Genomic DNA, 254,125 nt, shown 5'->3' on the forward strand with positions numbered 1-254,125 from the left:
CTGAGCCCACGATGCTAACAATGTCAGGTCTCACAGTTCAGTTTCTTCTATTGTCACGTGTACCGATGAAGGGTGAAAAGCTTTTGTTGCGTGCTAACCAGTCAGCGGAAAGACAACACATGATTACAATCAAGCCATTTACAGTGTACAGATACATGATAAGGGAATAATGTTTAGTGCAAGGTGAAGTCCAGTAAAGTCTGATCAAAGATAGTCTGAGAGTCATCAATGAGGTAGATAGTAGTTCAGCACTGCTCTCTGGTGTGGTAGGATGATTCAGTTGCCTGATAACAGCTGGGAAGAAACTGCCCCTGAATCTGGAGGTGTGCGTTTTCACACTTCTGCACCTTTTGCCCGACGGGAGAGGGGAGAAGAGGTCTTATGAAGGGGTCATATGTTGAAAGACTGGAGCGACTAGGCTTGTATACACTGGAATTTAGAAGGATGAGAGGAGATCTTATCAAAACGTATAAGATTATTAAGGGGTTGGACACGTTAGAGGCAGGAAACATGTTCCCAATGTTGGGGGAGTCCAGAACAAGGAGCCACAGTTTAAGAATAAGGGGTAGGCCATTTAGAACTGAGATGAGGAAAAACATTTTCAGTCAGAGAGCTGTGAATCTGTGGAATTCTCTGCCTCAGAAGGCAGTGGAGGCAAATTATCTGAATGCATTCAAGAGAGAGCTGGATAGAGCTCTTAAGGATAGCGGAGTCAGGGGGTATGGGGAGAAGGCAGGAACGGGGTACTGATTGAGAATGATCAGCCATGATCACATTGAATGGCGGTGCTGACTCGAAGGGCCGAATGGCCTCCTCCTGCACCTATTGTCTATTGAGAGGCCGGGGTGTGACTCGTCCTTAATTATGCTGCTGGCCTTGCCGAGGCAGCGTGAGGTATAAATGTAGTCAATGGAAGGGAGATAAACACGAAAAGCTGGAGTAACTCAACAGGTCTGACAGCCTCTCTGGAGAAATGGAATAGGTGACATTTCATGTCGAGACCCTTCTTCAGACTGAGAGCCAGGGGAAAAGGAAAACGAGAGATATAGATGGTGATGCAGAGAGATATTGAACAAAAGAATGAAATATATGTAACAAGGTAACGATGACAAAGGAGATGGGCCATTGTTAGCTGTGGCTTAGGTGAGAATGAGTTACAGACAAAGAGGCTTTCTTCCTTCCTACACATTTCGTCTGATTCAATGGAAGGGAGGTTGGTTTGTGTGATAGAGTCGTGCAGTCATGCAAAACATCTTAGAAAAGGTAATTTTATAACAAAGAACGTTCTGTAACGGGCAAGGGGAGGAGAATGACCCCGATCCTAACTTGGCAAACTCCAGTTAACAAAATGACCCCGGTCCTAACTTGGCAAACTCCAGTTAACAAAATGAGTTGGTTCCCCATGGATCAAGACTACCGTGTTTACAGACCTGTTATGCAGCTGCAAGTTTACGACGGCACGGTGGTGCAGCGGTAGAGTTGCTGCCTTACAGTGAATGCAGCGCCGGAGACCCGGGTTCCATCCCGACTACGGGTGCTCTACTGTACGGAGTTTGTACGTACTCCCCGTGACCTGCGTGGGTTTTCTCCGAGATCATCGGTTTCCTCCCACACTCCAAAGACGTGCAGGTTTGTACATTAATTGCTTGGTAAATATAAGAATTGTCCCTAGTGTGTGTAGGATAGTGTTAATGTGCGGGGATCGCTGGGCGGCGCGGACCCGGTGGGCCGGAGCCTGTTTCCGCGCTGTATCTCTAAAATAAAATAAACTAAAGTAAGAATTTTATTGTTCTCTTTGGCACATATAATAATAATAATAATAATACATTTTATTTATATAGAGCTTTTCATATACTCAAAGACGCTTTACAGAGATTTTGAGAACATAGGGAAATTAATAAATAGATAAATAAGTAAATAAATAAATGAACAGAGAAAGGAGACAGTAGGTGAGGTGACCTTCAGTGGTTGAAGGCAGTACTGAACAATTAAGTCAATGTGAAGAGGTGTCGTGACCCAGAACGTCACCCATTCCTTCTCTCCAGAGATGCTGCCTGACCCGCTGAGTTACTCCAGCATTTTGTGTCTACCTTTGATTTAAATCAGCATCTGCAATTTTTTTCCTACTTAGTTTATTGTCCCGTGTACTGAGGCACAGTGAAAAGCTTTTGTTACGTGCTATCCAGTCAGCGGAAAGACAATACATGATTACTATCGAGCCATTGACAGTATACAGATACATGATAGTCAAGTCAAGTCAATTTTATTTGTATAGCACAGTTAAAAACAACCCACGTTGACCAAAGTGCTGTACATCAGTTTAGCTACTAAGAAACGAACATACAATGGCACACAAACATAACAGCACATACATAAACAGTTCACAGCGCCCCCTCAGAGGGCCTCAAACGCTAGGGAGTAGAAATAGGTTTTGAGCCTGGACTTAAAGGAGTCGATGGAGGGGGCAGTTCTGATGGGGAGAGGGATGCTGTTCCACAGTCTAGGAGCTGCAACCGCAAAAGCGCGGTTTATGATAAGGGAATAACGTTTAGTGATCATGGTTAAAGTAAGAAATGTTACTGGAGCACTAGAGATTTAAGAGTGTAGAGCGGTTGTAATATGTGATGGTAGATCTGCTTCTGTGGCTAGCATGCAAATAGTCGTCTGGGTTGGGCGCCATCTTGGAAGCAGGTTAATTGGATTCTGGAAAAAATTGTAAATTGTCCCTAGTGTGTGTAGGGTAGTGCTAGTGTGCGGGGATCGCTGGTCGGCGCGGACTCGGCGGGCTGAAGGGCTCGTTTCCACGCTGTATCTGTAAAGTAAAGTAAAGACCACAGGGAGCTTGGCATCTGTGTAAATACTGCAGTTGGACATCTCCTTTCTTGAAGATGAGCAGAATTGCAGCACCTCTGTCACCTACGTCTGGGCAGTCCTCTTGTCAGGTGAAGGAGATGAAGCAATGTAGTCACGTTAGAGGCCGTTCACTGCTGTGCCAAAAGGATTTCATCATCTCTAAGTCTTTGACGTTTTTCATCTGCCAGAGGTGTTTTCAACCACTTGCCAGTTTGGAGAATCGTTGATATTGAAATGGAGAGTGCACTTTGAAGTTGGATGAAGGACGCTCAGATGGTTCAGTTCAATGGTTCAATGGTGCTCATTATACAATACAATACAATACAATACAATACAATACAACATATCTTTATCGCTATTGTACAGGGGTACAACGAGATTGGGAATGCGCCTCCCATACGATGCAATAAATTAATTAGCTAGTCAGTATTAATTTAAACAACCCAATGAAACAAATTGTAACAGTTTAAAAACAGAATAAAGTGCAAGTAGGTCTGTGCTGGATCACTGTGCGATGTGACCATCCGGCTCAGCAGCTATGGCCCTGGGGATGAAGCTGTTCCTGAGTCTGGAGGTGCGGGCGTAGAAGGCCTTGTAGCGTCTGCCCGATGGAAGGAGTTCGAACAGACTGTTGCAGGGGTGTGAAGAGTCTTTGTGGATGCTGGTGGCTTTTCTGAGGCATCGTGTGTTGTAGATGCCCTCCAAGGCTGGTAGCTGTGTTCCGATGGCCCTCTGAGCTCTATGGACTACCCGCTGAAGAGCTCTCCTCTCTGCCTCCGTGCAGCTGAGGTACCACACAGGGATGCCATGCGTTAGGATGCTCTCTATGGTGCAGCGGTAGAAGGTCGTCAGCAGCTGTTGGAGTAGACCAGACTTCTTCAGTGTTCTCAGGTAGAACAGTCGTTGCTGTGCCTTTTTGACCAGCGCAGCAGTGTTAGTGGACCATGTTAGGTCCTCCGAAATGTGAGTGCCCAGAAACTTGAGGCTGGACACTCTCTCCACACTGTCCCATTGTCACATGTGCGCAGTGAAATTATTTTCTTACAAATAGTCTAGTAGATTATTGCCGTGTCTAAGCACATCCCCGATTAGCAAGTGTACAGGATTAGTCCACTGATCCCGCCTGCAAGAGGTGCCATGTTTTGGTGCCGTTTTCAGTCCCGTCCGTGCTCTAGGGGTTATGAGCAGTGCCCGATCCAGGCGAGCCCCAGGCTGCTGCAGGGCCTTCAGCCGTCTCCTTCCCTTGGACGTGCGTGGATCGTCCAGTGAACCCACGTCCCTCTCCTCTCCTTTTTATTTAGAGATACAGCGTGGAAACAGGCCCTTCGGCCCACCGGGTCCGCGCCGACCAGCGATCCCCGCACACTAACACTATCCTACACCCATTAGGGACAATTTTTACATTTGCCCAGCCAATTAACCTACATACCTGCACGTCTTTGGAGTGTGGGAGAAAACCAAAGATCCCGGAGAAAACCCACGCAGGTCACGGGGAGAATGTACAAACTCCTACAGACGGCGCCCGTAGTCAAGATCGAACCCGAGTCTCCGGCGCAGCATTCGCTGTAAGGCAGCAACTCTACCGCTGCGCCACCGTGCCGCCCTTTGTTCCCCAGGGGATGTGAGCCTCGGGGCAGCTGACCTCTGGGACGCGGTGGGCCAGATCCCAGTCCCCTCTCCTCTCCTCTCCTCCGGCCTAGCCCCTCACCTGTCACGTCCCTTGTCGCCACGGCTCCATCCTCCCGCTCCCTGGTCTTCAGGAATGAACACAGGCCACCTCGATGGTCCATTGTTGGCTGTGGGACAAGGTGATAACCAGTCGATACAAACTGTGAAATTACGCAGGATGACAGCGGAACATGTTGGACTACAAACAGTGAAACTAAGCAGGGCAACACATAAGTGAATTGAACAGGGGGTGACACTGAGATGCCAAAACAGCTGATTCTTGACGCACAGCCTAACTGTATTTGCAATGCTAGTTGTGAAATTGAATAATCCTCAGTTTGACTCAGTTTGGCCTCCACTACCTTCTGTGGCAGAGGACTCCACAGGTGTTAGATAGAGCTCTAGGGGCTAGAGGAATCAAGGGATATGGGGAGAAGGCAGGCACGGGTTACTGATTGTGGATGATCAGCCATGATCATAATGAATGGCGGTGCTGGCTCGAAGGGCCGAATGGCCTCCTCCTGCACCTATGTTCGATGTTTCTATGTTCCTATGACCCATCCTGGGGCTAAGCCGAGCTTTCTTACTGGGCTCAAATTTAGGTGAAGAAATGAACAGCATCAGAATATTCAGTGCAATTATTAGCGTGACACGGTGGTGCAGCGGGTAGAGCTGCTGCCTCACAGCGCCAGAGATCCAGATTCGATCCCGACCTCGGTTCTGTCTGTGTGGTGTTTGCATGTTCTCCCTGTGACTGCGTGGGTTTCCTCTGGGTGCCCGGATTTCCTCCCACATCCCAAAGGCGTGCGGGTTTGTAGGTTAATTGGCCCTCTGTAAATTGCTACTAGTGTGTAGGGAGTGGATGAGAAAGTGGGATAACCCATAGAAACCTAGACAATAGGTGCAGGAGTAGGCCATTCAGCCCTTCGAGCCAGCACCACCATTCAATGTGATCAGGGCTGTTCATCCAAAATCCGTACCCCGTTCCTGCTTTTTCCCCATATCCCTTGATTCCTTTAGCCCTGAGAGCTAAATCTAACTCTCTCTTGAAAACCTCCAGTGAATTGGCCTCCACTGCCTTCTGTGGCAGAGAATTCCACAGATTGACAACTCTCTGGGTGAAACACAGAACTAGTGTGAACGAGTGATTAATGGTCAGTGTGGTCTCAGTGGGCAGAAGGGCCTGTTTCTATGCTGTATCTTTCAATGAATCAATTATTAATGCAAAGATGAATGAGCAACATATGGCAAACAAATTATATCCTGTACATTGCAAAAGTTGCAGACCAAAATCCACAGGTTTACCTTTAGTTTTGTAAAGACTTTTTGAATTTAACTACCCTGTGAGTTTCACAGTTGTTGCAATTCCAAGTTGATTGCCAATTAAACTCAGAGTGGGAATGTGTTCAAATTAGAAGTTGTTTCTTTGCTCCAGAAAAATCTAGCCTATTATTTATTTGAGCTTTAGGAAATGTTAATCAAGGAAACTAGTTAAAATCTTGGTTAAGTTTGAATTAATGGCAGCTCAAATGGCTGCTGTAAAAACGAAATAGTTTGCATAACTCGACACAAAGGCAATAGAAGGGGTTGGATTTGAAAGAGGTTGTACAATTCAGGAGGTTCCCACTTTTATTCCGCAATCGAAGGCTGATCGGTAAAATTGAACCTCATGCAATAAAAAGAGGTTGGACACAAAGTGCTGGAGTTACTCAGCGTGTCAGGCAGCATCTCTGGCGACAAAGGAAGGGTGACATTTCAGGTCGGAACCCTTCTTCAGACTGAAAGTACAGGGGAGGGAACTGGAGGTGGGAAAGGGCCAGAACATTCATTTGTGGAATTCTCTGCCACAGAGGGCAGTGGAGGCCAATTCACTGGATGAATTTAAAAGAGAGTTAGATAGAGCTCTCGGGGCTAGCAGAATCAAGGGATATGGGGAGAAGGCAAGCACGGGTTACTGATTGTGGATGATCAGCCATTGTTGTACTTCGTGGTCAGTACCTGTTGTACCTTTAGTGACTGGAAGGACCACAAGTACACTTGTGTAAAAGGTTACATTGCTGGAGCTCAACCCCAGGCTGTTTATTCCGTGGCTACCTGCATCCAGAGTGACCGCCTAATCACACCAATCACTTATATACACAGCCATACAAAGTAGTCCTTGGATACACAAAGTAGTCCCAGCAATATCACAACATCCCCCTTGTCTTATATATTACAACATCCCCCTTGTCTTATATAAAATTGTTTTCTTTACCATTCGAGGGCTAAAATATATTTAACAAACAAAAACAAAACACCATTGCTTTTTGCAAACAAAACCAATAACACAACTAAACACAATTAAACACAATTGCTTTTTTTCGCCATCATGGTGGTCACTCCTCTGCGGAATTTCACTCATCGCCGGGTGGTCACTCATCTCCGGGTGGTCACTCACTCCGTGTGGTCACTCACTCCGGGTGGTCACTCCACAGATATATACATTTATACAAAAGCATCAAATATAATACATTAAGCTTTCAGTACACAGGTCATTAAACACAAAAATATTCATTTTGTTCCATATCTTCCCCTCAAGAAGACGTGCTGTGTAGATCAAACATAGTGTAGGCTCTAGATGCTCCACCACCATGATTTGCCTGCCACTGCTGGCCTCCCACTGCTGGGCTGGCACTGCTGGGCTCCCACTGCTGGGCTGGCACTGCTGGGCTCCCACTGCTGGGCTGGCACTGCTGGCCTCCCACTGCTGGGCTGGCACTGCTGGCCTCCCACTGCTGGGCTGGCACTGCTGGGCTCCCACTGCTGGGCTGGCACTGCTGGGCTCCCACTGCTGGGCTGGCACTGCTGGGCTCCCACTGCTGGGTTGGCATTGCTGGGCTCCCACTGCTGGGCTCCCACTGCTGGGCTGGCACTGCTGGGCTCCCACTGCAGGGTTGGCACATGTTTAAGATGTTATCATGGTGCAGCTTGTACTCCAGGCTGTTTATCCCAAGGCCGCCTGGATCCAGAGTGACCGCCTAATCACACCAATCACTTATATACACAGGCATACAAAGTAGTCCTTGGATACACAAAGTAGTCCCAGCAATATCACAACAGCCATGATCACAATGAATGGAGATGCTGGTTTGAAGGGCCAAATGGCCTCCTCCTGCACCTATTTTCTAACAAATCAGAGCCAGCAGGAGATGAGAAAGGTCCATTGGTGGCATCATAAGCAGGTCCTACATTGTGCTAGGACAACATATTTTATACCCTTGCATCCAGAAACTGCTCCATAAAAAGGTCCCTTCTTTGAAAGAGATTCTCTGAAAGAATGGGTCGACTGGGCTTGTAGTCACTGGAATTTTAGAAGGATGAGAGGAGATCTTATAGAAACATGTGAAATTCTTAAGGAATTGGACAGGCTAGATGCAGGAAAAATGTTACCGATGTTGGGGGACCACAGGTCATTGTTTAAGAATAAGGTGGTCGGTCATTTAGGACTGAGATGAGGAAAAGGTTTTTCACCCAGAGTTGTGAATCTGTGGAATTCTCTGCCACAGGAGGCAGTGGAGGCCGATTCACTGGATGTTTTCAAGAGAGAGTTAGATATAGCTCTTAGGGCAAACGGAATCAAGGGGTATGGGGAGAAAGCAGGAACGGGGTACTGATTTTGGATGATCAGCCATGATCATATTGAATGGTGGTGCTGGCCTGAAGGCCTGGAAGGTGTTTGCAATCTGCACTGCACTGTTGATGGAAACAGTCGCTAAGTGTTTGCTTGGTCTTGCTGATGTACAGGAGCCCACAGGGGGAACAGCGGTTACTGTAAGTGGGGTTAGAGGAGGTGCCCGTGAACCTCTGTCTCACCTGGAAGGACGGTCGGGGTCCCTGGATGGAGTCAAGGAAGGAGATATGGGGACAGGTGTTGCATCTCCTGCAGTTCCAGAGGAAAGTAGCTGGGTAGCAGAAGGGGAGGTGTGGGTGGGAAGGGATGAGCCAACCAGGGAGTTGTGGAGGGAGCGGTCTCTGCGGAAAGCGGAAAGTGGTGGAGATGGGAATGTGTGATTAGCGGTGGGATCGCATTGGAGATGACTGAAACTGCAGAGGATGATGTGGAGGCTGGTGGGGTGAAAGGTGAGGGTCAGGGGGAGTCTGGCCTTGGTGTGCCTGCTCTCTGTGCAACCCCGACTATCAGTGTGTGGTGCAGATGCTTTAAAATAATGTGCAGTTGCTGGTTACAATCTCCACTGCCCAGCTGTCAACATGCAACACAGAGTAAATATCAGTACACACACTCATGCACACATACACGGCATTGTGCGGCACGGTGGCGCAGCGGTAGAGTTGCTGCCTTACAGCAAATGCAGCGCCGGAGATTCAGGTTCGATCCTGACTAAGGGCGCTGTCTGTACGGAGTTTGTAAGTTCTCCCCGTGACCTGCGTGGGTTTTCTCCGAGATCTTCGGTTTCCTCCCACACTCCAAAGACGGACAGGTTTGTAGGTTAATTGGCTGGGTAAATGTAAAAATTGTCCCTGTAGGATGTGTTAATGTGCGGGGATCGCTGGGCGGTGCAGACCCGGTGGGCCGAAGGGCCTGTTTCTGCGCTGTATCTCTAAAAATCTAAAAATCATACATGCACATGCATACAGTCACACACACACATGCATACAGTCACGCCCACACATATATGCACATGCATACAGTCACACACATACATGCACAATTATACAGGCACACACAGATACACACAGTTCTCGCACACACAGTCTCAAACACACAATCGCACACACCCAGTCACAGTGTCACACAAACACTGACACACGCACACAGTCACACACACACAGTCTCACTCACTCACACACTCACACAATCTCACACACACAATCTTACACTCACTCACTCACACTCACACACACTCTCTCACACTCACTCACACTCACTCACACATACACACTCACACACACTCTCTCACACTCACTCACACTCACTCACACATACACACACTCACACACACTCACACACACTATCACACTCACACTCTCTCACACTCACACACAATCTCACACTCACACACACTCTCTCACACTCACACACACACTCACACATACACACACTCACACACACTCACACACACATACACACTCACACACACTCTCTCACACTCACACACACACTCTCACACTCACACACACACTCACACACAATCTCACACTCACACACAATCTCACACTCACACACAATCTCACACTCACACACAATCACACACACTCTCACACAATCTCACTTACTCTCACACACTCACTCACTCACACACCATCACACACATTGCCACGCTGCAGGTGTGCGCATGCGTGGGGCCGGGCGGCAGCGTCCTGTCACCATGGCGACGGGAAAGTATCGCCGCGTCTCCGGGCGCCGCCATTGGAGGAGCGGCCGCTACATCTGCTACATCTGCTACACCTGCTACACCCGCTACACCGGCCCGGGCACGGTCACTGTCACTGTTACTGGCCCAGCTCAGGCCGGGGACAGACCCAGGACAGGACAGGACAGGACAGGCCGGGCAGTGTCAGTGTCAGTGTCAGTGTCAGTGAGCGACAGACACACACAGCCGCCCCCGGCACCATGTTCAAGGGCGAGTACCAGGTAATGAATGCCCCCACGCTGCATCTCCGGGCAATGCCTGACACAACAACACACCACAACAACAGTAACACACCTCTCTGTAGGAAGCAGCTGCGCCGCCCTGTCCATGTCCTCCACAGATCCCCAGTTACTCCAGCACTCTGTGTAACCCAGCACCTGCTGTTTGCTCCTTGTGTGGGAAGGAACTGCAGATGCTGGTTTACACTGAAGAAAGACACAACGTGCTGGAGTAACTGAGCGGGACAGGCAGCATCTCTGGAGAGAAGGAATGAATAGCTGACGTTCCGGGTGGAGACCCTTCTTCAGACTGAGAGTCAGGGGAGAGGGAGACAGAGATATGGATAACCGTTCTACATTTGTATTAGTAACTGCCTTTGATCTGTCGTTTTCACACCTTACCCTGCCTTATCTCTGTGTCTTCCTCTCCCCTGACCCTCAGTCTGAAAAAGGGTCTCCACATGAAATATCACCCATCCCTTCTCTTCAGAGATGCTGCCTGACCCGCTGAGTTACTCCAGCACTTTGTCTCTGTTGTGAGGCAAATGAAAATTCCAATTTACTTAAACTTTATTTAAGCTAATGCATTGATAATATCTTCTATACGAGGTAATGGATTTGCAATAACACCTCTGGCATGTCGGACCAGTGGATTTTGTTGGGAAATTATTTTACCTGTCCACTTAATCTGATAAACTACTTTAACTTTATTTAGTAAAACAATTGGTTTCTATTTAGTAAAACAATTTTATCATTTTAATGTAATAATCCCATTTTACCTTTCACCTTAATTAAACAATGTTACCTTTCTATTTAATATAATAAACCACATTTTACCTTTCCACTTCATGTAATAAAACAATTTTGCATTTCTATTTCAAAACTAATTTTCCTTTCTACTCGTATAATAAACCATTTTTACCTGACTATTTAATAAACCAATTTTCCATTTCTACGCGAAACTATTTTTTGCCTTTCTTCTTAACATGATACAAAGGTTATACTCTTTGAAGCACAACATTTTGTGTTTTCTCTTGCAGTTATGGTTTGATCCATTAATGAAACGTTATTTGCTGATTAGTCTCTGCGAGCTCGTGTATCTGAATGGCTGATTTAGGAGAAAATGCTTTAATAAGTTGGAAAACTTTCTTTTAAATAAAGGGAGGAGCCTTTGTGGAAATCTTCAGCTCACAAGGCAAAGATCCAGTTGCAAAATGGAAGCTTTGTGGAAACCCAGCAGTTCAGAAAGTAAGTTATTGGCAAGTGAGGTACATTTGGAGTGATATTTTTTGTTGTGAAATGGCTTCCAACACTATATTTTAAAATCTTGTGATTACTGCATCTGTTTGGCATACATTTGTTTATAATATTTCATAAGACCAGTGCTTTATTTAAATTGTAATATAAACAGTTGGTGGCACAAGACTTGTCTACCTAGATATTATTTCAAAATATCCCTCAGTATATGTCACCCGATGAAGTATATTTAAAATGTGCTACTGTTGAACGATGGGAAATGGACCTGTGCTAATTTGACCACAACACATCACGACAGATCAGATTAAGAAAATAGGAAAGTAATAAAACTTTTGGACATTTATTTCACAAAATGCTGGAGTATCTCAGCAGGTCAGGCAGCATCTGGCCATTTAGAACGGAGATGAGGAAGAACTTTTTCAGTCAGAGAGTGGTGAAGGTGTGGAATTCTCTGCCTCAGAAGGCAGTGGAGGCCAGTTCGTTGGATGCTTTCAAGAGAGAGCTGGATAGAGCTCTTAAGGATAGCGGAGTGAGGGGGTATGGGGAGAAGGCAGGAACGGGGTACTGATTGAGAGTGATCAGCCATGATCGCATTGAATGGCGGTGCTGGCTCGAAGGGCTGAATGGCCTACTCCTGCACCTATTGTCTATTGTCTATTGAGAGAAGGAATGGGTGACGTTTTGGGTCTCGACCCGAATCGTCACCCATTCCTTCTCTCCTCAGATGCTGCCTGACCTGCTGAGATACTCCAGCATTTTGTGAAATAAATACCTTCGATTTGTACCAGTATCTGCAGTTATTTTCTTACAAAACCTTTGGACAGGTACATGGATAGGACCGGTTCGGAGGGATATGGGCACAACACAGGCGGATGGAACGAGTATAGATGGAGCATGTTGGTTGGCGTGGGCAAGTTGGGCTGAAGGGCCTGTTTCCACGCCCTATGACACCATGAATATGGAGATACAAGAAACTACTGATGCTGGAACCTTGTGCAAATACAACAAAAGACTGGAGGAAGTCAGTGGATCAGGCAGCATCTTTGGATAGCAAAACATAACGATAAACAGCAAGGGGTACAGGGGAGGGGGGTGGGAGTGGATAATTGGAACAAACAATTGAGTTTAGTTTGAGTTTAGAAACACAGCATGGAAACAGGCCCTTAGGCCCACTGAGTCCATGCCGACTATCGATCGCTCTTTCACAATAATTCTGTGTTATCCCACTTTCACATCTACTCCCTGCCCACTAGCACTAGCAGCCGATTGACCTGGAAACTTGCTCGTCTTTGGGATGTGGGAGGAAAACTGAGCACTTTTATCGACATATCGCTGAGGTCCAGAGTACAAGCTCCATGTGTCTGAAGACCACTGGTAATGCAGGCTCTCGGGTGCCTGCTAGATACCAAATAATGGCCTGTCAGAATGTAACTGTAGTCTGTGATCCAGTGATCACCTGAACTGCATAGTGGGAAAAATGTCACAGTGTATATGTGTAGGAAAGAACAGTAAGATGCTGGTTTAAAAAAAAAAAAAATTCTATTCTGTTTTGTAGTTTAGCACAATCCGCAGGCGTGGCCACTTTCATTTCACTGCACATCTTGTATATGTGTGTGACAAATAAACTTGACCTGACTTGACTTTGACTTGAAGATAGACACAAAATGCTGGAGTAACTCAGCGGGTCAGACAGCATTTCTGGGAGAGAAGGAATGGGTGACGTTTTGGGTCAAGACCCTTCTTCAGACTGATGTCAGGGGAGTGGGCGGTAAATAGATAAGTAAATGTGTAGATAAGGAAGTGCGAGGTGTGAAAACAGGACCAAGGGAATGAAGGTCAAGGAAAATGTGGAATAGATCATGTGTAAGAAAATTAACTGCAGATGCTTGTACAAATCGAAGGTATTTATTCACAAATTGCTGGAGTAACTCAGCAGGTCAGGCAGCATCTCAGGAAAGAAGGAATGGGTGACGTTTCGGGTCGAGACCCTTCTTCGGACTGATGTCAGGGGGGGCGGGACAAAGGAAGGATATAGGTGGAGACAGGAAGATAGAGGGAGAACTGGGAAGGGGGATCGGGAAGAGGGACAGAGGAACTATCTAAAGTTGGAGAAGTCAATGTTCATACCGCCGGGCTGCAAGCTGCCCAAGCGAAATATGAGATGCTGCCTGACCTGCTGAGTTATTCCAGCATTTTGTGAATAAATACCTTGGAATAGATCATTGTCAGCTGGGAGAAGGTAACAACAAAGCAAACAGAGATAAAATGTAGTCGGAGACAGTCAGACTGGTTGGGGAACTGGGAAGGAGGATGGATGGAGAGAGAGGGAAAACAAGGGCTGCTTGAAATGATACAGTGATTGTATAGAGTGTGTATACAGGTGCTCCTCAACTTATGATGGGGTTACAATAGACAATAGGTGCAGGAGGAGGCCATTCGGCCCTTCGAGCCTGTACGCACCACCATTCAATGTGATCATGGCTGATCATTCTCAATCAGTACCCCGTTCCTGCCTTCTCCCCATACCCCCTGACTCCGCTATCCTGAACAGCTCTATCTAGCTCTCTCTTGAATGCATTCAGAGAATTGGCCTCCACTGCCTTCTGAGGCAGAGAATTCCACAGATACGTTCAGATAAACCCATCGTAAATCGAAAATATCGTAAGTCGAAAATGCATATCACTAGCTCGGGGAAAGATCAAAATTCAAAATTTGAAGTGCGGTTTCTACTGAATGTGTATTACTTTTGCCCCATCGTAAAGTCGGAATATCGTAAGTCCAAACATCGTACGTCTAGGGGCATCTGTATGTGTATTTGATTGGGACGGGGGGGTGGTGTCGTGGTACGGGGAAAATAAAGTACGGTTCTTTGCGTTGTCATTTCATTAACGATGAAGTGTGTAGACCAGAGAAACTTTCCTCATTACCCCTTGGTGTCACATAAAATAGATTTTCTGATCATTTCCATTTCTTCAGATTTCCTTTTGATTTTCCGTGTAAAGTGTCCATTGATGTCGTTTGATGTCGGCTCTTGTTCTGACCCAAGCTCTATTTTTTTTGAATATACGAAAGCCGATTCTCTTTAATGTCTAACATCAAGCCCTTGGAAGTTATTTTATCTGGGGTTTTTTCCTTTCACTTTCATTTCTGATTTTCCTTTTTTTTTGGCTTCCAATCACGACAGGAATGAAAGCAGGATAAGACACTCGAGCGGATTTTCGAGGCAGCCATTGTAACAAAACCAACATAAATAACCTTCCCCTTCCCATCTCTTCTTTAATCTACGCCGGATTGGTACTTTCACCGCCATCAACTTCAAATTATTTTTGCCAACCTGATTTATATTGTTGTCAGCACACTAAGATTTACCCATGGCTGCCTGCATAACTTTACTTCATAACACCATGAATAAATCGGCTACATAAAACTGACAGAACATCAAAGATGAAATCTCGCAGATAAATTGTGTCAGATAACTCTACCTTTATGCATGTAATCAATGGAAGTGGCACCAGTTTGTGACCCTTGTTGTCAAACCATGGTTTGAATTCATGTTTAATGAAGTCTTCAGATCTTGTGCAGGCACGGGGTCTTCTCTTCTGCTAGTGGAGTTGGTTGTATTTGTGTGTTTATATAAATGAAATTTTGTAAATGGCTAGGGTCAATAAGTTTTGGATATTTGCCATCTCCTCTCTACAATTCATTGCGTGGAGCATGAATTAATATTGCGCCACATTGTGCTGCCTTGTGTTACAAGGCTAAGATCAAAATTCAGCACCCTGTATCTTCCCCCTTGGCACTATCTATTGTACGTGAGTTTGAACTGTTTGTATCTATTTATGGTCGAGGGGATCTTATAGAGACATATAAAATTTATGAAAGGACTGGACAAGCTAGATGCAGGAAAAATGTTCCCAGTGTTGGGGGAGTCCAGAACCAGGGGCCACACAGTCTAAGAAAAAAGGGGAGGCCATTTTAAAACTGAGGTGAGAAAAAAAAAATTCACCCAGAGAGTTGTGAATTGTGGAATTCTCTGCCACAGAGGGCAGCGGAGGCCAATTCACTGGATGAATTTAAAAGAGAGTTAGATAGAGCTCTAGGGACTAGTGGAATCAAGGGATATGGGGAGAAGGCAGGCACGGGTTAGACAATAGACAATAGGTGCAGGAGTAGGCCATTCGGCCCTTCGAACCAGCACCACCACTCAATGTGATCATGGCTGATCATTCTCAATCAGTACCCCGTTCCTGCCTTCTCCCCATACCCCTCTGACTCCGCATCCTTAAGAGCTCTATCTAGCTCTCTCTTGAATGCATTCAGAGAACTGGCCTCCACTGCTTTCTGAGGCAGAGAATTCCACAGATTTACAACTCTCTGACTGAAAATGTTTTTCCTCATCTCCGTTCTAAACGGCCTACCCCTTATTCTTACTGATTGTGGATTATCAGCCATGATCACAATGAATGGTGGTGCTGGCTCGAAGGGCCAAATAGCCTCCTCCTCCAGCTATTTTCTATGTTTCTACGTTTCTACCTGGTCTGTTTGGATGGCATGCAAAACCGGTGTGCTTCTGTACATGTGGCAATAATAAATCTAAACCTAATGAAGCACTGAATAATGTGTAGGAAGAACCTGCAGGTGCTGGCTTACGCCGACGATGGGCACAAAACGCTGGAGTAACTCAGCGGGTCAGGCAGCATCTGTGGAGAACATGGATAGGTGACGTTTCACAGAGTGCTGGAGTAACTCAGCGGGTCTGGCAGCATCTCTGGAGAACATGGATAGGTGACGTTTCACAGAGTGCTGGAGTAACTCAGCGGGTCAGGCAGCATCTCTGGAGAAAGGGAGTAGATGAAGTTTTGGGTCGCCACCCTTCTTCAGACTGCCCAGCATCTCTGGAGAAAATGAATCCCAGGAATGAGTGGGTTAACATATGATGAGCGTTTGACGTCATGGGGCCTGTACTCGCTGGACTTTAGAAGGATGTTGGGGGATCTCATTGAAACTTACCCAATAGTGAAAAGCCTGGATAGAGTGGATGCGGAGAGGATGTTTCCACTAGTCTGAGAGTCTAGGACCAGAGGCCACAGCTCAGAACTAACGGAAGCCCCTTTAGGAAGATGAGGAGGAAATTTCTTTAAACAAAGGGTGGTGAATCTGTGGAATTCTTTGCCACAGATGGCTGTGGACGCCAAGTCAATGAATATTTTTAGGGCAGAGATAGATAGATTCTTGATCAGTACGGGTGTCAGGGGTTATGGGGAGAAGGCACGAGAATGCTGTTAGCAGGGAGGGATAGGTCAGCCATGATTGAATAGTAGAATAGACTTCATGGGCCGAATGGCCTAATTCTACTATCAATTATGAACTTATGAATAGGTGACGTTTCGGGTCGAGACCTTTCTTCAGCACTGAATAATGTTCGGTGTAAACTTTCTCATAAGATTTATTATTGTCATGTGACCCGAGACACAGTGAAAAGCTTTATTTTGCTTGTTGTCCAGTCAGATCAGATTACACCACACACAAATACAATCAATAGACAATAGGTGCAGGAGGAGGCCATTCGGCCCTTCGAGACAGCACCGCCATTCAATGTGATCATGGCTGATCATTCTCAATCAGTACCCCGTTCCTGCCTTCTCCCCATACCCCCTGACTCCGCTATCCTGAACAGCTCTATCTAGATCTCTCTTGAATGCATTCAGAGAATTGGCCTCCACTGCCTTCTGAGGCAGAGAATTCCACAGATTCACAACTCTCTGACTGAAAAAGTTTTTCCTCATCTCAGTTCTAAATGGCCTACCCCTTATTCTTAAACTGTGGCCCCTGGTTCTGGACTCCCCGTCAAGCCAAACTCAAGGTCAGTTGGTGCAGGAAAGGAAAGATAGATTGCAGAATATAGTTCTCAGTATTTTGTGGCACATTGCTGAGAACGATGAATATCATTGACTCATGGAATGATACTCTCCTTTTGTTAAATGTGCTTCTCATTGAACAGAGTGTGCCCAGATTCCAGAAATTACATCGACAGTATCGAATTGGAGCAATATTGGTGCTTGAATAACATTGCAGCCACGTGTCTATGTTCACAGCAGCATTGCATGTAATAATAATAAAGTTTAGTTTCGCTTATTCTCACTCACAACCCTCTGGGTAAAAACAAACTTGCCCCTCACATCTACATACCTGAACTACAGCCAATATTGTACACGATAGCGCGACAATTTTAGGCCCACCTTACTCACCGTCCCTTCGGTGCTAATGGAAGAAGTTTCATTGAAATCGGTGTTATATTTTTAAAGTTATTCACATTTTAAAGTTTAAATCTATCTCTGAGGGAGGGGGAGGAGGAAGGATAAAGTGGGTTGAGGGGGATGGAGTGGGGGGAGGGGAAGGGGAGTAGGGGGAGGGGGAGGAGAGGAGAGGGGGATAGGAGAGGGTGCTGCACCAATGCAGGAGAGGTTTGGGCCCAACGGGTCCACTTGGTCTAGTCTCCTCTCAACTTTGCTTCTCTTACCTTAAAGCTCTGCTCTCTCCTCTGTGACATTTACAACCTGGGGAAAAAGGTTCTGACTGTCTACCCGATCTCTTTCTATAGAACATTTAGCAAAGAGAAGTGATAGAGGAGATAGGGGGGAGAAAACATAAACCGTTTCAGTTTCAGTTGAGTTTATTGTCACGTGTACTGAGTAGGTGTACGTGTGCTTGGGCAGCTTGCAGCCCAGCGGTATGAACATTGACTTCTCCAACTTTAGATAGTTCCTCTGTCCCTCTCTTCCCCTCCCCCTTCCCAGGAAGAGGAGGAAAGATTCTAAGGGGAGTAAGAGGCACCCGTGGCTGACAAGGGAAGTCAAGGACACCATAAAAATAAAAGGGAAGAAGTATAGCATAGCAAAGAAGAGCGGGATGCCAGAGGATTGGGACTCTTTTAAAGAGCAACAGAAGATAATTAAAAAGGCAATACGGGGAGAAAAGATGAGGTACGAGGGTAAACTAGCCAATAATATAAAGGAGGATAGTAAAAGCTTTTTTAGGTATGTGAAGAGGAAAAAAATAGTCAAGGTAAATGTGGGTCCCTTGAAGACAGAAGCAGGGGAATTTATTATGGGGAACAAGGAAATGGCAGAAGAGTTGAACCGGTACTTTGGATCTGTCTTCACTGAGGAAGATACACACAATCTCCCAGATGTTCTAGTGGCCAGAGATCCTAGGGTGACGGAGGAACTGGAGGAAATCCACATTAGGCAGGTTTGGGTAGACTAATGGGACTCAAGGCTGATAAATCCCCAGGGCCTGATGGTCTGCATCCCAGGGTGCTTAAGGAGGTGGCTCTAGAAATTGTGGACGCATTAGTGATTATTTTCCAATGTTCTATAGATTCCGGGTCAGTTCCTGTGGATTGGAGGGTAGCTAATGTTATCCCACTTTTCAAGAAAGGAGGGAGAGAGAAAACGAGAAATTATAGACCAGTTAGTCTGACATCAGTGGTGGGGAAGATGCTGGAGTCAATTATAAAAGACGAAATTGCTGAGCATTTGGATCGCAGTAACAGGATCGTTCCGAGTCAGCATGGATTTACGAAGGGGAAATCGTGCTTGACTAATCTACTGGAATTTTTTTAGGATGTGACTAGGAAAATTGACAGGGGAGAGCCGGTGGATGTGGTGTACCTCGACTTTCAGAAAGCCTTCGACAAGGTCCCACATAGGAGATTGGTGGGCAAAATTAGAGCACATGGTATTGGAGGTAGGGTACTGACATGGATAGAAAGTTGGTTGACAGACAGAAAGCAAAGAGTGGGGATAAATGGGTCCCTTTCAGAATGGCAGGCAGTGACCAGTGGGGTACCTCAAGGCTCGGTGCTGGGACCGCAGCTATTTACAATATACATCAATGACTTGGATGAAGGGATTAAAAGTACCATTAGCAAATTTGCCGATGATACAAAGCTAGGTGGCAGTGTTAACTGTGAGGAAGATGCTATGAGGTTGCAGGGTGACTTGGACAAGTCAAGTCAAGTCAAGTCAATTTATTTGGTCAACCGACGTTGACCAAAGTGCTGCACATCTGACTAGGAAAAAAAAGAAACATACAGTGGCAGGCAGCCAAACACAACGGCGCGGTTGTGTGAGTGGGCGGATGCATGGCAGATGCAGTTTAATGTGGATAAGTGTGAGGTTATCCACTTTGGTGGTAAGAATAGGAAGGCAGATTATTATTTGAATGGTGTCAAGTTAGGAAAAGGGGACTTACAACGGGATCTGGGTGTCTTAGTGCATCAGTCACTGAAAGGAAGCATGCAGGTACAGCAGGCAGTGAAGAAAGCCAATGGAATGTTGGCATTCATAACAAGAGGAGTTGAGTATAGGAGCAAAGAGGTCCTTCTGCAGTTGTACAGGGCCCTAGTGAGACCGCACCTGGAGTAATGTGTGCAGTTTTGGTCTCCAAATTTGAGGAAGGATATTCTTGCTATTGAGGGCGTGCAGCGTAGGTTTACTAGGTTAATTCCCGGAATGGCGGGACTGTCATATGTTGAAAGACTAGAGCGACTAGGTTTGTATACACTGGAATTTAGAAGGATGAGAGGGGATCTTATCGAAACGTATAAGATTATTATGGGGTTGGACATGTTAGAGGCAGGAAACATGTTCCCAATGTTGGGGGAGTCCAGAACCAGGGGCCACAGTTTAAGAATAAGGGGTAGGCCATTTAGAACTGAGATGAGGAAAAACTTTTTTAGTCAGAGAGTTGTGAATCTGTGGAATTCTCTGCCTCAGAGGGTAGTGGAGGCCAATTCTCTGAATTCATTCAAGAGAGAGCTGGATAGAGCTCTTAAGGATAGCGGAGTCAGGGGGTATGGGGAGAAGGCAGGAACGGGGTACTGATTGAGAATGATCAGCCATGATCACATTGTATGGCGGTGCTGGCTCGAAGGGCCGAATGGCCTACTCCTGCACCTATTGTCTATTGTCTATTGTCTATCTTCCTGCCTCCACCTATATCCTTCCTTTGTCCCGCCCCCCTGACATCAGTCTGAATAAGGGTCTCGACCCGAAACGTCACCCATTCCTTCTCTCCAGAGATGCTGCCTGACCCGCTGAGTTACTCCAGCATTTTGTGAATAAATACCTTCAATTTGTTCCAGCATCTGCAGTTATTTTCTTATACTACAGTGGAAAGCATTTTGTTGCGTGCTAACCAATCAGCGGAAAGACAATACGCCATTACAATCGAGCCATTTACATTGTATAGATACATGACAAGGGAATAACATCTAGACCAAGGTAAAGCCAGCAAAGTCCGATCAAGGATAGTCCGAGGGTCACCAATGAGGTAGATAGTAGTTCAGCACTGCTCTCTGGTTGTGGTAGGATGGTTCAGTTGCCTGATAACAGCTGGGAAGAAGTGTGTAGGAAGGAACTGCAGATACTGGTTTAAACTGAAGATGCATGTAGACACAAAAAACTGGAGTAACTCAGCGGGTCAGACAGCATCTCGGGAGAGAAGGAATGGGTGACGTTTCGGGTCGAGACCCTTCTTCAGTTAGTCTGAAGAAGTGTCTGACTCTATAAGAAAATAACTGCAGATGCTGGTACAAATCGATTTATTCACAAAATGCTGGAGTAACTCAGCAGGTCAGGCAGCATCTCTGGAGAAAAGGAATAGGTGACGTTTCGGGTCGAGCACCTTCTTCAGTTAGTCTGAAGAAGTGTTTGACTCTTCTGAGATATTGTCTGACCCGCTGAGTTACTCCAGCTTTTCTGTGTCCATCATCAGCTGGAAAGAAACTGCCCCTGAATCTGGAGGTGTGCGTTTTCACACTCCTGTACCACTTGCCCGATGGGAGAGGGGAGAAGAGGGAGTGACCGGGGTGAGACTGGTCCGTGATTATGTTGCTGGCCTTGCCGAGGCAGCGTGAGGTGTAGATGGGGTCAGTGGAAGGGAGGTTGGTTTGTGTGATGGTCTGGGCTGCTGGCCTTGCCGAGGCAGCGTGAGGTGTAGATGGGGTCAATGGAAGGGAGGTTGGTTTGTGTGATGGTCTGGGCTGCTGGCCTTGCCGAGGCAGCGTGAGGTGTAGATGGGGTCAGTGGAAGGGAGGTTGGTTTGTGTGATGGTCTGGGCTACTGGCCTTGCCGAGGCAGCGTGAGGTGTAGATGGGGTCAATGGAAGGGAGGTTGGTTTGTGTGATGGTCTGGGCTGCTGGCCTTGCCGAGGCAGCGTGAGGTGTAGATGGGGTCAGTGGAAGGGAGGTTGGTTTGTGTGATGGTCTGGGCTGCTGGCCTTGCCGAGGCAGCGTGAGGTGTAGATGGGGTCAATGGAAGGGAGGTTGGATTGTGTGATGGTCTGGGTTGCTGGCCTTGCCGAGGCAGCGTGAGGTGTAGATGGGGTCAATGGAAGGGAGGTTGGTTTGTGTGATGGTCTGGGCTGCTGGCCTTGCCGAGGCAGCTTGAGGTGTAGATGGGGTCAATGGAAGGGAGGTTGGTTTGTGTGATGGTCTGGGCTGCTGGCCTTGCCGAGGCAGCGTGAGGTGTAGATGGGGTCAATGGAAGGGAGGTTGGTTTGTGTGATGGTCTGGGCTGCTGGCCTTGCCGAGGCAGCGTGAGGTGTAGATGGGGTCAATGGAAGGGAGGTTGGTTTGTGTGATGGTCTGGGCTGCTGGCCTTGCCGAGGCAGCGTGAGGTGTAGATGGGGTCAATGGAAGGGAGGTTGGATTGTGTGATGGTCTGGGCTGCTGGCCTTGCCGAGGCAGCGTGAGGTGTAGATGGGGTCAATGGAAGGGAGGTTGGATTGTGTGATGGTCTGGGTTGCTGGCCTTGCCGAGGCAGCGTGAGGTGTAGATGGGGTCAATGGAAGGGAGGTTGGTTTGTGTGATGGTCTGGGCTGCTGGCCTTGCCGAGGCAGCGTGAGGTGTAGATGGAGTCAATGGAAGGGAGGTCGGATTGTTTGATGTCCGTGGATGCATTTAAAATGTCTTAGTACACTAGTGCTGGTGTTAAAGTTAGTGTACGATAATGTTAACCATTTCATTGTTGTGAGAAGCAAATGTTTGCAAGTTTATCTTCTGCTTTGATTATAGTCGCAGTTAAATGGGCTGCTAATTTGCAAAGGTGATCTGAGCACAGTCTGAAGAAGGGTCTCGACCTGAAACGTCACCCATTCCTTCTCTCCAGAGATGCTGCCTGACCTGCTGAGTTACTCCAGCATTTTGTGTCTACCTTCGATTTGTACCAGCATCTGCAGTTATTTTCCTACACATATTAAATTAAGGGATGTGTCTGATCTATCCAACATCTAATCTTAGTGTAGCCTGGAGGTATAAAATTCACACCACATTGTGATCTAAGCTAAATACCAAGACTTTCATATGTTCCTCAAGGATGTTTCCTTGTCTTCCTGAAGTCAGAAATATCAGATCAAATGAGGCAAGTGGCGGGGATGAGCAGAGACTGGATACCTGGCAGAATAACAGAATATTTTGTATCTGGAGGAACAGGGGAAACGTGCTGACATATTTTTGCTTACACTCAGAACTGCAGATACTGTTTTTCTGAGCAAAACACAAAGTTCTGGACTAACTCAGCAGGTCAGGCAGCATCTGTGGGGGGAATGCACAGGGGACATAGAAACGTAGAAAATAGGTGCAGTATGAGGCCATTCGGCCCTTCGAGCCAGCACCGCCATTCATTGGGATCATAGCTGCTCGTCCCCAATCAGTAACCCGTGCCTGCCTTCTCCCCTTATCCCTCGATTCCACTAGCCCCTAGGTTGGGATCTTTCTTCAGACTGATGTGTGTGGGGGGGGGGGGGGGGGGGGGGGGGGGGGGGGGAGAAAGCTATGAAAGAGAGATGTGGGCAGGACAAAGATGGTCTGAAGAAGGGTCTCGACCCAAAAAGTCACCCATTCCTTCTCTCCAGTCATGCAGCCTGTCCCGCTGAGTGACTCCAGCTTTTTGTGTCTATCCTGGTAAGTGATAGGTGGATACAGGCGAAGGGGGTGGGGGATGGTTTGATTGGCAGATGGGTGGAGTAAGTGACAAAGGCTAGAGATATAAAAGAGATAAAAGAGTGTCAGAGGGAGAGAAGAAGTCAGAGGGAGGGATAAATGTGGAAGGGGGGCAAAACGGAGGGATGAAAGGAAATGAGGACCCGGATTAAACTATAGAGGCGCAGCTCGGAAACGGGCCCTTCAATCCACACCGGCCAACGCTATCCTGCGCACTAGGGACAATTTACAATTATACCAAGCCAATTCACCTACAAAACTGTTCAATTCAGTTCAGTTTATTGTCACGTGTACCGAGGTACAGTAAATGCTTTTTGTTGCGTGCTAAACAGTCAGTGGAATGACTGTACATGATTACAATCGAGCCATTTGTAGGCCTGTAGGTCTTTGGAGTGCAAGAGGAAACCGGAGCTCCCAGAAAAAAAAACCCAGGCCGGTCGCAGGGAGAATGTGCAAACTCCCTACAGACAGCACCCATAGTCAGGATCGAACCCGGGACTCTGGCGGTGTGGGGTGGCAACTCGACCGTTGTGCCACCGTGCCGCTCTACAGGATGGGAGATGTGTGTAGGAAGGGGCAAAAAGATTGTCAGATGTGCAGCTCTTATATTTCTTCAAGGGCCGCATCTAATGCGTAAGGCAGTTTCCCAGGCGTTGTATGTTTCACGACTGCCGCTGTAAACAAACTGATTAATGTACTTGTTTGCCACGCTCCTCAAACAGTTTTTATTGGGTGGTGTTAATTTTGTACTTTTCATTTAATCTCCATCTTACTGTCTGAGCTAAAAGTGCCCAATCCTAAACAGCACTATTTACATTGTCAGTGGGGAGCTCAGCTCCATCCTACTTCAGTGACAGTTTGAGACCAAATCAATATAGTAAATTAATTGGATTAAATAAGAGAAGACAGACAAACAGCTCATTAATCAGTTGTTCTAAGCTCCCACAGGCTTGGGCAGCCTACGAGGCAGAGTGATAAACTGCTAAATGGAACCAAAGGAAAAGTCTCACCCAAGTCTTAAATCAGCTTTGGATAAATAAGTGTATTTATCATCTGTTCGCAGTCAATGGTGGATAATCTAGCTTGAGAGCTTCCATTCACTGTGGAAAGTAAAGCCCGCATCTTTGCCTAAAGGTTTAGAAGTTTACCGTTGTGGATTTTGCAGAGTAGTTTCAATTTGTTTTGAATTGCACACTCAGATTCAGATTATTTTATTGCCACATCCACCAGGGGTACAATGGGATTCCTATTTCATACGAAGCTCAGAGTAAATTAAAGTACTGTACATCAATGATAAGTACCATAACAATTGGTGTAGGAAGAAACTGCAGATGCTGGTTTAAACCAAAGATAGACACAAAAAGACGGAGTAACTCAGCGGGACAGGCAGCATCTCTGGAGAGAAGGAATGGGTGACGTTTCGGGTCTCGACACAAAACGTCACCCAATTCCTTCTCTCCAGAGATGCTGCCTGTTCCGCTGAGTTACTCCAGCGTTTTGTGTCTATAACAATTGGTGAGGCTGCATTGAAAGTATGGTGTAGAAACAAAGAACTACAGATGCTAGTTTATACCAAAGATAGACACTAAGGGCTGGGGTAACTCAGCGAGTTCAGGCAGCATCTCTGGAGAAAAAGGATGGGTGTCGTTTCGGGTCGGGACCCTTCTTTAGTCTGAGGTATCGGGAGCACTGTGTTCAGTTTTGGTCAGCCTGCTTTAGGAAGGATGTTGATCAGATGGAAAGAGCGCAGAGAAGATTTACCAGGACTTGATGGCCTTAGCTATAGGGAGAGGCTGGCCAGGCTAGGACTACATTCTTTGAAGCACAGGAGGATGAGGGGTGATCTTATAGAGGTGTACAAGATCTTGAGGGGAATAGGTAGGATAGATGCACAGTCTTTTACCCAGAGTGAGTAAATCAAGAGGACACAGGTTTTAGGAGAGAGGAGAAAGATTTAATGGGCAACGTTTTCACTTAGAGAGTGGTGGAATCTGGAATACCAACAATGCACACCGTCAGAAAAACGCATTTGAAGTCTGCAAGAATCCTCTGGGACTTGCCAAACGCCTAAGGAAGTAAACAAGCTGATACACTGTGTGTCAGAAAGAACTGCGGATGCTAGTTTAAATCAAAAGTAGACAAAAAATGCTGGAGTAACTCAGCGGGACAGGCAGCATCTCTGGAGAGAAGGAATGGGCGACGTTTCTTCAGTCTGAAGAAGGGCCTCGACCCGAAATGTCACACATTCCTTCTCTCCCGAGATGCTGCCTGGCCCGCTGAGTTACTCCAGCATTCTGTGTCTATGCATGACACACTTGCAGCTACTGGAGTTTGATGGAGAATTAAAGTGGCAAGCAACAGGAAACACATTCCACTCTAGTGGACAATAGACAATAGACAATAGGTGCAGGAGGAGGCCATTCGGCCCTTCGAGCCAGCACCGCCATTCAATGTGATCATGGCTGATCATTCTCAATCAGTACCCCGTTCCTGCTTTCTCCCCATAACCCCCTGACTCCGCTATCCTTAAGAGCTCTATCTAGCTCTCTCTTGAATGTATTCAGAGAATTGGCCTCCACTGCCTTCTGAGGCAGAGAATTCCACAGATTCACAACTCTCTGACAAAAAAAGTTCTTCCTCATCTCTGTTCTAAACGGCCTACCCCTTATTCTTAAACTGTGGCCCCTGGTTCTGGACTCCCCCAACATTGGGAACATGTTTCCTGCCTCTAACATGTCCAACCCCTTAATAATCTTATATGTTTCGATAAGATCCCCTCTCATCCTTCTAAATTCCAGTGTACTCCAGCCTAGTCGCTCCAGTCTCGATGGATACACTCTGCAGTTATCACACTTTTGTGTTTCCTCTCCCCAACATCAAGGGGCAACGTTGAGATTTCTGTGCAGTGTTTCAGTTGCTGCCCACATCTCTCTTCAACACAATCGGTTAAAATGTATAAAGTGAAGCATTTTTGAACTGGCTTCACCCTGAAATATCTGAGATTTATCGTATGATATTCTCGTTATATATTAAGCCATAGTTACTGTTTCATAGTTCTATCTAATCCCAGAGAAGTATTTAAAAACAATTATTGAGTTTGGATAGGTGACGTTTTGGGTCGGAATCCTTCTTCAGACCGATTACAGGCGTAGGGGGGAAACAAAGGGAAGGGTCCCGACCCGAAACGTCACCTGTCCATGTTCTCCACGGATGCTGCCTGACCCGCTGAGTTACTCCAGCACTCTGTGAAACGTCACCTGTCCATGTTCTCCACGGATGCTGCCTGACCCGCTGAGTTACTCCAGCACTCTGTGAAACGTCACCTGTCCATGTTCTCCACGGATGCTGCCTGACCCGCTGAGTTACTCCAGCACTCTGTGAAACGTCACCTGTCCATGTTCTCCACGGATGCTGCCTGACCCGCTGAGTTGCCTGAGCTGTTCTCAGGTAACTGAACCATCCTATCACCAACTAGAAAACGGTCCTGACATATCATCGACCTTATTGGAGACCCTCGGACTATCTTTCATTAGACTTTACTGGATGTTATCTTGCACTAGGTGTTATTCCCTTTATCCTGTATCTGTACACGGTGGACGGCCTGATTAGTTTATTGTTTAGTTTAGAGGCACTGCACGGAAACAGGCCCTTCGGCCCACCGGGTCCGTGCCGACCAGCGATCCCCGCACATTAACACTACCATACACACTAGGGCCAATTTACATTCATACCAAGCCAATTAGCCTACGAGCCTGCACGTCTTTGGAGTGTGGGAGGAAACCAAAGATCTCGAAGAAAACCCACACTGGTCACGGGGAGAACGTACAAACTCCCATACAGGCAAGCACGTGTAGTCAGGATCAAACCCGGGTCTCTGGCGCTGTAAGGCAGTAGCTCTACCGCTACGCCCACATGTAATCATGTATAGTCTTTCCGCTGACAGGATAGCACGCAACAAAAAAAGCTTTTCACTGTACCCGGTACACATGACAATGATAAACGAAACTAAATGGAGGCCATTTGAAACCGAGGTGAGAAGAAACGTTTTCACCCAGAGAGTTGTGAATTTGTGGAATTCTCTGCCACAGAGGGCAGTGGAGGCCGATTCACTAGATGAATTTAAAAGAGAGTTAGATGGAGCTTTAGGGGCTAGCGGAATCAAGGGATACGGGGAGAAGTTACAGGCACGGGTTACTGATTGTGGATGATCAGCCATGATCACAATGAATGCTCCCAGTGGCCGAGCACTTCAACTCCCCCTCCCATTCCCAGTCTGACCTTTCTGTCATGGGCCTCCTCCAGTGCCATAGTGAGGCCCACCGGAAATTGGGCCTGGGCAGCTTGTAGCCCAGCGGTATGAACATCGGCTTCTCCAACTTTAGATAGTCCCTCTGTCCCTCTCTTCCCCTCCCCCTTCCCAGAGCTCCCACTGTCTTCCTGTCTCCACCTATATCCTTCCTTTGTCCCACTCCCCTGACATCAGTCTGAAGAAGGGTCTTGACCCGAAACGTCGCCCATTCCTTCTCTCCTGAGATGCTGCCTGACCTGCTGAGTTACTCCAGCATTTTGTGAATAAATACCTTCGATTTGTACCACCATCTGCAGTTATTTTCTTACACAATGAATGGTGGTGCTGGCTCAAAGGGCCAAATGGCCTCCTCCTGCACCTATTTTCTATGTTTCTATGTTTAAACCAAACTTCAGCACTTTGGTGTCTTTCCTTAGTAAACCAGCATCCACATTTCCTTAGTACTAACTTTGTGGTTTGGCATTTCAGTTTGCACTTTAATTATATAAGCTACAACACTTGAAATTCTTTCATTAATTAGTGATTATCCGTGTCAGCCCAGTTTGTTGAATGCGATGATCTTTTCATGTAATTGGACTCTCTGTGGGCTCAGTAAACATTACAGCTGACGCACGCACGAAAGCAATTGACCATAAAATCCAGGACATAAGGTTTAACCTTACGGTGGGGGATAAGGCATAAAAACATTAGTACATTTAACTTTCCCTTTGTAACTTCCTATGTAAACATTCTAACAGGTATGTAAATCTGTATTGGAGGAAAGGGCGGCACGGTGGCGCAGCGGTAGAGTTGCCGCCTTACAGCGAATGCAGCGCCGGAGACACGGGTTCCATCCTGACTACGGGCGCCGTCTGTACAGAGTTTGTACCTTCTCCCCGTGACCTGCGTGGGCTTTCTCCGAGATCTTCGGTTTCCTCCCACACTCCAAAGACGTACAGGTTTGCAGGTTAATCGGCTTGGCAAATGTAAAAATTGTCCCTAGTGGGTGTAGGATAGTGTTAGTGTGCGGGGATCGCTGGGCGGCGCGTGTTTGTGAGTGTGTTCATTGAGAGGCACTCAGGTATATATATAAGTCCTTTATTAGCAGGGCCTTACAGTACAGATGCTGGCTTCCATTACCTCCAGTCTCCCGCCTGATTCCAGTGTAACCCAGTACAAAACCCGGCCTGGATTATGGACCGGGTGCACAACAGTAAAACCAGACATGGATCTACATCCCCCTTCTTAAGCATAAGCCCCCCCAAACTAGATAACAATATGAAACAACTACAACTTACAACTTACCCCCATCCTAATACAAGGGATGAAAAGACAACCACGGCAACGCTAAACAGAGGAGGATACAACTCGAGTAAGATAAACAAAAGGGGAACGGTAACGACCGTAATTAACCAGAGTCCATAGCAAGTGTCTAGCCACAGTCTTGGTACTTGGGATTGGGCTTACAGACCCGTCCTGCACGAGTACAATACCAGCCCTCCGCCGTACCCATTGTAGGTGTCAGCACCATGGGTGGTGGTTCAAACGGCACTGGTCTCGCAACGGCCTTCTGCACAGGAGACTGCACCAGTGAAGTCATGGGTGATTCCATCACCGGCTCCTTTGTTGGTGTTAAGACCAGCTTGTGGTCTGCCGACGCCTGGCCTCCATTGGTCTGTAACCTGCCATCTGCGACCTCCGTGTAGCCATGTGAACGCGGATGAGATGGCACCGGCTCATTCACCGGTAGAAGGTGTTTTCTGTTCCGCCGGTAGGTTCCTCCTTCCGATTGGACAAGATAGGACCGCGGCTCCTGGCAGGTCCCACTAACTACACCCAGACGATCATGACCCTTCTGGGTCTGCAGACGGACCGTCTGACCCCCCAACAGAGGCTGGAGAGGATGGCTAGACCTGTCGTAATACGCCTTCTGGATCTGCCGTTTATGTTGCAGCTGAGCCTGAACAACTTGGGGCTCGTGAACATGGGGCTGCAGCAGGTGTCTTGCAACAGGAAGGGTGGTACGAGTTTGTCTGGACATCAATCGTTGGGCCGGCGAACCCAATACCGGGTCACGTGAAACGTTACGGAGATTGAGGAGATCCAGGAATACATCAGACCCGGCTCTTCTGGATCTCTCCATGACCTGTTTGGCACTACGGACAGCCCTCTCGGCTAGCCCGTTTGACTGTGGATACTCCGGGCTGCTGGTGATGTGTTTAAAATCCCAGCGCATGGCAAAGTCCTTGAAACACTGACTGGTAAATTGACCGGCATTATCCGACATGAGGGTGTGAGGAGACCCATGGACCGAGAAATGTCTCGCCAGTTTTTGAATTATCGCCGCTGAGGAAACTGTGCGGAGCAAATCGACCTCGAACCATCCGGAATAGGAATCCACCAGAACCAGATATTGATTGCCACGCCACTCACAAATGTCAGTGGCCACAGAGGACCAGGGTAAATCAGGAACCGGGTGCAGCAAAAGTGGTTCCCTTTGCTGATGTGGGGCCAAACTGTTACACACCGCACATGATTGCACCCTCTGGTGCACGTAGTCAGACAAAGCAGGCCAGAAAAACATACTTTTGGCTCGCTGAACCGTTGCCTCAGCGCCAGGGTGGCCCCTATGTATTGCGTCAAAATACTGCTGCCGTAGTGAGGCAGGGATCACCGCCTTGTGGCCTTTCATAATGACCCCGTTCTCGATAACCAGCTCATCTCTAACGGGGAAGTACGGTTGTACAGAGAATGGTACCATATGCGATTTGCTCGGCCAACCGTGTCGAATGACGGACGCAAGCGACTGCAACGTGTCGTCCTCTGCCGTGTGTGCCACCAACAATTCCAAACAAGACGAGGGGAGATGATCGACCATCATGACATCAAAACAATCCTTCTCGGCAGCATGCTCGTTAGAGGTCTTCCTAGGCGCACGGGACAGGGTGTCAGCTAGGTGCATGTCCTTGCCGGGTTTGTAGGTTAGTGTAATGTCGTACTTTTGGAGACGCAGCAGCATATGCTGCAGTCTCGCCGGGGCAGCATGGAGTGGTTTGTTCAGTATGGAAATCAGTGGTTGGTGATCGGTCTCCACAATGGCAGCCTTGCCGAAAATGTAATCGTTGAACTTTTCACATGCAAAGACAACCGCCAACAGTTCTTTCTCGATTTGTGCGTAGCGTGTCTCCGCGTCTGTCATGGTCCTTGAGGCATAAGCAATGGGCTGGCCATCCTGCAGGCACGCAGCACCGAGTCCATACTGGGATGCGTCGCAGGTCAGAGTAACTGGTCGATTGACGTCGAAATATGCCAGGGTGGGAGGACACGACATCAGGTGTCTGAGAGCGTCAAAAGCCCGCTGTTGTTGCTCTTGCCACGTCCATGCAATGTCTTTGTGAGATAACTGTCGCAGTGGAGCGGAGAGTTCACTAAAGTGAGGAATAAACTTGCCAAGATAGTTCACCATGCCCAGGAACCTCTGTAGGCTGGTGACGTCAGTCGGAACTGCCATCTCACTGATGGCTGCTGTCTTCTCAGGATCAGCCTTGAGGCCCTCATTGGTGAAAACATGTCCTACATATTTTACCTTGTTGACACGGAACCTGCACTTGTTGGGGTTGAGTTTTAAGTGTATCTCCCTGGCACGATTGAGTACCTTCGTTAAGTTAACATCATGCTCCTGTACGTCCTTACCCGCCACGATAATGTCATCGACAACAATCGCACATGGGCATCTGTCGAAGAGCTGCTCCATAGAGCGTTGAAACACTTCACTGGCCGCGTTAATCCCGAACGGCATCCGCAGGAATCTGTAGCGTCCGAAGGATGTGCTGAAAGTGGTGAGCAGAGATGATTTGTGGTCCAGGGGAATTTGCCAGAACGAGGTCTTGGCATCGAGAACGGAGAACACTGTGGCCTTGCCCATGTGTGCGGCCACAGTGCGCATCGGGTGATGAGGTCGCTTGAGTGCAGTGTTTAAATCCTGCGGGTTGATGCATATACGTATCTCCCGCTTGTCCTTCTTGGTCGCGGCCACCATCGAGGACACCCAGTCAGTGGGCTCCGTAACAGGATTAATAACTCCTATAGCTTCCATCCTGTCAAGCTCTGCCTTGACCCGGTCTCGCATGGCAACTGGGACGCGATGAGCAGGGCGGACCACGGGTCTCACATCCCGGTCAATAGTCATTGAGTAAGTGATAGGCAGCTTGCCCAGTTCATCGCTGAAAAGATCCTTATAGTTCGCGAGGATCTGTTGTGTGGAGTCTGGGACTGGCGTAAGCTGATGCACGGCCTTGCCGAATGAAATCAGTCCCATGTTGATACATGCTTCAACGCCAAGGAGAGGCACCACTGTGCCATCAACAACGTAAAATGGTACATTGTACGATTGTGCTGCGAGGTGGCACCGTAGCTCCACCACTCCAAGAGGAAGCACTTCGTTCCCCCCGTATGCCTGGAGGGTTGTGTCACATGTTTTTAATTCCTCAGCTCTACGAAGCCTTGAAAACTCGGCAAGAGATATGACGTTGCACGCCGCACCTGTGTCTACTTTCACAACAACAGGCACATTGTTTATCTTTAATGTGACCATGGGATCTTTGTGCTTAATTAACTGGCCCCGGACAGAGTGTGCATTGAGGCGAATTCCATCCACTGAAGGTGTATTGAAGTTTACAATATCACAATCTGATAAGTCATGTGACGGCTCTGGGTGTATCAAATGTACAGCTTGTGTTGTCCCAATCGTCTTGGAACTTCTGCAGCACTTCAAGAAATGATTTCTCCGTTTGCAGCCATGACAAATCTGTCCAAAAGCCGGGCAGTTCTCCCGTTTGGCTATATGAGAGTAACCACAATTAGTGCAATCACTAACGAGGCTGATGCCAGCCCTGCCAGGTTGGGCTTGTGTCACTTTGAACGGTCGACGTTCCTTTCTGATAAATGGTCCCGTCGAGTCAACGCGGAAAACAGGCTGAGGCACGGCACTCAAAGTCCTTGTGTCGACATCCGTCAATTCATAAATCCGACAGGTGCTAATCGCTTTAGCGAGGGTAAGATCGCAATCACGCAGAAGGCTCCTTCTCAATTTGTCGTTGGTGATACCACACACCAGCCTGTCTCTCGTGAGTTCATCACAGAGGTTACCAAATCTGCAACTTGACGCGGCGTATTTCAAAGAGTTGATATAGGCTTCAACCGGCTCACCCGGTTTCTGGGAACGTGTAAAGAATTTGTGCCGTTCCATGATAAGGTTAGTCTGCGGAGCACACAGCTGCCGAAATTTATTCTTAAGGCACACAGGGTCGTGAATCGTCTCGGCAGGTGTGATAACTGCATCAGCCGCATCCAGCACAGCCTCAGCATAAACAAAGAGTTTCGCCCGACGGATTGCTTCCAAACCTGCAAGATTGAGGAGAATGGATGCTTGTACGTGGGGATTCTTGTCGTGGTGTGCAGCAGCAATGAATACATCGTAATCTTCCTCGAAGGTGCGCCAACGTTCACCGATGTTGCCGTCGAAGACAAGTGGATCAGGCTTCCGAAAAGAATCAGCCATGGCTAGAGACGTCAAAAGTCTTGAGGAAACAAATTGTGGTGACCCAAAAGCTAAATAACGGCCACCTCTGACACCATGTTTGTGAGTGTGTTCATTGAGAGGCACTCAGGTATATATATAAGTCCTTTATTAGCAGGGCCTTACAGTACAGATGCTGGCTTCCATTACCTCCAGTCTCCCGCCTGATTCCAGTGTAACCCAATACAAAACCACGGCCTGGATTATGGACCGGGTTCACAACAGTAAAACCAGACATGGATCTACAGCGCGGACCCGGTGGGCCGAAAGGGCCTGTTTCCGCGCTGTATCTCTAAACTAAAACTCACCAAGTTGTATAAAAACCTCCTTTATCCCAAATTTAAATTGGAGAAAAGCCATAATCCATTTTCCTGTGGAGACCATATGTGTCTGAGAAGCTGAGTTATATCTTGGTTATAATGTTATAGGTTTTTACAGATGCTAATCCATTAACTCTGTGGTATTTCCCTTTCTTATTGTGCTCCAGGCTTTTATTATTTTGTAGTAGATGAGCATAGTCAGAATGTTTTTGATTCTGTTTGGTTTTTGTTTCTGGCGGAAAACAACGGAATCAATGGATATGGGGAGAAAGCAGGAACGTGGTACTGATTTTGGATGATCAGCCGTGATCATATTGAATGGCGGTGCTGGCTTGAAGGGCCGAATGGCCTACTCCTGCACCTATTTTCTATGTTTCTAGGTGTAGGAAAGAACTGCAGATGCCGGTTTAAATCGAAAGTAGACACAAAATGCCGGAGTAACTCAGTGGGACAAGCAGCATCTCTGGAGAAAAGGAATAGGTGACGTTTCTGGTCGAGACATCAGACATCCCTTCTCTCCAGAGATGCTGCCTGTCCCGCTGAGTTACTCCAGCATCTTGTGTCTACCATCTATGTTTTTTATGTTTTTAGATTTTTTTAGATTTAGAGATACAGCGCGGAAACAGGCCCTTCGGCCCACCAAGTCCGCGCCGCCCAGCGATCCCCGCACATTAACACTATCCTACACACACTAGGGACAATTTTAACATTTTACCCAGTCAATTAACCTACAAACCTGTACGTCTTTGGAGTGTGGGAGGAAACCGAAGATCTTGGAGAAAACCCACGCAGGTCACGGGGAGAACGTACAAACTCCGTACAGACAGCGCCCGTGGTCAGGATGGAACCTGAGTCTCTGGCGTTGCATTCGCTGTAAGGCAGCAACTCTACCGCTGCACCACCGTGCCGGAGTTGCACCTGCGTTGTCTTTCCGCTGGCTGGTCAGCGCACAACAAAAGCTTTTCACTGTACCTCGGTACAGGTGACAATGGACTCAACTAAACTGAAGTCAAATGTCCCTTTTTGTTTCAGGTTTTTGATAAAGAGGTGAAGAGCTATGTTTATATACTGGAAGGCAGCTGTCAACGAAACAAGATGCAGTTACCCAAAAACAGCAAGCACTCGCGTAAGTAATGGAAGATTTATTTAAAGCGGCACGGTGGCGCAGTGGCAGAGTTGCTGCCTTACAGCGAATGCAGCGCCGGAGACCCAGGTTCCATCCCGACTACGGGCGCCGTCTGTACGGAGTTTGTACGTTCGCCCCGTGACCTGCGTGGGTTTTCTCCGAGATCTTCGGTTTCCTCCCACACTCCAAAGACGTACAGGTATGTAGGTTAATTGACTGGGTAAATGTAAAAATTGTCCCTAGTGTGTGTAGGATAGTGTTGATGTGCGGGGATCGCTGGGCGGCGCGGACTCGGTGGGCTGAAGGGCCTGTTTCCTCGCTGTATCTCTAAATCTAAAGTGACCTATTTGTTGTGGTTGCACATCCTATTTGTAGTATAACAATCAATGCACAAGTTCCGAAATGATGGATGAAGCCCAAGGCTTTATCTAACCATCTATTTAATGTTTAATACTGCAAGATATTTCTGTACATTGGGAATTAACTCTCAGCGCAGGCAGGAAAAATCTTTGTTTGGCTGAAAGCCAGGCTCGTAGACCAGTGAACAAGGCAGAACTCGAGTTTGGGTTGGAAGAACTTTGTACTGATTGATTGAAACGTACAGCATGGAAACAGGGCCTTCGGCCCACCGAGTCCACGCCAACCATTGAGCACCCGTTCACACTAGTTCTACGCCACCCAACTTTCACAGCCACTCCTTACAAACTGGGGGGCACGTTACAGGGGCCGATTAACCGACATACCCACATGTCTTTGGGATGTGGGATGTAACTGGAACACCCTGAGAAAGCCCACATAGTCACAGGGAGAGTGTGCAAACTCAACACGTCCAATCTACAGGGAAATTAAAAGTATTTTACCAGCGTGAGCAGGATAGATGTGGGAGAGTAAGGAAGGGAAGGGAACGTGGCCTGTAGATCCGTGAGGAATGCCGATGGCTCCTGGTGTCAGCGCCTTCACTCTGGCTTGCATTTCCTCAATCAGTGTTTAGTTCAGAGTTCCAACATGGAAACAGGTCCTTAGGTGCAACGAGTCCACGCCGACCATCAATCACCCATTCACTAGCTCTGTGTTATAAGAAAATAACTGCAGATGCTGGTACAAATCGATTTATTCACAAAATGCTGGAGTAACTCAGCAGGTCAGGCAGCATCTCGGGAAAGAAGGAATGGGTGACTTTTCGGGTTCCCTCCCCTCCCGAGATGCTGCCTGACCTGCTGAGTTACTCCAGCATTTTGTGCATAAATCCACTAGCTCTGTGTTATCCCATTTCTGCATCCTATACACTAGGGGCGATTTACCGAAGCCAATTAACATACAAACCTGCACGTCTGTGGGATGTGGAAGGAATCCGGAGCACCCGGAGGAAAGAGCTCTAGGGGCTAGTGGAAGAGTTAGATAGAGCTCTAGGGGCTAGTGGAATAGTTAGAGCTCTAGGGGCTAGTGGAACAGTTAAATAGAGCTCTAGGGCCTAGTGGAAGAGTTAGATAGAGCTCTAGGGGCTAGTGGAACAGTTAGATAGAGCTCTCGGGGCTGGTGGAACAGTTAGATAGAGCTCTAGGGGCTAGTGGAAGAGTTAGATAGAGCTCTAGGGGCTGGTGGAAAGGTTAGATAGAGCTCTAGGGGCTAGTGGAACAGTTAGATAGAGCTCTAGGGGCTAGTGGAAGAGTTAGATAGATCTCGGAGAAAACCCACGCCGGTCACGGGGAGAACGTGCAAACTCCGCACAGGCAGCACCCGTGGTCGGGATGGAACCCGTGCCTCTGGCGCTGTGAGGCAGTAGTCCCACCGCTGTGCCATCGTGCCGTCTAAAGGTGACTGCAAATAATCTTGACGCAGAGAATTGCAAACGTTGTTTTGTAAAAGAAAAAGAGACACAAACTGCTGGAGTAACTGTGCGGGTCAGGCAGCAAACAGTTGTGAAATGCTTCACACTGACATCTGTCAGTGGAGTGCTGTTGGCATCTATTACATTGTAAGACCACTTTTTCCCTCTGAACTCAGAATAATTCTTGTGTTTTCCAGTAATATATGTTTCCAAGAAACCAATGGCTTTTAATGGTGGCCGTAAAGATTTATCACCAGCTCAGGCTTGTTGCCAGTTTTTAAAAAACATTTTGATCATTTCTTCCATGCATTCAATTGTTTATTGCAATAGTGTCTTTAAATTTTTTTTTTTTAATTTATGAACTTACTTGTATTTTGATGAGTGATCTTTGTATGCAGTAACTGGAAGAATATGGCTGAGAGACACTGTGCAAAGGAGGTTTGCGTGTGTGTTGAGCAAAAGGCAATGTGCTGGAGTAACGTAGTGGGTCAGGCCGCATCTGTGCTATGTGTAGGAAGGAACTGCAGATGCTGGTTTAAACCGAAGATAGATAGACACAAAATGCTGGAGTAACTCAGCGGGACAGGCAGCATCTCAGGAGAGAAGGAATGGGTGACGTTTCGGGTCGAGACCCTTCTTCAGACTCTTCTCAGTCTGAAAAAGGATCTCGACCCGAAACGTCACCCATTCCTTCTCTCCTGCGATGCTGCCTGACCTGCTGAGTTACTCCAGCATTTTGTAAATAAATACCTCCTCTAGCAGCTCGTTTCATGTTTCCTCAGGCCAAAAAATAAGGTTTTGATATAATTAATAGGAGGATTAAAGGGAAATTGAGGGGTTTATTTTGCGCAAAGACTAGTGGACATCTGGAACTCGCTGTCATCATATGTTTCAAAAAACACTTGGATGGAGTCATACAGCATGGAAACAGGCCCTTCGGCCCAACTTGCCCACACCAACCAATGTTCCCTATCTGCACTAGTCCCATCTGCTCGCGTTTGGCCCATATCCCTCTAAACCCGTCCTATCCATGTGCCTATCTAAAGGTTGCGATAGTACCAGCCTCAACTACCTCCTCCGGCAGCTCGTTCCATACACCCACCACCCTTTGCATGAAAAAGTTACCTCTCATGTTCCTATTAAATCTTTTCCCCCTCATTTTAAACCTGTGAAATGCGTACTTGAAGGGCTGTAACCTATAAGGCAATAAGGCCTAAAGCAAAAACATGGACTGAGCTCTTTTTTGGCAGGTGCAGAGAAGCATTATGTGCTGAAAATGCCTTTGATTCCAATTGTACTAAAACTTTAAACCTTGTGAAAGTATTAAGGTTTCCAATTATCCACGACTCTCAATCTGCCTTTGTTCTCTGAGATGCTTCTTTCCAAATCTTCCCTTCAAGAATTATGTGAGCTATTTATGGCCAGCTTTATCTTGGGTATGTATCCATCAGAGTCCCTGTGCTTTCACTGGCTGGCCAGCTCTTAAAGGATCAACACATAATGGCAATATTCTATCAATTCATAGCTTTCAAATAACACCTTGGGCTGAACAGATTCTTCAAATGACCAACGTTCAAATGATTTTATCTTTGCGTTATTTCACAAAATGCTGGAGTAACTCAGCAGGTCAGGCAGCATCTCAGGAGAGAAGGAATGGGTGACGTTTCGGGTCGAGATCCTTCTTCAGACTGCGTTACATATCTTAATGATTTTAATGGAATATTTGTTCGCATGTGTTGCCTGCTAAAACATAGAGCAGTATAGCACAAGAACAGGCCCTTCAGCCCACACTGGCTGTGCTAAAAATGATGCCATCTTTTATCTACCTGCACACATTCCATGTCCCTCCATTCCCTGCATATCCATATGCCTGTCCAAAAGTCTCTTAGATGCCATGATTGTAGCTGCCTCCAACCCCAGCAGTTCCAGGCTCTCACTGTGTAACTTGCCTCACTTATTCCCATCCAATGTTCTCCCTGTTTAAGCTATGCCCTCTAGCATTTGATGTTTCCATCCTGGGCAAAAAGGTTCTGCCTGCCTATGATTGTTCCATCCTGGGAGAAACAGTTTCCGACTGTCTACCTGTCTGGAAACGAAAATGAATAAAATCATGTGTCGGAAGGAACTGCAGATGCTGGTTTAAATCGAAGATAGACACAAACTGCTGGAGTAACTCAGCGGGACAGGCAGCATCTCCGGAGAGAAGGAATGGGTGACGTTTCGGGTCGAGACCCTTCTTTGGACAGATCATTAATAATGCGGGCGGCACGGTGACGCAGCGGTAGAGTTGCTGCCTTACAGCGAATGCAGCGCCAGAGACTCAGGTTCGGTCCTGACTACGGGCGCCGTCTGTACGGAGTTTATACGTTCTCCCCGTGACCTGCGTGGGTTTTCTCCGAGTTCTTCGGTTTTCTCCCACACTTCAAAGACGTGCAGGTATGTAGGTTAATTGACTGGGTAAATGTAAAAAAAAATTAAAAAAATTGTCCCTAGTGGGTGTAGGATAGTGTTAATGTGCGGGGATCGCTGGGCGGCGCGGACCCGGTGGGCCGAAGGGCCTGTTTCCGCGCTGTATCTCTAAATCTAAAAATCTAAAATCACTTTGGCCCAAATTAAGGGGGAACTAAAATTCTTGCAAGCAATATTGAGGGAAAGCATTTTGCGAAAAAGTGTCTGGAGATGTTCCCATATTTTATATATCTATGTCAGGGATTGATCATTGAATAAAATCGGCTTCAAACAAACAGGACGATGTGTGTTCTCTGTGATAATAAGCGCCTCCTGCTCTTGACCTTTGCCGACCATAAGGGGCCATTCCTGACATCGCTAGGATGCGACGTTCAAAGCTAGTTTAATTTGGGGCTCTGAGATGAGCTTTGGACCACAGATCGTTGCCATCTCCTCGGCCCACCCTGTTTCCAGGCTCCACATATGGTCTGGACCCACCTCTCTATCCACCCATCATAGAAAATATGTTTCCCTTCGAGCCTGCACCGCCATTCAATATGATCATGGCTGATCATCCAACTCAGTATCCCGTACCTGCCTTCTCTCCATACCCCCTGATCCCTTTAGCCACAAGGGCCACATCTAACTCCCTCTTAGATATAGCCAATGAACTGGCCTCAACTACCTTCTGTGGCAGAGAATTCCACAGATTCACCACTCTCTGTGTGAAAAAAAACTTTCTCATCTCGGTCCTAAAAGACTTCCCCCTTATCCTTAAACTGTGTGACCCCTTGTTCTGGACTTCCCCAACATCGGGAACAATCTTCCCGCATCTAGCCTGTCCAACCCCTTAAGAATTTTGTAAGTTTCTATAAGATCCCCCCTCAATCTTCTAAATTCCAGCGAGTACAAGCCGAGTCTATCCAGTGGCTGTGGGAAATGTTTAATGGCGGTGAATATTTTAGACTGGACTGTTCCAACGCCACACGATGAGGCATTCTCATTCAATCCCTCCTAAACTTGAAGGCGTGGACATTTCTGATGCCACCACCCCTGGCAGCTTGTTCTAGGCACTCAGCACTCTCTGCGTTAAAATAAAACTTGCCCCACACATCTCCTTTAAACTTTACCCCTCTCACTATATAACTATGCCCCTGCTATTTGATTTTTCCATCTTGGGTAAAAGTTCTGACTGACTACCCTACCTGTGTCTTTTCTAAACCTCTATCAGGTCTCTCCTTAGCCTACAGCATTCCAGAGGAAACAATCTAACTTTGCCCGACCTCTCCTGACAGTCTTCCCTTCCATATTACGACTTCCTCTTCTTCTTCTTAAGCCCTTGGCTCCTCTAGGGAGCGTAGGCCATTGACAAATGTCCTCCACCTCACTCGGTTGTTGGCGGTTCTTATGAGATCTCCCCAGTGGAGTCAACTCCCAGACATTTCTGCCTGGACCCCTCTTCTCCAGCTGTTCCTGGGACAACCTCTTTTGCTTTTTGCTCGGGGGATCCATCTCAGGGCTTGCCGGGTGATGTTTGTGGCAGGTTTTCTGAGGGTGTGTCCAATCCAACTCCATTTTCTCCTTCGAATTTGTAAGTCAATGGGATCCTGGCTTGTTCTTTTCCACAGGTCCAGATGTTTAGTATTCTCCTGACAATAGACAATAGGTGCAGGAGGAGGCCATTCGGCTCTTCGAGCCAGCACCGCCATTCAATGTGATCATGACTGATCATTCTCAATCAGCCTTCTCCCCATACCAGGTGATAATAAATGTTTGCAGCCTACACCTTACCCTTCCATATCTCTGTGTCTCCCTCTCCACTGACTCTCAGTCTGAACAAGGGTCTCCACCCGTATTGTCACCCATTCCCTCGCTCCAGAGATGCTGCCTGTCCAGCTGAGTTACTTCAGCATTTTAGATTTTTTAGATTTAGATTAAGAGATACAGCGCGGAAACAGGCCCTTCGGCCCACCGAGTCCGTGCCGCCCAGTGATCCCCGCACATTAACACTATCCTACACACACTAGGGACAATTTTTACATTTGCCCAGCCAATTAACCTACATACCTGTACGTCTTTGGAGTGTGGGAGGAAACCGAAGATCTCGGAGAAAACCCACGCAGGCCACGGGGAGAACGTATAAACTCCGTACAGACGGCGCCCGTAGTCAGGATCGAACCTGAGTCTCCGGCGCTGCATTCGCTGTAAGGCAGCAACTCTACCGCTGCCCCACCGTGCCGCAATGGTGTCTCCCTCTCCCCTGACTCTCAGTCTGAACAAGGGTCTCGGCCCGAAACGTCACCCATTCCTTCTCTCCAGAGATGCTGCCTGTCACGTTGAGTTACTCCAGCATTTTGTGTCTATCTCTCCTTTCAGTTAATACCCCAGGGTCCAGGCAGCATTTCCTCGCCTTCTCCAAAGCCTCCACATCCTTCCTGCAAGAATTGCAAGCAATATTGAGGGAAATCATTTTGCAAAAACGTGTCTGGAGATGTTCCCATATTTTTTATATCTATGCAGGCAGGAGCAAAGTCATTTGTATTCATTTCCGTTTCCAGGCAGGTAGACAGTTAGAACCCTTCCCCCCCAGGATGGAACAATCATTCCAGCCCGAAGGAGGGTCTCGACCCGAAACGTCACCCATTCCTCCTCTCCAGAGATGTGACCTGTCCCGCTGAGTTACTCCAGCTTCTTGTGTCTATCATGGAATAATCATAGACAGGCAGAACGTTTTGCCCGGGATGGAAACATCAAATGCCAGAGGGCACAGCTGAAACAGGGATAGCATTTAATGGAAATAAGCGGGACAGGTTTCATTTTACATTAACAGAGGGTGGTGAGTGCCTGGGACTGCTGGGGGTGGTGGTGGAGGCTCCAGTGGTGGTGGTGGAGGCTCCAGTGGTGGTGGTGGAGGCTCCAGTGGTGGTGGTGGAGGCTCCAGTGGTGGTGGTGGAGGCTCCAGTGGTGGTGGTGGGGGCTCCAGTGGTGGTGGTGGAGGCTCCAGTGGTGGTGGTGGAGGCTCCAGTGGTGGTGGTGGAGGCTCCAGTGGTGGTGGTGGAGGCTGCAGTGGTGGTGGTGGAGGCTCCAGTGGTGGTTGTGGAGGCTCCAGTGGTCAAGTCAAGTCAAGTCAAGTCAAGTCAATTTATTTGTATAGCACATTTAAAAACAACCCACGTTGACCAAAGTGCTGTACATCTGACTAGGAAAAAAAAGAAACATACAGTGGCAGGCAGCCAAACACAACGGCGCGGCCATCTTGAACAAAATGTTAATTCAATCACCCACAGTCCAACAACAAAAGCATTAAATAAGCATCAAAATTACACCCCCAAAAACCCCCCAAAAACACAGTCCAACAATAAAAGCATTAAATAGGCATTCAAATCACACAACCCCCAAAAAACCCCCAAAACACAGTCCAACAATAAAAGCATCAAACAGGCACTCAAACCACCCAACCCCAAAAACACACAAAAAAAGAAACATCCATCAAAGAAACATCCATCACAGTGAGTCTCCTCCAGTCCTCTCCTCACTGTGATGGAAGGCCACAATGTCTTTCCCTTCTCCTGCTGTCCTCTCCCGCGGTCAGGTTGTTGTGGTTGCAGGCCGTGCCGGACGGTCCGCAGCGGGCCGAGCCTAAGGCGCGTCGCGTCGCAGCCGCTCCCGCAGCCTCCGAAGACGGCTGGCTCCGCCGATGATAAGTCCGATCCGGGGCGGGCGAACACGCTGCTGCTGCCGCTGTTGCTGCACGTCGGGGCGGTCGTGGCTCCCGACATTGAAGCCCCCGCCCAGTGGTGATGGTGGAGGCTCCAGTGGTGGTGGTGGAGGCTCCAGTGGTGGTGGTGGAGGCTCCAGTGGTGGTGGTGGAGGCTCCAGTGGTGGTGGTGGAGGCTCCAGTGGTGGTGGTGGAGGCTCCAGTGGTGGTGGTGGAGGTTCCAGTGGTGGTGGTGGAGGCTCCAGTGGTGGTGGTGGAGGCTCCAGTGGTAGTGGTGGAGGCTCCAGTGGTGGTGGTGGAGGCTCCAGTGGTGGTGATGGAGGCTCCAGTGGTGGTGGTGGAGGTCACAGTTTAAGGATAGGGGGGAAGTCTTTTAGGACCGAGATGAGAACGTTTTTTTTCACACAGAGAGTGGTGAATCTGTGGAATTCTCTGCCACAGAGGGTAGTTGAGGCCAGTTCATTGGCTATATTTAAGAGGGAGTTAGATGTGGCCCTTGTGGCTAAAGGGATCAGGGGGTATGGAGAGAAGGCAGGTACGGGATACTGAGTTGGATGATCAACCATGATCATATACAATACAATACAATACAATACAATATATCTTTATTGTCATTGTACCCAGGGGTACAACGAGATTGGGAATGCGCCTCCCATACGATGCACTAATTTAGGTAATTTAGACAGCAGCAACCCAACGAAACGAACAGTTGTAACAGTTTTGGACAGGGTAAAGTGCAAGTTGATCTATGCGTTGTGGCCATCCGGCTCAGCAGGACCGGTTCATAGCAGCTATGGCCCTGGGGATGAAGCTGTTCCTGAGTCTGGAGGTGCGGGCGTAGAAGGCCTTGTATCGTCTGCCCGATGGAAGGAGTTCGAACAGACTGTTGCAGGGGTGTGAAGAGTCTTTGTGGATGCTGGTGGCTTTTCTGAGGCATCGTGTGTTGTAGATGCCCTCCAAGTCTGGTAGCTGTGTTCCGATGGCCCTCTGAGCTCTATGGACTACCCGCTGTAGAGCTTTCCTTTCTGCCTCCGTGCAGCTGAGGTACCACACAGGGATGCCATGCGTTAGGATGCTCTCTATGGTGCAGCGGTAGAAGGTCTTCAGCAGCTGTTGGGGTAGACCAGACTTTTTCAGTGTTCTTAAGTAGAACAGTCTTTGTTGTGCCTTCTTGACCAGCGCAGCAGTGTTATTGGACCATGTTAGGTCCTCCGAAATGTGAGTGCCCAGAAACTTGAAGCTGGACACTCTCTCCACACTGACCCCATTGATAGAGATCGGGGCATATTCCCCGTTATGTGACCTACGGAAGTTGATGATCAGCTCCTTGGTCTTGGTGGTATTTAGGGACAGGTTGTTATCCGAGCACCAGTCCGCCAGGTTCTGCACCTCCGCTCTATAGTTTGTTTCATCCCCGTTGGTGATCAGCCCGATCACCGTTGTGTCATCTGCAAACTTGACAATGGTGTTGGTGTCGAATGCAGGAACACAGTCGTGTGTGAAGAGGGAGTAGAGCATGGGGCTCAGAACACAGCCCTGTGGTGTGCCGGTACTCAGGGTGATAGTGGAGGACAGGTGCGGGCCCATTCTCACTGCCTGCGGTCGTTCCAGCAGGAAGTCCAGGATCCAGTCACATAATGACGAGCTAAGGCCTAGCTGGTGGAGTTTGGTGATGAGCTTGGTGGGGATGACCGTGTTGAAGGCGGAGCTATAGTCTATGAATAGCATCCTCACGTACGTGCCCTGTCTCTCTAGGTGAGTCAGGACAGTGTGAAGAGCCAGAGAGATGGCGTCCTCTGTAGATCTATTTGCCCTGTATGCAAATTGATGTGGGTCCAGTGAGTCAGGGATGCTGGATTTGATGTGTGAGAGGACTAGCCTCTCAAAGCACTTCATGACAATCGGCGTTAGGGCAACCGGGCGGTAGTCGTTCAGGTTGGAGATCTTTGCTTTTTTCGGCACCGGAACTATGATAGCCGACTTCAGGCACTTGGGGACCGTAGCCAGAGATAATGACAGGTTAAAGATCTTGGTGAATACCTCAGCCAGCTGTTCAGCACAGTCCTTCAGTACCCTTCCTTGAACACCATCCGGTCCTGCAGCCTTGCGTGGGTTGACCCTTTGCAGAGCGCGTTGTACCTCCTGTGTGCTCAGTTGCAAGACCTGTCCCCCCGCCTCGGCTGGGGTTCTTTCACTCAAGGTGGTTTTGCCAGTTTCAAAGCGGGCAAAGAAGGTGTTAAGCTCGTTGGTCAATGCCATATCGCTGTGGGGGCAGGCAGGGCTGCTCTTGTAGCCAGTGATGTCCCTGACACCCTGCCACATGCTTCTGGTGTCCGTGGTGTTGAAGTATTGAATGGCGGTGCAGGCTCGAAGGGCCGAATGGCCTACTCCTGCACCTATTTTCTATGTTTCTATGTCTATGTTTCATGGGCAGCCTTCCAGTATCAATTTCACTGCAAATGACATCCATTGTTATAGTTTTCTTTCTTCTGACCCAACAGCAGTTGTAATCCCCGTAAGTAGATGTCCGTTTGGTCACTTCCCAATTTGCGTGCACGACCTTTTACATTGTGGTTTCAGAATTCATTTGTCTCGCCCGCCATGTTTGACATGTTCTTTTATTGTTCGGTGTATGTCATCCATCAGAATTTGGTAAATGGACTTTTTTTGAAATGGTTACTGCAAATTCTGCCGGAGGCCTTTAAGTGTAATTAAGAAAGTTAGATCCAAGCTATTACCCATTAGCCTTTTGATATATGATTTTGAAAAACATCGTGGACTGCCCTCAGGAATCTTGCTACGTTTTACAGAGACCCCTTTGGGAATTTCAGGCCCACGGTAAGCTGGTATCTTTACACACACACCGCAGAGAATAAAGAGAAATGTCCCGCAAATCCCTTCTCATTTGCCTCAATTCCATAAGGGCTTACGTACAAACTACATGTCCTACCTGGTGCATCAATCCAGCATAAAACTGTCACAGAGTTATACCCACTATATGTTTCTCTTGACTGGTCATGTCTTGGTCCAACTAAAAAGATCTTTAAAGCTTAGGCCAATATATGTACAAACCTTTCTGATATTTCTACATCCTCCAAGTACAAACAAATATCTCTTAAAAAAGACCGCAACGTAGATTCCAAACTCACCAGTTTTATTTTTGCATGAAGTAAAAATACTCCAGTGGATAAGCAATTGGAATATTTACATGATAAATTGCTGAGCTTTAGCGGTAGTCATAGAGTATAAACCCTTATTAATGCGATTACATGTTTGAGAAGACCACCGCCGCTTGAAGTCTTTGAATCTCGTTGAATTGGCATTGAATTGGCATTCCCAATCTCATTGTACCCCTGTACAATGACAATAAAGATATACTGTATTGTATTGTATTGTACTGTATTATATTGTATTGTATTGAATAGCTTTTAAGGGGTGGCACAGTGGCATTGCTGATAGAGCTGCTGTCTCACAGCGCCAGAGACCAGGGTTCGATCCTGCTGTATGTGTGGACTTTGCAAGTTTTCCCTGTGGACCACGTGGGCTTTCTCCAGGTGCACTGTATCCTCCTGCATTCCAAAGACATAGGGGTTTGCAGATTGATTGGCCCTGTGTAAATTGTGCCTGGTCTGTCGGGAGTGGATGAGAAAGTGGGATAACGTAGAACTAGTGTGAACGGTGTGCGTAATGTCCGCTGTTAGACCCTGTTGTGGCTAGCACCAGGAAACTTCTAGAAGGTCACCTGACCTCAGTCACGAGGCACAAGCCCATTGGCCAGCTTCTGCTCTTGGCCTCAAGGGGGCACTGGCATTGATATTACATTACATCACATCGTGGACTCGAAGGGTGGAAGGGCCTGTTTCCATGCTATATCTTTCAATCAATAAATGCACTCCAGCTATTCGCACTGATGTAGTCTAATCCCTTCACCCTATTTGCCGTACGAAGTATCCTTTCAGCCTTCTTTTCCCTAAATTTTAAGAACACAACTCTCTTAATCCAAAAAGCTGCAAATGCTGGAAATGTAATTTAATGTTTATTTAATTTTTTTTTAAAATTTAATTAATTACAGTGCATATAACAACAAGGAAATGTAATTTAAAAACTGAAGATTATGTAGTACATTGACAAAAAGAGCACAGAAACGACTGGGTAATATAGCCAATAGGTCAGGCTGGCTTGTCTTCCACTGCCACATGGGGAAAAAAAGAGGGGGAAATGGAACTAACAAGCTGGTCAAGTCAAGAGCGTTTTATTGTCAAAAGTCCTGAAACGGAACAATGAAATTCTTACTTGCAACAGCACAACAGATATGTAAACATCAGACACAAAAAGCTGGAGTAACTCAGCGGGTCTGGCAGCATCTCTGGAGAAAAGGAATAGGTGACGTTTTGGGTCGAGGCCTTATCTCCAGCTGAGTTACTCCAGCTTTTAGTTTCTATCTTTGGTTTAAACCAGCATCTGCAGTTCCTTCCGACACAGATATTGTAAACATAGTATGTCACAAACACTATCGTGAACCACAAAGAGAGGTGCAGGCAACAAGAAGTTCAAGGTTTGTCCCTGCCAAAGTGAACGCCGATGCTTTGCACTCCCATTCCCTTCACTCCCATTCCCTTCACTCCCATTCTACAACCCAGCAATTTGTGTTTTTATTTTAGATTTTGCTGGCGTCTGTGCTTTTATTTTTTGGTTTTCCGATGAGAATGAGCGTGCAGATCTTGGATTTTTACCGTTGAGTGATTACTGAGAATGGCACTTGCTCGCCCGGAAGAACGAAAAGGTGGCACGGTGTCACAGCGGTAGAGTCGCGGCCTCACAGTGCCAGAGACCCGGGTTCGATCCTGGCTACGGGTGCTGTCTGTACGGAGTTTGTACGTTCTCCCCGTGATCACGTGGGTTTTCTCCGGGATCCCAGGTTTCCCCCACACTCCAAAGACGTACAGGTTTGTAGATTAATTTTTTAGATTTAGAATTAGAGATACAGCGCAGAAACAGGCCCTTCGGCCCACCGGGTCCGCGCCGCCCAGCGATCCCCGCACACTAACACTATCCTACACACACTAGGGACATTTGTTTACAATTACCAAGCCAATTAACCTACAAACCTGTACGTCTTTGGAGTGCAGGAGGGAACCGAAGATCTCGGAGAAAACCCACGCAGGTCACGGGGAGAACGTACAAACTCCGTACAGACGGCGCCCGTAGTCAGGATCGAACCTGAGTCTCCCGCGCTGCATTCACTGTAAGGCAGCAACTCTACCGCTGCGCCACCGTGCCGCCCTACATTGACAAGCCCTAATTGGCTTGGTATAATTGTAAATTTTCCCCAGTGTGTGTGTGTGTGTGGGATAGTGTTAGTGTGCAGGGATCGCTGGGCAGGGTGGACTCGGTGGGCCGAAGGGCCTGTTTCCACGTTGTATCTCAAAACTAAAAGTAAATTGAAAGATTTCCAACGTTTCCTTTGTGTTAGTAACTTGTGAACAATAAGGCTTCTCCAATCTATTTAAAATTCACCCTTGGCAGCATTGAAGTCTGAAAGAAAAGCACAGCCTTGAATTGAACAATTAGATTAAATCTAAATATATTATAGGCTGCTGCAGATGTTCCATTGAAATCAGTGGAACTGAGTAGCAGAACCAGAGATTACTACCAGATATTGTCATGTGGAGCATTCAGCATGAGGAACTGATGACGCATTTCTACCCATTTAAATCTTCTATCAATGTCATTTATTTCACAAAATGGTGGAGTAACTCAGCAGGTCAGGCAGCATCTCAGGAGAGAAGGAATGGGTGACGTTTCGGGTCGAGACCCTTCTTCTTCTGAAGAAAGGTCACGACCCGAAACGTCACCCATTCCTTCTCTCCTGAGATGCTTCCTGACCTACTGAGTTACTCCAGCATTTTGTGAATAAATACCTTCCATTTGTACCAGCATCTGCAGTTATTTTCTTATTCTATCAACGTCACATTGAACCAAACAAATTAGAACCGATACACGAATCCAAAGCAATGGTGGCGCAGTGGTAGAGTGTTGCCTTACAGCACTAGAGACCCGGGTTCGATCCCGACTACGGGCGCTGTCTGTGTGGAGTTTGTACGTTCTCCCCGTGACCTGCGTGGGTTTTATCTGGTCTCCTCCCACACACCAAAGACATACAGGTTTGTAGATTTTTAAAAAAATTGTAAATTGCACCTAGTGTGGGATAGTGTTAATGTGCGGAGATCGCTGGTCGGCACGGTCTCGGTGGGCTGAAGGGCCTGTTTCCGCGCTGTGTCTCTAAACTAAACTACAACTCCTGCAATGTTGCAGAACAAGGACTGAAAGTTCTTTAAGTTAAGAGGTTTCCTGAGCATTTCTATCAGTTTGAAAAGGCATAACATTTATCTGATATTTAATATCAAAACTGCATTCCATTTGTTTAATGCATACATTTGAGTGCTACCTGGCACAGCGGTAGAGCTGCTGCCTTACAGCGCCAGAGACCCAGATTTGATCCTGACTACAGGTGCTTGCTTGCCTGTGCGGAGTTTGTACGTTCTCCCCGTGACCTGCGTGGGTTTTCTCCGAGATCTTCAGTTTCCTCCCACACTCCAAAGACGTACAGGTTTGTAGGTTAATCGGCTCGGTATTAAAAAGTGTAAAATTGTCCCTAGTGTGTGTAGGATTGTGTTAGTGTGCGGTGATCGCTGGCACTGTGGACTCGGTGGGCCAAAGGGCACATTACTCTTCCTCCTCTTATGAAAAGAAGAATTACAAATTTGTAAACTTAATAACTGCACGGCTGATGCAGATCAAGGATGAAAGACAGTCAGAACTAAAAGTTTTAAATTTTCGAATGAGCAAGTTGTTTTTACATAAATTAAATGGTATTTATTCACAAAATTGCTGGAGTAACTCAGCAGGTCAGGCAGCATCTCAGGAGAGAAGGAATGGGCGACGTTTCGGGTCTGAAGAAGGGTCTCGACCCGAAACGTCACCCATTCCTTCTCTCCTGAGATGCTGCCTGACCTGCTGAGTTGCTCCAGCATTTTGTGAATAAATACCTTCGATTTGTACCAGCTTCTGCAGTTATTTTTTTACACAGATGGTGGTGGGGGCCTGGAACACACTGCCAGGGGTGGTGGCAGATATGATAGTGGCGTTTAAGAGGCTTTTGGTCAGGCAGCATCTCTGGAGAAAAGGAATAGGTGATGTTTCGGGTCGAGACCTCCAGAATGCCACACCTGCCAGACCTCGCCATTGAGCCTAAGCTCAGTCCCCTTGTTGTCTGACCTCACTGCCAATCCATCTTCAACTTGGCTGTCCCATGGACCTTTCCTCTATGTTCTGTCAACATCTCAGTCTCCAGGAAAATGGTGCTTGGTGGTGGCTTCTGACTTCCGTTGGGAGAGTGGAAATCTCAGCAAATTACATAGAAACAGAAAATAGATGCAGGAGTAGGCCATTTGGCCCTTCGAGCCATTCAATATGATCATTGCTGATCACCCAAAATCAGTACCCCCTTCCTGCCTTTTCCCCATATCCCTTAATCCCTTAGCCCTAAGAGCTAAATCTAACTCTCTCTTGAAAACATCCAGAGAATTCCACAGATTCACAACTCTCTGGGTGAAAGAGCTTTTCCTCATCTCAGTCCTAAATGACCTACCCCTTATTCTTAAACTGTGACCCCTGGTTCTGGACTGCCCCAACATCGGGAACATTTTTCCTGCATCTAGCCTGTCCAATCCCATAAGACTTTTATATGTTTCTATAAGTAGTGTTTACCCACCTATGGGGATAGGGCCAGTGTATGCCTGGAACAGGGATTGTTCAACCTACCCAACAGAGGGGCAGGCATTGCTGGGGCCCATGCAGGTGCCCATAGCTACGCCTTGGACTTGGAGTAAATTGGAGGAGTCAACGGAGAAGTCTGAAGAAGGGTCTCAACCCGAAACGTCACCCATTCAATAGACAATAGACAATAGGTGCAGGAGGAGGCCATTCGGCCCTTTGAGCCAGCACCGCCATTCAATGTAATCATGGCTGATCATTCTCAATCAGTACCCTGTTCCTGCCTTCTCCCCATACCCCCTGACTCCATTATCCTTAAGAGCTCTATCTAGCTCTCTCTTGAATGCATTCAGAGAATTGGCCCCCACTGCCTTCTGAGGCAGAGAATTCCACAGATTCACAACTCTGACTGAAAAAGCTTTTCCTCATCTCCATTCTAAATGGCCTACCCCTTATTCTTAAACTGTGGCCCCTTGTTCTGGACTCCCCCAACACTGGGAACATGTTTCCTGCCTCTAACGTGTCCAACCCCTTAATAACCTTATACGTTTCGATAAGATCCCCTCTCATCCTTCTAAATTCCAGTGTATACAAGCCTATTCGCTCCAGTCTTTCAACATATGACAGTCCCGCCATTCCAGGAATTAACCTAGTAAACCTACGCTGCATGCCCTCAATAGTAAGAATATCCTTCCTCAAATTTGGAGACCAAAACTGCACACAGTACTCCAGGTGCGGTCTCACTAGGGCCCTGTACAACTGCAGAAGGACCTCTTTGCTCCTATACTCAACTCATCTTGTTATGAAGGCCAACATTCCATTGGCTTTCTTCACTCGACTTTCTGTCTCGACCCGAAACGTCACCTATTCCTTTTAGTTTTGTTTATTTTAGAGATACAGCGTGGAAACGGGCCCTTCGGCCCACCAGGTCCGTGCCGACCAGCGATCCCCGCACATTAGCACTATCCCGCACACACTAGGGACAATTTTTATATTTACCTGTGCCAATTAACCTACACACCTCTTTGGAGTGTGGGAAGAAACCGAAGATCTCGGAGAAAACCCACGCAGGTCACGGGGAGAACGTACAAACTCCGTACAGACAGCGCCCGTAGTCAGGATCGAACCCGGGTCTCCGGCGCTGCATTCGCTGTAAGGCAGCAACTCTACCGCTGCGCCACCGTGACTGCCCAGCGATGCTGCCTGACCGTTAAGTTGCTCCAGCATTTTGTCTATCTTCAGTGTAAACTGCATCTGCATTTCCTTCCAAATTTTAGATTTTTTTTAGATTTAGATATACAGCGCGGAAACAGGCCCTTCGGCCCACCGAGTCCGCGCCGACCAGCGATCCCCGCACATTAACACTATTCTACACCCACTAGGGACAATTTTTACATTTACTCAGTCAATTAACCTACAAACCTGCACGTCTTTGGAGTGTGGGGGGAAACCGAAGATCTCGGAGAAATCCCACGCAGGTCACGGGGAGAACGTACAGACTCTGTACAGACGGCGCCCGTAGTCAGGATGGAACCCGGGTCTCCGGCGCTGCATTCGCTGTAAGGCAGCAACTCTACCGCTGCGCCACCGTGCCGCACGAATTACTAGTGTAATTGCACTTGGATTGTATTCGTTTGAGCAGTTGTACTTCGTTGACAATTACGCATGGTAAAAATAAGTAATTTCTGTTTGCCTTCCATTTTAGTTGGTCTTATCCAACGCTTCCTTGTGCTGCAGATCTGGTTCCCGGTGGGACAAGACTTCTCGACAGAATTGCAGTAAGGATGAACCTTGCTCAATGTTTTATGTGTTAAGACAGTTAATACATTTCACCGCAAATAGTATTCATTAATTGTAAAGTGGTATCTCCTGTAATAATGACTTGGGCTGGCTTCAAGTAATTAAACTAATTTAATTCTTGGTTTCAACAACTGGTAGATTGTGGGCCGTCTTGGGAATTTAAAGCACAAAACATCTGTTATTGCAGTTACTTTCTTAATTACAATAGTTTGGAGTGTTTATGTGAATAAAGAACTGTCATCTCTGTGTGTGTTCTTGGTAAGCCGCGCAAAAAGTTAAAGTCTGTCCTCAATGCAGAAAAGCCGATAGAATAAATTGTGAAACATGTTTATATTCGGAAAATAGATGAGAAGAATATTATGGGGAAAATGAGGGGTGACTTTTTCACACAAAAGGTGTTGGGTGCATGGAGTGAGCTGCATACACATCCAGAGGAGGTAGTCGAGGCTGGGACCATCCCAACGTTTAAGAAACAGTTAGACAAGTGGCCTAATTCTACTCCTAGAACTTGTGAACTTGTGAACTGTTTTGTTGCTTCACCATCCCTGGGATGAAGGGGATGGTGAAGATGGTGAAACCATAACTTACTGAGATGGGAAGGAACTTTTTTCACCCAGAGAGTTGTGAACTTGTGGAATTCTCTGCCACAGAGGGCAGTGGAGGCCGATTCGCTGGATGAATTTAAAAGAGAGTTAGATAGAGCTCTAGGGGCTAGCGGAATCAAGGGATATGGGGAGAAGGCAGGCACGGGTTACTGATTGTGGATGATCAGCCATGATCACAATGAATGGCGGTGCTGGCTCGAAGGGCCAAATGGCCTCCTGCACCTATTTTCTATGCGTCTATGACAGTGTGACAATGCCTGGGTGAGGACCCCATTACATAGCTAAGTCTCTGCAACAAGCAGCCAATCTGTTGCGATGGCACTAATTTTACTGCATAATAAACCGGCAGATTAATCAGTAGCGTTGACCACATGTGGATTTCTTGTTGTGCCTGGAAGACACATTAAACCCAATCAATTAGATTCATTAAGAATCTTTAGACACAAGGCAGATTATTAAAATAGAATTCCCTTAGTGTTGATCACCGGAGACTAAATAAGTGATTATTTAAATGCAGTCCCAACAGACTTGGGAGTACTGAGGGCAAGGCGATGTGGTTGGTGGTGATGACAAAAGAATGCATCAAGAACCCTGCCTGTTCCACTGAAACGTCAGAGGCACAAGGAACTGTAGATGCTGGAATCGTGAGCAAAGCACAAAGTACTGGAGGAACTCAGTGGGTCAGGCAGCATCTACGGAGGGAGCGGACAGGCGACGTTTTGAGTCGGGACCCTATTCCAGTCTATTCCAGAAAGACGTTCTTGCCTTAGAGGGAGTACAGAGAAGGTTCACCAGATTGATCCCTGGGATGGCGGGACTTACATATGAGGAAAGACTGGATAGACTGGGCTTGTACTCGTTGGAATTTAGAAGACTGAGGGGGGATCTTATAGAAACATATAAAATTCTTAAGGGGTTGGACAGGCTAGATGCGGGAAGATTGTTCCCGATGTTGGGGGAGTCCAGAACCAGGGGTCACAGCTTAAGGATAAGGGGGAAGTCTTTTGGGACCGAGATGAGAAAACATTTCTTCACACAGAGAGTGGTGAATCTGTGGAATTCTCTGCCACAGAAGGTAGTTGAGGCCAGTTCATTGGCTATATTTAAGAGGGAGTTAGATGTGGCCCTTGTGGCTAAAGGGATCAGGGGGTATGGAGAGAAGGCAGGTACAGGCTACTGAGCTGAATGATCAGCCATGATCATATTGAATGGCGGTGCAGGCTCGAAGGGCCGAATGGCCTACTCCTGCACCTATTTTCTATGTTTCTATGTAAGAAAGGTCCTGTCCCGACCTGTTGCTTATTCATTCCCTCCTCAGATGTTCTCAGCATCTCTGGAGAGTGAAGAAGGGTCCCAACCCGAAACGTCACCTATCCATGTCCTCCAGAGATGCTGCCTGACCCGCTGAGTTACTCCAGCACTCTGTGAAACGTCACCTATCCATGTTCTCCAGAGATGCTGCCTGACCCGCTGAGTTACTCCAGCACTCTGTGAAACGTCACCTATCCATGTTCTCCAGAGATGCTGCCTGACCCACTGAGTTACTCCAGCACTTTGTATCTGTTTTTGTAAACCAGCACCTGCTGTTCCTAGTGCCAGCATCTCTAGAGTGCACATGGATAGTCAACGTTTTGCGGTGGGACATAGCAGAAGTTCATAAGTTCCAGGAGAAGAATAAGGCCATTCGGCCCATCAAGTCTACTCCACCATTCAAGCATGGCTGATCTATCTTTCCCTCTCAACCCGATTCTCCCGCCTTCACCCCATAACCCCTGAAACCTGTACTAATCAAGGGTCTGTCAGTCTCCACCGTAAAAATATCAATTGACTTGGCCTCCACAGCCAAATGTGGCAATGAATTTCACAGATTCACCATCCTCTGACTCAAGAAATTCCTCCTCATCTCCTTTCTCAATACACTTCTGAGGCTATGGCCTCTGATCCTAGACTCTCCCGCGAATGAATGACTTTATTGTTGAACCATTGAAGGATGACTTGCCCTCAGCTGTACAATTATATGTCGAATACTAAAGCAGGAATTGATCGTAACCAATTCATGATTGAGCCTGTGACCATGACAGGTTGTTCTTGCACGAGTGGGTAATTTCTGACGTTCATTTGTTTCATGAAGCCACTCTGGAAAATCCATTTGTTATGCAGACACCATGGTCTTTAGACTTTAGAGATACACTGTGGAAACAGGCCCTTCAGCCCACCGGCTCTGTGCTGGGAGGGAATGCCGGGGCTACCTGAAGTTAGAGAAATCAATATGCACACCACTGGGCTGTAAGCTGCCCAAGCGAAATATAAGATGCTGTTCATTCAATTTACATCTGACAATGGAGGAGACCTAGGACATAAAAGTCAGTGTGGGAATGGGAAGGAGAATTAAAGTGTTTAGCAACCGGTAGATCAGGTAGGTTCAGGTGGACTGAGCGAAGTCCAGTCTATGTTTGGTCTCGCCGATGTACAAGACCAAATGCATTATTGGATCTGAGGCAAAGATGTGGTGAGACCCATTGCACACCGCCTCACCGACTGGACTCATCTTCTCCAGCCCAATTAGAAAAGCCTTCAGCTGCCGTATCTTCAGTCTGTCTCACTGAAACGATGAGGAGGAGTCAGGATCTGACAGACCAGTCTGTTCTCCTGCCTTCTGCCATGCGCTAAGTGCAATTACTTTCTTGGAGTTACCAGGAGTTCAGCAGTTAAGCGCCGCAACAGAAGCCTGACAAGATTTATAGCTGTCTCAACACAGTGGAGACTGCACTGACAAGATCGATTGTGAATGCCTGTAAGTGGATGCTTTATCCAGAGATTTTCAGTGCAAAGTTACTTATTTGTTCCTGGCTTGGATGTGTGCGTTGGGTGCTTTGGCAACCCAAATGGGCACAATGAAAAACATTTGCTTTTTTTAATGATCATTTGATGACTGTCTGTGATGGTCTGGAGCTTGCCAGTTCTACATTGAGGCACGAAGGTAGACACAAAAGGGTGGAGTAACTCAGCGGGACAGGCAGCATCTCTGGACAGGAGGGATGGGTGACGTTTTGGATCGAGACCCTTCTTCAGACTGGTCCACATTGAGGCACGGCTGGTGGAGCCGCTGCCTCACAAGGCCGGAGTCTCTGGTTCAGTTCTGACCTTGGGTGCTGTCTATGTGGAGTGTGCATGCTCTCCCAATAACACGGTGCTCCGGTTTCCTCCCACATCCCAAAGATGTGCGTGTCTATAGGTTAATTAGCCTCGGTAAACTGTCCCTGGTGTGTAGGGAGTGGACAAGAAAGTGGGATGACACAGAGCTAGTGTGAACGGGTGATCGACGGGCAGCATGGACTTGGTGGGCCGAAGGGCCTGTTTCCATGCTGCATCTTTCAATCTATCACTCATTTAGATTGGGTCATGGGATTAGTGAACTGAGATGAGGAAAAACTTTTTCAGTCAGAGAGTTGTGAATCTGGAATTCTCTGCCTCAGAAGGCAGTGGAGGCCAATTCTCTGAATGCATTCAAGAGAGAGCTAGATAGAGCCCTTAAGGATAGCGGAGTCAGGGGGTATGGGGAGAAGGCAGGAACGGGGTACTGATTGAGAATGATCAGCCATGATCACATTGAATGGCGGTGCTGGCTCGAAGGGCCGAATGGCCTCCTCCTGCACCTATTGTCTATTGTCTATTGTCTATTGTCTAAACCAGCATCTGCAGTTCCTTCCGACATATGGACTTAGATCTTGTTTGATCAGAGGATTTGATGAACGCACTCAGTGTCAAATCAACGAGAGAAAAAAAGTAAGTGGGGCCGTGAGTTGCATTCATACGCAATTCATACGCAACGATTATTTGATTGGTCGTGCGGGACGATCCTGCATCAGACTGCGCTCCCAGGGTTTTCCACATCGCAAAGTGATGGTTGCTGTTGGGATAAATTATTCATAAGTGATTTTGAAACTCAGCATGTTTGAAGTCTGCATCATCAAAATTATCCAGTGTGCATCCAGCTATCACTCAGGTGAATTAAATTGACCACTAACACGTTCTCATTCCGACGGTTGCGTTACAAGTCCTAAACACCCTGTGGATTAAGGTCTGTAATAAAAAGCATTAGCTTTCAAAGCTGTGAACTTGTAGCGATGACCCACTGAGCAAGGGCCTCTTTAATGCCATAATAGTTTAGGTACGGTATTTAATTGCAAGTAGGGATTTTTTTTCGAAGGGACATTGCCACAGTGCTCTAATAGTTGATACGATAATCAGAAAACCATGATCCATCCTTCGTATATTTTCCACTATTTTAACCCAAATGGACTATATAAGTATTTTAGACTCGAGATTACAGTAGAGCATTGAATGATAATCAACGTTTGAATAATTTTTATGAGACCATATGATAAAAGCCAATAAAAAGTAATTGAGTGCCTCTAATTGGTCTTTTACAAGTTCTGAATTCTTGATCCAACAAATTAAGTAGTTGTTATTACCAGTACCTGGTGGAATTTATCGTGCGTGCAATAGTTACATTCAACTTCAAGCAAGAAGATCACTTCATTTCTTGGCCAGCAAAGCAATAAAGTTGAAAAGGGACAGCATTTTTCCTCTCGTCGTTCTTGATTCCAGTGGGGGAAACTGGGCTCAACTCTTGCAAAGGAATCTCCCTGATTTCACATCCACTTCGTAAGCTGCCAGCCTGTTGACTTTAGAACTGAGATGAGGAAAAACTTTTTCAGTCAGAGAGTTATAATAATAATAATAATAATAATAATAATAATAATATTCATTTATTGTCATTGCAACGAGTACAACGAAATTAAAAAAATAGCCAATCCTGACGGTGCGTACAAACATATATGCAATAAATGCAAAAACAAATAAATACATAAATACAATTAAATACAATTATATTAAGTACAAGATTTTTTAACGGTGTTGCCTAGTGCAAAGGTAGTGTTCAGTTCTCGTATGGCCCTGGGGTAAAAACTGTTCTTAAGTCTGTTTGTTCGGGATTTGATCGACCTGAAACGTCGACCAGAGGGCAGATGAACAAACAGACGGTGGCCGGGGTGGGATGGATCTTTTATTATTTTGCCTGCTCAACTGAGGCAGCGTAGGCTGAACAGGTGCTCCAGGGAGGGCAGTGAGCAGCCGATGATCTTCTGGGCCGTCGTGATGACCCTCTGAAGGGCCTTCCTGTCCTTTTCTGAGCAGCTGGCATACCATGTGGTTATACAGTATGCCAGCACACTCTCGATGGAGCAGCGATAGAAGGACAACATGAGCTTCTCCTGCAGGTTGGTTTTCCTGAGGATCCTCAGGAAGTGGAGTCTCTGCTGTGCCTTCTTTACTGTGGTGATGGTGTTGGTAGACCAGGTAAGATCCTCTGCGATGTGCGTACCCAGGAACCTGAAAGCTGGTGAATCTGTGGAATTCTCTGCCTCAGAAGGCAGTGTATGCCAATTCTCTGAATGCATTCAAGAGAGAGCTAGATAGAGCTCTTAAGGATAGCGGAGCCAGGGGGTATGGGGAGAAGGCAGGAACGGGGTACTGATTGAGAATGATCAGCCATGATCACATTGAATGGCGGTGCTGGCTCGAAGGGCCGAATCGCCTCCTCCTGCACCTATTGTCTATTGTCTATTGTCTTGACTAATCACACTTTTCTGAGAAAAGGATGGCATTTCATTTCGAGGACACAAAATGCTGGAGTAACTCAGCGGGTCAGGCAGCATCTCTGGAGAGAAGGAACGGGTGACGTTTCGGGTCGAGACGCTTCTTCAGAAGGGTCCTTTTGTGGTGAGCCGGTGAAGAATGAGGAATTCCCCAAGTACCTCGGAGTCACCTTGGACTGCACCCTCACCTATCGTGAACACCTGGAGAGTGTGGCTGATAAACTGAAAGCAAGGGTCAACTTCATCAGGAAACTTGCAGGCAACAGCTGGGGATCCAATTCACACACCCTCCATATCGCAAGCTTAGCCCTAGTCTACTCAACAGCCGAGTTTTGCTCAACAGCTTGGGCTAATAGCTGCCACACCGAACGAGTTGACACCATCCTTAACTCTGCAATGCGGCTCATCACAGGGACACTTAAGTCAGCACCTTTGCAGTGGCTCCCTGTCCTCTCTCACATCGCCCCTCTCGGCATATGCAGAAGAGAGAGGATGTTGAAAGATTGGTGCACCATCGAGACCAACCCTGACCTTCCCATCCACGCCGACTTGAACAATCTGCCCAACATGCGCCTGAAGTCCTGCAAACCCTTCTGGTCTTCAGCCAAATCCCTGGAAGACTTTGACCCCAAGACTGAGCCTGGAGAGATGCCAACACCAACAACGGAGAGGTGATCACAGACCGCACAGTGAGACTACCGGGATCTAACCTCCATCGCAAGCAATGGCTAACCCTGAACAGGATCCGCACCCTCCATGCAAGAACAGCCCATCACCTGCACAAGTGGGGGATGACAGACAGACAGACAGCCCTGCGTTGCCACTGCGAGTATCCAGACCAGACCATCCCACACATGGTGAATGTCTGCTCACTGAGGCTTGTCCCTGGTGGCATCAAGACCATGCACCCAACAACTGCTGCTGCCCTGACCTGGATGTCCACCCTTGGCCTACAACTTTAGGCTGTGCACGCCATACGCAAGAAGAAGTATACCTTTTGCCCGGTGGGAGGATAGAGTGGCCAGGGTGCGACTTATCCTTGGTGCATTTGTGTTCTCCAGAGATGATGCCTGACCTGCTTAGTTACTCCAGCACTCTTTGTCTTTTTTTCTAAATCAACATCTGCAGATCCTTGTTTCTACATTCATGAATTAAAATGAGCTTGTAAACAATAGACAATAGACAATAGGTGCAGGAGGAGGCCATTCGGCCCTTCGAGCCAGCACCACCATTCAATGTGATCATGGCTGATCATTCTCAATCAGTACCCCGTTCCTGCCTTCTCCCCATACCCCCTGACTCCGCTATCCTTAAGAGCTCTATCTAGCTCTCTCTTGAATGCATTCAGAGAATTGGCCTCCACTGCCTTCTGAGGCAGTAAATTCCACAGATTCACAACTCTCTAACTGAAAAAGTTTTTCCTCATCTCTGTTCTAAATGGCCTACCCCTTATTCTTAATCTGTGGGCCCTTGTTCTGGACTCCCCCAACATTGGGAACATGTTTCCTGCCTCTAACGTGTCCAACCCCTTAATAATCTTATACGTTTGTATCAATTATATAGGACAATAACTGCAGATGCTGGTACAAATCGAAGGTATCACAAAATGCTGGAGTAACTCAGCGGGTCAGGCAGCATCTCAGGAGAGAAGGAATGGGGCCATCCCCATTCCTTCTCTCCAGAGATGCTGCCTGACCCGCTGAGTTACTCCAGCATTTTGTATCAATTAATAGAACAGTTCGCATTTACAGAATGACATTAAGTGGGGCAGTGCAGTGGCAGCGTTGCTGTCTCACAGCGCCAGAGTCCCGGGTTTGATCCTGACTACCATTGCTGTCTGTACGGAGTTTGCACAGAGTTTGTACGGAGTTCCCCCCGTGACCTGCGTGGGTTTTCCATTTTCCGGGTGCTCCATTTTCCTCCCACACTTTTAAGATCTTCAGGTTTGAAGATTAATTGGCTTCGGTAAAATTGTAAATTGGCCTTAGCGTGTAGGATAGTGCTAGTGTTGGTCGGCACAGACTTGGTGTGCTGAAGTGCCTGTTTCCACGCTGTATCTCAAGTCTAAAGTAAAGTATTCGACTTCTCCAACTTTCGATAGTTCCTCTGTCCCTCTCTTCCCCTCCTCCTTCCCAGATCTCCCTCTATCTTCCTGCCTCCACCTATATCCTTCCTTTGTCCCGCCCCCCTGTCATCTGTCTGAAGAAGGGTCTCGACCCGAAACGTCACCCGTTCCTTCTCTCCAGAGATGCTGCCTGACCTGCTGAGTTACTCCAGCATTTTGTGAATAAATACCTTCGATTTGTACCAGCATCTGCAGTTATTTTCTTATACAAAGTATTAAATACTTTGGTAGACACAAAATGCTGGATTAACTCAGCGGGTCAGGCAGCATCTCTGGAGAGAAGGAACGGGTCGAGACCCTTCTTCAGTCTGATGCTGAAAAATAGAGAAAAATGCTTTGTTCGTATTTGGAAATCAGGACCAAGTCCCGGACTGCTTTTCTAGGGTAGCGTAAACCTATTTTGGGCTTTCTGATGTTTGCAATACCTTGTCGTTATACCAGAAGTAATATATGCGTCTCGTTATTAATGAAGAGAGCAAACGATTGTTCAGCTCTTCCTAATGCACTGACGTTTCCAGCTGTTTATTGATGATATGTTGCGAGAGCATAGAGTAGAAACTTTGCAGCGATCATTCACAGAGACGTCGTGGCAGTGTGAGGAGCTGGCATCAACAGAAGATGATGGAGGTGGAGATGATGCGGCAGTGGGGCAGAGTGTGTTCACCAACTTGGAGGGCGACTGTGTCAGAAGGAACTGCAGACGCTGGTTTACACTGAAGGGAGACGCACTGGAGTAGCTCGGCGGGTCAGGCAGCATCTCTGGAGAGAAGGAATGGGTGACGTTTAGGGTCGAGGCCCTTCTTCAGACTGATTTAGCTTCTGCAAGTTGTGTAGGTTCAAGTGTATTGTTGTCGCATGTACTGTGCAGTGCAAAACTTTGTTCTGCATGCTACCCGAAAATATAAGATAAAAGTTTATATACTGTAGATACAATCAGTTCAAACTCAAGTACACAAAATGTGCCACCCCTTCCCCCTCGCCCCTCCCCCATGCCTAGGGTTAAACATAGAAACATAGAAACATAAGTGCAGGAGGAGGCCATTCGGCCCTTCGAGCCAGCACCGCCATTCATTGTGATCACGGCTGATCATTCATAATCAATAACCCATATCCCTGCCTTCTCCCCATATCCCTTGATTCCACTAGCCCCTAGAGTTCTATCTATCTAAGGGTTGCCAACTGTCCTGTATTAGCCGGGACTTCCCATATTTTGGGCTAAATTGGTTTGTCCCGTATGGGAACTAAATTAGTTTGTCCCGGACACTGTAGGCCCGGGGGCCGCTGTAGGCCCGGACACTGTAGGCTAACGGAGTGTGTTCGTGGAGCGGGGCCGAGTGTGTTCGCCTAACGGAGGTTGCCTAGCAACTCGCCTCCCGGCCCGGGCGGCCACCATTGGTGGAGCGGGAGCACGTGGCCGCTGGCTGGGTGAGGTCACGTGGGGCGCGGGGCGGTGACGTCACCTTGTTCTGTATTTGGGAGTGAGATAGTTGGCAACCCTAGATCATGAGGGCGTCATGATCTAGGCCATCAGATCATGAGGGCGTGCAGCGTAGGTTTACTAGGTTAATTCCCGGAATGGCAGGACTATCGTATGTTGAAAGACCGGAGCGACTAGGCTTGTATACACTGGAATTTAGAAGGATGAGAGGGGATCTAATCGAAACGTATAAGATTATTAAGGGGTTGGACACGTTAGAGGCAGGAAACATGTTCCCAATGTTGGGGGAGTCCAGAACAAGGGGCCACAGTTTAAGAATAAGGGGTAGGCCATTTAGAACTGAGATGAGGAAAAGCTTTTTCAGTCAGAGAGTTGTAAATCTGTGGAATTCTCTGCCTCAGAAGGCAGTGGAGGCCAATTCTCTGAAGGCATTCAAGAGAGAGCTAGTTAGAGCTCTTAAGGATCGCGGAGTCAGGAGGTATGGGGAGAAGGTAGGAACGGGGTATTGATTGAGAATGATCAGCCATGATCGCATGGAATGTCGGTGCTGGCTCAAAGGGCCGAATGGCCTCCTCCTGCACCTATTGTCTATTGTCTATTGTCTATTTGATACACATGATTAACCTTATTCTCGGCCTGTAGTTCAGTGGGAGACACCTCAAGATCCCTTCAGGCGCTGTAAGAGAGATCTCTAGGAGTGTGGCCCCCCAACTGCCCTGACATGGCAGAGCTAGTTGTCAGGCGAAGTTCAGTGAATTAATTGGTAGCTTTCTTGGTTGTGGCTGCCTGTTCTCCACTGTGAGTTATACTTTCATAATCTGCCCCGCCCCGTGGCATCAGTTCCAAAGTTTATTAAAAGACACACAGGCTACAATTAACAGCAAATTACTGAATCTTTTAACAGTTGCACCTTGCGTGTGTTCTTTATTACAGTTCGTGTTATCAATGCACCATATGAGCTTTAAATGTTAGCAGCCAGAAGGTGTGAATCTCATCAGAAAGCTTAATGAAGGTGTGAACAGATGGCTCTCCACACAAAGAGTGGGTGGCAAATTCAGTGCACGAATGAAAGGTCGACAATGATATCAACACTTCAAATGTATTTCTTAAAATTAAGTGTCTTTTTATACACCCATTACTTCACAAGTCAAGCAGAAACAATTCCCATATGAAGACGCATATTTGGGAGGTGCCACGTGATTTTGCTGTATTTTAGTTGACGCACAGTGCAGGTTCTAGTTACGTAGACACACTGATTGTGGATAAGAAAATAACTAGATGCTGGTACAAATCGAAGGTATTTATTCACAAAATGCTGGAGTAACTCAGCAGGTCAGGCAGCATCTCAGGAGAGAAGGAATGGGTGACGTTTCGTCAGTCCTCAGTCTGAGGAAGGGTCTCGACCCGAAACGTCACCCATTCCTTCTCTCCTGAGATGCTGCCCGACCTGCTGAGTGACTCCAGCTTTTTGTGAATAAATACCACTGATTGTGCATGATCAGCCATGATCATATTGAATGGCGGTGCTGGCTTGAAGGGCCGTATGGCCTACTCCTGCACCTATTTTCTATGTTTCCAATGTTTCTACGGAGCAGGGTGACTAAAACTGGCATAAAGTGCCATTTAAATGTGTTGAGTTTAGTTTGAATTTTAGATGAGTTTATTATATGTGATTACAATCAAGCCATCCACTGTGAGCAGATACAGGACACAGGGTATAATGTTTAGTGCAAGGTAAAGTCCAATTAAAGATAGTCTGAGGCTCTCCGATGAGATAAATAGTTGCTCAGGGCTGCTCTCTAGTTGGTGGTAGGATGGTTCAATTGCCTGATAACAGCTGGGAAGAAACTGCCCCTGAATCTGGAGGTGTGCGTTTTCACACTTCTGTACCTTTTGCCCGATGGGAGAGGGAAGAAGAGGGAGTGGCCAGGGTGAGATTGGTCCTTGATTATGCTGCTGGCCTTGCCGAGGCAGCGTGAGGTGTAGATGGAGTCAGTGGAAGGGAGGTTGGTTTGTGCGATGGTCTGGGCTGCTTCCAATTTCAAAATTTATTGTGGACCTTAGCTAAGTTGTTGAGAGCAAGAAAATTGTAATTCTCATACTTGTCCCAAATTGTTAAACCTTGAATTCAAACACAAACAAAGCGAGTTGTTTGAATTCTGCAGTTTTTTAAATTCTTTGTGGGATGAGGGAACCACTAGCAAGCCCAGTCTTCAGATGGAGAAAGCTATGAACTGCTGCAGTCCATATTTAGTTTAGTTTAGTTTAGAGATACAGCGCGGAAACAGGCCCTTCGGCCCAACAAGTCCGCGCCGACTAACGATCCCCGCACATTTACACTATCCTACACACACTAAGGACAATTTCTGCCTCAGAAGGCAGTGGATTTCTGCCTCAGAAGGCAGTAGATAGAGCTCTTAAGGATAGCGGAGTCAGGGGTTATGGGGAGAAGGCAGGAACGGGGTATTGATTGAGAATGATCAGCCATGATCACATTGAATGGCGGTGCTGGCTCGAAGGGCCGAATGGCCTCCTTCTGCACCTATTTTCTATTGTCTATTTGTTTTTACGTTTAACGCCAGGCCAATTAACCTACAAACATGTATGTCTTTGGAGTGTGGGAGGAAACCGAAGATCTCGGAGAAAACCCACGCAGGTCACGGGGAGAACGTACAAACTCCAGACGGCAGCCACAGTCTGGATCGAACCGGGGTCTCTAGCGCTGCAAGGCAGCAACTCTACCGCTGCGCCACCGTACTGCTGCGCGTTTACAGACTTCTGTACCCTTTGCCTGACGGGAGAGGGGAGAAGAGGGGGTGAGACCGGTCCTTGATTAGGCTGCTGGCCATGCCGAGGCAGCGTAGAAGTGTGCCAACTTTCTCCATGTCATTGCAATGTTACGCTGCACTGAAAAAAAAACAAACGAGTTGGTTATATTTCATACCACATCTTTGTGCGATTAAAATGAATGGCGATTGCAAATTTGCTATATTTAAATCCCGTTCCTGCCACACAGAGTGAGAAATGATAAGACTGAAGATTTGGAAGTGTCATGATTCACGTTATGATTCATGTGCTTATTCAAAGTGGTTGCAGTGGGTGTCCTGTTCCCATTCTCCCGTCTCATTATCCACACAGCGCGTGTGAGAGCCATCTGAAGACTCTCTGCAAATCCATTATCAGGGACGGATTTGCGGATATCATTTCTGTCTTCAAGAGCACAGAAACCAACAGAGCGTTTGATAAGATATCAATCAAATCACTCTAATTGAGATACATCACTTGTATCATTATCATTCCTGTTACACTACTGCCATTGTATCCAACATTTAAGTATTGGCATTACAAAGAAATCGCACCAGTAAATTATCTTGTACCAATGTGTTAAATACTAATTATTCCCGTTTTGATGTCCCAGAGTTGATTCATCGAAAGCACGATTTCAAATTGCACTATTGAGTATAATTATATTCCTGACCTCTGCACCGGCATTGTGGAGAATCACATGCAGTTCCTCTTTTAGATTTCTTGTGACCAGAGCGAAATACAATAATTGTAGATGGCCAAATAGTTGTGGATTACATCACTATCTCTCTCTGAGGCTGTGTAGTCTGTCTGCAATGCCCGCATGCTTCATAACGAGATGCATGCATCAATGGATTAAACTCTAAAGAGATACTACAGCAATGTTACTTTCAGAACAACCTTATTTTGCGAATAATGTTTTCCCAGAAACGGCGTCGGTTGCAGGACCGACACAAACCTTTCGGTGCGGGGAGAAAAGCGCCAGAGGATGCGGAGGGGTGGGTGGGAAGAATGGGCGGCCCACTGGTGCAACTGGCAGAGCTGCTGCCTCGCAGCGCCAGAGACCCGGGTTGGATCCTGATTTGCATAGGCACATGGATATGCAGGGAACAGAGGTGTGTGGATTATGTGTAGGGAGATAGGGTTTGGTGTTGGAGTCATGTCCTGCCTGGGCCAAAGGGCCTGTTCCAGGGCTGGACTCTTCTATGCTCCGACTGTATAGTTATATTTCAGTGGGGTGAACATTTATTTCACTAAGGCAACTGGGCAGACCTGAAGACATCTGTGCCCAAGAGTGTCAAAGGTTACGGGAAGAAGGCAGAAAGATGGAGTTGACAAGGAAAATAGATCACCCATGATCGAATGGCGGAGCCGGCTCGATGGGCCGAATGGCCTAATTCTGCTCCCAGAATTAGGCCATTCGGCCCATCGAGCCGGCTCCGCCATTATGACCTAATGATCTGGGCCAAAAACTCGCCAATGTAACTTTGGTGTGAACCTGGCACTCTAAATTGCAGATATTTTTTGCAATTTACAGTGATAAATCTACAGTGATAAATAAAATAAATTTGAATTTTTTCTTTCAAAATCTGTAAGTCAATTCCTTTTGAAGCTTAAATTTGTGCTGGATTTTGTTCTGCTTGGGACCAGTTATTATTGCAGGGTAGCTTTGACGTACGGTGATAGTTGCCTTTGGATGCTGCTTTTCTGAACATCAGTGACTACTTTAACTCCGTTCATCTCAAAGAATTGAGTTACAAATCTGTTGCGTTTTGTCTCCGTGAATGTCCTGGATGGGACTTCTACCTTTGTCCTCCGTCCGTTAGTTTAATACTACTGTTGAACGTGCATGATGAATTACTCTCTGTACAGTTGTTGCAAATAGAAAGTTATTGATTTCCGGGACATTTGCAGCATCTTCGGTACCAAGGCTAACCAGGCAGTTCTATTGCCATTTAAAGTCAAGATGATGAACAATTGGAAACGCTCTGACGTATATAATACCCATAACTTCCACTATTATGGAGTTCAATGTTGATTGTTCAATTTCTGTTCTGGTATCATTTACTAAAGTCTAACGTGATTTAAATTGTGTCGGACTAGAATCCTATTATCTTGGATTGAGTGAAACCTATCATGAAAATGGCATGTATTGTAAGCTATACTAAACAAAGAAAGTTCTTCTCTTCCACTTGTTTTCAGTCTATGCTTAAAAATTTGTACTTAAGTAACACAGTCAACTTTCAAGATGAACGCAACAATTAATTCAAATTTTACTCATGTGGTTTGTAGAATGAAGCCTCGGGCAGTGAAGTTTCATCAAAGTGTAGAAACAAGGAACTACAGATGCTGATTTATACCACAGATAGACACAAAGTGCTGGAGCAACTCAGTGGGTCAGGCAGCATCTCTGGAGAGAAAGGATGGCTGACGTTTTGGGTTGGGACAGATAGACTTAAGACACAGACTTAATCTGCATTGTTGCAAAATGCTGGAGTAACTCAGTCCGAGGAAGGGTCCCGACCCGAAACGTCACCTATTCCTTTTATCCAGAGATGCTGCCTGACCTGCTGAATTACCCCAGCATTTTGTGTAGGAAAATTCAGTCCGAGGAAGGGTCTCGACCCGAAACGTCACCCATTCTTTCTCTCCTGAGATGCTGCCTGACCCGCTGCGTTACTCCAGCATTTTGTGATACCAGCATTGGGGAACTGTGGAACTGGTGAAACGAGTAGGATGAGTGAGGTTTCGAGGTCGGGACCCTTCTTCAGGTGCGCCTGAAGATTCACGTTTGACACCGAGATCACACGTGAAAAAGCCGCTGGCCTCTTTTGCTGTTACATGCAGCTTATTGCAACTTGCCTCGGGTAAAATCTTCTGCTTGGAGCTCTGCTCCAGGTCCTTAAACGTGGTTGAATCCCACAGAGATAGACACAAAATGCTGGAGTAACTCAGCGGGACAGGCAGCATCCCTGGAAAAGAAGGAATGGGTGGTGTTTCGGATCGAGACCCTTCTTCAGACTGAAGATCGTCACCCATTCCTTCTCTCCGGAGATGCTGCCTGTCCCGCTGAGTTACTCCAGCATTTTATGTCTATCTTCAGTTTAAACTAGCGTCTGCTGTTCCTTCCCACACATGAATCCAACAGAGCTGCTGGCTCAGAGACCTCCATCTGGATTCTCAGAACCTCTTTGGTAGCTGGAGCTCTTTGATCAGGGCTACTGATCAGGGTAATATTTCAAATGGCTTTGATGTTCACACGCGGACAGTAACATTTGGAACATTAATTAAAAATGTTATTAAACATGACGTCGTTTTAACAATAAGGGGGGGTGGTTGGATCAGCGCAGCTGGTAAAGCTGCTGCCTCACAGCGCCAGGGACCCGGGTTCCATCCCGACCTCGGGGCGCCGTCTGTCTGTGTGGAGTTTGCACGTTCTCCCTGTGACCGCTTGGGTTTCCTCCCACGTCCCAAAGACAATAGACAATAGACAATAGGTGCAGGAGGAGGCCATTCGGCCCTTCAAGCCAGCACCGCCATTCAATGTGATCATGGCTGATCATTCTCATTCAGTACCCCGTTCCTGCCTTCTCCCCATACCCCCTGACTCCGCTATCCTTAAGAGCTCTATCTAGCTCTCTCTTGAATGCATTCAGAGAATTGGCCTCCACTGCCTTCTGAGGCAGAGAATTCCACAGATTCACAACTCTCTGACTGAAAAAGTTTTTCCTCATCTCAGTTCTAAATGGCCTACCCCTTATTCGTAAACTGTGGCCCCTGGTTCTGGACTCCCCCAACATTGGGAACATGTTTCCTGCCTCTAACGTGTCCAACCCCTTAATAATCTTATACGTTTCGATAAGATCTCCTCTCATCCTTCTAAATTCCAATGTATACAAGCCGTGCGGGTTTGTAGGTTGATTGGCCTCTAGATTCAAAGACTGTGTCACGGAAAACCTCCAGCACGCAGGCCCAGCCCCAAGAGAACTGGAAGCCCGTGCCCGCGACAGGACTGGCTGGTGTACAAGCAGTAGGAAGGCGGTCAGCAGTTTCAAAGGTGATGGCCGAGGCCGACTTGTTAGTGCCAGAGGCAGGAGGAAGGCTGCAGCCGTAACCCCCCCCCCACAGCGGCCTTCATGTAGCCCCACTGCTCCACATAAGACGCACGGGCCACACATGATCCCACCAGACACCAGACTGCACAACCATGGGCCAACACCAGATTGCTCCTAGTGTGTCCATGCCCCGTGGTGGGGCTCATGGTCGGTCTCGAGCAAGGCCGCCAGCTCCGCCATGTTAGGCCGCAGAGCGACCGGAGATACGATCCGGAAAACAATCACATCTCCGGCAAGGTAGGAGATTGAATAAAAGTTTCCCCCAATCCCCTACCCCCACCCCCCACATAAAACAAACCAGAAAACATTAACGCAAACTTTTAAAACACATTAAACATAACAAAAAACACAAAAAAGCAGACTGTCGGTGAGGCTGCCATCGCTGACGGCGCCACCCGGTGGCAGGGAGTGGATGAGAAATGGGAATAACACAGAACTAGTGCGAACGGGTGGCCGATGGCCGGCATGGACTGGGTGGGCCGAAGGGCCTGTTCCCATGCCGTATCTTGTACCTAATTCTCCAATGATGCTCGGAGGCAGGTTGATATAAAAGTTTGGTCTGGCCACATTTGTGTGCAGTTCTGTTTGCCCCAGGGCTGCAGAGGGAGGTTTACCAGAATGTTGTCTCGAATAGAGGGTGTTAGCTGTAAGGACAAAGTTGGATTGTTTTCTCCCTGGAACGTGAATGATTGATTCTGATAGAAGTATATAAAATTTTGAGAGGCATAGATAGTCTCCTATTCTGAGGAAAGACATTGTTGCCATAGAGGGAGTACAGAGAAGGTTCACCAGATTGATTCCTGGGATGGCAGGACTTTCATATGAAGAAAGACTGGATAGACTCGGTTTGTACTCGCTGGAATTTAGAAGATTGAGGGGGGATCTTATAGAAACTTACAAAATTCTTAAGGGGTTGGACAGACTAGATGCAGGAAGATTGTTCCCGATGTTGGGGAAGTCCAGAACAAGGGGTCACAGTTTAAGGATAAGGGGGAAGTCTTTTAGGACCGAGATGAGAACGTTTTTTTTCACACAGAGAGTGGTGAATCTGTGGAATTCTCTGGCATGGAAGGTAGTTGAGGCCAGTTCATTGGCTATATTTAAGAGGGAGTTAGATGTGGCCCTTGTGGCTAAAGGGATCAGAGGGTATCGAGAGAAGGCAGATACGGGATACTGAGTTGGATGATCAGCCATGATCATATTGAATGGCGGTGCAGGCTCGAAGGGCCGAATGGCCTACTCCTGCACCTATTTTCTATGTTTCTATGTTTCTATAGGGTAGACAGTCAGAATCTTTTCCCCAGGGTGGAAATGTCAAAGACTAGAGGGCATAGTTTTCAGGTGAGAGAGGGGCAATGTTTAAAGAAAATGTGTGGGTAAGTTTTTTTTTTACACAGAGGACCGTGGGTGCCTGAACACTCTGCCAGGGTGTGGTGAATGCAGCAGGTACAGTACTGGTGTTTAAGAAGCTTTTAGATAGGCACACGGAGGAAACCCATGCAGTCACGGGGAAAAAGTGCAGACTCCACACAGCCTTCACCCGAGGTCAGGATCGAACCCAGGGCTCTGGTGCTGTGAGGCAGCAGCTCGACCATCTGCGCCACCGTATCGCCTTTTTTTCTGAAATTAATTGAAAATTGAACAGTTTTCTAAAAGAAATGGAAAGACAGCAAAAAAAATATGCATCTTAAAACCCCCCCCTTGTTTGTTAAAGTTAATTATATTGTTCTGAAAATGCTTGAAAAGTTCCATCAACTTTTGATAATAATAATAATAATAATAATATTCATTTATTGTCATTGCAACGAGTACAACGAAATTAAAAAATAGCCAATCCTGACGGTGCGTACAAACATATATGCAATAAATGCAAAAACAAATAAATACATAAATACAATTAAATACAATTATATTAAGTACAAGATTTTTTAACGGTGTTGCCTAGTGCAAAGGTAGTGTTCAGTTCTCGTATGGCCCTGGGGTAAAAACTGTTCTTAAGTCTGTTTGTTCGGGATTTGATCGACCTGAAACGTCGACCAGAGGGCAGATGAACAAACAGACGGTGGCCGGGGTGGGATGGATCTTTTATTATTTTGCCTGCTCTACTGAGGCAGCGTAGTCTGAACAGGTGCTCCAGGGAGGGCAGTGAGCAGCCGATGATCGAAGCAGCTTAAATATCAGCTGGGAAGACAGAAGAACCAATGTCAGAGTGCTGAATGAAGCAGAAGCATCAAGCATCGAAGCCTTCGTCATCAAGAACCAACTAAGATGGAGCGGTCATGTTGTTTGGATGGAAAACGAGCGTCTACCAAAGCTAGCCTGCTACTCCAAGTCAAGTGAAGTTTATTTGTCACACATCCACGATGTGCAGTGAAATGAAAGTGGCAATGCCTGCGGATTGTGCAAAAAAAGAATTACAGTTACAGCATATAAATTAAAGTTAATACAGAGAAGACAAAATTTAGTCCCTCGAGTTATAAAAGTTAACAGTCCTGATGGCCTGTGGGAAGAAACTCCGTCTCATCCTCTCCGTTTTCACAGCGTGACAGCGGAGGCGTTTGCCTGACCGTAGCAGCTGGAACAGTCCGTTGCTGGGGTGGTAGGGGTCCCCCATAATCTTGCTTGCTCTCGATCTACACCTCCTGATGTTTAGGTCCTGCAGGGGGGCGAGTGTAGTTCCCATGGTGCATTGTGCCGCACGCACTACTCTCTGCAGGGCCATCCTGTCCTGGGCAGAGCTGTTCCCAAACCAGACTGTGATGTTGCCAGACAGGATGCTCTCTACAGCCCCAGAGTAGAAGCATTGAAGGATCGTCAGAGACACTCTGAATTTCCTCAGCTGTCTGAGGTGGTAAAGGCGCTGCTTTGCCTTACCCACCAGTGCGGCAATGTGCCCAGCTTAAAGAAGGCAAACGTAAAAGAGGCGGGCAAAAGAAGAGATTCAAGACGCCTTAAAAGCCAGCGTGAAGAAATGTGAAATGGTCATCGACAACTGGGATCCCAATGCCAAGGACAGGAATCGCTGGCCAACCATCATCCAAAAGGAACAGCGACCTTCGAAGCCAACTGACGCGCAGAATTAGAAGCAAACGGAAAGAGAGGCAGCAACAAGCAAAGCCCGATCTGACATCTGGAATTACCTGCCCTGAATGCCAAAGAGCTTTCAAAAGCCATCTGAGAGTCCATAAACACAATGGAATGTAGACCATCATCCGCGACCTCGAGGGATCGCCACCATGACCGATTGTTCCACCAAGCTACAGGGCAGGACACCACAGGAGAACCTTCTTCCCCGTGGCTATCAAACTGTACAGCTCCTCCCCCTTCTGACGTGGGGTAGACTGAGACTGACTCCTCCCCCCCTGCCCCCCACATCCTCAATCTTTGCACGTCCCCCAAATCTTTCCACTCGTCACTATAATTTCATGCTTCATGTATTTTTTCTGTGTTTTTTATGACTGTTGGCAGATCAATTTCCCTCCTGGGATAAATAAAGTTCTATCGTATCGTATTGTATATAAATGTCGCAAAGTACAAACTAACCTTGTGGGTGCAGTGAAAAGCATAATGCCATCAATCCCAGGTCCGATTTTGTGGGACCTGCGTTTTATTTACTGGCAAACCAATGTAGCTCGCTGTGTAAGTGTCCTCAACAAATCCCACTTGTGTTCAGGTGTAAAATATAGTTTGTAACTCAAGCAGACAAGGTCAACACAATGTGATGAATGGGAGGCGGGGAAATAAACTTTAATTGGAATTTCTAACCAGCAGCACTGCGCGGAATTAAGCGCTTGGTATCGTCAAATGCTCATTATATCGTGGGAAATGGATTGGGTGTATGAGAAGACAAACTGTACAGATGAGATATTTTATCGTCCAACTAAATCGGAAATCCACTGAAGATGTCAACTGCAGACTTTTGAGGCGAAGATGATGAGCAGCTTGAAGCTTGTTATTTACCATAGGTTGCAGTTTGATGTCTATCAGATGCTTTCAACGACCGTGTGTCCACTGAACGTCAACTGGAAACCAAAATGCCATTCCAAAAGTATAAATTCCCAAAAGATATCTGAGGATCATTTTAAAATAAATGCAGCAATCCTTTAATTTTATGTTATAAGATACAAAATATGATTTGAAAGTTATAATTTTATAAACTGGTCCAAATGTGTACTAACCAGGGGGCGGCACGGTGGCGCAGCGGTAGAGTTGCTGCCTTGCAGCGCCGGAGACCCGGGTTCCATCCCGACTACGGGTGCTGTCTGTACGGAGTTTGTACGTTCTCCCCGTGACCGCGTGGGTTTTCTCCGAGATCTTTGGTTTTCTCCCACACTCCAAAGACGCACAGGTTTGTAGGTTAATTGGCTTTGTGTGTGTGTAAATTGTCCCTAGCGTGTGTAGGATAGTGTTAATGTGCGGGGATCGCTGGTCGGTGTGGACTCGGTGGGCCGAAAGGCCTGTATCCACGCTGTATCTCTAAACTAAACTAAACTAAATATGTCAAGTCAATTTTATTTGTATGCTGGTATACAAAAGAAAACACACAAAGTGCTGGAGTAATTCAGCGGGTCAGGCAGCATCTTTGAAGGACATGGATAGGTGATCTATCGGGTCGGGACCTTCTTCAGACATGATCCAATCCATGTTCTCCAGAGATGCTGCCTGACCCGCTGAGTTACTCCAGCACTCTGTGAAACGTCACCTATCCATGTTCTCCAAAGATGCTGCCTGACCCGCTGAGTTACTCCAGTTTATTGTGGCCATTTTGGCAATACTTCAAAAGCAGTTTAACCATAGTCCTGTAAAACTACATCGTGATTTCCTGCAGGGTATTTTCAAAATACTAACTCATTCCAGAACACCATTTTTATTTAGCTTTACAGGGTCTCTTACTCCAGCCAATGTGACATTAGATATTCAGATCAACTGAATAGGGAATCATCCACTTGAGATTTGTGGATGATCTTCTTTGATGATAGTGAAAATATAGACATTATATACTGCAAACATTCAAGGGGTTAAGCCAAATTATAGGAAAAATTAGAAAAATATTTTAAATATTGCACAGACAATTTTTTAGGCCATTGGTATTCTTTAGAGCTATTTTCGGGCGTGGAAACACTGAGCGATCACGATACCAGCACTATACCACACAAACTAAGGACAATTCACATTTTTTCACTGAAGTCAATTAACCGATAAACCCGAAGATAGACACAAAATCCTGGAGTAACTCAGCGGGTCAGGCAGCATCTCAGGAGAGAAGAAATGGGTGGATGACGTTTCTTCAGACCGAAGAAGGGTCTCGACCCGAAACGTCACCCATTCCTTCTCTCCCGCTGAGTTACTCCAGCATTTTGTGTCTACCTTCGATTTTAACTAGCATCTGCAGATTTTGTTTCCTAAACCTATAAACCCGTACGTTTCTGGAGCGTGGGAGGAATCCGGAGCACTTGGTTTAGAATTCCTGTTATAATTCTTTTCCCTAACTGACTGGTTCACTTACAGTGTCAGTTCATGGTAGACATGGTACCTGCCCGTTTCACAGCTGATTAGACCAGCTGGAACCTATTCCAAGAAATTGCTGTCATTTGACTCCTAATTAAGGATTCCAGTGTTATAAATATGTGCAAGATTCTCCTAATCCACAGTGTTGCGGCTTTTCACAAGTATAAATTTTGTAACCAAGCATTAAGAACCGGACTTTGAGCTTGGCTAGGAAGGCAGGGAGCTCGCTTGGCATTTACCGGGTACAAATTAACGTCAATATCATCGCCAATGTAAACTTTAACTGAAACTTAAGGTAGCAAGTTCTTCAGTCATGAGTAACAAAATAATGAGGTTATCTGCAAAGGTAATAGGGCAGATGTACAAAGTTTTCTTAGATCGCAGTTTACAGAATGGTCGCTGTGTCCTGTTGCCTGGAATTGCTAAGTCACAGAGTGATACAGTATGGAAACAGGCCCTTCAGCCCAACCTGTCAACAATGTCCCAGTTCATTAGTCCTACTTTGCCCTACTGCACTTTGTCCATATTCCTCCAAACCTGTCCTATCCATGTACCTGTTTCTTAAACGATGGGATAGTCCCAGCCTCAGCTGCCTCCTCTGGCAGCTTGTTCCACACACCCACCACCCTCTGTGTGAAAATGTCGCCCCTCGGATTCCTATTAAATCCTTTCCCCTTCACCTTGAACCCATGTCCCCTGGTCCTTGATTCCCCTACTCTGGGCAAGAGACTTTAGTTTAGTTTAGCGATACAGATCACCCATTCACAGTAGTTCCATGTTATCTCATTTCCTCATCCACTCCCTACGCATGAGGGACTATTTACAGGGGGGGCAATTAACCTACAAACCTGCAACTTATTTGGATGTGGGAGAAAACTGGAGCGCTGGGAAGAAACACAGGGAGTCAATAGTCAATAGTCGTTTATTTGTCACATACACATAAATGTGCAGTGAAATGAAACATTACCCGCAGTTCAACAATAAGACCAATAAGAATAATCAATAAAAATGCAATAACCCATACAATCATAAACTAACACCAAACAAAAGAAACATCCATCACAGTGAGTCTCCTCCAGTCACCTCCTCTGTGATGGAAGGCCAGAATGTATTTTCCCTTCCCCTGCCGTCTTCTCCAGCGGTCAGGCTGTTGGAGTTGCCACGTCGGGGCGGTCGTGGCTCCCGACATTGAAGCCCCCGCCGGGCGGAGAAAGTGCAAACTCCACACAGACAGCAGCCGAGGGTCAGGATCGAACTTGGGTCTCTGGTGCTGTGAGGCAGTGGCGCTACCAGCTGCACCACTGTGCCACCCCACCCCACCAAACTCTTTTGAAGGTGTGTGTGCTGGCATGCATAATTTCAGAGATTATGGACCATTCCTGCTGAGCAGTCCTGTACTACCATCTACCTCTTTAAGGGAGGCCCTCAGACTATCTCTGATCGTACTTTACTGGATACATCTTGCACTAAATATTATTCCCTTATCATGTACACTGTGGATGGAACGATTGTAATCATGCATCGTCTTTCCGCTGACTGCTTAGCACAAAAGCTTTTCACTGTACCTCTCGGTACACGTGACAATAAGCTAAACTGAGCATTGTGAAGCAGATTTGGAACTGTGTCTCCAAGAACTAAAACTGACAAATTGTTTTCTGCCAAACTTTGATCCTAAATAAAACGTCAGGTATGTTTATGAGAATGAAACTACACAACATTTTTGTAAAATTTGGTGACATTTTGGTCTGTTTTGAAATTGAACTGCAAGAACAAGCAGGTTTATCAAAGCTTTGTTCATTCTGTGTACAAATTGAATTTCTCCCTAAGTTGTGGCCCTGTAAAATTCTGTATCGAGCACAGATATAAATTAGCATGTAAAGTGGTTCCATTATACAGAGGCCTATGGCCACCAAGTTGTGAATGGGGGGAATGAAAACTCATTATTTATCTTGTAAAAAGGGGTTATTTTTAAATTCCATTTTTTCATCTCAATTCTGTATGACCGGAATATAAGTGACGGAAATGCACGCAGTTCTCTTCAGAAGAAATTCGTAGGATTGACAATGTTTTTTTCTGATTTCATTCTTTTTTAGGATTACTGATTTGGGAAATATCAAGAGGCGGCTGTACTTATCTACCATCCACAAGGAATTTTCCACAACTCCACTCCACGCAAAAATACCGCTCGGTATCATCAGACGTAAAATTGTAAGTTATTGTTCAAAACAATGATTGCTGCAAAATTGTACTGGTTGTGCAGGAGCTTTATCTCTTAATGGTTGCAAGTAATTCAAGGATAGCATTGAGGGCCACAGTCTCCATACCTTTTTGGAAAAGCTTTCTCTCTGATGAATGTTTTTGAATTGCATGCTCTGTTCAAAAAGGAGTCCGGCTTGACGATTTACACTTAACCATCGAAAGTTGGGGTATTTAGTTACAATTTCCTGCAGATTGCCAACCTTGAATCCAATGTGAGGTTATCCACTTTGGTGGAAAGAACAGGAAGGCAGATTATTATCTGAATGGTGTCAAGTTAGGAATGGGGGGACGTACAACGAGATCTGGTTGTCCTTGTTCATCAGGCACTTAAAGTTAGCATGCAGGTACAGCGGGCAGTGAAGAAAGCAAATGGCATGTTGGCCTTTATGACAAGAGGAGTTGAGTATAGGAGCAAAGAGGTCCTTCTGCAGTTGTACAGGGCCCTAGTGAGACCGCACCTGGAGTACTGTGTGCAGTTTTGGTCTCCAAATTTGAGGAAGGATATTCTTGCTAATGAGGGAGTGCAGCATAGGTTCACTAGGTTAATTCCCGGAATGGCGGGACTGTCGTATGTATACACTGGAATTTAGAAGGATGAGAGGGGATCTTATTGAAACGTATAAGATTATTAAGGGATTGGACACGTTAGAGGCAGGAAACAAGTTCCCAATGTTGGGGAGTCCAGAAGCAGGGGCCACAGTTTATGAATAAGGGGTAGGCCATTTAGAACGGAGATGAGGAAAAACTTTTTCAGTCAGAGAGCTGTAAATCTGAGGAATTCTCTGCCTCAGAAGGCAGTGGAGGCCAATTCTCTGGATGCTTTCAAGAGAGAGCTAGATAGAGCTCTTAAAGATAGCGGAGTCAGAGGGTATGGGGAGAAGGCAGGAACGGGGTACTGATTGTGAATGATCAGCCATGATCACATTGAATGGCGGTGCTGGCTCGAAGGGCCGAATGGCCTACTCCTGCACCTATTGTCTATTGAATCCTGATATACTCCCAATTTTGGAGCTGGATCTAGCTCTATCTAGCTCTCTCTTGAATACATTCAGAGAATTGGCTTCCACTGCCTTCTGAGGCAGAGAATTCCACAGATTCACAACTCTCTGACTGAAAAAGTTTTTCCTCATCTCCGTTCTAAATGGCCGACCCCTTATTCTTAAACTGTGGCCCCTTGTCGATTAACCTACACACACGCACGTCTTTGGGATGTGTGAGGAAACCGGAGAAAACCCATGCGGTGGCAGGGAGACACGTGCAAACTCAGCACAGGCAGCGCCCATAGTCGTTATCAAACCTGGGTCTCTGGTGCGGTGAGGCAGTGGCTCTAACCGCTGCGACGCCCCTCATTGCCGTTCAATTTCTCGGAGTTGTACCACGTAGGCTGCGGTGGGAGAGGCGCTGAGGGATGGGTTACGCGACAGGGCAATTCCAGTTACAATTGCTCCGCAACTTACGATGGGGGTCACGTTCCGATAAATCCATCGTGAACCGAAAATATCGTAAGTGGAAATCGCATTTAAGCATGCCTGATCACGTGGCCGGAAGCGCGCTGCGGCTCGCCACCGTTGCCCAGCGTTTACACCATTGTAAAGTCCAAATAGTGTAAGTGGAAGCCTCTGTAAACCAAAGTGTCTTCTCCTTGCAGTGGAGCAACATTTGCATTGATATGGTCTCGTTCGCCAACGCTGCTTTCAAAGGACCAGGCTTCCAGTTCCTGGACAGGATTGTTGTCTCAGCTAATTGCAAACTGAGGAAGATATTCACAATGAAGTTCCAGCCACAGGATACGACTACCTTTGAGGATGGTAAGTATTTGGGGAAAAAAAATCGACCTGCGTAATGCTAATTAAGGATGACCTACACCCATCAGCCAAAACATTATGACCACTGACGGGCGAAGTGAATAACATTGATTATTTCGAGATTCAGTGCGGAAACAGGCCCTTCGGCCCACCGAGTCCGCGACGCCCAGCGATCCCCGCACATTAACACTATCCTACACCCACTAGGGACAATTTTTACATTAACCCAGTCAATTAACCTACATACCTGTACGTCTTTGGAGTGTGGGAGGAAACCGAAGATCTCAGAGAAAACCCACGCAGGTCACGGGGAGAACGTACAAACTCCGTACAGACGGCGCCCGTAGTCAGGATCGAACCTGAGTCTCCGGCGCTGCATTCGCTGTAAGGCAGCAATTCTACCGCTGCGCCACCGTGCCGTCTCTTGTTACAATGGCACCTGTCAAGGGGTGGGATATATTAGGCAGCAAGTGAACAGTCAGTACTTCAAGTTGATGTGTTTGATGCAGGAGAAATGGGCAGGAGTAAAGACCTGAGCGACTTTGACAAGGGCCAAATTGTTATGGCCAGACGACTGGGTCAGAGCATCTCTGAAACGGCAAGGCTTGTGGGGTGCTCCCGGTCAGCAGTGGTGAGTACCGACCGACAGTGGTCCGAGGAGGGACAAACCACAAACCGGCGACAGACAGGGTGTTGGGCGCCCAAGGCTCATCGATGCGCGAGGGCAACGAAGGCTATCCCGTCTGGTCCGAACCGACAGAAGGTCGACTGTGGTACAAGTCACAGAAAATGTTAATGGTGGTCACGGGAGGAATGTGTCACAATACACAGTGCATCGCACCCTGCTGCGTATGGGGCTGCACACGGAGGACCAGGTGGTCATAATGTTTTGGCTGGTCGGTGTATACAGAGTCACCCAAGATGGCGCCCGGACCCTGGCTGCTCTCTGTGTGCGAGCCACAGAGTTGGATCTGCAATCACACGTTGCAATCGCTCCAGTCGTTTAAATCTCTATTCCCTTCGCCATGTATCTGTGCACTGTGAGTGCCCCGAGTGTAATCATGTACCGTCTGTCTGCCGACTGGACAGCACGCAGGACGGTGGCGCAGCGGTAGAGTTGCTGCCTTACAGCGAATGCAGCGCCGGAGACTCAGGTTCGATCCTGACTACGGGTGCTGTCTGTACGGAGTTTGTACGTTCTCCCCGTGGCCTGCGTGGGTTTTCTCCGAGATCTTCGGTTTCCTCCCACACTCCAAAGACGTACAGGTATGTAGGTTAATTGACTGGGTAAATGTAAAAATTGTCCCTAGTGTGTGTAGGATAGTATTAAAGTGCGGGGATCACTGGGCGGTGCGGACTCGATGGGCCGAAGGGCCTGTTTTCGCGCTGTATCTCTAAATCTAAAAAAAAAAGCTTGGCACTTTGCTTCGGTACCCGTAACAATAAACTAAACTCCACCCAACTGGACATTAGGACATAGAAAATAGACCAGTAAAGCGCACGAACAGGCCCACTATGTTTGTGCCGAGCATGATGCGAAGACCATCTCTTACCTACCTGCACATAATCATAAGATCATAAGTGATAGGAGTAGAATTAGGCCACTCGGCCCTTCAAAGTCTACACCGCCATTCAATCATGGCTGATCTGTCTCTCCCCTCCAAACCCCATTCTCCTGCCTTCTCCCCATAACCGCTGATGCCCGTACCAATCAAGAATCTCTCTATCTCTGCCTTAAATATGCACTCGTCTGGTGTATAGTTTTGAATGACAATAAAGTTATATTCACTCATTCATTCATTCAATATATCCACTGACTTGGCCTCCACAACCATTTGTGGCAAATAATTCCACAGATTCACCACCCTCTGACTAATCCATATCAGTCCAATCCCTGCATATCCATACACTTCTCCAAAAGTCTCATAAGTTCCAAGTTTTTCTCCTATGTCATATGGTCTTTAATGCCAGTATATTACCTGCTTCAACCACCAGCCCTGGCAGCCCATTCTAGGCACTCACCAACTCTGTAACAAAATATTGCCCCACACATCTCCTTTAAACGTTGCCTCTCTCACCTGAAACCTATACCCTCGGGTATTTGGAAGGGGGACACAAAAAGCTGGAGTAACTCAGCGGGTCAGGCAGCATCTCGGGAGAGAGGGAATGGGTGACGTTTCGGGTCGAGACCCTTCAGACTGATGTGAGGGGAGGGGGCGGTCCGGTGAAGTTGCGTGAAGCTGGCTACAAGTTGATACGCTGCTGGGGGTATTATTGCAACCTGGCCCTGTGTGTTAAGGACATCTTTCCCTTCCCCAGGTTTGTACTCCCTGCAGTGTTTCTCCGATGGACCCACGGACATGATCCCCAGATGCTGTCAGCTGGCCATTGACATCGATCAGGTTACGCAGCTTCTGAACATGGTGAAACTCAAACAAGGAGAACTACGCATTGGGAGCCAGCAGCTGGCTTCAGCGGACATGGGTATGGTTGCAGAATTCAGTTCAAACCTTTTGCTATCACTTGTTATCTTAAGTCAATTTGAATTGATAGAATTTGGTTTGTGCCAATTATATTTTGTATAGTTTTCGATCCATTCATTATTTGTGGTAGATTGTCTGAATCAATCTGAGCAACACGATTGTTCCAAGATTATTCATTACTGCAGATCCAGAGGGGGGGGGCAGAGTGGCGCAGCGGGTAGTGCTGCTGCCTCGAGACAGCGCCAGAGACCCGGGTTCCATCCTGTCCTCGGGTGCTGTCTATTTGGAGTTTGCATGTTCTCCTGAAACGCTACCTGTCCAGTTTCTCCAGAGAAGGCAGCACTGTGGCGCAGCGGTAGAGTCGATGCCTCACCACGCCAGAGACCCGGGTTCCATCCTGGCTATGGGTGCTGGCTGTATGGAGTTTGCATGTTCTCCCTGTTCTCCCGAAACGCTACCTGTCCAGTTTCTCCAGAGAAGGCAGCACTGTGGCGCAGCGGTAGAGTCGATGCCTCACCACACCAGAGACCCGGGTTCCATCCTGGCTATGGGTGCTGGCTGTATGGAGTTTGCATGTTCTCCCTGTTCTCCTGCATAGGGTTTCCTCCGGGTGCTCCGGTTTCCTCCCGCATCCCAAAGACGTGCGGGTTTGTAGGTAAATTGGTTTCTGTAAATTGCCCCCCTAGGGAATGGATGAGAAAGTGGGATAATGTAGAATTTGTGCAAACGGGTAAATCGATGGTCGGTGCGGTGAATGGCCTGTTTCTATGCTGTATCTTGCTGGGCTGTGGAATTCTCTGCCTCAGAAGGCAGTGGAGGCCAGTTCTCTGAATGCATTCAAGAGAGAGCTAGATAGAGCTCTTAAGGATAGCGGAGTCAGGGGGTATGGGGAGAAGGCAGGAACGGGGTACTGATTGAGAATGATCAGCCATGATCATATTGAATGGTGGTGCTGGCTCGAAGGGCCGAATGGCCTACTCCTGCACCTATTGTCTATTGTCTATCTTTCAAAAAATTAATCAATCTCTGAGAGATTAAAACTGATTAGTTGGTGTTGTTATACTTAGTCGTATAGGTGGTCATCACTTCACAAAACACGTAAAATTCAGGAAACCTCACTTGTTTAAATTTGAGGCGATCGCTTGATATTATATCCTGTACAACCTCCATTTAAATTTCACAACACGTGTGTTAGAAATAACCTTAGCTCTTAGATCTTAATCTGCTAGTCGGTATTTCAGGCATGCTTGAAATTCAATGATGCAGGATTTAATTGGCAAGAGGTTTGGTTTTAATTTGTCAATCATTATATTCTTCTCGTTGTCTGACACTGTGGAAACAGTGACAGCTCAGCAAAAAAACACATTGATTTCCCCACGTTAGTGAGAAATATTTACTCATTGGCAGAAGAGAGCGTTGTATTTGGGATACCTGAAGTTTAGTTTAGTTTGAAGATGGACACAAAATGCTGGAGTAACTCAGCGGGTCAGGCAGCCTCTCGGGGAGAGAAGGAATGGGTGACGTTTCGGGTCGAGACCCTTCTTCGGACTGATGTCAGGGGAGGGGGTGGTACAGAGATAAAATGTAGTCGGAGACAGTAAGATTGGACGGAGAACTGGGAATGGGGAGTGGATGGAGAGAGAGGGAATGCAAGGGCTACTTGAAGTTAGAGAAGTCAATGTTCATACCACTGGGGTGTAAGCTCCCCGAGTGAAATATGAGCTGTTCCTCCAATTTGCGTCGGGCCTCACTCTGTAGTTTAGTTTTACCCAAGATGTTTGCAGTGGTACAACAGAATCAGAAATTGTCCAGACCTGTATCAGAAGTGACTTCTCCACAGTGCCCTCGTACTCCTGAATAGTAATATATTTCCCAGAACACTGAACACTTGGTATCAAAACGGAGTTTGTATGTTCTCCCTGTGACAGCGTGGGTTTCCTCCGGGTGCTCCGGTTTCCTCCCACATCCCAAAGACGTGAGGGTCTGTAGGTTAATTGGCCCTCTGTAAATTGCCCCCCGGGAGGTTGTGGGTATAAAATACTCCCAACATACTCCTTTCACTTTATGAGAGAGAGGGATAACATAGAACTAGTGCAAACAGGTGATCGATGATCGACCTGGACTCGGTGGGCCAAAGGCCCTGGCTTTGTGCTGTAAACTGTAAAGTGTTACCAAATAGGCATTCCTAACTCATTTATTTATCTTTTATGTAACTGGTGAGTTTGTTGTTAAAATCATAACTTTCTTTTTCTGGACGTACAAAGAAGCAATGCCTAATATTTTGGACTCCGACGTATTGCAGGTTTCATGTCTAGTCTCTTCTCTAAGCAGCAATGTATCATTCTCCAATAGCAACACTATCTTCTATCCTTCCCACTCACTGATCTACTGAGGATCAGTAGAAAGTTGTCATCATTAGATGTGGGGAAACAAACTGCAGATGCTGGTTAAAATCGAAGGTAGACACAAAATGCTGGAGTAATTCCGGAATGGCGGGACTTTCATATGTTGAAAGACTGGAGCGACTAGGCTTGTATACACTGGAATTTAGAAGGATGAGAGGAGATCTTATCGAAACGTATAAGGCAGGAAACGGGGTACACATGTTAGAGGCAGGAAACATGTTCCCAATGTTGGGGGAGTCCAGAACCAGGGGCCACAGTTTAAGAATAAGGGGTAGGCCATTTAGAACTGAGATGAGGAAAAACTTTTTCAGTCAGAGAGTTGTGAATCTGTGGAATTCTCTGCCTCAGAAGGCAGTGGAGGCTAATTCTCTGAATGCATTCAAGAGAGAGCTAGATAGAGCTCTTAAGGATAGCGGAGTCAGGGGGTATGGGGAGAAGGCAGGAACGGGGTACTGATTGAGAATGATCAGCCATGATCACATTGAATGGTGGTGCTGGCTCAAAGGGCCGAATGGCCTCCTCCTGCACCTATTGTCTATTGTCTATTGTAACTCAGCAAGTCAGGCGGTATCTCGGGAGAGAAGGAATGGGTGACGTTTCGAGTCGAGACCCTTCTTCAGTCTGAAGAAGAGTCTCGACCCGAAACTTCACCCATTCCTTCTCTCCCGAGATACTGCCTGACTCGCTGAGTTACTCCAGCATTTTGTGTCTACCTGTCACCGTTAGATGGCCCCTTTCTTCATTTGCATTTTAAATGTTAAGGTTTGGCTGGAATGAATCTTTTCAGCTGCAGATCTCTTTTTTACAGTACATGTTTGTCAGAGTCCTGTTGCAAGTGCTGTCTTGAACTTTTCCAGTCATTCAACGCAGGGGCTTTTCCTCAGTTAAAACCCACTTATGGTCCTTGGCTGTAAGGCACAGCTTCATTTTCTGGATGAAAATGACATTAGTATATCTGCAACAAACATATTTTGATGTTTCCTCCAATTTCCTCACAGTAAGGGCGGCACGATGGCGCAGCGGTAGAGTTGCTGCCTCACAGCGCCAGAGACCCGGGTTCCATCCTTACTACAAGTGCTTGTCTGTACGAAGTTTGTACGTTCTCCCCGTGACCTGTGTGGTTTTCTCTGAGATCTCCGGTTTCCTCCCACACTCCAAAGGCGTGCAGGTTGGTAGGTTAATTGGCTTGGTATAATTGTAAATTGGTCCCTCTGTGTGTAGGGTAGTGTTAGTGCATGGGGGGATCGCTGGTCGGTGGGGTCTCGGTGGGCCCAAGGACCTGTTTCCGCACTGTATCTCTAAACTAAACTAAACTACCTCAAAGAAGGCAAATGCTTTCTGGTGCAGACGTCTATGGGAACTCATGGCTGCTGGGGAATGGGCAGAGCAGCCATTGCACTGAACAATGCAAACTTCTCGCATCACCTCCGAGGGTGGGACGGCAACTAACTCCAAGATGGCGCCCAACCCAGGCGACTATTTGCGTGCTAGTCACACATGCAGATCTACAAACTCATAGTACAATCGCTGCACACTCTTAAATCTCTACTCCCACAGCAACATTTCTTACTTTAACTACGATCTTCTTAAGCTTCTCTTAGATCGGTCCTTACTTTGAACTACTGTCTACCTCTTTGATGATGCTCAGACTATCCTTGATGGGACTTTGCTGGCTTTACCTTGCACTGATCGTTATTCCCTTATCATGTATCAACACACTGTAAATGGCTCGATTGTAATGGTGTGTTGTCTTTCCGCTGACTGGATAAAGCACACAACATAAAGCTTTTCACTGTACCTCGGTACACGTGACAATAGAATAACCTGAACTGGGCTGTTGTAGGAGGAGCCTAAGGAGGAGAGAACAATCCTCGGATGGGAATCAACTTCAGAGCGGAGCTCATATTTAATCATTGCCTGAACAACATGGCAACTCTGTCACGAGTCAAATTAATTTGCAGTCGTGTGTGCTGCTGCAGTCAGGCAATTATTTAAAAACGGAAAACCATCCCTCATTGTCTGGCAACGATCGCAGTCTGTTTCTGAGCACGTTGAAAGGAAACGCATGGCACAACCGTCTTTCAATAGACAATAGACAATAGGTGCAGGAGGAGGCCATTCGGCCCTTCGAGCCAGCACCGCCATTCAATGTGATCATGGCTGATCATTCTCAATCAGTACCCCGTTCCTGCCTTCTCCCCATACCCCCTGACTCCGCTATCCTTAAGAGCTCTATCTAGCTCTCTTGAATGCATTCAGAGAATTGGCCTCCACTGCCTTCTGAGGCAGAGAATTCCACAGATTCACAACTCTGACTGAAAAAGTTTTTCCTCATCTCAGTTCTAAATGGCCCACCCCTTATTCTTAAACTGTGGCCCCTTGTTCTGGACTCCCCCAACATTGGGAACATGTTTCCTGCCTCTAACGTGTCCAACCCCTTAATAATCTTATACGTTTCGATAAGATCTCCTCTCATCCTTTCCTAAGCAATGCGGAGAGGGGGCCTGCTGTTCATTTATTATCAAAAATAAAGTTTCATTCATCAGAGGGTGGTGAATCTGGGATTCTTTGCCACAGACGGCTGGGGAGGCCAAGTCAATGGATATTTTTAAGGCAGAGATGGATAGATTCTTGATTAGTGCTGGTGCCAGGGGTTATGGGGTGAAGGCAGGAGAATGGGGTTAGGAGGGAGAGATAGATCGGCCATGATTGGATGGCGGAGTAGACTCGATGGGCCGAATGGCCTAATTCTGCTTCTATCGCTTAAGACCTTATGAAAGGCACACAGCCCAGAGATTCAACGGAGTGAACGAGAAAACCTGTAGTTTGAGCATTGGTAAAGACTTCATTGTCGACCCCTCTCTGTGGCTGAAGTTGGTTTGGTATTATTGCCACATGTGTCGAGGTACAGTGAATAGCTTTGCATGCTATCCAAACAGATCAGATATACCATACATAGATATAATCAGTTCAAACTCAAGTACAATAGGTGGAGCAAAGGGGAAGATACAGAGTGCAGGATATAGTTCTCAGCATCAGTTCCACAGACAAAGTCCAATGTCCGCAATGGGGTAGAGGTGAATCGGACAGTGCCCTAGCTTATGGAAGGACCCTTCAGAAGCCGGATAACAGAGGGGAAGAAACTGTCCCTGAGTCTGGTGGTGCGCGCTTTCAAGCTTCTGTACCTTCTGCCGGATGGGAGCGGGGAGAAGAAGGAATGGCCCGGGGTGGGACAGGGACAAGTCTCTGATTATGTTGGCTGCTGTTCTGAAGCAGCGTGAAGTGTAGATGGAGTCAATGGTGGGAAGTCTGGATTGTGCGATTGGGATTGTGGCTCATGTGTTTATGGGCTTGAAGTTGTCTGTGTCTCTTTGTACAGAAAAACAAACTGCAGATGCTGGTTTGAATCGAAGGTGGACACAAAATGCTGGAGTAACTCAGCGGGTCAGGCAGCATCCCTGGAGGAAAAGGATAGGTGACGTCAAAGATCGAGACTTCTTCAGACTGACGTTCATCTGAAGAAGGGTCCTGATCTGAAATGTCACCTATCCTTTTCCTCCAGAGATACTGCCTGACCCGCTGAATTACTCCAGCACTCTGTGTCCATCTTTTCTGTATTGCTTGTACCCGAAGGGCCTGTTTCTTTGAGGCACCTGTACTCCTGAAATATTTCCCATGTCTTAATTTCAAACTATATTGCCAGTTCATTGGCTATATTTAAGAGGGAGTTAGATGTGGCCCTTGTGGCTAAAGGGATCAGGGGGTATGGAGAGAAGGCAGGTACGGGATACTGAGTTGGATGATCAGCCATGATCATATTGAATGGCGGTGCAGGCTCGAAGGGCCGAATGGCCTACTCCTGCACCTATTTTCTATGTTTCTATGTTTCTATCATTCAAAGACTGACTCTCAATACCTCTGTACAAGCTCTGACTTTTAGTTATTAGTTTAGTTTAGAGATACAGCATGGAAGCAGGCCCTTCGGCCCACCGAGTCTGCACCGACCAGCGATCCCCGCACATTAACACTATCCTACACACATTAGGGACAATTTTTCACTTGTACCAAGTCAATTTACCTACATACCTGTACGTCTTTGGAGTGTGGGAGGAAACCAAAGATCTCGGAGAAAACCCACGCAGGTCACGGGGAGAACGTACAAACTCCGTACAGACGGCACCCGTAGTCGGGATGGAACCCGGGTCTCTGGCGCTGCAAGCACTGTAAGGCAGCAACTCTACCGCTGCGCCACCGTGCCGCGCCTGACTGCTCATGTTAAACCTCAGGTATCTGTGGGATTTATTTGTTTTGAGCATTATTAGTTTGCTTAATGTTTCTACTTCAATTAGATCAAAACAATTAATTCTAGTTCAGCTACGTCTGTCCCAGGTGGGTATATCGCTCATGTCTATCCTTATGTTTATTTGACAGGGGTAATTTTTCAGACATTGCCTTTGCCCAGTCTTTGATTTCATCTGCTATTCTTCCTCGTTTTGGACATCTGTTTATATTTGGTTCTGTCATTTATAACAATGGCATAAATTGAATTAAAATTGGCTTGTTGATTTAGTCGTCCGCTTTTAATTAACTTGCAGAAGAGTTGAACGATTAAGTTTATAGGCTGCAGGAGGCCGCAGAATTATCTTGAGCTCAGTGGGGCATGCTTCTGTTTTACTGCAGACCAGCCTCCCGGCCGTGGTGTAGCCAGTGCGCGTAGTGCCAGGAACCAAGATATTTCACACATCGCGTTTGGATCAAAGGTATCTGGACCACCGCCAGCCATCAGCAAAAAGGTTGGGACCACAGCACCTAAAGATGTAAGTAACCGGACACGCCTAACAATTCAACTAGCAGAGTGATACAGTGCAGAAACAGGCCCATCGGCCCAACTTGCCCACGCCGACCAACACGTTCCATCTACATTAGTCCCATCTGCCTGCGTTTCGCTCATCTATGTACTGAAACTCTGTTTGTTTGTTTGTTCCTGAACTACAGCCAAAACGGTACACGATAGCGCGACAATTTTAGGCCCACCTTACTCACCGTCGTCCCTTTGGTGCGAATGGAAGAAGTTTCATTGAAATCGGTGTTATATTTTTTAAGTTACTCACATTTTAAAGTTTAAATCTATCTCCTAGGGAGGGAGGGAGGGGGGGGAGGGACGGGGGGAGGAAAGGGGATAGGAGGGAGGATAAGGGGGATGGAGAGGGGGGAGGGAGGTGGAGGGAGGTGGGATGGGGAGGAGGGAGGGGGGGAGGGAGAGAGAGGGGGGAGGGGGAGGGAGAACATGCTGTACTAATGCAGGAGAAGTTTGTGCCCAACGGGTCCACTCGGTCTAGTGTCCCTTAAAAACCTATCCCATCCGTGTACCTGTCTAAATGTTTCTTCACCGTTGCAATAGTACCTGTCTCCATTACCTCCTCCAGCAGCTCGTTCCATGTACCCATCACCACCCTTTGTGCAAAAATGGTTACCCCCTCAGGTTCCTATTAAATCTTTCCCCCCTCACCTTGAACCTATGTGCTCTGGTTCTCCATTCCCCTACTCTGGGCAAGAGACTCTGTGCATCTACCCAATCTATTCCTCTGACGATTTTGTATGTTTCTACAAGATCACCCCTCATCTTCCTGCGCTCCAACGAATAGAACAACAGGCCTGCATGGCCAAGATAAGACTCTAACATTTTTAACAACTCTGAACTTGAAGGGGACAAGCTAGTCCTTGAAGCATGGCGACTTAGAAACATAGAAAATACGTGAAGGAGGAGGCCATTTGGCCCTTCGAGCCAGCACCGCCATTCATTGTGATCATGGCTGATCATTCTCAATCAGTACCCCGTTCCTGCCTTCTCCCCATATCCCTTGATTCCACTAGCCCCTAGAGCTCTATCTAACTCTCTTTTAAATTCATCCAGTGATCTTGTGTGCTGCCTCAGTGTAATCTACCATCTTACACTCTTGTTCTTTAGCATGATTGTGCCTATGTATAGCAAGATCTTTACTGAACTGAATGCAGACAAAATAATTTCACTGTTTCGGAGGTATATGCGGGAATAAATTACCATTGAACCACTTGTTCTGATAAAGAACTATACAAAGAAATAAAAGCAGCGTGTGTTTAGTTTTGTGTTACATTGCGGAAACAGGCCCCTTGGACCACTGATTCCGCGCTGACCAACGGTCACCCGTACACGAGACAACAAGCTTTCCCTCAATGCCAGCACGAGGAAGGAATATAGTGACCGCCTTCAGCGAGTGACGTTTCAGCCAGGCAAACATTGATGGCCCCAAAGTAGAGATGGTTGAAAACTTTTAAGTTCCTAGAAATAAATATCGCCAGCAACTTAATAGACAATAGACAATAGGTGCAGGAGGAGGCCATTCGGCCCTTCGAGCCAGCACCGCCATTCAATGTGATCATGGCTGATCATTCTCAATCAGTACCCCGTTCCTGCCTTCTCCCCATACCCCCTGACTCCGCTATCATTAAGAGCTCTATCTAGCTCTCTCTTGAATGCATTCAGAGAATTGGCCTCCACTGCCTTCTGAAGCAGAGAATTCCACAGATTCACAACTCTCTGACTGAAAAAGTTTTTCCTCATCTCAGTTCTAAATGGCCTACCTACCCCTTATTCTTAAACTGTGGCCCCTGGTTCTGGACTCCCCCAACATTGGGAACATGTTTCCTGCCTCTAACTTGTCCTGGACTAGTGAAATCAAAGCGATGATCAAGAAAGCACACCAATGCCTCTACTTCCTTCCTCAGGAGGCTGAGGAGGTTTGGCATGTCCCCAGCAACTCTCAACAACTTCCACAGATGCACCGCGGAGAGCATTTTATCGGGATACACCACGCACGGCCTGGTCAAGGAACAGTTCCATCCAAGACCGCTAGAAATTGCAGACCTCCCTTCCACTGACTCCATCTACACCTCACGCTGCCTCGGCAACACCACCAGCATGACCGAAGACCTGGTGGTCTTGCCGAGGCAGCGTGAAGCCACCCCGGTCGGTCACTCCTTCTTCTCCCCACTCCCCATCAGGCAAGATGTACACAAGTGTAAAAACCCACACCTCCAGATTGAGGGACAGTTTCTTCCCAGCTGTCATTAAGCAATTGAACCATTCTATCACCAACTAGAGAGCGGTCCTCAGCGGCCATCTACCTCACTGGAGACCCTCAGACTATCTTTAATCAGACTTTACTGGACTTAAAGTTTAAAGTTGCGCTTAAAGTTGCTGCTCTAGATGTCAACTTATTTACATCGGCGAAACCAAGCGCAGGCTCGGCGATCGCTTCGCTCAACACCTGCGCTCGGTCCGCATTAACCAAACTGATCTCCCGGTGGCTGAGCACTTCAACTCCCCCTCCCATTCCCAGTCTGACCTTTCTGTCATGGGCCTCCTCCAGTGCCATAGTGAGGCCCACCGGAAATTGGAGGAACAGCACCTCATATTTCGCCTGGGCAGCTTGCAGCCCGGTGGTATGAACATTGACTTCTCCAACTTTAGATAGTTCCTCTGTCCCTCTCTTCCCCTCCCCCTTCCCAGATCTCCCTCTATCGTCCTGTCTCCACCCATATCCTTCCTCTGTCCCGCCCCCCTGACATCAGTCTGAAGAAGGGTCTCGACCCGAAACGTCACCCATTCCTTCTCTCCTGAGATGCTGCCTGACCTGCTGAGTTACTCCAGCATTTTGTGAATAAATACCTTCGTATTGCGCTTAAAGTTAGTCCCTTCCCTTTATCCTGAATCTATACACTGTGGATAGCTCGGCTGTAATCATGTATAGTCTTTCCGCCGACTGGATAGCGCACAACAAAACAGCTTCTCTCTGTACCTCGGTGCACGTGACAATAAACTGAACTATGCCATCACAATTTCGCATCCTGCACACTAGGGGCAATTTATGGAAACCAATTAAAACTACACACCTGCGCATCTTTGGGATGTGGGCGGGAGCCCAGGCAGTCACCAGGATAACGTGCAAACTCCACACAGACACCACCCGTAGTCAGGATCAAACCCAGGTCTCTGGGACTACCATTGCAGCTTGCATTGTGAACGCCAGGAATATCTCCACATTAAACATGTCGATGTTATTAAAGACCTTATTTTGTGTGAAGTAATATGTTTGATGCAGTGACTAAAGTGCCCTCATCTGAGACTGAAGGTTGTGAATTGAAACAGTGCTCCATGGATTTCAAAGCACAATCTGTGCCATTAAATCAGTGTTGTGCTGAGAAATGCTGCTCGTTCTAATACGCTAGCTTTCACGCGAGATGCTAAACTGCTTGTTGCCTTGCTGAGTGTAAGCAATCTCCGGACACCATTCGGGAAAGAGATGGATTGTTCTTCCAGTGTGCTTGGCATTTTATTCTGTCACCCAACATGACAAAAACAAATTGTCTGGTAATTTATCTAATCTCTGTTTGTGATTCAATGCTGTGCTGTGCAAGCATCTCCGGTCATGCTTTGCCAGATGCATACTTCAAAAATACTTCATAATCTTGGGAGATCTCCGAAGAAATAATCTCCGAAGGACATTCTTGCTATTGGATAGCTCGGCTGCCCAGCGTAGGTTCACCGGGTTAATTCCCGGGATGGCGGGACTGACGTATGATGAAAGAATAGGTCGACTGGGCTTGTATTCGCTGGAATTTAGGATAGACAATAGACACTAGGTGCAGGAGGAGGCCCTTCGGCCCTTCGAGCCAGCACCGCCATTCAATAGACAATAGACAATAGACAATAGGTGCAGGAGGAGGCCATTCAGCCCTTCGAGCCAGCACCGCCATTCAATGCGATCATGGCTGATCACTCTCAATCAGTACCCCGTTCCTGCCTTCTCCCCATACCCCCTCACTCCGCTATCCTTAAGAGCTCTATCCAGCTCTCTCTTGAAAGCATCCAACGAACTGGCCTCCACTGCCTTCTGAGGCAGAGAATTCCACACCTTCACCACTCTCTGACTGAAAAAGTTCTTCCTCATCTCCGTTCTAAATGGCCTATCCCTTATTCTTAAACTGTGGCCCCTTGTTCTGGACTCCCCCAACATTGGGAACATGTTTCCTGCCTCTAATGTGTCCAATCCCCTAATTATCTTATATGTTTCAATAAGATCCCCCCTCATCCTTCTATATTCCAGTGTATACAAGCCTAATTGCTCCAGCCTTTCAACATACGACAGTCCCGCCATTCCGGGAATTAACCTAGTGAACCTACGCTGCACGCCCTCAATAGCAAGAATATCCTTCCTCAAATTTGGAGACCAAAACTGCACACAGTACTCCAGGTGCGGTCTCACCAGTGCCCGGTACAACTGTAGAAGGACCTCTTTGCTCCTATACTCAACTCCTCTTGTTATGAAGGCCAACATTCCATTGGCTTTCTTCACTGCCTGCTGTATCTGCATGCTTCCTTTCAGTGACTGATGCACTAGGACACCCAGATCTCGTTGAACATCCCCTCTTCCTAATTTGACACCATTCAGATAATAATTTGCCTTTCTATTCTTACTTCCAAAGTGAATAACCTCACACTTATCTACATTAAACTGCATCTGCCATGTATCCGCCCACTCACACAACCTGTCCAAGTCACCCTGCAGCCTTATTGCATCTTCCTCACAATTCACACTACCCCCCAGCTTAGTATCATCTGCAAATTTGCTAATGGTACTTTTAATCCCTTCATCTGTCATTTATGTATATCGTAAATAGCTGGGGTCCCAGCACCGAACCTTGCGGTACCCCACTGGTCACTGCCTGCCATTCCAAAAGGGACCCATTTATCCCCACTCTTTGCTTTCTGTCTGTCAACCAATTTTCTATCCATGACAGTACCCTACCCCCAATACCATGTGCTCTAATTTTGCCCACTAATCTCCTATGTGGGACCTTGTCGAAGGCTTTCTGAAAGTCGAGGTACACCACATCAACTGACTCTCGCCTGTCAATTTTCCTAGTTACATCCTCAAAAAATTCCAGTAGATTTGTCAAGCATGATTTCCCCTTCGTAAATCCATGCTGACTCGGAATGATCCTGTTACTGCTATCCAAATGCTCAGCAATTTCGTCTTTTACAATTGACTCCAGCATCTTCCCCACCACTGATGTCAGACTAACTGGTCTATAATTACCCATTTTCTCTCTCCCTCCTTTCTTAAAAAGTGGGATAACATTTGCTATCCTCCAATCCACAGGAACTGATCCTGAATCTATAGAACTTTGAAAAATGATCTCCAATGCTTCCACTATTTCTAGAGCCACCTCCTTAAGTATTCTGGGATGCAGACGATCAGGCCCTGGGGATTTATCAGCCTTCAGTCCCATCAGTCTACCCAAAACCATTTCCTGCCTAATGTGGATTTCCTTCAGTTCCTCCATCACCCTAGGTTCTCCGGCCCCTAGAACATTTGGGAGATTGTGTGTATCTTCCTCAGTAATCAATGTGATCATGGCTGATCATTCTCAATCAGTACCCTGTTCCTGCCTTCTCCCCATACCCCCTGACTCCGCTATACTTAAGAGCTCTATCTAGCTCTCTCTTGAATGCAGGGGGTGAGAGGGGATCTTATAGAAACACATAAAATTCTTAGAGGATTGGACAGGGTAGATGCAGGAATATTGTTCCCGATGTTGGCGTAGTCCAGAACCAGGGGTCACACAGTCTAAGAATAAGGGGTAGGCCATTTAGGACTGAGATGAGGAAAAACATTTTCACCCAGAGAGTTGTGAGTCTGTGGAATTCTCTGCCACAGAAGGCAGTGGAGGCCAATTCACTGGCTGTTTTCAGGAGAGAGTTAGATTTAGTTCTTCGGGCTAACGGGATATGGGGAGAAAGCAGGAATGGGGTACTGATTTTGGATGATCAGCCATGATCATATTGAATGGCGGTGCTGGCTCGAAGGGCCGAATGGCCTACTCCTGCACCTATTTTCTACGTTTCTATGTTTCTAAAAAGCAGGTTAATGCAGATTTTTTCTTTATTTGGATTTAACAGTTTTATGACAAAAAAATGCTTTATTTCAAGAGAGATACACAAAGCTGGAGTAACTCAGCGGGACAGACAGCATCTCTGGAGAGAAGGAATGGGTGACGTTTCGGGTCGAGACCCTTCATCGGACGGGTTTCATTTATTTCAAGAGTCCTTATTTCAAGAGTCAGGAGTGTTTCATTTTCGTATGTACCGAAAACATAAAGAATTTTTACTTGCAGCAGCATAACAGCTGTGTAATTATTCGTCAATACATAATAAACTAAAAATAATTCAGGAAATTGGAACCCAGCTATTAGTGGGTAAAGTGCAACCAAGACTGCTCGTAGTTCCTCATTAAGTTGATGTGTGCAGTGTTCAAGAGCCTGATGGTTGTTGGGAAGAAGCTTAGTTTAGTTTAGTTTAGAGATACAGCGCGGAAACTGGCCCTTCGGCCCACCGGGTCCGCGCCGACCAGCGATCCCCGCACACTAACACTATCCTACACCCACTAGGGACAATCTTTACATTTACCCAGTCAGTTAACCTACAAACCTGCACGTTTTTGGAGTGTGGGAGGAAACCGAAGATCTCGGAGAAAACCCACGCAGGTCACGGGGAGAACGTACAAACTCCGTACAAACGGCACCCGTTGTCGGGATCGAACCTGGGTCTCTGGCGCTGCAAGCGCTGTAAGGCAGCAACTCTACCGCTGCGCCACCATGACCGCCCAGGCTGTTCTTGAACCTGGTGGCCATGGGCTTTCAGGCTCCTGTACCTCCTTCCCGCTGGGCGGAGTGAGCTGAGAATGGGACACGTGTGGTGTGGGTTCTTGATGGTACTCGCTGCCATTTTGAGGCAGTGCCTCCTACAGGTCCCTGGCTTCGATGGTGGGGAGGTCAGTGCCCAGGCAGTGCCCACCGCTCTTTACTTCATTCCTGGCTGGCTGGAATGTTGTTGTGGTCAGCCTAGCCAGGTTGTCGATGCTGTCGATGTCCACCGCCACCACTGCCGCGGGCCACGTCAGAACCGTTCCCTCATCCCCGGCCTCTGTGGGGACCTCCAGTGGTGCCCGATCCGCACGATCCTCCTACAGGCAGATGCAGGGCCTCCCAGCAGCCCACTCCACTCCGCCCCCCCCACACCTCGACCCATGGACACGCCCTCACCTCCCCTCCTCTCCCCTCTTCTCCCCTCCCGCCTCGCCTCGCCTCGCCTCGCCGCCCCTCCCCTCCCCTCGCCTCCCACAATGCAGATGTTGGAATCTTGAGCCAAATGACCAAAGTGCTGGAGGAACTCGTCGGATCAGGCAGCATCTGTGGAGGGAATGGACAGGCAACGTTTCACGTTGAGACCCTTCTTCAGACTGTTTACAGTCGGGGGGCAGGGGGGGGAGAGAGATCTGGAAAATTAAAGCTTTGCCCATTTTTGTGTAACTCAAGGAACCATCACCACAGGAGAGAATGTTTGCTCTGTGTTTCAGAAAGGTTGCAATGAAAAGCTGAAGATGAAAAATGCATTTTTTGACTGTGCAACTCTATAGAAAACAGGTGCAGGAGTAGACCATTCGGCCCTTCGAGCCAGCACCGCCATTCAATATGATCATGGCTGATCATCTAAGATCAGTTCCCTGCTTTCTCCCCATTTCCCTTGATTCCGTTAGCCCTGAGCTAAATCTAACTCTCTCTTGAAAACTCTATCTTTCGTGAGCGAGTAGACTTCCCCTAGGTATTATTGTAAGGTCACATTTTAATGCGAACACACACCACTTTTAACATTTCAAGGAACAACAACTCTAGCTGCAATGTTTCATATCATTATAATCCATCTTTGAACACTGGCTTCTGAGCCAGATCCAAATTTAACTCAGTTCACTGGACATTCTCTTTAAATTTACTTATGAATAATGAATACCCTTGAAAGCTTTAGTTCTCCAGTTTCGTGGCATTTCTCGTACCATTTACCTTATCATGAGCAGTTCGGCAAGGCTGCGTTTAATCAGGTCTCGTTAGACGTTTTCCTGACTTTGTCAAAACTTGGGCACGCAATTTCAGTCTTTGCTATTTTATTGTGGAATATTTCTCTTTAGTGTTTGGTTTCTCAGGCTCTGCATTGAGGCATGGTGGCACCATCTACAGCAACAGGCGTGTGTGCAAGTCCACACTTGCAAGGCCAGTGTTGCGTGCAAGTCCACACTTTGCATTCCACATGTGTAAGAAGGATCTGCAGATGCTGGTTTAAACCGAAGACAGACATAAAACGCTGGAGTAACTGAGCGGGTCAGACAGCATCTCTGGAGAGAAGGGATAGGTGACGTTTCGGGGCGGAGACTGAAGAAGTCTGAAGTTCAGTCTGAAGAAGGGTCTCGACCCGACCCGAAACGTCACCTATTCCTTTTCTCCAGAGATGCTGCCTGTCCCGCTGAGTTACTTCTGCGTTTTGTGTCTATCCTTGTATTCCACACACAGAATCCCAGACACAGCAACTCATTCTATGGTGAGGGACACAGGACTTAGACCTCAACCTTCGTAGCTTTTCACTTAGAGTTATAACGTTATACAGTTCAATCCCATTCATCCATGCCGACCAACATGCACCAACTCGGCAAGTCAAATTGGCCCAAATGTAGCTTGCATTCCTCGAAACCTTTCCTATCCCTGCACTTGTCCAAGTGTCTTTTAAATTTTGATTAGTAAGGGTGTTAGGTTTATGGGGAGAAGGCTGGACAATGAGGTTAGGAGGGAAAGATCAGCCACTATTGAATGGCAGAGTCGACTTGATGGGCCGAATGGCCTAATTCTGCTCCAAGAACTTCTGAAAAATTGTCATTGAATCCCCCTCAACTACTTCCCACTGAAGCTCGTTCCATATAGCCACCACCTTTAGTATGAAAAAGTTGCCCTTAGCTTCCCTGTTAAATCTTCCCCCTCTAGTTGTAAAGACAAGTCCACAAACAAACACAAGTTGTTTCTGCGATCTAAGCTCACATCAGTACACGACAAAGTGAAAGTTCCACCACTGGAAATGGCACCTCTTGATTATTCTGCACAGCCCACCACAAATAAAAGAACGCGCTAAGCATTTGACAAATCCGAAAAATACCTTACATTCATGGAAGGTGCGTCCTCTAAGGTTTCATTGATGAGCCGAATATTGAGCCCCTGAAATCCACACGGTCCTTTATACCTACCTGATCTCCCGGTTGCTAGACACTTTAACTCCCACTCCCACACTGACCTTTCTGACCTGGGCCTCCTCCACTGTCAGAGTGAGGCCCAGCGCAAATTGGAGGAACAGCACCTCATATTTCGCTCGGGTAGTTTACACCCCAGCGGTATCAACATTGACCTCTAACTTCAAGTAGCCCTTGCTTTCCCTCTCCCTCCATCCCCTCCTCCTCCTTCCCAGTTCTACGACCAGTCTGACTGTCCTAGTATTACATTCCATCTCTGTTTGCTTTGTTGTCACCTTCTCCCAGCTAGCAATGATTGATCCTACATTTTCCTTGATCTCCATCCCCTTTGTCTCGTTTTCACACCCAACACGACACAATTCCTGATCTCTGTGTCCCCCTCTCTCCTGACGTATGTCTGAAAAAGGATCTTGACCCGAAGCGTCACCCGTTACCGGGTGTGTAGTGTTGCAGGCCCTTCGGCCCACCGAGTCCGCGCCGCCCAGCGATCCCCGCACACTAACACTATCCTACACACACTAGGGACAATTTTTACATTTACCCAGTCAATTAACCTACAAACCTGCACGTCTTTGGAGTGTGGGAGGAAACCGAAGATCTCGGAGAAAACCCACGCAGGTCACGGGGAGAACGTACAAACTCCGTACAGACGACGCCCGTAGTCAGGATCGAACCTGAGTCTCCGGTGCTGCATTCGCTGTAAGGCAGCAACTCTACCGCTGCGCCACCGTGCCGGCACCTCAAACATTAGCACTGCAACACTGCCCATGCCTTCTCTCCAGAGATGCTGCCTGTCCTGCTGAGAAACTCCAGCATTTTGTGTCTATCTTCGGTCGTTTATACAGCTGGTTTTAGATTCTGTGCTATCGATAGATTCATTCCAGACTCACGTGCCCGTAACTCACACACCACTGCCTCGGGCCCAGCTTCCAGGCACCCATCACCCTCTGGGTAAAACAAGAGGGAGTACAGAGAAGGTTCACCAGATTGATCCCTGGGATGGCAGGACTTTCATATGAAGAAAGACTGGATAGACTCGGCTTGTACTCGCTGGAATTTAGACGATTGAGGGGGGATCTTATAGAAACTTACAAAATTCTTAAGGGGTTGGACAGGCTAGATGCAGGAAGATTGTTCCCGATGTTGGGGAAGTCCAGAACAAGGGGTCACAGTTTAAGGATAAGGGGGAAGTCTTTTAGGACCGAGATGAGAACGTTTCTTTTCACACAGAGAGTGGTGAATCTGTGGAATTCTCTGCCACAGAAGGTAGTTGAGGCCAGTTAATTGGCTATATTTAAGAGGGAGATAGATGTGGCCCTTTTTAGCATTGTAGAACATTTAGCAAAGAGAAGTGATAGGGTCACATGTACCGAGGTACAGTGAAAAGCTTTTGTTGCGTGCTGACCAGTCAGCGGTAAGACAATACATGATTACAATCAATCCATTTACAATGTATAGATACATGATAAGGGAATCACGTTTCGTGCAAGGTAAAGCCAGCAAAGTCCGGTCATGGACAGTCAAAGAGGTAGATACTAGTTCAGCACTGCTCTCTGGTTGTGGTAGGATGGTTCTGTTGCCTAATAACAGCTGGGAAGAAACTGTCCCTGATTCTGGAGGTGTGTGTTTTCACACTTCTGTACCTTTTGAGACGGGAGAAGAGGGAGTGGCCGGGGTGAGATTGGTCCTTGATTATGTTGCCTTGCCGAGGCAGCACGAGGTGTAGATGGAGTCAATGGAAGGAAGGTAGACACAAAATACTGGAGTAACTCAGCGGGTCAGGCAGCATCTCGGGAGAGAAGGAATGGGTGACGTTTCTTCAGTCTGACGAAGGGTCTCGACTTGCAACGTCACCCATTCCTTCCCTCCAGAGATGCTGCCTGACCCGCTGAGTTACTCCAGCATTTTGTGTCTACCTTCGATTTAGACCAGCATCTGCAGTTTTTTCCCTACACATCAGTAGAAGGGAGGTTATTTTGTGTGATGGTCAGGACATTGTGGGCCGAAGGGCCTGTTCCTGTGCTGCACCGTTCTATTTAAGTATCTCAGACTACATTTCAGAGAAATCCCCACCAACGGTTCCGTTTTTCGAGTGCGGGAGAGAAATCTCTCGGTCACGAGTCCTAATGAATAGCTGGATGGTTTTCACTTTGGACTGGCTTTGTACCCCGCGGCTGATTACAGTATCACATCTCTCCTTGTTTTTTGTTTTGTGACACTATTTATTTTCATCTATGACCGTTGGTCGGCACGGACTCGGTGGGCCGAAGGTCTTGTTTCTGCGCTGTATCTCAACTAAACGAATTACACAACATTCAGAAATCTTAATTGCAATTTGCTGGGTTTATATGTTTTAACATCGATAACTGATGCAACTTGGAATGTATGAAGATGCCTTTAATTTTTCAGTTATCGATCGTGTTGGACAGTAAAGCGACCAAGTCTCCCTACCAGCCTTGCTGTGGTAAAGAAGAACTCTCGGACAAACTGACCCAAAGGTCAGAAAGGCAAGTTTCAAGTCAACCAGAACCAACTAAACAAATAAGGCAGGAGAATATTTGCTTTACAAAGCAAACAACAGAGGCTATAACTTCAGGTAAGAAGCAAAGATAAACTCATTGAACCTAACTCGAAGCAAGTAGGTTCTTGTTGCCGAGCTATTTTTTAATTAATAATAATATATCACCTACCTTTGGATTCCTTCCTCCATTGCCATCATTACTACCGTGAATGTTTCTGCTTACAATACCTACTTCTTCCGTAACCGAATTAAATTGAAAATTAATTTAGACCGAAGAATTATTGTTCATTTTCAGGATGTATTTTTTTCGCATTGATTCCGTTAGTTCGTCTTTATTTAGTTTGGAGATCCAGCCTGGAATTAGCCCCCTGGGCTTGCCTTGTCCACACTGGCCAGCTCTTAGCAAATTTGCAGATGATACAAAGCTGGGTGGTAGCGTGAACTGTGAGGAAGATGCTATGAGGTTGCAGGGTGACTTGGACAGGTTGTGTGAGTGGGCGGATGCATGGCAGATGCAGTTTAATGTGGATAAGTGTGAGGTTATCCACTTTGGTGGTAAGAATAGGACGGCAGAGTATTATCTGAATGGTGTCAAGTTAGGAAAAGGGGACGTACAACGAGATCTGGGTGTCCTAGTGCATCAGTCACTGAAAGGAAGCATGCAGGTACAGCAGGCAGTGAAGAAAGCCAATGGAATGTTGGCCTTCATAACGAGGAGTTGAGTATAGGAGCAAAGAGGTCCTTCTGCGGTTGTACAGGGCCCTAGTGAGACCGCACCTGGAGCACTGTGTGCAGTTTTGGTCTCCAAATTTGAGGAAGGATATTCTTGCTATTGAGGGCGTGAAGCGTAGGTTTACTAGGTTAATTCCCGGAATGGCGGGACTGTCATATGTTGAAAGACTGGAGCGACTAGGCTTGTAGACACTGGAATTTAGAAGGATGAGAGGAGATCTTATCGAAACGTATATGATTATTAAGGGGTTGGACACGTTAGAGGCAGGAAACATATTCCCAATGTTTGGGGAGTCCAGAACCAGGGGCCACAGTTTAAGAATAAGGGGTAGGCCATTTAGAACGGAGATGAGGAAAAACTTTTTCAGTCAGAGAGTTGTGAATCTGTGGAATTCTCTGCCTCAGAAGGCAGTGGAGGCCAACGGTAGCACGGTAGCGCAGCGGTAGAGTTGCTGCTTTACAGCGAATGCAGCGCCGGAGACTCAGGTTCGATCCTGACTACGGGTGCTGCACTGTAAGGAGTTTGTACGTTCTCCCCGTGACCTGCGTGGGTTTTCTCCGAGATCTTCGGTTTCCTCCCACATTCCAAAGACGTACAGGTATGTAGGTTAATTGGCAGGGTAAATGTAAAAATTGTCCCTAGTGGGTGTAGGATAGTGTTAATGTGCGGGGATCACTGGGCGGCACGGACTTGGAGGGCCGAAAAGGCCTGTTTCCGGCTGTATATATATATGATATGATATGATAATTCTCTGAATGCATTCAAGAGAGAGCTAGATAGAGCTCTTAAGGATAGCGGAGTCAGGGGGTATGGGGAGAAGGCAGGAATGGGGTACAGATTGAGAATGATCAGCCATGATCACATTGAATGGCGGTGCTGGCTCGTAGGGCCGAATGGCCTCCTCCTGCACCTATTGTCTATTGTCTATTCACACTAGTCCTATGTTATCCCACTTTCACATCCACTCCCTACACAATTGAAGGCAATTTTGCAGAGAATAATGAACCAACAATTCCAGCACGTCTTTGGGATTTGGGAGGAAACCGGACCCCCGGAGGAAGCCCACGCGGTCACAGAGAACTTGCAAACTCCACACAGACTCAGCGCCTGAGGTCAGCTTCGAACCGTAGTCCCTGTGAGGCTGTGAGGCTGCACAACTGTGCCGCCCCTTCTTGCCATTCTGTTTTTGAAGGCTACAGTGCCTTTTCCGTAATGTTGACCTGTACTGAGCACTTGCTGAGAATAGTCTTGACACATGGTACCCAATTCATCAAATCCTGCATCACTGATTATAAAGCTTCCAGCTCTGGTGGTCAGATCTCTATCTGCTCCAGCTCATAAGGCTTGGAGTTCCCTCCCTAAATGCCTCTGCCTATCTACCTACACCTCCTCTAAGATAACCAACTTTGTGTAGGAAGGAACTGCTGATGCTGGTTTAAACCGAAGATAGATACAAAGTCCTGGAGTAACACAGCGGGAGGGGCAGCATCTGTGGAGAGAAGGAATGGGTGACGTTTCTGGTCAAATACTTTGAGTAATCTCTAACCTATTGCTATTGAGGGCGTGCAGCGTAGGTTTCCTCGGTTAATTCCCAGAATGGCGGGACTGTCATATGTTGAAAGACTGGAGCGACTAGGCTTGTATACACTGGAATTTAGAAGGATGAGAGGAGATCTTATCGAAACGTATAAGATTATTAAGGGGTTGGACACGTTAGAGGCAGGAAACATGTTCCCAATGTTGGGGGAGTCCAGAACCAGGGGCCACAGTTTAAGAATAAGGGGTAGGCCATTTAGAACGGAGATGAGGAAAAACTTTTTCAGTCAGAGAGTTGTGAATCTGTGGAATTCAGAAGGCAGTGGAGGCCAATTCTCTGAATGCATTCAAGAGAGAGCTAGATAGAGCTCTTAAGGATAGCGGAGTCAGGGGGTATGGGGAGAAGGCAGGAACGGGGTACTGATTGAGAATGATCAGCCATGATCAAATTGAATGGCGGTGCTGGCTCGAAGGGCCGAATGGCCTCCTCCTGTACCTATTGTCTATCTTGAAATGGCTCAAATGTGTTTGAAAACAGTCTTGTGAAGCCTGTTGGAATATTTTTTCTGCATTAATGGTCACGTTAATAATGTAGGTTGTTTTTTGTCCTGTTTTACTACTTAGTGGCTCCAGGCCAATGCATTTAAAAAAATATTGTCCATGTTTTCAAATCCCCCTCTCTATTGAGCTTAAAATATTTCATTGAAATTCTCCAGTCATTTACCGTCCAAAACAGTAAGACAGTCGTGGATGTAAACAAAATGGTGACCAACATTGAGATTTTTTCATGATACAAGGGGGCGCAGCGGTAGAGTTGCTGCCTTCCAGCGAATGCAGCGCCGGAGACCCGGGTTTGGTCCCGACTACGGGTGCCGTCTGTACGGAGTTTGTACGTTCTCCCCGTGACCTGCGTGAGTTTTCTCCGAGATCTCCGGTTTCCTCCCACACTCCAAAGACGTACAGGCTCGTAGGTTAATTGGCTTGGCAAATGTAAAAATTGTCCCTAGTGTGGGTGCAGGATGGTGTTAATGTGTGGGGATCGCTGGGCGGCGCGGACACGGTGGGCCGAAAGGGCCTGTTTCCATGCTGTATCTCTAAACAAGGTCATGTTTAATGAAGATTCAATGTTGTTATACCAAATGTGCAGAAGAGACAGATTTACTCCACACTGCCTGCAATTGAGCTGAGAACCACATGCTTAGGATACTTTTGGCCTGAAATACATAAATATCTTTATGAACAAGTGGTCAAGTGGACTTACGCCAACAAAACGCTGCTGGCCTCGGCAAGGCAGTGAGCAGCTTGGCACGGTGAGAACGTCTGAGTGCAGGCACCCAGAGAGTTGTGAATCTGCGGAATTCTCCGCCACAGAAATGTGGCAGTGGAGGCCGATTCACTGTGACTGGATGAATTTAAACGAGAGTTAGATAGAGCTCTAGGGGCTAGCGGAATCAAGGGGTATGGGGAGAAGGCAGGCACGGGTTACTGATTGTGGATGATCAGCCATGATCACGATGAATGGCGGTGCTGGCTCGAAGGGTCAAATGGCCTCCTCCTGCACCTATTTTCTATGTTTCTATGCACTGTGGGAAGAAAACTTTGGCCCAGTAAGACAGCCAGAGATGACTTTCTGCACAGACCCCAGCGTTGAAAAGACCAAGCTCCTGTAAAAAAGAGAGAGAGAGAGAGAGAGAGAGAGAGAGAGAGAGAGAGAGAGACAGAGACAGAGAGAGAGAGACAGAGAGAGAGACAGAGAGAGAGACAGAGAGAGAGACAGAGAGAGAGAGACAGAGAGAGAGAGACAGAGAGAGAGAGACAGAGAGAGACAGAGAGAGAGAGAGAGAGAGAGAGAGACAGAGGGAGAGAGAGACAGAGAGGGAGAGACAGAGAGAGAGACACAGAGAGAGAGACACAGAGAGAGAGACAGAGAGAGAGACAGTGAGAGAGACAGAGAGAGAGACAGAGAGAGAGACAGAGAGAGAGAGGCTTTGATGAACCAATCTGGAGAGAAGCCACCTTCAGTGTCCATATTTCCTTGATAAAATTGATCCAGCAATCCTTTGGTTAATGTTTGGACAAGAAATGATTCTCTATTATTGCGGGTCACAGTGGACTATTTCTGTAGACTTTGCTAATCGGGCATTGTGCTTGGGTATGGCAATACTTTATTGGACTGTACGCAAGAAACGAATTTCACTCTGCGTCTGCATATCCATATACTAAAACTCTCGTTTGTTTGTTTGTTTGTGAACTACAGCCAAAACGATACATGATAGCGCGACAATTGTAGGCCCACCTTCCTCACCGACGCCCCTTTGGTGCTAATGGAAGAGGTTTCATTGAAATCGGTGTTATATTTTTAAAGTTATTCACGTTTTTAAGTTTAAATCTATCTCCTAGGGGGGGAGGGGGTGGAGGGAGGGGAGAGGGAGGGAGGATAAGGGAGGTTGAGGGGGATGGAGTGGGGGGTGGAGGGAGGGAGAGGGGGGGAGGAGGGAGAGAGAGGGGGAGGGGGTAGGGGAGTGGGGGAAAAGGGGGGTGAGGGAGAGGGGTGGGCGAGCAGAGGGTGCTGCACCAATGTAGGAGGGGTTTGGGCCCAACAGGTCCACTTGGTCCAGTGTGACAATAAAGCAACATTGACCATTGCCGACTCAAGTCAATGATAACATCAAAATCACACATCAAATGGCCAACAGGACTTTTCAATGAGTGGCCAGTGATCATCGTAGGAGAGGAATTGATAGCTACTTAGTGATAATACTGAACAGGGTCTGTAGAAGAAGGGTCCTGACCCGAATCATCACCTGTCCATGTTCTGGGATGCTGCCTGACCCCGCTGAGTTACTCCAGCACTTTGTGTATTCTTTGGTAAGCCAGCATCTGCAGTTCCTTGCTTCTGGTAATCACACTTATTGAGAAAGCGGAAATCAATGTTCTCTTGTCACGGCTAATCAGAGGAAACTAGTCCTAGGCAATGGTCCTCATCTTCTATGTGAATGCTTTAAGAAACATCATTATCTCGAACACACGCTCCGTGTGAAATGGTGCCTCGGGTAGATCAGTGAGAATTGTCCAAGAAGCTCTGAAGGGGCAGGGCGTCAGAAGGATGCTGCAGTCTCACAATAAGCATTGATTAGGAAACGTCTTACTCAACCACTGAACAATGCAGCAATTCACAACTGATTATGTGCCCGTTTAGTTACTGGTGTGCAGAAGGCTCGATTGAGCTCCGTTCAGTCAATTCTTGAGAGGTATAATGACGGTCACCTGCTGAAACCCCTGCATGGAGGAATAAGTCCGGCAGCAAACACAATAAGTTTCCATGCAACTTCACCTTGATTCTCAGTTGCAATCAGACAAAGTCCGTACAAAACCTCACCATTTGTTTAATTTAGTTTAGTTTGGAGACACAGCGCGGAAACAGGCCCTTCAGCCCACCGGGTCCGCGCCGACCAGCGATCCCCGCGCACTAACACCATCCTACACACACTAGGGACAATTTTACATTTCTACCAAGCCAATTAACCTACAAACATGTACGTCTTTGGAATGTGGGAGGAAACTGAAGATCTTGGAGAAAACCCACGCAGGTCACGGGGAGAACGTACAAACTCCATACAGACAGCACCCGTAGTCGGGATCGAACCCGGGTCTCTGGCGCTGCAAGGCAGCAACTCTACCGCTGTGCCACCCAGTAGATTGTTCTCATCTGTATTTACTGTAAAGGGGTTTTGCACAATTTCACTTCATTTATTTTGTTGCGATTCACTGCACATTATTTTTGAGGGTGAGATATATGAATCATAGATGATTTGAACATGAATTCATAAACTATAACCTTCTGTGGTTTTGTTAGCCAAGAGCCACTGAACTCCAACGACACATTGAACAAACTGAGTCTGAAGAAGGGTCCCGACCCAGAACGTCACCCATCCATGTTCTCCACAGATGCTGTCTGACCCACTGAGTTACTCCAGCACTTTGTGCCTCATCTCCTTTGAAACATTGTCCCTCTCACAATGCTGCGCCCTCTAAATGTATCATGTCACCTTAATGCTGTGCCCTCTCAGTGTATCATGTCACCTTGACAAGATACCCTGTAATACTGGAATTTTAAGCATTGTATAGACTTGCCAGCGAATAAGGATAGTCTGAGAAATGGGTAAAAAATTACCAATAACCGAATCATTTTACTCTCAACAATTGGTTCTCTGCTGTGTTATTTTCTCAACAAGTTTGTTTGTTTGTTTATATTTTATTTCGAACATGTAAATCAAAAATCAGTCAATGAAAGTAAGCACCCAGGTACAGCAGGCAGTGAATGGCATGTTGACCTTCGTAATGAGAGGATTTGAGTATAGGAGCAAGGTGTCCTACTGCAGTTGTACAGGGCCCTGGTGAGACCGCACCTGGAGTACTGTGTGCAGTTTTGGTCTCCTAATTTGAGGAAGGACATTCTTGCTGTTGAGGGCGTGCAACGTAGGTTCACAAGGTCAATTCCCGGGATGGCGGGACTGACAAATGATGAAAGAATGGGTCGACTGGACTTATATTCACTGGACTTTAGAAGGATGAGAGGGGATCTTATAGAAACATATAACATTCTTAAGGGAATGCAGGAAAAATGTTACCAATGTTGGGGGAATCCAGAACAAGGGGGTCACAGTTTAAGAATAATGGTCGGCCATTTAGAACTGAGATGAGGAAAACCTTTTCACCCAGAGAGTTGTGAATCTGTGGAATTCTCTGCCACAGAAGGCAGTGGAGGCAAATTCACTGGATGTTTTCAAGAGAGAGTTTTAACTCTTAGGGCTAACAGAATCAAGGGACATGGGGGAAAAGCAGGAACGGGATACTGATTGTGCATGATCAGCCATGATCATATTGAATGGCGGTGCTGGCTCGAAGGGCCGAATTGCCTACTCCCGTGCCTATTTTCAATGTTTCCGTATGTTTCAATGAGGTCCCCCCCCCCTCATTCTTCTAAACTCCAGCGAGTACAGGCCCAATGCTGACAAACACTCATCGTGGGTTAACCCACTCATTCCTGGGATTGTTCTTGTAAACCTCCTCTGGACCCTCTCCAGAGCCAGCACATCCTTCCTCAGATATGGTGCCAAGACATTGTGGGCCAATGGGCGTGTTCCTGTGCTGTTCTACGTGCTATTTTGTAGATCTTTATCTGTCAGCACCTTTCAAAATTGCATTATTTAGCGCACCAATGTAATAATAATAATAATAATATTCATTTATTGTCATTGCAACGAGTACAACGAAATTAAAAAATAGCCAATCCTGACGGTGCGTACAAACATATATGCAATAAATGCAAAAACAAATAAATACATAAATACAATTAAATACAATTATATTAAGTACAAGATTTTTTAACGGTGTTGCCTAGTGCAAAGGTAGTGTTCAGTTCTCGTATGGCCCTGGGGTAAAAACTGTTCTTAAGTCTGTTTGTTCGGGATTTGATCGACCTGAAACGTCGACCAGAGGGCAGATGAACAAACAGGCGGTGGCCGGGGTGGGATGGATCTTTTATTATTTTGCCTGCTCTACTGAGGCAGCGTAGGCTGAACAGGTGCTCCAGGGAGGGCTGACTTCTCAAAGAATACTTGCAGATTAATTGTGTTGGTGTTTTGATTCTGAGTGGGGAAGAATCCTGCACTTTCTGAGATTATGTTCTTTGGAGTGCAGTTCTTTAATAACATTCAAATCACGAGCCGGTTTTATTCAAGGTCAGGGAAATATGATGGAAAGCAGTTTCATGGTTTAAGCTACAAGAAATTAATCAATCTTCATTCTATGTTCCCCGTGAATGTGGGTGAAATAAGTTTGTGATGGGAATGAGTGCAGCAGACATTCATCGCTGAAGAAGTTTCCTCTTGCATCTCGCCATGGCATTTGGCTACCATTTGACCGGTGACGTTGTGTTAGCCCCTAAATTCTGTTCGGGGAGGCACAGTGGAGCAGCGGTAGAGTTGCTGCCTTCCAGAGCTCTCAGCGCCTGAGACCCGGGTTCGATCCCGACTACGGGTGCAGTCTGCACGGAGTTTGTGCGTTCTCCCCGTGACCACGTGGGTTTTCTCCAGGATCTTCGGTTTCCCCTCCCACACTACAAAGACGCACAGGATTTTGTAGGCTAATTGGCTTGATGTCAATGTAAATTGCCCCTAGTGTGTGTAGGACAGTGATAATGAGTTAGATGTGGCCCTTGTGGCTAAAGGGATCAGGGGGTATGGAGAGAAGGCAGGTACGGGTTACTGAGCTGGATGATCAGCCATGATCATATTGAATGGTGGTGCAGGCTCGAAGGGCCGAACGACCTACTCCTGCACCTATTTTCTATGTTTCTATGTGCAGGGATTGCTGATCGGTGTGAATTTGGTGGGCCGAAGGGCCTGTTTCTGCGCTGTACCTAAACACAACTAAACTAAATATTTGAAATTAAAGGTTAGATTCAACACTGAAAGAAGGAAAGTGTCTATATAAAATCTGTATCGACTGAGAGACAGTCTGGCATAGTTGGTTAAATATATGTCCTTTACCTTACACATTTCATTTGCTGGAGGTGTTCTTTTGAGTGATATGGAACATAGAACAGCACGGCATAGGAACAAGCCCTTCGGTCCACAGTACCCATGCTAGATATGATGCTAAGTTAAACTAATCTCTGCCTGCACATTGTCCATATCCCTCCATTCCCTGCATATCATGTGCTTATTTAAAAGCCTCTTGAACGCCACTATCACATCTGCCCTCCACCACCACCCCCTGGCAACGCGTTCCACACACCCACCACCCTCTGTGTAAAGATAGACACAAACAGCTGGAATAACTCAGCAGGTCAGACAACTTCTCTGGAGAAAACAAATAAATGACGGTCCAGGTCAAGACCCTTCTTCAGGTCTCGACCCAAAATGTCACCTGCAGCCTGCAGAAGGGTCTTGACCTGAAACGTTACCTAGTCCTTTCCTCTGGAGATGCTGCCTGACCAATTGAGTTACTCCAGCATTTTGTGTCCATCTTTGGTGTAAACCAGCATCAGCAGTTCCTTCCGACAAAACCTCTGTGTAAAAATAGTCCTGCCCCACACATCTCCTTTAAACTTTGCCCCTCTCACCTTCAAGCTGGGCCCTCTAGTCTTGGACAGTTCCACCCTGGAATTTCAGTGCATTTACTTGATAATATAATCATTGATTAAATTATACTTGCAAACATTAAAGGGCCTGTCCCACTTAGGCGATATTTTTAGGCGACTGCCGGCGACTGTCAAAGTAGTAGCAGATCGCCAAAATGTTCTTTTACCCTACGACAGTGACCACGACAACGCCCCTGGCTAAGAGACTACACCATCTTCGGAAACATCGCGAAATTCCCACGCTTATCAATGCTTCTCCTGCGTCCTAATTTTCGCTGAAATCACTGACAAGTCTGTAATTACTTGAGAGTTTTGAAATATAACATCTTGCCCGGGTTACTTGAAAACCAAGCTTCACGGTAACAAGGCATAAACTGGATTGACTTCCAGTTTACTAATAGCAGTATTAAGAAATTTAATTTTAAACGTGGTTAAATGGGTTTTTGTGCGGAGTGTGGGCATTCTTTGAAAATGTACGGGAGATGCATATCTGGTTTCTGGGTTGCATATCTGGGTTGGGAGCCTACTTTAAAAGTAATCGCTGATGGCCATAAACATCGCAAAATTCCCACGCTTACCTGACCGTCAAACTGTCACCTCCAATCTACCTGTCAAATGTCCCGACGGTAAATAAATTGGTTAAACACAAGTATTTTATGGTATCTTCAAATGACTGTACTTATTTTAATATTACGTGCTTCCAAATGCATCTGCGACAACCTAGCAAACCTGGGGACAGCATGCGACAGACAGCGCCCGCAATAAGCTACAATACCTGGCGACAAGCCAGCTGTCGGCGAGAAATTTCAATCCGGTTCATCTCTCAGCGACGCGCCGAGATCCACTACGAATCTTTGAAGACCCCTCACGATCATGCCCGCCCGCGACACCCCGGAGAACTGTCGGCGACAGCCTAGTCACCGGCAGTCACCTTGAAATTGCCTAAAGTGGGACAGGCCCTTAAGAAAGATGCTTTTCTAAGATTTATATTGCTGACATGATACTGCTGTGTCGAATAAACTACATTTTGCATGCCATCTGTACCTTGATTGCTCTGGGAGTACTAGATTCATCACACAGAAAGTAAAATATAGTTAACTATTTAACTGCTCAGCATGAATTTATTTAATGAACGTCACAGTAGCACGTTTGCATCCTCTTGTTCCTTTAATTGTAACAGCAGAGCAATGATCCTTCCAGCAACCCCAGACCCAATTAACACCTTGAGCAGATAAATACCAAGATACCGAGGTCACAGGGCCAACATCCGTGAACGCCCACACTTGGGTGTAGAGGTGGCGGTAGAGTTGCTGCCTCACAGTGAATGCAACGCCAGAGACCCGGGTTCCATCGTAACTACGGGCGCCGTCTGTACGGAGTTTGCACGTTCTCCCCGTGACCTGTGGGTTTTCTCCGAGATCTTCGGTTTCCTCCCACACTCCAAAGACGTGCAGGTTTGTAGGTTAATTGACTGGGTAAAATGTAAAAATTGTCCCTAGTGTGTGTAGGATAGTGTTAATGTGCGGGGATCGATGGTCAGCGCGGACCCGGTGGGCCGAAGGGCCTGTTTCCACGCTGTATCTCTAAACTAAACTACACTAAACTAAACTCCACACAGGCAGCACCCGAGGTCAGGATTGAACCAGCACTTTCTGCATGTTTCTCTTTCCTGTTTTTGAATCTAGCAAAGCACTTTCTTAGCGATAAGGAACTGCAGGTGCTGAAATCCTGAGCAAAACACAAAGTGCTGGAGTAACTCAGCGGGTCAGGCAGCATCTGCACACAGGGCGCCCAAGGTCAGGATCGAACATAGGTCCCTGGTGCTTAACATCTATGTTTCAAATGTTCAAAACTGTTCAAAATGTACACCAGTTCTATGTTCTCTCAGTTTTGCATCCTACCACGGTCCAAAGACGTACAGATTGGTTGGTTAATTAGCTTCTGTAAGTTTCTGTAAGCTCTAGGGAAAACTTACAGAAGCAAATTAACCAACCAATCTGTACGTCTTTGGAGCGTGGTTGGATGTGGCACCCAGAGGAAACCCACGCAGGGGAGAACGTGCAAACTCCGTACAGACAGCACCCGTAGTCAGGATCGAACCCGGGTCTCTGGCGCTGTGCGGCAGCAACTCTACCGCTGCGCCACCGTGCCGCCCGCGTGAGATTCCTGTCAGTTTCTGTTCCACTCTGGTGCTGAACGTCGTGCTTTATCTTTCAAATGCAGATCCCTTGCCACGAGATCGTCTCGGCAGTCGGGCGATGCGCGGCCTGACGCCCGATGTCCCACCACATCATCAGATGAAGGGTGAACGTGAGCTCAACAGGAGCCCCACGCCCCTTCAGAGTAGGACGAACGCCGGGCTTCAAGCTGGAGGTAATGCAGCATGTCAAGCAGCACTTCTGGAGAACATGGACAGGCAATATTTTGGGTCGGGACTCTTCTTCAGACGGTGAAGGATCAAATGTGATCTATGAAGAAGGGTACTGATCCAAATCGTCGTCTCTCCATGTTCTCCAGAGTTATAGACAATAATAGACAATAGGTGCAGGAGGAGGCCATTCGGCCCTTCGAGCCAGCACCGCCATTCAATGTGATCATGGCTGATCATTCTCAATCAGTACCCCGTTCCTGCCTTCTCCCCATACCCCTGACTCCGCTATCCTTAAGAGCTCTATCTAGCTCTCTCTTGAATGCATTCAGAGAATTGGTCTCCACTGCCTTCTGAGGCAGAGAATTCCACAGATTCACAACTCTCTGACTGAAAATGTTTTTCCTCATCTCTGTTCTAAGTGGCCGACCCCTTATTCTTAGAATTGCTGCCTGATCCAAAGAGTAAAAACGGGGCAAGAGTGGACGTTGGGCCCCCGGAGAATGATGGAGGGGAAATGATGTCGGGAAATCAAGAAATGGCAGAGGAATTCAATAACTTTTTTGCATTAGTCTTCACGGTGGAAGACAGCAGCAGTGTGCCTGCAAGCCTAGAGCGTCGAGAGGTGGAAGTTAGTGGAGTGCCGATTACTAAGGAGAAGGTGGATGAGTCACCTGGATCCGATGGACTGTACCCCAAGGTTGGGAAGGAAGTGGCCTCAGAGATTGTGGAGGCATTAGTTGTGTTATTTCAAGAATCACTAGTTAGAATTGGTTCCTGAAGATTGGAAAATTGCAAATATCACCCCGCTGTACAAGATGGGAGGAAAGCAGAAGAGCGGAAACTATAGGCTGGTTTGCCCAACTTCGGTGGCTGGTAAGATTTTAGAGTCAATTATAAAGGATGAGGTTACGCAGTACTTAGAAGTTCACGGTAAAATAGGCCAAAATCAGCATGGTTTTGTGAGTTCTTTGAGGAAGTTACTAGCAGGGCAGACAGAGAGGAGGCAGTAGATGTTGTTTACGTAGATTTTCAGGCCTTTGATCGGGTGATGCACATAGACAATAGACAATAGACAATAGACAAAAGACAATAGACAATAGATGCAGGAGTAGGCCATTCAGCCCTTCGAGCCAGCACCGCCATTCAATGTGATCATGGCTGATCATTCTCAATCAGTACCCCGTTCCTGCCTTCTCCCCATACCCCCTGACTCCGCTATCCTTAAGAGCTCTATCTAGCTCTTTCTTGAATGCATTTAGAGAATTGGCCTCCACTGCCTTCTGAGGCAGAGAATTCCACAGATTCATAACTCTCTGACTGAAAAAGTTTTTCCTCATCTCTGTTCTAAATGGCCTACCCCTTATTCTTAAACTGTAGCCCCTTGTTCTGGACTCCCCCAACATTGGGAACATGTTTCCTGCCTCTAACGTGTCCAACCCCTTAATAACCTTATACGTTTCAATAAGATCCCCTCTCATCCTTCTAAATTCCAGTGTATACAAGGCTAGTCGCTCCAGTCTTTCAACATATGACAGTCCCGCCATTCTGGGAATTAACCTAGTAAACCTACGCTGCACGCCCTCAATAGCAAGAATATCCTTCCTCAAATTTGGAGACCAAAACTGCACACAGTACTCCAGGTGCGGTCTCACTAGGGCCCTGTACAACTGCAGAAGGACCTCTTTGTTCCTATACTCAACTGCTCTTGTTATGAAGGCCAACATTCCATTGGCTTTCTTCACTGCCTGCTGTACCTGCATGCTTCCTTTCAGTGACTGATGCACTAGGACACCCAGATCTCGTTGTATGTCCCCTTTTCCTAACTTGACACCATTCAGGTAATACTCTGCCTTCCTATTCTTACCACCAAAGCCTTTGATAGGGTGCTACACATCAGGCTGCTAGGGAAGATGAGAGCCCATGGTATTGTATATTAATGATTTGGATAAGGGGATTGAAGGCTTTGTGGCCAAGTTTGCAGATGATGCTAAGATAGATGGAGGGGCAGGCAGGGTAGAGGAAGCAGGGACTCTGCAGAAGGGCTTGGACAGTTTAGGAGAGAGGGTTAATTCTACTAGAACTTGTGAACAAAAACAAAAAAGACGCAATGTGCTGGAGTAACTCAGCGGGTCAGGCAGCATCTGTGGAGAACATGGATAGGTGACGTTTCACAGAGTGCTGGAGTAACTCAGCGGGTCAGGCAGCATCTGTGGAGAACATGGATAGGTGACGTTTTGGTTCAGGACCCTTCAGATTGATTATAGGGTGGGTGGGAATGAATGGTGGGGGGAGAAAGCTGGAAGAGAGGGGGGGCAGGACAAAGCTAGGCAAGTTACATTTCTGACTTTTACCTAATAATCTGCTTATCAAAATCCCCCTTCATCTGTATCCACCTATCACTCGACAGGCTTTGTCCTGCCCCTCCTCTCTTCCAACTTTCAACCCTCTCCCCCCCCCCCCCCCCCCCCCGCCCCACCAAATGAGTCAGAACAAGGTTTCTGACCCAAACTGACTTGAATAATAAGTCTTATGTAATCACAAGGAACTGCAGATGCTGGAATCATGCATAGAACACAAAGTGCTGGAGTAACTCAGCAGGTCAGGCAGCATCTGTGGAGAACATGGATAGGTGACGTTTCACAGAGTGCTGGAGTAACTCAGCAGGTCAGGCAGCATCTGTGGAGAACATGGATAGGTGACGTTTCACAGAGTGCTGGAGTAACTCAGCGGGTCAGGCAGCATCTCTGGAGAACACGGTTGTGTAGCATTTCAGGTCGAGACCCTTCTTCAGACCTTTGTGTCTATCTTTGGTACAAACCAGCATCTACAGTTTCTTGTTTCTTCCTTTCTTCAGACAACTGGAGATGGCCAGTTCATGTACTGGAGTGAATTGTGTAATGAACCAAATTTCTCAAAATGTGCCTCTTTCCTGGAATACCCAAGTTGCTTTGCGATTTACTCTCCAAAAAAATATTGATTTTCCAGAAATAGTTCTGGAAAAAAAGTCAGACTGACAAAATTCAGACTGTACAGCAGATTTAGCTCCGTTAACAGAGGTTAAACTTCAAAACAATATAGTGTCTTGAAGGGTCTCAGCCCGAAACGTCACCCATTCCTTTTCTCCAGAGATGCTGCCTGTCCTGCTGAGTTACTGCAGCTTTTTGTGGCTATCTATAGTATCTTTTCCACAGGAGATCCCTTTTAGAAACATAGAAACATAGAAAATAGGGGCAGGAGGAGGCCATTTGGCCCTTCGAACCAGCACCGCCATTTATTGTGATCATAGCTGATCATTCACAATCAGTAACCTGTACCTGCCTTCTCCCCATATCCCCTGATTCCACTAGCCCCTAGAGCTCTATCTCACTTAGAGTTATTTAAAGTTATTTCAAGAATCACTAGTTAGAATTGGTGCACTTCACTTGAGTGCACTTCACTTGATCAGCCAAACAACGAGTGAAATGAAATATCACGAACAATTGATGTTTAGTTTAGTTTAGAGATACAGCGCGGAAAGACACCCTTCGGGCCCACCGGGTCCACGCTGACCAGCGATCCCCACACATTAACACTATCCTACACACATTAGGGACAATAGGTGCAGGAGGAGGCCATTCGGCCCTTCGAGCCAGCACCGCCATTCAATGTGATCATGGCTGATCATTCTCAATCAGTACCCCGTTCCTGCCTTCTCCCCATACCCCCTGACTCCGCTATCCTTAAGAGCTCTATCTAGCTCTCTCTTGAATGCATTCAGAGAATTGGCCTCCACTGCCTTCTGAGGCAGAGAATTCCACAGATTCACAACTCTCTGACTGAAAAAGTTTTTCCTCATCTCAGTTCTAAATGGCCATTTTTACATTTTTTACAGACAATTTTTACATTTTAGCAAGTCAATTTCCTCTACATACCAGTATGTCTTTGGAGTACCCTCATTAGTAATTCAGGACTGTGCCACAGGAGGTGTAATGGTAGACTTCTAACACAACTCGATTACATTTTTCAGACAAATGGCACTTTTCTGACCTCTCAGCAGAAGGTTTCCGGTCCCATTCCTCTCATCACTCCACACCCAAGTCAAGGCACTCCAGAAGCAATGCGCGCTCACACGAAGAAGGCAGCATCGCGGAAAATGGAAGCGTCTCAGCATGTTTAAGCGAAGATGATGAGAAGGAGGGTGAACTAAAACCGAAGGACGTGTACACATATTCATCACAGCCGAGGTCAGCTCCTCACTGCAGGTTGCACAACGTTTCATCACAAGGCATCATGTGGACGGTGGAAATGAAGGGTGATGGAGAACAGGACATCTCAGATGATAGAGAAGCCCAAATGGAGGATGATTTCCACCGACATTATAGCAGTGAGGAGGTACGTTCTATTTGGATCTTGCTCCCGTTTATTTCGAGAGGGCTTGAATACCAAAACAGGGATGGAACGCAGAGATAGACACAAAATGCCGGAGCAACTCAGCGGGACAGGCAGCATCTCTGGATAGAAGTATGAACATTGACTTCGCTAAGTTAAAGTTACCCTTGCTTTCCCACTCTCTCCATCCACCCCCCCTTCCCAGTTCTCCAACCAGTCTGACTGTCTCCGACTACATTTTATCGCTTGTTTGCATTGTTGTTACCTTCTCCCAACTAACAATGATCTATTCTACATGATCTCCATCACCTTTGTCCCATTTATACACCTTACACTTCATTATCTATGTATCTCTCTCTCCCCTGAAGAAGGATCTCAACCCAAAATGTCACCCATTCCTTCTATCCAGAGATGCTGTCTGTCCCGCTGAGTTACTCCAACGTTTTGTGACTATCTCCAGTTTAAATTAGCATCTGCAGTTCCTTCCTACACATGTAACGCTGAGTGAGGCTCCACAAGGCGCTGGTCAGGCCGCACTTGGAATATTGTGAGCAATTTTGGGCCCCATATCTGAGGAAGGATGTGCTGGCACTGGAGAGGGTCCTGAGGAGGTTTACGAGAACGATCCCAGGAATGAGTGGGTTAACTTCGGTACCGAACGACAAATAAATCTCTGTTATACCTGTTATATATGATGAGCGTTTGTCGGCACTGGGCCTGTACTCGCTGGAGTTTAGAAGGATGAGGGGGGACTTCAGTGAAACTTACTGAATAGTGAGCGGCCTGGATAGAGTGGATGTGGAGAGGATGTTTCCACTAGTGGGAGAGTCTAGGACCAGTGGTCACAGCCTCAGAATTAAAGGACATTCCTTTAGGAAGGAGAGGAGGAGGAATTTCTTTAGTCAGAGGGTGGTGAATCTGTGGAATTCTTTGCCACGGAAGGCTGTGGAGGCCAAGTCAATGGATATTTTTAAGGCAGAGATAGATAGATTCTCGATTAGTGCGGGTGTTAGGGGTTATGGGGAGAAGGCAGGAGAATGGGGTGAAGAGGGATAGATAGATTAGCTACGATTAAATGGCAGAGTAGACTTGATGGGCCGAATGGCCTAATTCTGCTCCTATCACTTATGAATTAAGCCCAGCTGAACACTTCCAATAGACATCAGAATGTGTTGGGAAACATCATCCTTCAGAAAGTGAAGTGATTTGCATTGACAAACCTTAAACAATGTTTCCATGTCATCTGAACAACATGCTCTCCTTAAATATGATCCTGAAGATATCCTTAGTTATCATAATTATTGTAAAGAGTGAGAGAAATTCAAAGCAGCAGAAGTCATTTGTCATGTTGCAATTTATTTAAACCAAGAGCAATTGAAACTAGATTGGAAAAAAGTTCAATATCTTATTTAATTTTGAAAGGAATTACTTTGGTGAACCGCTTGCATTGTGCGGTGTAGTAATTGCATTTAATATGCCATGGTGATGGTTGTGGATAAAATGATTTTTAGTTGTATCAAAAGATTGTTATTTTTTCTGCCATTCATTTCATCACAAAGATTATTTTTGCTTCCACGAATTAGCAGCATTCGCTGAATAACAAGTGAACGTAGCTTCAAAGATTAAATGTAATAACAATGAACTGCAGCTGCTGGTTTATGCAGAGATAGGCACAAAGTGCTGGAGTAACTCGGCGGATCAGGCAGCATCCTTGGAGAACTTGGATATCCATTGACTTGGCTTCCACAGCCGTCTGTGACACACGTAGATGGGGAAAGAAAGAAAATAATTAAAATAACTGTGTAACAAATAGAAAATAGAGGGATGAATTAGCTAAAGTAGATTTAGACGCAAACATAGCTTGTTCGTAGATGGACGTCAACAAAGCCAGTAATGAAAAGTGAAAAGAATAAAAATGAGGGAATTAGACCAGAATATCAGCATAAAGAATAATACGAATGGAATAAGCAGTGGATTTATGGGCGTTTGCCTGAGTAATGAGGTTGTAATTTAATCTTGAGGTGGGCATTCATTCTCATGGTTTTTGCATTCCAACTGAATCTTGAAATTAAATTGCAGTATTTTATTCAGGATTTATCATCTGCTATTTTTGTAACACGTCCTGTGGTGCCAATAGAGTGGAAATGGTATTTAATGAAGGTTAAAAGTAGCGCAGAAATGCCATTGATAGAGGAGAGGGCCGGACTATTGTGACGTTACTTTCAAATAATATTGCCATGTGTTTCCCGGGGATCTTTAGCAAGGTTTCTTTTTATGATTGTGACCACATTAGTTGTCGTGTTTTGTTCGACAGATGAAATTAAGCCAATGATTTTTGATGATATTTTAAGTTCTGAAAGGCATATGAACAGGTGTTTGAATATGGACCAAATTACAACTGTTCTAAAAACACCTTCACCGATGCATAACTGTTTCTGAAATTTTTCATAATACTCATAAACTGGATTAATATGAAGGCTATTTAATTCGGAGCCTAAATTGCATTGAGTAAAAATTCTATTCCCCTTTCTGATTAAAGCTGACATTTAATTCAAAGGCAAGTATGCAAGGCGGGTTATTTCCCAGTCAAGCAAGCTGTTGGGAAGATGAAAGGAAAATAGTCTGAAGTATCAAACATTTTTTTTTGTCATTTGTTTGGCCCTTTCAGCAGTATTCAGAAGCAAGAGTAATTAGCATTATTTCCTAAGGTGACAGGTTCGTTAGATGTTCTTTCAAAAATGTTTGGGTAAATAGACAATAGACAATAAGTGCAGGAGTGGGCCATTCGGCCCTTCGAGCCAGCACCGCCATTCAACGTGATCATGGCTGATCATCCACAATCAGTACCCCGTTCCTGCCTTCTCCCCATATCCCTTGACTCCGCTATCATTCAGAGCTCTATCTAACTCGTACGGTCTAACTTGTGGGTTCTAAAATGGTACCATGGCTCCTTGGATGAGCAGATGGTTTTTGATGAGCAGGAAAGGATTATGTCCATGCAGCTCCATTAATTATAGAGTCATAACAGCATGGACCACAGGCCCTTCGGCCCAACTTGCCCGCACCGACCAACATGTGTAGGAAGGAACTGCAGATGCTGGTTTAAACTGAAGATAGACACAAAATGCTGGAGTAACTCAGCAGGACAGACAGCATCTCTGGAGAAAGGGAATTGGTGACATTTCTGGTCAAGACCCTTCTTCAGACCAATATGTCCCAGCTACACTAGTCCCACCTGCCTGCGTTTGGCCCATATCCCTCCAAACCTGTCCTATCCATCTGATTGTTTCTTAAGTGTTACAGTCGTCTCTGCCTCGACTACCTCCTCCAGCGGTTCATTCCATATAGCCACCCAACCTTTGTGTGAAAAGGTTACCCTTCAGATTCCTATAAAACCTTTACCCCTTCATCTTCAGCCGATGTCCACTGGTTCTCGATTCGTTCTCGATTAATTATTTTAACCTTATTCGGTAAAACCACAATTATATCTGGATTCTGTCTCTAGGAAATGCAACAGCAACATTTAAGAGGCATGGGATGGATGGATGGTTGGATGTGGGCAACATGCCGACAGTTTCAGTCAGCATCACGGTTTGCACAGAGTGTGGGCCCAAGGGCCGGCTCCAATGCTCTACTCTTGTATCTCCTTAGACAGGGAGAAACAATCTCCTTGGCAAAAGGGCAGATAACCAATTGTCATCAATGTAAAGGAATGGCAAAAATTACGATAAGGCACATGGATAGGACAGGTTTGGAGGGATATGGACCAAGCGCAGGCAGGTGGGACTAGGGTAGCTGGGACATTGTTGGCCGGTGTGGGCGAGTTGGGCCGAAGGGCCTGTTTCCACACTGTATCAATCTATGACTCTATGACTTGAAGGGATTTTGGATATGATCCCTAACCTCTGCAGTAGCTTTTTCAGATCCAGTTTCAGATTTCCAACATGTGCGGAATTATGCTTCTGATGAATTCTTTTTTTTTTGTTGCAATAGTTTCTGCAAGGGCCTGTTTCTGCGCTGTATCTCCAAACTAAACAAAACTAATAGAATATAACCCGACTTCATACCACCTATTCGCCTGGACTTGGAGGAATGTGCAGTCAGAATAATTCGATAGACCTCGTTATACCATGAGATCCAGATCCTAGTTATCAATGAGATCAAGCCCAAAGCTCGAAATTAGAAAGTCCTACCAATATTCCTACTTGCAACCTCACAAGGCCTTCCAAATTCAATAACTCACTGCCTTTGAATAATAGTTCAGGGAGTGCAATCACTTTTCAAGTTATGCTCCAAGAATTTATTTGCATCATCTGTTGTAAAGTTTTCTTCAGTCTTAGCACTCTAAGCTCCAGAGGGAAATCATTCTCATTGTCAGAATAAGTACATGACAGAGCAATTATTCTTACAAAATTGATCAATATTCTTGGCAGGAATCAGCATCTTAATTTATCCAAGGTTGATATAGATTCTTTTTCATGCATGCAGTAGTACATGTATTTGTTCGACACAGAATGCTAGAGTAACTCAGGCAGCATCTCTGGAGACAAGGAATAGCTGACGTTTCACAGAGTGCTGGAGTAACTCAGCAGGTCAGGCAGCATCTGTGGAGAACATGGATAGGTGATGTTTCACAGAGTGCTGGAGTAACACAGCGGGTCAGGCAGCAGTTGAGGCCAATTCATTGGCTATATTTAAGAGGGAGTTAGATGTGGCCCTTGTGGCTAAAGGGATCAGCGGGTATGGAGAGAAGGCAGGTACGGGATACTGAGTTGGATGATCAGCCATGATCATATTGAATGGCGGTGCAGGCTCGAAGGGCCGAATGGCCTACTCCTGCACCTATTTTCTATGTTTCTATGTTTCATCTCTGGAGAACATGGATAGGTGACGTTTCACAGAGTGCTGGAGTAACTCAGCGGGTCAGGCAGCATCTGTGGAGAACATGGATAGGTGACGTTTCACAGAGTGCTGGAGTAACTCAGCGGGTCAGGCAGCATCTGTGGAGAACATGGATAGGTGACGTTTCACAGAGTGCTGGAGTAACTCAGCGGGTCAGGCAGCATCTGTGGAGAACATGGATAGGTGACGTTTCACAGAGTGCTGGAGTAACTCAGCGGGTCAGGCAGCATCTCGGGAGAGAAGGAAGAGGTGACGTTTCGGGTCGGCTCCCTTTTCCTGACCCCTGACATAAACCAGCATCCGCACTTCCTTATGACACTATATCCATCTGTTGTTGCCGGCCCAAAGTCTGTTTAAAACACTGAATTTTAAGTCAAAGAATGTGCATAAAAATGTAAGATAAAACCTATGAATCTGGACAGCAGGGTTAATCAACATTTAATATAAAACACATTTAAATAGTTTTGTTTATTATCTTCACATGCACCGATATACAGTGAAAAGCCTTTGTTTGTATCCTATCCAGTCAAACTAAAAACTATCAAATGGTGAAATGATCCCCTTGAACTTCGTCCCCTTTGATCTCTCGTTTTCACACCTTACCCTTCCACATCTCTGTGCCTCCCTCTCCCCTGACATCAGTCTGAAAGATGGTCTCGACCCTAAACGTCACCCATTCCTTCTCTCCAGAGATGCTGCCTGTCCCGCTGAGTTACGCCAGCGTTTTGTGTCTATCATTTCACCAAAATTTCCTAAGTCTCTAGAAATAACAATCTACCTTTTCCTTCGGATTGATAAAGGGACTGTTCAAATAGAAATGTGTATTGCATTTGACCCTAATTGATTACTTCATTCACTCTTCCAATTTATAAAGGAAAAAGCGGGTAGCTTGTTGAAATTGGTTGATGACAAATTTGTAATCAGGCTTAGAACCTGGAAGTAGACAATAGACAATAGACAATAGGAGTAGGCCATTCGGCCCTTCGAGCCAGCACCGCCATTCAATGTGATCATGGCTGATCAATCTCAATCAGTACCCCGTTCCTGCCTTCTCCCCCTGACTCCGCTATCCTTAAGAGCTCTCTCGAGCTCTCTCTTGAATGTATTCAGAGAATTGGTCTCCACTGCCTTCTGAGGCAGTGAATTCCACAGATTCACAACTCTCTGACTGAAAAAGTTTTTCCTCATCTCCGTTCTAAATGGCCTACCCCTTATTCTTAAACTGTGGCCCCTGGTTCTGGACTCCCCCAACATTGGGAACATGTTTCCTGCCTCCAACGTGTCCAACCCCTTAATAATAATATATCGATAAGATCCCCTCTCATCCTTCTAAATTCCAGTGTATACAAGCCTAGTCGCTCCAGTCTTTCAACATATGACAGTCCCGCCATTCCGGGAATTAACCTAGTAAACCTACGCTGCACGCCCTCAATAGCAAGGACAGCACAGGAACAAGCCCTTCGACCCACGAGGTTGCTGTTGAACAAGTTGCTGCATTAAACTAATCCCTTCTGCCTGTACATAATCCATTTCCTTCCATTGCAGGCATATCCTAGTAAACACCACTGTTGTGTCTGCCTTCACCACCACCCCTGGCAGCATGTTCCAGGCACCCACCACTCTCTGTAAAAAAGCACACCTCTCTGAAACTTTCCCCCTCTCACCTTAAAGATACGACTTCTAGTATTTGGCATTTTCACCCCGGAGAAAAAGGTTCTGACTGCATACCTTCTCTACGCCTCTCATCTATATATTAAAACTCTCGTTTGTTATCTTGTTTGTGACTGAACTTCAGCCAAAACGGTACACGATAGCGCGACAATTTTAGGCCCGCCTTACTCACCATCGTCACTTTAGTGATAATGCAAGTAGTTTTATTGAAATCGGTGTTATATTTTTTAAGTTATTCACATTTTTAAGTTTAAAAGGAGGGGAGGGGGAGGGGAGGAGGGAGGGGGAAGGGGGGAGTGGGGGAGAAGGGAGGGGGGGGGGGTTGAGGAGAGAGGGGAGTGGGGGAGGACAGGGTGGTGCACCAATGCAGGAGAGGTTTGGGCCCAACAGGTCCACTTGGTCTAGTGATTTTATAAATTTCTATCGAGTCTCCCCCTCAGCCGACCCTCCGGAGAAAACAATTCATGTTTGTCCATCCTCTCCAAACAACTGCTACCCTCTAATCCAGGCAGTGCCCTGGTAAACCTCTACTACACCCTCTCCAAAGCCTCTACATCCTACCCTCTCTGTGATAGACTGGCACACCATTGGCATAGCAAATACCACATGTATTGGAACTGTCGCAGAAAATGACATGGGTGGAAACGCTAATAACGGTGGCGCAGCGATAGAGTTGCTGCCTTACAGCGTTTGCAGCACCAGAGACCCAGGTTCCATCCTGACTACGGGTGTTGTCTGTACGGAGTTTGTACGTTGTATCCATGACCTGCGTGGGATTTCTGCGAGATCGTCGGTTTCCTCCCTCACTCCAAAGACGTACAGGTAAATTGGCTAGGTAAATGTAAAAATTGTCCCTAGTGTGTGTAGGATAATCGCTGGTGGACGCGGACCCAGTGGGCCGAAGGGCCTGTTAATCGCTGGTGGGCGCGGACCCAGTGGGCCGAAGGGCCTGTTTCTGTGCTGTGTCTCTAAACTAAACTAAACTAAAATTCAGAGTGAAAAGTGAACATGAATGATCAAGATATTCCAGGGTTTTGGAGTTAAATGGTAAGTCGAAATGGAGCAACGGTTTGCTATATTAAAGAGTAGCTGAAATGCTGGAGTAACTCAGCGGGTCAGGCAGCATCTGTGGAGAACATGAATAGGTGACGTTTCACATAGTGCTGGAGTAACTCAGCGGGTCAGGCAGCATCTCTGGAGAACATGGATAGGTGATGTTTCACAGAGTGCTGGAGTAACTTAGCGGGTCAGGCAGCATCTCTGGAGAACATGGATAGGTGATGTTTCACAGAGTGCTGGAGTAACTCAGCGGGTCAGGCAGCATCTCTGGAGAGAAGGAATGGGTGACATTTCGGGTCAAGACCCTTCATCAGACTAATTTGCGATATTAATTGTTGTCTACATTTTATATGAGAAAGGGGTTGACTAGTCAGGGAGGAGAGGGAAGATTGATAAAATTGACTTGAATGGAGAGGCAAGAAATAGATGTTACTAGTTATTATATTCATTACACATCCATGTCATAAGTAATTCATTATGCCTCAAATTGATTTTCAATTTTAATCAAAATTTGCAATAACCAATTACATTTTATTAAAAAAATAAAGGAGGATTCACTGAACGGAATGACCAAACTACCTTTGGAAACCATGACGAGTGCAGAAGTCTCGGCGGTCAATCAGCCGTTGGGAGTTTTGGAAGCAAGAACAGGATCTGCTTCAGTGGAACGACCCTTGAGGGGAACTCCTGCTCTGGCCAAAATGGACTCGCACAAGTTTCCGAGCAGTCTCACTCCAGTCCAAAGCAAATCTCCCACCATGTTAGATGTTCCAGACACTGAAACCAACTTGAAAAAGGTGAAAGATGCCCAATCTAGGACCATGGTCAAAACATCGCTGAAAGAAATTCCAAAGGAAGACTCAAGACTAACTACAGAGACATTTGTAAGTTTTTATTTCCGATTTCATTAGAATACGTGCATTGATATAACGTTTGGCTCCATTAATAACTTTTTATTAATAAGTATTCTTGTATGTCTTTTTTTTTAACAATGCATTAGCTTAGGAAGTTGAAATGTGTAGTAAGGAACTGCAGATGCTGGTTTACACCAAAGATAGACATAAAATGCTGGAGTAACTCAGCGGGACAGGCAGCATCTCTGGAGAGAAGGAATGGGTGACGTTTCGGGTCGAGTCTGAAGAAGGGTCTTGACCCGAAACGTCACCCATTCCTTCTCTCCAGAAATGGTGCCTGTCCCGCTGAGTTACTCCAACTTTTTGTGTCTAGCTTAGCAAGTGGTAATTAAATATATACATATTTTATATCAGCAGCAAACAGACAAGATATTTTCTACGATTATCTGCAGGAATAAAAGCTCTGTTCCCATTTGTTCCCATCTCTTTTGTTTTCTTCGTTAAAAAGATAAATTTAAATTCAGAAAGAATAATAGCAAGCTCCAATACGACAGAAATATTTTAATGATCAATTTAGTTAGATAATTTGTTAGCAATTTTGCATTCAGAATATCTTTCTAGACCAATTTGGGTCTTTTATTGCTCCAATTAATTGCACATTGCTGCATCACTAACCTTCTGATGTACATCATTTTCAATCGTGCACAGTTTATCAGCCCCAGATCTCCTGTAAACTAATACTACTTGTAATCAAAATTAGTGAAACTATGATTTTATTTACTTTCTTATGCAAAGTAATCGTAAAAATAAAATGTGACTCAACTGAAGCAGCGGGAAAATAGGAGTAATAACAACCGAGGGGAAACATCTGAATTACACCGATCAGCCAAAACATTATGACCACTGACAGGTGAAGTGAACAACATTGATTATCTTGTTACAATGGCACCTGTCAAGGGGTGGGATATATTAGGCAGCAAGTGAACAGTCAGTTCTTCAAGTTGATGTGTTGGATGCAGGAGAAATGGGCAGGAGTAAAGACCTGAGCAACTTTGACAAGGGCCAAATAATTATGGTCAGACGACTGGGTCAGAGCATCTGTGAAACGGCAAGGCTTGTGGGGTGCTCCCGGTCAGCAGTGGTGAGTACCGACCGACAGTGGTCCGAGGAGGGACAAACCACAAACCGGCGACAGACAGGGTGTTGGGCGCCCAAGGCTCATCGATGCGCGAGGGCAACGAAGGCTATCCCGTCTGGTCCGAACCGACAGAAGGTCGACTGTGGCACAAGTCACAGAAAATGTTAATGGTGGTCACGGGAGGAATGTGTCACAATACACAGTGCATCGCACCCTGCTGCGTATGGGGCTGCACACGGAGGACCAACAGCATATTAGGCAGGTGGTCATAATGTTTTGGCTCATCAGGTCATAATGTTTTGACTGGTCGGTGTATATGTGGACACACGGATGTAGATGTTTAATTTAGAGAAACAGGCCCTTCGGCCCACCAAATCCACGCTCACCAGCGATCCCCGCACACTAGCACTATCCTACATTCAAGGGACAATTTACAGATCTTTACTGAAGCTAATTAACCTACATACCTGTTTGTCTTTGGAGTGTGGGAGGAAACCAGAGCATCTGGGGAAAACCCACGCAGGTCACGGGGAGAACGTACAAACTCCGTGCAGACAGCAACCCTAGTCAGGATTGAACCTGGGTCTCTGGCACTGTAAGGCAACAACTCTACCGCTGAACCATTGCACCAGCCCTTGACACGATGCTGGACACAGAGTGCTGGAGTAACTCAGCGGGTCAGGCAGCATCTCTGGAGAACGTGGACAGGTGACGTTTCACAGAGTGCTGGAGTAACTCAGCGGGTCAGGCAGCATCTCTGGAGAACATGGATAGGTGACATTTCACAGAGTGGTGGAGGAACTCAGGGGGTCAGGCAGCACCTCTGGAGAACATGGATAGGTGATGTTTCACAGAGTGCTGGAGTAACTCAGCGGGTCAGGCAGCATCTCTGGAGAGAAGGAATGGGTGACATTTCGGGTCAAGACCCTTCATCAGACTAATTTGCGATATTAATTGTTATCTACATTTCATATGAGAAAGGGGTTGACTAGTCAGGGAGGAGAGGGAAGATTGATAAAATTGACTTGAATGGAGAGGCAAGAAATAGATGTTACTAGTTATTATATTCATTACACATCCATGTCATAAGTAATTCATTATGCCTCAAATTGATTTTCAATTTTAATCAAAATTTGCAATAACCAATTACATTTTATAAAAAAAAATAAAGGAGGATTCACTGAACGGAATGACCAAACTACCTTTGGAAACCATGACGAATGCAGAAGTCTCGGCGGTCAATCAGACGTTGGGAGCTTTGGAAGCAAGAACAGGATCTGCTTCAGTGGAACGACCCTTGAGGGGAACTCCTGCTCTGGCCAAAATGGACTCGCACAAGTTTCCGAGCAGTCTCACTCCAGTCCAAAGCAAATCTCCCACCATGTTAGATGTTCCAGACACTGAAACCAACTTGAAAAAGGTGAAAGATGCCCAATCTAGGACCATGGTCAAAACATCGCTGAAAGAAATTCCAAAGGAAGACCCAAGACTAACTACAGAGACATTTGTAAGTTTATCAGCCCCAGATCTCCTGTAAACTAATACTACTTGTAATCAAAATTAGTGAAACTATGATTTTATTTACTTTCTTATGCAAAGTTATCGTAAAAATAAAATGTGACTCAACTGAGGCAGCGGGAAAATAGGAGTAATAACAACCGAGGGGAAACATTTGAATTATACCGATCAGCCAAAACATTATGACCACTGACAGGTGAAGTGAACAACATTGATTATCTTGTTACAATGACACCTGTCAAGGGGTGGGATATATTAGGCAGCAAGTGAACAGTCAGTTCTTCAAGTTGATGTGTTGGGATGCAGGAGAAATGGGCAGGAGTAAAGACCTGAGCGACTTTGACAAGGGCCAAATTGTTATGGTCAGACGACTGGGTCAGAGCATCTCTGAAACGGCAAGGCTTGTGGGGTGCTCCCGGTCAGCAGTGGTGAGTACCGACCGACAGTGGTCCGAGGAGGGACAAACCACAAACCGGCGACAGACAGGGTGTTGGGCGCCCAAGGCTCATTGATGCGCGAGGGCAACGAAGGCTATCCCATCTGGTTCGAACCGACAGAAGGTCGACTGTGGCACAAGTCACAGAAAATGTTAATGGTGGTCACGGGAGGAATGTGTCACAATACACAGTGCATCGCACCCTGCTGCGTATGGGGCTGCACACGGAGGACCAACAGCATATTAGGCAGGTGGTCATAATGTTTTGGCTCATCAGGTCATAATGTTTTGGCTGATCGGTGTATATGTGGACCCACAATGTAGATGTTTAGTTTAGAGAAACAGGCCCTTCGGCCCACCAAATCCATGCTGACCAGCGATCCCCGCACACGAGCACTATCCTACATTCAAGGGACAATTTACAGATCTTTACTGAAGCTAATTAACCTACAAATCTGTACGTCTTTGGAGTGTGGGAGGAAACCAGAGCATCCGGGGAGAACACACGCAGGTCACGGGGAGAACGTACAAACTCCGTACAGACAGCACCCGTAGTCAGGATTGAACCTGGGTCTCTGGCACTGTAAGGCAGCAACTCTACCGCTGAACCATTGCACCAGCCCTTGACACGATGCTGGACACAGAGTGCTGGAGTAACTCAGCGGGTCAGGCAGCATCTGTGGAGAACATGGATACTGACCTCGGGTGCTGTCTGTGTGGAGTTTGTTCGTTCAGGGTTTCCTCCGGGTACTCCGTTTCCCTCCCACAGCTTAGACCTGCAGGTTTGTAGGTTAACGATACACTACGATACAATAGAACTTTATTTATCCCAGGAGGGAAATTGGTCTGCCAACAATCATAAAACACAAGATACATGAAACATGGAATTAAAGTGACAAGTAGAAAGTCCAGGATTGGGGGGGGGTCAGTCTCAGTCTCAGTCTCAGTCTCAGTCTCAGTCTCAGTCTCAGTCTCAGTCTCAGTCTCAGTCTCAGTCTCAGTCTCAGTCTCAGTCTCAGTCTCAGTCTACCCCACGACAGAAGGGGGCGGAGTTGTACAGTTTGATAGCCACAGGGAAGAAGGATCTCCTGTGGCGTTCTGTGCTGCATCTTGGTGGGACCAGTCTGTTGCTGAAGGTGCTCCTCAGGTTGACCAGTGTGTCATGGAGGGGGTGGGCTGTATTGTCCCAGGATGCTCTGCAGTTTGAGGAGCATCCTCCCCTCCAAGACCCACCTCCCATGAACCCAACTCCAACTCCACCCCCAGGACGGAGCCGGCCATCCTGATGAGTTTGTTGATCCTGTTGGTGTCCGCGACCTTCGCCCTGCTGCCCCGGCACACGGCAGTGATGAAGATGGCACCGGCCACCACCGACTGGTAGAACATCTGCAGCATCTCACTGCAGACGTGGAAGGAGTGGAGCCTCCTCTGAAAGTACAGCCGGCTCTGTCCCTTCTTGTACAGCGCCTCAGCGGTCCAGGACCAGTCCCGTTTACTGTCCAGGTACACTCCAAGGCACTTGTACTCCTTAGTAAACTGCACATCCACCAATGATGGAGACAGGGGTGCTCCTCTTCTCCTAAAGTCCACCACCAACTCCTTGGTCTTGTTGGTGTTGAGCTGCTGGTGATTCAGCCCACACCACTCAACAATGTTGTTGACCCCACCTCTGTATTCAGTTTCCCTCCCCCTCACCGATGCAGCCCACAATTGCAGAGTCGTGCAGAGTTACTGTAACTTGCCCTTGGGCGTGTGGTGAGTGGGTGAGAGAGTGGGATAACATGGGGAGCAGTGTGAGCGGGCGGTCCTGACGTTTTGTTTCATTGGCTGTGTTAGGAACATGACTGGCTGAAATACCAGCCCAAGGACATGAGCGAATCTGATGAGGCGAGGATGCTGGCCAGCCTACGGAGGCAGCAGCTGGAGGAAATGGAGGACGACGGCAAGACGACCCACCTGAACGCGGTCCAGCTCGGGGACTGTGCGTACGGCGACGACAGCCTCAGCACGAGCAGTGACGACACCAGCATCTGGGGCACCCAGCACCCTGGACCGGTGAGACCCACGGGCCCAGCCAGAACCGGTTCCAGCGTACACCCACGGTCACTGTGTGCAGCCGTGCGCACATGTGTCGGCACAGAGCAGGAAAATGGCAGGGAAGGCAGGCATTGTGGAGAATCAAAATTGGGACGGCGCGGTGGCGCAGCGGTAAAGTTGCTGCCTCGCAGCGCCCGTGACCCGGGTTCGATCCGGACCACAGGTGCCGTCTGTGCGGAGTTTGTACGTTCTCCCCGTGACCTGCGTGGGTTTTCTCCGGGCGCTCCGGTTTCCTCCCACGCTCCAAAGACGTGCAGGTTTGTAGGTTAATTGGCTGGGCAAATGTAAAAATTGTCCCTAGTGTGTGTAGGATAGTGTTAATGTGCGGGGATCGCTGGTCGGCACGGACCCGGTGGGCCGAAGGGCCTGTTTCCGCGCCGTATCTCTACACTAAACTGAACTAAACATCTGTGGGTGCAATGATATGATTTTGCTTTGTTCATAATTCCAACAATAGTTTAATCCATTTAAAATAAATAGATGGGCACATCAATAAAAATAGCGCAAGGAATGTTAAGTGACAACAACAAAAATGCTGGAAATACACAGGTCAGGCAGAATCTGTGGAAAGAAAAACAGCTAAAATTTCGGACATCAAATGTTGGAGTAACTCAGCGGGTCAGGCAGCATCTCTGGAGAACATGGATAGGTGACGTTTCACAGAGTGCTGGAGTAACTCAGCGGGTCAGGCAGCATCTGTGGAGAACATGGATAGGCGATGTTTCACAGAGTGCTGGAGTAACTCAGCGGGTCAGGCAACATCTGTGGAGAACATGGATAGGCGATGTTTCACAGAGTGCTGGAGTAACTCAGCGGGTCGGGCAGCATCTCTGGAGAACATGGATAGGTGACGTTTCACAGTGCTGGAGTAACTCAGCGGGTCAGGCAGCATCTCTGGAGGACGTGGATAGGTGACGTTTCACAGAGTGCTGGAGTAACTCAGCGGGTCAGGCAGCATCTCTGGAGGACATGGATAGGCGATGTTTCGGGTCAGAGTAAAGAAGGGTCCCAACCCAAAACATCACCTATCCATGTTCTCCATAGATGCTGCCTGACCCGCGGAGTTACTATGGTTGATCTAATATGGTTGATCTACAATTCCTAATTGTCATTTTTAAGGAGGATCTTGCATTTTTGCTTAACATTGTGATTTAATTCACCCAGAGAGTTGTGAATTTGTGGAATTCTCTGCCACAGAGGGCAGTGGAGGGCAATTCACTGGATGAATTTAAAAGAGAGTTAGATAGAGCTCTTGGGGCTAGTGGAATCAAGGGATAAGGGGAGAAGGCAGGCACGGGTTACTGATCGGGGATGATCAGCCATGATCACAATGAATGGCGGTGCTGGCTGGAAGGTGCCGAATGGCCTCCCCTGCACCTATTTGCTATGTTTGGGATCCTTTATCATTTTCAGATATTTAATCACATTATTCATAGATGCTGATTGAGGCACTCTAATTAAAAGTATATTTTTCCTGATCAGCAGATTCTCACCCATATTTATAAAATCTTCCAAGTTAAACGTGTCACAGGATATGGTTTAGTGCGAGTGAGAGCATATCAATTACATTTTAAACTGCCCACTTGCTGGTTTATGGGAGACTTTAAGACTAATTGTCGTAATGAGCTGAGTAACAAGTTGAACAAGTGCTCCACTTCATAAAAACGGTACAGTTTTCACCTGGAGCATGTCATGTACTCAATGTCAAAACTCTACCGCCAAAAGGATGATTAAACTACTTACAATTTAAAAATCCATAGAAAGATATTTTTGATTTTTCCTATTGAACTGCAGATGCTGGTTACTGTGCAACTGGACACAAAAAACTAGAGTAACTCAACGGGTTAGGCAGGTGCTGCCTGACCAGCCAGCTGTGTTTTTCCGACACTCTGTGTCCTTTGTATCCTTTCAAAATAAGTACGTTTGTGAGTGAAACTTGTGTTATATTCTTATCAAAACGTATAAGATTATTAAGGGGTTGGACACGTTAGAGGCAGGAAACATGTTCCCAATGTTGGGGGAGTCCAGAACCTGGGGCCACAGTTTAAGAATAAGGGGTAGGCCATTTAGAACGGAGATGAGGAAAAACTTTTTCAGTCAGAGAGTTGTGAATCTGTGGAATTCTCTGCCTCAGAAGGCAATGGAGGCCAATTCTCTGAATGCATTCAAGAGAGAGCTGGATTGGGCTCTTAAGGATAGCGGAGTCAGGGGGTATGGGGAGAAGGCAGGAACGGGGTACTGATTGAGAATGATCAGCCATGATCACATTGAATGGCGGTGCTGGCTCGAAGGGTCGAATGGCCTCCTCCTGTACCTATTGTCTATTGTCTATTGTCTATAATCTATGTAAAAGTGGGTGTATTTTCATAGGATTGCTTTAGGATTGGAGGAACTCAGCGTGTCAGGCAGCATCTGTGGAGGGAATAGTTCAGGTCGGGACCCTTCCTCAGCCTGGACATTCAGATAATTTTGGATTCTTTATCATTTTCAGATATTTAATATTTTAAAATACTTCAGATACTTTTAATTAGAGTGTCTCAATCAGCAAAAGCAATCCATCCTGGATCATAAAATATAATAATGGGAGATCCTTTGTTGGGTACATTCCAGGTGAGATCCCTTTATAGATTCTTGGAGACACCCTGCCGCCCATATGTTACTTTAAACCACTCTGATATCCCAGCACTCCAGATACCTGATTGACCCTAGTTGACCTGTTGCCTGCCCTCTTTACCAGAGCATGGCTCCAAGTTTAAACACCTGTTGGGGAATGAACTCCTAGCTCATTGGCAGGGCATAGAACGGTGTCGGATCCTTCCAGCCAAGAAGGATGCAAGATGCAGACAAAAGGAACTGCAGATGCTGGTTTACAAGAAAAAAGACACCAAGTGCTGGATATATATATAAGAAAATAACTGCAGATGCTGGTACAAATCGATTTATTCACAAAATGTTGGAGTAACTCAGCAGGTCAGGCAGCATCTCGGGAGAGAAGGAATGGGTGACGTTTCGGGTCGAGACCCTTCTCATATCTGTTGTCACCCTCTTGTCTCCTTTACATCTCTAGTCTTTATCCACCCATCAGCTAATGTAACTCGCCTTCACCTGTATTCACCAACCACTTGCCAGGCCACCACCTGCCACCACCTCTGTTTTCCACCTTTCTCCCTCCGTGGAGGAGGAAGGGACAAAGGTGCAACACAACAGACAGATCGTCAGCACTCCAGAATAACTAGTGGCGCCACAGTGGCTCGGCTAGTATTGCTGCTGCCTCACAGCACCAGAGTCCCGGTCCAATCCTGACCTCGGGTGCTGTCTGTGAAGAGTTTGTACGTTCTCCCTGTGACCGGGATGGATGGGTTTCCTCCAGGTGCCCCGGTTTCCTCCCACATTCGAAAGACGTGCGGGTTTGCAGGTTAATTGGCCTCTGTAAATTGCTCCCAATGTACAGGGAAAAGTGAAATAACATAGAACTGGGGTGAACGGGTGCCAGAGGTGATAGGGGAGAAGGCAGGAGAATGGGGTTAGGAGGGAGAGATAGATTATCTGCAATTGGATGGCAAGTAGACTTGATGGGCCGAATGGCCTGATTCTGCTCCTATCACTTATGATCTTACGAACCGGCGATCGATGGTTGGTGTAGACGCTGTGGGCCGAAGGGCCTGTTTCCATGCTGTCTCTCTAAAACTGAAAGTGAAAGTAGGTCGATGTCATCTTCCGTGAGCAACAGGTTGGTGAGGACTTGCGTGTGTAAGGTCGGCGAGCTGACTAAGGCCTCCGGCCATGGTTACGTGCAAGCTCAGCCCCGTCAGTCATGGTTAACATCACCTCGCTCCTGAGCTCCTCCACCTGAAGCACATTTTCCACACCACCACCACCGCTTGGTGCAGCCCACTGTCACTGGCCCGGTAAGCAGGTTGACAGACAGGTTGACAGCTGACAACGGCATGGATACTGCCCCGGGTTTTATACAACATTGAGGACATTCCTACTGTTGTTATTATGTTGAATATTGTGGTTACAGGCCCGTTAATCTGCTGCAAGTATAGATTTCATAGTTCCATTTCGGCACACAGGACAATTAAAAACATCTCGACTCTTGGGAACATAGAGCAGTACAGCACGCGAGCAGGCCCTTCGGCCCACAATGCCTGTGCCAACCACGATGCCAAGATAAACTGATCTCCTGTGACCACAACTCATCCATATCCCCCTCCGTTCCCTGAAAGCCTCTCAACGCCACTATCGTATCTGCCTCCACCCCCACCCCAGGCAGCACGTTCCAGGCCCCCACCACCCTCTGTGTCAAAGAAACTTACCCCACACATCTCCTTTAAACTTTGCCCCTTCTTACCTCAAAGCTACGCCCTATAGTTTTAGTTTTTTAGTTTAGAGATACAGCGCGGAAACAGGCCCTTCGGCCCACCGGGTCCGCGCCGACCAGCGATCCCCGCACACTAACACTATCCTACACCCACTAGGGACAATTTTAAAAAAAACATTTACCAAGCCAATTAACCTACAAACCTATACACATCGTTGGAGTGTGGGAGGAAACTGAAGATCTCGGAGAAAACCCACGCAGGTCACGGGGAGAACGTACAAACTCCATACAGACAGCACCTGCAGTCTGGATCGAACCCGGGTCTCCGGCGCTGCATTCGCTGTAAGGCAGCAACTCTACCGCTGCGCCACCGTGACCGCCCTAAAACCCGTAGTCTTTTACATTTCCACCCTGGGGGGGGGGGAAAGTTTCTGGCTGTCTATCCTATCTATGCCTCCCATCATATTATGCACTAGCATCAAGTCTCCTCTCAACCTCTAATCCAGGCAGCATCCTGGTAAAATGTAATGTTGTAAAGTTGCTGTCTGGGCCATTTTACCTATTGCCATTGAGTCAGAGGGTGGTGAATCTGTGGAACTCATTGCCACAGAGGGCTGTGGAGGCCAAGTCAGTGGATATTTTTAAGGCAGAGACAGACAAATTCTTGATTAGAACGGGTGTCAAGGGTTATGGGGAGAAGGCTGTTGAAAGACTGGAGCGACTAGGTTTGTATTCACTGGAATTTAGAAGGATGAGAGGGGATCTTATCGAAACGTATAAGATTTTATTTAGGGGTTGGACACGTTAGAGGCAGGAAACATGTTCCCAATGTTGGGGGAGTCCAGAACCAGGGACCACAGTTTAAGAATAAGGGGTAGGCCATTTAGAACAGAGATGAGGAAAAACCTTTTTAGTCAGAGAGTTGTGAATCTGTGGAATTCTCTGCCTCAGAGGGCAGTGGAGGCCAATTCTCTGAATACATTCAAGAGAGAGCTAGATAGAGCTCTTAAGGATAGCGGAGTCAGGGGGTATGGGGAGAAAGCAGGAACGGGGTACTGATTGAGAATGATCAGCCATGATCACATTGAATGGCGGTGCTGGCTCGAAGGGCCGAATGGCCTACTCCTGCACCTATTGTCTATTGTCTAAGGCAGGAAAGTGGGATTAGGAAGCAGGAATCAGCAGTGGTGGAGTAGACTCGATGGGCCGAATAGCCTAATTCTACCCCTATATCTTGTGAACTTGTGAAATGATTGAAATAATTTCCATCTCTCGTAATGTAAGAAAATAACTGCAGATGCTGGTACAAATCGAAGGTATTTATTCGCAAAATGCTGGAGTAACTCAGCAGGTCACGCAGCATCTGAGGAGAGATTCCTTCTCACCATTCCTTCTCTCCATCTCTCGTAAGATAAGCACAATTTATTCAGTGGTTTATTTGAACGTATAAATATTTGCAGTATAAAGTAAACACCATTGAGAAAACTCTGGGAGAATTGCAGAAAGTTACATTCTGAAGTGTAGGTGACATCAATCACACATCCATTATCCGAGCGTTGAGTCAATTTATACTCTCTGAAGTATTCTGCCTGGTCAACAGAAGTTTTATCTGTGCAAAGCTATTGAAAGTTCACTCTGTCTTGCATTTGTTACCTTTTCTGTTTTGTTAATAATAGATGACAGAATTGAAAATATAGTGCCAACCAAAAGCTGTTTGCTCTGGAGGAACTCTTTATTTTTAATAACTTGGTCATTGCCAATGATATAGGAGATGACAAAAACTGGAGCTTATTTTTTAAAAATCAAATAAAAGGTTTATCTTAAGGGAAATCAATTTTGCATGTCTAGAGAAAGCACGATCACAAAGTAAATTGTAATTTCAGTAATGAATGCACAAGACCCGGAGAGAGGAGCTGATGAATCTGGAGATACTCCTTATGTGGTATCATCTGCCTGACTTCGCTTGCATTTTTATATTTGCAGAATATAATGACAATTATCAATAATCACTAAGATACTTTTTTTAATATTATGGATGGCACAGTGGCACAGCAGTAGAGCTACTGGCCTCACAGCGCCCGAGACCCGTGTGCGATCCTGACTACGGGTGCTGTCTGCGTGGAGTTTGTACCTTCTCCCCGTGACCTGCGTGGGTTTTCTCCGGGTGCTCCGGTTTCCTCCCACACTCCAAAGACGAAGAAAGTTTGTAGTGAAGAAAGCCAATGGAATGTTGGCCTTCATAACAAGGGGAGTTGAGTATAGGAGCAAAGAGGTCCTTCTGCAGTTGTACAGGGCCCTAGTGAGACCGCACCTGGAGTACTGGGTGCAGTTTTGGTCTCCAAATTTGAGGAAGGATATTCTTGCTATTGAGGGCGTGCAGCGTAGGTTTACTAGGTTAATTCCCGGAATGGCGGGACTGTAATATGTTGAAAGACCGGAGCGACTAGGCTTGTATACACTGGAATTTAGAAGGATGAGAGGGGATCTTATCGAAACGTATAAGATTATTAAGGGGTTGGACACGTTAGAGGCAGGAAACATGTTCCCAATGTTGGGGGAGTCCAGAACCAGGGGCCACAGTTTAAGAATAAGGGGTAGGCCATTGAGATGAGGAAAAACTTTTTTAGTCAGAGAGTTGTGAATCTGTGGAATTCTGTGCCTCAGAAGGCAGTGGAGGCCAATTCTCTGAATGCATTCAAGAGAGAGCTAGATAGAGCTCTTAAGGATAGCGGAGTCAGGGGGTATGGGGAGAAGGCAGGAACGGGGTACTGATTGAGAATGATCAACCATGATCACATTGAATGGCGGTGCTGGCTCGAAGGGCCGAATAGCCTCCTCCTGCACCTATTGTCTATTGTAAGTTAATTGGCTTCGGTAAAATTGTAAGATTGACCTCAGTGTGTAGGATAGTGTTAGTGTACAAGGATCGCTGGTCGGCGCGGACTCGGTGGGTCGAAGGGCCTGTTTTCGCATTGTCTCTCTAAGCTCCAAATGTTACTCTAAACTCTAAACTACTATCTACCTCATTGGTGACTCTCGGACTATCTTTGATCGGACTTTACTGGCTTTGCCTTGCACTAAACGTTATTCCCTTATCATCTATCTATACGCTGTAAATGGCTCGATGGTGATTATGTATTGTCTTTCTGCCGACTGGATAGCACGCAGCAAAAGCTTTTCACTGTACCTCGGTACTCGTGACAATAAACTAAACTGAAAATGTTATGAGCAAGGCAAAATAAACACATAATGAGACCACAGCTAGAGCATTTCATACAGTTTTGGCCTCCTTGACTGCTTTGCAATAAGAGCAGCCAAGGTTCATCACATTGGTACCTGGGAAGGCAGGTCTGGAAGACAAGGTGACCTTGTGCTTTTGCCCGGCACTGGGCAAAGTGGCAACGTTTCTGTCTCTGAACTCTAGCGGAAAACAGCAAAATGGCAAGCATTCTTGAACAGAAAAGAAAAATCTACCTGAGAGAAGTGCCAGGAAAAAACCTGGCAGATAACACAGGCATAAACCAGAATCTGCAGTCCTTGGATAGTTACAAAATGCTGGAGTAACTCAGCATCTCTGGGGAGAAGGAATGGGTGACGTTTTGGGTTGAGACCCTTCTTCAGACTGGGATGTCTTGATCTGAAATGTCTCCAGAGATGCTGCCTGTCCCGTTGAGCTACTCCAGCCTTTTAACATATAACAACTACAGCATGGAAACAGGCCTGTCCGGCCCTACCAGTCCACGCCGACCACTCTCCCTGACCTAGTCTCATCTACCTGCACTCAGACCATAACCCTCCAATCCCCTCCTATCCATATACCTATCCAATTTACTCTTAAATAATAAAATCGAGCCAGCCTCCACCACTTCCACCGGAAGCCCATTCCATACAGCCACAACCCTCTGAGTAAAGAAGTTCCCCCTCATGTTACCCCTAAACCTTTGTCCCTCAATTCTGAAGCTATGTCCCCTTGTTGGAATCTTCCCCACTCTCAAAGGGAAAAGCCTACCCACGTCAACTCTGTCCGTCCCTCTCAAAATTTTAAAAACCTCTATCAAGTCCCCCCTCAACCTTCTACGCTCCAAAGAATAAAGACCCAACCTGTTCAACCTCTCTCTGTAGCCTAAGTGCTGAAACCCAGGCAACATTCTAGTAAATCTCCTCTGTACCCTCTCCATTTTGTCGACATCCTTCCTATAATTTGGCGACCAGAACTGCACACCATACTCCAGATTTGGCCTCACCAATGCCCTGTACAATTTCAACATTACATCCCAACTTCTATACTCGATGCTCTGATTTATAAAGGCAAGCATACCAAACGCCTTCTTCACCACCCTATCCACATGAGATTCCACCTTCAGGGAACAATGCACAGTTATTCCCAGATCCCTCTGTTCCACTGCATTCCTCAATTCCCTACCATTTACCCTGTACGTCCTATTTTGATTTGTCCTACCAAAATGCAGCACCTCACACTTATCAGCATTAAACTCCATCTGCCATCTTTCAGCCCACCCTTCCAAAAGGCCCAAGTCTCTCTGTAGACTTTGAAAATCTACCTCACTATCAACTACTCCACCTATCTTAGTATCATCTGCATATTTACTAATCCAATTTGCCACACCATCATCCAGATCATTAATGTAAATGACAAACAACAGTGGACCCAACACAGATCCTTGGGGCACTCCACTAGACACTGGCCTCCAACCTGACATACAATTGTCAACCGTTACCCTCTGGTATCTCCCATTCAGCCATTGTTGAATCCATCTTGCAACCTCACTATTAATACCCAACGATTTAACCTTCTTAATCAACCTTCCATGTGGAACCTTGTCAAATGCCTTACTGAAGTCCATATAGACAACATCCACAGCCTTGCCCTTATCAATTTCCCTGGTAACCTCTTCAAAAAATTCAAGAAGATTAGTCAAACATGACCTTCCAGGCACAAATCCATGTTGACTGTTTCTAATCAGGCCTTGATTATCCAAATAATTATATATATTGTCCCTAAGTATCTTTTCCATTAATTTTCCCACCACAGACGTCAAACTAATAGGTCTATAATTGCTAGGTTTACTTTTAGAACCTTTTTTAAACAAAGGCACAACATGCGCAATGCGCCAATCTTCCGGCACCATCCCTGTTTCTAATGACGTTTGAAATATTTCCGTCATAGCCCCTGCTATTTCTGCACTAACTTCCCTCAATGTCCTAGGGAATATCCTATCAGGACCTGGAGACTTATCCACTTTTATATTCTTCAAAAGTGTCCGTACCTCCTCTTCTTTAATCCTCCTAATTTCCATCACTACTCTACTTGTTTCGCTTACCTCACATAATTCAATATCCTTCTCCTCGGTAAATACCGAAGAAAAGAAATTGTTTAATATCTCCCCCATTTCTTCCGGCTCAGCACATAGCTGTCCACTCTGACTCTCTAATGGACCAATTTTATCCCTCACTATCCTTTTGCTATTGACATATCTGTAGACCCCCTTGGGGTTTACTTTTACATTACTTGCCAAAGCAGCCTCATATCTTTTTTTCGCTTTTCTAATTTCCTTTTTAAGATTCCTTTTACATTCTTTATATTCCTCAAGAACCTCATTTACTCCCTGCCGCTTATATTTATTGTATATCTCCCTCTTTTTCCGAACCAAGTGTCCAATTTCCCTGGAAAACCATGGCTCTTTCAAATTATTATTCTTTCCTTTCCACCGAACAGGGACATAAAGACTCTGTACTCTCAAAATTTCACCTTTAAATATCCTCCATTTCTCTATTATATCCTTTTCATAAAACAACAATTTCCATTTCACTCCTTTTAAATCCTTTCTCATCTCCTCAAAATTAGCCTTTCTCCAATCCAAAATCTCAACCCTTGGTCCAGATTTGACCTTCTCCATAATGATATTGAAACTAATGGCATTATGATCACTAGACCCAAAGTGCTCCTCAACACATACCTCCGTCTATCTTCAGTGTTGCAGTTCCTTCCTACACATTTCGTCTGCAGTCCCTCATTTCCACAGCCTAGTATGTGATGTTATTTCCCAAAGAAATGAACAAATTAGACGGACTCATCTTTGAATGACAACTATTCACAAAATGCTGGAGTAACTCAGCAGGTCAGGCAGCATCTCAGAAGAGAAGGAATGGGTGACGTTTCGGGTTGAGACCCTTCTTCAGACTGATGGGTCTTCAGATCTTCAATAGACAATAGACAATAGGTGCAGGAGGAGGCCATTCGGCCCTTCGAGCCAGCACCACCATTCAATGTGATCATGGCTGATCATTCTCAATCAATACCCCGTTCCTGCCTTCTCCCCATACCCCCTGACTCCGCTATCCTTAAGAGCTCTATCTAGCTCTCTCTTGAATGCATTCAGAGAATTGGCCTCCACTGCCTTCTGAGGCAGAGAATTCCACAGATTCACAACTCTCTGACTGAAAAAGTTTTTCCTCATCTCAGTTCTAAATGGCCTACCCCTTATTCTTAAACTGTGGCCCCTTGTTCTGGACTCCCCCAACATTGGGAACTTGTTTCCTGCCTCTAACGTGTCCAACCCCTTAATAATCTTATACGTTTTGATAAGATCTCCTCTCATCCTTCTAAATTCCAGTGTATACAAGCCTAGTCGCTCCGGTCTTTCAACATATGACAGTCCCGCCATTCCGGGAATTAACCTAGTAAACCTACGCTGCACGCCCTCAAAAGCAAGAATATCCTTCCTCAAATTTGGAGACCAAAACTGCACACAGTACTCCAGGTGCGGTCTCACTAGGGCCCTGTACGACTTCAGATTTGAATGAGAACTATATCAGTATTTCTGGAGATATCCTGAGGCTGAAAAACCTCCTGTGGAGAAGAGGAAGGCAGGCTAACCTGAAACGAAAAGACGATGTTAAAGCTTGTCGGGACCGGCTAGTAATATTTGCCACACTTTCCCTTCTTGACACCTGGTCAACCTGCTGTAACCGCTGAAGGCTTTTTATTTTATTTCCCCGTTTTGTGCTGGCCTTGAGCTCGGATGAAAGATCGGTTTACTTTGTGAAAATGAAATAATCTTGGGAGGTATTTGGAAAGTTGGTGCCCATTGTCACGGTTGTGATGTGGCAGCTGGGTTGTTCCTGGGACATCTCCCCTCGAAGCTTGTGTTCCCCACACTGCAGGTCTCGGACTTGTGAAGTGGTAACTCAGGAAGTGTGGCTTGGTTAGAGCGCCATCATCCAAAACAGGGTGGCACAGTGTGTCTACCTGATCTATTCCTCTCAAAAGGGCTGGACAAGCTCGATGCAGGAAAAATGGGCCCAATGTTGGGGGAGTCCAGAACCAGGGGCCACAGTCTCAGGGGCCATAGAAGGAACTTTTTCACCCAGAGTTGTGAATTTGTGGAATTCTCTGCCACAGGGGGCAGTGGAGGCCAATTCGCTGGATAAATTTAAAAGAGAGGTAGATAGAGCTTTTAAGGATAGCGGAGTCAGGGGGTATGGGGAGAAGGCAGGAATGGGTTACTGATTGTGGATGATCAGCCATGATCACAATGAATGGCAGTGCTGGCTCAAAGGGCCAAATGGCCTCTTCCTGCACCTATTTTCTATGATTTTATACACCTTTATAAGATCATCCCTCATTCTCCTGTGCTCCAAGGAATAGAGTCCTAGTCTACCCACCCTCTCCCTATAGCGAAGATAGACACAAAATGCTGGAGTAACTCAGTGGGACAGGCGGCATCTCTGGAGAGAAGGAATGGGTGATGTTTTGGGTCGAGACCCTCTCTCCGATGCGAGTTCAGCTCTTCGCTCTCCCTGTAGCTCCTGGCAACACCCTCATAAATCCTTTCTGCACCCTTTGCAGCTTGATTTGATTTCAGAGACACAGCTTGGAAGGAGCTCGGCCCAGGGAGTCCACGCCGACCATCAATCTCCCATTCACTAGTTCTACATTATCCCACTTTTACGCCCACTCCCTGCACACTGGAGGGCAATTTACAGAGATCCAGTTAACCTACAAACCCACACGTCTTTGAGACGTGAGAGGAAACCGGAGCACCCGGAGGAAACCCACGCGGTTACCGGGAGAAGGTGCAAACTCCACACAGACAGCACCTGAGGTCAGGAAATAACCCGGGCCTCTAACGTTGTGAGGCAGCAGCTCTACCTGCTGCATGCACCACTGTGCCGCAGGTATGATTGAAACGAAGGTTTAGTTTAGTTTCATTTAGAGGTACAGCGCGGAAACAGGCCCTGCGGCCCAGCGAGCCTGCACCGACCAGCGATCCCCGCACACTAACACAAGCCTACACACACTAGGGACAATTCATACTTATACCAAGTATACTAACCCAAGCCAATTAACCTACAAACCTGCACGTCTTTGGAGGGCGGGAGGAAATCGAAGATCTCGGAGAAAACCCACGCAGGTCACGGGGAGAACGTACAAACTCCGTACAGACGGCGCCCGTAGTCGGGATGGAACCCGGGTCTCCGGCGCTGCATTCGCTGTAAGGCAGCAACTCTACCGCCGCGCCACCGTGCCGCTCCGAGTTCTGTTTTCTCCATCATAATGGCATTACCTGGCATAGGGGAACAAAGCAACAATAATTAGTTTAAATGCAGGCATTTGATTCTATTTTGAAATACCCGGCTGTTAATGACAAAGCAAATATTTTAAAATTATTCAGCAAGGTGACTTTGTGTACTGTTCTTTGAGCTATTTGTGTAACGGTGAATTACAGAATAAATGTCACTCACTGGGACTTGTAAAGCACAACAGGGCTTTAGTAATGGCCACTCATGTAATTTGTGGTATATCTGACCACAGTCATTTCATGCATGATCAGAAATGTAAGATTTCAGACTGTAACCACAAACGGAGCAAGGTCTAAAAAATGAGCTTGCAGCTCCACCTAGAGGTGCCAGATGTTTAGTGTAGAGATACAGCGCGGAAACAGGCCCTTCGGCCCACCGGGTCCGCGCCGCCCAACGATCCCCGCACATTAACTCTACCCTACACCCACTAGGGACAATTATACATTTGCCAAGATAATTAACCTACAAACCTGCACGTTATTGGAGCGTGGGAGGAAACCAAAGATCTCGGAGAAAAACCCACGCAGGTCACGGGGAGAACGTACAAACTCCGTACAGACAGCGCCCGTAGTCGGGGTGGAACCCGGGCCTCCGGCGCTGCATTCGCTGTAAGGCAGCAACTCTACCGATGCGCCACCGTGCCATCCGTGCAAGTGAACCACATTGGTTTGACACAAAAAAGCTGGAGTAACTCAGCGGGTCAGGCAGCAATCTCTGGAGTAAAGGAATAGGTGACATTTCGGGTCGAGACCCTTCTTCAGACTGAGAGTCGGGGGAAAGGGAGACGAGAGGTATAGAAGGTAAATAGAACAAATGAATGAAAGATATGGAAAAGAGCAAAGATGATCAAGGATGGGCAGAGCCCACAATGGTCCATTGTTGGCTGTCGGGTAGGTGAAAATGAGTTCTACCGAGGAGAGTCTAAGACCGGAGGGTGCAGCCTCAGAATAAAAGGACGGACCTTTAGAATGGAGATGAGGAGGAATTTCTTCAGGCAGAGGGAGGTGAATCTGTGGAATTCATTGCCATGGACGGCAGTGAAAGCCAAGTCATTGGGTATTTTTAAAGTAGAGATTATCAATCTTGATTAGCAGACTCGATGGGCCGAATGACCTCTTTCTGGTTCTAGGTAGTCACAAAATGCTGGAGTAACTCAGCGGGTAAGGCAGCATCTCAGGCGAGAAGGAATGGGTGACGTTTCGGGTGACGTTTCCGACTCCATCCTATCCCCCCCCGGTCAAATCCCTCCCCACCTACGTCCAAGACACCTCACATGCTCTCCGTCTCCTGAATAACTTCTGGTTTCCAGGCCCCCACTCCCTCATCTTTACCATGGATGTCCAGTCACTCTACACTTCCATCCCCCTCAAGGATGGTCTTGAAGCCCTCCGTTTCTTCCTCGACCGCAGAACCAGCCAATCCCCATCTAACAATACTCTCCTCCGCCTAGCAGAGCTGGTTCTTACCCTCAACAACTTCTCCTTTAACTCCTCCAAACTCCTGAGATGCTGCTTGACCCGCTGAGTTACTCCAGCATTTTGCGTCTACCTTTAATTTAAACCAGCATCTGCAGTTATTTTCCTACTCATTCTGCTCCTGCTTCTTGTGGTCTTTTTTTTACAATACAATACAATACAATATATCATTATTGTCATTGTACAGGGGAATGCGCCTCCGATACGATGCAATAAATTAATTAACTAGTCAGTATTAATTTATACAACCCAATGAAACAAATTAGAACAGTTTTAAACGGTATAAAGTGCAAGTAGATCTGTGCTGGTTCACTGTGCGATGTGACCATCCGGCTCAGCAGGACCGGTTCATAGCAGCTATGGCCCTGGGGATGAAGCTGTTCCTGAGTCTGGAGGTGCGGGCGTAGAAGGCCTTGTATCGTCTGCCCGATGGTAGAAGTTCGAACAGACTGTTGCAGGGGTGTGAAGAGTCTTTGTGGATGCTGGTGGCTTTTCTGAGGCATCGTGTGTTGTAGATGCCCTCCAAGGCTTATTTATCTGAATGTGTACTGGGATACGGTGAAAAACTTGTTTTGCATGCTATCTGTGTAAATCATTACCACAGTTAAGTACATCAAAAGCCAAAAGGCTTAGTTACTGCCTTACAGCGCTTGCAGCGCCAGAGACCCGGGTTCCATCCCGACTACGGGTGCTGTCTGTACGGAGTTTGTATGTTCTCCCCTGGGGGTTTTCTCCAAGATCTCTGGTTTCCTCCCACACTCCAAAGATGTGCAGGTTTGTAGGTTAATTGGCTTGGTGTAAGTGTAAATTGTCCCTAGTGCGTTAGTGTGCAGGGATCGCTGGTCGGCGCGGACTGTTTCCACGCTGTATCTCTAAACTAATCTAAGCTAAACTAAAATATATATACATAGTGGAGAACATAGTGCTACAACTCTAGAGAAACTGCAGATGGAATATAATTCTGACAGTGGGTAGGTGATGTTTTGGCTTGGGATCCAGCCGGAAACATCACCTATCCATGTTCTCCACAGATGCTGCCTGACCCGCTGAGTTACTCCAGCACTCTGTGAAACGTCACCTATCCATGTTCTCCACAGATGCTGCCTGACCCGCTGAGTTACTCCAGCACTCTGTGAAACGTCACCTATCCATGTTCTCCACAGATGCTGCCTGACCCGCTGAGTTGCTCCAGCACTCTGTGAAACGTCACCTATCCATGTTCTCCACAGATGCTGCCTGACCCGCTGAGTTACTCCAGCACTCTGTGAAACGTCACCTATCCATGTTCTCCACAGATGCTGCCTGACCCGCTGAGTTACTCCAGCACTCTGTGAAACGTCACCTATCCATGTTCTCCACAGATGCTGCCTGACCCGCTGAGTTACTCCAGCACTTTGTGTCCTTTTTTAAACCTGCTTATACAGGTCCTTGTTTCGACTGCTATAATTCTGACAGAATTAGAATTGAGATTTAAAAGAGTAGAATAATTATAAAGAGTAGAAACAACTATTAGAAACTGCAGCATTTCTTAATGAAATATTAATTTAACCATGCAATAATGAACTGCCCATAAAAATACTATTGTAATAAATCGTAGTGATGAATTAAACATTTCTGGCTGTCACCCAAAAATAATTAATTAAAAATATGTATTAAAGCAATAATTGGCTTGAAATATTAAACATTAATACTGATTAGATCAAGGATATAATGGAACAACTAACAATGTTATATTATGTTTCATGTAACATAGTTATTGAAGGGTTTAGGAAGGAACTGCAGATGCTGGCTTACACAAAGATAGACACAACATGCTGGAGTAACGCAGCGGGACAGGCAGCATCTCTGGAGAGAAGGAATGGGTGACGTTTCGGGTCGAGACCCTTCTCAGTCTTCAGACTAAACATTGAAGCTTTTAGAAAACGATCTTCCTGAATTCCTCCATTTGTATGAAGAAATGGTCACGTCCGCCTTGTGCTTGTTAAATACAATTGAGTTTAGTCAATTGTCACGTGTACCGAGGTACAGTGAAAAGCTTTTGTTGCGTGCTCTCCAGTCAGCAGAAAGACTATATACGTGATTACAGTCGAGGCGACCACAGTGTACAGATACAGGATGAAGAACAGTCAGGGCGGCACGGTGGCGCAGCGGTAGAGTTGCTGCCTTACAGCGCTTGCAGCGCCAGAGACCCGGGTTCCATCCCGACTACGGGTGCCGTCTGTACGGAGTTTGTACGTTCTCCCCATGACCCGCATGGGTTTTCCCTGAGATCTTCAGTTTCCTCCCACACTGCAAAGACGTACAGGTATGTAGGTTAATTGGCTTGGTGTATATGTAAAATTGTCCCTAGTGTGCGTAGGGTAGTGTTAACGTGCGGGGATCGCTAGTCGGTGTGGACCCGGTGGGCCGAAGGGCCTGTTTCCGTGCTGTATCTCGGAACTAAACTAAACTAAAGTAAGAAAGAATTTAATTGTTCAGTTTCGGGACTTTTGACAATAAAACACTCTTGACTTGACTCTTGATCGAAGCTGGCGTATTCAGAGAGTGCAGCAACTTACAGACGAGCTTTCTTTAATTCTCTTTTGCACAGTGGGTTTCATTGGCACTGCAATAATTTACCTTGCACTCACATTTACTTTCTTGCTACATCACCACTGTCCGTGTGAAGAAGACTCTCTCACCATTGTCTCGGCCAGGTAATTCCAGTATCCTCACCCATTCACTTTGAGGACACGGTGGAGGAATGTTTAGTTTAGTTTTAGAGATACAGTGCAGAAACAGTGCCTAACAGCACTTGCAGCGCCAGAGACCCGGGTTCCATCCTGACTACGGGCGCTGTCTGTACGGAGTTTGTACGTTCTCCCCGAGACCTGCGTGGGTTTTCTCCGAGATCTTCCGTTTTCTCCCACACTCCAAGGACGTGCAGGTTTGTAGGTTAATTGGCTTGGTTAAAGTGTAAAACTGTCCCTGGTGTGTGTGGGATAGTGTTAATGTGCGGCGATCGCTGGCTGGTGCGGACTCGGTGGGCCGAAGGGCCTGTTTCCGCGCTGTATCTCTAAACTAAACAGAGGGGAAGAAGTTGTTCCTGAGTCTGGTAATGTGCCCTCTTACCCGACGGAAGCAGGGATGGTGGCACCAGGCTTTAATTGTGTTGGCTGTTTACCAAGGCAGCGTGAAGTGTAGATGCAGTCGGTGGTGAAGGAGCCCAATCATCTGGCTTGTATGATCGTATTTGTTTAAACTGCAGCAAATTGAGCTTTGAGCCGGGTCATTGTGATAGGGTTGCACCTTCCTATTTGCTTATTTTTCTATTCTAATTGCTAAATGTGCTTTTCCTCCCCTTTTTAACAACCTAGGATGTAGTTGATCAAAATACTTTTGAAGTTACTCCCAGTAACTAATTCCATTTGAAAGATAATGAGTTTCCCACTTCCAGTCACCAGAGAGACTGTGCAATTAGAAATTAAATTCTCATCTCGCCATAACTCAGCCCAGGACAAAGGCTAGAATTTTATATTCATCTTTTTACATTTCTTCATAAGTCCTGTAGGAAGACCGGTCTCCAGACTTAACTTGCTTGATTAAAATACAGTATCAATTTATAAGGAGCTGGACCAAGTGGACCCGTTGGGCCCAAACCTCTCCTGCACTGGTACAGCAACATCTTACCCACCCTCCCCCCTCCCTCCCTCCCCACCCCCCCCTCCCCCAACTCCCCCTCCCCCAACTCCCCCTCCCCCTCTCCCCACCCCCCTCTCCCCCTCTCTCCATCCCCATCTCCCCCTCCCCCCACTTCATCCTCCTCAACCCCCCTTATCCTCCTCCCTCCCTCTCCCTTCCCCTCCCCCCTTCCCCTCCCCACCACTCCATCCTCCTCAACCCCCCTTATACCCCCCCCTCCCTCCACCCCCCTCCCTCCCTCCCTAGTAGATAGATTAAAACGTGAATAACTTTAAAAATCTAACAGCGATTTCAATGAAACTTCATTAGCACCAAAGGGACGACGTTGAGACAGGTGGGCCTATAATTATCGCGCTATCGTGTCCCGTTTTGGCTGTGGTTCAGGAACAAACAAACAAACAAACTATAGTTTCAGTATATAGATGTCATTACCTTACAAATGTCCCTGTCTCCCACAGCCCGCCAATCAAGGCCATCACTACCAGAATGAGATGCTTTTGACCCTGTCTCAGAAGAAAATGAACCCGCTCTTTCTTTCAAACCCACGGTAAGACCAGATGTCACCATCTGTTTCAGCTTTTCAATCGTATGATCAAAGCTTCATCTTTAATGTGTTGCTATGTTCTTGCTGACGTGACAATTGTCCCTGCATTACCACCGAAATGCACAGCTGCGTTCTTCTATTGGTTTTCCCCATGCACAGGAGCAGCGCATGCACAGTGGCGCAGCGGGTAGAGCCACTGCCTCACGGCGCCAGAGACCCGGGTTCGATCCTGACCTCGCTCGGCTGCTGGTCCGTGTGGAGTTTGCCCCGTTCTCCCCGTGACCGCGTGGGTTTCCCCCGGGCGCTCCGGTTTCCTCCCACGTCTCAAAGACGCGCGGGTTTGCAGGTTAATCGGCCCCTCTGTAAATTGTCCCCTAGTGCGCAGGGAGCGGATGGGAAAGTGGGATAACGTGGAGCTAGTGTGAACGGGTGACAGACGGTCGGCGTGGACTCGGTGGGCCGCAGGGCCTGTTTCCCTGCTGCAGTAATGCTAAAACTAGAACACGACACTATCGGGCAGTTTGTCCCTGAGAAAACTCCAAACATCAGGTTTGTTACAGAACAAGCATCAGCAGGTGATTGGTTGGTGGTCAGTGGGGAATTTTAGATGGATGAGAGGGGATCTTATCGAAACGTATAAGATTATTAAGGGGTTGGACACGTTAGAGGCAGGAAACATGTTCCCAATGTTGGGGGAGTCCAGAACAAGGGGCCACAGTTTAAGAATAAGGGGTAGGCCATTTAGAACTGAGATGAGGAAAAACATTTTCAGTCAGAGAGTTGTGAATCTGTGGAATTCTCTGCCTCAGAAGGCAGTGGTGGCCAATTCTCTGAATGCATTCAAGGGAGAGCTAGATAGAGCTCTTAAGGATAGCGGAGTCAGGGGGTATGGGGAGAAGGCAGGAACTGGGTACTGATTGAGAATGATCAGCCATGATCACATTGAATGGCGGTGCTGGCTCGAAGGGCCGAATGGCCTCCTGCAACTATTGTTTATTGTCTATAATTGGGGGTGGGCCGAAGGGCCTGTTTCCATATCTGTATCATTTCAATTCAAATCAATGTCTTGATGTTGCAATTTCAACTTATTTCTATTTCAGCTTTGCTCCCATGAAATTCCTCATCCCTTCTCAACGTACTACGGAGGAATGCAGAATGTTTAAATACTTGGCATGCGTTGAAGAGTTGGTCTTTATTAGGGTTGCCAACTTCCTCACTCCCAAATACAGGACAAAGGGTGACGTCACCGCCCCGCGCCCCACGTGACCTCACCCAGCCAGCAGCCACGTGCTCCCGCTCCACCAATGGCGGCCAATTGGTGGAGCGGGAGCACGTGGCCGCTGGCTGGGTGAGTGAGGTCACGTGGGGCGGTGACATCACCCTTTGTCCTGTATTTGGGAGTGAGGAAGTTGGCAACCCTACTGACACGGGACAAAGGCGGTCCCGTACGGGACAAACCAATCTAGCCCAAAATACGGGATGTCCCGGCTAATACGGGACAGTTGGCAACCCTAGTCTTCATAGACCATGGTGGTTGGCGATCATAATATTGGTATGCCTGGGGAAAACAGAGCTTTCTCTCTGCAAATGTTTGTTTAATATTTAATACGACATTTTCTTCCCTGCATTACTGTGAGAAATCTCTGTAACAGTAAAAACGGCACATTCAGCGCACATTATAGAAAGCGTTCAGTGCAGAATATAGTTGGCAAGGTATAATGTGCCTGGAACTCTGATCCCTGTTGCTGGAGTAGCCCTCGTTCACTAACCTCATTACATGCTTGCAGTGATGCTTATGTAAAGTTTATGGTAATTACTGCAGGTCCAAGGTTTCCAGCTGCTTTTAGATGCAGTTGCAGTGAATTAGCCACTCTGGCTAAAACATCAGCTAAGCTCAATATTACAGCCGACTCCGATAGAAAATAACTGCAGGTTTCGGATTTTGGGGTTATCTAATAAGCATAACATCAAACAGGAAGTGTACTACCTTTAAGCTCATACCATGGATTATATAATTGCATTTATTTATTTATATATATATATATATATATGTGTGTGTGTGTGTGTGTATATATATATATATATATATATAAGAAAATAACTGCAGATGCTGGTACAAATCGATTTATTCACAAAATGCTGGAGTAACTCAGCAGGTCAGGCAGCATCTCGGGAGAGAAGGAATGGGTGACGTTTCGGGTCGAGACCCTTCTTCAGACTGATGTCGGGGGTGGGACAAAGGAAGGATATAGGTGGAGACAGGAAGATAGAGGGAGATCTGGGAAGGAGGAGGGGAAGGGAGGGACAGAGGAGCTATCTGAAGTTGGAGATATATATATATATGTGTGTGTGTGTGTGTGTGTATGTATATATACACTTGGTCTAATATATATATATATATATATATATATATATATTAGACCAAGTGGACCTCTAGTTGGGCCCAAACCTCTCCTGCATTGGAGCACCCTCCCTTTCCCCCTCCCCCTCCCTCTCCCTCCTCCCCTCCCCCTTCCTCCCCTCCCTCCTCCTCCCCTCCCCCCTCCTCCCCCTCCCCTCCCCCTCTCCCCCCCACTCCCTCCCCTCTTCCCCCTTCTCCCCCACTCCATCCCCCTCAACCTCCCTTATCCTCCCTCCACCCCCTTCCCTCCCACCCCCCTCCCTCCCTCCCTTGGAGATAGGTTTACACTTTAAAATGTGAATAACTTAAAAAATATAACACCGATTTCAATTAAACTTCTTCCATTAGCACCAAAGGGACGACGGTGAGTAAGTTGGGCCTAAATTTGTCGCGCTATCGTGTACCGTTTTGGCTGTAGTACAGGAACAAATAAACGAACAAGTTTCAGTATATAGATATATATATATATATATATGGGTGTGTAAATACATATGTGTGTGTGCGCATTTACATGTGTATTTATATATATTGCGTGTGTGTGTACTGATATTTACATGTATGAGTATACGTACATGTTTATGTATTTTTATAAAATACTACACGGGCGTGGACCCATTGGGCCCAAACCCATCCTGCGGGCCCGGCAACCTTCCCCCAACTGACAACGCTCACCCACTCCATCCTCCCTCATTGGCCACCACTGCCTTCACTCGGGCAGGTCCCGCCCGCCTCGGAATGGCAACCCTCCCCCTACTGCGCACGCGCAGATCCGGTGGCCATCTTGCGTAAGTATTAGATCAACGGGCCCCAACTGCGCATGCACGGACACGTTAGGTTCCCATTGTGACGTCGTACCTGGAGGTATTACTGCTCAGGTGCGGCTGACGGGCAGGGAAAGTGGGAAAGGGATTTAGTAGAGTTTAAAAAGTGATTTTTAAAGTTTAAAAAGTGAATAACTTTTAAATTATAACAACCATTTGAACCGGTTGCCATTGGTGAGTAACTTGGGCCTAAAATTGTTGCGTTATAGTGTACCGTTTTGGCTGTATTTTGGGAACAAATCTATCCACCAACCCACAAATATACAAGATGAGAGTTTTGGTAATATAAGAAAATAACTGCAGATGCTGGTACAAATCGAAGGTATTTATTCACAGAGTGCTGGAGTAACTCAGCAGGTCAGGCAGCATCTCGGGAGAGAAGGAATGGGTGACGTTTCGGGTCGAGACCCTTAGAGGGGTCCAAGGGTCTAAAGAAGGGAATTTTGTGAATAAATACCTTCGTTTTGGTAATATATATAGATATGTGTGTATATTTTTATGTATGTAGTTATATATTTATATATATAGATATAACTACATATTTACATAAAAATACTCTCACACACACAGACGGACACACACACACACACACACACACACACACACACACACACGCAATACAATATATCTTTATTGTCATTGTACAGGGGTATAACGAGATTGGGAATGCGCCTCCCATATGATGCAATAAATTAATTAGCTAGTCAGTATAAATTTAGACAACCCAGTAAAACCAAATTAGAAACAGTTTTAAAACAGAATAAAGTGCAAGTAGGTCTGTGCCGGTTCACTGTGCGATGTGACCATCCGGCTCAGCAGGACCGGTTCATAGCAGCTATGGCCCTGGGGATGAAGCTGTTCCTGAGTCTGGAGGTGCGGGCGTAGAAGTCCTTGTATCGTCTGGCCGATGGTAGAAGTCCGAACAGACTGTTGCAGGGGTGTTAACGTCTTTGTGGATGCTGGTGGACACACACACACACACACACACACACACACACACACACACACACACACACACACACACACACACACACACACACACACACACACACACACACACACACACACACACACACACACACACACACACACACACACACACACTTTAAGAGGCTTTCAGGTAGACGCATGGATATGCAGGGAATGGAGGGATATGGATCACATGGAGGCACATGAGATGAATTTCACTTGGCATTATGTTCGGCACAGACATTGTAGGGCCGAAGGGCCCGTTCCTGTGCTGTGCTATTCTGTGTTCCATGCAAGCAACTTTCATGCATTAAGCCACACGGTGAATCAACAATGTTATATCATGTATAGCAAATTTTTATAAAATGCCAAGAATTCCAGGCTGAAGTGACAACATTTCTCTGCAGGGGAGAAGGCAGGAGAATGGGGTTAAGAGGGAGAGATAGATCAGCCATGATCGAATGGCGGAGTAGACTTGACGGGCCGAATGGCCTAATTCTGCTCCTATCACTTCTGATCTAATGCATAAGTGGCACCGATTTCAGAAGCTGGCTGTAGTTGCTTCTGTTGCAAGAACAGTAAGAGCATTCAATTCACTGGAGGTTAATTTGCAATTATTTAAATTAATTAATGAGGTGAGAGGAAATTATCATGAAATGAAACAATTACAGGGGGAAACTATAGCATCTGAAAGTGGATAAATCGCTGGGGTCTGGCGAGCATGTCCCCTTCCATTCAGAGAGGTTTAAAAGAAAACATCTCCATTTGAGAATCCTCTGTGAATAAAACATATTTTTTAAAGAAAAGCTTAACACGACTAGGGTGGTGCAGTGGTAGACTTTAGTTTAGTTTAGAGATACGTGGGTTTTCTCCGAGATCTTCGGTTTCCTCCCACACTCCAAAGACGTACAGGTTTGTAGGTTAATTGGCTTGGTGTATGTGTAAATTGGCCCTAGTGTGTGTAGGATAGTGTTAACATGCGGGGATCGCTGGTCGGCGCGGACTCGGTGGGCCGAATGGGTCTGTTTCCGCGCTGTATCTCGAAACTAAACTAAACTGAACTAAATCTTCAGCCACACATACTAACTTTTATCTAATGCTTTCGTTCAGACCATTTAGTTTGTCCAACTTGGTTTGGCTTCCGTTCACCCAGCGACACTTTCTAAGTCGCCATGTATTAGTGTATGATTTACCCGCATGTAGCACCACTGTGCAGCAAGTCACACTCATTAACAACGATCGAGTGAGGCTTTTCAAGTTGTCGAGCTGTTTCATTAAGAAGATTTGATTGAATTTTGGCTGGAGGGATTTATCTACCGATGCTTTGAGATCATGCCAGCATAACTTGTATTTTACAGCAGTGCGCAGCGCCACAGAATGCTGTCTCCATAAGACTCGGGCTTTGATGAACAAAGGACTCTAATGGGTCAAGGGCCACACTGCGGCTGGCTTAGTTTAGTTTCGTTTATTGTCACGTGTGCCGAGCTACAGTGAAAAGCTTTCTTGTTGCGGCCTATCCAGTCAGCGGAAACATGATTGCAATCAAGCCGTCCACAGTATCCAGATACAGGATAAAGGGTTTAATACTTAAATTCCAGGAAAGTCCGATTAAAGATAGTCTCCAATGAGGTAGATGGTTTGGCAGGACTCCTCTCTAGGTTAATTCCCGGAATGGAGGGACTGTCATATGTTGAAAGACTGGAGCGACTAGGCTTGTATACACTGGAATTTAGAAGGATGAGAGGAGATCTTATCGAAACGAATAAGATTATTAAGGGGTTGGGCACGTTAGAGGCAGGAAACATGTTCCCAATGTTTGGGGAGTCCAGAACAGGGGGGCACAGTTTAAGAATAAGGGGTAGGCCATTTAGAACTGAGATGAGGAAAAACCTTTTCAGTCAGAGAGTTGTGAATCTGTGGAATTCTCTGCCTCAGAAGGCAGTGGAGGCCAATTCTCTGAATGCATTCAAGAGAGAACTAGATAAAGCTCTTAAGGATAGCGGAGTCAGGGGGTATGGGGAGAAGGCTGGAACGGGGTACTGATTGAGAATGATCAGCCATGATCACATTGAATGGCTGGCTCGAAGGGCCGAATAGCCTCCTCGTGCACCTATTGTCTATTGTTGGTAGGATGGTTCAGTTTCCTGATAACAGCTGAGGTGAAACTGTCCCTGAATCTGGAGGCAGTGTTTTCAAACTTCTGTACCTTTTGCCAGAAGGGAGAGGGGAGGAGAGGGAGTGGCCGGAGTGAGACCGGTCCTTGATGATGCTGCTGGCCTTGCCGAGGCAGCGTGAGGTGTAGATGGAGTCGTTGGAAGGGAGGTTGGTTTGTGTGACGGTCTGGGTTGCTGGCCTTGCCGAGGCAGCGCGAGGTGTAGATGGAGTCGGTGGAAGGGAGGTTGGTTTGTGTGACGGTCTGGGTTGCTGGCCTTGCCGAGGCAGCGCGAGGTGTAGATGGAGTCGGTGGAAGGGAGGTTGGTTTGTGTGACGGTCTCGGCTGCGTCCACAACTCTCTGCAGTTTCATGCAGAATTCTCTGCAATTTCATGCGGCATAAACTCATAGAGTTATGCATCACATCAACCGCAACTCAGGTTCATGATTACTGAGGGGCAATAGACTCTGTTTCAGTTCCAGTTTAGTTTATTGTCATGTGTACCGAGGTACAGTGAAAAGCTTTTGTTGCGTGCTAACCGGTCAGTGGTAAGACAATGCATTATTACAATCGAGCCATTCACAGTATGTAGATGGATACATGATAAGGGAATAACATTTATTAAAAGCTAAAGCCAGCAAAGTCCAATCAAGTGTTGGAAAAAAATACTAGATGCTGGTTTAAATCGAAGGTGGACACAAAATGCTGGAGTAACTCAGCGGGTCAGGCAGCATCTCGGGAGAGAAGGAATGGGTGACGTTTTGGGTCGAGACCCATCTTCAGACTGATGTCAGGGGAGGGAGCGGGACCCCTCCCCCCCCCCCAACCCACCCTGGTGTGGCTGCAGAGAGTGGAAACCAGTTTTACATATACACCGATCAGCCAAAACATTATGACCTGATGAGCCAAAACATTGTGACCACCTGCCTAATATGCTGTTGGTCCTCCGTGTGCAGCCCCATACGCAGCAGGGTGCGATGCACTGTGTATTGTGACACATTCCTCCCGTGACCACCATTAACATTTTCTGTAACTTGTGCCACAGTCGACCTTGTGTCGGTTCGGACCAGACGGGATAGCCTTCGTTGCCCTCGCGCATCGATGAGCCTTGGGCGCCCAACACCCTGTCTGTTGCCGGTTTGTGGTTTGTCCCTCCTCGGACCACTGTCGGTAGCTACTCACCACTGCTGACCGGGAGCACCCCACAAGCCTTGCCGTTTCACAGATGCTCTGACCCAGTCGTCTGGCCATAACAATTTGGCCCTTGTCAAAGTCGCTGAGGTCTTTACTCCTGCCCATTTCTCCTGCATCCAACACATCAACTTCAAGAACTGACTGTTCACTTGCTGCCTAATATATCCCACCCCTTGGCAGGTGCCATTGTAACAAGATAATCAATGTTGTTCACTTCGCCTGTCAGTGGTCATAATGTTTTGGCTCATCGGTGTAGGTTTATTACTCGGATTCATTGCGCTGGATAGATTCTCGCACTCTTAATTTCTCTCGTCCCTTCGCATAAACAATTGTCTTTCGTTTCACGCGAAGGTTATTTTAGTTGGAGACCTTTTTAATTATATCAAGTCTTGATTTAACAGCTGCTAAAGATGGAAATCACTGCATTGCTTTGATAGTGCCAGAATATTCAAAGCGAAAGTGTGTCCTGTGGTTTCTACATCAAAATATTAATGCTGCAGACGAAAAATAAAATTAATGAAATGCATTACTTGACACTAAAAAGCCTTTGAGGAATACAGCAACTCCACATTAAAAAAAATGACTTTCAAATAATGTTTTATAAGAAATAGGGAGAGAAAATTGTCACTTACCATATCAGCTATGAAATATGTGAAGTCATGCACGCCCCTCAAGTGTTTAGACTTCATCTTATCCACATTAAAGAATTTAATCTACGATTGAAAGAGGTGAAATTGCGGGAGGCCAGCATGTTTATGGATAATTTTCTGGATTATACTGCATTTAAAAGCAAATATCTCCACTTGAGAATCTTCTGTGAGTTAAACATATATTTTTTAATGAAAAGCTGTTTATTCACAAAATGCTGGAGAAACTCAGCAGGTCAGGCAGCATCTCAGGAGAGAAGGAATGGGTGACGTTTTGGTTCGAGACCCTTCTTCAGACTGATGTCAGGGGGGCGGGACAAAGGAAGGATATAGGTGGAGACAGGAAGATAGAGGGAGAACTGGGAAGGGGGAGGGGAAGAGAGGGACAGAGGAACTATCTAAAGTTGGAGAAGTCTATGTTCATACCACTGGGCTGCAAGCTGCCCAGGCGAAATATGAGGTGCTGTTCCCCCAATTTCCGGTGGGCCTCGCTATGGCACTGGAGGAGGCCCATGACAGAAAGGTCAGACTGGGAATGGGAGGGGGAGTTGAAGTGCTCGGCCACCGGGAGATCAGTTTGGTTAATGCGGACCGAGCGCAGGTGTTGAGCGAAGCGATCGCCGAGCCTGCGTTTGGTTTCGCCGATGTAAATAAGTCGACATCTGGAGCAGCGGATGCAATAGATGAGGTTGGAGGAGGTGCAGGTGAACCTCTGTCTCATCTGGAAAGACTTTGGGTCCTTGAATGGAGTTGAGGGGGGAGGTAACACACAAATATAAGGTGGTTGGAGTCGTTGCTCCAGAGACCCGAGTTCCATCCTGACCTCAGGAGCTGTCCGTGCAGAGTTGGCACGTTCTCCCTGTGACTGAGTGGGTTTCCTCTGGGTGCTTAGGTTTCATCCCACGTCACAAAAGACGGGTGGGTTTGCAGGTTAATTGGCCCACGGTAAAAATTGCACCGATAAGTGTGCCAGGAGTGGATGCAAAAACCGGGATAACGCGCAGGCAGAAGAGATTGGTTTACCTCGGCATTGTGTTCAGCACGGACATTGTGGGCCGAAGGGCCTGTGCTGCTGTTCCTGTGCTGTACTGTTCCATGTTCGAAGTTAGTCGGTGGGCGGGAGGAGGGGAGGGGAGGGGGGGGGGGGGGGATGAATTAAAAAAAGAGAAAGGAAGAATGCTGGAAAAGCAAATTACCCGAATTTATTCAACGCAATATTAAATCTGGAAAGCGGCAGCACAGTGCTGAGATTAGTGCGACAAAATTAAAAGGTTGCAGATGTCCCGCACGGGCAAAAAAAACAGGGAAATGCGAGCAGCACAGATGGCGAGAGGGAGGATCAGCGCCAGGTTCAGTTTAACACTCTGGCTGGTCCTCTCAAGAGCCAAGAAGACCATCCACGAGCCAGCCAGCTGCCCGTCCTGTCCAGCCTGGGACTTAAGCTTTGTCTTAGATTATGCTTTCACTCCACAGTTAATGCATTCTAATTGGTTGATCGCTAAATTATTCCATCCATCACATCTTCACACTGAATCTTTGGCAAGTCCCAGTTAGAAGAAAAAGGAAATAACTGGGCGGAATCTTTCTTTTCCTGCTTAATAATCATCTCCTTGACAGAATCTCAACCCCCTAAAATAGATGATTAATTGTAGATGAAAACGTGAAGGGAAAACTTGATCAGTTCAATTTGGCTCAGTTTCAGTTGAGTTTATTGTCACGTGTACCGAGGTACAGTGAAAAGCTTTTGTTGCGTGCTAACCAGTCAGCAGAAAGACAATACATGATTACAATCGAGCCGTTCACAGTGTACAGGTAAATGATAAGGAAATAACATTTAGTGCAAGGTAAAGCCAGCAAAGTCCGATCAAGGATACAACACAATACAATACAATACATCTTTATTGTCATTGTACAGGGGTACAACGAGATTGGGAATGTGCCTCCCATACGATGCAATAAATTAATTAGCTAGTCAGTATTAATTTAAACAACCCAATGAAACAAATTAGAACAGTTTTAAAACAGAATAAAGTGCAAGTAGATCTGTGCCGGATCACTGTGCGATGTGACCATCCGGCTCAGCAGGACCGGTTCATGGCAGCTGTGGCCCTGGGGATGAAGCTGTTCCTGAGTCTGGAGGTGCGGGCGTAGAAGGCCTTGTATCGTCTGCCCGATGGTAGAAGTTCGAACAGACTGTTGCAGGGGTGTGAAGAGTCTTTGTGGATGCTGGTGGCTTTTCTGAGGCATCGTGTGTTGTAGATGCCCTCCAAGGCTGGTAGCTGTGTTCTGATGGTCCTCTGAGCTCTATGGACTACCTGCTGAAGAGCTCTCCTCTCTGCCTCTGTGCAGCTGAGGCACCACATAGGGATGCCATGTGTTAGGATGCTCTCTCTGGTGTCACCAGTGGTCACCAGTGGTCACCAGTGAGGTAGATAGCAGTTCAGCCCTGCTCTCTAGTTGTGGTGGGATGGTGCTGTTGCCTGATAACAGCTGGGCACCACATGCCACAACAGTTGCCATGAGCTGAGAATGGACATAGGGTCCACTGAGAAACATGTGGCCCTTTAAAGCTCAAAGGTTGACCACTTGTTTTATCAGCTTCCAATTTATAATAATGATGAAGAAAGCTAGCATTACTGAAATCTAAGATATTAGCTTCAAAATTGTATTGACATCTTTATTCCTGAACTCTGCCATTCGATATATCTGCAGATGCTGGTTTACAAAGAAAAACACAAAGTACTGGAGTAACTCAACGGGTCGGGCAGCATCTCAGGATTTACAGATTCAGTTACTCCAGCACTTTGTGTCATTTTGTGCATCTGCAGTTCCTTGTGTCTCCTCTTTACTGCTCCCCTGTAAAGTATACTCAAGGTATGCCTACTTTGAAGAGGTTCTCCCCCTCTCTCCAATCAAGTCTGACCCGAAGCATCAGCTATCCATGTTCTCCAGAGATGTTGCCTGATCCACTGAGTTACTCCAACACTTTGTGTCTTCTTTTGATATATCTCATTGTTTCTGTAATGTCTGCATATGTACAAATAATTGAAGGGATGTGAATTCGTATTTTTTTTTAAATAATAATTTTAGACCAAATTCTCACTTGCCTGCTGTAGGATTCGACAAGTGATGTGAGATTTCTGCTTACACATGGTGGTCTGGTATCGTACCACATACCATCGGCACCGTATGTGTATCCGTGGGAAGGCATTGAAGCTCTACGGCAAAAGAACCAGTGATCAATACTTGGAAACATATCGGCATGTAAACTTACCAAATTCTTAAGGGGTTGGACAGGCTAGATGCAGGAAGATTGTTCCCGATGTTGGGGAAGTCCAGAACAAGGGGTCACAGTTTAAGGATAAGGGGGAAGTCTTTTAGGACCGAGATGAGAATTTTTTTTTTCACACAGAGAGTGGTGAATCTGTGGAATTCTCTGCCACAGAATGTAGTTGAGGCCAGTTGGCTATATTTAAGAGGGAGTTAGATGTGGTCCTTGTGGCTAAAGGGATCAGGGGGCATGGAGAGAAGGCAGGTACGGGATACTGAGTTGGATGATCAGCCATGATCATATTGAATGGCGGTGCAGGCTCGAAGGGCCGAATGGCCTACTCCTGCACCTATTTTCTATGTTTCTATGTTTCTAAAGTGGCATAGATAGGGTAGACAGTCAGAACCTCGTCCCAGGATGGAGATGTCAAAGACTAGAGGGGCAAGTTATAAGGAGAGATGGGCAAATTGTAAAGGAGATGTGGGCGGCAGGTTTTTTCCTACACAGAGGGTGGTGGGTGCCTGGAACGCACTGCCAGGGGTGATGGTGGTAATGGAGGCAGATACGATAGCGGTGTTGAAGAGGCTGTAGGATGGGCACATGGATATGCAGGGAACGGAGGGATAGGCGACACGGTGGCGCAGCGGTAGAGTCGCTGCCTTACAGCGAATGCAGCGCCGGAGACCCAGGTTCGATCCCGACTACAGGTGCTGTCTGTACGGAGTTTGTACGTTCTCCCCGTGACCTGCGTGGGTTTTCTCCGAGATCTTCGGTTTCCTACCACACTCTAAAGACGTACAGGTGTGTAGGTTAATTGGCTTGGTAAATGTAAAAATTGTCCCAATAGACAATAGGTGCAGGAGTAGGACATTCGGCCCTTCGAGCCAGCACCACCATTCAATGTGATCATGGCTGATCATTCTCAATCAGTACCCCGTTCCTGCCTTCTCCCCATACCCCCTGACTCCGCTATCCTTAAGAGCTCTATCTAGCTCTCTCTTGAATGCATTCAGAGAATTGGCCTCCACTGCCTTCTGACGCAGAGAATTCCACAGATTCACAACTCTCTGACTGAAAAGGTTTCTCCTCATCTCCGTTCCTACCCCTTATTCTGAAACTGTGGCCCCTTGTTCTGGACTCCCCCAACATTGGGAACATGTTTCCTGCCTCTAACGTGTCCAACCCCTTAATAATCTTATATGTTTCAATAAGATCCCCTCTCATCCTTCTAAATTCCAGCGTATACAAGCCCAGTCGCTCCAGTCTTTCAACATACGAAAGTCCCGCCATTCCGGGAATTAACCTGGTAAACCTACGCTGCACGTAGTGGGTGTAGGATAGTGTTAATGTGCAGGGATCTCTGGTCAGCGCGAACCCGGTGGGCTGAAAGGGCCTGTTTCCGCGCTGTATCACTAAACTAGAATATCGTACCTGTAGAAACGAAAGAACTGCAGATGCTGCTTAACCCACAAACCAAAGGACACGGACTGAAGAAGGGTCTTGACACGAAACATCACCTGCCCTTGTTCTCCAGACATGCTGCCTGACCTGCAGGGTTACCCCTGCACAGATAGACACAAAGTGCTGGAGTAACTCAGCGGGTCAGGCAGCATCTCTGGAGAGAAGGAACGGGTGACGTTTCTGGTCGAGACCCTTCTTCGGACTGAGAGTCAGGGGAAAAGGAAACGAGAGATATAGACGGTGATATAGAGAGATATAGAACAAATGGATAACATAAGAAAATAACTGCAGATGCTGGTACAAATCGAAGGTATTTATTCACAAAATGCTGGAGTAACTCAGCAGGTCAGGCAGCATCTCAGGAGAGAAGGAATGGGTGACGTTTCGGGTCGAGACCCTTCTTCAGACCAAATAGAACAAATGAATGAAAGATATGCATAAAAAGTAACGCCGATAAAGGAAGCAGCCCATTGTTAGCTGTGGGCTAAGTGAGAACGAGTTACAGTCAGTGAGATGCATTGTGTAGAGCTTGGTTTATTGTCATATGTTTAGTACTTGTCCTTTAGTTTGACACTCAAGTGCCCGAAAACAGATTAATTTTTTTTCTCCCTGACTGAATAAAACAAATTTGTAAAAATGATGCAACTTAAATATTGATATAGATGTGCTGCTGTTTTTATTATATAACAAAAGATGTTAAAGAACGCCGCCGGAGATATTAGACAAGGTACATCTGAAGTTTTTAATTATCCATTATAAACAAATACGTTGTTAGCCATCCAACTCAGAAGGAAATAAAACAACAATGGCTTTGAGCTACTCACATTACAGAAGACAAATGAAGGTCTTAATTCAACCATAACTTGTTAAAAAAACTACCCTCCGGTCCCACATTTAAACTGATAGGAGTCCTGGTTTTGATTTGCTGCAAAATAATTGCTCTTTTTTATTTGTCCTTTCGATGCAAATCTGAAGAGCTCGATGTTACGGAAATAAAAAAAGTATTGATATAATCGACTAGCTGTTAATGGCTACAGAGTTCTTGATTAATATGTCGTGTAACAATGAGGAAATTAATGGTGCCAATTCTTTCTTCATCATCAGAAGTTAGTTGAGGCTAGTTCATTGGCTATATTTAAGAGGGAGTTAGATGTGGCCCTTGTGGCTAAAGGGATCAGGGGGTATGGAGAGAAGGCAGGTACAGGATACTGAGTTGGATGATCAGCCATGATCATATTGAATGGCGGTGCAGGCTCGAAGGGCCGAATGGCCTACACCTGCACCTATTTTCTATGTTTCTATGTTTCTATCAGTGCTCCGGTTTCCTCCGACATCCCAGAGACGTGCGGGTTCGTGGGTTGATTGGCCCTTGTGTGTAGGGAGCGGATGGGAGAGTGGGATAACATGGAACTAGTGTGAACGGGTGATGGATGGTCGGCATGGACCCCATGGTGGGCCACAGAGCTTGTTTCTCTGCTGCATCTTTCAATCAATTCGATCAATCAAGAACAAAACACAAGTGTGAGTGAGCCATACTGGCTCAAAGGACTGTTCTGCCACTCTTGATGATCACGGCTGATCTTATTCCTCACGTCATTTTCCTGCAAGGCACCGTGTCAACTACTTCAAAACAGCAAACGTCTGTCGGTCTCAACGTACTCAGCGACTGGTCTTATTTGTGTCGGTGCTGATGCTGGTCTACACCAAAAGTAGGCACACGTTGCCCGATTGGCTCAGCGGGTCAGGCAGCGTCTCTGGAGAGAGGGAATAGATGACATTTCTTGTGCAGTTTTGGTTTTCCCATTCGGCCCTTCGAGCCAGCACCGCCATTCAATGTGATCATGGCTGATCATTCTCAATCAGTACCACGTTCCTGCCTTCTCCCTATATCCCCTGACTCCGCTATCCTTAAGAGCTCGATCTAGCTCTCTCTTGAATGCATTCAGAGAATTGGCCCCCACTGCCTTCTAAGGCAGAGAATTCCACAGATTCACAACTCTCTGACTGAAAAAGTTTTTCCTCATCTCTGTTCTAAATGGCCTACCCCTTATTCTTAAACTGTGGCCCCTTGTTCTGGACTCTCCCAACATTGGGAACATGTTTTCTGCCTCTAACGTGTCCGTTTTCTCTCATCTTCGCCCAAACTGATGTTCTTTGATAAGGACAGTCCTCATTGATTATACCCTCCATTATTATTTGGGCTACTCCTTCTCAAACCAGCTCCGACATCAAGCAAAGCACTATGTGCTAGAGGAACTCAGCAGATCAGGCAGCATCTGTGGAGGGGAGTGGACAGACATTTCGGGTCTAGAACCTTCTTCAGATGACCAGATGCATTATGAATTTCACAGGCAGAAGCACCTTCAACATAATGCTTTTTATTTATCTAGCTGAAAAGGTTGTGGAAATTCAATTTGCCTGAACTGAACCTATGTTCAGAATCACTCAATCTCCACAGTTTCTCCATTTTGAGGTGAATTGAAAAATATAGCATAACTGAAAAAAAATGTGCTAGCCAACATATTAAACGTTTATTTAAAAAAACACAGTTTCATCTTCCCATCGTTATCTCTCCACTAGTTTTCTTTCTCAATAACATTAAGCAGTCTGCAGCCTTGGATATATTATTAGTGTCTGTAGAAGATGTCTTCCCTACCAGGTTCATAAGAGATAGGAGTAGAATTAGGCCATTCGGCCCATCGAGTCTTCTCCGCCATTCAATCATGGCTGATCTATCTCTCCCTCCGAACCCCATTCTCCTGCCTTCTCCCCATAACCTCTGACACCTGCACTGATCAAGAATCTATCTATCCCTGCCTTAAAAATATCCACTGACTTGGGCTCCACAGCCGTCTGTGGCAAAGAATTCCACAGATTCACCACACACTGACTAAAGAAATTTCTTTCACAAAATGCTGGAGTAACTCAGCAGGTCGGGCAGCATCTCAGGAGAGAAGGAATGGGTGACGTTTCGGGTCGAGACCCTTCTTCAGACTGATGTCAGGGCGGGCGGGACAAAGGAAGGATATAGGTGGAGACAGAAAGATAGTGGGAGAACTGGGAAGGGGGAGGGGAAGATTATTGGTGCAAATAAAGCCCCAAATCCCTCATGCGACTAAGACACATCTTCGTTTATAGTTTAGTTGGTGGTTGTAGTGTTCAAGAGCCTGATGGTTGTTGGGAAGAAGCTGCCCCTGAACCTGGAGGTCACGGTTTTGTGACCCCTGTACCTTCTTCCCGATGGCAGGGGTGAAATGATTGTGTGGTCAGGGAGGTGTGGGTCTCAGATGATGCTGGCTGCCTTTTTGAGGCAGCGCCATTCGATAGATCTCTTCAGTAATGGGGAAATCAGTACCCCTGATGGACCAGGCAGTGTCCACTATTTGTTGTAATCCCCGTGTGATTCTTGTCATTCATGTTGCCAAACCGTGCCATGATGCAACCAGTCACTGTGCTCACTGCACTACACGTGTAGATGCTCAAGAAAGTACTCACGGACATACTAAATCTCCTCAATCATCTAAGTAAACATAGAAACATTCCAAAGACGTACTGGTATGTAGGTTAATTGACTGGGTAAATGTAAAAATTGTCCCTAGTGTGTGTAGGATAGTGTTAATGTGCGGGGATCGCTGGGCTGCGCGGACCCGGTGGGCCGAAGGGCCTGTTTCCGCGCTGTATCTCTAAATCTAAAAAAAAATCTTTTAAAAATAGGTGCAGGACGAGGCCATTCGGCCCTTCGAGCCAGCACCGCCATTCATTGTGATCATGGCTGATCATCCTAAATCTGTAGATAGACACAGAATGCCGGAGTAACTCAGTGGGACAGGCAGCATCTCTGGAGAGAAGGAATGGGCGACGTTTCGGGTCGAAGAAGGGACTTGGCCCGTAGGGTATCGACCCGAAACGTCACCCATTCCTTCTCTCCAGAGATGCTGCCCGTCCTGCTGAGTTACTCCAGCTTTTTGTGCCTATCATCGGTTTAAACCACCATCTGCAGTTCCTTCTGACACATCCTGAATCAGTACCCCGTTCCTGCTTTCTCCCCATGTCGCTTGAGTCTGTTGGAGTTGAGGCATTGGTGGACGTTCTTTGTGGTTGCATCAATGTGTTGGGCCCAGGAAATGGAATGTAAAAAGAATCGATGATGAAAGATTCATAGATCCGTGGCCTCTAAAGTAGACAGTCAGTTCCTTGGTTTTACTGACGTGGAGAGCAAGGTTGTTGTTCTGGCACCATTCAATCAGATGACCGATCTCTCTCCGATACTCCGGCTCATCGTTGCCCGTAATTCGTCCAACAACGGTAGTGTCGGCGATAAGGTTGCCAACTAACTCACTCCCAAATACGGGACAAGGTGACGTTACCGCCCCGCGCCCCACATGACCACACCCAGCCAGCGGCCACGTGCTCCCGCTCCACCAATGTCGGCCGCCCGGGCCGGGAGGCGGGTTGTGTAGGAAAAAAAACTGCAGATGCTGATTTAATTCGAAGGTAGACACAAAAAGCTGGAGTAACTCAGCGGGTCAGCCAGTATCTCTGGAGAGAAGGAATGGGTGTCTACCCGGGAGGTGGGTTGCTAGGCAACCTCCGTTAGGCAGCGCCGGGGCTTCCGGGCCTACACTGTCCGCACCGCACCTACACTGTCCGGAAGGTAGGCCCAGATTTTAACCAGCATCTGCAGTTTTTTTCCTACCACACTGTCCGGGCCTACAGTGCGCCCCGGGCCCAATACAGGACAAAACAATTTAGCCCAAAATACGAGATGTCCTGGCTAATTCGGGACAGTTGGCAACCCTAGTCGTCGGTGAATTTAAAGATGGGCATGTGGAACTGTGTCTGGTTGCACAGTCATGTAAAGAGAGAGCAGAGCAGAGGGCTGAGCACACAACCTTGAGAAACCCCTGTGCTGATGGTTATCAAGGAGGAAGTGTTGTTGCCCATTCGTACTGTTTGTGGCCTGTAGATGAGGAAGACGAGGAGCCAGTTGCAAAGGGATGGGTGCAGACCCAGTTCCCTGAGCTTGGTAACCAGCTTGATGGGGATGATGGTGTTGAGTGCTGGGCTTTACTCAATGAACAACAGCCTGAGGACTGTGTTCTTATTATCCAAGTGGTCCACTGCAGAGTGGAGAGCCAGCGAGATTGCATCCCCCATTGATCAGTTGTGGCAGTAGGCGGTAGATCAGCTTCAAATCAAGTTGAATGAAGCACAAGTTAACATTGAAAATATTTGCAGGAGGAGGCCACTTGGCCCTTCGAGCCAGCACCGCCATTCATCGTGATCATGGCTGATCATCCACAATCAGTAACCCGTGCCTGCCTTCTCCCCATATCCCTTGATTCCACTAGCCCCTAGAGCTCTATCTAACTCTCTCTTAAATCCATCCAGTGAATTGGCCTCCACTGGAAGAGAATTCTACAAATTCACAACTCTCTGGGTGAAAAAGTTCTTTCTCACCTCAGTTTTAAATTGCCTCCCCTTTATTCTTAGACTGTGTGGGCCCTGGTTCTTATAGGCTTATTATTGTCACAAGCACTGAGGTACAGTGACAAGCATTTGTTTGCATGCTACCCAGTCAAATCTTACTACATATGAGTACAATCAAGCCACACACAAGTACGACAGGTAGTGCAAAGATAAAAATGCCAGCTTGTAGAATACAGTATTACAGCGATACAGTTACAGAGGAAAGTCTAAAAACCCAGTGCATTCTAAAAGCTCAACATTTGTCATTTGTCTTTTGGCCACATCAGCATGTTGAATTAACAGTAAAACTTAGAATGTGCAAATTAAACACAGTCATTTGATTCAGCACAGAATGTTAATGTCTGTCTTGCAAGAATTATTTGGAGGCAAAGACATTTTATGGCTGTATTATTTCAGGCTATGTAAATAAACTTCAGAATAAAAATTGAAGAATAATGTTTTGGCATCACTTAAAAGGCAACTCTGTTTACAGTTTAAAACCAAGATATCTGCATTATTCATAGAACAACTGTTCCATTGTCAAAGATTGCAAAGCTTGCAGCGGTTTAGCTAATCACTTAATGCCCAAATAAAGTCTTCATTGAAAAATGTACTTAGCATTCCAGATTTGATGGTTTAATAATTTTAGATGATTTTTTACATAATAATGACAGGTTATGGAATTTAAATGTGTATCTGTTATTGATACTTAATATTTAATTACAGAGAATTTTGTTTTTTCTTTGTTGATTATTTAATGATTTATAATTTGAGTTCCATTAAGGTTGATAAATCATTTATCAAGGTTAACTAACATAATTATTAATTCACATTGTTTTTGAAGTCGTTAGAAGGGAGAACTGTATAAAACTAAGGTAGAGTTGCTGCCTTACAGCGCCGGAGACCCGGGTTCGATCCCGACTACGGGCGCCGTCTGTACGGAGTTTGTACATTCTCCCCGTGACAGCGTGGGTTTTCTCCGGGAGCTCCCGTTTCCTCCCAAGCTCCAAAGACGTACAGGTTTGTAGGTTAATTGGCTTGGTATAATTGTAAATTGTTTATGGTGCGTAGGATGGTGCTGGTGTACGGGGATCGCTGGTCGTCACGGACTCGATGGGCCGAAGGGCCTGTTTCCGCACTGAATCTCTAAACTAAAAAACGAAGACGTCAAGATGTGACATCAAGGAAATAACAAAGCCAAACTAAGATGTGCAGGAAAATGACTGCAGATGCTGGTTCAAATTGAAGGTAGACACAAAATGCTGGAGTAACTCAGCGGGTCAGGCAGCATCTCTGGAGAGAAGGAAAGGGTGGCGTTTCGGGTCGAGACCCATTCCTTCTCTCCAGAGATGCTGCCTGACCCGCTGAGTTACTCCAGCATTTTGTGTCTACCTTCAAGCCAAACTAAGAGATGATGAACAAAGATGGGACCAAAGGTCTGCTTACCTTTGTCGGCGGGGGGCATTGGGTATAATTCAGTAAGTCATGTTGCAGCTTTATAGGACTTTGGTTCATCTGCAGTTGGGGTATTGTGTGCAGTTCTGGTTACTCCATTACAGGAAGCACGTAGAGGCTTTGGATAGGTTGCAGAAAGGGTTTACCAGAATGTTGCCTGGGTTGTGAAGTATTAGATATCAGCAGAGATTGGACAGACTTAGATTGTTTTCTCTGGAGCGCCAGAGCGTGAGGGGAATTTTGATAGAAATATATAAAATTTATGAGAGGAGGCGTAGATGGGGTAGACAGTCAGAACCTTTTTTTTTCCCAAGGCTGGAATTATCAAAGACTAGAAGGCAAAGCTTCAAGGTGAGAGGGCGAAGTTTAAAGGAGGTTTGCAGGGCAGGTTTTTTTACATAGATTTCGATTTTTTAGATTTAGAGATACAGCGGGGAAACAGGCCCTTCGGCCCACCAAGTCCGCGCCGCCCAGCGATCCCCGCACACTAACACTATCCTACACACACTAGGGACAATTTTTATATTTACCCAGTCAATTAACCTACATACCTGTACGTCTTTGGAGTGTGGGAGGAAACCGAAGATCTCGGAGAAAACCCACGCAGGTCACGGGGAGAACGTACAAACTCCGTACAGAAGGCGCCCGTAGCCAGTCTGAGTCTCCGGCGCTGCATTCGCTGTAAGGCAGCAACTCTACCGCTGCGCCACCGTGCCGCCATAGGGCGGTGGATTCCTGGGCACACTGCCAGGGGTGGTGGTGGAGGCAGATACACCAGTACATTTGAGAGGCTTTTAGCATTTAAGAGGCACGTGGATATGCAGGGAATGGATGGATACGTGCGGGCAGTGAAGATAGTTTAAATTGGCATCATGTTCAGCATGGGCATTGTGGGCTGAAGGGCACTCTTCAATATCTATGTATTTTGAGCAGGTCATGTGCATTCGAATCTTCCCTGCTGTTTAACAAAATTCTGATGCAACCTCCACCGAAATGCCAGAGAGTCGTAGAGTCATACAGAACGGAAACAGATCCTTTGGCCCAACTTGCCCCAGCCTCACTGGATCCCTACTATTTATGGCTGGCGGTGTGTGCTTTTCCATGAAGACTGATGTAAAGTAGTTTCCACTTTCCCTTTATAAATTCTCCCATCTTTGTATATCAAGGATCCCTCTCACCTGTATCCACCCATCACTCGCAGAAAACAAGGAACTGCAGACGCTGGTGTTCAAGAAAAGACACAAAGTGCTGGAGTAACTCAGCGGGTCAGGCAGCATCTCTGGAGAACATGGATAGGTGACGTTTCACAGAGTGCTGGAGTAACTCAGCGGGTCAGGCAGCATCTGTGGAGAACATGGATAGGTGACGTTTCACAGAGTGCTGGAGTAACTCAGCGGGTCAGGCAGCATCGCTGGAGAATGTGGATAGGTGACGTTTCGGGTCAGGACCCTTCCTCTGGCTGTGCAGAATCAGCACTGTCTATCTGGCCCCCAATAGCCCAATATAAAACATCTTAATCAAAATTTAGCGTGCAAGAAATGAGAGCAACTTATAAAACGGAGGCAGAACTGCGCACCTTATTCTTAGGCCGCACTTAATCAAGTTAGCAATTCATCTAAAATAACTCACAAAACGGAGATGAGGAAAAACCTTTTCAGTCAGAGAGTTGTAAATCTGTGGAATTCTCTGCCTCAGAAGGCAGTGGAGGCCAATTCTCTGAATGCATTCAAGAGAGAGCTAGATAGAGCTCTTAAGGATAGCGGAGTCAGGGGGTATGGGGAGAAGGCAGGAATGGGGTACTGATTGAGAATGATCAACCATGAACACATTGAATGGCGGTGCTGGCTCGAAGGGCCGAATGGCCTCCTCCTGCACCTATTGTCTATTGTCTAAAACTGAGACATTCGGTTTTATGAAGGGACTTAACACCCTGGAAGATTGTTGCGCACTCTTTGATACACTCTTTCCCCGATGTGATGATGGGTTCATTCTGGAGCTGAGCGGGCAGTTATGTGAGTTACGATGTAAGATAGCAGAGGGTGAATGTATTTGTAGTAAATTTTATAATTACAGAGCTGGAATGCGGTGACAGGGAACAAGCATTAATCAATCTTTTCTGTGCGGAACTTCACGAGCTATTATACTTGGTGAGAGAGGGGTCAGAGTAAAGTGCTGCTGTCAACAGGATAGATAAATATCATTTAACCTGCGTATGATTGTGGAATTAACATCTGCTGAATCTGTACTCCCAGAGTATTGCTCTGAAGCTGGCCGCCATCTCAGTCAGGCTGCACCAAGACTGTTGCTGGGCACCAAGGCATGGGGGGGGGGGGGGGGGGGGGGGGTTGGGGAGGGGGGATACGGGATCCAGAGAGAAACATAGAAACATAGAAAAAATAGGTGCAGGAGGAGGCCATTCGGCCCTTCGAGCCAGCACCGCCATTCATTGTGATCATGGCTGATCATCCACAATCAGTAACCCGTGCCTGCCTTCTCCCCATACCCCCTGATTCCGCTAGCCCCTAGAGCTCTATCTAACTCTCTTTTAAATTCATCCAGTGAATTGGCCTCCACTGCCACATTTCTGTGGCAGAGAATTCCACAAATTCACAACTCTCTGGCTGAAAACGTTTTTCCTCGTCTCAGTCCTAAACGGCCTACCCCTTATTCTTAAACTGTGGCCCCTGTTTTTGGACTCCCCCAACATCGGGAACATGTTTCCTGCTTCTAGCATGTCCAATCCTTTAATAATTTTATGTTTCTATAAGATCCCCTCTCATCCTTCTAAATTCCAGAGAATACAAACCCAGTCGACCCATTCTTTCACCATATGACAGTCCCGCCATCCTGGGAATTAACCTGGTGAATCTACACTGCACTCCCTCAATAGCAAGAATGTCCTTCCTCAAATTAGGAGACCAAAACTGCACACAGTACTCCAGGTGCGGTCTCACCAGGACCCTGTACAACTGCAGTAGGACCTCCTTGCTCCTATACTCAAATCACAGAGCATGAGCTACAGGTCCTGACATTCAGAAAGAATTATCTCACAAGAACTTACTGAAGGATAACGTATGGAGCAGAGAAACTTGACATTGGATTAAATTATAAGTTCACAAGTGATAGGAGCAGAATTAGGCCATTCGGCCCATCAAGTCTACTCTGCCATTCAATCGTGGCTGATCTATCTCTCCCTCCTAACCCCATTCCCCTACCTTCACCCCATAACCTCTGATACCCGCACTAATCAAGAATCTATCTTTCTCAGCCTTAAAAATATCCACTGACTTGGCCTCCACAGCCTTCTGTGGCAATGAATTCCACGGATTCACCACCCTCTGACTAAAAAAAGTCCTCCTCATCTTCTTCCTAAAGGCACGTCCTTTAATTCTGAGGCTGTGGCTTCTGGTCCTAAGCTCTCCTACTCTGAGTAGAAACATCCTCTCTACATCTGCTCTATCCAAGCCTCTCACTGTTCCAATTATTTCAATAAACATAGGATGATTAACAGTTGGGATGATATAGGAAGATCAGGCAGTGTGGGGTTCATAGGTCACTAAATCAATTCACTAAACAGCCAGACCCGACATGATGAAGATAGTAGAGTTGGCATTTTGAAAGGATGAAGTGGTCTTGAGATTTATCGTTGGAAATAATTTACATATGATGAGCGTTTGTCGGTACTGGGCCTGTATTCGCTGGAGTTCAGAAGAATGAGAGGGAGGGGGACCTCATTGAAACGTACAGAATAATGAAAGGCTCGCTCGGATAGAGTGGATGTGGAGAGGATGTTTCCACTAGTGGGAGAGTCTGGGACTAGAGGTCACAGCCTCAGGATTAAAGACCGTTCTTTTAGGAAGGAGATGAGGAGGAATTTCTTTAGTCTGTGGAGGCCAAGTCAGTGGATATATTTAAGGCAGAGGTAGATAGATTCTTGATTAGTACGGGTGTCAGAGGTTATGGGGAGAAGGCAGGAGAATGGGGATAGGAGGGAGAGATAGATCGGCCATGATTGAATGGCAGAGTAGACTTGATGGGCCGAATGGCCTAATTCTACTATCATTTCTGATCTTATGATCTTACCTATATTTAATCTACATATGACAACATTTTAAAGACATTTGGACAGGTAGATGATAGGAAGAGTTTAAGGGGATGTGGACCAAATATGGGCAGGTTGTATTAGCATAGATGGGGCATCTTAGTTGGCATGGGCAAGTTAGGCCGAAAGGTTTCCGTGTGCTCCAAAGAGAGGAGTCCCAGCCTATCCAACCTCCCCCTACAACTCTAACCCACTCCCAGGTGACATCCTAGTGAATCCCTCTTCTGCAACAATAACAACTGAACGATAACCTTCCTATGGAAAGGTTAGCGATTATTGCCCTCGCCCCTGAAAACAAAGCTGGAGGAACAGCACCACTAATTCCACATCGGTAGCTTATAGCTCAACGGTATGAATGTTGAAGGTGGCACAAAATGCTGGAGTAACTCAGCGGGTCAGGCAGCATCTCGGGAGAGAAGAAATGGGTGACGTTTCGGGTCGAGACCCTTCTTCAGACATTGAATTCTCCAATTTTTGGTAACTATCCTACAAACACCTCATCCCCTTCCCCGACCCCCACCCACATCCACTTTCCTCCTCTCTTCCCTGTGCGTCCCCATTCCCCTTTCTTCTCCATCCCCTTCCACATATGTTCCTTCCTCGATCCTTATTCCCTTATCCCATGAATTTTGTCTTTTCACCTCTTGCCTTTGTCCGACCAACTGCCGATCCAAGATCCCCCACACCTGTATCCACCTCACCTGTATCCACCTCACCTGGATCCACCTCACCTGTATCCACCTCACCTGTATCCACCTCACCTATATCCACCTCACCTGGATCCACCTCACCTGGATCCACCTCACCTGGATCCACCTCACCTGTATCCACCTCACCTGTATCCACCTCACCTGTATCCACCTCACCTGGACCCACCTCACCTGTATCCACCTCACCTGTATCCATCTCACCTGGATCCACCTATCACTTGCCAGGCTTCCTCCCATCCCCAGCTCTCCGAAACATCGCCTGTCCATGTTCTCCAGAGTGGTTGCCTGACCAGCTGAGTTACTCCAGCACGTTGTCTTTTTTGTGTAAACCAGCATCTGCTTTCATTGACTGGGAATTGTTCTGAAGTTTCCATTATTTAACATAAACAGCTAAGTCTGAAAATACATGTTTTATCACTAATTTGTAGTTCCATCATTGTGATGGAAGAACCCAGGCAGTTCAGAAAGCCACAACACATCGCGTTTTTCCATCATTGTCATGCTAGATTTGAAAACTCCATTTCCAGAGTAACGAACGACAGATTTAATTAGATAACTGCAGTCAAACACTTCTTTCTTCTGAGTGCTATCATTATGTTTATGCTTTCCTTCATATGAAGGCGGTCACGGTGGCGCAGCGGTAGAGTTGCTGCCTTACATCGAATGCAGCACCGGAGACCCGGGTTGGATCCCGATCACGGGCGCCGTCTGTACGGAGTTTGTACGTTCTCCCCGTGACCTGCGTGGGTTTTCTCCGAGATCTTCGGTTTCCTCCCACACTCCAAAGATGTGCAGGTTTGTAGGTTAATTGGCTGGGCAAATGTGAAAATTGTCCCTAGTGTGTGTAGGATAGTGTTAGTGTGCGGGGATCGCTGGGCGGCGCGGACTCGGTGGGCCGAAGGGCCTGTTTCCGCGCTGTATCTTTAAATCTAAAAAAAAATCTAAATAAGTTATTTCCTTGAAATTTCCTGTGGTTAATTTAACCAAGCAAATGTTTAGATTTGCATGGTTCAAATCAGAAGCCACCAGATTCTCTTGAAATTAATGTCAAGTCAAGTCAAGTCAAGTCAATTTTATTTGTATAGCACATTTAAAAACAACCCACGTTGACCAAAGTGCTGTACATTTGATTAGGTTCCAATAGAAAAAAAAAAATGAAAACATACAGTAGCACGCAAACAGTTCACAGCGCCTCCTCAATGAGCCTCAAACGCTAGGGAGTAGAAATATGTTTTGAGCCTGGACTTAAAGGAGTCGATGGAGGGGGCAGTTCTGATCGGGAGAGGGATGCTGTTCCACAGTCTAGGAGCTGCAACCGCAAAAGCGCGGTCACCCCTGAGTTTAAGCCTAGACCGTGGGATAGTGAATAGCCCCAAGTCGGCCGATCTGAGGGACCTGGAGTTAGAGAGGGGGGTTAGAAGATTTTTGATGTAGGGGGGGGAGTGTCCATTTAGGGCTTTATACGTGAATAGGAGGAGCTTGAAGTTGATTCTGTACCGTACAGGGAGCCAGTGGAGAGAGGCCAGAATCGGGGTGATGTGGTCCCTTTTACGGGTACCCGTCAGGAGTCTCGCTGCGGCGTTTTGGACCAGTTGCAGGCGGGACAGGGAAGATTGGCTGATCCCAGTGTATAGGGAGTTGCAGTAGTCTAGGCGGGAGGAAATGAAAGCGTGAATGATTTTTTCTGTGTCGTCGAATTTGAGGAAAGGTTTGATTTTAGCTATGGTTCGAAGTTGGAAGAAGCTGGCTTTTACCACAGCGTTGACTTGCTTATCAAATTTTAATGCAGAGTCAAATATCATGCCGAGGTTTTTGACATGCGGTTTGACTAGGCAGGATAGGCTTCCAAGACTGCCTGTTATCAATTTGATGGAGTCGGGGGGGCCGAATAGGATGACCTCAGACTTGCTCTCATTTAATTGGAGGAAGTTCTGTGCCATCCAACATTTTATGTCCTCAAGGCAGTGTGAGAGGCTGTTTAAATTTGACTGGTTGTTGGGTTTCAGGGGGAGGTAAAGCTGAGTGTCATCGGCATAGCAGTGGAAAGAAATGCCGTGCCTTTGAATGATTTGGCCAAGGGGGAGCATGTATAGAGAGAAGAGAATGGGGCCTAGGATGGAGCCTTGTGGAACTCCGCAGGAGAGGCTAGCTGGAGCAGAGGAATAACTGCCTATGTTGATGGCGAAATTCCTATCTTTGAGGTACGAAGCGAACCAGCTCAGGGCAGTGCCATCAATGCCAACCGCGTACCGGAGACGGTAAATAAGGATGGTGTGGTCCACTGTATCGAATGCTGCGCTGAGGTCGAGAAGGAGCAGGATTGCAGTCGCCGGTGTCGATGGCGAGAAGCAGGTCGTTGTGTACCTTCAACAAGGCAGACTCTGTGCTGTGGTGGGCTCTGAAACCTGACTGGAAACTTTCCAGGATGGTGTTTTGGTGCAGGTAGGGCACTAATTGGTTAAGGATTGCCTTTTCAAGGACTTCAAGGTCAATATGCAAACTTTGTTACTTTTTTTATACGGATCTTCTTCTTGCGTTTGAGGCAGCAGAAGTTATGAAGCTGCTTCTGCTTCTGCTGCCACTGTTGTCGTTCGCCTGACTGAGGTCAGTTGACAGGGCTCACCACGGGCATGTCGACAACGTGAGCAGATGCAATCCTAAAACAAGTTGAGCTACAAGGAGAGGTTGGACAAATTTGGAATGTTTTCTCTGGAATGCCAATGCTTGAGTGGAGACCTGATAGAATTATGAGGGCCTTAGATAGGTTAGCCGGTCAGAATCTTTTTCCCAACATGGAAATATCAAAGACTGGAGGACATAGTTTTTAGTTTTAGAGATACAGCGCGGAAACAGGCCCTTCGGCCCACCGAGTCCGCACCGACCAGGAATCCCCGCACACTAACACTATCCTACACACACTAGGGACAATTTACACATACACCAAGCCAATTAACCAGAACAAGAGGCCACAGTTTAAGAATAAGGAGTAGGCCATTTAGAACTGAGATGAGGAAAAACTTTTTCAGTCAGAGAGTTGTGAATCTGTGGAATTCTCTGCCTCAGAAGGCAGTGGAGGCCAATTCTCTGAATGCATTCGAGAGAGCTAGATAGAGCTCTTAAGGATAGCGGAGTCAGGGGGTATGGGGAGAAGGCAGGAACAGGGTACTGATTGAGAATGATCAGCCATGATCACATTGAATGGCGGTGCTGGCTCGAAGGGCCGAATGGCCTCCTCCTGCACCTATTGTCTATTGTCTACAAACGTATACGTGTTTAGAGTGTGGGAGGAAACCGAAGATCTCTGAGAAAACCCACGCAGGTCACAGGGAGAACGTACAAACTCCGTACAGACAGCACCCGCAGTCGGGATGGAACCCGGGTCTCCGGCGCTGCATTCGCTGTAAGGCAGCAACTCTACCGCTGCGCCACCGTGCCGCCCGGTGTTTAACGTAAGAGGGGCAAAGTTTAAAGGAGATGTGCGGTGCACGTTTTTTTGCAGGGAGGGTGGTGCGTGCCTGGGACAAACTGCCAGGGGTGGTGGTGGTGGCATCGCCTCCCATCCGGCAAAAGGTATAGAAGTATGAAAACGCACACCTTCAGATTCAGTTTATCAAATTATCACGGAACTGAACCATCCTACCACAACCAGAGAGCAGTGCTGAACTACTATCTACCTCATTGGTGACCCTCGCACTATCCCTGATCAGACTTTACTGGCTTTATCTTGCACTAAGCGTTATTCCCTTATCATGACGGAATACCCTTTAGTGTGAAGAAGGGTCTCGACCCGAAACGTCACCCATTCCTTCTCTCCAGAGATGCTGCCTGTCCCGCTGAGTTACTCCAGCACTTTGTCTCTACCTTTGATTTAAACCATCATCTGCAGTTTTTTTCCTACTTCCCTTATCATGTTTCTACACACTGTAAACGGCTCGATTGTAATCATGTGTTGTCTTTCCACTGACTGAATAGCACGCAACAAAAGCTTTTCACTGTACCTCGGTACACGCGACAATAAACTAAACTGTAACTGGGGGCACATGAAGATGTAAGGAATGGCGGGATATGGATCACATGCAGGCAGAGGAGATTCATTTAACTTGGTATCGTGTTCGGCACAGACATTGTGGTCTGAAGGGCCTTTTCCTGTGCTGTGTTCTAAGTATTGGGAATCATTTGTGAGATATGATTGCTGGTGTGAGCCATCTTTTGGGTGAGTTTCAATATGGTAAACGACAACTATCCACCTCATTGGTAGGGTTGCCAACTGTCCCGTATTAGCCAGGACATCCTGTATTAAACTCGGACGGCACTGTATGCCCGGATACTGTAGACCTGGACACTTTAGCAATAGATAATAGACAATAGGTGCAGGAGGAGGCCATTCAGCCCTTCGAGCCAGCACCGCCATTCAATGTGATCATGGCTGATCATTCTCAATCAGTACCCCGTTCCTGCCTTCTCCCCATACCCCCTGAATCCACTATCCTTAAGAGCTCTATCTAGCTCTCTCTTGAATGCATTCAGAGAATTGGCCTCCACTGCCTTCTGAGGCAGAGAATTCCACAGATTCACAACTCTCTGGCTGAAAAAGTTTTTCCTCATCTCAGTTCTAAATGGCCTACCCCTTATTCTTAAACTGTGGCCACTTGTTCTGGACTCCCCCAACATTGGGAACATGTTTCCTGCCTCTAACGTGTCCAACCCCCGGGGGCCGCTGTAATCCCGGACAGTGTAGGCCCGGGCGCCACCTAACGGAGGTTGCGTAGCAACCCGCCTCCCGGACCGGGCGGCTGCCATTGGTGGAGCGGGAGCACGTGACCGCTGGCTGGGTGAGGTCACGTGGGGCGCGGGGCGGTGACGTCACCCTTTGTCCCTTATTTGGGAGTGAGGAAGTTGGCAACCCTACTCATTGGAGACCCTCGGACTATCTTTGATCAGGCTTTACCTTGCACTAACCGTTATTCACACTATTCCCTATTTCGTGTATCTGTACCCTGTGGACAGCTCGGTTGTAGTGATGTACTCTCTTCCTGCTGACTGGTTAGCACGCAACTAAAGCTTTTCACTGTACCTGGAAGCACTTGGCATCTGAAGTTCTGCCCTCTCAAAACTCCTCCAAAGTTCATGCAGCTCGTGAGGACGTTGCTTGCCTGTTCTGCTGCATTGCAAATGGAAAATGGATTGCAATCAATCAAATTATACAAGAAAATTATGCTGAGGGTAATGTTAAAATATAATGATAGCTTCAGCAGAAAGAAAATTGCAGTAATGGGCCCATGGTGTCACATCTGCAGATCCAAGCAAATAAATTAAGTAGGCATCATCTATATGGGATGCTATTTGAATCAAGTATCCTGGGGCTATCTGTGATTGAGTGTGGTGTAGCAAGAGAAACGGAACAACATTTCCTTAGCCTTTAGAGAAGAGTTTGAAGAAATAAGGGAGAAATATGGATCAGAATTTTTGTAGGCCTGCTGTATTGTACCATGCCCTCAGAATTAAAGGGTCATAGCCTCAGAATTAAAGGGTCATAGCCTCAGAATTAAAGGGTCATAGCCTCAGAATTAAAGGGTCAGAGCCTCAGAATTAAAGGGTCAGAGCCTCAGAATTAAAGGGCGCTCTTTTAGGAAGGAGGTGAGGAGGAACCTCTTTAGTCAGAGGGTAGTTAATCTGTGGAACTCATTGCCGCAGAGGGCTGTGGAGGCCAAGTCAGTGGATAGTTTAAAGGCAGAGATAGACAAGTTCTTGATTGGAACGGGTGTCAAGGGTTATGGGGAAAAGGCAGGAAAATGGGATCAGGAGGCAGAGATCAGCCATGATTGAATGGCGGAGTTGGACTCGATGGGCCGAATGGCCTAATTCTACTCCCATAACGTGTGAACTTGCAATGTGGAATCACTGTTTCTATTATTAGCTTTGAATTCACAAACTCCGATCCAAATATGTCGGTAGCAAGAGTTTCGCCGACTGGTTCATGAAAACCTCAAAGCTCCACATTCTCCACATGGGACAGCGTACTTGAGCAGAACATAAACTGCTGGAGTAACTCAGTGGGCCAGGCAGCCTCTGTGGGGGGAATGGACAGGTGAGGTTTCAGGTCGGGAGCCTTCTTCTTGCATTCGGTGTCCAGAACGTCTTTATCCTCGCACCAGCTGCTGCCTCAAGGCTGATCCTAACCATCCCCAAGCCTAATAAAGCTGCAATGAGTAGACAATAGACAATAGGTGCAGGAGGAGGCCATTCGGCCTTTTTCGGGCCAGCACCGCCATTCAATGTGATCACGGCTGAACATCCACAATCAGTACCCCGTTCCTGCCTTCTCCCCATACCCCCTGACTCCGCTATCCTTAAGAGCTCTATCTAGCTCTCTCTTGAATGCATTCAGAGAATTGGCCTCCACTGCCCTCTGAGGCAGAGAATCCCACAGATTCACAACTCTCTGACTGAAAAAGTTTTTTCCTCATCTCAGTTCTAAATAGCCTACCCCTTATTCTTAAAGTGTGGCCCCTGGTTCTGGACTCCCCCAACATTGGGAACATGTTTCCTGCCTCTACCGCTACCCACGCTCTACATGGTAGAAGAAATCGAGATACAGGGGGGAGGGGAGGGGGGGGGGGAGGTTGGATCTCCATGGTGTGGTCTAGGAATCCAAAGAGCATCTCCTGCAGGACCTGAGTGGCCTGTTTCTCCTCATAGCCTGGATAAGCCCCCCACCATTGAAGGGATTTATTGGAGTCGCTGCCTCGAAAAGGCAGCCAGCATCATCAGAGACCCACACCACCCTGGCCACACACTCATTTCACGCCTGCCATCGGGAAGAAGGTACAGGAGCCTGAAAACTGCAACATCCAGGTTCAGCAACAGCTTCTTCCCTATGGCCATCAGGCTATTAAACACTACAACCTCCAATAAGCTCTGAACTACAATAGACCATTATTATTATTATTATTATTTTTATTGTTATTTACAGTGTACTGTCTTTACATATTCTGGTGCTGTAGCAAGTAAGAATTTCATTGTTTTATCTGGGACATCTATATACTAAAACTCTTGTTTGTTTGTTTATTTGTTTGTTCCTAAACCACACGATAGTGCATCAATTTTAGGGCCACCTTACTCACCGTCGTCCCTTTGGTGTATGGAACAAGCTGCCAGTGGAGGTAGTTGAGGCTGGGACTATCCCATCATTTAAGAAACAGTTGGACAGGTACATGGATAGGACAGGTTTGGAGGGTTGTGGACTAAGCGCAGGCACGTGGGACTAGTGTAGCTGGGACATTGCTGGCCGGTGTGGGCGAGTTGGGCCGAAGGGCCTGTTTCCACACTGTATCACTCTATGACTCCACTACCCTCCCATCAGTCTGTTTCTGATTTTCCTATGAGGGTGTACATTTGTATTGAACTCGGACTTGTAAAGGACTTGACTTATTTTTAGATTTTTAGAGATACAGCACGGAAACAGGCTCCTCGGCCCACCGGGTCCGCGCCGACCAGTGGCTACCTCGTACACTAGCACTATCCTACACACAAGGGAGTATTTTACAACTCACCGAAGCTAATTAACCTACAAACCTGCACGTCTTTGGAGGGTGGGGAGGAAACCGTAGCACCCGGAAAAAAACCCCACGCAGGTCACGGGGAGAACGTACAAACTCCGTACAGACAGCACCCGTAGTCAGGATGGAACCTGGGACTCTGGCGCTGTGAGGCAGCAACTCTACCGCTGCGCCACCGTGCTGCCCCTCGCGCCTTATTTGGGTGAAAGAAAACATATAGATAAAAAAGTGGAATGTGAAGAAAAGCTACTGACACATCGGTACCTAGGGTAAGTGTTAGGAGGATGTTAAAAGAGAGGCAGGCAGCAGTAATTGTAAGGGCCAGACCTGCTCGTTACACTGCATTAAATGAAAGGTCAAACTAGATGTTACTGCTGTGTCAAAATTAGACCCACCTTAAACTGCCATGACAAACAAAAATGCGAGATTAATATATTTCCTTGGTTCCTGCCCAACAAAAAAAAGTGACATCTTCCCCTGTCTATTACATCAGGCGCAGAGGTAGAGTTGCTGCCTCACAGCACTAGAGACCCGGGTTCCATCCCGACTACGGGTCTGTACGGAGTTTGTACGTTCTCCCCGTGACCTGCGTGGGTTTTCTCCGGGATCTTCGGTTTCCTCCCACACTCCAAAGACGTGCAGGTTTGTAGGTTAATTGGCTTGGTACGAATGTAAAAATTGTTCCTAGTGTGTGTAGGATAGTGTTAATGTGCGGGGATCGCTGGTTGGCACGGACCCAGTGGGCCGAAGGGCCTGTTTCCGCGCTGTATCTCTAAACTAAACTAAACTGAATGACATGTAAAAAAAATTGTAAACATGTTTATGAAGAATACTTTGCAGTTTTGCACAAAGAAATGTTGGCATAATAATCATACATTTGTAAATGATGAAACTGAGCAAATTACTGCGGCATATATCGCCTTTAAGGTTGTAGCACAAGAGGTGATTTAAACAGACTACGTATAAAATCAATAGTTCTTAATGTTTAAAGCTGCCGTAATGTCTTTTGTCAGGAATTCAAAAGAATACAATGATGTCACAAACAATTTAGATCCTCGTTTTTGAGTTGTTCAAAGAACACTCTGTCAAAGATAAATTAAATAGGACCAAAGGAATGACTTACTGATGTGTGTAGAATCGCTGTTATCAGTTTAGTAGAAGCTACTTCAAAAGAAGATTTCTCCTGGGCATTTTAATTTTTATCATTTTCGCTAAGATGTTGGGCACTGAAGATTTGTGTGATCAGTCTCAGATGCTTTATTTCATTCGTGCTTTCTGTCCGGTGCTTCGGAGTTTGGGGAATATTTTGAGAGTAAGATACTTTTTGATATTTTCAAATTTTCCCATTTTGGTTGAGTGTTCTCCCCTTTCCCTTGAGATGGGTATGAGACAGTTCTGGTGTCCATCCTCAACTGGAGTCATAGAGTGATACAGTGTGGAAGTAGGCCCTTCAGCCCAACTTGCCCGCGCCGGCCAACATGTCCCATCTACACTAGTCCCACCTGCCTGCGTTTGGTCCATATCCCTCTAAACCTGTCCTGTCCATGTACCTGTCTAACAGTTTCTTAAACTTTAGGATAGACCCAGCCCCAACTACCTCCTCTGGCAGCTTGTTCCATATACCCACCACCCTCTGTGTGAACCCATATCCCTACATTCCCTGCCTATCTACACATCCATCCAAAAGAGTTTTAAATGCCACTATTATATGTACTCCAAAGACGTACAGGTATGTAGGTTAATTGGCTGGGTAAATGTAAAAATTGTCCCTAGTGGGTGTAGGATAGTGTTAATGTACGGGGATCGCTGGGCGGCACGGACTTGGTGGGCCGAAAAGGCCTGTTTCCGGCTGTATATATATGATATGATATGATATGATATACTTCAACCACCACCCCTGCAGTACATTCCAGGTACATTCCACCCTCTATAAATAAAACCCGCATCACACATCTCCTTTAAACTTTGCCCCTCTCACCTTAAAGCTAGGTTGTACAAAATATTTTTATCTTTCTTGCTTAAGACATTTAGCATTTTCTCATTGTTCTGAATTGTTTAGTTTAGTTTAGTTTAGTTTAGAGATACAAAGCAGAAACAGGCCCTTCGGCCCACCGGGTCCGCGCCGACCAGCGATCCCCGCGCATTAACACTATCCTATAAACAATAGGGACATTTTTTTACATTTTACCAAACCAATTAAGCTACAAACCTGTACTTCTTTGGAGTGTGGGTGGAAACCGAAGATCTCAGCGAAAATCCACGCGGTCACGGGGAGAACGTACAAACTCCGTACAGACGGCACGCGCAGTCGGGATGGAACCCGGGTCTCCGGCGCGGTAAGATGGCAAGTCTACCGCTGTGCCACCGTGACCGCCCTATCAGCGAAATGATTCTTGATTAGTATCGGTGTCAGGGGTTATGGGGAGAAGGCAGGACAATGGGGTTGAGAGGGAAAGATAGATCAGCCATGATTGAATGGTGTCGTAGACTTGATGGGCCGAATGGCCTAATTCTGCTGCTATCACTTATGAACTTATTCCTTCCTCAGATGCTGCCTGACCTGCTGAGACAGATGCAGACAAATAAATCTGCTTACAGTAAGAAACAGGATAATGTGATATTGGAGAACAAAGAGATAGCATCTCCCAGCAGTCCATTCCCTCCCCAGATGCTGCCTGACTAGGGTTGGCAACTGCCTCGTATTAGCCGGGACATCCCGTAATTTGGACTAAATTGGTTTGTCCCGTATGGGACCGCCCTTGTCCCGTATTAGGCCCAGGGCGCGCTATAGGCCCAGATGCTGTAGGTGCGGACAGTGTAGGTGCGGACAGTGTAGGTGCGGGCACTGTAGGCCCGGAGAGTGTAGGCCCGGACAGTGTAGGCCCGGACAGTGTAGGCGCGGACAGTGTAGGCCCGGACAGTCTAGGCCCGGACAGTGTAGGCCCGGACAGTGTAGGTGCGGACAGTGTAGGTGCGGACAGTGTAGGTGCGGACAGTGTAGGCCCGGACAGTGTAGGTGCGGACAGTGTAGGTGCGGACAGTGTAGGCCCGGACAGTGTAGGTGCGGACAGTGTAGGTGCGGACAGTGTAGGTGCGGACAGTGTAGGCCCGGACAGTGTAGGTGCGGACAGTGTAGGTGCGGACAGTGTAGGTGCGGACAGTGTAGGCCCGGACAGTGTAGGTGCGGACAGTGTAGGTGCGGACAGTGTAGGCCCGGACAGTGTAGGTGCGGACAGTGTAGGTGCGGACAGTGTAGGCCCGGACAGTGTAGGTGCGGACAGTGTAGGCCCGGACAGTGTAGGTGCGGACAGTGTAGGCCCGGACAGTGTAGGTGCGGACAGTGTAGGTGCGGACAGTGTAGGTCCGGAGGCCCGGGCGCCGCCTAACGGAGGTTGCTTAGCAACCCGCCTCCCGGCCCGGGCGGCCGCCATTGGTGGAGCGGGAGCACCTGGCCGCTGGCTGGGTAAGGTCACGTGGGGCGTGGGGCGTGGAGCGGTGACGCCATTGGTGGAGCAGGAACACCTGGCCGCTGGCTGGGAGGGGGCACGTGGGGCGTGGAGCGGTGACACCATTGGTGGAGCGGGAGCACGTGGGTGCTGGCTGGGTGAGGTCACGTGGGGCGCGGGGCGTGGAGCGGTGACGCCATTGGTGGAGCGGGAGCACGTGGCTGCTGGCTGGGTGAGGTCACGTGGGGTGCGGGGTGGTGACGTTCCATATTTGGGAGTGAGGAGGTTGGCACCCCTATGCCTGACCCACTGAGTTCCTCCAGCACTTTGCGTTTAGCAGCCAAGATGCTTGTGCTCAAATGTCTGGAGTGAGAATTGAACACACAACCTTCTGGCTGAGAGGTAGGAGTGCCTGCCATGAAAGCACAGCTAATATCACAGACACCGATCAATCTCTCGATTAAATGAGTGGTCCTGCATCCCAGGCATTACATTTATGCGCTTACTGCATCCTGCGCAAAGTGTAAAAGACTTCAGCAGCAGGGGGAAGCTCAGAATGTGTCGAGCGTTTGGATGAAGGTCAGATTTCATTATATAAACACGGCTCTCATCTGAATTACAATGTATAACATTGAAATTCCTTGGATAAACCCGTGTTAAGTACACCTTCACCTTTAGACCCATGTGGTGGAGTAGCAACAAAGAAGATCTGTCTAGGGAAATAACTGCAGAGGCTGGTACAAATCGAAGGTATTTATTCACAAAATGCTGGAGTAACTCAGCGGGTCAGGCAGCATCTCAGGAGAGAAGGAATGGGTGACGTTTCGGGTCGAGACCCTTCTTCAGACTGATGTCAGGGTGGGGGCGGTACAAAGAAAGGATATAGGTGGAGAGAGGAAGACAATGGGAGAACTGGGAAGGGGGAGGGAGGGGGAGGGAAGAGAGGAAGGCAGGAGGAATCACAGAGGGGGAGCAGGCAGAGAGCATGTTGCTAAACTCACGTCGAAGAGAGGAAGAGAACTTCTTCAAAGTAGACATAACTTGAGGAATATAACATAACTTTAGATAGTTCTTCTGTCCCTCTCTTCCCCTCCCCATTCCCAGTTCTCCCATTGTCTTCCTGTCTCCACCTATATCCTTTCTTTGTCCCCCCTGACATCAGTCTGAAGAAGGGTCTCGACCCGAAACGTCACCTATCCATGTTCTCCAGAGATGCTGCCTGACGCGTGGGTTTTCTCCAGGTGCTCCGGTTTCCTCCCACACTCCAAAGATGTAGGCAAATTGGCTTTGGAGAAATGGTAGATTGTCCCTAGTGTGTGTAGGGTAGTGATAGTGTGCAGGGATCTGCTGGGCAGTGTGGACTCAGTGGGCCGAAGGGCCTGTTTCCACGCTGTATCTCCAAACTAGACTAATCAGAGGGAGGTGGGTATATTTAGAGAAGGCAGTTCAGGCAGGTACGACAACAACATTTAAAAGGCACTTTTAAAAAATGACCAAAATAAGCTTTATTCAGAATAAAAAATATATACAAAACAAGAACTGTGCAAAAATTCTTCCAACACTCTCAGGTACTCCAGTATTTTGTGTCCTCATCTGCTGCTAGTGTTTGGTTAGAGGTGATTTTCTACATACAGCATGCCTTACTGATGAACCACAGTCATCAGACACAAACCAAGTAACGTTTAATAGGCAGCATCTTAGGAGGAAAGGAAAAGGCGACATTTCAGGTCGAGACCCTTCTTTAGACCAGAAACGTCACCTCTTCCTTTCCTTCAGAGATGCTGCCCGACCCGCTGAGTTACTCCAGCACTCTGAAACGTCACCTGTCCATGTTCTCCACAGATGCTGCCTGACCCGCTGAGTTACTCCAGCACTCTGAAACGTCACCTGTCCACGTTCTCCACAGATGCTGCCTGACCCGCTGAGTTACTCCAGCACTCTGTGAAACGTCACCTATCCACGCTCTCCACAGATGCTGCCTGACCCGCTAAGTTACTCCAGCACTCTGTGAAACGTCACCTATCCATGCTCTCCACAGATGCTGCCTGACCCGCTGAGTTACTCCAGCACTCTGTGAAACGTCACCTGTCCACGCTCTCCACAGATGCTGCCTGACCCGCTAAGTTACTCCAGCACTCTGTGAAACGTCACCTATCCACGCTCTCCACAGATGCTGCCTGACCCGCTGAGTTACTCCAGCACTCTGTGAAACGTCACCTGTCCACGTTCTCCAGAGATGCTGCCTGACCCGCTGAGTTACTTCAGCACTCTGTGAAACGTCACCTATCCATGTTCTCCAGAGATGCTGCCTGACCCGCTGAGTTACTCCAGCGTTTTGTGTCCATCTTCAGTGTAAAGCAGTTGCTTCCTATACATAAAGTTTATTGGTTACTGACGTAAGAGTTTGTTTTTGTGAACTTCTGCTCTATATGTACCAATCTCGCCCACGAACAAGCTCGAGTCAGGAGATGAATGGTGCCTCGAAAGCAAGACCTGAAATGGTGTATTAATAAATTGTACAAAGGAAATAGTTTGGAGAAAGAAACAGTGAAATGTCCAACAGCTTGACTGACTCTTCTGTCACTTTCTCTACATATGGTTGTTTTCCTAATAATATTGTGGCACAAATGGACCTTTCAGATTTATATTTAATGGATTTCAGCTTGGGTTAATGTAACATGTGGGCTGATTGACCTCCCACAGCTGAGGCTTAAAGTCGTACAGAAAAAAATGGCCTCTGTTTTACATGTTCCCACTTTCAAATTCAGAAATTAGGTTATTAAGGAAGCTTGTAGTCTGTAATGTAGGGGTGATTAATTATTGTTTTACTACGGACAATTAACATGGTTGAATGGGATATGTTTAGTTTAGAGATACAGGGAGGAAACTGCCCATTAGGCCCACCGATTCCGCGCCGACCAGCGATCCCCGCACACTAACACTATCCTACACACACCAGGGACAATTTACACATACACCAAGCTAATTATCCTACAAACCTGCACGTCTCGACCAGATAGGCCCGTCAACCGCCGTCCCTCTCCTCTCCTGTCCTCTCCCCTACTCTCCTCTCCTCTCCTCTCCTCTCCTCTCCTCTCCTCTCCTCTCCTCTCCTCTCCTCTCCTCTCCTCTCCTCTCCTCTCCTCTCCTCTCCTCTCCTCTCCTCTCCTCTCCTCTCCTCTCCTCTCCTCTCCTCTCCTCTCCTCTCCTCTCCTCTCCTCTCCTCTCCTCTCCTCTCCTCTCCTCTCCTCTCCTCTCCTCTCCTCTCCTCTCCTCCCCTTTCTCCTCTCCTCTCCTCTCCTCCCCCTCCTTCCCTCTCCTCTCCTCTCCTGTCCTCTCCTGTCTTCTCCTGTCTTCTCCTCTCCTCTCCTCTCCTCTCCTCTCCTCTCCTCTCCTCTCCTCTCCTCTCCTCTCCTCTCCTCTCCTCTCCTCTCCTCTCCTCTCCTCTCCTCTCCTCTCATCCCCCTCCTTCCCTCTCCTTCCCTCTCCCCACCCCTCCTCTCCCCTCCTCTCCTCTCCTCTCCTCTCCTCTCCTCTCCTCTCCTCTCCTCTCCTCTCCTCTCCTCTCCTCTCCTCTCCTCTCCTCTCCTCTCCTCTCCTCTCCTCTCCTCTCCTCTCCTCTCCCCTCCTCTCCTCTCCTCTCCCCTCCCCTCCTCTCCTCTCCTCTCCTCTCCTCTCCTCTCCTCTCCTCTCCTCCCCTTTCTCCTCTCCTCTCCTCTCCTCTCCTCCACTCTCCTTCCCTCTCCTCTCCTCTCCTCTCCTGTCCTCTCCCCTCCTCTCCCCTCCTCTCCTCTCCTCCACTCTCCTTCCCTCTCCTCTCCTCTCCTCTCCCCTCCTCTCCCCTCCTCTCCCCTCCTCTCCCCTCCTCTCCTCTCCTCTCCTCTCCTCTCCTCTCCTCTCCTCTCCTCTCCTCTCCTCTCCTCTCCTCTCCTCTCCTCTCCCCTCCCCTTCCCTCCTCTCTGCTCCTCTCCTCTCCTCTCCCCTCCCCTCCCCTCCCCTCCCCTCCCCTCTCCTCTCCTCCTCTCCCCTACTCTTCTCTCCTCTCCTCTCCTCAGTTGCTTCTAGAGTCCAGCTCCCACACCAAAGAAAACATAGAAAATAGGTGCAGGAGGAGGCCATTTGGCCCTTCGAGCCAGCACCGCCATTCATTGTGATCATGGCTAATCATGCACAATCAGTAACCCGTGCCTGCCTTCTCCCCATACCCCTTGATTCTGCTAGCCCCTAGAGCTCTATCTAACTCTCTTTTAAATTCATTCAGTGAACTGGCCTCCACTGCCTTCTGTGGCAGAGAATTCCACAAATTCACAACTCTCTTCACAACTCACAACGAGAGTTGTAAATCTGTGGAATTCTCTGCCTCAGAAGGCAGTGGAGGCCAATTCTCTGAATGCATTCAAGAGAGAGCTAGATAAAGCTCTTAAGGATAGCGGAGTCAGGGGGTATGGGGAGAAGGCAGGAACAGGGTACTGATTGAGAATGATCAGCCATGATCACGTTGAATGGTGGTGCTGGCTCGAATGGCCGAATAGCCTCCTCCTGCACCTATTGATTATTGTCTCTGGGTGAAAAAGTTTTACTCTCACCTCAGTTTTAAATGGCCTCCCCTTTAGTCTTAGACTGTGTGGCCCCTGGTTCTGGACTCCCCCAACATGTAGACGTGCAGGTTTTAAGGTTCATTGACTTCTGTAAATTGTAAATGGTCCCTAGTGTGTAGTATATCGCTAGTGTGCAGGGTGATCGGTGTTCAGCGCGGGCTCGGTGGGCCGAAAGGCCTGTTTCCACTCTGTGTCTCTAAAGTAAACCAAACTAGTCGTTTACAAGTACCTTTCATTTAGCTTCTGTTCTGTAATAATCCTTCTCCTCGTGTTTTACAGTGACTGGAGTAATATTTTCAGTCCACCGATCATTCTGCCCAGTGAACAGATGAAAGATCAAAAAAATATAATTTCACCAAGACAACCATCTGCTCGTCAGGATTTAACAAGTATGAAAATGTCTTCATTATTGTGTTCAATGATTTAATAGGACGAAAGGTTATAAGCCAATACATCAATGGACCAGAGTATGTCAGAATGTAAAATAATTTCCAATGCATGGGTGTTAATTATATAAACCACTGCAGACTGTGTAGATGCAAGCAATCATTTTTAAACACGTTACATTAGGCCCTGATGATTAGGCCATAAGACACAGGAGCAGAATTAGGCCATTCAGCCCATCGAGCCGGTTCCGCCATTCAATCATGGCTGATCTATTATTTCCCCTCTCGACAACAGTCTCCTGCTTTTCTCCCTGTGACTTTTTGACATCCTTACTAATCAAGAACCTATCGATCTCCACTTCAGTCTGAAGAAGGGTCTCGACCCGAAACCTTCTCTCCCGAGATGCTGCCTGACCCGCTGAGTTACTCCAGCATTTTGTGTCTACCTCCACTTTAATAATGCCCAGTGACTTAGCCTCCACCACCATCTGTGGCAATTCACCACCCTCCGGTTAAAGGCATTCCTCTTCATCTCTATTCCAAAGGTACATCCTTTTATTCTGAGGCTGTGCCCTCTGGTCCGAGACTCTCCCACATCCTCTCCACATCCTCTCTATCCAGGCCTTTCACAACACACGTTACACAGGATTTACACCACGTGCTTTCTGAGAGTTTTATTTAGAAGAAAACCGGGAACTTTGAAGAATTTCACAAAAAAAGGTTCAAGTATAAAATATTGTGATAATAGGTTTGAAATTCTGAGATCTCTGTCCTTCAGTTTGCATTTACTACCACAATGGAAGTAAATACAGCCCACAATGTCCATGCCCAACACAATGCCAAGACAAACAAACCTCCTCTCCCTGCACGTGATCCATACCCCTCCATTCCCTGCATATCCCTGTGCAACTCTGATTCGTTCTAATGCTAATGCTCACCCCATCATTGTAGAAGAAAGACTAAGGTAAAGACAACAGCAGTTCAAGGGCAAGGCTCATCACCATCCTATCAGGAACACCTAAAAGAAGCCATGTGCCGAAGGGCTTGTTTCCGCACTGTATCTCCAAATTAAATGAAACTCAGTCTTATTTTCATAAGTTCATAAGTCATAGGAGCAGAATGATGTCATTTGAATCAAGACCGCCATTGATTGATTTTTTAGATTTAGATTCAGATTTAGAGATACAGCGCGGAAACAGGCCCTTTGGCCCACCGGGTCCGCGCCGCCCAGCGATCCCCGCACATTAACACTATCCTACACACACTAGGGACAGTTTTTACATTTTTCACCCAGCCAATTAACCTACATACCTGCACGTCTTTGGAGTGTGGGAGGAAACCGAAGATCTCAGAGAAAACCCACGCAGGTCACGGGGAGAACGTACAAACTCCGTACAGACGGCGCCCGTAGTCAGGATCGAACCTGAGTCTCCGGCGCTACATTCGCTGTAAGGCAGCAACTCTACCGCTGCGCCACCGTGCCGCTCGAATGATGGCTGACCTATCTTTCTCAAACGCATCCTCCTGCCTTTTTCCCTGCACCCGTTGACACCAGACTAATCAACACCCTGCCATCATCATGCAATGATTTGTTCAAATTGGAAATGTAGGAATTGTTAAGATAGTAATAAATATTTTTCTAAAGAAAAATCATCAGTTTTATAGAACAGCAGATGCTGCTTGCTTTACAAACAAAAAGTCACAAAATGCTAGAGTAACTCAGCGAGTCAGGCAGCATCTGTGGAGAATGTGGACAGGCAACGTTTTGGGTCGAGACCCTTCTACTATCAGTCTGAAGAAGGGTCTCAACCCGAAACATAGAGTAGCCTATCCATGTTCTCCAGAGATGTTACCTGACCACTGAGTTACTCCACCACTTTTTGACTTTTCTTGCATCAGTTTTAAAGTTTATATATAATTTCATAACGTATTAACAATCACGAGTGTTTCAGGAATATATTGTTCGTAGGATGCATGGACTAATTATTGTAATTATTACTAATGACCTCAGTTTCATTCAGTTGCTGGTGAGTTTTCTTGCATCTCTGTGCAATGTCTTGCATATGGCATGAAGTATAATATCCCCAATCATCATTAGTTGAAATCTGTTTCTGATTGCAATCATTTTACCAGCCCATATTTCTCTGTGGATTTGGAGGAATAATCCTACGAATTTGGGGAATAAGGTTGTTGAATCAAATTGCTGATCGCCTGCAGAGAGCTGAACACATGAATATGATAAGTTTTAATCTACAAATTGAGAGGGAGAAGGGGAAATCGGAAGTGTCAGTATTAGATATAGCAAAGGGGATTACAGAGGCATGAGGCAGGAGCTGGCCAGATTTGACTGGAAGGAGACCCTAGCAGGGAAGACGGTGGAACAGCAATGGCAGGTATTCCTGGGAATAATGCAGAAGTTGCAGGATCAATTCATTCCCAAAGAGGAGGAAAGATTCTAAAGGGAGTAAGAGACACCCGTGGCTGACAAGGGAAGTCAGGGACAGCATAAAAATAAAAGAGAAGAAGTATAACATAGCAAAGAAGAGCGGGAAGCCAGAGGATTGGGACTCTTTTAAAGAGCAACAGAAGATAACTAAAATGGCAATACGGGGAGAAAAGATGAGGTAAGTTGGCCAATAATATAAAAGAGGATAGTAAAAGCTTCTTTAGGTATGTGAAGAGGAAAAAAATAGTCAAGGCAAATGTGGGTCCCTTGAAGACAGAAGCAGGGGAATTTATTATGGGGAACAAGGAAATGGCAGACGAGTTGAATCGGTACTTTGGATCTGTCTTCACCAAGGAAGATACAAACAATTTCCCAGATGTTCTAGTGGCAGATCCTAGGGTGACGGAGGAACTGAAGGAAATTCACATTAGGCAGGAAATGGTGTTGGGTAGACTGATGGGACTGAAGGCTGATAAATCCCCAGGGCCTGATGGTCTGCATCCCAGGGTACTTAAGGAGGTGGCTCTAGAAATCATGGACGCATTCGTGATCATTTTCCAATGTTCTATAGATTCAGGATCAGTTCCTGTGGATTGGAGGGTAGCTAATGTTGTCCCACTTTTTAAGAAAGGAGGGAGAGAGAAAACAGGAAATTATAGACCAATTAGTCTGACATCAGTGGTGGGGAAGATGCTGGAGTCAATTATAAAAGACGATATTGCGGAGCATTTGGATAGCAGTAACAGGATCGTTCCGAGTCAGCATGGATTTACGAAGGGGAAATCATGCTTGACTAATCTTCTGGAATTTTTTGAGGATGTAACTAGGAAAATTGACTGGGGAGAGCCGGTGGATGTGGTGTACCTTGACTTTCAGAAAGCCTTCGACAAGGTCCCACATAGGAGATTAGTGGGGCAAAATTAGAGCACATGGTATTGGGGGTAGGGTACTGACATGGATAGAAAATTGGTTGGCAGTCAGAAAGCAAAGAGTGGGGATAAATGGGTCCCTTTCAGAATGGCAGGCAGTGACTAGTGGGGTACCGCAAGGCTCGGTGCTGGGACCGCAGCTATTTACAATATACATTAATGACTTGGATGAAGGGATTAAAAGTAACATTAGCAAATTTGCTGATGACACAATGTTGGGTGGCAGTGCGAACTGTGAGGAAGATGCTATGAGGTTGCAGGGTGACTTGGACAGGTTGTGTGAGTGGGCGGATGCATGGCAGATGCAGTTTAATTTGGATAAGTGTGACGTTATCCACTTTGGTGGTAGGAATAGGACGGCAGATTATTATCTGAATGGTGTCAAGTTAGGAAAAGGGGACGTACAACGAGATCTGGGTGTCCTGGTGCATCAGTCACTGAAAAGAAGCATGCAGGTACAGCAGGCAGTGAAGAAAGCCAATGGAATGTTGGCCTTCATAACAAGAGGAGTTGAGTATAGGAGCAAAGAGGTCCTTCTGCAGTTGTACAGGGCCCTAGTGAGACCACACCTGGAGTACTGTGTGCAGTTTTGGTCTCCAAATTTGAAGAAGGATATTCGTGCTATTGAGGGCGTGCAGCGTAGGTTTATTAGGTTAATTCCCAGAATGGCGGGACTGTCGTATGTTGAAAGACTGGAGCGACTAGGCTTGTATACACTGGAATTTAGAAGGATGAGAGGGGATCTTATTGAAACATATAAGATTATTAAGGGGTTGGACACGTTAGAGGCAGGAAACATGTTCCCGATGTTGGGGGAGTCCAGATCCAGGGGCCACGGTTTAAGAATAAGGGGTAGGCCATTTAGAACTGAGATGAGGAAAAACTTTTTCAGTCAGAGAGTTGTGAATCTCAGAAGGCGGTGGAGGCCAATTCTCTGAATGCATTCTAGAGAGAGCTGGATAGAGCTCTTAAGGATAGCGGAGTCAGGGGGTATGGGGAGAAGGCAGGAACGGGGTACTGATTGAGAATGATCAGCCATGATCACATTGAATGGCGGTGCTGGCTCGAAGGGCCGAATGGCCTCCTCCTGCACCTATTGTCTATTATGGGGAAAAGGCAGGAGGAGAATGGGGTTAGGAGGGAGAGATAGATCAGCCATGATTGGAATGGCGGAGTAGACGTGATGGGCCGAGTGGCCTAATTCTGCTCCTATTCCTTATGACCTTATTGTACATAAAGAACATAAGAGATTAAACATGCCTCACGAAACCTTTGCGTTGTGGTTAACAGATGACGCGGCGAATGTAATGGACGACCAGGATGAAGTGTTGGATTTGTTATATGATCCGTGTTTGAATTGTTACTTTGATCCGAAAACTGGAAAATACTATGAACTGGCATGATTTGACACTGAAGGCCTTTGAAGTATCGCTGTTGCCTGGGCAACGGCTTGGATGTCGCTTGGATCCCAAGATCATTTTTTGTTTCAAAGTAAGTCCTGGCAAATCATCACAGCGCAGGAAACACAACAGTCAGGAGGCGGCAGCAAGATATATACGAACTGAGAGACCCTTCATCGGAGAGCAGCTGCAATACTTCAGCATCAAAGAAAGCACTTTGTCCTTCTTCAAACATCGCAGCGGGACAGATTCTGCGGTTATATATTTTCATTGTTCAAAATAGGATGCTTGTGTTTCTCCTCATGCTTGGTACCAGCCACGCCTTGTTTTGAATTCTTATTGAAAAGATAATTAGCACGAATAAGACCATGCTCAGCTGCCACATTGCCACATTGAACGCGGACATCCGGTTGTCGCATTGAACATGGACATTGTTAGCAGGAACAAAAATGAGCATTTGCTTTGAACTCCGTGGTTGGTTGTTGCAACACACGCACGGGGCCAACCCAGCCGGTCGGGCTTGTCCCTCGTGGTCACTCCAGTGGAATGGGTCCCAGCGGCAGAGGGCAACGTGTTGACCTGACCATCGTGTGGTCGGTGGTGCCGACCTGCGTGAATGTCTGGGCGAGTCTACATGCCGATTAACCAAACCCACACGCATACCCCACCTGCCTTAACGTGACTTTCTGCTTACATTGAAGCTGGGAACCTAACAGTTGCAAGATCAATTTGAGGGAGCCTTAAACATGTGAGGTCTGATCGCAAATAGTTCAGCAAAACCCACTTTTGGTTGACTCTTGGGCATATGTTTGACACCTCTTTTCCAGGGGATCTTTCAGACAGCAAACTACAACTGAACAAATCTCTCATCTTCCAGATAATCACGTGTAACATTAAATGGTTTCATAACACCACCTTATATTAGAAGTGGTGTTTTAAAAAGCAATGTAGTGCTAGTTCTCTTCCATGCTTAACGAGTGAAGAATAACTTGCTGATCCTCCATCCCTGACTCAGTCAGCCATGTCCACATGTGTGAACGCTGGGCTGGACACACCAGCAATGTTGCGAAGGGAATTAGCGAGTTCCATCACTGCGGCTTCCTCTGCATCTTACCAGCGAGCGGCAGAAACCGGTGAATTGCCAAGAAACAGTGGCCAGGCCAGGCGTGGAGAAGCCCAGCAGGCAGTGAGGCCAAGCCAGGCGTTCCAACAAACGTCACGGAGAAGAGGTGTCAACTCAATCTGACTTCTCCTGGAAAGTCACGAATGGAGCTGCAGGAAAGTTGACTCCCTTATTTGGGGATTGCCTCCGGAGATACCTCAAGCACATGGTGGAGAAGGGGTGTAAACTCAATCTGAACTCAACCCCCCCCCCCCCCCCCCCCCCAGCGCCACGAGAATGGAACTGCAGGAAAGTTGACTTCCCATTTTGGGAATTGTCTCCAGAGATACTTTGAAGGATTTCTGACCAGGCTGCTGAAAGACGAACAGGGAGGCGTGGAGAAGGTTCCACAGCGGCCACCAAGATTCTCAGCCGTACGTTCAAGGACACCCGCCACGCTTGCTGGCCACCAAAGTCTAGTCTGTGGAGCACCAATGCTTCTGCTCCCCTGCCCAACGTTGCAGCAAACAGTGCGTGAAGACAGCAAGCCTCACCATATCAGCAGAGTGTTCACACACCTTATATCAGCGGTGTGAAGAAGGTCACAACCCAAAACGTCGCCCATCCACGTTATACACAGATGCTGTCTGGCCCGCTGAGTTACTCCAGCACTTTGTGTCTTATATCAGCTATTGTATTTTACACAAGATTTCCAAATGTAATTAAATGCACAATTTTAAGCATTTTTTGACTGGTGCTTAATATCAACGGACGCGTGAAATAATTTCACTTGAGTGCCTTGATTGGCCGTACAGAATTGACAGCAGATAGTTTACCCATTAGTCAGGTTTACATCTGTTTAGATCAGTTCAGCGTAACACATTGAAGTATCCCGTTTGATGGCCAGAGGCCAGGCAGTAAATTATTTCCCAGTGGTTTAGAGAAACAGAATAATAAGACAAAGTGCGGAAAGCCCAAAGTGCTGGAGGAATTTGGTGGGTCGAGCTGGGTGGCACGGTGGTGCAGCGGTAGAGTTGCTGCCTCACAGCGCCAGAGACCCGGGTTCCATCCTGACTACGGGTGCTGTCTGTACAGAGTTTGTACGTTCACCAGATTGATCCCTGGGATGGCAGGACTTTCATATGAAGAAAGACTGGATAGACTAGGCTTATACTCGCTGGAATTTAGAAGACTGAGGGGGGATCTTATAGAAACATATAAAATTCTTAAGGGGTTGGACAGGCTAGATGCGGGAAGATTGTTCCCGATGTTGGGGAAGTTCAGAACCAGGGGTCACAGCTTAAGGATAAGGGGGAAGTCTTTTAGGACCGAGATGAGAATGTTTTTTTTCACACAGAGAATGGTGAGTCTGTGGAATTCTCTGCCACAGAAGGTAGTTGAGGCCAGTTCATTGGCTATATTTAAGAGGGAGTTAGATGTGGCTCTTGTGGCTAAAGGGATCAGGGGGTATGGAGAGAAGGCAGGTACAGGTTACTGAGCTGGGTGATCAGCCATGATTATATTGAATGGCGATGCAGGCTCGAAGGGCCGAATGGCCTACTCCTGCACCTGTTTTCTATGTTTCTATGTTCTCCCCATGACCGCGTGGGTTTTCTCCGGTGGCTCCAGTTTTCCCCCACACTCCACAGACGTGCAGGTTTGTAGGTTAATTGGCTTTGGAAAAATTGTAAATTGTCCCTAGTGTGTAGGATAGTGCTAGTGGCTGATCATCCATTCCTGCTTTCTCCCCATATCCCTTGATTCCCTGATCGCTGGTCAGCGTGGGCTCGGTGGGCTGAAGGGCCTGTTCCTGTACTGTATCTCTAAAGTCTAAAGCCTAAAGGCAGAATCTGTGGAGGGAATGGACATGTGGCGTTTGGGTCGGGATCCTTTCGTGAGACTTAAGAAAAACGAAGGCTCTTGTTCGATCATGTCCAAAATTCTAACTGACCGACTGGACTAGTGGCACCAGTCACCCACCGACCATCAGCCCGTAATCTGGCGTTCAACGGAATGAAAACCGAAAATGCTGAAAACACTCACCAGGTCAGGATAGACAAGCAGGCTACATGGTTCAAGGCAACGATCTTTCATTAGAATCGGCCTTTATCCAAATTGTGAGAATCTGCATCAGATGGACTTACTCTTCACAATAAACCCATTGCTTCCCTCAGAATAGACTTGAGACACCTTTTGATAGAAGGTTTTTTTAAACTTTATTAACTTCCAGCTTCATAGATTTGAGCTCATTCATCTCCCCTTGGCTCCACTCACAACGTAATGTTTCATTACTGTTGCATAACTAATGTCTTAGATTTATTTATTTTTTTAGATTTAGTGATACAGCGCGGAAACAGGCCCTTCGGCCCACCGAGTCCGCGCCGCCCAGCGATCCCTGCACATTAACACTATCCTACACACACTAGGGACAATTTTTACATTTGCCCAGCCAATTAACATACGTACCTGTACGTCTTTGGAGTGTGGGAGGAAACCGAAGATCTCGGAGAAAACCCACGCAGGTCACGGTGAGAACGTACAAACTCCGTACAGACGGCGCCCGTAGTCGTGATCGAACCTGAGTCTCCGGCGCTTCCTCCTCAACACGCTTTCTAATTCACCTGAGTTTATTCATGTGCATTGGTTCGTCCTTATACCCTCCATAGAAGAATGGTCCGCAGAAGACAACACAGTCTTGCCATGAAGGAATGTCTTTTACATAGAAACATAAACATGGAAAATAGGTGCAGGAGGAGGCCATTTGGCCCTTCGAGCCAGCACCGCCATTCAATATGATCATGGCTGATCATCCACAATCAGTAACCCATTCCTGCTTTCTCCCCATATCCCTTGATTCCGTTAGCCCAGAGTGCTAAATATAACTCTCTCTTGAAAACATCCAGTGAATTGGCCTCCACTGCCTTCTGTGGCAGAGAATTCCACAGACTCACAACTCTCTGGGTGAAAAGGTTTTTCCTCATCTCAGTCCTAAATGGTCGACCTCTTATTCTTAAACTGTGGCCTGTGGTTCTGGACTCCCCCAACATGGGGAATATTTTTCCTGCATCTAGCCTGTCCAATCCCATAAGAATTTTATCTGTTTCTGTAAGTAGTGTTTACCCACCTATGAGAAAAATGCAAGGCCATCTAGAAAACTTCATTTTTGTTACTGCTTACGTTTTCTCATTGTTTTGTTCCACACGTATCAGGCATATATCCTAAAAGTTAATCATTCTCAAAATGGTTCAGGCAGCAGATTAAAGTCAGTGCTGTAAATAAAGATTTCCTGACACTTTTTGACATTTGCAGAATTTAAAATTAACAATAAGTGCTACTAAGGACTCTTACATTGAGTGAGATAGAGCTCTACGGGCTGGTGGAATCAAGGGATATGGGGAGAAGGCAGGCACACGTTACTGATTGTGGATGATCAGCCATGATCACAATGAATGGTGGTGCTGGCTCGAAGGGCCAAATTTTTTTTATTTTTTTTTAGATTTAGAGATACAGCGCGGAAACAGGCCCTTCGGCCCACCGAGTCCGCGCCGCCCAGCGATCCCCGCACATTAACACTATCCTACACGCACTAGGGACAATTTTTACATTTACCCAGTCAATTAACCTACATACCTGTACGTCTTTGGAGTGTGGGAGGAAACCGAAGATCTCGGAGAAAACCCACGCAGGTCACGGGGAGAACGTACAAACTCCGTACAGACAGCGCCCGTAGTCAGGATCGAACCTGAGTCTCCGGAGCTGCATTTGCTGTAAGGCAACAACTCAAATGGCCTCCTCCTGCACCGATTTCCTGTGTTTCTATGTTACATGGTTAGATACACCAGGATTTGAAATGGAAGTTTTTCTGTTGCAACCTGTCTGACCGTGATGGTATCACTGTTGCAAACTGTCACTGTTGCAATGGGTCATGTCTGTCTTTAGTAACTGAGGAGAGGCTGACAGTGGCATTCGGTAAAGTTTGTCATCTCTGTGAAATGCCTCCAAGTTTTCCCCAAGGTTAGGGTACAGTAGTTGGTACTTTGTGACTGCTTTGCACTTGATTTGATGTTAAATATCAACCTTTGAAGATCAATACACAGATCTCATGCCATCTCACCCACGCTTTCTGGCAATTTGATTCCATCAGCCTTTTTTTTGTTGCAGTTCTTTATTTCCTCGCATATTTTTTTAATTAAACATGCTACTTCTGCACATGCTGTAGCACCACACAAGTAATCTGCCAATATTTGTGCAATTTCAGCAGCCTCCTCAGTCACAGCAGTCGTGTTAGCACTTCATCTGTTGAGTTGCTCAGTTGCCCAAGTGCTGCCTTCAATGCGTTACAAACTGCCTCCGCGAACTGGCGATATTCAACCTGAGAAACAGCAGTAAAACTTCCATTTTCAATCACTGCAGTAATCACATAAAACGTGTTTTATAATCCTGGGGAGCTAATCATTTTTAGTCATATGTAATTTAAAGTGGCTGGATTTTTTCCCTGAGAGTTCTTGTTACAACTTGGTGGGAATAAAAGTGCCATTTCCAGTAAACGTGTTTCAGCACAAACTAAATGTCAACTTTTGTTTTTGCGTTAGTTGGCAATTTAAGGGCTAATTGCTTAACCTTAGATGACCGGTTGAAACTTCAAACAAAAGCTACCTTTAATTACTTCTTTAAAAAGATGAGAAGGGAAATTCTGGTTCTGATTTAATCGATCGATTTGAAGGTTTGGGTCACATAATATTAATAGCCTCAAATATAAATGCCTACCTATCTGTTCAAATATGATATGTGTGTATTTGATGCAGCACCTGGCCACCGATATAGAACGCCAGAACTTTTAACGATTGTTTATGGAAATAATAAAATATTAATAAATGATGAAAAAATAATAATAAATAGTTATTTGCTGCCATTTTGGTTTGGCTCAAGGAAATAAGTGGAAAATGCATTGTACACGGTTTAATTTAGCCGTGGAAAAATACAGATGGAAACAGGCCCTTCAGCTCACATCATCCATGCCCACCAAGTTCCCTCATCAAGTTGGTCTCGGTTGACGAGATAACTAGAGTGTCGAAGGCTGAGTGTAAATCTGGTAGAAGTATATACTGGAATGGCAACTTCCAGACTTTTCCGATTAATTCTTTTCCAATTGCCGTTAACTACACAGGGAGTCAGAGTGATCTTAGCAGACCCAACAGAACAGATCTTCCAGTCGCTTTTTTTCCAGTTTAATTGGTTGTTTATTGAAGTAGTTGTACAAACAAGGAGATGAACATACCAGGCTGTACTTATTTCGCATACAAATCGTAGCTGGCTGCTCTGTCCCTGGTCTCCAGGTCTGTACCCAGGTCTGGTAAGAACTGTATGCTGTCCCTCCCTGTATCTGCCCCCTCCCTGTCTGTTATGCCCATATATATACACCACCCTGTCCATCTAACGATCGCCCCCAAGTGTCCAAAATAAAACGGCAAGACATATCTAGACAAAATAATATAATATGCCAACAGTAACTAGCCTAAACATAAATGGCTCCTACATATACTATTATGAGAGTCGTCAGTAGGGTAGACAGTCAGAATCTTTATCCCATGGTGGAACTATCAAAGACTAAAGGGCATAGCTTTAAAGTCAGAGGGGACGTAGTTTAGTTTATTGTCACGTATACTGAGGTACAGTGAAAAGCTATTTTATTGCGTGCTATCCAGTCAACAGAAAGATTACACATGATTACAATCAAGCCGTCCACAGTATACAGATACAGGGCAAAGCGAATCGATTAACGATAGTCCGAGGGTCTCCAATGAGGCAAATGGGAGGTCAGGACCGTTCTTTAGTTGATGAGAGGATGGTTCAGTTGCCTGATGACAGCTGGGAAGAAACTGTCCCTGAATCTGGATGAGATGTGCAGAACTAATTTTTTTAAACAAGGTGGTGGGGGCCTGGAACGTGCTGCCAAGGGCGGTGGTGAAGGCAGATACGATAGTGGCATTTAACATGACATTAGATAGGCACAAAGACATGCAGGGAATGTGGGATAAGGATCACTTTGTGTCACTTTGTTACGGGCAGAAGGCAAGAGAATGGGGTTGATGGGAAAAAACAGATCAGCCATGATCGAATGGCGAGGTAAACTCGATGGGCTGAATGGCCTAATTCTGCTCCTAAGTCTGTAGTCACTTACAGGCAGAGGACGAAAATAACTGCAGATGCTGGTTCAGATTGAAGGTAGACACAAAATGCTGGAGTAACTCAGCCGGTCCTGTCTTCCTGTCTCCTACTACATCCTATCTTTGTCCCACCCCCTCCCCTCACATCAGTCTGAAGAAGGGTCTCGACCCGAAACGTCACCCATTCCTTCTCTCCACAGATGCTGCCTGACCTGCTGAGTTACTCCAGCACTCTGTGTCTACAGGGGGTGGAGAGTAGTTTAACCTGGCATCATTGTCAGCACGGACATTGTGGGCTGAAGGGCCTGTTGATGTGCTGTTCTGTGGGACATTGGTTAAAACTTAACTTTGAGGACCTATAGCGAAGATAGAACTGAAGTGCTTTCTTGACACAGGCTGTTAGTTTGCAGTTACAGGTAGGGGGTGCCAACTATCTCACTCCCAAATATGGGACAAGGTGACGTCACCGCCTCGCGCCCCACGTGACCTCACCCAGCCAGCGGCCACGTGCTCCCGCTCCACCAATGGAGGCCGCCCGGGCCGGGAGGCGGGTTGCTACGCAACCTCCGTTAGGCGAACACACTCGGTCCCGCTCCCCGTACACACTCAGTTAGCCTACGCTGTCCCAGTCTAATACGGGACAAGGGCGGTCCCATACGGGACAAACTAATTTAGCTCAAAATACAGGATGTCCTGGTTAATATGGGACAGTTGGCGACAGGATAGTTTGGATACAGCGATGATGAAAATTCAGCACTATGTCCTCACCTTACATGTGTTGGGTGGAGTGAAGGAGAATGGAGAAACTAATGCAGGTGCCCACAGTCCTGGTCCCTTTAACAACTAGAGGTTATCAGTTTGGTTTAGTTTAGAGGAGAGCATGGACACAGGCCCTTCGTCCCACCAAGTCCACGCTGACCATCGATCACCGTTTACACTAGTTCTATGTTATTCCACGTTATCATCCACTCCCTACACACCAGGGGCAGTTTTACAGAAGCCAATCAACCCACAAACCCGCACGACTTTGGAGTGTGGGAGGAAATCGGAGCACCCGGAGAAAACCCACGCTGTCGTAGGGAGCACGTACAAACTCCGCACAGACAGCACCCGTGGTCAGGATCGAACCCGGCTCTCTGGCGCTGTGAGGCAGCGGCACTACCCACTGTTGGAGAGAAACTGTCAAAGAAACTGAGGTGAGTAATAATAATAATAATAATGATAATAATAATAATAATAATAATAATAATAATAATAATAATAATAATAATAATAATAATAATAATAATAATAATAATTATTATTATTATTATTATTATTATTATTATTATTATTATTATTATTATTATTATTATTATTATTATTATTATTATTACTCACCTCAGTTGGTGAGTAATTATTATTATTATTATTATTATTATTATTATTATTATTATTACTCACCTCAGTTGTTATTGTTATTATAATAATAATAACAATAATAATAATAATAATAATAATAATAATAATAATAATAATAATAATAATAATAATGTTAATAATAATAATAATAATAATAATAATAATAATAATAATAATAATAATAATAATAATAATAATAATAATAATAATAATAATAATATTAATAATCTTGTATACACTAGAATTTAGAAGGATGAGAGGAGATCTTATCGAAACGTGTAAGATTATTAAGGGGTTGGACACGTTAGAGGCAGGAAACATGTTCCCAATGTTGGGGGAGTCCAGAACCAGGGGCCACAGTTTAAGAATAAGGGGTAGGCCATTTAGAACTGAGATGAGGAAAAACTTTTTCAGTCAGACAGTTGTGAATCTGTGGAATTCTCTGCCTCAGAAGGCAGTGGAGGCCAATTCTCTGAATGCATTCAAGAGAGAGCTAGATAGAGCCCTTAAGGATAGCGGAGTCAGGGGGTATGGGGAGAAGGCAGGAACGGGGTACTGATTGAGAATGATCAGCCATGATCACATTGAATGGCGGTGCTGGCTCGAAGCGCCGAATGGCCTCCTCCTGCACCTATTGTCTATTGTCTATAATCCTTTATTCATCCCACAACGGGGAAATTTGCAGGGTTACAGCAGCAAAGTGGATAGCAAAAATAGATAAGCATTCATTAAAAAATAAAATAACGGTAATTATCTTTATTTACTGGTGCGCTGGGAGCAGTGCTGGTTGCAGTCTGACGGCAGCAGGAAGGAAGGCCCTTCGATATCTATCCTTCACGCACTTGGGGTGAAGGAGTCTGTCACTGAAGGAGCTACTCAGCGCAGTGACAGTGTCCTGCATGGGGTGGGAGTCGTTGTCCAGCAGCGATGTTAGCTTTGCCATCATCCTCCTCTCTCCCACCGCCTGCACTGAGTCGAGGGGCAACCCAGGACAGAGCTGGCCTTCTTGATCAGTTTATCAAGCCTCTTCCTGTCAGCAGTTGAGATGCTGCTGCTCCAGCAGATCACTCCATAGAAAATGGCTGATGCCATCACAGTGTTGTAGAAGGTCCTCAGTAGTGCCCCCTGCACTCCAAAGGACCTGAGTCTCCTCAGCAGGTACAGTCTGCTCTAACCTTTCTTATACAGTGCATTAATATTATCATCGAATTGCCTTCTGCAGTTTGTCCAGGCCCACTCAGTGATGGAGGAAGAGTGGAGTGGTGTGAGATGAAGTGTGGTGTGAACTCTACTGTTAAGTGGAGTGCTTGGCCCTGGCTATCGTTGAGCTTTCTAAACGTTATTCAAACCGCACACATCCAGGTTAATGGAAGGACTTAATTATACTTGAAGCATGCAGCGTGGATGATGGAAAGTCTTTGAGAAGTCAAGGGGCAGATCATTCTTTGTAGACTACCCAGTCTCTGACAGCTTTGCATAGTAACACAGAAGTGTACTAATACATATACAGTAGGCTTTCAATGCCGTGACGTCTGGTGCATTATGGAGTCCATTCTTGGTCAAAATTAATGATGAAGCACGACACTTTTAAAAGCTTTTTTATTCTTTGAATATTCAAGCTCTCATTAAGGAGAATCACCCAGAACATTTATTGTAATGAAAACACAAAGGAAAGGTCTTCGTGCAAATGTTTCACTTCCACCATTAACTGTCCTACATGACCTCTCTCTCACATTGACAAGGTATCTGAAGTACATTTATGTCTTCCCAATGATGTACGATCAGATCATCTCTTTGACCTAAGCTCCCACAGGCCCCTTGCCCAATCTTTCACAAATCCACTTTAATTTACTTTAACAAATTGCAGTTATTAAGTTCCAAAAGATGAAACCTAGTGGAATATGACTCAAACTGCCAACTATTCATTTAGTTAACAGGTGACGTTTCGAGGCAGGACCCTTCTTCAGACCAAACCAAACTCTGAAAACCGCCGTAGACACACAATGCTGGAGTAACTCAGCGGGGCAGGCAGCATCTCCGGAGAGAAAGAATGGGTGACGTTTCGGGCGAAGAAGGGTCTCAACCCGAAATGTCACCCATTCCTTCTCTCCAGAGATGCTGCCTGTCCCGCTGAGTTACTCCAGCATTTTGTGTCCACCATCCAGCTGTAACTTTATTGGGAGAGATTTCCGGGTGTAATTAGAGAGATTTACTGCTGTACAGTTTTCATCATCTCAACTAATTTAGAAGCATCTGGCTCAATGGTCAAGATGGCCGCTGTCTGATGTTCATGTCTAAGGGTGTCCCAGAGCTCTAGGATCACCACAGCCCGATTGACAAAGACCCTTACCATGGGTTTGGGATCTTAATTTTCAAAACTCTTCACCGCAGACAGTGAAGGCCTGTGTTGGTTGACAAAAGACAATGTGTTGGGTCACAGACACAATGTGCAGCTAGGAACTGCAAATGCTGGTTTACACCAAAGACAGACCCAAAATGCTAGTGCAACTCAGCGGGACAGGCAGCATCTCTGGAGAGAAGGAATGGGTGACGTTTCGGGTGAAGAAGTGGCTTGACCCGAAGCTCCAGAGATGCTGCCTGTCCCGTTGAGTTACTCCAGCATTTTGTGTCTACCTTCAATTTAAACCAGCATCTGCAGTTCTTTCCTACAAAGGTTAGAAGGATGAGAGGGGATCTTATCGAAACATATAAGATTATTAAGGGGTTGGACACGTTAGAGGCAGAAAACATGTTCCCAATGTTGGGGGAGTTCCAGAACCAGGGGCCACAGTTTAAGAATAAGGGGTCGGCCATTTAGAACGGAGATGAGGAAAAACTTTTTCAGTCAGAGAGTTGTGAATCAGTGGAATTCACTTCCTCAGAAGGCAGTGGAGGCCAATTCTCTAAATGCATTCAAGAGAGAGCTAGATAGAGCTCTTAAGGATAGCAGAGTCAGGGGGTATGGGGAGAAGGCAGGAACGGGGTACTGATTGAGAATGATCAGCCGTGATCACATTGAATGGCGGTGCTGGCTCGAAGGGTCGAATGGCCTCCTCCTGCACCTATTGTCTATTGTCTATTGTTATAGCTGAGTTTGTGGCGGTCCCTGGTGATGAGCCACGCTTGGTGTGAACCCTCGGCTCGGGGGGGGGGGGTGGGGGGGGTCACGGAACTTGGCATGGGGAGGAGGGGCAGTTGGTAGTGGAGTTCCAGGAGGAGTTGAAATGGTTGGGGGTTTGGGGAGTAGGATGGTCCTTGAGGAATAAAGAAAACTTCGCTTGACATGTGACCCACTTCATTGACTTTGCTTGACACTCGTGTCCCACTTCAAGTTGTTATTTGAAATTAAAATGTTGACAGATCAAATGAAGTCATACGGGTCATCGTAGTTATTTACATAGACAATAGACAATAGACAATAGACAATAGGTGTAGGAGGAGGCCATTCGGCCCTTCGAGCCAGCACCGCCATTCAATGTGATCATGGCTGATCATTCTCAATCAGTACCCCGTTCCTGCCTTCTCCCCATACCCCCTGACTCCGCTATCCTTAAGAGCTCTATCTAGCTCTCTCTTGAATGCATTCTGATAATTGGCCTCCACTGCCTTCTGAGGCAGAGAATTCCACAGATTAATTTGTTCGGCATTTTGGTTGCCTCACATTAAAGCAAAAAAACAGATTTATTACTTCAAGATTGGCATAGTATTAGATTATTCTCCCTACTTTGAATACTTAACTTTTCATAGTATCAATGTGATCGGCAACAGTCAATCAAATATAAATGTTATAATTTAACTTTCGCATCGAGAAGAGAATGTTTTCTTTGACTTTTCAACGTATTAACGTGATCAGTAACAATGAGTCAAATATAAATGTTATAATTTTAGTTTCACATCGCAAGGACAAGATGGTAAAATCCTGCATGTATTTTATACCGTAAATTAAGGAAGATCTTTCAAGATGATTGCCTTTTATTTGATTATTTCGATGTCGAGGACTGCACTATATTGCCAGTGGGAAATTCAGTGAAGGTTAAGTTGATGTGGTATATTGTGGCGCTCCACTTACGAACCGCTACTGTTCTAACCTGAAGCAACACTTAGATTGCTTCCCACTGAGCAAATGGACCACGTACTCTCACTCCTGTTTATTAACTGGGTGAACTTGTCAAGGTCTACTCGCCTATATAAAAATCAGGCATTGATTCGGAGCACTTTTTGTGCATCGTGTCAGACGTAGAAAGGGGTCTTCCCTTCCAAAGACTTCTGGGTCATCAACCAGAAAGAACAATTAGACCATTGTTGAAATCATTCAAACAGACTAGAGAGTGGCACGGTGGGGCAGCTGGTAGAGTTGCTGCCTCACAATGTCAGAGACCCCGGTTCGATCCTGACTACGGGCGCTGTCCGTACAGAGTTTGTACATTCTCCCTGTGACATGCGTGGGTTTTCTCCGGGTGCTCCGGTTTCCTCCCACACTCCAAAAACATGCAGGTTTGTAGGTTAATTGGCTTGGGTAAAAATTGTAAATTGTCCCTAGTGTGTTCGGTGCGGACTCGGTGGGCCGAAGGGCCTGTTTCCACGCTGTATCTCCAAAGTCTAAAGTCTAACTTCCAATCAGTTTTCACCAGTGCCAATATTCACTTTCATCTCCAAGAAGACAAAGCATCAAAAATTCAAAACTAGTTTTTATTCAGATTCATTTATCAGATGTTCAATTAACTTGCATAATCATGTGTTTCAAAAGACTAACATTATATTACAGTGTGGACAATGGAATATTGATGCAATCACCTCAGGGCTTTGATTAAATAGTGTTTGTCGGCACTGGGCCTGTACACGCTGTTTAGAAGAATGAGGGGGGACCTCATTGAAACATGCAGGATAGTGAAAGGCTTAGATAGAGTGGGTCGAGAGGATGTTTCCATTACATAGAAACATAGAAACATAGAAAATAGGTGCAGGTCGAGGCCATTTGGCCCTTCAAGCCAACAACGCCATTCATTGTGATCATGGCTGATCATTCACAATCAGTAACCCGTGCCTTCTCCCCATATCCCTTGATTCTACTAGCCCCCAGAGCTCTATCTAACTCCCCTTTAAATTCATCCGGTGAATTGGCCTCCACTGCCCTCTGTGGCAGAGAATTCCACAAATTAACAACTCTCTGGGTGAAAAGGTTTCTTAAATAGCCTCCCCTTTATTCTTAGAGTGTGGCCCCTGGTTCTGGCCTCCCCCAACATTGGGAAAAAATTTCCTGCATCTAGCTTGTCCAGTCCTTTTATAATTTTATATGTTTCTATAAGCTCCCCTCTCATCCTTCTAAATTCCAGTGAATAAAAGCCCAGTCTTTCCAATCATTCCTCATAAGAGAGTCCTGCCATCACGGGGATTAACCTGATGATCTTACGCTGCACTGCCTCAATAGCAAGGATGTCCTTCCTCAAATTAGGAAGACTCCATTAGTGGGAGAGTCTAGGACTAGATATCATAGCCTCAGAATTAAAGGACATTCTTTTAGGAGGGAGATGAGGAGGAATTTCTTTAGTCGGAGGGTGGTGAGTCTGTGGAATTCATTGCTGTGGAGGCCAAGTCAGTGGATATTTTTAAGGCAGAGATAGATCGATTCTTGATTAGTACGGGTGTCAGGGGTTATGGGGAGAAGGCAGGAGAATGGGGTTAGGAGGGAGAGATAGATCAGCCATGATTGAATGGCGGAGTAGATCTGATGGGCTGAATTTTACTCCTATCACTTATGATCTTATGAAATAAATGAAGGTTTCATGAATTAACAAACTATTTTGAACAATTTGAAATTCTCTCCATTGTTTTCCCCAAATTGTTGCTTTGTATCTCACACACAATCACGGTGGTGCAGCGGTAGAGTTGCTGCCTCACAGCGCCAGAGACCCGAGTTCGATCCTGACTACGGGTGCTGTCTGTACGAAGTTTGTACGTTCTCCCCGTGACCTGCGAGGGGTTTTCTCCGAGATCTTCGGTTTCCCCCCACACTCTAAAGACGTGCAGGTTTGTAGGTTAATTGGCTTGGTATAATTGCAAATTGTCCCTAGTGTGTGTAGGTGGTGTTGGTGTACAGGGATCGCAGATCAGTGGTGGGCACGTTGGGGACACCCGGCATCCCTGACGCTCACGTCACCCAGCCCCAAACCGCCTGAGGTCGAGGAAGAGCTCAGTCACACAGTCCAGCCACTGTCAAAGTCTCCTCAAGCAACCAGACTAGTCTTGTGGGAAAAGAAACGCAGTGAAAACCAAAGATAATAGGGCAGAGCAAGATAGACCACTCCGTCAAAATCACCTATACTGAAGTGTAGTACGCAAAGGAGCCATTTTAGTAGGCAAAACCCGCCGTCTGTTATGCCTCTCGCAGTGTAATCAGTGTTTTGGGGGAACAGTATGTGTGATGATACCATTAAAATGCAGAATATATCTCATCTATCAATTCACAGATTTTTGTTATTAAAAAAAAAATGTTTCTGCACGTTTTTGCGTACCAAAATGGCGCCGTGACGTACTACGGTCATTCGGGTCGAGTGGTCTATCTTGCTCTGCTCGATTATCTTTGGTGAAAACCACCACCACGAAAAGCTGCCAATCCCAACCGAGGAACAGCTACCACCTGCTCACAGGTGTGACTGGAACACCTGGGAGTCCCTCAATAGGCTTGGCACAGGGATGGGCCGAATGCAAGACCAATGGGGCATCTGCAGATGTGGCAGACGCAGAATGTGAATGTGGAACATCTGTACAATCCGTGCCACACCAAGTCAGATGCCCACTTCTTGGTGAACAATGCTGCCTGGAAGATCCAGCGGTGACAAACGAGAAGGCTGGCTGTCCACTGTGCAAGAGCCTGGCCCAACATTTGACACATAGATGATGGACACAAAAGAAACAGGTCGGCGCGAACTCGGTGTAAACAATAGACAATAGACAATGGACAATAGGTGCAGGAGGAGGCCATTCGGCCCTTTGAGCCAGCACCATCATTCAATGTGATCATGGCTGATCATTCTCAATCAGTACCCCGTTCCTGCCTTCTCCCCATACCCGCTGACTCCACTATCCTTAAGAGCCCTATCTCGCTCTCTCTTGAATGCATTCAGAGAATTGGCCTCCACTGCCTTCTGAGGCAGAGAATTCCACAAATTCACAACTCTGACTGAAAATGTTTTTCCTCATCTCCGTTCTAAATGGCCTACCCCTTATTCTTAAACTGTGGCCCCTGGTTCTGGACTCCCCCAACATTGGGAACATGTTTCCAACCCTTTAATAATCTTATACGTTTCGATAAGATCCCCTCTCACCCTTCTAGATTCCAGTGTATACAAGCCTAGTCGCTCGAGTCTTTCCACATACGACAGTCCCGCCATTCCGGGAATTAACCTAGTAAACGTACGCTGCACTCCCTCAATAGCAAGAATATCCTTCCTCAAATTTGGAGACCAAAACTAAACTAGACTAAACAATCATTTTATACAATGTCGGGAATCAATACATATGGAAAGAACACAAAATGTTGATTTACGTTGGTGGGTTCAGCACCTTAAAAAATGTAATGTCTGTGCAAATTAATTGATTTTGAAGATTTAGATGCAAATTATGGATTGCTAAGTGGGATCACTTTATAATGAATGTTACAGCATGTTTTATGCAGGGAAAAGAGACAGATTAAAACAGAAATGATTAAAAGTAAGTTGAAGCTAAGTGCTTTAATCAACTCAAGGGTTCTTTTTCAAGCATAAAACACATTGGAATATTCATTGTAACTAATAACGGAAAGGTCAGTTTTGAAATCCCTTTGTTGGAATGTGACAATGATTAAAGTAGAGCTCACTTTAAAAAATTACGTTTTTAATTGAATTAATTTCTCTACAATTTAGGACATTAGGTATGAACGCCCCTCGTGTTTTCTGTAAACCATTGGTAGGTCTTGTACTTGGTGTTAGCTCACTTGTTCATTCTTACACCTTGCGTTTCAACCCTTAGAAATGGGATTAGTAAACGTCAAATAACCCTCTTTAGATAAGATCATGTTGTGTGTTAGTCCCTCTTGAAGGACAGAAGATAGGCACAGAATACTGGAGTAACTCAGCGGGTCAGGCAGCATCTCTGGAGAACATGGTAGGGGAAGTTTCACAGAGTGCTGGAGTAACTCAGCGGGTCAGGTAGCATCTGTGGAGAACATGGATAGGTGACGTTTCACAGAGCGCTGGAGTAACTCAGCGGGTCAGGCAGCATCTTTGGAGAACATGGATAGGTGACGTTTCTGGTTGGGACTCCTTTTTTTGGTTTGAAGAAGGGTTATGACCTGAAATGTCCTGACCCGAAACTCCACTGTTGTGCCACGCTGCCACCCTAGTGCTGTGCCACTGTGCTACTGTAAGTAACAATGTGATTGATTGTTCCATTCTGGGTCATAAGAGTCACGGAGTGATACAGTGCGGAAACAGGCCCTTCGGCCCAACTTGCCCACACCGGCCATTAGGGTTGCCAACTATCTCACTCCCAAATACAGGACAAGGTGACGTCACCACTCCACGTGAACTCACCCAGCCAGCGGCCACGAGCTCCCCCTCCACCAATTGTGGCCGACCGGGCCTCCGGACCTAGACCATCCAGAGCTAAAATGTCGGAAACCTAGAATGTCAGGACCTAAACTGTCGGGGCCTACAGTGACCGGGCCTAAAACGTCGGGGCCTACAGCGCCTACAGCGCCCCCCCCCCCGGCTTGGCTTGGCTTGGCTCGGCCTGGCTTGGCTTGTGTTGTTTTGGCTTGGCCTGGGTTGGCTTGGCTTGGTTTGGCCTGGTGTGTGGGTGGGTGGGCGGCGCTGGGACGTCACAGAGTGGGGGGCGAAGGGTGCGTTGAGCCGGGGCACCGCTGCCCACATCCTGGGGCTATGGGCGAGGGTGGCGGGGTGGGGCGGCTGTACCTCGCATGGTGCTAGGCGACCTGTCTGCTGGCTTGGCTTGGTCTGGCCTGGCTTGGCTTGGCTTGGCCTGGCCTAGCTTGACCTGGCTTGGCTTGGCCTGGGTTGGCTTGGCCTGGGTTGGCTTGGGTTGGCTTGGCCTGGCTTGGTGTGGCTTGGCTTGACTTGGCTTGGCCTGGCTTGGCCTGGCTTGGCTTGGCTTGGTTTGGCCTAGCTTGGCCTGGCCTGGCTTGGCTTGGCCTAGCTTGGCTTGGCCTGGTGTGGCTTGGCCTGGCTTGGCTTGGCTTGGTGTGGCTTGACTTATCTTGGCTTGGCTTGATGTGGCCTAGCCTGGCTTGGCTTGGCTTGTGTTGTCTTGGCTTGGCCTGGCTTGGCTTGGTGTGGCTTGGCCTGGCTTGGCTTGGTGTGGCTTGGCTTGGCCTGGCTTGGTGTGGCTTGTGTTGACTTGGCTTGGCTTGGCTTGGCTTGGCCTGGTGTGTGGGTGGGTGGACGGCGCTGGGACGTCACAGAGTGGGGGGCGAGGGGTGCGTTGAGCCGGGGCAGCGCTGCCCACATCCCGGGGCTATGGGCGAGGGTGTCGGGGCAGGGGCAGGGGCCGGGGCCGGGGTGGGGCGGCTGTACCTCTCATGGTGCTGGGTGGTGACCTGTCTGCTGGTGGGGCGCAGCCTGGCGGCGGCTGTGGAGCGCGGGCCGGGGGCAGCGGAGCATCGGGCCGGCAAACAGGCGGCAGGGTCCGTAACGCAGGTCAGTGGCGCCCGGGGCAACGGGCAGGGACAGGGGGAGAGGGACAGAGACACAGGGACACACAGGGACAGGGACAGACACAGGGACACAGGGACAGACACACAGGGACACAGGGACAGACACAGGGACACAGGGACAGAGACACAGGGACAGACAGGGACACAGGGACACAGGGACAGACACAGGGACAGACACAGGGACAGACACAGGGACAGACACAGGGACAGACACAGGGACACACACAGGGACACACACAGGGACACAGGGACAGACAGGGACACAGGGACAGACAGGGACACACACAGGGACACAGGGACAGACACAGGGACAGGGGGAGAGGGACACGGGGACACAGGGACAGACAGGGACACGGGGACACAGAGACACAGGGACAGGGGGAGAGACAGAGACAGAGAGACAGAGACAGAGAGACAGAGAGAGAGACAGAGAGAGAGACAGAGAGAGAGACAGAGAGAGAGACAGAGAGAGAGACAGAGAGAGAGACACAGAGAGAGACAGAGAGAGAGACAGAGAGAGAGACAGAGAGAGAGACCGGGCTGCAGTGAAGAGTGGTTGTAGTTTCCACTGCCCACTGCCTGAACTGTAGTGTAGTGTAATGTAGAGTAGTGTGGTGTGGTGTGGTGTAGTGTAGTGTAGTGTAGTGTGGTTCCCACTGCCCACGTAGTGTAGTGTAGTGTAGTAGTGTGGTGTTGTGGATCCCACTGCTTGTACTGGAGACTGTAGGTAGGAACCGCAGATGCTGGTTCATACCGAGGATAGACACAAAATGCTGGAGTAACTCAGCGGGTCAGGCAGCATCTCTGGAGATGGAGGAATGGGTGACGTTTCGGGTCGAGACTCTTCTTCAGACTGAGAGTCAGGGGAGAAGGAGACACTGAGATAAGGTGGTGTAGGGTGTGAAAAGGAGACATCAAAGAGGAGGTGGCTCAAGGAAAATGTAGAATGGATCATTGGTAGCTGGGGAAGGTGGCCCCGAAGCACACAACATTGTAACCAAGGGGACAGTCAGACTGGTCGGAGAGCTGTGTGTTGTTGTTGTGGTGGTGGTCCCCTCTCCTTGTTGCCTGTACTGTGGTGGTGGGTGGTGTTGTTGTGGTGGTGGTCCCCACTCCTTGTGTGGTGGTGGGTGGTGTTGTTGTGGTGGTGGTCCCCACTCCTTGTTGCCTGTACTGTGGTGGTGGTCCCCACTCCTTGTTGCCTGTACTGTGGTGGTGGTGGGTGGTGTTGTTGTGGTGGTGGTGGTCCCCACTCCTTGTTGCCTGTACTGTGGTGGTGGTGGGTGGTGTTGTTGTGGTGGTGGTGGTCCCCACTACTTGCTGCCTGTACCGTGGTGTTGTTGTTGTGGTGGTTCCCACTGCCCCACCACTTTAACTGTCTGATGAAGTACTCCCAGTTAAAAGCCGACTGAAACCGGTAACCGGTGACCCGAAACGTCACCTGTACCTTTTCTGAGTATGGAGTGCAATGAATGATATTGTTCTCCTGCAGCTGAATGTGCACAGGTGGACATGGCCTTTGATTGCCTGCGCTGTGTAGTGAGTGCACTGAGAAGACAATGCCTGAGCTAGCCTTTGGATTCAGGGGAAAGCCTGACTTTGTACTCCCCTCCCCCCCCCACTCCCACTCCTCCTCCCCAATCTTTGCTCACCCCCAATCCTTTCCACTCGTCACTTTAATTCCATGTTTCATGTATCGTGTGTTTTTATGACTGTTGGCAGATCAATTTCCCTCCTGGGATAAATAAAGTTCGATCGTATCGTATAAAGTTTAATGTATGGTATTGTTCCCCTGTAGCTGACTAGACTGACACCCTGAATGGATGGGTTGCTTTATGAAAAAAGTTTGGACAGGCTTGTTATATTCATTCAAGAGAGAGCGAGATAGAGCTCTGAAGGATAGCGGAGTCAGGGGTTATGGGGAGAAGGCAGGAACGGGGTACTGATTGAGAATGATCAGCCATGATCACATTGAATGGCGGTGCTGGCTCGAAGGGCCGAATGGCCTCCTCCTGCACCTATTGTCTATTGTCTATATCTACTAGAGTTTCGAAGAGGGAGGAGATGATTTGATTGAAATATATAAGATCCCATCTGAAGAAGGGTTTCGAGCTGAAACGTCACCCATTCCTTCTCTCCAGAGATGCTGCCTGTCCCGCTGAGTTACTCCAGCACTTTGTGTCTATCTGCAAACCAGCATCTGCAGTTCCTCCTGCACTGTACTGTAATTAGGGGGGTTCCACTCCCTTACCCTCCCCCCTGTACTGACTGCACTGTTGTTTTTTAAATCAAAACTTAAATTATTTACAGTAATATTTACACAACAAACAATAACAAAACACCCACCGCCGTAATGCAAAATTGATAAGTATTCCTCACGACAGACACAAATAGCTGGAGTAACTCAGCGGGACAGGCAGCATCTCTGGAGAGAAGGAATGGGGGACGTTTCGGGTCGAGACCCTTCTTCAGACGTCCGACCCGAAAAGTCACCCATTCCTTCTCTCCAGAGATGCTGCCTGTCCCGCTGAGCTACTCCAGCTTTTTGTGTCTATCTTCGATTTAAACCAGCATCTGCAGTTCCTTCCTGCACAGGTATTCCTTACGCCTGTACTGTTGTTGGGTGGTCTCTCACTACCCAGACGCCTGTACTGTACAGTCCTGTTGTTGTGTGGTCTCCCACTACCCCATTGCCTGTACAGTCCTGTTGTTGGGTGGTCTCCCACTATCCCACCTCTTGTACTGTGCTGTACAGTCCTGTTGTTGTGTGGTCTCCCACTACCCCACCACCTGTACTGTACAGTCCTGTTGGTGGTGGTCTCCCACTATCCCATCGCCTGTACTATACAGTCCTGTTGGTGGTCTCCCACTATCCCACCTCCTGTACTGTGCTGTACAGTCCTGTTGGTGGTCTCCCACTATCCCATCGCCTGTACTGTGCTGTACAGTCCTGTTGGTGGTCTCCCACTATCCCACCTCTTGTACTGTGCTGTACAGTCCTGTTGTTGGGTGGTCTCCCACTACCCCACCACCTGTACTGTACAGTCCTGTTGGTGGTGGTCTCCCACTATCCCATCGCCTGTACTATACAGTCCTGTTGGTGGTCTCCCACTATCCCACCTCTTGTACTGTGCTGTACAGTCCTGTTGTTGGGTGGTCTCCCTCTACCTCACCACCTGTACTGTACAGTCCTGTTGTTGTGTGGTCTCCCACTATCCCATCGCCTGTACTGCACTGTACAGTCCTGTTGTTGGGTGGTCTCTCAATACCCCACCACCTGTACTGCACTGTTGCTGTGGTGGATGCATTATTTCCGTATGCACTGCAGCATGGACTGAGGGTCCTATAAGTTGCTTATAAGTAACATCGGCAAAAAAAAAGCCTTAATCCAAATCTTATTTCTGCTCACTCTTTAGTTTTATCTCCGACAACCAGTTGTTCAACTCAATGGACCAAAGCACATTTTCACTCTTGTGGTTGAACTGAGCCAGCCCTGTTCTGGTCTGCTTCAAAAACTTGATTGTTCAGTTCCTATAGCACCTCACCTCTCTCTTCACAATGGACCATAATCTCCCCAAGTACTCAACCCAACAGTGAGTGCCGCATCGTAAATCCTGGACTGAAGTACGAGCCAAGGCATACAGTCCAAAGCTCTTTGGAAGTAGATGTGTGGGTCAGGTTTTGTACGCGTGCTATCCAGTCAATGGAAAGACTACACATGATCACAATCGAGCCGTCCACAGTATACAGCTACAGGGCAAAGCCAACAGTGCACGATAAAGTCAAGTAAAGCCCCATTAAAGATAGTCCAAGGGTCTCCAATGAGGTAAATGGGTTCAGGTCGGGACCGCTCTCTAGTTGAAGATACGATGGTTGAGTTGCCTGATGACAGCTGGGAAGAAACTGTCCCTGAATTTGGATGAGATGCAGAACTAATTTTTAAAAAGAAGGTATTTATTTCACAAAATGCTGGAGTAACTCAGCAGGTCAGGCAGCATCTCAGGAGAGAAGGAATGGGTGACGTTTGGGGTCGAGACCCTTCTTCATCCTGGAACGCGCTGCCAAGGGTGGTGGTGGAGGCAGATACAATAGTGGCATTCAAGACACTTTTGGATAGGTGCGTGGACATGCAGGTAATGGAGGGATATGGATCACGTGCAGGTAGATAAGAGTTGGTCTTGGCATCATGTTCAGCACAGACATTGCGGGCCGAAGGGCCTGTTCCTGAGCTATATTCCATGTAAATATTGTCCGCTCCCCATCTCCATCACTGCCTTGTTGCTATCACAATTCGTGCCTCTACAGTTTCAAGCACCCTCTTGCTCACCTGAGCTACACTTCCAATAAACTACATTTTCACTAATGATATTTGTGCAGATTCACATTCGAATGTGGAACTAGAACAAATAGAATGTCTTGTGTTAATGCATTAGAGATATATTGTAAAATCACAGTGGCACAATTGAGATGGTATTCTCAGAAGCAGGGCGTTGATTGGAAGCAGATAGACCAGGGGGAATAAATGATAGAACAACAATATTGTAACTCAGTATTGCAGCTGGTGGAGTTGCATTATTGCCGTTCTTGCGATTCGATCCTGACCCCGGGTGCTGCCTGTGTGGAGTTTGCACATTTTCCCACTGACCGCGTGGGTTTCCTGCAGGTGCTCGGGTTTCATCCCAAATCCCAGAGACGTTTTAAACTAATCTGACAAACTGTGACGGTTTGTAGGTTAATTGAGTCGTAGAGTGGTACAGTGTGGAAGCAGGCCCTTCGGCCCAACTTGCCCACGCCGGCATTCTGTAATTGGCTTCTGTGGATTTTCCTCAGTGTGCCGGGAGTGGATGAGAAAGTGGGATAGCGTAGAATTGGGTGCGAAGGGGTGAAGGGCCTGTTTCCATGCTGTATCTATCGATCGATCAACAGCTCCTACACTGGAGTCTGAAAAATAGTCGGTGTTTCGCCGGCTCTCCTGGCATGCCATTTTAATCGGCTTGTTCGGTGATAAATAAATGTAACCTTTCAGACATCCTTTTGTGCTCCACTCCTTCTCGGGAGCTCCATGCTTCGAACCTTGCCAAGAAACGTATTGCCAACCGCTCACATCCTCCTGATCTATTTGATTCTTAACGATCTGAAGCACGTATTTGGAGAGTTTAATAATCTCGCACATTGAATGAATAATTCAAGCAGTCCCTTTGGTCGTTTGCAAGGATTTTATCAGTCTTGGCTGTGAATATCACTGTAACCTGGGTTTTTTTTTTTTTACAGCACAGGGTGATGGTATATAAAATGAAATTTCTCGTTATTACAGTCACAAAATGGGTTACCTCTGCACATTTGACCGATCAAAACTTAATAGTGGCTTGGAATTTTCTGCAGCGGTAAACATTATGCATTAAACCGGCTGTGTTAACTCACTACAGATTTTGCTGGTTTACCAATAATAATGTGATGTTGCAAGCAGAACAGTGAATTAGGTTTACAGGACCCGGACAAGCACAGCCATATAAAAGGCCGGGTTCATGCAATATGAATAATTGGATCTCGACATTGTGGCCCTTTATTACAGTGCCGATCGATTGGCAAGATCAAGGACTTGTGATGGAGTTGTGATGAGTTGCAAATCTTCAAAAGCAAAACTTGCTGATTTGTACTGCTTTCATGTTTTTTCGCCTCTCACTCGGGGTTGCCAACTATCTCGCTCCCAAATAAGGGACAAAAGGTGACGTCACCGCCCCGCGCCCCACGTGACCTCACCCAGCCAGCGGCCACGTGCTCCCGCTCCACCAATGGCGGCCGCCCGGGCCGGGTGGCGGGTTGCAACGCAACGTCCGAAAGGCGGCCTGCAGCCCTTCACTGTCTGGGCCTACAGCGGCCCCCGGGCCTACAGTGTCCGGGCCTACAGCGGCCCCCAGGCCTACAGTGACTGTGCCTACAGTGTCCGGGCCTACAGCGGACCCCGGGCCTACAGTATCTGGGCCTACATTGTCCGGGCCTACAGTGTCTGGGCCTACAGCGCCCCCCGAGCCTAATGCGGGACAAGGGCGGTCCCGGATGGGACAAACCAATTTAGCCCAATATACAGGATGTCCCGGCTAATTTGGGACCCTAGTTGGCAACCCTACCTCTAGCCTCCCTGTTACTTTTACACAGTTGCTGGGTGTGTACAGTGATTGCTATTAAACATGCCCAAGAAAGTTGACCTGAGTGATTTAAAGCAAGGATATTTAATACGTGGGAAGGAACTGCAGATGCTGGTTTACATCGAAGATAGACACAAAATGCTGGAGTAACTCAGCGGGACAGGCAGCATCTCTGGAGAGAAGGAATGGGTGACGTTTTGGGTCGAGACCCTTCTTCATTTGCCACACTTGGCCCTTAACCTCCTAAATTCTTGATTAGTACGGGTGTCAGGGGTTATGAGGAGAAGGCAGGAAACTAGGCTGATCATCCAAAATCAGTACCCCGTTCCTGCCTTCTCCTCATATCCCTTGATTCCGTTAGCCCTAAGAGCTATATCTAACTCTCAATTGAATACTATCATGCACTCTTGTGCTTCGTGTGGTTGTGCCGAATGTACAGTAGGATTGCCACTGAACTGTGTTCAAGCAAAGAATCTCAGTTGTACTTATGTACCTGTGACAATGAAGTACCATCGAGCCCGGGTCTTTGTAGCTGTGAGGCAGCAGCTCTACCAGCTGGGCAACTATTTATATTATTGCAATAAATTCATTAGTGTTATTGATAGGTGCAAATTATGAGGAGATAACGGTGCCACACATTGGGCTGTTTAGGAAGATGAGAGCCCACGGTATCAAAGGGCAGATACTATCATGAACAGCAGGTTGGCTGGATGGCAGAAGACAAAGAGTGGCAGTAAAGGGGGCTTTGTCTGGTTGGCTGCCAGTGACTAGTGGAGTTCCGCAGGGGTCGGTGCTGGAGCCACTACTCTTCACATTGTATATTAATGATTTGGACGAGGGGATTGAAGGCTTTGTGGCAAAGATTGTGGATGATATGAAAATAGATGGAAGGGCAGGGAGTGTAGAGAAAGCAGGAACTCTGCAGAAGGACTTGGACAAGTTGGGAGATTGGACAGAGAAGTGGCATATCGTGCAGCAAAGTGTGAAGTCATGCATTTTGGTTGTAGGAATAAAGGTGGAGACTATTTTCTAAACGGGGTGAGAATCCAGAAATCGGAGGTGCAAAGGGACTTGGGAGTGCTGGTACAGGATTCCCAAAAAGTTAACCTGCAAGTCGAATCGGTAGTGAAGAAAGCAAACTCAAAGCGAGCATTTATTTCAAGAGGGCTTGTATACAAAAACAGGGATGTAATGCCGAGGCTCTATAAGGCGCTGGTAAGGCCACACTTGGAATATTGTGAGCAATTTTGGTCACCATATCTGAGGAAGGATGTGCTGGCTCTGGAGAGGGTCCAGAGGAGGTTTACAACAATGATCCCAGGAATGAGTAGGTTAACCTATGATGAGCGTTTATCGGCACTGGGCCTGTGCTCGCTGGAGTTTAGAAGAATGAGGGGGGACCTCATTGAAACATACTGAATAGTGAAAGGCTTGGATAGAGTGGATGTGGAGAGGATGTTTCCACTAGTGGGAGAGTCTAGGACCAGAGGTCACAGCCTCAGAATTAAAGGATGTTATTTTAGGAAGGAGATGAGGAGACATTTCTTTAGTCAGAGAGTGGTGAATCTTTGCTACAGAAGCTGGGGAGGCTGTCAGTGGATACTTTTAAGGCAGAGATAGATAGATTCTTGATCAGTGTGGGTGTCAGGGGTTATGGGGAGAAGGCAGGAGAATGGGGTTGGGAGGGAGAGATAGATCAGCCATGATTGAATGGCAGAGTAGACTTGATGGGCCGAGTGGCCTAATTCTGCTCCTGCAAAAACAAAGGATTTTACTGTAGCTTAGGTACAGTTGACAATAATCTATCCACCCATCCACCCACCCATCTCACCCACCCATCCTCCCACCCGCCCCATCCAACCCACCCATCCCACCCATCTCACCCACCCATCCACCCTACTCATCCCACCCACCCATCAACCCACCCATCTCACCCACCCATCTCACCCACCCATCTCACCCTACTCATCCCACCCTACTCATCCCACCCTACTCATCCCACCCTACTCATCCCACCTACCCATCAACCCACCCATCACCCACCCATCTCACCCACCCATCTCACCCACCCATCTCACCCACCCCACCCATCCCACCCACCCATCCACCCTACTCATCCCACCCACCCATCCTCCCACCCACCCATCCACACACCCACCCATCCTCCCACCCACCCCATCCACCCCACCCAATAACGGGTACATTATTGATGTGAAAGCACTTTTCTAACGATGAATATCATTACTTTAAGAGATGGCGGGCAATAAATCAAGAGAGTGGGCTGCTGGTGATAGTGGAGGGCTTCACATGGACCTGCAGATGGTTACATTATTGAGATGCTTTCAGCGCATGCAAGTGAATGTCTGAGCTCATCAGTATTTCTGAACCTCTTAAGGCTACACTAATGGCAGTTTCAAATGGATGCAATGCTAAACTGGCTGCTGTTTCGTGGATTAATTTAGTGGCTGGAATAATTTCTTCATTTCCAGAAAGTGCATTAGTGTTGGAGGCTGGGTGTAAGTGCACCCTAAAGCTGGCCACAAAGAGCTGTCAAGAAATAACAAACGTTAGCAAAGCCAAACAGAATTCAAGCTGTTTCATTTCATTCACCCCAACCCATTAATTTTGAAGAGTTGCGTTCTGAATATGGTTTGGTCAAGAAGTTTCTTAATTACACTGATCCCGTTACTTCTAGACACCTTGAAATCACCTTCAATCTTCCCACAAGTTAAGATGAATAATGGAACATGGAAAAGTATAGCACAGGAACAGGCCCTTCGGCCCACCATGTCTGTGTTATTATAGAAACATAGAAAATAGGTGCAGGAGTAGGCCATTCGGCCCTTCGAGCCTGCACCGCCATTCAATATGATCATGGCTGATCATCCAGCTCAGTAGCCTGTACCTGCCTTCTCTCCATACCCCCTGATCCCTTTAGCAAAAATGGCCACATCTAACTCCCTCTTAAATATAGCCAATGAACTGGCCTCAACTACCTTCTGTGGCAGAGAATTCCACACACTCACCACTCTCTGTGTGAAGAAATGTTTTCTCATCTCGGTCCTAAAAGGCTTCCCCCTTATCCTTAAGCTGTGACCCCTGGTTCTGGACTCCCCCAACATCGGGAACAATCTTCCCGTATCTAGCCTCTCCAACCCCTTAAGAATTTTATATGTTTCTATAAGATCCCCCCTCAGTCTTCTAAATTCCAGCGAGTACAAGCCCAGTCTATCCAGTCTTTCCTCATATGCAAGTCCCGCCATCCCATGTTAAATTATGTTGGATAACCAGAACATAGAACAGTACAGCACAGGAACAGGCCCTTTGGCCCATCGTGTCTGTGTTTAGTTTAGCAGTACAGCGCGGAAACAGGCCCTTTCGGCCCACCGGGTCCGCGCTGAACAGCGATCCCCGCACATTAACACTATCCTACACTCACTAGGGACAATTTTTACATTTACCAAGCCAATTAAGCTACAAACCTGTACGTCTTTGGAGTATGGGAGGAAACCGAAGGTCTCGGAGAAAACCCATGCAGGTCACGGGGAGAACTCCGTACAGACGGCACCCGTAGTCGGGATCGAACCCGGGTCTCCGGCGCTGCAAGCGCTGTAAGGCAGCAACTCTACCTCTGCGCCATCGTGCCACTGTGTTATTATGTTATGTAACCAGAACATAGAACAGTACAGCACATGAACAGGCCCTTCGGCCCACAATGTCTGTGTTATTATGTTGGATAACCAGAACATAGAACAGTATAGCACAGGAACAGGCCCTTCGGCCCACAAGGGATCAGTCTGAAGAAGGGTCTCGACCCGAAACGTCACCCATTCCTTCTCTCCCGAGATGCTGCCTGACCTGCTAAGTTACTCCAGCACTTTGTGAATAAATTGGTCTGTGTTATTATGTTGTGTAACCAGAACATAGAACAGGAACAGGCCCTTCGGCCCACAATGTCTGTGTTATTATGTTTGTGCCAATGCAGAGTGCCAAGCAGAGTGCCAACTCTTATCTGCCTGCACATGTCCATGTCCATCCCTTGCATGTCCATGTGCCCATCCAAAATCATCTTAAATGCCACCATCATTTCTGCCTCCATCATAAACCATTGTAATTGCAGCATTAAATTCAACGATCATATTGAATGGCGGTATTTATTTACAAAATGCTGGAGTAACTCAGAAGGTCAGGCAGCATCTAGGGAGAGAAGGAATGGGTGATGTCTCAGGTCGAGACCCTTCTTCAGACTGCTGCCCGACCTGCTGAGTTACTCCAGCATTTTGTGAATAAATACCTTCGATTTGTACCAGCATCTGCAGTTATTTTCTTATACATATTGAATGGCGGTGCTGGCTCGAAGGGCCGAATGGCCTCCGGCTGCACCTATCGTCTACGTTTCTATATTAACTAAGGTTGGCTGATTGGGAATGTAAAATGTGAATTCAAGAGTCAAGGGCATTTAATTGTCATTTGTACCGAAAACAGAACAATTAAGTTGTTATTTGCAGCAGTATAACAGGTCTATAAACACAGCACTCATTCATAACATGATAATTACAACATTCAATAAATTAATAAAACTCCCATGTTAGTGCAAGAAAGCCTGCAGTCCTTAGTGCAGCCAGGTGCTCCCACATCCCAAAGACCTGCGGCTTTGCAGGTTGCTAACTATAGACTGTTGGAGCCTGTAGTCCGGGTTGGGTATATCCTCATTCTTTAGGAAACGGGGCTTCCCCTCTTCCATTATAGATGACGCTCTCACTAGGGTCTCTTCTACATCCCGCAGTTCCGCTCTTGCTCCCCCTCCCCCCATTCGTAACAAGGACAGAATCCCCCTCGTTCTCACCTTCCACCCCACCAGCCAGCGTATCCAACAAATCATCCGCCAACATTTCCGTCACCTACAACGGGACCCCACCATTGGCCACATCTTCCCATCCCCTCCCCTCTCTGCGTTCCACAGAGACCGCTCCCTCCGTAACTCCCTGGTCCACTCGTCCCTTCCTACCCAAACCCCACCCCATCCCTGGGCACTTTCCCCTGCAACCGCAGGAGATGCAACACCTGTCCCTTTACCTCCCCCCTCAACTCCATCCAAGGACCCAAACAGTCTTTCCAGGTGAGACAGAGGTTCACCTGCACCTCCTCCAACCTCATCTATTGTATCCGCTGCTCTAGATGTCAACTTCTTTACATCGGCGAAACCAAACGCAGGCTCGGCGATCGTTTCACTCAACACCTTCGCTCAGTCCGCCTCAACCAACCTGATCTCCTGGTGGCTGAGCACTTTAACTCCCCCTCCAACTCCCAGTCTGACCTTTCTGTCATGGGCCTCCTCCAGTGCCATAGTGAGGCCCACCGGAAATTGGAGGAAAAGCACCTCATATTTCGCTTGGGCAGCTTGCAGCCCAGTGGTATGAACATTGACTTCTCCAACTTTAGATAGTCCCTCTGTCCCTCTCTTCCCCTCCCCCTTCCCAGATCTCCCTCTATCTTCCTGTCTCCACCTATATCCTTCCTTTGTCCCACCCCCCTGATATCAGTCTGAGGAAGGGTCTAAACCCGAAACGTCACCCATTCCTTCTCTCCTGAGATGCTGCCTGACCTGCTGAGTTACTCCAGCATTTTGTGAATAAATACCTTCGGCTTCGCAGGTTAATCGGCCCTCTGTAAATTGCCGCTGGTGTGCAGGGAGTGGATGAGAAAGTGGGATTACATAGAACTGGTGTGAAGAGGGGTGAATGCAATCGATGGTCGGCATGGATTCGGTGGGCCGAAGGGCCAGTTTCCATGCCGTATGTTTCAATCAGGATTCAGGTTGAGGTCTATTATTGTCACGTGTACCGAGGTACAGTGAAGAAGCTTTGTTACTCGTGCTATCCGATCAAATCCAATGATACTATACATGGTCATGGATGCAATCAAGTCAAACTCAAGTCCAATAGGTGGAGCAAAGGGGAAGATACAGAGTGCAGGATATAGTTCTCAGCATTGTTGCGCATCAGTTCCACAGACAGAGTCCAATGTCCGCAATGGGGTAGAGGTGAATCAGACAGTGCCCTAGCTTATGGAAGGGCCGTTCAGAAGCCTGATAACAGAGGGTGAGTAAGGACTGTGCTTTTTGGATTAGTAACGGTGTTTCCTCTGTTGACTTCACAGGGCCTGCATCACCCCGGCATTATTGTGACCGTTGTGATTGTTACTCTCCTTGGCTTTATCTCTGCTACCTGTATTGCCAAAAGATATTGTTTTCCCCAAAGGTAAGGACCTGTTAATCTACTCATTACAACGTAGGATGGAAATTGGACCATAAAATCTCGAGTCAAGAGTCACGAGGGAAAGTCAAGAGTGTTTTATTGCCATATGTCCCAGATAGAACAATGAAATTCTTACTTGCAGCAGCAAAAACAGAATATGTAAACATATTAGAAGACTGAGGGGGGATCTTATTGAAACATATAAAATTCTTAAGGGGTTGGAGAGGCTAGATGCGGGAAGATTGTTCCCGATGTTGGGGAAGTCCAGAACCAGGGGTCACAGCTTAAGGATAAGGGGGAAGTCTTTTAGGACCGAGATGAGAAAACATTTCTTCACACAGAGAGTGGTGAGTCTGTGGAATTCTCTGCCACAGAAGGTAGTTGAGGCCAGTTCATTGGCTATATTTAAGAGGGAGTTAGATGTGGCCCTTGTGGCTAAAGGGATCAGGGGGCATGGAGAGAAGGCAGGTACGGGATACTGAGCTGGATGATCAGCCATGACCATATTGAATGGCGGTGCGTACAGGCTCGAAGGGCTGAATGGCCTACTCCTGCACCTATTTTCTATGTTTCTATGTTGATGTGAACTCCCGGGGAGCCAGTCCATCATTTTCCATGTGTCGGAAGGAACTGCAGATGCTGGTTTCAACCGAAGATAGTCACAAAGTGCTGGAGTGACTCAGCGGGAGGGGCAGCATCTGTGGAGAGAAGGAATGGGTGACGTTTCGGGTCGAGTACTTTGAGTAATCTCTAACGTATCTTGAAATGGCTCAATGTTCAAAGGTGTTAAAGCCTGTTAGACAATAGACAATAGGTGCAGGAGGAGGCCATTCGGCCCTTCGAGCCAGCACCGCCATTCAATGTGATCATGGCTGATCATTCTCAATCAGTACCCCGTTCCTGCCTTCTCCCCATACCCCCTGACTCTGCTATCCTTAAGAGCTCTATCTAGCTCTCTCTTGAATGCATTCAGAGAATTGGCCTCCACTGCCTTCTGAGGCAGAGAATTCCACAGATTCACAACTCTCTGACTGAAAATGTTTTTCCTCATCTCAGTTCTAAATGGCCTACCCCTTATTCTTAAACTGTGGCCCCTTGTTCTGGACTCCCCCAACATTGGGAACATATTTCCTGCCTCTAACGTGTCCAACCCCTTAATAATCTTATACGTTTCGATAAGATCCCCTCTCATCCTTCTAAATTCCAGTGTATACCAGCCTAGTCGCTCCAGTCTGTAATTTTCTGCATTGATGGTCACAAGTTGATGTAGGTTGTTGATTTTCCTGTTTTACTGCCTAGTGGATGCAAGACAATGCATTATTTTTTTCTTTACCTGTTTTCAAATCCACTTCTCCATTGTGCTTAAAATATTGCACTGAATTTCTCCAGTCATTTACCGTCCAAAACGGTAAGACAGTTGTAGGCGTAAACAAAATGGTGACCAACATTGCCGTTATTTCCCATTCCTGCCCCTCACCTTCCCATGTGTTGCAACGTATCCTCTCACATGCCCATTAACTGCAATTTGATTTCTTTTGTGAGCCACTTTCCCCCATTGAGAGGCGATTGACAATGGCCATCGTTGGGAGAAGTCCCACCTGCTTTAGTTTTTAGAGATACAGCGCAGAACCGGGACCTTCGGCCTACCGAGTCGGCGCCGACCAGCGATCCCCGCACATTAACACCATCCTACACCAGTGACAATTTTTACATTTACCAAGCCAATTGACCTACAAACCTGCACGTCTTTGGAGCGTGGGAGGAAACCGAAGATCTCGGAGAAACCCCACGCAGGTCACGGGGAGAACGTACAAACTCTGTACAGACAGCGCCCGTAGCCAGGATTGAACCTGGGTCTCCAGCGCTGTAAGGCAGCAACAAGCAAGTTAAGGCAGCCCATAGTTTAGAGAGATATAGCATGGAAACGTCCCCTTTGGCCCAAGTAATCTCCAAACACTGGGCAATTGGAACAAAGAACAGTACAACACAGAAACGGAGCCTTCAGCCCACGTTGTTTGTGCCGAAAAATGATGTCAAGATAAACTGATCTCATCGACCTGTACATGATCCATATCCCTCTATTCCCTGCACTTCCACGTGCCTATCTAAAAACCTCTTGAATGCCACTATCGTATCTGCCTCCACCACCACCTCTGGCAGTGCGTTCCAGGCCCCCACCACCACTCTGTTTAAAAAAAAAACCTTCTCTATTAAACTTTCCCCCTCTCATCTTATAGCTAGGCCCTGTAGTGTTGAACATTCCCATCCTGGGGAACAGGCTCTGACTGTCTAACTTATCTATGCCTCTCAGAATTGTCTATCAAGCCTCCCTTCAACTGCTGACATTCCAGAGAAGATATTTTGTTTATATTTATATCTTGTTAAAAAAATTCAAACCAGGTTCTCATAATGAGAAAGAATTCAGGTGTGGTGCGATGCAATATTATTTTCCTACGTAAAATTCTATAGTAGACACAGAGTGCTGGAGTAACTCAGCGGGTCAAGCAGCATCTCTGGAGAACATGGATAGGTGACGTTTCACAGAGTGCTGGATTAACTCAGCGGGTCAAGCAGCATCTCTGGAGAACATGGATAGGTGACGTTTCACAGAGTGCTGGATTAACTCAGCGGGTCAAGCAGCATCTCTGGAGAACATGGATAGGTGACGTTTCACAGAGTGCTGGATTAACTCAGCGGGTCAGGCAGCATCTCTGGAGAACATGGATAGGTGACGTTTCACAGAGTGCTGGAGTAACTCAGCGGGTCAGGCAGCATCTCTGGAGAACATGGATAGGTGACGTTTCACAGAGTGCTGGATTAACTCAGCGGGTCAGGCAGCATCTCTTGACAATGGACAATAGGTGCAGGAGTAGGACATTCAGCCCTTCGAGCTTGCAACACCATTCAATGTGATCATGGCTGATCATTCTCAATCAGTACCACGTTCCTGCCTTCTCCCCATACCCCCTGACTCCGCTATCCTTAAGAGCTCTATCTAGCTCTCTCTTGAATGCATGGAGAACATGGTTAGGTGACGTTTCACAGAGTGCTGGATTAACTCAGCGGGTCAGGCAGCATCTGTGGAGAACATGGTTAGGTGACGTTTCACAGAGTGCTGGAGTAACTCAGCGGGTCAGGCAGCATCTCTGGAGAGAAGGAATGGATGACGTTTCTGGTCGAGACCCTTCTTCAGACTGATGTCAGGGGAGAGGGAGGTACATCGATAAGGAAGTGTATGGATTAAGAAAATGAAAGGCGTGAAAACAGAACAAAGGGAATGGAGATCAAGGGAAATGTGCAATAGGGGAAATCTATATACTGTATTTGTACAGTTGTTATTCTGTAACAGCTTTCTTGATAGAACAGCTATATCAAAGCACACTGTTGGAGAAGCAAGCAATATATTGAAAGTATATCTCAGCATATATATCTTTCCAACATGCAAGAGGTCTTATGGGAGAAAATGTCAGTGTGTAATCAGAATATTGTTGAGCATGGTGGTGTCACTCCCCTGTGTGGCAGTGCACAGTCATTGCACTCAATAAAATTGGTCCTTATTATGTTGAGTTCGACTTCGCGTTCGCAGTCAGTTGGATGACAATAATCAGAGACGGCACAGACTTTACCTGTTAGTTTATTAGAGATCTCGTGGACAAGTTTCTAAAAGCACACACAGAGTTGTGGACTCCGGGGCCAGTGGAAACGTGTCACACCAGCCCCTAGAATTAAGCCCCTTTTATCCCCCAAAACCGCAGAATTCACAGTTATTTACAAGTATCACAACCAATCAATATTGGAATTAAGTCAGTTTTCCCTTATACGGCCGAGTGTTGGAACAAAGTCAGTTTTCCCATATAAGGTTCTAACAGGCTATTGTTCAAGGTTTAGTCGGTGTCTGTTTATTGTTTATGTTCTTTATACATTGTGTTTTTCTCCTCTGAAGACGAGCTGGAACATTCTGCGGTTTGGGCTACTGATTACTACTAGCTTTAGCAAGCTCAGCATTTTTGTGATTACGTAGCCTCAAGCAGGTGTGAGAGAGAGAGAGAGCCTCAAGCATGTGCTTTAACCTAGCACACAATGCTGCAAAGCCCATGCGGAGTCTAGTGGCTGAAGCAAAGAAAAAGGACAGATCTCCACAATTATACTCGCACTAATATATTTTTTCCTGATTGACAATTGCCGTCCTTGGCTATGAGATTTGTGTCGTCTAGCGGTCTGTGTCTTTGGGAGTAGTTTCGGAGCAGATTGTGTAGGAAGAAAAAATTGCAGATGCTGGTTCAAATCGAAGGTAGACACAAAATGCTGGAGTAACTCAGCGGGTCAGGCAGCATCTCTGGAGAGAAGGAAAGGGTGACCCTTCGGTTAGAGATCCTTCTATCAGACTGGTTAGGGATAAGGGAAACGAGAGACATGGGCGATGATGTAGAGAGATCAAGAACAATGAATGAAAGATGTGCAAAAAAGTAACGACGATAAAGGAAACAGGCCATTGTTAGCTGTTTGTTGGGTGAAAACGAGAAGCTGGTGCGACTTGGGTGGGGGAGGGATAGAGAGAGAGGGAATGCCAGGGCTACCTGAAGTGAGAGAAATCAATATTCACACTACTGGGCTGTAAGCTGCCCAAGCGAAATATGAGATGCTGTTCCTCCAATTTGCGTTTAGCCTCACTCTGACAATGGAGGAGACCGAGGACAGAAAGGTCAGTGTGGGAAATGGGAAGGAGAATTAAAGTGTCCAGCAACCGGGAGAACCAGGTTGGTTCACACGGGCTGAGCGAAGGTGTTCAGCGATACGATCGCCCAGTCTGCGTTTGGTCTCACCGATGTATAAGAGCCCACAACTTGGACAACGGATACAGTAGATGAGGATGGAGGAGGTGCAAGTGAACCTCTGCCTAACCTGAAAGGACTGCCGGGGTCCCTGGACAGAGTCGAGGGAGGAGGTGTAGGGACAGGTGTTGCATCTTCTGCGGTTGCAGGGGAAGGAACCTGGGGAGGTGGTGGTTTGGGTGGGAAGGGATGAGTTAACCAGGGAGTTGCGGAGGGAACGGTCTCTGTTGAAGGTGGAAAGGGGTGGAGATGGGAAAATGTGGCTAGTGGTGGGATCCCGTTGGAGGTGGCGGAAATGTCGGAGGATTATGTGTTGTATGCGATGGCTAATGGGGTGGAAGGTGAGGACCAGGGGGACTCTGTCCCTGTTGCGACTAGGGGGAGGGGGAGTAAGGGCGGAGCAAGGGGTACCGAGGAGACATGAGTGAGGGCCTCATTTAGGATGGGAGGGGGGAACCCACGTTCCATAAAGAATGAGGACATCTCGGATGTTCTAGTATGGAACACCTCATCTTAGGTGCAGATGCGGCGTAGACGGAGGAATTGGGAGTAGGGGATAGAGTCTTTGCAGGAAGCAAGGTGGGAAGAAGTGTAGTCCAGATAGTTGTGGGAGTCAGTGGGTTTGTAATAGACGTCAGTCGATAGTCTATTTCCTGTGATGGAGACGGTGAGATCAGGAAAGGGGAGGGAGGTGTCGGAGATGGTCCAAATACATTTGAGTGCAGGATGGAAATTGTTGGTTGAGTTGATGAAGTCCATGAGTTCTGCATGGGTGCAGGAGATAGCACCGATGCAGTCATCAATGTAACGGAGATAGAGTTCGGGGATAGGGCCAGTGTACGCCGGGAACAGGGATTGTTCAACGTATCCTACAAAGAGGCAGGCATGGCTGGGGCCCATGCTGGTGCCCATAGCTACTCCTTGGACTTGGAGGAAGTGGGAGGCGTCAAAGGAGAAGTTGTTGAGGGTGCAGACCAGCTCTGCTAGGCGGAGGAGAATGTTAGTCGAGGGAAATTGGACGTTTCTGCGAGTTTTAGTTCCGTTTAGGTTATTGTCACGTGTACCGAGGTACAGTGAACAGCTTTTGTCGCGTGCTAACCAGTCAACGGAAAGACAATACATGATTACAACTGAGCTATTCACAGTGTACAGATAGATACATGATACCCCACACACTAGCACTATCCTACACACTAGGGACAATTTACAATTTTTACCGAAGCCAATTAACCTACAAACCTGCACGTCTTTGAACGTGGTAGGAAACCGGAGCGCCCAGAAGAAAACCCACGCGGTCACAGGGATAACGTACAAATTTAGAATTTAGATTTAGAGATACAGCGCAGAAACAGGCCCTTCGGCCCACCGGGTCCGCGCCGCCCAGCGATCCCCGCACACTAACACCATCCTACACCCACTAGGGACAATTTAAAAAAAACATTTTGCCCAGCCAATTAACCTACAAACCTGTACGTCTTTGGAGTGTGGGAGGAAACCGAAGATCTCGGAGAAAACCCACGCAGGTCACGGGGAGAACGTACAAACTCCGTACAGATGGCGCCCGTAATCAGGATTGAACCTGAGTCTCCGGCGCTGCATTCGCTGTAAGGCAGCAACTCTACCCAGGCAGCACCTGTAGTCAGGATGGAACCCGGGTCTCTGGTGCTGTGAGGCAGCAACTCTACCGCTGTGCCACCATGACACCCAAGACGTAGAAGCCTGGACCAGGCAACTGAGTAAACTTCATGAATTTGTTTTTGTTCCCTTGTAAGATATTTTTAATTCAATTCTATTTTGCGGTATCTTTACTGCTTCCTGCTTTCATTGCCAACACCTGTCACATCAACATAAAGTCTTGTGATCCCGTTGGAGGTGGCGGAAATGTCGGAGGATTATGTGTTGTATGCGATGGCTAATGGGGTGGAAGGTGAGGACCAGGGGGACTCTGTCCCTGTTGCGACTAGGGGGAGGGGGAGTAAGGGGTACCGAGGAGACATGAGTGAGGGCCTCATTTAGGATGGGAGGGGGGAACCCACGTTCCATAAAGAATGAGGACATCTCGGATGTTCTAGTATGGAACACCTCATCTTATGGAGTATAAAAGTAACGCATTTTAACTTTCCAGTCAAATTCCCTCCATGTTGGGCTCTTAGTTAGTTTATGTCCCTCTTTAAATGATTCCTCCCACCCTTCGTCTGATATTATGATATTCGCTTCCAGTTCCCATTTTTCTTTGATATGTAAGTTGTTCTCTTTGGATTCATGTTGTAGTGCTTCATAAATTTTTGATATAATCCCTTTTTTTGACTTGTCTTCCGAGAACCCCCACAACACTTCCTCTAATTTAGATGGAGTCTTGCAGATGTTCTCCCAGACGTAGAAGCCTGGACCAGGCAACTGAGTAAACTTCATGAATTTGTTTTCGTTCCCTTGTAAGATATTTTTAATTCAATTCTATTTTGCGGTATCTTTACTGCTTCCTGCTTTCATTGCCAACACCTGTCACATCAACATAAGTCTTGTGATCCCTGGACAGAGTCGAGGGAGGAGGAGTAGGGACAGGTGTTGCATCTTCTGCGGTTGCAGGGGAAGGAACCTGGGGAGGTGGTGGTTTGGGTGGGAAGGGATGAGTTAACCAGGGAGTTGCGGAGGGAACGGTCTCTGTTGAAGGTGGAAAGGGGTGGAGATGGGAAAATGTGGCTAGTGGTGGGATCCCGTTGGAGGTGGCGGAAATGTCGGAGGATTATGTGTTGTATGCGATGGCTAATGGGGTGGAAGGTGAGGACCAGGGGGACTCTGTCCCTGTTGCGACTAGGGGGAGGGGGAGCAAGGGCGGAGCAAGGGGTACCGAGGAGACATGAGTGAGGGCCTCATTTAGGATGGGAGGGGGGAACCCACGTTCCATAAAGAATGAGGACATCTCGGATGTTCTAGTATGGAACACCTCATCTTGGGCGCAGATGCGGCGTAAACGGAGGAATTGGGAGTAGGGGATAGAGTCTTTGCAGGAAGCAAGGTGGGAAGAAGTGTAGTCCAGATAGTTGTGGGAGTCAGTGGGTTTGTAATAGACATCAGTCGATAGACTATTTCCTGTGATGGAGACGGTGAGATCAGGAAAAGGGAGGGAGGTGTCGGAGATGGTCCAAATACATTTGAGTGCAGGATGGAAATTGTTGGTTGAGTTGATGAAGTCCATGAGTTCTGCATGGGTGCAGGAGATAGCATCGATGCAGTCATCAATGTAACGGAGATAGAGTTCGGGGATAGGGCCAGTGTACGCCGGGAACAGGGATTGTTCAACGTATCCTACAAATAGGCAGGCATGGCTGGGGCCCATGCTGGTGCCCATAGCTACACCTTGGACTTGGAGGAAGTGGGAGGCGTCAAAGGAGAAGTTGTTGAGGGTGCAGACCAGCTCTGCTAGGCGGAGGAGAATGTTAGTCGAGGGAAATTGGACAGTTCTGCGAGTTTTAGTTCCGTTTAGGTTATTGTCACGTGTACCGAGGTACAGTGAACAGCTTTTGTCGCGTGCTAACCAGTCAGCGGAAAGACAATACATGATTACAACTGAGCTATTCACAGTGTACAGATAGATACATGATACCCCACACACTAGCACTATCCTACACACTAGGGACAATTTACAATTTTTACCGAAGCCAATTAACCTACAAACCTGCACGTCTTTGAACGTGGTAGGAAACCGGAGCGCCCAGAAGAAAACCCACGCGGTCACAGGGATAACGTACAAATTTAGAATTTAGATTTAGAGATACAGCGCAGAAACAGGCCCTTCGGCCCACCGGGTCCGCGCCGCCCAGCGATCCCCGCACACTAACACCATCCTACACCCACTAGGGACAATTTAAAAAAAACATTTTGCCCAGCCAATTAACCTACAAACCTGTACGTCTTTGGAGTGTGGGAGGAAACCGAAGATCTCGGAGAAAACCCACGCAGGTCACGGGGAGAACGTACAAACTCCGTACAGATGGCGCCCGTAATCAGGATTGAACCTGAGTCTCCGGCGCTGCATTCGCTGTAAGGCAGCAACTCTACCCAGGCAGCACCTGTAGTCAGGATGGAACCCGGGTCTCTGGTGCTGTGAGGCAGCAACTCTACCGCTGTGCCACCATGACACCCAAGACGTAGAAGCCTGGACCAGGCAACTGAGTAAACTTCATGAATTTGTTTTCGTTCCCTTGTAAGATATTTTTAATTCAATTCTATTTTGCGGTATCTTTACTGCTTCCTGCTTTCATTGCCAACACCTGTCACATCAACATAAGTCTTGTGATCCCGTTGGAGGTGGCGGAAATGTCGGAGGATTATGTGTTGTATGCGATGGCTAATGGGGTGGAAGGTGAGGACCAGGGGGACTCTGTCCCTGTTGCGACTAGGGGGAGGGGGAGTAAGGGGTACCGAGGAGACATGAGTGAGGGCCTCATTTAGGATGGGAGGGGGGAACCCACGTTCCATAAAGAATGAGGACATCTCGGATGTTCTAGTATGGAACACCTCATCTTATGGAGTATAAAAGTAACGCATTTTAACTTTCCAGTCAAATTCCCTCCATGTTGGGCTCTTAGTTAGTTTATGTCCCTCTTTAAATGATTCCTCCCACCCTTCTTCTGATATTATGATATTCGCTTCCAGTTCCCATTTTTCTTTGATATGTAAGTTGTTCTCTTTGGATTCATGTTGTAGTGCTTCATAAATTTTTGATATAATCCCTTTTTTTGACTTGTCTTCCGAGAACCCCCACAACACTTCCTCTAATTTAGATGGAGTCTTGCAGATGTTCTCCCAGACGTAGAAGCCTGGACCAGGCAACTGAGTAAACTTCATGAATTTGTTTTCGTTCCCTTGTAAGATATTTTTAATTCAATTCTATTTTGCGGTATCTTTACTGCTTCCTGCTTTCATTGCCAACACCTGTCACATCAACATAAGTCTTGTGATCCCTGGACAGAGTCGAGGGAGGAGGAGTAGGGACAGGTGTTGCATCTTCTGCGGTTGCAGGGGAAGGAACCTGGGGAGGTGGTGGTTTGGGTGGGAAGGGATGAGTTAACCAGGGAGTTGCGGAGGGAACGGTCTCTGTTGAAGGTGGAAAGGGGTGGAGATGGGAAAATGTGGCTAGTGGTGGGATCCCGTTGGAGGTGGCGGAAATGTCGGAGGATTATGTGTTGTATGCGATGGCTAATGGGGTGGAAGGTGAGGACCAGGGGGACTCTGTCCCTGTTGCGACTAGGGGGAGGGGGAGCAAGGGCGGAGCAAGGGGTACCGAGGAGACATGAGTGAGGGCCTCATTTAGGATGGGAGGGGGGAACCCACGTTCCATAAAGAATGAGGACATCTCGGATGTTCTAGTATGGAACACCTCATCTTGGGCGCAGATGCGGCGTAAACGGAGGAATTGGGAGTAGGGGATAGAGTCTTTGCAGGAAGCAAGGTGGGAAGAAGTGTAGTCCAGATAGTTGTGGGAGTCAGTGGGTTTGTAATAGACATCAGTCGATAGACTATTTCCTGTGATGGAGACGGTGAGATCAGGAAAAGGGAGGGAGGTGTCGGAGATGGTCCAAATACATTTGAGTGCAGGATGGAAATTGTTGGTTGAGTTGATGAAGTCCATGAGTTCTGCATGGGTGCAGGAGATAGCATCGATGCAGTCATCAATGTAACGGAGATAGAGTTCGGGGATAGGGCCAGTGTACGCCGGGAACAGGGATTGTTCAACGTATCCTACAAATAGGCAGGCATGGCTGGGGCCCATGCTGGTGCCCATAGCTACACCTTGGACTTGGAGGAAGTGGGAGGCGTCAAAGGAGAAGTTGTTGAGGGTGCAGACCAGCTCTGCTAGGCGGAGGAGAATGTTAGTCGAGGGAAATTGGACAGTTCTGCGAGTTTTAGTTCCGTTTAGGTTATTGTCACGTGTACCGAGGTACAGTGAACAGCTTTTGTCGCGTGCTAACCAGTCAGCGGAAAGACAATACATGATTACAACTGAGCTATTCACAGTGTACAGATAGATACATGATACCCCACACACTAGCACTATCCTACACACTAGGGACAATTTACAATTTTTACCGAAGCCAATTAACCTACAAACCTGCACGTCTTTGAACGTGGTAGGAAACCGGAGCGCCCAGAAGAAAACCCACGCGGTCACAGGGATAACGTACAAATTTAGAATTTAGATTTAGAGATACAGCGCAGAAACAGGCCCTTCGGCCCACCGGGTCCGCGCCGCCCAGCGATCCCCGCACACTAACACCATCCTACACCCACTAGGGACAATTTAAAAAAAACATTTTGCCCAGCCAATTAACCTACAAACCTGTACGTCTTTGGAGTGTGGGAGGAAACCGAAGATCTCGGAGAAAACCCACGCAGGTCACGGGGAGAACGTACAAACTCCGTACAGATGGCGCCCGTAATCAGGATTGAACCTGAGTCTCCGGCGCTGCATTCGCTGTAAGGCAGCAACTCTACCCAGGCAGCACCTGTAGTCAGGATGGAACCCGGGTCTCTGGTGCTGTGAGGCAGCAACTCTACCGCTGTGCCACCATGACACCCAAGACGTAGAAGCCTGGACCAGGCAACTGAGTAAATTTGTTTTCGTTCCCTTGTAAGATATTTTTAATTCAATTCTATTTTGCGGTATCTTTACTGCTTCCTGCTTTCATTGCCAACACCTGTCACATCAACATAAGTCTTGTGATCCCGTTGGAGGTGACGGAAATGTCGGAGGATTATGTGTTGTATGCGATGGCTAATGGGGTGGAAGGTGAGGACCAGGGGGACTCTGTCCCTGTTGCGACTAGGGGGAGGGGGAGTAAGGGGTACCGAGGAGACATGAGTGAGGGCCTCATTTAGGATGGGAGGGGGGAACCCACGTTCCATAAAGAATGAGGACATCTCGGATGTTCTAGTATGGAACACCTCATCTTATGGAGTATAAAAGTAACGCATTTTAACTTTCCAGTCAAATTCCCTCCATGTTGGGCTCTTAGTTAGTTTATGTCCCTCTTTAAATGATTCCTCCCACCCTTCTTCTGATATTATGATATTCGCTTCCAGTTCCCATTTTTCTTTGATATGTAAGTTGTTCTCTTTGGATTCATGTTGTAGTGCTTCATAAATTTTTGATATAATCCCTTTTTTTGACTTGTCTTCCGAGAACCCCCACAACACTTCCTCTAATTTAGATGGAGTCTTGCAGATGTTCTCCCAGACGTAGAAGCCTGGACCAGGCAACTGAGTAAACTTCATGAATTTGTTTTCGTTCCCTTGTAAGATATTTTTAATTCAATTCTATTTTGCGGTATCTTTACTGCTTCCTGCTTTCATTGCCAACACCTGTCACATCAACATAAGTCTTGTGATCCCTGGACAGAGTCGAGGGAGGAGGAGTAGGGACAGGTGTTGCATCTTCTGCGGTTGCAGGGGAAGGAACCTGGGGAGGTGGTGGTTTGGGTGGGAAGGGATGAGTTAACCAGGGAGTTGCGGAGGGAACGGTCTCTGTTGAAGGTGGAAAGGGGTGGAGATGGGAAAATGTGGCTAGTGGTGGGATCCCGTTGGAGGTGGCGGAAATGTCGGAGGATTATGTGTTGTATGCGATGGCTAATGGGGTGGAAGGTGAGGACCAGGGGGACTCTGTCCCTGTTGCGACTAGGGGGAGGGGGAGTAAGGGCGGAGCAAGGGGTACCGAGGAGACATGAGTGAGGGCCTCATTTAGGATGGGAGGGGGGAACACACGTTCCATAAAGAATGAGGACATCTCGGATGTTCTAGTATGGAACACCTCATCTTAGGCGCAGATGCGGCGTAGACGGAGGAATTGGGAGTAGGGGATAGAGTCTTTGCAGGAAGCAAGGTGGGAAGAAGTGTAGTCCAGATAGTTGTGGGAGTCAGTGGGTTTGTAATAGACGTCAGTCGATAGTCTATTTCCTGTGATGGAGACGGTGAGATCAGGAAAGGGGAGGGAGGTGTCGGAGATGGTCCAAATACATTTGAGTGCAGGATGGAAATTGTTGGTTGAGTTGATGAAGTCCATGAGTTCTGCATGGGTGCAGGAGATAGCACCGATGCAGTCATCAATGTCACGGAGATAGAGTTCGGGGATAGGGCCAGTGTACGCCGGGAACAGGGATTGTTCAACGTATCCTACAAAGAGGCAGGCATGGCTGGGGCCCATGCTGGTGCCCATAGCTACACCTTGGACTTGGAGGAAGTGGGAGGCGTCAAAGGAGAAGTTGTTGAGGGTGCAGACCAGCTCTGCTAGGCTGAGGAGAATGTTAGTCGAGGGAAATTGGACGTTTCTGCGAGTTTTAGTTCCGTTTAGGTTATTGTCACGTGTACCGAGGTACAGTGAACAGCTTTTGTCGCGTGCTAACCAGTCAACGGAAAGACAATACATGATTACAACTGAGCTATTCACAGTGTACAGATAGATACATGATACCCCACACACTAGCACTATCCTACACACTAGGGACAATTTACAATTTTTACCGAAGCCAATTAACCTACAAACCTGCACGTCTTTGAACGTGGTAGGAAACCGGAGCGCCCAGAAGAAAACCCACGCGGTCACAGGGATAACGTACAAATTTAGAATTTAGATTTAGAGATACAGCGCAGAAACAGGCCCTTCGGCCCACCGGGTCCGCGCCGCCCAGCGATCCCCGCACACTAACACCATCCTACACCCACTAGGGACAATTTAAAAAAAACATTTTGCCCAGCCAATTAACCTACAAACCTGTACGTCTTTGGAGTGTGGGAGGAAACCGAAGATCTCGGAGAAAACCCACGCAGGTCACGGGGAGAACGTACAAACTCCGTACAGATGGCGCCCGTAATCAGGATTGAACCTGAGTCTCCGGCGCTGCATTCGCTGTAAGGCAGCAACTCTACCCAGGCAGCACCTGTAGTCAGGATGGAACCCGGGTCTCTGGTGCTGTGAGGCAGCAACTCTACCGCTGTGCCACCATGACACCCAAGACGTAGAAGCCTGGACCAGGCAACTGAGTAAACTTCATGAATTTGTTTTCGTTCCCTTGTAAGATATTTTTAATTCAATTCTATTTTGCGGTATCTTTACTGCTTCCTGCTTTCATTGCCAACACCTGTCACATCAACATAAGTCTTGTGATCCCGTTGGAGGTGGCGGAAATGTCGGAGGATTATGTGTTGTATGCGATGGCTAATGGGGTGGAAGGTGAGGACCAGGGGGACTCTGTCCCTGTTGCGACTAGGGGGAGGGGGAGTAAGGGGTACCGAGGAGACATGAGTGAGGGCCTCATTTAGGATGGGAGGGGGGAACCCACGTTCCATAAAGAATGAGGACATCTCGGATGTTCTAGTATGGAACACCTCATCTTATGGAGTATAAAAGTAACGCATTTTAACTTTCCAGTCAAATTCCCTCCATGTTGGGCTCTTAGTTAGTTTATGTCCCTCTTTAAATGATTCCTCCCACCCTTCTTCTGATATTATGATATTCGCTTCCAGTTCCCATTTTTCTTTGATATGTAAGTTGTTCTCTTTGGATTCATGTTGTAGTGCTTCATAAATTTTTGATATAATCCCTTTTTTTGACTTGTCTTCCGAGAACCCCCACAACACTTCCTCTAATTTAGATGGAGTCTTGCAGATGTTCTCCCAGACGTAGAAGCCTGGACCAGGCAACTGAGTAAACTTCATGAATTTGTTTTCGTTCCCTTGTAAGATATTTTTAATTCAATTCTATTTTGCGGTATCTTTACTGCTTCCTGCTTTCATTGCCAACACCTGTCACATCAACATAAGTCTTGTGATCCCTGGACAGAGTCGAGGGAGGAGGAGTAGGGACAGGTGTTGCATCTTCTGCGGTTGCAGGGGAAGGAACCTGGGGAGGTGGTGGTTTGGGTGGGAAGGGATGAGTTAACCAGGGAGTTGCGGAGGGAACGGTCTCTGTTGAAGGTGGAAAGGGGTGGAGATGGGAAAATGTGGCTAGTGGTGGGATCCCGTTGGAGGTGGCGGAAATGTCGGAGGATTATGTGTTGTATGCGATGGCTAATGGGGTGGAAGGTGAGGACCAGGGGGACTCTGTCCCTGTTGCGACTAGGGGGAGGGGGAGTAAGGGCGGAGCAAGGGGTACCGAGGAGACATGAGTGAGGGCCTCATTTAGGATGGGAGGGGGGAACACACGTTCCATAAAGAATGAGGACATCTCGGATGTTCTAGTATGGAACACCTCATCTTAGGCGCAGATGCGGCGTAGACGGAGGAATTGGGAGTAGGGGATAGAGTCTTTGCAGGAAGCAAGGTGGGAAGAAGTGTAGTCCAGATAGTTGTGGGAGTCAGTGGGTTTGTAATAGACGTCAGTCGATAGTCTATTTCCTGTGATGGAGACGGTGAGATCAGGAAAGGGGAGGGAGGTGTCGGAGATGGTCCAAATACATTTGAGTGCAGGATGGAAATTGTTGGTTGAGTTGATGAAGTCCATGAGTTCTGCATGGGTGCAGGAGATAGCACCGATGCAGTCATCAATGTCACGGAGATAGAGTTCGGGGATAGGGCCAGTGTACGCCGGGAACAGGGATTGTTCAACGTATCCTACAAAGAGGCAGGCATGGCTGGGGCCCATGCTGGTGCCCATAGCTACACCTTGGACTTGGAGGAAGTGGGAGGCGTCAAAGGAGAAGTTGTTGAGGGTGCAGACCAGCTCTGCTAGGCGGAGGAGAATGTTAGTCGAGGGAAATTGGACGTTTCTGCGAGTTTTAGTTCCGTTTAGGTTATTGTCACGTGTACCGAGGTACAGTGAACAGCTTTTGTCGCGTGCTAACCAGTCAACGGAAAGACAATACATGATTACAACTGAGCTATTCACAGTGTACAGATAGATACATGATACCCCACACACTAGCACTATCCTACACACTAGGGACAATTTACAATTTTTACCGAAGCCAATTAACCTACAAACCTGCACGTCTTTGAACGTGGTAGGAAACCGGAGCGCCCAGAAGAAAACCCACGCGGTCACAGGGATAACGTACAAATTTAGAATTTAGATTTAGAGATACAGCGCAGAAACAGGCCCTTCGGCCCACCGGGTCCGCGCCGCCCAGCGATCCCCGCACACTAACACCATCCTACACCCACTAGGGACAATTTAAAAAAAACATTTTGCCCAGCCAATTAACCTACAAACCTGTACGTCTTTGGAGTGTGGGAGGAAACCGAAGATCTCGGAGAAAACCCACGCAGGTCACGGGGAGAACGTACAAACTCCGTACAGATGGCGCCCGTAATCAGGATTGAACCTGAGTCTCCGGCGCTGCATTCGCTGTAAGGCAGCAACTCTACCCAGGCAGCACCTGTAGTCAGGATGGAACCCGGGTCTCTGGTGCTGTGAGGCAGCAACTCTACCGCTGTGCCACCATGACACCCAAGACGTAGAAGCCTAGACCAGGCAACTGAGTAAACTTCATGAATTTGTTTTCGTTCCCTTGTAAGATATTTTTAATTCAATTCTATTTTGCGGTATCTTTACTGCTTCCTGCTTTCATTGCCAACACCTGTCACATCAACATAAGTCTTGTGATCCCTGGACAGAGTCGAGGGAGGAGGAGTAGGGACAGGTGTTGCATCTTCTGCGGTTGCAGGGGAAGGAACCTGGGGAGGTGGTGGTTTGGGTGGGAAGGGATGAGTTAACCAGGGAGTTGCGGAGGGAACGGTCTCTGTTGAAGGTGGAAAGGGGTGGAGATGGGAAAATGTGGCTAGTGGTGGGATCCCGTTGGAGGTGGCGGAAATGTCGGAGGATTATGTGTTGTATGCGATGGCTAATGGGGTGGAAGGTGAGGACCAGGGGGACTCTGTCCCTGTTGCGACTAGGGGGAGGGGGAGTAAGGGCGGAGCAAGGGGTACCGAGGAGACATGAGTGAGGGCCTCATTTAGGATGGGAGGGGGGAACCCACGTTCCATAAAGAATGAGGACATCTCGGATGTTCTAGTATGGAACACCTCATCTTAGGCGCAGATGCGGCGTAGACGGAGGAATTGGGAGTAGGGGATAGAGTCTTTGCAGGAAGCAAGGTGGGAAGAAGTGTAGTCCAGATAGTTGTGGGAGTCAGTGGGTTTGTAATAGACGTCAGTCGATAGTCTATTTCCTGTGATGGAGACGGTGAGATCAGGAAAGGGGAGGGAGGAGTCGGAGATGGTCCAAATACAGTAAGTTCTGCATGGGTGCAGGAGATAGCATCGATGCAGTCATCAATGTAATGGAGATAGAGTTCGGGGATAGGGCCAGTGTACGCCGGGAACAGGGATTGTTCAACGTATCCTACAAAGAGGCAGGCATGGCTGGGGCCCATGCTGGGGCCCATAGCTACACCTTGGACTTGGAGGAAGTGGGAGGCGTCAAAGGAGAAGTTGTTGAGGGTGCAGACCAGCTCTGCTAGGCGGAGGAGAATGTTAGTCGAGGGAAATTGGACAGTTCTGCGAGTTTTAGTTCCGTTTAGGTTATTGTCACGTGTACCGAGGTACAGTGAACAGCTTTTGTTGCGTGCTAACCAGTCAGCGGAAAGACAATACATGATTACAACTGAGCTATTCACAGTGTACAGATAGATACATGATACCCCACACACTAGCACTATCCTACACACTAGGGACAATTTACAATTTTTACCGAAGCCAATTAACCTACAAACCTGCACGTCTTTGAACGTGGTAGGAAACCGGAGCGCCCAGAAGAAAACCCACGCGGTCACAGGGATAACGTACAAATTTAGAATTTAGATTTAGAGATACAGCGCAGAAACAGGCCCTTCGGCCCACCGGGTCCGCGCCGCCCAGCGATCCCCGCACACTAACACCATCCTACACCCACTAGGGACAATTTTTAAAAAACATTTTGCCCAGCCAATTAACCTACAAACCTGTACGTCTTTGGAGTGTGGGAGGAAACCGAAGATCTCGGAGAAAACCCACGCAGGTCACGGGGAGAACGTACAAACTCCGTACAGATGGCGCCCGTAATCAGGATTGAACCTGAGTCTCCGGCGCTGCATTCGCTGTAAGGCAGCAACTCTACCCAGGCAGCACCTGTAGTCAGGATGGAACCCGGGTCTCTGGTGCTGTGAGGCAGCAACTCTACCGCTGTGCCACCATGACACCCAAGACGTAGAAGCCTGGACCAGGCAACTGAGTAAACTTCATGAATTTGTTTTCGTTCCCTTGTAAGATATTTTAAATTCTATTCTATTTTGCGGTATCTTTACTGCTTCCTGCTTTCATTGCCAACACCTCTCATGTAATTCAGGATCTAACCGGCACAAATTACAATAGTGAACCTTCAAAGGTTCCCACGCACACCTGTGGGTGGAGGATGGCAGCTGGCAGATCGTTCAAAGCCTCCCAAGGACCAGGTAGACGAGGGGGATCTTATAGAAACATATAAAATCCTTAAGGGGTTGGAGAAGCTAGATGCGGGAAGATTGTTCCCGATGTTGGGGGAGTCCAGAACCAGGGGTCACAGCTTAAGGATAAGGGGGAAGTCTTTTAGGACCGAGATGAGAAAACATTTCTTCACACAGAGAGTGGTGAGTCTGTGGAATTCTCTGCCACAGAAGGTAGTTGAGGCCAGTTCATTGGCTATATTTAAGAGGGAGTTAGATGTGGCCCTTTTTTCTAAAGGGATCAGGGGGTATGGAGAGAAGGCAGGTACAGGCTACTGAGCTGGATGTTCAGCCATGATCATATTGAATGGCGGTGCAGGCTCGAAGGGCCGAATGGCCTACTCCTGCACCTATTTTCTATGTTCTATGTTCTAACATTCACTATTAGAAAATAGGTGCACATTCTCCCGTGACCATGTGGGTTTTCTCCAGGTGTTCTGGTTTCCTCCCACATCCCAAAGACGTGCAGGTTTGTAGGTTAATTGGCCCTCTGTAAATTATAAATGGTCTGTGGTGTGTCGGATAGAACTAGTAGAACGATTGTTGGTCGGCATGGACCTGGTGGGCCGAAGTTACGGGTGCCAACTATCTCACTCCCAAATAAGGGACAAGGTGACATCACCGCCCCGCGCCCCACGTGACCTCACCCAGCCAGCGGCCACGTGCTCCCACTCCACCAATGGCGGCCGTCCGGGCCGGGAGGCGAGTTGCTACGCAACCTCCGTTAGGCGGTGCCCGGGCCCCCGGACCTACACTGTCTGGAACTACACTGTCCGGGCCTACACTGCCTGGGCCTACACTGCCCGGGCCTACACTGCCCGGGCCTACACTGCCCGGGCCTACACTGCCCGGGCCTACATTGCCCGGGCCTACACTGTCCGGGCCTACACTGTCCGGGCCTACACTGCCCGGGCCTACACTGCCCGGGCCTACACTGCCCGGGCCTACACTGTCCGGGCCTACACTGCCCGGGCCTACACTGCCCGGGCCTACATTGCCCGGGCCTACACTGCCCGGGTCTACACTGCCCGGGCCTACAGCGTCCGGGCCTACAGCGTCCGGGCCTACAGCACCCCCCTATACGGGACAAGGGCGATCCTGTACGGGACAAACCAATTTAGCCCAAAATACGGGATGTCCCAGCTAATACGGGACAGTTGGCAACCCAGCCGAAGGGCCTGTTTCCGCGCTGTACCTCTAAACTAAACTAAAAGTGTTCGTTTTACTCGGTTCACACAAGATGAAAAGTGAATTTTCTGCAGCATCTTAATCTCTTGCTTGTAGCTGGGATTTATATTCAAACTGTATACGGTCCCAGCCTGGGCTTGCCATCAAGAACAGTATTCTGAATTATTCAGAGCCCAGAGAGATGGGTGGAAATGAGACAATGGGACTCTTGGAATCAATGGCCACTGATTGGAGACGTTTACTCTCGTGAAACTTGCTATTAGTGAGGAGAGATTAAACCTCAACATTGAAAGGCAGCTACAGTGCCCAATCCAAGATCTGCCACATGGAATGTCGGCCTAGTTATATCAGCACCACCTCGGCTGCAACAACACACAAGATAGTAGACCTGCTAAATCCCCACTTGCATCCGTGTTTTCCACGGCGCTTTACACTGGTGCAAGATTAATTCAGAATCAGACTGACCTGGCTGCCAGCCAGAGCGACATTGTGCAAGTCCACTCTTGCGTTGTTTCAGAACGATTCATCAATTCGGGCCTGTTTTATTGAGCTGGAGGCACGTCCTGGCAATCCAAAATTTAGATCCAAACTACCTTGACTCGGATAGCTAGGGTTGCCAACTGTCCCGTATTAGCCGGGACATCCCGTATATTGGGCTAAATTGGTTTGTCCCGTACGGGACCGCCCTTGTCCCGTGTTAGTAGGGTTGCCAACTTCCTCACTCCCAAAGAAGGGGCAAAGGGTGATGTCACCGCCCCGTGCCCCACGTGACCTCACCCAGCCAGCGGCCACGTGCTCCCGCTCCACCAATGGCAGCCGCCATTGGTGGAGCGGGAGCACGTGGCCCCTGGCTGGGTGAGGTCACGTGGGGCGCGGGGCGGTGACGTCACCTTGTCCCATATTTGGGAGTGAGGAAGTTGGCAACCCTACGGATGACAGAGGTTTTGCGATACGCACCGATCAAACAAAATCCAATGGCAATTGTCGACGAGAAGAACTGCAGATGCTGCTTTACCCAGAAAGGACAACAAGTGCTGGAGTAACTCAGCGGGTCAGGCAGCATCTCTGGAGGATAATGGATAGGTGACGTTTCACAGAGTGCTGGAGTAACTCAGGGGGTCAGGCAGCATCTCTGGAGGATAATGGATAGGTGACGTTTCACAGAGTGCTGGAGTAACTCAGCGGGTCAGGCAGCATCTCTGGAGAACATGGTTAGACACCAAACACTTGCCAGGCTTTGTCCTGCCCCTCGCTTCTTTTCCCACCTCTCATCCTCTCCTCCCCCTCTGCCCACTACAATCAGTTCAATTTAGTTCACCGGGTGCCCTGGTTTTCTCCCACACTCCAAAGACGTAAAAATTGTAAGTTGTCCCCAGTGTGTAGGACAGTGTTTGTGTGTGGGGATCGCTGGTCGGCACCGACTCGATGGGCTGAAGGTCCTGTTTCCGCGCTGCGCCTCTAACCTAAACTAAACTAGACTGTGAGTTCAAAACCTAGAAGGGTGCATGTGTGAAATGGAAGGGGTGATGTAAAATAATGCAGGGAAATGGACCTGTTCAAATCGCAGAGTGAACCAGTGGCACAGAGGGTGGAGCAGCTGCCTCACAGCGCCAGACACCCGGGATCCATCCTGACCTCAGGTGCGAGCACGTCCGTGTGGAGTCTGCACGTTCTCCCGGTGCCAGCGTGGGTTTCCTCCCACATCCCAGAGACGTGCTCATGTCTAGGTTAACCGGGCCTCAGTAAATTGCCCCACAACAGGGAGGAGTGGAGGAGAAAGGGGGAGAACATAGAACATAGTGTGATTGATGATCGGAGTGGACTGGTGCTGGATCTCTAAACTAAACAGTCACAAGCACTTTCTATTATTTCGTAGTCTACTAAATGTGCAGTCCAGTCTCGGGCTTCGTAAGGTAAACGCACTTGGTTTAATATTTCTGCAGACTAACTCATCTTGCTGAGTTGCTAAGTTTCATTCACATTGTGGTAATTGGTCTGTTTGCAGCCATCAGACGTTTATGTATTCGTCGCTGAGGCAGTATGAGGAGCTGAACATCCTAGATGGGGACGCGCTGGACAGAGACCAGACGGAGAGCCGGCAGACATTTCAGGTGAAGTCACGGGAAGCCTTGGACAAGCTAGATGCAGGAAGAATGTTCCCAATGTTGGGGGAGTCCAGAACCGGGGGCCACACAGTCTAAGAATAAAGGGGAGGCCATTTAAAAGTGAGGTGAGAAAAAACACTTTTTCACCCAGAGAGTTGTGAATTTGTGGGATTCTCTGCCACAGAGGGCAGTGGAGGCCGATTCACTGGATGGATTTAAAAGAGAGTTAGATAGAGCTCTAGGGGCTAGTGGAATCAAGGGATATGGGGAGAAGGCAGGCACGGGTTACTGATTGTGGACGATCAGCCATGATCACGATGAATGGCTGTGCTGGTTCAAATGGCCGAATGGCCTCCTCCTGCACCTATTTTCTATGTTTCATGCTAATTGTTCTCGGTTTACCAGCTTAATGCCTGGATTGGAGGGTGTTGGCAACAGGGAGAGATGGACACAAAATGCTGGAGTAACTCAGCGGGACAGGCAGCATCTCTGGAGAGAAGGAATGGGTGACCTTTTGGGTCGAGACCCTTCTTCAGAGTCAATCTCAGTCTGAAGAAGGGTCTCGACCTGAAACGTCACCCATTCCTTCTCTCCAGAGAGGCTGCCTGTCCCGCTGAGTTACTCCAGCATTCTGTGTCTATCTCTGGAGAAAAGGAATAGGTGACATTTGGGGTCGAGGTCCTTCAACAGACTGGGATTCAGGGAGGGGGAACCAGGCTGGGTATTGAAATGTACAGAACAAAGTAGGGCCACAATTATTACTTTGACAACAGGGACAGACTTGTATTTTTTTCTCTGGAACGCTGGAGGTTGATGGAAGTATATACAATTCTGAGAGGCATAGATAGGCACGGTGGTGCAGCGGTAGAGTTGCTGCCTTACAGCGAATGCAGTGCCGGAGACTCAGGTTCGATCCCGACTACAGGTGCCGTCTGTACGGAGTTTGTACGTTCTCCCCGTGACCTGCGTGGGTTTTCTCCGAGATCTTCGGTTCCCTCCCACATTCCAAAGACGTGCAGGTTTGTAGGTTAATTGACTTGGTAAATGTAAAAATTGTCCCTAGTGGGTGTAGGATAGTGTTAGTGTGCGGGGATCGCTGGTCGGCGCGAACCCGGTGGGCCGGAATGGCCTGATTCCGCGCTGTATCTCTGAACCAAACTAAAGATAGAGTAGACAGTCAGAACCTTTTTTCCAGGGTGGAAATGTCAAAGGCTAGAGGCCGCTGCTTCAGGTGAGAGGGCCAAAGTTGAAAGGAGGTGCACGGGACAAGTAATTTTACAGGTGGGTGCCTGGATCACACTGGAATCCACGATTGGATAGCATTCCAGACATTCACTTGTTCACCACAGCAACGGGTTAAATATTTCGACTTTAAAGACAAGGATATGATTAAATAATAAAACAGTAGAGGCATATAATTCCAAGAATTTTATTCGTGGAGATCAGCCAAGTTCTCTTTAAAATCCATTAAAACAACTCAGCAAAGCAGGTCGGTTGAGGGAGGTACAGTCTTACATTGAAGGAGTAGGAGTAGGCCATTCGGCCCTTCGAACCAGCACCGCCATTCAATATGATCATGGCTGATCATCCACAATCAGTACCCCATTCCTGCTTTCTCCCCATATTCCTTGATTCCGTTAGCCCTGGGAGCTAAATCTAACTCTCTCTTGAAAACATCCAGTGAATTGGCCTCCACTGCATCTCCTTCGCCATGCCTATCAATGCCCAGTTAACATTCCCGCAAATCCCATCCTTCATCCGGGAAGGAGAGAAATGGAAGACTACCACCTCGCCAGGTGGTTTTGGTCTCCTAATCTGAGGAATGACATTCGTGCCATAGAGGGAGTACAGAGAAGGTTCACCAGATTGATCCCTGGGATGGCAGGACTTTCATATGAAGAAAGACTGGATAGACTCGGCTTGTACTCGCTGGAATTTAGAAGATTGAGGGGGGATCTTATAGAAACGTACAAGATTCTTAAGGGGTTGGACAGGCTAGATGCAGGAAGATTGTTCCCGATGTTGGGGAAGTCCAGAACAAGGGGTCACAGTTTAAGGATAAGGGGGAAGTCTTTTAGGACCGAGATGAGAAAGTTATTTTTCACACAGAGAGTGGTGAATCTGTGGAATTCTCTGCCACAGAAGGTCAAGTCAAGTCAAGTCAATTTATTTGTATAGCACATTTAAAAACAACCCACGTTGACCAAAGTGCTGCACATCTGACTAGGAAAAAAAGAAACATACAGTGGCAGGCAGCCAAACACAACGGCGCGGCCATCTTGAACAAAATGTTAATTCAATCACCCACAGTCCAACAATAAAAGCACTAAACAGGCACCCAAATTACCCAACCCCAAAAACCCCCCAAAACACAGTCCAACAATAGAAGCATTAAATAGGCATTCAAATCACACACCCTAAAACCCCCAAAAACACAGTCCAACAATAAAAACATCAAACAGGCACTCAAACCACCCAACCCCAAAAAAACACACAAAAAAGAAACATCCATCAAAGAAACATCCATCACAGTGAGTCTCCTCCAGTCCTCTCCTCACTGTGATGGAAGGCCACAATGTCTTTCCCTTCTCCCGCCGTCCTCGCCCGCAGTCAGGTTGTTGTGGTTGCAGGCCGCACCGGACGGTCCACAGCGGGCCAAGCCCAAGGCGCGTCGCGTCGCAGCCACTCCCGCAGCCTCCGAAGACGGCCGGCTCCGCCGATGATAAGTCCGATCCGGGGCGGGCGAACACGCTGTCGCTGTCGCTGCCGCTGTTGTTGCACGTCGGGGCGGTCGTGGCTCCCGACATTGAAACCCCCGCCCAGCAGAGAAATATCCCGCGGCCATCTTAGGCCGCGCCGGACGGTGAAATGTCCGCGCCCCAAGCCCCGCGATTCGGGGCGGGCGAACACGCTGCCGCTGCCGGAGCTCCCGATGTCGGCATCCACGCGGCCCGAGCCTAAGGCGAGTCGCAGCCGCACCCGCAGCCTCCGAAGACGGCCGGCTCCGGTGGTGGTAAGTCCGATCCGCGGGCTCTGCGAACCAGAGCCCTGGAGGCCGCCAGCTCCAGGAGTTGGGCCGATGGTTGGCCGCAGCAGGAACGGAGACACGGCCCAGAAAACAAAGGTCGGGTCTCCGTTCTGAAGGGACACATATTTATAGTGTTACAGTTTCCCCCTCCCCCCCACATACACACATAGTACACAAACACAAAAACACCACATCACAACTACAATTAAGACCAAAAAAACCAACAAAAACACAAAGACAAATGGACCGCAGGTGAGCGGCAGCTGCTAGGGCAGTGCCGCCATTTTGCAGAAAAAGGTAGTTGAGGCCAGTTCATTGGCTATATTTAAGAGGGAGTTAGATGTGGCCCTTGTGGCTAAAGGGATCAGGGGGTATGGAGAGAAGGCAGGTACGGGATACTGAGCTGGATGATCAGCCATGATCATATTGAATGGCGGTGCAGGCTCTAAGGGCGAATGGCCTACTCCTGCACCTATTTTCTATGTTTCTATGTTTCTATGCCTCTCAACTCATGCCCACTGAGCGCAGCCAGAGACTGGGAAATGCAGGTTGACCTAGGCCAGAGGCTTTCCTTCCCAGTTGAAATCGCAGCTACCAACCTGCGACCAGACCTGGTCCTCTGGTCCAGCTCCTGTCGGCGTGTTTACATCATTGAGCTGACGGTGCCCTGGGAGGAGGCTGTGGACGAGGCACACGAAAGGAAAAGGCTGAGATATTCCAACCTTGCAGAAGAGGCAGAGGAGCGAGGTTGGAGTGTAAGAGTGCGTCCAGTGGAGGTGGGGTGCAGGGGTTTTGTAGCCAGTTCCACTGCAAGGCTCCTGAGGGAAGTTGGAGTCAGAGGGCATGCCCAAAGGAGGGCAATCAAAGAACTTGCAAATGCCGCCGAACGGAGCAGCCACCGGCTGTGGCTGAAAAGAAGAGATGCTGTCTGGGCTGCCACGTGACCATCTAGAGGCTAACCATAAGACACACACCCAGGTCTGATCACCCTGTGGTGGGCCTGCCTCGACTGAGGGTGTCTTGTGATAAAAGGCCGAAACACCCAGTGACGTTGAGGTACACAACTGAAGATGTGTCTGAATGGTAGCAACATCACCTAGTGGTCACCCCCAAGAACAACACCAGTCAATTGTAGTGCAAACCTTCAGGGATTGTAACATCTAGTCCTACTAATCAATTTTAAAAATTAATTTATCTTAAATCAGAAGTGCTTTATTGCTGTCCTCCTTTGATTTTTTTTCTCCTTTCTCTCCATTTACAGGATCTACAAGAATGAAATCAGAGAAATGGATGAGTTGAACTTCAGGTTTTTTTTCCGCTCCCGCGAGCAAAAGTCTGGCAATCAACTAAATGAATGTTGCATTTAGTACCGCTGTTGTGTGTGCTCATTTGTGTGGTCTGTGTATGAAACTGAACAGAACTCAATCTTAGTACCGGCAAGTTATTTACATTGAAGTGCGCCTAATCTAACTTTGCCTAACGTGAATTCCTTTAGTCAGAGGGTGGTGAATCTGTGGAATTCATTGCCACAGACGGCCGTGAAGGCCAAGTCAATGGATATTTTTACAGTGGAGATTGGCGGAATTTTGATTAGTGCGGGCGTCAGGGTCACGGGGAGAAGGCAGGAGAATGGAGTTGAGAGGGAAAGATAGATCAGCCATGATTGAATGGCAAAAAGTAGACTTCATGGGCCGAATGGCCTAATTTTGCTCCTAGAACTATGAACTTATCAAGTCAAGTTTATTTGTCACATGCACATACACGATGTGCAGTGAAATGAAAGTGGCAACTCCTGCGGATTGTGCAAAAAAAGAATTACAGTTACAGCATATAAATAAAGTTAATAAAGTTAATACAGAGAAGACAACATTTAGTCCCTGGAGTTATAAAAATTAACAGTCCTGATGGCCTGTGGGAAGAAACTCCATTTCATCCTCTCCGTTTTCACAGCGTGACAGCGGAGGCGTTTGCCTGACCGTAGCAGCTGGAACAGTCCGTTGCTGGGGTGGTAGGGGTCCCTCATAATGTTGCTGGCTCTGGATCTGCACCTCCTGATGTATAGGTCCTGCAGGGGGGGCGAGTGTAGTTCCCATGGTGCGTTCAGCCGAACGCACTACTCTCTGCAGGGCCATCCTGTCCTGGGCAGAGCTGTTCCAAAACCAGACTGTAATGTATGAACTTGTGCATGCGTAAATAGAAACACCTGGCCAAGACATGTAGCTCCAATTGATGCACAGTGAATGCAGGGCGGTCACGGTGGTGCAGCGGTAGAGTTGCTGCCTGGCAGCGAATGCAGCGCCGGAGACCCGGGTTCGATCCCGACTACGGGCGCCGTCTTTACGGAGTTTGTACGTTCTCCCCGTGACCTGCGTGGGTTTTCTCCGAGATCTTCGGTCTCCTCCCACACTCCAAAGACGTGCAGGTTTGTAGGTTAATTGGCCTGGTAAATGTAAAAATTGTCCCTAGTGTGTGTAGGATTGTGTTAATGTGCGGGGATGTGTGGGGTTGGCATGGACCCGGTGGGCCGAAGGGCCTGTTTCTGCGCTGTATCTCTAAACTAAACCAAGCTCTCATTGCACGTAAGGTTTTCCAAGTGCATCATTATTTTTTTTATTTTGAACTGATTGGATGGCAATTTGAAAATTCCTTCAGCTGGGGAATTCAATTTATAACATCAGCCTGGCCATCATGAATGAAATCTATATTCTGCTCCACATTTAGAAATTGAAGCAAGCTCTGTAGTTGAAAACTCATCTATCGAGAAGGGTTTCATGTTCTGCAGCTGGGAACATCTCAGTGGTGTTCCTGGCCGATCCTACAGTAACTGTTGCCGCTGCCACCTGATATTTACTGTACATCGGAGAGCTTGTGAATGTGATCATTGGATCAAGCTGACTTCCCCACTGACCATCGTCTACCAAATGACTGCCGGCCTGTTGGGAAATGTGAGACGGCACAGCAGGATTCGGACTTGCCCTGCATGTCTTCTCCACTTTGCGACAGGATCTTTGCTGGTTCCCTGCCTGACGTCTCAGTCTGAGGAAACGTCCCGACCCGAAACGTCCCCTGTTACGTTTCCTCCAGAGATGCTGCTGGACCCGCTGAGTTACTCCAGCACTTTGGGTCCATCTCAAGTCTTTGATTAGGTTGGCTTGGTAAGTTAATAAGTGATAGGAGCAGATTTGGGCCATTTGGCCCATCAAGTCTTCTCCGCCATTCAATCATGGCTGATCTATCTCTCCCTCCTAACCCCATTCTCCTGCCTTCTCCCCATAACCCCTGACACCCGTACTAATCAAGAATCTATCTAACTATCTCTGCCTTAAAAATCTCTATTGACTTGGCCTGCACAGTCTTCTGTGACAATGAATTCCACAAATTCATCACCCTCCGACTAAAGAAACTCCTCCTCATCTCCTTCCTAAAGGAACACGTGAAGTGTAGATGGAGTCGATAGTGGGAGTCTGATCTGTACGATGGTCGGGGCTACATCTACAACTCCAAGCCATTTCTTACGGTCTTGGGCAGAACTTTTTTTTTTTGTCAAAAGACCATAAATTTGCTGATTCCTTGGATCTTAACTGGGTAATAAAACACCTAAGGCGCATAAGTTCATAAGTGACAGGAGCAGAATTAGGCCATTCGGCCCATCAAGTCCACTCCGCTACTCAATCATGACTGATGTATCTCTCCTAACCCCATTCTCCTGCCTTCTCCCCATAACCCCTGACACCTGCACTAATCAAGAATCTATCTTCTGCAGCTGTGGCTCACCGGCAGTCTCTCCGGTTTTTTTTTGTGTTTTTTTGTCATTGTCGTTCTTAAATGTACGTTTTGTTTTATTTTTAATTCTGTGTATGTAGGGGGGTGGTGGGGGGGGGTTGGGGGAAACCTTTTTTTCAATCTCCTCCTCAACGGAGATGCGACCTTTACCGTGTCGTATCTCCGTTCGCGCTACGGCCTAACATCGTGGAGTCGGCGGCCTCCAGCTGGGATCGACCTCGAAGACTCCGGTCGCAGGGCCTGGACTTACCATCTCGGAGGCTTCGGCCGTGGGCCCTGCAGACCGCAACATCAGGAGCTCGCAGGTCCCTGGCTGGCGACCGGTGTTTGGGAGCTCCAGCCGTAGCAGCTTCGACCGCCCCGAAACGCGAGGTACGATCGACCCGCTCGCAGGCCCTTCATCGCCCTGCGTGGCTCGGCCGCGGCACTTTACATCGCCCGGTGGGGGCTCAGGACTTTCATCGGCCTGCTCGGCTCGGCCCTGGGACTTTCCATCGCCCGGTGGGGGCTCAGGACTTTCATCGCCCTGCGTGGCTCGGCCCTGGGACTTTACATCGCCCGGTGGGGGCTTCAAGGGGTTGGGAGCCTCGACTGCCTCGTGGCGCCACGGGAGAAGAATGAGGAGGAGATAAGACTTTGCCTTCCATCACAGTGAGGGTATGCCTGGAGCAATCACTGTGATGGCTGTTTTGTGTAAAAAATTGTATCTGTGTGTCTTGTGCTTTTTGATGTCTGCTGCCGGACCCTGACGTGAGAGGACGCTGGCGTTGAGTATTCGCCGCTTTTCCGTCAGGATAGTTTGTCTGTTTGTCTCTATGTTAAATGTATTTGTAAAGCGCTTTGAGCATGTGATAAGGCGCTATATAAAATAAATATATTATTATTAT

At 47.1% G+C, this 254,125-nt stretch overlaps 1 protein-coding gene across 1 annotated transcript; it reads left to right on the forward strand.

Moving 5' to 3' along the window:
* Positions 1 to 10,058: 10,058 nt before the first annotated feature.
* cfap20dc (CFAP20 domain containing) lies at positions 10,059 to 194,865 on the forward strand. Its single transcript, XM_078413761.1, has 17 exons — positions 10,059 to 10,153; positions 11,312 to 11,413; positions 34,633 to 34,726; positions 52,202 to 52,274; positions 76,646 to 76,760; positions 78,460 to 78,619; positions 80,936 to 81,100; positions 88,185 to 88,321; positions 100,082 to 100,268; positions 111,833 to 111,982; positions 115,987 to 116,351; positions 124,529 to 124,864; positions 127,144 to 127,479; positions 129,763 to 129,981; positions 148,566 to 148,654; positions 189,188 to 189,297; positions 193,960 to 194,865. Exons 1-17 carry the CDS (start codon positions 10,133 to 10,135, stop codon positions 194,070 to 194,072), a joined length of 2,772 nt encoding a protein of 923 aa, XP_078269887.1. The 5' UTR covers positions 10,059 to 10,132; the 3' UTR covers positions 194,073 to 194,865.
* The last annotated feature ends 59,260 nt before the right edge of the window (positions 194,866 to 254,125 follow it).

The sequence above is a fragment of the Rhinoraja longicauda genome, chromosome 17 (assembly GCF_053455715.1).
Source record: "Rhinoraja longicauda isolate Sanriku21f chromosome 17, sRhiLon1.1, whole genome shotgun sequence".
NCBI classification, from domain to species: domain Eukaryota; kingdom Metazoa; phylum Chordata; class Chondrichthyes; order Rajiformes; family Arhynchobatidae; genus Rhinoraja; species Rhinoraja longicauda.

Bases quoted from the DNA above. Each gene is read 5' to 3' on its own strand.
- cfap20dc (XM_078413761.1), top strand. From the start codon at position 10,133: ATGTTCAAGGGCGAGTACCAG. The intron at 129,982-148,565 runs GTGAGACCCACG...TGTCTCCCACAG, and splicing joins GCACCCAGCACCCTGGACCG to CCCGCCAATCAAGGCCATCA. The intron at 189,298-193,959 runs GTATGAAAATGT...TGTGGTTAACAG, and splicing joins TGCTCGTCAGGATTTAACAA to ATGACGCGGCGAATGTAATG.